Source organism: Anarhichas minor, unplaced genomic scaffold (genome assembly GCF_050575085.1).
Source record: "Anarhichas minor isolate MPS153535 unplaced genomic scaffold, ASM5057508v1 ptg000004l, whole genome shotgun sequence".
Taxonomy (NCBI): Eukaryota; Metazoa; Chordata; class Actinopteri; order Perciformes; family Anarhichadidae; genus Anarhichas; species Anarhichas minor.
This window is the reverse complement of record NW_027466450.1, coordinates 12824333-13091563: the sequence shown is the minus strand read 5'-3', so window position 1 is coordinate 13091563 and position 267231 is coordinate 12824333. Positions and strand designations below refer to the sequence as shown.

Sequence of the window (267231 nt, the reverse complement as noted above, 5' to 3'; positions counted from 1 at the left end):
AACACTGTTCAATTTCCTGTTCAAGATCTCTCCCAGCTCCCTGATCCCGTTTCCTCTTCTCTTCAAGTGTCATCAATTTTGAGCAAAAGCAGACTCAGAAAAAATCGAATCATTGGAAAAACAATATTCTACATAACAGCATGCCCCTTTATACACATACAAAACAAACAATTATATGTTTCACTCTTCGCCTGCCCCCCACAGCTAGCAAAGCGTCTCACAAACAGACACATTCGCGCACAGAGAGTCAATATTTATGTGTGTGCATACATCACCCGTGGACTGACCACATTTATCTGGAGCGCGGCAGATATTTCAACTCCGGTGGAAATACTCAGTAATGCAAACAGACACACACACATACACACACACACTCTCCCTGTGGCCTCATCAATAAGGTATATTACTGAGCAGGTCTTACGGGAAGCGAGCCACAGTAAATTAGTGTGTCAACAGTTAACATGAGCTGCACTGACATACTCATTTACTGCAGGAGCAGAGCTGAGACATGCTTCTGACACACACACACACACACACACACAGCAGAGTACAGATATAGACACACACATCTGAGAAGATTGACACATACGCAGAGACGCACAGCCACAGAGATGAACGTGTGAAGAGAGTCTCACACACACACACACACACACGGAACTGATGACATACATGTTCACACATTCTGTGCATTACCCTGCTGTGTGTGCATTTGTGCGTCTTGTGTCCATTGTGGGATATCCATGTGCGCGTTTCTGTGTGGGTGCACAACTAAGTGGTGATAATCACAGTACAGCCTGTGGAGACTGCAGGGAGTCCACTCAGCTATTAGCAAGGACACAGAGGTGCTAGAGAGAGACAAATATATACACAGACACACACACACACACACACACACACACACAAGGCACACTAATACATAGACACATACAAACAAGCAGTGTCCAGGGATCGCAGTGGGCTGTCAGAGCTGAGCAGAGTCGGTGAAAAATGTCTGCTCTTTCTAATAACTTTATTGTGGAGCTTTCTCTCCTATCTCTCCGTATCTTCTGCACGTCCCTTTTCCCTTTTTGTTCCCTCGATCATAGAACTATCTTTTACAAGTTTTCTGCTTTCGTCCTGCGTTTTCTCTCAGCCTCTTTCATCCTGTACCTCTGTCTGACTTTCTCATTTATTGCTCTCTCTTACTTTTTTCCCCTTGCCCCCCCCACCCCCCACCACCTGTTTTCTCTCTCTCTCTCTCTCTCTCATTCTCTCTCTCTCTCTGTGTGGTTGTAGATAAGGACGCCCTCTCTGGATGTTTGACTCCACTGTAGTGCAGCAGCAGCAGCAGCAGCAGCAGCAGCAGTTAGCAGCTTAGTGTTCCTCAGAGGAGAAATGACAGGTACTGCAAAGATGTCTGACTTTCTAACTACTCGTCAGAGTCTTCTAATTGAAATGTTACTGATCTTTCGGAGTAGGTATCAATATCAAAGTCTTATTGAAATGGACTGCAATTAAACGTGGGCTCATAACTTAAGTGTTAATCATCTTTACATAAGACTATGTCCCATTTAATGTACATTATCACAGCTGTTGATTGAAATGAAATTGCTGTCAGCTTACTGATGATTATACGTCTATGAGATGAATGGCCATTGTGCTTTGTTGTGAGTTTATCAAAATGGTGAAGCATACCTCCTCGGCTCCTTTAAACAACACGAATGCAGGAGGGCTATTTTCACGTGCTATCTTCAAGTCTTTTTTAAAATCATAAATAAAGACACTAGGTTGGAGAGCAGTAGTAGCGTTTTTCAATAATAGGCTGTTCAGCTCTCAAGCATGATGTCAACATCAATATGCATTACAAAATAGAAGACAAAAAGATAAAATGCAAACGATATAGTACAGTACCACAGCTAGATTACCCCAATTCATTTGTGCAGCAGTCTCCCACAGTGGAAACCTCAAGATTGCCACTTGTTCATTGAGAACCAAAGGCTGCAACTGCTGGCCTCATCTATGTAAGATTGATTATGTGAGCGGCATTTAAAGGCTACAGTCTAAAAATGTGAAATCTGTTTAAAGCCTAACAATTTGAGTTGCAAAGTTTAAGAGCAACGGCAACATACCTGTCACATGCCTTAATACCAGCCTTCACCACAAACCAGGAAGTGGTAGGACCCCAGACATCAAGAGCTGCCCCTGACTATGCCTGTGTTTGTATGTTGTTATGTTATGTTGTTATGTTATAATCAATTATTTTTTACACCTGCCCATACACACCAGTTTCTGGTGGCTACATAAGAGTTTATTGCTTGTATGTCTTGTTACAAATTAATATCATTTTTATACTGAACGTTTTTCATGCAAAGCTGTCACATGGGGTTTTTACGCTTCACTAGACAGAGATCATATTCAGTTTGTGTGACCACTACGTCAGGTCTTTTCCTATTGAATTTTCGATGATGAAGATGAAGTTTAAATATAATATTAAAGTTTATATCTACTAACAATCTGTTCTAACTGCCAGCAAGCAGAGAAAAGCTTTTTCCAATGTCCAAACGGGCTAAATGGTTTGTCAGTAACGTGCTGTCATTAGCGATGGGCCAGGTGTGCAGAGGTGTGAAACCAGACAGAGCTTTCAATGTGAACCACTGAGCCGCAGCAATCGCCTCAGTGTTGCCTGCAGTGAGAGGCATTGTGCTTTCAAAGGGGAGGTGGGATAAAGTTCTGAACAACAACTGGGGCAGATAAGTGCAGATACCAGGAGTCTGTTTTCAGCACCACTTAATGTTGAACTGACACAGCTGTCTTTTAAACACTGGGACATGCAGCTACATGTGGGGCACCTGTAAATGTAATCCTTTATTTTCTGAAGCCTGAACATCGATCTCTTGTTCTGTCCGATCTTGTTGTATTTGACCACCTTAATTGAACACAGGTTGCTTTAAGAGGTGCGAAAAGCGAACAGGGCAAAAATCTTTCATGAACTGGGTACAGCTTTAATTATCTAAAGATGCTATATACGGGATAAGGAGTATCTCTACTGCCTCTCAATAGCTCTCAACATTGCTACGGCTGAGCCGGCGGCTTGCAGCTAACGGTGCTAACAGCACTTCCAGTGAAAACTACAACGAAAGTGCTGACAGTGTTTACCTCGGTTGAAACAGCGTTATCAGCTGTAACCGCCGTATGAGAGCAGAGCAGAGCGTCGGTCAGCGATGTCAACAAAGCAAGGAGAAGCTGGGATTACAACACTCACAGAGGGAGAGGGACTTCATTCTCTGCTAAGGTACAATATACAATCAACAATATACCATCACATCTTTAAATAGGAAATTGTTTGTCGCTATATTAATGCCCTGAATATCAAAAAAATAGCAGCTTTAAGGTTTTTATGATTCAAGCAGAACAACACTCTTTATGCAAATTAGAAATACACAGCAGGCACTACGTGTGATTACGGGAATTTGTTTTCCCTGTCCCTCTGGAATTGACATTTTACAGTTACATGGTTTCGGCGTGAGAGCCGAGGCACAGTGTTCAGCACCATCAGTCACTGTCTGACAAGACAAGGCAGCTTAAAGTAGAGAGAAAGGGGGGAGAGGAGAGAAACCCCCCTTCACACCCATCCGACTCTCCTCCCCTTTCACCCCCCTCTATTGTTTTCTTCACTCTTTTATTATTCTAACTTCAGATCAGTTCATTAGTCACACCATTATTCTCTATTTAAGGCACCAGCAAAACAATTTCAGAAATTGGAACTAACTGTACTTTAGTGTATAGGAAACAGACACACACACACACACACACACACACACACACACACACACACGCACACACACACATACATAGCTTTCACAAGCCACTACCTTCCAATTGCAGACAGTACAGTCATGTATGGTGGTATTGTCAAAGAGAAACAAAAGACAGAACTGTTTACGGTCAAGTCACTCAACTGAAACCCTGGGAGTACAGTGAAGGACGGGTCACTGGTCACTAGTATGTAGTACACACACATGCACGCACACGTGCACGCACACATGCTTTCAATGACGCTCACATCCTTCACTGTTAATAATGACATTATCAATAACAACAGCCTCAGGGAGATGGCTGTGTTTGAGGAGTGGATCCCTCGGGCTGTGGAAAGCACAATAACAGCGCTTTTCTTTGCGGGGGAATCCCTTGTTGTCTTAGATGACACAAACTGATAGGATTATCAGTAACGGCTTAATCACACACAGGGCACCAACACTCACACAAATGCGGAGACGGAGTGGTCTCTGATCATTGATAAGATGATGGGTCAAGAAACCTAACACTGATAAAATGGCCTCTAACCCCTTAGAGGGCTGATAACGCAGACTGTGTTGGTGTGCATGCGTGTGCGTGTGTGTGTGTGTGTGTGTGTGTCATGTTACAGCATAAAGCTTATCCCTCTGTTTTTCTTCACTTCACTTTTTTATGTCCTCCAATCATATCCTCCACATCCCCCTGTCTAACTCTCCCTCATCCCACTTTCTTGGTATATCACTTACTCACCAATATTTTCTCTGTCTTCATCCTCGTATACGTTCTTACTCTACTCTTTTCTTCCTTCCTCCGCTCCTTCCTTATTTTCTACATTCATTCGTTTGTATTTAAATGGAAGAGAGAGACAGCCTGTGTCCCACTTCCTCGATACCTCTGTATGCTAATATTGACTTGAAGTGATCTGGCTGTTGTCTTAGCTTATAATTACGGGAAACAATACTCAATTACACACAAGCAAACACACACCAACACACGCACACACACATACTCACACACACACACACACACACACACACACACAAAGAAAGAATGAGGTTTACTGCACAGTAGGGTTTCAATAAAGGAATTTAACACGGATAATTCAAAACAGTTTTAAGCTTGTTTTATTTACCTGGGGAATATTAGGTGCAAATATCATGTTCGGGTTGAACACAATCCATGTGCATGACAGAGAGCGAGGAGGGAAATACTCAGCTACACACACACACACACACACACACTCACACACACACACCAGGCTGAGGACTCACATTGAGCCTGCACTGTTCCCACAGCTCATTTCCAAGCTTTCCTAAAGCTCATATACAGTGCGAGTGACATTTCCATCTCCTATAGCAGACTGAATTGGAAAATATTTTGACCTTCATGCTACCATACTTATAGGATTGGAAGGACTGTCGGTAGGAGGAGTGAGACGGGATGGAAGGTTGGCAGAAGTGAGGGCTGGAGAAATGGCTCGTCTTTGCTGTATCTGCACACAATTTAAGACAAAAGAGGCGATGCATGGGGTGCAGGAGATTGAGAGGAATAATAGACTATAGGCCACAATAATATTGAAAGTAAAAAAAATGAAATGGCTGTGTTGGTGTAGAAGAAGAAGATGGTATAAATACAAGCCCAAGGTTAAAGGTTTATCAGAAGCCAAAACATATCGCAGCAGCTCACAATACCGTGAGATAGAATTTAACAATTTAGAAGAGTTACCACAGCAAAAATAATGAATCCCTCGTCTCACACTTGTAAATGTAAACAGTATCACACCCCTCTGCTGTCTGTTCAAGAGTTGCCATTGCTAATCTAGCTGCACATGACATTTCATTGCTAAAGCCTTTTATTGTGGCTGTGTTTTTTCGTTGTACGGTATTGTACATGTGGTGTAGAAATAAAAGAAATGGGCGAAGCACGCATGGATTGTTGGATGTGGTCCTATATCTCCTTCGTCAGTGAATACAGACATGAGTGGAAGTATAAATTGCTTCATTCGTTGTGCTACAATACAATGGTGATTCACCCTGTGGCAGAGAGGAAGTCATGTGTTTGTGTGCCCTGTAATTGCAGACACTAAAAAACAACTCCACCTACAGAAACCAAAATTTAAAAATGACAAACTTGAGGATTACCTCTTTGATGATGCGAATTTAGGAGGGAGTTACCAGGGAACGTGCAGTTGTAGTCAGGCATTTATTTATAGGAAGGAGGGAGGACGAGAAAATGAGCACCAGAAGGGAGGGAGTGATATAATAATTTGAGTTACTTCCAGAGAAAATCCTATTTGTGCCGTCTGGCTAAGATAGAGGGACATGTGAATGGATGGAGGATTGAGGGAAAGGGAGGAATAGACAGTTGCATTCTGGAGAAAATCCTATTTTATCCGCCTGGTTTTGAGGAAAGGATAGACAGATGGATCGCTGGCTGACTGGATGGATGAATGGATGGATTGTGGATGGTTGAATGAATGGATGGATGGATGGGTGGATGGATGGATGGACGGACGGACAAATCTGCGATGTGGCAAAGGTTGATAAACGCAGATATAGTGAATAAATAGAAGACACTAAGGTTGAAAGACAGAGAATCTCTGGCTGGTTATGGATGGATGGATGGCTGGATAAATGGATGGATGAGAAGAGGGATGGACGGAATTGCTTCCAGTAAAATCCTATTACCTGTAGCTGGTAGATTTAGCACCTGGAGTCTTCAGATTACCATAATTATCTACCACGAGGAAATCACCAGATTTTGGACACAATGGGTGTGTGTGTTTGTGTGTCTGCTCATGTGTGTGTATATTTTCTATCCAAGTCTGTGAATGTGTATGCATGTGTACTTGTATGTCTTCATACAAAATATCTATCTCTGTATCCGTGTGTGTGTCTGTGTGTTTTTGTGTGAAGGTGTGTGTGTGTGTGTGTGTGTGTGTGTGTGTGTGTGTGTGTGTGTGTGTGTGTGTGTGTGTGTGTGTGTGTACTGAGCAAGGAAAGATGAGAAAGGGAAATGAGGGGTTGCTACTCTGGCCCGCAAATTTGATTTGGAGCTGCCGCTTCAATGAGATGGTTGACCGCATCCACCACCACCCCCTCCCTAACACACACACACACACACACACACACACACACACACACACACACACACACGCACACACTCAGATATTAGTGGACGCTAATTGATTGAGGAGCGCTGGTTGATGGACAGCATCTGAGATGGGTGGAAGAGATAAGGGGGGTCAACAGCTGTTTCATTTCCCAGACCTACATAAGTGTGTTAACAGACACCAAACACAAACACACACACACACACACACACAAATGCAAAAGTGGACAACATTGTCATGTGACATTGAATGGCTTGATGACACAGAAAGAGGAAGACAGCTAAACAGACACACACACTCTTATGGTATTATATTGCTATCACATGAGCCTGACTGAGCACATGTGCACTGTCTCTGAGTGCATACACAAAGAAAAGAAGTACTCACACGCACGCACACACGCGACCATGGGAGTGTAACATGCGCTGGTGTCAGGTCACCTTTAGATGGCTAACAGGGGACATGAGCGATCATGTCTGATCATTAATCCGTCAAGCTGAAAATTGGGTCAACGATTCAAACATCATCAAATATTGTGGACAGGCCGCAGGCGCCTTGACGGAACGATAAGAACATGTATGAACAACAAAACTATTGTTGTCTGGAAATCATATTTACTTTTCAGATGTATGAGCTAAACAGTCCAGGGGCTGAACAAGCTCACTGTCGATAACTGTCTGTACATTATGATTGACTGTCTTTAATTCAGTATGACACAATATAATTATTTATAAGAGCAAAAAAAATGAAGGCACATTATTTAAATACAAAACAAAATAAAAAGTTTTATTGTCAACCATAGAACGCATATCATTTTTCGCTATTTTTTCTAATCGCTATAACCAGATTTTGGATAAAGTAGATATGTTTGTGTCGGTGTGCGTTGCTGGAAAGAACAACAAAACATTACTCACTTTGGCTAAAGAGCCAGTAAGCCATGGAGCAACGTGCCATACATTTATCTCTCTCTCTCTCTTTTACTCTGACACACACAAACATTAACAGCACATGTGCATATATACATATCCTCCCTAACTACTCCCTTTGTCCTTCTCCTTCCTTCTCGTCATTACTGTATACGTTTCTCCACTTTTTTTTCATCATTGCCTCTTTGTGATGTGTAATCTTTACGCGTCACTGTGTCCCTCTCTCTGATATAAAGACACAGAAGCCTTACACATCTTTCATCCTTTCTCACATCTAATTTGTCTATCATAAAGAGCTCAGCCAGGGCAGGGCGGGTTAAAGAATCATACTAGGAACATAGTGTGTGTTTGTCTGATCTTTGATATTCTTATCTGAGACCGTTGATCTTGGTCTGACCAAGGTTTGTGTACTATGTGGTGCATATACGACGGTGTGCATATCAGTATTTTTGAACACACACACACCGAAGACTTTATTAATGTATGTCATGTTGCTTTATGACTAGTTTGGGACTCTCATCTACTCTGTGTGAGTCATCCCTTTGCAAGATTTAGAGATGTAGCTCTGCTCGTTATAGGAGGTGTGGGTGTTACCCAGATGTACATTGCCAAACCAATTAATTAGTCCTCAACATTAAAATCCTTTCTCTGCTAAACCAAGCACACTCACTTAAAACAGTTCCAACTGAGCAAAAACCTCCTCGTCCAAACGGGCTGGGGCTGTACTGGGCTCATTGCTGCCCCCTGTGGCCAGTGGGGGAATCATTCTCAATGGTTACCAGAGCCAACCAAAGTGGAAGTGGGTGATTTTGCCCCACCGGCAACAGGTGGCTGTAATTAGCCCAGTCCGTCTTGCCATAAATGTGGTAAAAAAGACGCTGCACTTGAAATCATTGAAAACATACACCAAACCACAAAACGGTGAAATTTAAGCATTTTTTCAAGTATTTTCAAGCATGGTATAGCACATTATATATATTATTTTCTAAGGCGGTGTATGTGAATATGTACTGTATATATTATATTTCTCTCGCTCAGATTTGAATGGATGAGAACGGAAAAGATCACTGTAGCTCAAACATTTATGTTTTCTTCTTTTCCATCTGCCTCTCTCTCCTCTTTATAGCCCTGGACAGCCTTAGAACAAGGCACAGGATGAAATACAAAGGATTTAATGAGGCTTTCTCTCCATCTCTCTAACACACACACACACACACACACACACACACACACACACACACACACACACACACACACACACACACACACACACACACACACACACACTCACAACTTCTCTATTTACAGCTCTGTCGTTTTAGGGCTCTTTTCTCACTCCAGAGTTTTATGGGGGCTGTAATATAACGGACAAAAGACAAATGGTCAGTGAAGAACTGCCTCTGCAAGGGGCATTTAGTAGTCCCTTAGTCATTCAGCTGGTCAGTTAGCCAGTCAATAAGTCAACCATATAGTCAAACAGTCAGTGTCCATAGCAGGTGGTCATGCGTTCAGTACTACATGTTCAGTTTAGTGAAGGTCTGGAAAAGATTAGAAAATAAAGACATGGGGACAGAAAGAACAAGAAAACAGAACCTTCCAGTAAAGCTGAACGCTTCTATGAAAGATCTGATCTTTTGTAACTTTTAAAACTCAGCTGAAGTTTTACCAATAAAACAAGGACAAAGAACATACACAACTAACCATAGACACCTTTTCTCCTGCTGAAACAATGGCTAAACCCAACTCCTAATAAACACAGTTATTCTCTTGGTGGGACCCCCGACTGCTGCCCCACTCCATCAAGACTAATGGGTTGTGACTCTTAAAGACACGTACACACAGGCACACACACACACACACACACACACACACACACACACACACACACACACACACACACACACACACACACACAGAGAAAAGCGTACCATTGCTGTGAGAAAGTGCTAAAACACTGGGCTAATCTTTCTGTCTCAACAATCTCTGTGACCTCTATTATCATTGTATTTGGATGAGCACTGGTATATTCAAAGCAACGGAACCCAGACGCACAACTTAAAGAAAGAGAGAAAAGCCATTTTTCCTATCCATCCAGCTTGCTATTTGTCCCAGTCAGGTTTGCACTGGCAATGCTGGAATCAGAACAGCTTCTTCACCAGCAGCTTCTCCTACTAACCCTCCTCCCAGGCATGCTGGGGGATGTAGTCCCTCCCCTGGGTCTATTCTCTGACAAGTTCTGAGCTTGTTGAGCTTCTCTTGAATGGAGCAGAAACAAAAAACACGACAAGCACAAGAAACATGTGTAAAACAGTGTATACAAAACCTGGGAGCATACGGATTAAGGTTGTTTGCAGAGAATTGAACTTGATTGTGGAATACAGGCCCAGAACTGAAAATGTATTGCTAATTGAGACCTTGGATTTGTGGTTAAGCTCTATCTTCACCAACAGAGTGCAATACTGCACTCACAGTGTGGCATTTAACAGACAAATCAACTCTTTTACTTCCACTGGAGAATAAAAACCCATAAATACTTGAATTCCGCTATTCATCACTCATCTGAATAGAAAGTGAAAGAGACATGAGGCAGAGAATGAGGGACTCACCCTCTGAAGAAATGTGCGTGAGAGTGAGTTGAGAGAATTCATAGAATTACATTTATCGTGTCTAAATCTCAACAGTTTATATGTAAAACATGGCAGTTGGTGCAGGGGATTTCTTTTCTTTGATCTGCCATCTTGTGAATAAGATGCAGCCAGACACTCTCCAGCTAGCCAGGTCCCAGTCCCAGCTAAGAACCTCGTCCTGCAACCCAGTTACTTCTAATCTTCTTCCAGCACGAAAACGCCCCCCCCCCCCCCCCCCCCCTGCAGAAGAGAGTGGACGATAATGGTATGCTTGGCAGGTTTGGAGCCCTCTAATGTATACCAAGTGCCTCTCCCCAGAGCCGAGTGTGGACCCTTCCCCTTTTATACGCTTTCCTAATCAGTCACAAAGGTTTCATCAGGTACAGGTGTGGGAACGTTCTCCAATGAGCCGACATAGCTTTCATTAAATCTGCTTTAAGATCAACAGCTTGCTTGGGAATGTATTCCTCATAAGTGTTTGTGTTTTCAACAAATAGGAACTCTGTATAATCACTTTTTAAAGGATGCCATTAAGAAGAATGTGTCTGAGAAGGTTATTGATTGTTGTCTCTTTACGGTCCGGGATACAATCCTGTGGAAAGCAACACTGACACACATCAAAGCGAATTCATTAAATCTAAAAATGTTGCTTTTTTAAAATCACGTTTTCCTAATGTTTTGTCAATACTGTTGATTAATTAAGTAAAACAATCCGTTCAGCACACTTAAATGAGTTGGGAAAAAAAAAAAGGTGCATTTTACGTAATTTAATTGATTATAACGAAATTGAATTTAAATAGATTAAATTAAATAGCCAAATTGGGGGAGAGCGGGAAACGAGCCCTTCACAGGTGATGAAAAGCGAGTGTGTGCGTGTCAGTTAATGTATTGTTCGGCTAATTCCACCAGCAGCCTCCTGCAGAGACACAGAGGGCCTCGTGCTGCGTCGTTTCCTTCAATTACTCTTCAGATAAAACCAAAAATATGAAAACATTGGTGAATCCCAGAAATCACTGGCTAACAAAATATAAACAAATCGTGGATATGAATAAAAACAGGAGGACATTTGTTCTTATATCGCTTCCTGCATGAGGCCCATTGTTTGATTTCCATATCAAACGGCTGCGAAGGAGAGCTTTTTAAATGGCACGCTAATTGTTGTAATGGTCTGTTCTTCTGCACCTCTCCCTCCCTTCTCTCTCCGCTCCCCTTTTACAACCTCACTCTTCTCCTTTCACACTGTATTATAATGACCTGCTCACATCTTCCTTTCTCTCTCTCTTGTTCCACGAACACATGAGCACAGATTTGTGAGTGACAGTTTAATGAGAAGTGCTTTTCCATTATACAGTCAAAAGGAGAGAATGCATCAATTAACACCCTCTTACAAACAGCACACATTTCTAGATGGGTTAGATTGCGTGTGTTTGAATCAGACACGCAAACACACACAGCCAAGACCAATAGACAAATTGATTAAATCAGTCACAAGTAACCGATTCATGTTTCCCACTCATGTACTTTAGGTGAAGTATTTTCCTCTCACTCTCTTTCAAAAGTTAAAAGTCAGCCTGACTGTATATATATGCAATCTGGTAAAGTAAAATGTTGCTACATCAGTGATTCTGACAGCAAAGCAAAAAAATATATAAATAAATAAAACAAGTAGTCAGAAAAAAACGCCAATTTACGACCTTTTAAGCTAAATATTTGGAGTCCTTCAATTCCAATCTTCACCTCTCTCTTCATTTGTTTAGCCTGTTCTGCTTCCTTTGAGAATATCCAGAGGCATAAAAACAAACGCATGCACTCTGTTCCTTGTGTTTATTTCTGGAACATCAGCTCAGTACATTACCAGGCAACTACAGAGCTGCAGCAGCATGAGTTACCATATTAAATGTACTGTAGTTGTGTTAACCAGAGGTGTATGAGTGTATGTACGGGGGTGTATGTGTGTGTGTCGAGATTGTTGAGTTACACTCAGAAACCGGTCACACTGAGTCTGACGCATTTTAATAAGAGACAAAAAATGATTAAATGACGTCGAAACAATGGATAGCCTTAGTCCCAAACAGGTGATAATGAATCAATGAAATTAGCAAGTAGGCTATTGTTTAGCTGCCAGGAGCACGATCACTAATCTGATCTAATCTTCTGTACATCCTTTGTTTTGATTCCCAGCTGTCCTGCAGTCACCTGCCCCTCTGTATTGCTTACTTTGTTTGTCTTAGAGAGCTTTATGCTGGGACAGGATGAACGAAATGAATCAGCTTATCAGATGTCATTTTGGATGATCATGTTTATATTTACGGTGGCTCCGAGTGATTAAACATCTCGCAGAAAATTAAACCGGTTCCGAGAACTCTAATGAGGCACGAAGGTTTCGGAGTCGGTGTGTAAAAGTGATTCACACAACGTGAGGCTGTTTCTATTTTTAAACGTGACAATTTTGGATGTAAAAGATGAACTTGTTGTGCAAAGGCCTTAAATGGCAACAACATCCTCGGTCAGAGACAGTCGGACTATAACTTCGATTAATCTTGAAACACATTGATGCAGAGTTTATATACGTCCTACTTTTGCACAAAACAATAATTTTACCTCCTCACTCACAATCATAATTGGGTGGATTACCAAAAAGTATGAGTCTGAGAAAAAGACGATATGCAGCTGCAGGAGTTGAGTAACTGACACATGGCAGACATGCCAGACCGCTGGCCCACCAGGACGCCAGATAGGATGCAGCCACAAAAGGTTTAAGGTTCTTGGAAAAGCAACAGGTTGCCAAGGTTGTACGTGCATGTTGGTCACACGAATCAGTGCATGTGTATGTGCACATGTGGTGCGTATAAAGATAGAGAAAGCGGGAGCAATAAGAGTCAGTTCAAGAGAGCACTAGACAGAAAAAAAAAAGTTTTCACGCAGTCAGACAAAGTTGATTTCCTTCTTCCTCAGAGGAACTGTGTTCGTATACGTCCACATACACACACACCCTTACAGGCAGCGGGAGAGGGATTATTGGACTCCACCAGTGGTTCATATCTCAAGAAATGAATATAAACAAACACATGAGCAGCGGAGGTCTTTGCTCATGGGCTCAATGTGCTTTTTTATTTTTTCGACTCTAAAAGGGAGGGAGAATGAGGAAGAGAAAAGAGAGAGCAGAGAGGGAGAGAAAGTCCATAATAGAAGAGATAGAAATAGAGAAAAAGAAAAAAGTAAAAAGGCAAGAACAAATCCCAGAAAAGGAGGATAAAATGAATCCAACAAAAAGGAAAAGAGAATCATTTAGAAAGGTCCATAATGATGCTCACATGTCCATGAAAAAATCCACGGTCCTCATTATGTGCAGAAGTTCAGCTGAAGCTAATACGAGGCTGCAGCAGTCTGAGCGACTCAAATCAAGTCGCTTGCAAAGTTTGTTTTATATTTTCAGTCCAGCAAGAAACTCAAAATGGGACTTTTGCAGTAAAAACACACGTTTGGAAGTGATTGTACAGAGTTAAAAATGCTACATGTTAGCCAATGAGACCCACAGACATTATTCAATAGTGTCGCCATCTGACAACAGACGTGAAAACGATGGCAAACCTGTAAAGGGTGGTTGACTGTAACTGTGCTATGGGGGTCATCTGTTTTTCTGCTCACCAACGCTCATTAGCAGATGGTGGCTGTGACCATTTTGATGTTATTGAGCCAATATCTAACAAAAAAAAGTAAAAGATGTAAGAAATTGAAGTTGCGGTCTTCGCTTTGAGAAACTTTTAATGATTTGAAAACTCTTAACGTGCAGAAAACTTCCAGAGCATCTCTTTCTACTTCATCCACATTATTGTGCCATGGCCTCAGTCGGGATTCAAAGCAGCAGAAAATAAACTTTCTCCGCACCCTGACCTCAATTATTAGTTATTCTCATATCGGTTCATTTCATGTTCTCTTTCTGCATTCAACTTTCTCTCCAGGTGTACACATCTGCTTGAATAATAATCCGCTTACTGAAGAAACACACAAGCACAAAAGTAATATCCATGTCAACACATACAAGTGGAAACAAAAGTCTACGTTCTGCTGAATCTGTTTGCACGCATGTAAACACACACAGACGTGCACCTACACAGGCTACATGTACACGAGGACCTCTGCCCACAGTGAAACACTTGAACAATACGAGTGTCAGTCTGTTAAACCTCAGTCTGCTCTCTCCAATCACCGATACGGTGTTTTGGGAAAGCCAAAGACACGATTTAGCTGTGATCATTTACATGTTTTTCTTTCCCTGTTGTTTTAAAACATGGTGTGAAATAGTGATTTAATGGCAGCTCATACATATTACATGTTAAGTAGCAGTCATTTCAAAGGTGCATGAATAGTGTCTTAACAAAATAAACTTCTGACTTTACAGGAAGTTTAGGGTTTAGGCAACAAAATCCCTGTTAGGATTAGGAAAATATCGTGGTCGAAGTTAACTTGACTGACTGATTACTAATGTGACTAGTGACTCATGTGACGAGCTAACCGTCAGTTTGTGTGCATGTATGCACGTGTGTGTGTGTGTTTGAGGGACCAACACTTCTCTTAGGGTTCTTTCATTCAGCCACTTCACAGAACAGCCGGTCCACGTTGGTGGATGGAGTGTGTAACTGAGAAGTGTGTGTGTGTGTGTGTGTGAGTGAGCAACTCTCAAAGACAACATTCAGACTTTGAGGCAGTTCAGTGTTCTCTCTTGTGTGTGTGTGTGTGTGTGTTTTTAGAGGAAGTGAGATAAGAGGCGTCACTAAAAGCTTCCTTATTCTGTTGCTTGTTTATTAAACAGGGTCACTTTGTGTGTTTGTGGTGTCAGACTTTATGTGTGTGTGTGTGTGTGTGTGTGTGTGTATGACATCCTGAAACAGAGTGGGAGGACAGACAGAGAGCGAGGAGAGTGATGGAGAGGGAAGGTGGAGAAGTCGCTCGGGCGTCAAAATGACTGAAGGGAGGAAGAGTAAGAGACGAGAGAGACGGAGAGAGCAGCCGATGAAAAGAGAGAAGAGCAAAGGTCAAGTGTTTGAAAGAAGAAGGAAGTGCATGTGAAAAACAATCCCTGATCTCTCTCTTTATTCCCAACTTCTCCAAGAAACGGCTTGTTTTCTTTTCTCTGTCATGTTGACTGCTGGAGCAGTCCCCACTCGTCCTCTGACCCAACCTCTTTATTTGACTTGGAAAGAGACAGAGACAGAGACAGACACTACAACCACCAGTTGAACAAGGCTTAGGGAGGAAGTAGCTTCATAGTACAAACACACACAGCCAAGATAAAACACTTATTTACTGTTGAGCTTTACTTGAGAATAACTGGATGGAAAAGGAAGGAGACAGTTACTGGGGAGGTGGGGAAAGAAAGAAAAAGGTGTTCAATCCAGCCAATAACATTAACATCAGCCATTTAAGACATTAAACAATAACAGTTGTCCACAGCTAATACTAGGTACTGTTTGTTCTGGCAGTAACGGACCGCGGCTGAACTTTACAACTGCAGCTGCTGGTTAGACTTCTGAAATAACTGATTTTTTTTAAATGTTTGGCTTCTTTCAAAGTGTGTTTACAGCCTTTGGCAGGAAACCAAACAGATCGGCAGCGGGTCAGTAAAAGAACACTTTTCATTCAACTACTATTTTCCTTCCAAGATACACACACACACACACACACACACACACACACACACACGCTTAAGAGCACCGTTAAGTTGCTATTTTCACCAGTGTTGTAGTGATTGAAACACTGTAAACAGTGTGAGTGCTGCTTCATGGTCTCTGTACTGTCCAGCTGTCCAGAAGACTTTTATTGAGTTCTATTTTATCACTGGTACAGAGAGAAAAGCCGTGCACCTTGAATTGCTGGGTCCATTTACTGCTTTTGTGCCCATAAATAACCAAAAGGAATCTTGGACATTGGAAAGTGGTGATTTTAAAAGGGAGGTGACTCCTGCTCTTTCTTAACAGGAAACTCACTGCCATTGTAATCCTTTGAAGAGATACTTCAGGAGTGTAATATTGCAACATCTCCTGAGTGTAGGTATGCCAGAGAAGAACTATGCTCTTATGATACGACATGTTTATAGTTGTCCGGCCACAACGGAAGGGGGAAAAAAAAAGCCGTAATAGAGAGAGAGAGGGGGCGCGCTGCTCTTCATCAGCGGCGGCAGTAGCTCAGTCCGGAGGCTCGTAGTGTGTACTGGTAGCTGGAATGATGTCAGCTCCTGGTCACAGCCGAGGTGTCCTTGAGCAAGGCACTGATCCCCAAACTGCATGTGGCACTGTGCTGCCGTGACCCATCACTCTGACAGCTCTCTACATGCGATGCATGTGCAGGCGCGTGTAAATCAAGAAACAATGAATGGGACCGATAAAGTACATTTTCGTTTGAACACGGTGCACATTTTCACCATTTTCCAAAAAATGAGAAACAATTGTGTCAAGAGTGAACAAGGAGCGAGAGAGAGTAAAACAAACTGCTCCCAATCAGGTTGTGAAGGGAGGGTTGCCGGCTGGAAATGGTTGGACACAGCACCTACTAATTTGACTTCAGAAAGGGTGTGTGTGTGTGTGTGTGTGTGTGTGTGTGTGTGTGTGTGTGTGTGTGTGTGTGTGTGTGTGTGTGTGTGACCTTTATGTGTGAAATTGGTGGAGCTCTCTTTAAAGTGTCGGGCTGTTATCTTGGCGATACAAACACATTTAATTAATTCAATTCTGCATTTGGACAAATAATCAATACGAATGTCCTCATTGATGACTGACTTTGAGCACAGGTAAAGGACATAATCAATTCATTCTCATATAATCTTCATTAAAAGAACCACCTGAATAGCACGGGGGGGGGGGGGGGGGACGGACAACAACACAATTGTTTAAAATGTTTTCTTTGATGAAAACAGTAGAGGCACGTTCCTGTTAACCAGCCTCATTACGGCTAAAATGCCAAAATCATTTAAAATCTAAATCATCATTAGGGTTTAGCCAAAGTAAATGAATGTTTACTGTAAACTGGATCTCAGTGTAGAGCAGAAACAGCTGAGAGAGATTAACCAGAGTGGCTGGAGAAGAATGGCTCATTACTGTGTGTGTGTGTGTGTGTGTGTGTGTGTGTTTGTTTGTGTGTTTATGATTATTATTCATGTGGAGTTGCTATGATACAACGAAGCCAGCTGGGGAGCAAGCGCTGCGCTCAACCTTTGGTGCCCTTCCTCATTTATTAAACACACACAGAAATGCATGCAAGCAAGACCCCAAACACACAAACACACACAAATCAGAGAAATCTGTAATCTACCCGAGCAACAGACACACGACCCCTCGTACCCTCGCTCGTGTTAACATTCAGTTCATAGTAGCAGGCTTGGTAAGTGGCTTCCTCTCCGCCTACACACAGCTCACGAAGGCTGAGATCATCTAAAGCACTGACACACGACGTAGAGCAATGCCAACTAAAAACACGAGACAGCTTGCAGAAAAATGCAGATGTGATCATTCATTTGATGCAAAACCTTCTTTTACAAACCGGCAGGTATTTGTTCTCTAACTGATCAGCACCGTACACATACGCAGATCAACGGTTGGTGTCCAGAAGGTGTAGCATTGAGTCATCTCTTTATACTGTAGATCAGAGCAGGTGATCTGACTTTAATCAAGTGATGATGTCTTATGTATTGTTTTCTGTAAAGACCAGAGATAAAAGGGATGCTGTGAGTATTAAAAGAAAGTGACAGAGAGGTTGTATTGCAAAGTTTAGGACCTTAAAGGGGAAAGAAAAACTCCCTTTTTAGTGGTTGTGCACAGTTGGCTATCTGGAGTTCCTACCAATCCACAAACTGTGAAAAGAGACAGTTAGTTATTTTGCCGGCTTCCTCGATCAGAAAACACGTCATTCAACAAGCTATTGTGTATTTGCTCCCCTTCTTATGTCACATGCAGGCTCATAATACTGTGTATTTTACATTAAAGCATGTAAACATGTTCTCGTAGAAAACAAAAATACAACCTGAAAATGAGCATGATATGTCCCCTTTAATATCACACAAATAATGTAGGTGAACACACATACTCCTATTTGTATCTTTGAAAAGTAACCGTGCTTTAGACTTCACCACCATGGATTGTTCCCCGCCTGTTTTGTTCCGCCCCTGTGTTTCATTTGGTCATCAGACCGTCCTATTACTTTAGCCCCAGCTGTTCACCAACCAAGTGCCAGATATTCTCAGTCATTTCCAGAGACGAGTTCTCCTGTCAGTTTATTCCTGAAACCTGGTTTTGTGCTTCGTTATATAGTTAATAGTTTTGTTAGGGTTTTTGACCATTTATGACACGTGTTAATTCCGTCGATTGCCTCTTTTGTTTGGAAAGTCTTACATTGTTTGTTTTTGACCATTTATTATGTGTGTTAAATCCGCTTGATGCCTGTCCTGCCTTGTTTTCCACTGAGCCTCAGTAAACTTAGATTTTTTGCAACGTCACTCTCTGGTCTGTTATCTCTGCGCTTGAGTCGTACTCTGATCATCAGAGCTTTATTGGAGCTGATCTGCCTCTATAGCTACAGTAGGAATACGTTTAGGAAAGTGATTGGTTTAATTTAGCAGAGCATTTATAGGAGGAAGGAGACGGCATGTCAACCAGAACAGTCCTCAGTGTTGCAGGCAGTCTCGAGTGTTGATGTCACAAATGTTGTACACCCATCCATCTCAGATTTGTTTGGAGTGGCATAACAACGCCATACTCGTTCTACCGTTGCTAATGAGAGAGGACAGTCATTACTCCAACAATCACGAGAAGCCACTTGTAAGGAAAATGTAAACATGGAAAGTTTAAGTGATTTCAGTGAGGGCAGTGGAAATGTTAGGATAAGACATAATGGAAGTAAAGTGGTCCGTATTTCTGTATATATATATATATATATATATATATATATATATATATATATATATATATATATATGTCTAAAGTTAGCCTTCCGAAGAGTGTAGGTGTGTGTGTTTGGGAATAACATGTATCCACGTGTGTGTGTGTGAAAGATAAAGTTTATTTTGGTGAGTAAGGTGATCAGCGCAATCTGGAGCAATCGATACTATGCATGCAAGTGTGTCCTTTTAATCTAAGTCTCTGCATATTCATCAATTCAATGTTACTCAACAGTCACATGTCTTCATTAAATATGCAATTTGTTCCGTCCTGTGTCTATATATACGAGCATACGGTATGTTTCTATAAGCGTGTTTTTGAGAGTAGGAATAGGATGATTAGTCAGAGGGCCTCAAGCATGAAGTAGGTGAGTGCAGCGCTACAGTATCTGTAAACACAGACAGACGAAAGTTACTTTTTGACAGTAACAAAACGTGCCGCGTCTGTCTGTCTGGCATGCTTTCACATCGGCCACTTTATACCGAGATTAAACCAAATGGACGCCATAAAGAGGGCGGGCTTATAACAGTTTACATTAAATGAGTAAATGTGTTGTTTTTTTCCTCTTGTTTAAATCTTTTAAAAGATTACATTGATTATTTTACCTAACTTTAACAACATTAGAGGTTAAAATGCAAAATAGAATTACAGCCTTAAGGTTGTGTAGAAATCAATTTGCAGTTTACATCCGTGTCCGTCCAGAATGTCACCACTTCATCATTTTATACTATTTGTGTGAAAACTGTCATAATTAGCATTCAGGTTCTTGAGTTATGTGTGTTTTGTGAGGTCACAGTGACCACCAATATGTAATCAGTTCATCCTTGAGTACCTGTGGACGTTTGTGCCAAATTTGAACAAATTCCTTGCTCTCCAGGCGCTCCTGAGATATTGCATTCACAAGTATGGACCAGACGGACAGAAGTACAGAAAACACAGGAGGTATGAAAATAACATCAAGAGCAGAGACACACATTCAGACATGGACACACTGAGCTGAGCCAAAGCAAAACAATGGAAAGAGACTGACCCTCCACAAATGATGACGCCTGTCTGGGCAGCAGCACAGGGTTCACTTAAGAGCAACAGTCCATGACCTGTCTGGACAAACTCACACACACACACACACACACACCTATAAAAACCCTGCAGTGACATGATAGTGCAGTCAACTAGGACCTCATTATCACCTGGCTCTGAAATGTATCGTTGCCCATCCAGGAAAACACACACACACCTGGTTCATGTGCTGGTAACGGTTAAGGGTCACTGGGCAGGATTTGAACCACATCTCCAGTGACCACAGGGGTGTGGGTGTGTGGGGCTATGTGCATATATTTGTGTGTGTGTGTGTGTGTGTGTGTGTGTGTGTGTCTCAGAGGGCTAGTTTAACCTGCCCTTGCTATCGATACTCTGAGTGTCACACACGCCTGACTGACCAGCTACAGGAAAGAGGAAATGAGAGGATTTGGAGTGTGACATTTGCGTCTGCAGTTAAGAGAGTGCACGCCTCTGTGTTTGTGTGCGTTTGTGTTTGAGTGTAGGCTGTATTTCCTTGTCAGTCTGTGAGGTTCCATGGGTCAACGAGTTGGTCTGTGTATAGTGTGAGCGAGCAATCGAGCATTCACTCTTGTCTCTTTGCTTCACTGCGACTGTTTGTTTCAGACAGAGAAGGTTCAGTGTATGTCAGCGCGGTAGCAAGTAACTCTAGCAGGCGAAATAAACTGAGAGGAAGTAGAGAGAGACGAGGGTGGATGAAAGGGAGGAAAGGGGGAGGGATGGTGGATGGAGTTAAATAGAGAAGGAAGAGGGATAAGTGTAAAGAAGGTAAACAACATGTGGAGAATGGACAGATGATTTTAACTGGCTCTCAGTGGATTGTAGCGTATCCTAAAACTTTATCATTAAGATTTAATAGCATTCAAACTTTTGTGTCCTTTGGGCCAACCAAGAAGAATAAATGCTGGCATTGTATGTTACCACAAACCACAAACCAAAAATATGTTTCAAGTTTCATATCAGCCTTATATAACGCTTGCAGAAACAAACAATGCCACGAGGATAATGTTTTGAAATGATTGGTTAAGATTATGACAACGCAACTTGACAATGTAACTTGACAACGCAACAACGCAACGTGACAATGCAACGTGACAACGCAACGTGACAACGCAACGTGGCCATGGTAATGGCAGTGCATTATACGTGACAACGTAATGTAACAACGCAATATAAATATACAACAACCGCTCTTGTGTTAGGTAACAATCTTAAACTCAACGTTTACTTTTGGCTTCACATGGACGCAAACAGCACCCGCTCTCTGTGCACTCTATACCCATAACATTCAGTTAAGAGCTGATCCATATACTACGTCATTCTCTGCACCAATTTAAAACCGTCCACATTCAAAAAACTAAACACAAATGTCCACATTCGATGTATCCGTGGTTTGCAGAAACGCACAATGCAAACATTCTTTTCCTGGCATTTGAGCTGAGTAGATAAAGCACAATTCATACTTTATGTTTTTTGTATATTTTTCTTATCTGGGCAATTTATTCCTTAAATCAGGTAGCTGATATTAAAGAGATGACAGGAAATGACAGGCAGCAAAGGTTCCCGGCTGCACTGAAACCAGGATCATCGCTCTACATGACCGGCACCTTAAAGCCTGGGCCACTTGGGCTTCCCTCAAGATGAGAAATAATAACTCAGGACTGAAATTGGATTGGAAGTAATTGGAATGAGATTTGGATGGGAAGCGATCATTTTAGGAAGAAGGGAATAAAATAGGACAGAGCAGGGAAAAATAAATCCCTCCTCCATCCCCTTCCAATAACAATCACCTTTCTCATGGTTGCAATTGAACAAGAGCATAATACAATATTTGTGATCAGTTCATAAGTGGTGAATTAACAAGGTGTGATTTGTCGTCTACAAAGGCAAAATACTGCACACAGCAAACTTTTACAAAAAAGCACAGCAGGTGATTTTACAACACTTACCGATGTTTGGAAGAAAAACGAATAGTCCACAGCAGAGTAAAGTGTTCCACGAGGTGTGACTTGCTCAAACAAACAAAGGTGTCTCTGCGAAGAAGCACTTCTCCTGCTTTAAGAAGCAGGAGAAGTGCTTTAAGAAAGATTATATGAGCGGCACAGATGTGGATCAGAGGAGAACCAGAAACATTTTCTTGTTCTAAATAAGAGTGTTGAAATGATCAGAAAGTACGGTGCCAGAGAAACATCTTAAAGCTGCTCTGTGGAGCTGTGAGTGGGCGCTTTTACAGCTATTTCAAGTCTCGTGTAACTTTGCACTTTTTCTGACATTTAACGGATACTTTGTGTAGGCGGGATCCAACCACACGGCCAAAATGTAAAGTTAGAGAAAGTTGCTTATTATAAAAATGAAGATTGATGCACTGCCTCCCTCCCAATAGTTCGAGCCATTTACTATCTTCGGGGGAATTTCACCTAAAGAAAAGCTAAGAATCAGTCATGTTAGTGTTGCAATATTCAGATATTTGTCCTCGGTGAGAGGGCAAGGAAGAGAGAAGACTTCGCAAATTGAGAGTGACTAAGAAAAGGTGAAAGTGAAAAAAAGGACTGAAGGCAAAAGATGAAAAGAAAGAGAGAAAGGAGGAAATAAGGAACGCTGGAGAGAGTGAAGGGTTCTTTGATGAATTGGTTTGGAATGAGAGCAGAGTGCTGGAGAGACCGGTGAAAACAAACTGGACTGAAGCATTTATTTACACTCTGCTTCTCAATTAAGTCAAATAGGCCACTTTAACGAGGCTGACATTTCAACAGTATAATGAGATAGCTGAGGGTGCTTCTGCAGGATGTACGGAAACTGCGCGCGTGTGTGTGTGTTTGGATACACACATGTGAAAACAAACCCGTGGCACACACGGTTTGTGTATTACTAAGATGTTTCTCTGCATGTCAGTTGGTGCACGCTTGCACACGCGTGTTTATCCACATTTCGCCGTGCGCTCTCGGTCCTCCATCCCTTACCTCCTCTGTCGGCACTGCGTTTGCATAAACAGAACAATCTGGAAAGCGTCAGCGGCCGGCCCGGGAATGTTAACAGGCTGCATCGTAACGTTACACCTTCAGGAGCGTGTGGGTGAGGGAGGGAGTGGAAGAGGCACAAAAAGAGAGGAGGAAGAGGAGGAAGGAGCAGTGTGTGTGCGCTGGTGTGATAGAGCGAAAGAGAGAGAGACTGACCTGATGGAGCCAGAAGGATGGAAAGTGAAGGTTTGTGTGTGCACACTGCGAGGAATGCGGCCCTTTAGAGCGGAGGGAAACTCCCTCTGTGGTAATGTTTTAAGCAGCTAATAAACTCTCACGGCTGAAGGGATGAAACTCTATCCACACCAGGTGAAAACCATTTCTCACGCTTTTGTGTTTAGATGTGAGTGAACGCGCGGATTCCTTCGCGCTTATGCGCTCCTGTCTGTTCACATGTGTGTTTGTGCCTGGGTGGAGATATATGCTGCAGATGTTCCGGTCATGCGTCTTCGCGTGTGAGATGCCTGTGTGAAGGAAAAAAGCCAGATTCTCGGGGGGATTTATGTGAGCGTGTAAAGGCTGTGTGTTTATCACAGAGCAGAAGTCCTGCTGAAAAGATCCATTAAATGCACATCACCACACCTTCACCAAAATATGAAAGAGGCTATGAAAAATAAGCTGTCACAATTGGACTCATGGCATAGTTTCTCCTCAGCTTCCCGGGGCAGGCAGTGTGAAGTCTTGGATACATCGAAATGTAGGTTCACACTTTACCTCTATACAGTGCCATAACAGATTGTAACACATTATGTTTATAATGTATTATAGATATGGGTTACCATAATCATTTTGTTTGTGTGCAAGAAGGTGAGTAGGCTTAGTGGTCCGCTGGTAAAGGTTTTAGCCCGATAACAATAACAAGACGTTACTCCGGAATTTAATCTAGAAGAGAATCAAGCTTCCCTGCTTGAAACTGTGCCCATGAAACAGAAATGTGATTACTTTTTCCCACTCCTGCCTCCAAAATCCATGGTTTCTGATAAGCAACAGACAATTCTGATTCAAAAAGCCTCACCCACCAGCAGGACAAGCAGGGGTTGTTGATTGAAGAAGCATCTTCGTCTGTAATTTGACATCCAGGGGGTCTATTTTCCCTGTTTCTTCTTGTTCCAATAAGTCATCACTTTAAAAAAAAAAAAGAAAACATCAGTTTGCTGTGTTTATTCCAGCAATTGTGAATGTTTCCGTTACCAAAAGCCACAAACTGACTATGTTTGCATGATTTGGCAAAAAGCATTTCAGCAGCTGTGGATTACATTTCTTTATTTGTACCAGCACACAGAAGTAAGAGAAAAGGCAGCCGATGTTAACTGGACAACTTGTTGTTAGCGTACCCGTCAGGCTTGTCTATGTTCTCCCTGTCTCTGGCCTTCTGGACTCTGTCTTTGCTCTGCATGTGTGTAAATGCATGTCTAATTGTTTGTGATGAGAGGCAAATGTGTATGCATAACCACAAACTTGCACTGCACACACACACACACACACTTGTGCAAGTTAGTGTGTCCAACAGAAGACGGATGACTCTCCGTTCAGACCGCAGTGGAAACATAATTCCTTCCAGCCTCTACACAGATATTTGGTACAAATCTCTCACATGAATAAGACAACATGAGTCCATCATCAAACACACATACATGCAGGATCTAACTTTATCGTTTTGTTTCATTTTTCACATTTTTTACTGCTGAAAAAAATAAATAAATACAAATGTTTACGGCTTCCCCTTTAGGCTCACCATTGTGTCTCTCACTATAATTCGGTCCGTCAGACCTTTACCACATTGCAGGCTTCATTCAACTGAATAAAGGACAACTGGTACAGAGCTGAACCGACACTGAGAATAATGTCACACTTTGCTTGTTGGCTTATTTGCATTTCAGAATCGTCTCACAAAGCAGAGCTGTGATGGACGCCACATTCTGGGAAATTAATTAAGTCCCTGTTGACTATAAAAAATGGTTCTCAGTATCATCAGTGCTCTTAAAAGCTTGCTGCCAATATAACGCTCTAAATTCTCTCATGACTGAGGAGTGTGAAACGTCTCTCCGTGGGGACGATGTTCTCTGTGTGTGTGTCTGTGTGTGTGTGTCTGTGTGTGTGTGTGTGTCTGTGTGTGTGTGTGTGTGTGTGTGTGTCTGTGTGTCTGTGTGTGTGTGTGCGGTGGAGCAGTGATGACTATTATTTAAAAAGCTCTCTGGGGCTCACTCCATTCCAAATGCTTTTGGGCTCAAGTGGATTAGTTCCATATCAGTTTCCACGAGAAAGAGTCGTGCCCACTGCCAGCGGCCTTTCATCACAGCACACACCGAAACGTGGCCTGGCACAAGTGAAGAGGCTTTGTCGCAGGTTTTTACCCGAATTCACCAAAAAAAAAAACCCTCACGTCACATCGTCTATTCAAACCAAAGCACACACTCAGAGCTTAAAGTTGATCCACATGAAGATTGTCAACAAAAAAGAGATCCTAACCTCAAACACACTCTGATCTTTCCTCCGCAACGTCATTGTTCTTCCTCTTCAATGGCTTATTTTATCCCTTAACTTGTTGTTTGTCGTACTTACATGTCCCAACACAGACACAGTTTCTAGTGAGCTCTCTCACGTGTTCATACAAATGGACACACACACAGAAATAAAAGGAAATATGCCAAAATCTCTCTCATACAACACCACAGCCACTAATCTGGCTTGGTCCTGTTTTCTATACCCAGTAGTATTTTACCATAGCCATCCGCTCTGCCTATTGGATTACGATGGAAGAAAACGGGATTTCCAACATCCTGGTTTAAAATAAAGACGCTTTTTTACGCTATAGTATGAACATCTGATAAGTGCTCTTTTTACATTTCTCACTATGATGGCGAACCAGCTCGCAAAAATAAAAGCCTTACTTTTAAGGTCATGTTAATTCGTAGAGCAACAAAACAGGCTCTTCACAATGATTAACACACACAAACGGCAAGAGGACCTTGTATGCTCTAATCTTCTTCTTAATTGAGCTGCCCGTGTTCCTCTCGCTTCACATTCTGCCACGAAAACGGTGAAATTATAAGAGCTTCACCTTGTCCTATTTCTGAGTATCAATACGACAGACAAAATGACATGAACAAAGGATTTTTTTGGAGCAAATTACAGTTTTTACCTCTTGGTTCCATTAGCCTTCAGTGTTGCTAACTGTACAAACCTCCCATAACATTAACGTGTTTGCATCCATGCTTCTGAGAATTCGCCACAATGCAAAAAAAAAATAAAATCTAAAAAACGCAAACACAGAGGAAGACAAAGCTGCCAAAAGGACAGCAGAGTGTTGTTGTGTGTCAGCAGAGACGTCTGAGAGCTAAGCTAATGAAGGCAGTGAAGGCAGCAGGAGCATCTGAGCCAACAGCAGCCCACGTCTGGTCAGTGTGACTACTGGGGGTTCAAAGTTTGATCCGGATTTGGAGCAAAATCAGGCTCCACTTCATTCATGCTGATTCAATTTTGCACCAAATCATAAAAATATTGTTTCTGTTAAATCTACTCACATGGAAGAATCATTTTATGGCTTATAGGAAAACAACAACAACCATTTAGAGCCTATTAAAGACCGACACACACACACACACACACACACACAGTCTGGGAACAAACCAAATCGGCCGTGGAGAAAACAACAGCTAATCCTCATCCTGTCGCACTCGTTATCCTTTTTAACTCATTTATCCATGTTTAGCTCTTCCTTTCATCCCTCGCTCGCTCTCCAAGCCCTCACTAGTCATGTGACCCTAATACATGCCGGATATGAGGGAGATCATCCCAAGTATCTGCAAAAACCACAGGCTTCAACCTCAACATTTTGTACATTGTTTTCGCACATTTTATTTTACAGAGAAGACAGCTACGGCGAGACAGATTGAGAGAAGACAGTGGGTGACATTTGGAGGGTCCTGACCCGATAAACCCCTCTCCAGCTCTGCCCGTCTTCTCTCTGCCCTCGCTGCTCAACTCAAGCCTTCCAGAGGATAAAATGGGCTTTAGCAGAGAATCTGTCCTCCGGTTCTCCGAGCCAGCACATGGCACTCAGTCACAAGAAGATCAACTTATGGCACTGCCAACAGACTAGTATCAAGTGAGTCAGACGACCAGAGCTGTGCTGGCCATCTGGAGGTTCAGCAGCATTTGGAGAGACGGTGCGGCAGCCTGTTCAAGAAAGTGTGTTAAACAAACGTCGCACTTAAACCTGCACTACGAGGTGATCGACATCAAGATGGCGAACTCAGAGACTCCGGTTAGGTGATCCGAGGTAGTTCAATCACCTCAGAGTGTGTGTACTTTTTGTAAAGTTGGGAAGGAAAGAGATGAATTAAAGCAGTGTGTGGGTTGTTAAAAGGTAAACTATAGTGAAACAGAAAAGGAAAACTGAAATGAAGTGCCACTTAAAGAAGCAAAGACAACTCATCATTTCAGAATTGCCGTCAAATTAAATCCACAGTGTGATTCATGATTGCTTGTTGCACGGATGTCTTAATGAAACTAATAGAAGCAGAAGGGATGATAGATGTGGCGTCTAACTGGATGACAACGAAGGAACATAAACAAGTGCGCAATATTCTTTTCTCTCCACTTGTCTTCATCTTTCGTTCTCCTGTCATCTTTCAGCTCCCTCCTTTTCTTCTCCGTCCTTGTGTGCCCCTCAGCTGATGAAGAACTCTCTCCCTCCTTCAGCCCTCATTGCTCCCCATACTCTTTTCCTTTCCTCCCATCTCTCCCTTTGTGTCTCTTGAGTGCTTTGTTGTGAAATGTTTGGGCACAATCGTTCCTCCTATTTCAAACATATGTATCTGTATCTTGCCTCGCAGCAAAACAAGGCATGGCTTGTTTGTCTGTCAACCCCTCTCTAACTTATTTCCCTGCACAGAAATCAACTCAGCGGCTCCGAAATCAATGTATTTAAAGGGATAGAGGGATATTGTGTTCACTGCTCAGGATTAGAAACCAAAAAGACAGACATTTGTGCATGTACGTTTATACCCCCTCTCTCTTTCACTGTCCCGTCTCTTGCTTCTTTCCCTCAAGCGATTTGAACACAAATCCTCAACTACGGAGTCTATTAGCTTGGACGGGGATTGTGTAAAGACGGAGATGTATTTTGGGAAGATTATAATTGCTTATGTCATGCTGGTCCCATCGCTGTGACTGACTGTTGGATTAGGGTGTGTGTGTGTGTGTGTGTACTGTAGAAAGCTCCCTATGGCTATATGAATGATGTGTGTCCGTGTGTGTGAAAGACAGACGGACAAGAGAGATTCTTTCTATTTACTGTATATGTTTGATTTAAATGTAACCAATATATGTAAACTATTATCCAATGGGTTCGCTAAACAAGGTGTAAGGGCAGCAGCACTGTCTCATCCCAAAGGGAAGAATGTATTCCTTTAACTTGAAGTGGACCTTTTGGAGACTTGGAAATCTTGGTTGGAGCTAAAAACTTTACAAATTGAAATTGAAAAATCTGTTGGCGTGGAAAAAAAGAAGTCAGCCTCTCCGGCCGCTCTCTGCTAGAGGCAAGCAGCTCGAGGCTACAGTAGCTGCTACTAGCCATGTACTGTATAAAACCAAGGAACCACCTTTTGACAAGGAAGATTGTATGGAATAAAAATAAATATATATATATATATATATCTCAGGTTCTGCTGCATCGATTTCAATCCTTTTTGTCTCCAACGTGAGTCCAACACTGTTACAGGATGCTGAGTCGGGGGAGTAATCCATTCAGTTTGTTCATCTTGATGTATCAAGTGTTGTGTTTTTATCTGATTGTAGTTGTCATCCCTCTGTAAAGCACTTTGGTGAATGTTTGTTTTTCTATGTTCTCTATAAATACATTGACTTAACTCGTCACTCAGAGTACTTCATTAGCGAGGTTGGTCATTTCTGTATAATTAGCTTTTCTGTTGTAATTATTCTAGAAAACTAAACTTTATTTTTAAAAGCCTTATCGATAAGACAATGCCCGTGCTGTCACAGCTGCCGACTGACTATTTTCTTTCTCTAATTGAAATTTGATGTTAGCTTGTGTGCTGAATTTGTTTCTTGACCGCAGAGTCAATGAAATCCTTTCAGTGACATATTAGCAATAATGGAAAATGAAGCCGTTTTAGAATTTCTTGAAACGATTACAGCAGCTAAAAATAGACGACACAGAACCACAATTTTCTGTTTAAACTCCATCATATAACAAGGTTAGAAAAACTTCAGAAAGACGCATTAGTGAATAAAAGGGAAACATTAAAGGGTGAATAGAAAAAGTAGATACAAAGCGTCAAGAGACGAGTAAAGTCTGTTTGGTGGTTTGTAACTTTGGAGAAAAGAAAAAATATGAAAGAAAAGCAAACAATTGCTGAGATGAATAAAGAAACATTTCACTTTCAGAGTGAACGCACGCAGCAGAGCTCCTCTCGTCTCTCACGCCGTCTATTCTCTCTCTGATGGGTGTCGCTCCTCCTTCTATCGGCTTTCACTGACAAACTAAACAGAGGATCACGAAGTTAAACACATTGGATAGTGTGTGTATTCATAAATCTGCACATTGTACTGAAACTAAGTTGACGCTCAAAGCTCCACAAAGGAGTTGAAACCTTTTGATAGAAAACACAGTACAGCTGTATTAGTCCTTATTGAACTGATGCTACTGCAGGTTACATCCAGGGTGGTCCCGGTTGATGGCAGTGGCATCATTCTTTTTGGTTTTGATTTCAACCGGCCAAGAAAAGAACACACAACTTGTTAAGTAGCCCAGTTACTCTGTGACAAGAGCGTAGATGAAGCAAGTTGTTGAATCGTTCTAGTTTAGCAGCAGCGTTAGCTCACCAATTCCACCATGTTTTCCTGCAAATGTTACAGTGGTTACGGAACATGAGCCGAGTCAGAACTGGGCCGCTGCTCCCTGCCGGGAGGAGAGCAGACGGCCGCACCAGAGACAGAGACGGGTTTTTGCGTTGGCTGAATTTTATTTACAGCATCGCAGTCCTTCTCCGAAGCTGGCGCCCGCTCTCCTACCAGTAATGGCCAGTGATGGGGAGCGAGGCAGAGGGAGCGCGGGGTGTAATTCTTGTCTCATTTGTGGTCTGATGAACAGCGAATTCATCAAATTTGTGCCACATTTCTATTTTCTAACTTACTGTGGCTTTATCGACACCGTATCGAGGTTTTCGTCACACGGACGTGGGCGTGGTTTTATCTCTCAACATTATGCAGTGGGTGTTCTTCGGCTCAGACGTTAAATTATATTTTAAAGTAATTACATGTAATGGAAAAGTAATGTAAGAAACCTTTTTTTTTATTTTTTAAATGAGATTCTGATTATGTAAAAAGTTGTAAGAAAGAATCCATGTTGACGTATGTTTGGTTTCACAAACCTAGTTGCTATAGGAGCATAGAAAAGGGGAAGGTACACTTAAGTTCAAGTTGGAAAAGCAGAAACTTTAAGTGCTGTGATTTTTCTTTGCGTCCTGCAGTGTTCTGTGTTATTTCTGTGTTTGTGTGATCACTAAGGAGGCCACGTGAAGCTGTGCCATACTCTTCCCGGTTCAGGTTCACGGCCCATTCGGCTGCCTTACATGGAGATAGAAAGAACTTTACGAGTCTTTATCTCTAAGTACAGTGAAGTATCCCACGTGTTTGTTTTGTGCTCACAGTAGTCTGGGGATTTGTGGCCAAATGTTCATACCTGAATTCTGTTCGCGTATAACTCCTGGCTGCTCTCTTCTGTCCTGGAAGCCCCAGGTTGAACTTGCATCATGAGACAATGCTGGAAAGCAGCCGAACACTGCAACAAACACACCGAGTCTTTTAGAAAAAGAAATGCCACCCAGTGTGGCTCAGTGCTGTGGGCTTAGCCTGGCACACAGAGGAGTCACCCTCACCTCTTCAGCAGCTCGTAGGATCGAGCAAGAGAGGAATCCTTAGTGCAGTATGTGTGCTAGAAGGATGCCTCGGCTTTACCACTGGGTTCCAGTACGTGTGTGTGTGTGTGTGTGTTTGTGTGTGTGTGTGTACGATGGGAAAAGGGGAAACAGCTGCCAGTGGAGTTTACCACAAGTCATTACTGTCCACAGGGGAAAGAGGAAATGTAATTTTTCCACACAAAGACTTGATAGGATACACTCAGTATTCTTAATACACTGTCCGTGACCCTGCAGGATGTGAATCTTGGGAGTGACTGACACACACACACACACACACACACACACACACACACAAAACAGAGTTTGCTATAATCAACACTTCCACTTCTCTCTCTCTTGCTGCATTTTGTAAGTGGTCACCAGCTTGTTCACACTTGTTATCTACATTTCAAAGGAGTCGGTTACACAAGAACAGTGGTTCCCAACATGGGTGTCGTGGGTCCTAAAAGGGTTGCACGTTGGTTAACATGATGGGAGAATGGAAACACATTTCTGCTAAAAAAAGCTGTTTTATTAAACACTTCTTTCTAATTGAACTGGTCACAACCCAACTGTTACCTAAGTAGATACACTGTAGCTTTGTTTCAAGGAGTTGCTGCACTCTGAATGCGACAATTTTCAGTCAAGCCTGACCTGCTATAGCTTCATTTTCTGACTACAACGAAAACACACAAAGTTCAAACAATTCCATAAAAAAAAAAAGAAAGTAGTGCACTGACCTGACTTTGAACTGCATCTTTGTCCAAGAAACCTCAGGAACTCGTAAAGTAACCCCACCCAAAATACAGTGCACACAATGTGCTGAATTGGATGATCAAATCTGTTGACTTAATGTAAAACAGACATTTGGCCGAGTGTATCACTTCTGTACATCAATGCTGATTTATGCAATATTGAATTGTAGTCAATGTTGAATTCACTGAAGCTCCAATAAATCTGCAGACTGTGGTGGATTTGCATTAACACGTTTTAAAATGGACGAGTGTGTGGAAGCAACGCCCCCGATTGTGATCTGCGCTCGTCACACTTGAATCATTAGTCCGCCGTCACAGCGAAAACAAGATCGGAAGTTGACAACAATTAATGAGGATTTTGGGAGGTCTGGCAGCTCCAAGGACGGCCTTCAAACACAGAGTGTACATGGAAAACAATCAGAAGTCAAGGGAACAAAAAGCAGGCTGCCAGGCCGCCAATAATAGCTACAACTGAACAATACATTGCCACACACACACACACACACACACACACGCACGCACGCACACACGCACACACACGTCCACAAACCAGCAGGCATTCATAATAGGAAATCCTAATTACAATGTATTCCAATCATTGTTAAAACTAATAATAATAACTGCTACTAATAATTACAGCGTGCCAAACCTGCCCCGGGAGGGAGGTTGGAGCAATTACACACCCAGTCAGTCAGCGAGTCCACCAGGCTGTTTGACAGCCTCTAAAATACAGAATTAGTCAAAGAAATTACCAGCACGAGGCCTCTCAGTCAGCTAGTCTGTCAGGAAATCCCTGAAGTTACTGTAGGGTTAGTCATAATCTGGACAGATTAAATGTCAATTAAAACTGCATTAAGTGATTGAGAGCCCGAGAAGACAGATGTCTCCCAGAAACATTGCTCTGATATATGATCGGCTTCTAGGGCTTCAGAAAGTTTGGAGACGTGACAGAAAACCGTCTACAAAATGTGTTGAATCTTGTACAAGCTGGAGTCTCACACAGCTGGCCCGTCTGAGTCACAGACCGGATATAAAAGTGGACAAAGTCACCGTGACGTCGCCATTGGTCCGTCGTTTTGAAGCCGTGACTTGGGCAGAATCGCCATCTTGGATTTTTGGGACCAGAGGTGACCATATTTGGAGCTGGATGAAGAGTGAGGCCCAGCGGGGGGGCAAGAACCAATGGAATAACAAACGCTATGTTAGCAACTAACACTAGCGATAGCTAGCTAGCTAGCTTGGTTATGAAGGAGCATCCGTAGTTCAAGCTGTGATATTAACTGGGATGATTTTTTTGGCTGACGAAAACCAGACTTGTTTGTAAAGCCGGAAAATAATGAACAGCCAAATACTTAGTGTCTTGTAGTACTTTGACCACCGAAAAACGCTGTGATAGCGATGCTGAAAAGTGGCCACGCCCTTAATTATCCATTATTTTAAGCTTTTTATTTCTGCGGTGGCTTCATTTTTCAGCCCCGGAGGTTTCTGCTTGGTCTGAGTTTTAGAAAGCGAGTTCGTAAGAAAAACAAGGACTCATCCACACTGTAAGGTGAAACAAAACAATACATTAAGCTTCAAGCTTCTATAAAGAAGTTTGTAAAGTCTGGCTAAGAATAGCTATGGAGCTAAACCTTTATCACTCAGTCGTTCCACACTCTTTTAATTTGCTCCGTTTCAGAGACATGTCTGATTCCGACGGAGAGAAGAGTCCAGAAGCACTCTGCAATTAATCTTTGTAACTACTTTGTAGCTCTCACGTGCATTAACACAAACAGCAGGACTTAAAGAGCCATTATAATCAGAATATTGAATGTGGAAAACACACACACACACACACTTTGTAGATCCATACTGAACACTGTGCACAAAATGAACCTTGGCAGTGACTCAGGAGAATTTAATTACTTCCTCTCCCTCTCCCCATTGGCCGAGGGGTCTGGGATATGCTAATTAAGCCTTGACTGATAAAAACGTTCCCTTGGCCTCTGTGTCTCATTACTACTAACTTCTCTGATTGCAGCCTAGTCCTGCACCCACAGTGTCTGATAAATAATAAAAAGCACCTTAAGCCACAAGCTGTGACTAAATGCTTATTAATCGGAGGGATGTGACCTAGCAATGTGATGGCACGACGACAGGGAAACTACAAAAAACTTTGCGCCGCAATCAGTGTACCTTATCTTCTCTTTCTAATTGATAATTAGTCTTGCATTAATTTAGGGGCCAACATCTATCTCTTATCACAAAGGTACAATTTATCAGCAGCTTAAATGATGGACTAAATTGGGTTGGCAATGTTAATGATTCACCTTGCAGGGAATGGGGGACATGAGGGAAATAATTTCTCCTGACTCATATTTAATTAACCTTAGCAGATGTGCTGGGCATGCATTGTGGCTTCAACAAAAAAAAAGACATGTTTGAAACATTTAAAGGATGACATCGTCTGGCAAATCCTGTTTAAAAATGAATATTTAATGTAAAAAAAGATGTTATATACATAAATATATAGGAGAACAATAGTAGAAAACATTGTTATTGTTACATTATATAGATGATTCGTTTATGGATACAATCAGTTTAATATAAAAATGTTATACTTCTAAGGCAGAGAGGTGGTTTAGTCGGCTCCTTCATACACTAATGTCTTCACAGGGAGAACCAGGAGGACCAGGACTCTGTTAATAGAAGACTGCTTAGTACCTTCAGCTTGTGCAACTCATACCGTCCTGCCAAAAACCAGAAAGCCATACATTCACATTGTTCGATGTGTTATAACCACGCTACTCAAACTGACAAAATGTATTTTCTTTTCCCCACATTCTCAGAAAAACAAGTAGAAAATAGCTTGTACAGTTAATTATTTGTCTGCAGATTGTATTTATACAAAACGGAGGAAAAACTACATGGACTGAATTTGAGGAACGAAGTGATATGTAGCATGGTAACAATGGTCAAACACGCTGTGGCGCTGGTAAACACAACCAAACAACACTAATTATCATTAAAAAGAATTACATAAAACATACATTTTGAAGAAGTAACATACATGTGGATTGCGTACCAGCATCAGAGGAGTAACAATAATTCACCGTCATGTCATCTCAGCAGACACTCACCCAGCATTCAGATGCAGTTCTGCATTCTGTCTTATAGAGGTGCAATAGATTTTTGGAAATATGACACCAAAATCGTCGGTGTGACTCCAGTAGATCCTTTTCTTTGGTGCTCCATTACGTACTTGTACCGGAGGACATAGGCAGCTACAATTATAAAACAATTATTTTGCTAATGAGCGTGAGGTCTGCGATTTTAGAAGAAATGCTCATTTTTACATCATTATTCTCCTTTTCATTGAAAACACATTCAGGTTTTATTAAGTCTGTGGAACATGATGTGTAGGGCCAAGACATCTCTGCAGCACGGCAATATTTCATTGTTAAAAAAAGATATTTTCACACACATTTCACCGTTAACAAATATGGCGCATCTAGTGATTTGAAAATCGAAAATTTGGATTAATTGTGTGTCACCGTCCTGCTGTCTGCTGCAGGACGCAAAAGAGCGAATGATCTGAAGGGGCCTCTGAGCTACTGTGGTGTCACTCCTCTACACTCGACCAGCAGGTCAAACTGCGCTATTATTACTGTGCGTTCAGTCATACCTGCACACTTTTATCTGGGAGTTTGATACCGATGCTGACAAAAGCATGAAAGAGACACACATTTGTAAGAAACTCCAAAGGTCACTACATTCATTCACTCCTGTGACCCTCCTGCTGCTGCAGAACAACCAGCGACGAGCTTTCATTCGTTCCTCTGCTCTGTTCTTTGAAAACTCTCTGAATCAAACCACTGTGGACCACACATGCTCTGGCCTGGCTCTGCATGTGTTCTTCCACCTCCCTCCATGTTTACTGACTAGTCTATTACTTCTCTCTCCCCTCTACGTCCTTTTGCTTCATTCTTCCTTCCTTATCTATTTTCTTTTCTCCTTTCTCTGTTTTTTCTAAATTCTTTAAACCTCCTTCTTTCCTTATTCCGATCGGGATCCATGTCTGTCAAACAAACAGGCAAATTAAATGGTTTTGAGTCTGCGTGGGCTTCAGTCAAATGACTTCATTATTGCTTTAACATCAGCGGGATTTCATTCTCTGTCACATTAACATCCCACATCACCTCATCCTGAAGTGTCATTTTAAACATTTAATCTCCATTGAAAGGAATACCGCTGTGCTTTGTGGAGTGAAACACAGAACTGTAGGACGCTGGACTGTGACCCTTAATTGATGGTTTAGTAAGTGGCTAAATGGATCCGCACTGAGAAGAGCTCTCTGAAGCTCAATTCAAGGTTTCAACGGGACTTGTGTGAGCCCTTCAGTATACGGCGACGCCTACACCACCAGGTCACGGAGATGTCCCATGAACATCCATCGCATCCTACAGTACATGGCATAACGCAGAGGACGCTCTGCGAACGGTCAGCTAAACAACTGCACCGTCTGCCTGGTTTACAGTACGCACGTCTCCAAGGCGTAAACATTTGGGTGCAAAAGCAGGGCCCGGATCACACACTCCCACCGACCGAGGGTGTGTGTTCAGGTGCGGCTCTGTGCGTAGTATTGAAAGAGAGCGGAGGTGTCTCAGCCTGCTTGCTTTTTGATGTTGTAAAGAGAAAGAGACAACGGTGTAACGACGCCGTCTGTCACGTTTAAGCGCCACTATCACACGTGTGCTCTCACCCGATAATTGAGTCGCCTCCATTAGAGAGGGAGACAGCAGTAAACATCTTTAACTATGTAAAATGAAGCGTTGGAATCATCTTGTTCCGGTGTGTGTGTGTGTGTGTGTGTGTTGCCTCGACTGGGTCGCACTTAAACCGGAGCTCTCAGCAATGTTACAAAATGTTCCGTCTTGTTCTCAACGGAGCTTCTTCCGGAATGTCAAAAGTTCAAAGGGTGATATTAGCACTCTGATGGAAGTTTGAAAGATGTGGTAGTCAGCTTCTTTTCTTTAAAGCAGTGGATTATCTATGAATTGGATGTTTGATGGAAAAACAAGAAGTGAGCAAAAACTCCAGTCAGGCTGGATCGATGCAATAAACACAGGTTGTACCGTGGATTAAGTACTGATGACTGCGTGATGTAATCTAAGAGCGTCACATACATTCAAGTAGAAGTCCCTTTGAATACATTTGACTATTCAAGGACAAACCTTTAAATCTAAAGATTGAGGACTTCTACAGCTGTGATCTAAGTGGTTATCACGGGATGATCCTAAAGCAGGAACACGGTCAATCAGGAATGCTGTAAACAGCTCAGACTATACAGGAACTAAAGTCTCTCATCCCTACTGAGAGAAACATTTCACTTATTATTACAAGTGAAGCTAATAGTGCTCTACTGTGCTTTATTCAGATGTTTCCATATCTAGTTGAAGAAACAATACTGTACGTGATATATTAGACTAGTCCCAAGTAAAGACATCTCTACTTTCATAAAGATTGCTCGAGTGGCTTTCTCCCCGTTTCGCATGTCGAGATAATACTGTCGGTCTCAAAATGCACTTCATTTAATACTGTAACTGTCGTCCACAATTTGAAATGCAATGTTGTAAATGAATCTTAATCTGACTGAGAGGATATATCTTTAGTTGTAGAGTTATGATGATTTCATCTCGTTTGTTTCAGCAGCCGTTACTAACAAGAGCAAAGGAGGATTTCTAAAGACTCGTTTTTTTGCTATTCACACATTTTCCATCATCTTCTAAACCTCAACTCACGCTCACTAAATGCCTCACAATCACTTTTTTTGTAAATACGAACTGATTCAGTCTCGAGAATAAATTTGGCTTCATCGCACGAAATGACATTTAATTCTGTGAACGGCGACACAAGACCACAACGAGAACTTGTTTGTGGAGCTGCAGCAGTAAAACCAGGTACAACATGAGGGTGTAGAGCCTTAATTTAAATAGATCCAATTATCTTTGCGGCTCTTCTTGAAAGAGACGACTTAATCAGAGCACAGTGACAAGCAAAACCCCTGCTAATTTTATACTGCGGGAAGACTCAAAGCAATTTAAATGACTTCAAACAACAAGACATTATGCCTCACGCCGGCCACTCTGTAATTAACCTCCTTTACCTTGCTTGTCTGTGTATTACCATATACTTCAAACAGTGCAGACAGTGTTTGATAGTGATGGTGATTCAAATCGCACCATTGAGAGGTTTCAACTCTATTTCATTGGAGTACCGCGAGCAGAAGAGCTGCGCAACACAGAGCAGTTCGCATTCGGCTCGTTTTCATCTCTGGACCGGGTTCGTCTACACGGCTGCAGTCATGGCATTCTTCTGTCTCGGGTTGGTTTGGTGTTGCTGTTGCTGTCGCCCTCCCTCCCCAGTATAGACGTACTGGTCTGGACTGGGATCCACCAGGTGCCTGTAACCAATCAAACATGTTCTCAGGGCATAGTGAAGGTTTTGTGGTCTCACTCAAAATGTACTGATGCTGTTTCTCTCCTACTCGTACATCTGGAAACCCTCGTCAGGTGTTACAATTGATGAACTGAGTCATTGGTGAAATCGAATCGCCCCTACCTGTAACCTCCACCCGCGGTTCCACGCGTCATAGTGTCGTACCGTAGTCCACGAAGCGGAGGGGTAGGAGACGGGGGAACGTCCTGCCGCAAGGGGCCTCTCTGCTGGGAGCTAGGAGTAGAAAACAACAAGTCCACCATTATCATACGAGCACTACTGTGAGGACAGGAGTTGAGAAGTCAGACTACTCCGTTTAAACTCTGCGTACAGCATCGTGGATCATGTGACATAAAGCAACTTCCATGCATTTAATTACCTTGGGTGGGGATAGTACCCGGGGTCGACGCCCCGAGGGTCTCCTGGCCGTGCGTATGGTGGACCGGGTGGGTAGCCGGGGTAAGACGGGGCAGACTGGGGGATGGGGTTCGGGTAGGAGGGGGACTGAGGGTACCCCTGTGGGGCCTGGGGCGGTCCGGGGTAATGGCCTGACCAGGGCTGCATGGAGTAGTCAGTCGCATCCAACGGACCTCGTCTGGAAGAGGAAATGGCACCATTTTGAAACAGATGATGGCGTAAGAAAACAAAGCTTACACAATAAAAACGAGCTGTATTTGGCATTGCAACAAGCAGAAACAGTTGCATGTCAGTCCAGGTCCATTCACTCCCTTAACCACAGTTTCCCAAGGCTGAACTTTGTTGTGTTGATGGTCATATTAATACCATTTTGATGCATTGGCAACACTACATGAATGCAGTTGTGACCTCTCGTTCTGTCTGAAATCACTCACAATAAAACAAATCGTCAAACAAATGCTGCCACTGAGAACACCGTGCTTCACTTTGTGTTTGTGATGTTCTTTTCATGTATTTGAATTAGAACTAAAGAATACTGCTGCTGCAGTTTTTGCCAGTTTCTCTGTTGACTAAATGGATTCAATATTCATGAAAACCTGCTGAAAACTATTTGTTTTGGACCAGAGAGAGAGAGAGAGAGAGAGAGAGAGAGAGAGACAGAGGGAAAGGGGGAGAGAGGGAGAGAGAAAGACGCACAACTCGCCATATCGGCCAAAGATCACATAGCAACAGAATATAAGTGACGTGACAGTTTTAAGGATAGGGCTCAGTTAACACACACACACACACACACACACACACACACACACACACACACACACACACACACACACACACACACACACACACACACACACACACACACACACACACACACACACACACACACACACACACACACACACACACACAGCTGTGGTAATCCAGTACAATCCTGTCAATAGATATCCATGTCTTGTGCCCAGTGGAAAGCAAGTACACAAACATGTGTCGTCCACATAGCTAACAGTACGAGGTATTACATTTGATCCCTCTACATTTGATTCATGCTTTCTCATTCTACCCGTCGGCCTTTACGTCTCTTTTCCCTTCTTTCATTGATGTTTGTCAAAATTAATTCTATTTTTCTTCATGTATTTATGCTCCTTTGTTTCCGTACATACAGAACATTCTAGATTAAATGTGCATTTATTAAATAAATCCTGCACTATCTCAATTTTGATAAAATTCCTACCGACTCACAGTTTGGATTAATATACTTCAACAATAATGTGTACTGAAGCATGTACTTCTGTATAAATGTGTTGGGAGCGTGTTCCTCTCACTGAGTGTCCTAATGACACTAACCGTCGCTATGCTTAGCTGAGTGGGTGGGGCTCCGCGGCCTCCAACCAATCACAGAGCTGACCTGTCGCCTGGAGATAAACGTTAATGTGCACACAACCACGGGACAGCCAGACTGAATCAAACACAGATTTGTACATAAATACTTGCACAGAGCGCGCACACACACACACACACACACACACACACACGCAGAGACAGTGCTGGTGGTCTCCATGCTGACGCCAGTGTGTGTCAATTTGGGTGGTCAGCAGCGGAGAGTGTATAACTAACTACATGCCCATCATGTTTGGGATGTCTGCTTCTGCCCCTCCTGGCTCCATATCGGCCGTGAGAGTGTGTGTCTCACACACACACACACACACACACACACACACAAATTACATTTCTGCTTCTCTCATCTGTCAACCTATAACTGTCTTCTGGTTTTCGACTTGTTCTGCTACGTATTGTAAGTCACTCCGACTGCGTGATGCGTATCAGCTACATGTCTCAAATGTCTCCCTTCTTGATAGCCACAGCCGTTTTGTCTGCTTCTCTTCTACCAACACGCAAGTCTGCCAGCTGCCCCGTCTGTCCATGTGTCTGACTGCCTCGCTCGCTCTCCTTTTAGAGAGCTTTATGACTACAAGTCTGCCTGCCGGCTAATCTGCGTGGCTTGCTGGCCATCTCTGAGCCTGGATACCTTTGCCCATATCAGTCAGTCAATCTGTCACTCAGAATTTGGCCCCTGGCACCGATAACGTCACCAAGGCAGAGATAAGAGCGGTGGAGAGGTGACGGGGAGGTGAAGAAGGCAGGGCAGGGAGGGAGAGAGAGAGAGATAAGATGGAAAGTAAGAAGGAGAGGAAAGGACAAGTATAGGGGGAGGAACGAGGGGGAGATGCTGATGAAAAACAAGGATAAGAAGAGCGTTGAAGTGGTGAGAAAAATGCAATAAAGGAGCTGTAGGCAGGAACAAAAGAAGACATTGCCTCTAAAGATGTACAGGTAATTAAGAGTCATCAGCAGCTTTTGTGAACAAATGCTTCACTTATCTATTACCTGTTTAATATGCACTGTGATTTATCGAAATTCTTAGGCTTTCAATCACTTATTAGGACACTACAGTAGATATTTAAAAAACTCAACTACAACAATAATTAGTGATGAACCTGCAAATAGAGAGAACAAGTCAACGAAGTGACGTGAGGCGTGAAGAAGAATGAAACAAGACGAGGATAAGAAACATAAAGGCCAGTATTCTGTCTGTCATTTTAAAGACAATTTGGCAGATGAGACATGGAAAATGTGATTGTTCCTCATTACCGAGCTCTTATTTCACCTGTGTGATCTTTCAGTGGTTCCATCTATAAGCTACTGTACTACCTACTGTAGCACGGCTCAGACCAATTTGTGCTTATTCGTCTCGTCTTATTTTGCCGGAATGAAGGAAAACTATAAAGAAATAACCAATCGTCTGGCTGATGGTCTGATTTACTTACTTATAGGTCATATAGAGGCATGAGCATTGAATTGAGACTGTTTCATAACCAGGTATAAGTTCCCTGCAGTAACTTTAAGTGGTCTTTTGCAGTTTTATTTCATTATAAAAGAATGCCTTTTCGGACTGTTGAATTTTGACTCGCAATTAAAAAAAGTTACCTTTGGCACAGAAAATGTGACGGGCATTCTTTACAATCAAACACTTTTCAGGATCATTTATATATATATATATATATATATATATATTACACAGAGTCATTGATAATGAAATAATAATTAGTTGCAGCCTTCAGAGTTGACATATTGGGAATGGGGTGGAAATCCAGTGGGAATCTTTAGGGAATCCACTGTAAATCCGGTGGCAAGTTTGGAATTCTCTCTCCAGGAACCCAGTCAGCACTGCACAGCAGCTGGGGATTAAGGGGTAATGAGGATGGAACCCATTACTGGCACACACACACACACACGTGCACGCACACACACACACACACACACACACACACACACACGCACACACACACACGCACACACACAGTGCAAACCTTAGCTCAAATGCAGTGCTAGCTCCTAATCACCCCCTCCCAAACCCCACGTACTCTGGAGGAGGCAAATTGGCACACAGCTGGAGAGGAGTTAAGACCAAATGAGGAGGCTGGTGGTCTGTGTGTGTATGCATGTCTGTGTGTGTGTGTGTGTGTGTGTGAAAGACAGAAACAGATGTAATGAATGAGAACAGCTTTCTGGCACATGCAACAACTAGTTTAACGTAATTGAGAGAGTAATCAAGGCAAAACGAAAAAAAAATGTAAAAACGTTTCAAGCAGAACAGGAAAGCCATCGGGGGCTCAGTTTGAAGTGAAACTCAACTGTGTAATACCTGTTCAGGGATGCCTTCTTTGGCATTGTTAGTGACTTAGATGCACTCAGTACAGAGGTTAGATATTTGAAAAGATAATTTCAGAGATTTCTCTCCAGGTCTGGCAGTAATTGAGAGTAACGTGAGCCTTTCTAATTCTCTGGTATTTAAGGGATTTCTGATGGATTTCTGAGGAAACAAGGAGTTGTTATATGTCCTCTGCACCTGCCGCTTTCTCTCATAAACACACGCGCTTCACTAACTCTTTCTGAAAGGGCTGGATACAGCTGTTATGCAAGCGGGAAAAACACACACACACACGCACACACGCATACGCAACCATCGATCATCCCAGGCTGTCTCAGTGAGACACAAATACCTTTAAGAAAGAGAGACACGACGTCGCGATGTGACACAACACATTAAAAAACTCCTGAGAGTCAACGACAGCCGCGTCGGAGATGGATTGTCTCAATAAAACCAAACACAAAAGCACAAACAAAAACAACACCAAACAAAATATGAAGAGAGATAAAGTTTGAGATGAGAGGGGGGGGGGGGGGGGTTATAAGAGGTGAGAAAGAAAAAGGAGGGCGGGAGAAAGAGGGGGAAGCAAAGAGCGATATTCAAAGTGAGCGAAAGAGGAGCGGGAGGAAGAGGAGGAGATTTAATGCAGCTTTAATTCAGTTATATCTTTATGAGTCTTTCTAGAGCCGAGGCCTCACCTTGTGCTGATATCCATTTAAAACAGATCTTAGGTCTGAGGTTGGGAAAACACTTCATATATTCAAATTGCATTCAACAGCGTCAGATTCTTTGTCAACGAGAGCCACGGTATTTTGACAGTCTGGTAATAAAACAGATTAATAGCTCAAACGGTTCCGCTACTGCTGCCGTAATGTCATTTGGTGAAAACGGGACCGCTGTGATGTAATGTCCCCGGAGTTGAACGGAGTCTAACTTAGTTCCATCCTCCTAATGCGATACTTCATTATGAAGCTTTAATCACAGATGCATCACAGTCCAAACAATGAGGCAATAAAAGCTTAAGTGAAAAATAATGAAGGGTGGAGAAATACTTTATCTGCTATCTAAGGAGAGGATTGCACTGGAATTAAAATGAAACCTGCGTCACATCGACAGTTTTTTTGAAAATTACATTGTATATTGGTTTTGAACGTATATCAATATACTGTCAATTATATCCTCAAGTGCCTAATGTCCTTCCATAATAACATTACATCGTAAAATGCTATATCTTCACCTATTTGGGATAGTGATGAACTCTATAAAGTAATGCTTTAAACATTAAATGACTTTAAAGGAAATCTGGTTTTTCTTATGAATATGCATATTTATGCTGTAAAGTGCTTACAAATCCAATCATATCATCTGCTCCTTCTGGAGGATCTTGAGAGGTTATTTTGAAATAAACACGAGGACATAACACCGTATGCATGTACAATAGTGGTGGCATGGAATAGCAGCAAACAAATAATAACTTTGCCAACAAATCATTGATTTTTCTTTGTTGTTTTCATGCAGTTAACTAAGATCTTAAAGAGAGTGAAGGCTTTCAGCATGATTGTCAGTTGTCGTTTTTTTTGACTGAGCTAAAGCACACAAAGCTGCTGCGTGAACACACCGCACAGGTACAGTACGTGGCATCTGGAACTGTATTAACTGTGAGTAGTGGGGAAAAAACAAACTCTTAACAGAACAGAGCCGAGTCATTTAGAGTAACGCCCGAAGCAGCAGAGAGAGTTTTTATTAGGAGAAGCCCAATAAGACACTAAGCTGTTTTCCTACTTATGGTTAAGTGGTTACACACTCTGTGTGTGTATGTCAGAGATGGAATTCTGTTGGTTCAGCTGTCAATATGGTGCTTGTGTGTGTGTGTGTGTGTGTGTTAGAGAGCCCTAAATCTCCCTCGACTCCTGACCCCTTAGGGTCATATGATACTCCATCAGTTCCCATCAAACACTTAGAAGAAGGGGTCAAAGGCTAAGGAATGGTATTATCAACTAGGATTAGGGGGCATACCAAATACATAGACATAACATTCAAACCCTCGTTACCATTTGGTACATTGGACAAACCATATGGTGACATTGACAAACCTGCAACTGCAGTAAAAGCAAAGCTAAGTTAATGACTGATGTGGGCTGATAACAGCTGGTTTTCAGGATCTTTCAATAGGCCTGTTATGGAGGGCAGTGTTTCGTGTTCAAACATGCCCTAACAAACACACTTAAAACTAGCTTGCGCCCAAAATCCCATATTAACATGCTATTTAGTACGCTAAAACAGGATGTGGGATTTTCTTTTGTGTGTCGGAAACCTTAGTATGAAACCAATAATATGTAAATTGTAAACCATTTAGGGTGAAGTATTACAGTATGCAAAAAGCTGGACAATTGTCGACATACATATCCCACAATGCAATGCGAAAGGACGACAACGTTCTTAACATCGTTCAAAACCAACTGCCAACCAACTGACAGTGAGGCTCTCAGGTAATTACAGTTCAGTGCGTCCGAAAAGTAGTAGATAGTACACATGTTGAGTATGTAGTGCTTAGTATGAGATCTCAGACGCAGCCCGAGACTTGTGTTTTGAAAAGGAGCAACTGACCGTTCACTAAGACCCCCCTACCCCCCCCCCCCCCCCCCCCAGCCTGTTTTTTCATTTCACACAGAACTAAACAAAAGAAGCTGTTTCTAGCTGAAGTTAACGGTAAAATGTGTATTTGTTTACACAAGAAAATAATTTGAAGATTAGGGCAAAGCCGTCAATTTGGCAAATGTAACTCTATCCATCACAAGTTGGACGGGAGTTGCTGGAGTGTAAACTTTCCTAAAAACCAAATGAAGGAGCAGGACAGAGCTGCTTTTGTGCGATCTAAACTCTGAACTCTACAGTAGCACCCTGGCTCCACTCATCAAAGAGTCCTTTTGTAACTTGTACGCACACATAATAAAATAACAAGTCAGCTGACGACCAACACCTTACTTTTGGAAATAAGGTTTCTATTGTAGCAGTGATCAGATTATGACATGCTAAAGTTAACGAATGCTAAAAGTGGTGCAGCATCATTTTTGAAATATTGGTTGATTATGTCTCCTCTTGTTATGAAAACAACAATCAGTGAGTATTTGTATTTAAATCATGTACTTGCGTGACACTTGTACGTGCGTGTCACACTGCATTATGACTAAGTTGCAGTGGTTTAGTGACCAAGATCAACAAGAGGCTTAAAAAGAGTCAAATATTCTCGGTAAGGCCTGATAAATGGAGGGTTAAGAGTGTGCAAACGACAAAGATCAGGCAGTATTTCACTGGGGATTATTCAAGTAAGACGAAGACGCAATCCTTTGTTTTTTTTGACCTGCATACTAATTTTGTAGTTGCCAAAGAGGTGAATACTGAGGACTTCACAGCAGAGGCACATTTGTGTTCAAAACAAACAACCAAGAAGAAGTTTCCAGACAAAGAGCAGGCCACTAAAGACCAACATCGTCATCTGTATTCCTTGATAGTAGCACAGAGCAAAGGACAGAGAGAAGGGAGATGAATGTAAAGAGACTGAGGAGATAGCGTAAACAGAAGACAAAGAGGTATGACCGCAGAGGGCTGAGACAGATGGGACTGGAGGAAGAGGGGGAGGAGGAGGAGGAGGAAGGAACAAGACAAGGGCTGTGTCTCCATATTTCCTACATAGTGCACTACATTTATTATCTGCCATTTTATTTGAGGATCAGAATTCTGAGTGTGAAAATGTGTGCACTGTACAAATACCACAATAGAAGAAAACTAGAATTACCGCCTTGCGGTTGTAAACCTCCGACCAGTCACGCGGTGGTCTGCATCCATGTCTGTCCAAAATGTCATCACTTCAGCATTTTATGCTGTTCGACATGTGTGTATCATTTCCATAACAAGCATATGAATTCTTGAGTTATGGCCCAGACCTTCAAAATCTAATCGGTTCATCCTTGAGTCCAAGAGGACGTTTGTTCCAAATTTGAAGAAATTCCCTCAAGTTGTTCTTGAAATAATTGGTCATGAGACCGGATCGAACGGACTGACAGACAACCCAAACACATAATGCCTCCGGCCACAGTCTCAATGGCATGTTCACTACTTTCTGACAGTCAAATAAAAAACGAGACAATGGGGAGGGGGGGGGGGGGGGGATTGAGGGGGAAGACGAGGAGAAGACAATAGGATGGAGGAACGTGACGATGGGAAAAGAGTGAGAGTTTTACAGTTGGAAGCTGATGAAAAAGGAATGACAAATAGGACTACAGGTAGCGGAGATTGAACCTCCCAGATGGATGTCTTGTGAAGCTCAGAAGGGAAACATGAAAGGAGGAGGAGGAGGAAGGAAGGAAGGAAGGAGCAGAAAATGAGAAGGCAGGGACAATAAAGAAAATGAATGGTGGAGAGGTGGGGAACGACGAAGAAGAGAAGGAAAAAAAAGTAGAGAGACAAGTGCTGCCCTCCAGAGAGACTGGCATGCTGTAGGTCAGCATCTGCTGAGAATAATGGGCCCTACTTTAGCGGAACACACACACACACGCACACGCACACACTCACACTCACACTCACCGGATGCTTGCTTATACTGTTCACGTTTGAATGAAACTAAACACCTTTCAAGGGCTCCTATCTGTCTTTGTCAATAAAGTTCTGTCAAATATGATTCATCCACCTGGATATCATGAATTACAAACTGACTAGTCCAGGAAACTAACATGATTACATTCCCCTGTGCATGTCAGTGTGTGAGCATACACATTTGCCCGTGTGTGTATTGGCGTATGACCGTGTGTGAGGCTGCATAGGACAGAGCACTCGTATTAAAGAACACAGCTGAAGTGTTAAGAGAAAAAAAACAAAAGGGAACGAGATGGAAATGACCACAGGAGGATAAAAAGAGGAGAGCAAATGAGAGGATACGGTAAGGACTTCAAATGAAAAGTACGAGACGAAGCCACAGAGAGAAATGTGGGAAACAGGAGAGGGAATCAAATAAGAGCATTAAAAAGTTACAAAATAACACTTTCTGACAAACTAAAGAGAGAAACAGTACTCAAAGACAATGAGATGGAGAAGGACAGAGGAGAAAGCCATTAGAGGAAAGTGAGAGGAACTGAGGGATGAAGGCCTTCCAGATGGTGGGAGACCGTTGCCTCGGAAACACAGAGAGGGCAGAACAAAGAGGATTTGGAGTGTTTCGCATCCCATCATAATACGGCCATGCCAGTGGAAACTGAGCAATGACGCTATCGCCAAAAAAACAACAACATGGAGGCCGACAATTTACTGCAGGAAGCTTCTCAAAAAAATGAATTCTGGTCGACATGTCGAGTGAGAGATGAGCTGATGGACAAACGACACAGAGGCTGAAGATGTTCATGTCATTGCTGCTCCTTTTCAAATGCACTGACTCTCTCACCTTGTCTGTTGCACATCAACTGAAATGTGCACACACAGAATTTCAGAGTTTAAGTTGTGATCTATAAACTATATCTCTATGATCGAACTGCGCACGAATCTGGGGAAGAACCGGAAGTGAACAAGTTGCCATTACTACGGTGGCGCACTACTAGTAATGACCACAAGGTAAACATATTCCGGTTGGCATCACAAACAGCACACGAGCAACACGTCGGCTTACCGTGTAAACGTTGACTCAGCCCAATACGTCGTAGTTGCTCGTAGGGACTGTGTCCTTGTAAAAGCCTTCAATTTGACTTTAATCAATTTTAAATACTCATCTGTGTTTATTATCTTCCTATACCCTTTATGTAAGTTACTGCGAGCAACCAAAGACACATTGAGTTTGAAATCAACAGTTAATATTGTTATCAGACGGAGAGTCACTAAAACGTGGCGGTGCAGCTCGATGGCCGAACACACACACAGCGGATTTGTTTGTTTTATCTCTTAGACGGATTAGAAACGACGACAGGAGTCCTACTTTGTTACAAATAGGGACCCTGATACTGTGTCAGAAGACATCAATGAGTGGGAAATGTCTTTCCAAGAAACAACTTAATATCAAAAATACAAGGATTCTTATTAATACATTTCCTTCTTATTTTTTAAAAACTATGAATAAAAATCAGTGACAGAAGACTGAAGACAAAAAGTTGTAAATATTACATCAATGTTAGATTCGGGTATTGCTTTTGACCTCTCTGAAATGCACCTATATATATATATATATATATATATATATATATATATATATATATATATATATATATATATATATATATATATATATATATATATATATATATATATATATATATATATATATATATATATATATATATATATATATATATATATATATATATATATATATATATATATATATATATATTCCCTGTAATATCAGAAGAAATAATAACCAGGGGCCTCTGGAAAATGGCAACTTCAAATGAAGCCATAAAGCCATAAAGGCAGATTCATCACATCGGCAATGAATTGGCTGCACCTTGTAAGTACATGATCGGGCCATGTCCGTCTGTGCTCGCTCAAAGTCTTCAAAGTAAAGATGACATTCAGTTATTGCAGTATCATACATAACCACTTAGGCAGTATAGCGGGTGACTTCCTGAAACATCATGAAATCCATTACAGATAATGTCATATCCCGTACAAATAGCCTCCATTATTTCACATCTTGAGCCAATAAGGTTCCCCCTCAGCAAGATGTAATAGTTTCAAGCTGGGGACATTTTTTGTGCTCCGTGCGTGACCACAGGATACAAATTGCTGACAGAATTACGATCCCCCCATAGCCGATAATTTGGTGCATGAAGAGGAGCTCTGAAATAGCGCTTGTAACAGCAAGATGGGGGATTGACACACACAAGTACGGTCATGGATTGAGGAACTTTTTAAGGAGGGACACACAAACACACACAGACATAAGCACAAACATGATCTCAGTGTTAGTGTGGCGCCTTAAGGAAAGTTATGGTTTGCATTACCTGTGCACAAGAAAATGCACTACCCGTTACTGCTCTACACTGACTGTTAAGCTTTAGTTTCCTTGAAAACATCAAGTGTGTTTGCAGCTTTAGTACTGAATGTAGGACACTGGAGATGCAGTTAAACATGTTCACTAACTTGACCACCGCAGCCTCACTGCTTTATTTAAATGTCAAACCCCCGCCTGTTGCAGTAATATGAGCTGCTTCCTGTTTCAACGGATTTATAAATCATCATAACAATTTCTGACGCGTTCCGTTTGGCATCGAAGAATTCGAAAAGAGCTACATTTTTGCACTCATCTCATCACGTCGCTTTTCGTGGTTTATGTCATTGGGAGATTTTTGCATGCATGCAGAAACACATTTTAATTATCATTTAACTTTCCAATGGAAGTTTGAGAATTCCTGAAAAAAAAAAAAAAAAAAAAGAAGAAGCTGGTAGCAGCACAGGAAGAGCAGATGGTCATTAGGCTGCTGCCAGATGTTAACATTTCACAGCTGCAACTATTGAAATGTATGAAGCGCGGTCGATCTCCTTGTTCTTCAGACAGACATAAATAATAATGGAACATTCCTTGATGTATTTCCCACATTTATGGTGATGAGTTAAGTGCCATGAAGTTAAGGCGAACGGCGGCCATTAAACTAGCAAGACGTGATACAAATTTTGGAAGGACAGAATGAGTAATCGACCAAAGGATGTGCTTCACCCGGGCATTTTTCTACCACAATGCAAAAAGTTTGGCATTTCACCACCTGCTCGACTCCACATGAGCACATTATCACTCAACATCAGCTCAACGCCAGCATACCCCAAAAAACCTTCACCGGCTGGGACCTGAAAGAAAAACTTCCTCCCTCACCCCAGGGTCCAGACATATGAAAGCATATCTCACACACACACTTGTTGAGCCGGGACCCCGTGGTTCTGCAACACATTACGGGTTGCAACCCAACTTTTTAGAGTCCAAGATCAAGATCAAAGCTGTGACCAGAATTCTTTAAAGCAGCAACGAGTGAACACATCAGAAACAAGATAGGGTCAAGAGAGAAAAAGCAAGATGGAAAGGGGGGGGGGGGGGCAGGGTCTCTCTTGGTGTCCCCTTCATGGCTAACAAACAAGCAGAGACTCGCCGAGTCTGGAGACACAGAAAAACAACCGGACAATGGGGTGGATTGTGCCGCAGTTGTAAAGTGGTCTGGGAAACTCTCGGGCCTGGTTGGGAGGTCTTCTCAAGAGAGAGACAGAGAGAGGAGTTAGAGAGACATTCCCGTTTCATTCCCCCCCCCCCCCCCCAGCAGAGTGAAACAATATTCAACAATGTCCTTTTCACCTCAAGTTCAGAGAGAATGAGAAGGAGAAGAGGAGGGGAGGAACGGCAGAAAGTAGAGGGGAATAAATGAGGCGATGTGACTTAAAGAGGCACACAGAGACAGAGCGCGAGATGCTGAATGCAACATCTGCTTTCTAATTACTAACCATCCAATTAGCATTGTAATGAGGAAGTGACAGCCTTCCCAGAAACCTGAACAGCAATTCCTATTGGCTCTTTTAATCCAATAAGGGTAATAACAAGGACAAATGGGTAAGTGTGTTCAGCTAATCCAATTGGGTCAAGGCTGTGTTTCAAACAACCGTGTGCTGTTATCAGCAGAGGTCCGTGGAGAGCAAAACCATGTTTTTAATCAAAGCTGACTTAGTCCGGTCTTATGTGCTTGGAAACCCCCGTACATGAGATAAGTTCATTAGTTTGTGATATGAGTGGGTTGTAACACACATTGTCATTCAGTCTTTTCTTTCTTTCTTTACGGATGATATCATTAATGTCAACGTTCCTGTCACAATCCAACGTTGGTGAGAGTAAAGATGAGCCATGGTGTGAAATCTGTCAACTTATTCGTTTGTTTATCCCCTTTCTTTATTCTACCAGAGTGTGTGTGTACGTTTACAGCTATCTTTGCGAGAACAAAATTGAGTTTGAGATTTGAGATTTGGGCCGGTCCTCACCTCCGAACAGACCTTCAAAGACCGGTATGAGGGTTCAGACTTGGTTTTAAGGTTCAGGTTAGAATAAGGTTCAGGTTAGGGGCTAGGGAATACATTATGTCAATGGGTGTCCTCACAAGTATAGAAGTACAGGGGTGTGTGTGTGTGTGAGTGCGTGTGTGTGTGTGTGAGGGAGACAGAGTGAGAATGTGTAAATGGGGCAGTAATGGGGCACACATGGTAGGGCCGCAACCTACTAATGTTGACCATACAAACACTGATAGCCATCTACTGACCTCAGAATGACCGAATCTCTCTCACACACACACACACACACACACACACACACACACACACACACACACACACACACACACACACACACACACACACGCACACACACACACACACACACACACACGCACACACACACACACGTACCAATGCACATAACACGCATGTGTGCATACTAATCTTTAAAGTTGTTTCATACACATTTATGCATCCATTCATGCTAAAACATTACCGAGATGCACAGCATTTAACCACAACTTTCCAGGTTTGATTCCAGACAGTAATGTTTGCTGAATGTCACACAGCTCTCTCTCTCTCTCTCTCTCTCTCTCTCTCTCTCTCTCGTTCAGTCTCTAAACACTCTAATAAAACTCTAATAAAAGTTAAATATGCAGCTTTAATACATGCCCGATCCGAAGCACACGCATGTCAACAAATATTGACTGAAGTCCCTTTGGAGAAAGATATTGGAATAAATAACACACACATTAATATTTACCATTAGATAACTTCAAACTTAAATTATTTTTTTTTTACATACGCTGTTATTTAGTTTCAGCATATATAAAAAGGGTTGCCACGTTTAAAATCATGTTTAAAATACTTCAGTGCCTGTGTTTCTATTTCTGATATATTTAACACCGAGTAGTTTCATAGCGCAGCAAAATATACAAGATCCCCTCGACAGACTCCTCTCTATTTCATGCAGTGACATTTGCTGACAGTTAGTTAGCTAGCGTTTGTGCTTTAGGCAGGGAAACATCATCCACTGCCGGGTCATGTTTTAATTTTAGAGCCATCAAAGTCTCGTCTCACTCTCACACAACTCACCCCGCGCTCCAGTTAACCGACTTCACGTCAAACACACAGTACCTGACTAAGCAACCCCACAGCTATTTGTGGACTCACTTGGAATAATACGAACAGGTACACAGGCGTGCAGACACTAGATACACACAGCCCGCTAGCTATTTCTGTGCCGGTGGCAAAATAATATGTTTGGATAAGGTCAAGAGCCGGGATGTGGTTTCCAAACGTGATCTCTTTCTCTGACTATGCTGAAACATCTCTCGAGTTAATTGACAGCAGGAGAAAACGTGTAGACAGAGATGCAGAGGCATGGGGGTGGGGGGGGGGCGACGACAAATAGAGACAGAAGGAGAAAGAGATGAGTCTCTTTCAGACATCAAATCCCTCAGTAGGGAAACATTTTGGGGTTAATCCACGTATTTAATAACAGCGTTTTGGCTTTCAGATCGGTGAGTCCTGTACTGACTCAGTGCAAATATGACTTGTTGTTATGGCTAAAAGTGCAACGCTTGTATAATATTAGGCACCATCCTCGTGAGACTTTATGCATTGCTTACGCGTGCCTGTAAGGCTGTTAATGTCCATATCATCCGCGAGGGGAAAGCAGTTCTCCAACGGTGCATTTCCACTGCATGGTACGGTGCGGCTCTGCTCTGCTCAGCTCCTTTTCCTTCAGCAAGTTGCAGCAGACCACTGATTGATCACAGAGAATCGTCACTAGACTCGTTACTCGAGTGACACGCGGCAGCCCGCACGGACCTCGAATTTCTCGAATCAGACTTTTAAAAAGTGAAAACGCTCCTCTGTTTGGTTGCTGATGAAAGATGATGTCATGGCAGTTTCCCGTGGTGAGAATCCCGCTTACACTTAAATAGTTACTCTCAGGTAGCGCCCTTCAAAGTAAAATCCGCTGCTTTAAAAGCGTCGCTTCTTAGCCTTCGTTTGTATGCTACATGTAAAAACAGCCTACATGAGAAAGCGGCGCTGTCGGCCATGTGTCTGTTTAAAATCACAGTTCAGCCATGCAGAAAATGTTTCAGAACTTTTACCAGGTTGTAATAAGTATCAGAGGGACCTTTACGGAAAAATGACTTGGGCCCTTTTCAGACACGAGGCCTACATGTAAAATTGGCGCAGCATTTTGGGATTACAGTGCATGTCTGAAAGTGGAAACAGAGACAGGGTGTACTGTATGTGAGTGTGTGTGTGTGTCCAATTTCCCAAGGCTTTTCAGATACCACAGCCAGACCTCAAAACTATCATCACTGTTCTCGCTCCCATCTGCCAAAGTCATCACCCACACACAGACACTCTCACTCTCTCTCTCTCTCTCTATCAGGCACACACCACACACACACACACGCACGCACACACACACACACTCAAGAAAGAGGTGTGAAATAGCCTTCCCGTACCATTTTAACAGGGGTGGGAACCTGGCTATAAAGTTTCTAACGTTCTTAACTTCTGTCTGTCATTCCACTCATTGGCTTCCTCTATCTCTCTCTCTCTCTCTCTCTTACACAAACACACACACACACACACACACACACACACACACAAATAAACATTTGTTGTTGGCTTGATGGTCTGCTGAGGTGTTGGTTCTTCGAAGCAAAATAAAATGAGGTGAGAGAAAGCTAGTAACAACTACTCTGAGTTTTTAACTGTTTAATTTGACACTATTTTCACTTAAAGATATTTATATTTTTAGATACATAAGAGTTTACAGTGCAGCGTTGCCAGGTATGTTATTAAGTGGCTTTAAGTAAGTACATTACCACAGTACAATTCATCTTAGGAAAATAATGGGAAAAAATAAATCAAGCACAGTGGAGGATAGAAGATAAAAGATTAAAAAAAGAAGATGTAAAGATAGTGCAAGAGTGAAGAAAGTGAAGATAATTAAAGTTTCAGGCTGTGAAAGTGGAAAGGTTGCAAATGAAAAATGAGATGCTGCACGCCCGGGAGTGAATGATGATGGTTGTAGACCAGGTATGTGTTTGACTGTGTTTCACATCGAGAATAGCACGTTGAAACGGTCAGTAAGCAGCTGAGGTTTCACACGTTCCAAGTTCATGTCAAACATGCTTTTAACACAACTATGGCTTTAATTATTTATCTGATTTCATCAGAAAAGACATCACGAGAAAATAAAAGGAAGTAATTCTTCAAGAATTCATTAGTATACTGAGGAAGCTGTTATTGTTCTTGTGCTGGCTAATGTTAGTGATAGTTCAATAGGCTAACACATGCTGCACAGAGATAGTCCGCTGGTTGACTGTCTCTGCTTGACTGTCAAGTCTGACTGGAGAGAAGTCTCTCCTGTCCTGTGTCCTCACCCGCCTTTTTGTTTTACAACAGTCAGAATAAATAGAAATACAGGGGAGCGAGGTGCTAAGTCTGACTGAAAAATGAAACACATGACAATACAAATTTAAAATGCTTTCTTTAACTTGTAAATGCTGTAACAGCGGTCTTGTTTAGTAAGGAGCCGCTGTCTGACATCGGCTCATGTTGCTGATTCAAAGAAGCAGAAAACAAGCTGTACAACATGAGCTAAATCCACGATGAGGTAGTAATGTACACAATAAATCAGGCAGTAAAGTTCTTAAAATAATATATAATTATATATCTATACAAGTATTGAAATTTGCTGGCTTTCTAGTTTAATACAACATAAAGACAACTGACTGTGCCTAAGCCAAAGTCAGTTTTGGTGGGGGAGCAGATCGAGGAGTCAGGGATCAGTTTTCAACCCCTTTCTGAGTGTGTGTTCCCCAGGGAGGGGATAAGGCGAGTTCCTGGATGAGACTGAGGCCTCCAGAGACACACAGAAAGACACACAGACTAGACAAATTTAATTAGCGGCTTCAAAGAGAAAAGGAAGAAAAGAAGAGAAGCGTGATACCTGCAATCAAATATGTCTTTTTGGACGAAACAGTACCTTGGTAGGGAGGCATACTGACGTTCCACTTCTTCATAACGGGGTGCCAACCGGTGATCAGGCCCTCTGCCTGGCATCTGGAGAAGAGAGACAACTTCTTAGTTTTGATATATTAAAGTAAAACAACCTAAATTACATATATTCTCTGCTCAAAATACAAATAAACTGCTATACTGTGGGCCCATAAGCATGTGCAGTGCATGCCCATAAGCCCTTTTCCTTTATATGCGTGTACATGAGTGGGTTTCTCTTTGTGTTCGTGATACAGGGGTAATTTAGGATTGACAAAGGCTAGTTATTAGGGATTACTGGGGGGGTCTTTTTGGGGGGGGGGAGGGGGGGGGGGGGGGGAAATTGGACAAGGCCCCCATCCTAGATTAGGTTACTTCAAAACAGGATGGAGTTGTCTCACACACACACACACACACACACACCCGTCTCATCTCCATCAAGAAAAGAAAAGATTAAGTCAAGCTGCTGACGGTTCAATCTCTACTTCCTCTTTTGCTCTTCATCGCACTGGTTCTCTCTCACCCTCACATGGCATTTTCTCTTCTTCCACTTCTTCCCATTCTTCTCTTTTTCCCCTCTCTCTCTCTCTCTCTCTCTCTCTCTCAGAGATTATCCCGGTCTATTCAGTAGGGAGATTCCAGCTGCCACGGCGCTCCTTAAAGAAGCCGACTAAACCCCGAACGTCAACAAGCCACACACACACACACACACACACACACACACACACACACACACACACACACACACACACACACACACACACACACACACACACACACACACACACACACACACACACACACACACACACACACACACACACACACACACACACACACACACACACCATTTTCTCTGTGAGACACAGTGAATATTGTGAACGAGACTTATTTTAACATAGTGTGGGGTGAGAGAGTGAGATATGATTCAGGTGAGTGTTGCAGTGGCTCTGCATACACGCTGAACTCCGACAGTAAAAACAATACTTATATGCAGCATTGTACAGTCCCTTCAGGGGTCTGTGTAATGTGGAGTCTCTGGAAATAGCCCATCAAATCTAGTCTATCACACCTTTGCCACTTGTTAAATGGCGCTTTTGTTGATAATACACATCTCCATCAGATACACTTGCATAACACGTAACTATTTGTTTAAGTACACCGTTGTACCTCCGAGAGTACATTACCGTAAGTCATCCGAGTCATTTTGCAGCCATAATATCCTGCAGGAGTACTGTGTACACGATGTGCCCACATCATGGAAGAAAGAGTAAACAATTGCCATTAAATCCAAAAGAAGATAATGGATGGAGGGTGAAGACCAAAGGTGGAGGGTTTTTATAGAAAACTAGGGTTACTCTCTTCAACTCAACATAATATTGTCAACGCAAAAGGTGCTGAGAATTAGATAGCCACGGCTTCTTCTTCTCTCTGTGCCCCCCCTCCTCTCTCTGCCGATACCAGGAGGCATATAAAACAGATTTGCTGGCCCTCCTTTCTTTTGAACACCTGTCTTTATTGCTTCTATATCTCAGGTGGAGAGACAGCAGGATATGAGGTGGGAATAGAGAGGCGGAACGAAAAGAACGAAAAGGCATTAGATGGAGAAGAAAGGAGGAAAGAGAGATAGAGCGAATGAGAAGTAAACGACTTCGAATGGAGAAGAGCGATATAGAGAGGAGGAGGGATATTATAAGGCCATTGAGAAGTAGCAGGGGGAGAGGAGGGATGAGAGGTGAATTATAAAACAAGGGAGGGAATGGGGTGAAGACGAGGACGACGGAGCGGGGAGGTGAAAGGGACACCGACGACACAATTCAAACACGATGTTAAAGGAGGGAGCGAGAAATAGCAAGAGGGGGAATGACTGCAACATCCGACGGAGACTGAGAGGTGGGAGAGATGAGTAAGGGGGGTGAGGACAAAGCAGAGAGTCATGAGTGGGAACAGAGGGGAGAGAAAATGAACAAATCGGGGAGGCAGGTTGGAGGAATGAAAACAGCTGAAAGGTAGTTTCAGGACATGGCTGGCATTGTTCTACGTTTTTCTGAAAAGACCAAAACCAAAACTAACGATGCGCTAGCCCGTCTCTCAGTGCGTTCTGACTTCCCTACCGTGTCTATGGCTCTCAAGTGCAGCCCACTGGATTCTATGGAGACAGAAATCTTTTAAATCAGGGAGCAAATACAGAGTTTCATTTTTAAATTAAGGTTGTGTACTTTGCCGCGGATCAATGTACATTCGGTGCACGAGAGTATTTTGGGCGGTGGTATCTACAATCTGTGTTCATGGTAATGAAGGAACATGTCCTCCAGTGCAGTGTTGTGGCTCATTTATGTGTGTTCAATTCGGTTTGGAAGACAATGGGAGGTACAGATGAACAACATATATCATGCTTTGGCTGCACCGGTTTGTTTGTAGGATCAATGTGCTTAGGTGTGAGATGCTGGTGCTCTATTGGTTCTGAATGTCGTGTGTAGAACCTTTTGAAAGGGTAGTGGATCCCGGACCTAACAGGTGCCCTAGTGCAGATAGACTGAGCTAGTATGTGGTTTGTTGCTCTCCTGCTCAGGTGTGCATGCAAACACACACATGGATTATGAGCAGATTACTGTGTGAGGCCACAGACCGAGTAAACACAAACAGACGAGTGTGTAATGAATGTGCATGTGAAGTCAGGAAAAGGGGTTCGACATTTCTACAGACACAGTGGTGTGAGGGTGTTTGGCATTACTTGATATTACAAATATGATATGATAATATATGTGAACTACAAATACGCTCGTTCATGAGAAACACTTTATGATTATGAAGTAACATCGTGCGTCTCTGAGGGCCGGGATGCAGAGCACGCAAACCAGGCAGTAATAAGCACCTCACGCAGACGGGACAAAATGTCACAAAAGTAATGACTTTGTGTAAAATGTTACCTTTTTGATGAACACAAGAAGTCCGCTTGTGTGTACATTTTGCACTTTGAAAAACATTTTTGGCAAATAACGCAAGTCTGAAAGCCGAAAGATGCTTGTAGACAAAAATTTGACAATCCCAAAAACAACTCGGAGATCCCCGGTTTGTTAGTGAGCTGAACAACTCGCCTGCTACGACTGTAGCTGCCTGTATTATTCTGTCTGTAGCTGTGTGTGCAAGTGTGTGTGTGTGTGTGAGATGTCAGATATTAGTAGACTCTCAGCATTCAGAACTGTGACAGGAGTACAGCGCAGGGCAAAAACTATGACAGCTGAGCTTGCATGGGACACACACACACACACACACACACACACACACACACACACACACACACACACACACACACACACACACACACACACACACACACACACACACACACACACACACACACGTGCAAACAATCCATCTTCCCCACCACATAAACAAAAAAAAGCACAATCTTTCTCTTACAAGTGCAGCTACTGTACATACACACATTAGTCTCTTTCATGCACGCAGCCAAACACACCCCCCCCCCACTCTCTCTCCAGGCACACACGCACACGCACACACACATATTTAAACACACTCCCTCTCGCTCACAGAGGGCTGTGGCAGTAGTGCAGCGCACTGGTTGGGGTAATGGTCTAGTGAAAAACCATTTCACGGCATAGTGAGCAGACGAGAGGCAGAGAGGAGAGCGCGGAAGTCGAGCAGAAGAGACTGATACTGAAGGGAGAGGGAGCACACACACACACACACACACAGAAACTGACACACACACACACACACACACTCACGGTTATATATGGAAGTGAGAGAGCGCAAAACAAATTCAGAGAGCTACTCAGTCTGCACGTCAACCTTTGAGAGCACACAGGCGCAGATTTGTAAAAGCAGAATCACATTTGAGCGCGCACTGGTTTCTGTGTCTGCTCTCACATTTCTCCAGCTGTTTCGGCAGCTTCTGAGCACTTGAGATCGCAAAAGGTTGCTTGCCAATCATTGTTGACTCGCAAGCTGCAAGCTGCAACAGCACAAACCCACATGTGGACGTCAGGGTCACGTCTTTTTCACATTCCACACAAGGAAAAGTCAGCTTCTCTGTAAGGAGCAGTTGGCAACCATATGGAATATTGAGGGAGACATTTGATTTACATATTTTATGCCTCTACGCATTCGCATTTAGCATGCAATTTCAATTATTGTGTGTGTGTGTGGGGATCTGCTCTGTAGATTGAAGTTCAGCCACATTCTGGCGATCCATCTGATCCTCTTACCATCCCCTGGTTTATTCACATAGCAGTACGTTGGATTTGCCCCCCCCCCCCCCATTTACAGAAAATGCTGTTGCTCTGAATGTAGCCAGTCAATAATACTCCATAATGGCTGAAAAACTACTTTATTTGCAAACAAATAAAACGTGATTTCAGTCATTTAGAGTCATGTTTTGATTTTTAAGACGAAATAAAACACCACATTTACTTTGAAAGTAGAAGGTAGAGTCTAACAGGTCGTTACGAGCGTGGGAATCCTTGCTGCTGGCTCAAATGTAGTTAGTTCCTCTTGCAGCACAGATCACCTGTTACAAACCTGTCCTCCCTCGCGTACATATCGAATTCTGCGGCATGTGCGCGCACAAATGTTGACAGACTGAGTAGTGCTCAAATTAGTTTTGTGCACTCTCAACTCTCGTTTGTCGTCGGTATACTTCCACACTTCCACACACACTGTAAGAGGGGTTCATCACTCTTCTTTCAACAGACCCTTCAATATACCCATAAAACACACCACCCCATCACTTTCAGCACTGACACACACTCAAAGTCCGCCTCCCTCTATCTTATATTTCCCCCTCTCTCTCTTTCTTACACACAGACACGTTTGGAGGATTTCAAAGGGGTTTAGATCGACATGGAGCATTTGGTAGCCGCACACTGCCTCAATTACTTAGCTTAAATGTGATGTGTCTCTTTCTCTCTTCAACTGTTTCTGTGCTCCTCTTCAACACTTCTTCATGACATCTCTCTCTCTTCCTCTTCATCCCCCCCTTCTGACTCTCTCACCTCCCACTTTCATCCTTCCATCCTCACTCTCTCCCTCTCCGTGTCCACACCTCGTCTTCTCCCTTCGTTAACCAACTCTCCTTAAGTGAAATAAGGGGTTCCTCTGAGTACTCTTAAATCTTCACACTTACTTAAGATCTCTTCTCTCTTTTCTCCCACACCCATCATGCTGTTATATTACTTCTACCTTTCCTCTTTCCAGGCATCCATCCATCATTTATCACTGAATTTACAACTCTCTCTCTCTCTGCTCAATTCCTATTTACTTCCATCCTTCTCCCACTTCCCTTCCCCTATTGTCTTTCGCTACTCCCCTCCCTTCCTTAAATCAATGATGACAAAGAGAAGCAGCATAATCTCCATCAGTCACTTCTGTTCCCTTCCCGTTCTTCCTCTCTTCTTTTGTAAATCTGTTAGAGAGGGGGATGGTGCCCTCTTTTACACTCCCCACCTTCCATACAATCCTTTACTCTCAGTCCATCTGTCTCCCTCCCAATGTCCTTTTCTCCTTCTGTAAATCGATAGAAAAAGATTTTGCTTCCTTTCAGTCATCTCTCAATTGTGCCCCCCCCCCCTTACCCACCCGTGTAGAAATCGATGAATAAGGGAAGGCTTGTTCTAATCCGCATCAGTCATATCGTTCTGCCCAGCCAGCACTTTTGGCTGACTCAATTAAAACACAGCTCTGAAGAGGCTGCGATTTCTTTGTGTGTGTGTGTCGTATCTGCTGCCTATGATATACTTAATGCACAATGCGTGTGTGTGTGTGTAGCCAGACAAAGTTGTAGACTGGTGTGTTTGGAGGAAGGCCACCTGAGGACGCTCTTCAGTGACAGCAAACAGTAAAAGACGAGTAATCATTCTCGTGGTAAAGTGCAACAACGCGAACTCTTTTGACATAATCAAAAGATTGTTTGGACTTGAAAATATAAATCATCATCATTCTAAAGCACACGCCTCGAAACATTAAATGGGTCTCAGATGTGCATACAATTAAAACAATGGCATACATGGTAACACACAAAAAACTGTGATACCGTCCACTTCCACTCAAGCAGTAAAAAACAAGAAGACACGGTAACGCAAGCTTGTTCACCTTCTCCCACAATGCATTGCTCCCTCCCCCCACTTCTCCCCAACCACGCAGACTTCCTTCTGTTCATGCTCCCGCCCTCCATCACAGCATCCCAGGCTTTAAATATTCTTCCCACTATAACTCTCCATCCATTCATTAAATACTACACACCCTCCCTCGGTCCATCCATCCATCCATCCATCCATTCATCCATTCGAGAGAAAGCAGTAATTGCAGTTGCTGGTGAAAAGCCATCCATTTCCACAGGCTAATTACTACAGCCTCTTAACAAAGTAGCACTAAAGGAAAGAGAGTAGACAAGCACACTCATAATTCACTCATTATTCACACACAAGTTCACCTCTGCACACACACACACACACACACACACACACACACACACACACACACACACACACACACACACACACACACACACACACACACACACACACACACACACACACACACACACACAGCTATTCTTTCCATAGTTCGTCATTCTTCTAATGAGTTGACCACGAGACAGTCGCTCTAACAGAGTCAACTACGTCCTGTTCAACATATTCTCAGCCCAATGCGTCAAAACGCGCAGCTTCGTCAGTGCTCCTTCGCTTAAAACTATGACGTTGAGCAACGAAACCACTCAACTAGGACTAGGAAAAGAGCGCGTTTGACGTTAAGCTAACTGGTTGAGAACTCACTGAGTGACAAACGAGTCGACACAAACCACAAGCTTTTCCTAAACCTAACCAAATAGTTTTGTTGCCGAAACTCAACCGAGTTGCTTCCGGTGAAGACGGACGTTTATTTTGAAAAGACTGTGTGCTTGTAACCAGCGGATATTGACACGTGTTGCTGGACAGTTGTAGTAGAGCACAGACACATTAAGTATAACTTTTTGTAAGATATACATAACAGAAAAAATATAACATGGGGAATCGTTGTTGTATGAAATATTAAACAAAAAGAGATAGCATGCATTACTTAGTAAGCTTTAGAGGTGCTTGTAGGCCAAATGTTTTTACCTTTGGACCGATCCAGGCTAACTTTCCCCCCTATTTCCAGTGTTTCTGCTAAGCTAAGCTAACAGGCTAACAGCTAACTACAACCAACAGCCTGGTTGTAGTTTCATATTTAACATGCAGAAGAAAATGCATCTAAGTGGGTGGTGTTTCTCTGTGTGTTTACAAAACACAGTAAAAGCTGTGGGCTGGGGGAAGTTTCAAAGCCAGAAATCCCCGCACCTGGCGGTGTAACCGCTGAGTCATTGCTATTGATCAACCACCCTGTGAAACCTCTGCAGACATACAGCATTTTGGTCACGCTGCGCTATAAGGCTGTAAAATCTCACTCGGCCCTGCTGAGAGTGAAGGTGATAAACAACAAAAGTGAAGTGAAAGAGAGAGACAGAATAAAATAATCACGGGCGAATCGGCTTGTTTGTTTACAACACCAAAGAAGCACCAATCATCTTTATTCACAAACCTCTTCTTACTGAAATGTCAGCGAAGCACTAGAATAAAGGGCTAAAAATTAAGAGGGGAGCACTGTTAAATGTCACAGCGCTGTTGAGCCTCTCGTACAATTAAGACCACAGAAGGTCAATTTTCCCCAAAGCACGCAGCTTAGAGCGTCTCCCGTGAATACAGCGATTAATATTACTCAATGCAAAGCGTATCCTGCTTGTTTACGGTAGGTTTGTGAGGGCGCTTGGTTTGTGTGTCTGTTTGTATGCATATCAGTATGTGGACCTATCAATCAAATTAAATCCTGTTAAAATAATGACATTTAAAGGTTATCAGGTGATATCCCCCAATACCAACATCAAGTCCTATTAATGCCATATAATCAGATTCGTTGTACATTTTGGAGCACATCATGCTGCACTTAACTTTGCCTCTGGTGGTCACAAAGAACTAACTACGAGAAACTTTTGCTTTTTGTTTATTTTGTCAGTTCCTGTGGAGAAAAGCACCAGAGTCCCTTTAGAAAAGCTCTCATTTTACTGCAGCAGAGTCTGACGTCCAGCCTTGGTCCCCGCTGAAGGAGTTTCTGGTGAACCTGAGAGCCGTAAGTTGCATTGTCAGATTTCACTGGGAATCGGATACAGGCAAGAATAACCATCCATAAATAGCCATTTCCTAACCAGTTAAAAGTTCCTTACAATTAAGAGTTAAGCTAAGGCCGTGTATCATAATTAGTGTTCCCACATGATCTTGTTTGAGTTACTTATTTCAGTCCACATAATGTGAATATGTCAAGGGATTTTAGTCACCACAACAAGATTAATGACACGCACACGCACACACACACACACACACACACACACACACACACACACACACACACACACACGGATGAACAATCATCTGATCCTGAACAGTGAAATAGGAGCTAGCTGTGCACTTTTTCATTTCAAAATGCTGCTATTTTTGAGTGTGTACATTTTAAATATACTTATATATTTTAGGGAGAAAGAGCGCGCTAGAGAGAGAGACACACGGAGAGAGAGAGAGACACACACAGGGAGATAGAGAGAGAGAGAGACACAGAGAGAGAGAGAGAGAGAGAGATGGGGATAAATAAATGATAGTAAGAAGGAAGGAAAGGCGACAGCAGAGAGGATAGGATTAGTCTCTGCTGCAAAGCATTTGGAGAAATACACACAATATTCAGCTGTGCGCACGCACACCATACCTAGTACACATCCATGAGGTGACATAGACACATATTATACATGCAGTAAAAAAATAGAGACACGTACATTTAAAACCAACGCACACACACACACACACAGGTTTATCCAATCCTTAGTGTTCTTAACAGTTAAGCTTGTCCTTGAAAGTGCAAGGTGGGGAGTTGATAAGGGGACAGAGAGAGAGAGAGAAAGAGAGATTCAGGGGTGATGGTGTGTATATATATATATAGAGGGTCAGAGAGAAGGATGAGGAGAGGGGGAGCCGAAAAAGTGAAAGGAGATAATTTCCCTTCCTCCAAGCCCCATCCCTGCCACCCAGATAGTATATATCCGTCTACCTCTACCCCCCAACTCTCCATCTGTGTCTCTCACTCATTCTCTCTACCCCAAACTTCCCGACTTAGGAAAAGTTCCCCTTTGAGGATTAGAGGGAACAAAGACAGGTGAATTCCAAGGAAGACTGAGAGAGCGGAAGAGAGAGGGAGAGAGAGAGAGAGAGAGAGAGAGAGAGAGAGAGAGAGAGAGAGAGAGAGAGAGGGAGAGAGAGAAGTAGGGAGGAGTTAAAAGAGGTCGGGGTTAAAGGGGAGACAATTTACCGGATGGAGACGTACAGAGAGGAGAGAGGACATCAAGGATGAGAGCAGGGTCAATTTGTTTTACTCCCTCTGCCATTTTTTTTTATAATGTCAGCGCCTTAGGTAGGAAAATCTCTCCCGGTTTTAATACTTGTGGTATTTATTTCTTTCTTTCTCTATGATATCTCAGGAGCTAGACTTAGCATAAGACCATAAGCACATAAGAGCAGCACAGCCACCTTTCCAATGTGTGTGCGTGTGTGAGAGAACGTACGCATGTGCCGGTGCATGTACAGAAACCCAATACCAGCATGAAAATACACTTTTCTTTGTGTGTCTGTGATTGTGTGACGGTGGGAGCAGGTGGCTTCAGTGGCAGGTTAGATGGAGCTGGAATAGGATGAGAGTGACACTGTCCCTCTTTGCCTCCCTCACACACTTTCTTCCTCTTTGAGATGATTGGCTCTAGTCGGGGGGGTAGTGATGGCCGTGGTGTCTTTTGATTCTATCCTATATTTTATTTTTTTTCATCTCTTCTAATCTCATGAAAGTCTTGACCCCTTCTCTCCTTTTCTCTCCCTGTGTCATCCCGTTCTAGCCTCTACATGTTTTATATCTTGTCCTCTCCACTTTTACATTGTTCCTTTCTCTTCTCATCTCGTCCGTTTTCTTCTTCTGCTTCCTTTGTCATCCATCCTTTCCCTCCACTGTGATATGTCAGTTCTGCTTTAAAAGCTTAACCTGCGTTGGCTATCACTCCCACATTGATGAGACAGGTTTTATTACAACAATGACAAAACACTACACGACAACCTATCATGAGTCTGGACTTTCTTGGATGAAGGTCTTTTTACATGAATAAACGGAATTTAATTTAAAAGGTGAACTATGTAACTATGAACCGTGAGTTTTATGATCTGTCGCATACCTAAAATTTGCATGAAATGTAGAGAGAACTATGTTAAAATTGAAATACAATTAACTAAGTGTATTAATCCAGTATTGACTATTTCCGCCTGTATGTGTGCGATGTTTGTTCATGTGCTGTGTATGACTGTGCACAGAAAAAGGATGAGGTTCACGGGCAAGAGAGAGAGAGAGAAAAAAGAGAAAAATGGACAAAAAAGTGTGGAAAATGGAGGCTTGATGGCGGGATGACATGCTGTGGAAGGAGGCAGAAATCCACTTGCTACGCTGAGCTTTTGTTCGGTATGTGGACCTGAATCCATGAAGAGATATGTACACATGTACAGAAACACAAACACACAGAGACCCACCGTGAGTTCTTTCAGTGGGTCTCGCATGAAAAGAAACGCACACAAACACGCACAACCATGAAGCCTTTAAAGTCTTTTCTGACCTTCCACAACCCTCTCTTTTCTAGCAGTCAACTTTTCCGAAAACTGAGCAAAAGCTGCTTGTTTGACCCTATTGAGAAATACAATTTACCTATGTCAGTCTGCATCTAAACTGTAGAAGAACTACACTCTCAGGGACTGCGTGCTGCAAGCACACGATTCTCAAAATCCTGACAGAGAGATGAGAAATATCACTGAGCAGGATTCAATCTGTCTCAAAGCTCTGACTTGGCTGCAGGGTCAGATATTACCTCCAGTACAAGGGTGGATAGTGTCATCTATCAAAAAGAAATGGAGACAGAAGTTTTTCTCGCCGACACAAGCAGTCTGCTGCAGATCGGCCAGGACTTATAGCTGTGGTCCAGGTGGGGTAGAAGGGGGAGGGGCAGAGAAAGCAGGATGGGTGGGAACGAAAGAGAAAAGTAAGGAGAGAGCGAGACGGGGATTAGAGACCCTTTGAGAGGCAGTCACTTAATTTCCTGGCCAACCTGGCTATGATTATCTCCTGGGTGGGAATGGAATGTTTGATGTCCTGGAACCAGACTAATCCTTGGTGACTAACCTCCACCTCTCATTTCCTCTGGATTAGCTCACTCTGCTACTTAATAAAAACAGGTGGAGGTGGATAGATATTAACCTACGGCGAGAGAGAGAGAGAGAGCGGGAGAAAGATTGGGTCTCTATTTGCTGACTGTGAAGACTGTCCTAAATAACAAAATACCCCACTGGCCATTTGTTCAAACATTTAAACTTAACTGTCTGCGTGGACCTCTTGTAGCTGTTGTGAATGATGACAAGATGGAGGTTTATAGTGTGAGGTTGTTGCTGGAAAACCCTGTGAGAAGAAGAATGTGGTGGACAAAGCCGATTGCATCTAATCTGAGCCTAGAATGCAGTGTGCGACATACGGCGGGGGGGGGTGCCGAGACCCTTTGATCGATACTTCAGACCCCCTGAAAGCCTCAATTGCAAAATGAAAAGAGATAAATTATCATAACACAATCATTTACCCAGCAGTTTCCATTATTCAAATGGAACAACATTTATTCACGAATATGAATAGTGAGTCTGAGAAGCGATTTTCCGGTGGACGGGATCGGGGGTAGACGGGACCCCCGGATTAAGACCGGGTATTTCACACACTGCTAAAATATACCGGCCATCTGAACAACTGCATGGCCTGTTGCCCTGTCAGTAAACTAGCTCATTGATGTTTTCCTTGTTATAACAAACAATATAAATTGCAAGCTATGTAGAAATGAGTGGAAGAGCCTTAACTCTAAAACATAGTTTAAGATGAGGCTATGTGGGGCTGCACTTTAAATAATTGTAACTAATTATATGTTGGTTGGAATTTCAAAAATTCTAACTTGATTTTTGGACAAAATGACAGATTTACCAAATAATTATTTTGACCATGATCTGTATGAACTCTCCTCTAAACTCTCCTCTAAACTCAAATAATGACGCTCTCCCTGCCAAGTTGCTGCAGTTGAGTCGTTGGGAGTGAGACTGGGTTAAAACGTGAACGTAGAGGCGGTAGATCGGAAAACAGTAATATCGATAACGCTTGTAGTACTTAATTGCAACGGTTTTGGAGGGTACTGAAAATGAATGTGGGTTTCCAAATGAGAGAACGCTCATATAAGTTAAGGATAAGTTCATTAAGCGCTGTTACAAATGAAACACAAGAACATCCACACTCGGGCTTATCACGGTAACCAGCTGGCTGTGACTTCTTGCCTGTTTGGATTGATACTTTGGTAAAGCTGAGGGTGACACAGTGCCTCCAACAATTTGGGACCTCATGATTGAGGGTTACTTGCAAATTCACACGAGGACTGCAAGGACTAGCAACTCCCACAATACACACTTTAATCACGAAAAAGCTGCAAATGAACCAACACATTTTCAGAAAAGCTGTGCTCAACAATCTTTTCCCGTTTTGTTTTTTTTCTCACCAGATTTCTCTCAAGAGGGAAAGTCTGAAGTGTTGCCAGGTTACTATCCAATCTGACCAATGACATGTCACTTGACCCTTCTCTCGGCCAATGCCCTGCCTCCAACAACCGGCTGGGCCCCAGCTGGCCAATTAGCTCGCCTCTTAGTGTGGAGCTCGGCCAATGAAAAGCCCTGGGAGACTTCTGTTCATCTGAACTCACAGATGGGAGGACAGAGAGGGAAGGAGAGAGAGTGTGTGTCTGTGTGTGTGTGTGTGAGAGAGAGAGAGAGGGTGTGAGGGACTTGGCCTGAATTCACTAACACTATTGAGACATCTTCACTGAAGAGGTTGGCTAGCTTTGAGTTAGCAGTTGGAGACAGATCTCTCTATTTAAAAGCGAGCAATGGGAGAATTACAATGCTAGTATCAGAAAAAAGGAAACCAAACTGCCAACCTGACAGATTTTAAGATGGAGATGACCTATTCTTTTATTCTATTTCTTCTTTCCTGTAAAAAACTACATTTTGAATGTTGACAGTTTGCAAAAAAACACCTTTTTATAACAATGCGTTATCACATTTTAGTCAGTCAATGTTCATTTGTACATGAAGTATGAAGCACAACACACCATTTATAGCTTATTTGCCGGTAGTTTGTGGTTGTGACTGTGTGCGTTCTGTATGGATGTGTTTCACTCAAACTACTTATTTCCTGTTGAAATCATTTTCTGTCTACCTCTGCTGCACTTTAGAACTAATAGAAATGACTACGGCAGGCCAACGTTTTACTGTCCATTAAGTCTAATTCAAAGAAGAGCACTCCAAAGTCAAATTGGCTAATGGTGAGAACTCCAGTGTTGCATGGAAAGGCCTAAAAATTACCGAGTTGAAAAGCTGCACAGAGAAAATACTACCAAATGCAGACCAGAGTGGAACTTGAAAAGCTTCCCTTGCCTCACTAGTTTCACTGATTTGGAGTGAAACTTCTGCCAGCATTTTAGCAGTATGTCTCTTTTTTTATCACAAAAAAACATTAAGTGAAACTGACTTCCTTTCAGTCAGCGTTTTGGACAGCTGTATTGAAATGCCACACTTACATAAGCTCCCCCCCCCCCTCTCTCAATATCTCAGCGTGCGACTGGAGCTTCCTCTATTTCTTTGCAACTCTTACTAAATCTTTCCCTGACACACACTCTTCCCCGTGTTCTAAGATAACACTTTCGCTCTCAATTGCAATTTCAGTTTGCTTTATTGGCACGGCATGAAAGCTCATCTTTGCGGTCAGGGAAGTACAAGAAACAAATAATAAATAACACAAATGTGTTCGCAGAAATGTTAGTTACAACGAATTAGTAAAAAAAGCAAACAAAATAGAGTATATCTTGTATAAGCGGTGCATGTTTGTGTGGATGCATTCGTCTGACATGCAGCATCCATGTGAAGCGTTAAACCAGACCGATCATTGCTCTGCACACACGTACTAACACAAAGCTGTCTGTGTGTGGATGTTTCTTACTCCAGGCTTCGTTGATCCAGTGCAGCGTTGCCTGTCCCAGCTCACATCGAGCAGGGGGCGGGGTACGCCACAGGGCTGATTCACATAGCCAATCAGCTCACAATCACATCCTCCTACGGGCAGTTACCGATCTAAAACATAAAATCTACAAAATAATTTATGGCTCCCAGGTGGACAACAGTGAAAGGAACAAGAAGGTTTTGAGGCCCTTCATTACCAATAAAATCCTGGGGTGGAGATATTGATAAAAAGATCGTGGAGTGAGAATCTGATCTCATGCATACTTCAGACCAGGCACACATGCTTGTGAAATGATAAGGTGAAAGACGTTAGACCTCTCGAGGTAAGGAGCAGCCATAAACTGTGACATGCAAACAGATGATGACTGGCCTTCGTACATCCAATCATTGCTCAGGTATCTGCAGGAGTGGGTCCCGTTTCAAAGTTCAAAGTTCCTGCTAGCGACCACAGACATTAGCATAAAAGATGTTATCATAACCTATGCGATGTCTTAACTAAGCTGATATATCTGATACATATTACACCTATCCTGCAGCTTTGAAGTACTCAACAGGCAGATAAAAGAACGTTTGTGTTCCTGATGCTACTCAACCTCTCCCTGGCGTTCCAGCACTCTCTCTTCTCTCCGTATGACTTCCAGGTGACTCTATTTTCCGCTCCCTCACTCAGTCTCTTTGACACCCAGACTTTCTTAACCCTGCTCTTATTGTGAAACTCACAGACTCTCACTACTGTATGACTCTCAATCTCTCCCCGTCCTCTCCTCTTCAGCTCTCAGTATTTCTTATCTACCACATGACTCACCATATTTCAATGTCAGATATTTCTCTCTCAGAAGCTCAAGAGCTGCATGCTGCTTTAAGAATCGCTGACAATCTCCAAATACATACACGCACACTTCACCCACGCCTGCTCACACACACACTGACAAATGTGCATACAGTGTCCTCACAGGTACACATATTTCACACTTAGAGGTGTGTATGTCCTCCACAGCTGAACCAACAATCTAGAAAAATATGTAACCACACACACACACACACACACACACACACACACACACACACACACACACACACACACACACACACACACACACACACACACACACACACACACACACACACACACACACACAGCAGTTGGCTATCTATCCTGTCCACAGTGCAGTGGCCAGTGGTGATAACACTCTCCATTGGACCAAAACTCATCACTCTTTACACATATACCTGGTGGAGACTTTGTGTGTGTGTGTGTGTGTGTGTGTGTGTGTGTGTGTGTGTGTGTGTGTGCCCTTTGGCGTCTATCTCAAAGCCTGAATAAAAGTCATGAGAGCTAAATAGAAATCAAGATTTGACAAGATGTAACAACGTCAAGATGCATGAAATATGCCTGAAAGGAACAACACACACACACACACACACACACACACACACACACACACACACACACACACACACACACACACTTAGACAAACAACCATGGCCACAACCGCAGATATGTTTTCAAAGAATGTGACCTCTGCATCGCAAACTGTATTATTCAAACCATTTCTGCCAACAGCACGGCTACAAGAGAGGCTTTCACGCTAGATTAAATGATGATTTCTATTTTTGCATGTGATATTGATACGGCCGCCTTTTGCTGAATATGCATATGTTCCGGATGAAAACACACACAGGGCTTGTCCATGCACACATACTGTAGACAAAGCATGGACATTTCAAACAGAAGAATGGCAGGTTTATTGTTTTTTTCTATGGTGAAGATCAAGTTTAATATTGCGTCTTTATGTAGTTTTATAATAATAATAAAAAAATGCATTGCCATATGTCTTTCTTTTACTTGGCTGACCCCATTTCCACATATATCCTCTTGATATATGACACAAAAAGCAGCATGTCTCCTGCCCTCTTATCCTGTGCAGGATGTGTTTGAGCTGGAGTCTGTCCCAGCTCACATGGGTCGCGAGGAAGGGTCCACACCGAGGGCCAGTCTATCATACAACCATTCACCCTCTCACTCACACCTACCGTCAATTCAAACCTGCACTGTCTGTGGGAGCAAACCAGAGCATGCACAGGAAGCACAAGCACGGAGAGAGCACCCGAAATCCACACATAAAGAGGAACCAGCGTCTTGCTATGAAGAAAACCACCATGTCGCTCTGACTCCCTAATTTGCTGTAGGAAATGAATTATTATTTTTGTGTTATTTTGGTACTACTCCAAGTCCAGACTCGTGCTTTTTATTTTTCATTTACAGGCTGAATGTGGCACATTGTAGCTGCACAGGCACGCCATGTTGTTGTCACATGCATTTCCACAGTGCTCTTCCCCCCGCACACCATGCTTGCTTACATGTAGCTATACTTACATATATGTATAATGAATATATTGTTTTCTTTTTATTATTTATTTATATCATCATTTGTACTGTAGTGTGTTCACGTTGTATCGATCTCTGAACATAAGGACTCCCTTCGTCTTTTTATTTGTCGAGCTCCTGTTGTTGTGCTTCCCTGTGTTTGGCACAGCTGTGTCAGAGTTATGTGAGCTGTGATTGGCTGGGACTGAATTCATTAGTCACCACACCTTCCCTTTTATATTCCACTTCACCCAGCCCTTCTGCATCTCGCGCTGGTGCACCCACGTGAACCAAAACGCTTGGAGGCGCTCACACAGTCTGTGTCCAAGACACTTCGCTCTCGTCATTGCACGATCAGAAGAGGGCCCATGGACCATCTCTTTGCTTTTTAAGTCAGGAAGGAATGGAATGGCAACAGAAGCATGCGAGTTCGACGGGAGGTTATTGGTCCTTAAAAGGCAATTAAAAGGAGCACACAAGTCGTATTGTGGTGGTACTAGTTTAAATCTAAAATCATGGATTAAAGGCTTCTTCAGTTTGTCGTGTCAGGCCCCACATGATGAATGTTGTCGCCCACCCCGAGACTCATAAACAAATTACTGGAGCAGTCATGCGGGGACCCAACAAGCACAGATTCATGAGCAGTTCTGGATCATGACCCAGGCGTCATGAGGCCAGACTGCAGGGAATCATGCATGTTAAAAACAGATAATAAGTCGTGACATGTTGACTCACTCTGCCCTGCTGGATGAGAGAGGACACAGATCACACATGCCAGTGAGGGAGTGTGTGTGTGTGTGTGTGTCTCTGTCTGTCTGTGTGTGTTTTTTAGAGGAAATATGCAGACATGTTTATGAGTTAATGTGAAAGCATGCGTTCATTCTTGCGTGCACTGTGTGTGTGTGTGTGTGTGTGTTCTGGCACATGTGTTTGATGTATGTGTTTATCCTTGTATTCTATTGTGTGTGTGTGTCAGAAATCCAGCGGTCATCAGACCAGCCAGGCACCAGTCAGTCCCAGACAGCGAGGTCAGAGTCATTCACTAATCATATTAACATTCCTTCATAATGACCCAATGCATAACTCCCCCTTTTCAGTCTCTCTCTCCCTCCCTCTATCCATCTGCGTCACTCATGCTTTCCGTTTCACCCCCTCCATGCCGCCACGTCTATATTTCTTTCTCGATCTCATCGCCTCCCTTTCCCTGCTCTGTTTTAACTATGCTGTCCATCTCTGACCCTCAACAGTTCTCTCATCTGTTGACATCACTCCTGTATGTTTCCCCTCCCCTCTCATTTCCCCTTCCTGGACTCTACCTCTCTCTCTCTCTCTCTCTCTCTCTCTCATTGTAGTTTCATCCCGTCTCATTTTTCTTGTCTCCCCTGTTGTCTCTCAAAAGACCATGTGTATTCTTAATCTTAATCAGCTCCCAGGTTACCGTCAGTGTTTGAAACCTTTTTTATTTAACATAATCCTAAAACTGGGATTTAGTTTAATAAAGGTTTAGTCTGAGTCATTTTTAAGGAGTTATTATTTATATTACTTTTCTTATCTAAGTGCCTTTTTTTATAAACGTTTCTAATAATGTTTTGAAACGAATTATCTTTATTTAAAATTGTAATCAGTTCAGATTATTTGATTTGATTGTTTTCATCAAAACTGGGTCAACCCATGAATGATCAGCTTTTTAGGTTTTTAGCCACTTCTGCATATTGTGTAATTATTTATATTGCTTTATTGAATATTCTGTTGTATGCACTATTAAATAAATAAAAATAAAAATCTTAATTTGGAGAATTGACTTGACTATAACACAGTTTGTGTTATATTGAGTTCAATGAACCAGGGACCACAAGTTGGTGTTTTTGGGTGATGGGGAATTATATGTGATGCTTTCATTAGGGGACTATTTTTTCAGTGTAATACTGCTGAAAAGTGTTTATAAAAATTCTGAGGCAATTATTCAACCAACACCAGCACTTCGGTATTAGTATTAAAATAACCAAATCATTTTTCAAGGAACCTTTCAGGCAAAAATTGTTTCTCGCTTCTCGGATTTGATGATTTGCTGCTTTTCTTTGTCACTTAAACTGGATCTCTTAACAGCACATTTAATGATGTCACATTGAGCTCTGTGAAGTTATGATGGACCTTTTAGAAAGATTAATCTTATTGAAAAAGATAATTTATTATTACAAAAAGAAAAAATCATTAATTAAGAAGATAATTGCAAATGAAATGAGTCATTAGTTGAAGCCCTAGTTAAGGTTTATTTTACATTAACATGGTGAAAAAGAAAGGAAAGTAATAAAGTGTCTATGCTTCTTTAGATAGATTTATTCCCACAGAGTCAGACATCATTCCTGGGAAGATAACCATATATTCCTGATCCTAAAAAGAGAAGCATAACTCTGCGGTTAGATTTTCAATACTTTGGTGAGAAAAGGAGAACATGGCACACTGTTAGATGTTAGATGTTCACTCCAAGCTTTTTCTGGATCAAATGTATGTAAAGGGCCGCTGCGATTCCATCAGTGCGGTGAGACTCACGGCTGCAGTGCGTTGCAAGAGTGAGACAGAAGTATGCTTACCGTGGGTCATGTTGGTGTTGTTTTAGGTATTTTATACATGCTTGGATAATGTGTGTGTGTGTGTGTGTGTGTGTGTGTGTGAGGGGATCTCTATCAGTACCAGGTTTGCTTCCACTATTCTCCAGCCAAACCAAATGGAGGCTGTGTGACTTGGCCTAGACCAGTCTGACTCAAAATGGTTATGCATTTGGCTTGATGTTCTACAGTTGCTCTAGCTGCTTTCATATGAGGCTGAAGTTAACTCCTCACTACACACACACACACACTGAACCTCGTCTTCCCTCCTTCACAGGGTTTTGAGTATTCCTCAAACTGGAATCACTTTAGAGGTTTCTCTACATTTTCTCAGTTGCCACATGTGCCATTACGCCATTCCACTCCAGCACACACATCAACGCACACACCCACGCTATCTTATTCGGTCAGTCAGTGTGAATGATTTGACCGTTAATGGCTCCAAATCTTTGACGATGAGCCAGTCCTTAATTGCTCCAGTCAGTCATAACCACCGAACCTTGCTGAAGATTACCTCATGACTCAGTGTGTGTGTGTGTGTGTGTGAGAGTTTAGCTCAATGGTGCAGTGGTCCAGGGGGACCTGAAAAAAGACAGAAAGAGAATGTAGGGGAGACAGAGGAACAATAAATGTCTGAGCATCAGCGTGTCTCCATTATTGACTGGGACACTGACAGGATGTATATCATATCTGTAGTGTGTGTCTGAGTATGTCTACGCTAGTCCCAGCAGACGCAGCTATGTGTCTGGGTCCACTGAGTCGGCACTGATCCCATCTTGTCTGACTTGGGGATTACAACCTCATGACCTGCTGCTGGTCGTGCTCACATACATCAAAACACACACACACACACACACACACACACACACACACACACACACACACACACACACACACACACACACACACACACACACACACACACACACACACACACACACACACACACACACACACACACACACAGAGAGCAGGGCGGGATGTAGAGAATAAAGAAAGAGAGGTAAAGAAAGGGAGTAACGGCAATAATAACAGACAAGGAAGGATGTTCAGGGAATATTCACAGTGCACGTGTTCTTCCCTGACTTCTATGCAATGCAGAACCTTTCCACTTGAGGAAACTTGATAACTGGATAGTACAGCTTTGCTACTAAAATGCATGCTAAAAAGAAAAGTTGCTCAAATGTAGAATATCTCTCTAATTGCTTTGCATTTGCCTTCTCCTCTCTCCCTTCTTATTTCCTCTGTCATGATCCCTCCTGCTCTCTCTCTGACTCGCAGTTGTTCAGGGTAAGCCACGTTTCCTCCCTGTTCCATTAGATTCAGCACTATTTGTACCGTTCCAACGTGCTACTTGTCCTTATAAGGCCAGAGGGAGAAACAGCGTCGGGGCTCAAGCCCATGATCACAGAGGAAACACTGAAAAGTATGTATTTGTCTGCAGACACATGGCTATGTACACACACGTGCGTGATCAAATGTTTGCATTCAAATGTGTGTGTGTGTGTGTTTCTGATGGGGATGGCGTCTGTCATTCCTGCGCCACATAGCCTTTGTAAACCAGCTTATCGAAGTCATTCACCAGTCTGACATAGCATCTGTATTAGCACTCAGCTCCTCAGGGAGAGCACGTTTTACCCTGCTGTTTCTGCAATAATGCTGATTTGTCAGATGATAAATTCTATGTTGGCAATCTCCAGAGATGCCAAACACTAAACATTATCCAATTTGAGCAATGGGTAAAATCTGCAATGCGATTGAATTCTCAGTCGAACCTGTCAGCAAAGTAAATAAAGGGCCTTTTCTGCAGGAACGCTTGGCGAAAGGAAAGTCCTCTGTGCCCGAAAAGTCGCTCTCATGCAATCGAGCCGCTAGTTAAATATAAGTTCATTACACCGAGGCTGCATTCAGACAGAGAGAGAAAAACAGAGAACATATTGTCTGAGCAATGGGTTCTAACAGCACTAATGAGTTTGAACTTGGCAGCGTATACGTGTGTGTGCAAACATGCATGTGTGTTTTAAGTATGTTCACGTACTGCATGTCTTACCATGCCGGGAGGCTGAGATTGTTTGCATATTTATCTATGTGTCTTTGTCCATGTTTAAACTTGTGATTTGTTCTCTGTGTGTATGCACGTGATATTAGGTGTGTAGGTGTGTGTGTGTGGGAATGCTGATTGAGTATCCCCTTCAAATCATCAGATTTGAAATGCAGTCTGGGTGATGTGGTACAGTATATTCCAGTGAATTTATGGTCACCCAGAGCTGGCATTAATAATGGAGACTGGAGAAATATGGCCTTACCGGGCATAGTCCGCATATTTCTTTTTCTCCTTCTCTCTCTTCATTTATCAAATTCTGCTTTCCTCATTGCACTTGCTCCGACTACTGTTATGTGTGTGATGAGCATAAGGTTTTTTTTTCCCCATCCTCCTCTCTGTTTAAGTGCTTGAACTCTGTCACAGGAGGATATGTGTAAATGGATGGACCCATCAATCATCCCAACCAAACAACAACAGCATTTTATTCCCCAATGCCATATTTAATAGAAAAATAATGATGCACCTCTTATTGGAGAGGGAGGAACGGGAAACAGGGAGGTTTAGTCAGAGACAAAATGCTGAAAGAACACGAAACAAAGAGAGAGAGAGAGGGTGGATTTAGTGAGAGTTGAAAAACAGTTTTTATGTACAGCACAAACATCTCTCTTAACCCTGTTGTAACAAAGAGCCGCACTCAGCTACAAGGTTTACAGCTGTCCCTCTCTACTTACAGAGAGCTGGGGTCCGATTCCCTGCCTGTCCACCTATAAAACTCCCAAGGTAGCCCGACTATTTCTATGTAATTATGGCTGATGTCACATCAACGGTTTAGAGGTCACGAAGGAAAGGCTCACGTGTGTGTGTGTGTAACAGAGTGAGGCGAGAGCGTGCCCCAGCATGTCTATAAAATGACAAACACAAAGGTCTGTCAAGTAGGTAAAATATCACATAATAGAGTTTTGTGGCATATTTATAAGGCCTTAATTTATTGCACTCTAATGTAAGAATACGTTTTATCCAAGCAGAACATGGTATATGAATTATTTCCTTTAATAGGTAGATTATGTGGACTACCAACTACCACCAGTGTGGTCAGAAAGTAAAGAGTCATGAATCAAAGCCCAATTTATATGTAGCGTAACGGTCTTGTAGTCAGCATTTAACGGTCTGAGGTCTACAGCCCAAATATATCAGCACGCACTTGAAAACCTTCTTGGCGCTGCTACATTTATCCTGTACTTCAGCCTTCCTTCAGTTCTTGTATGTTTGGGGTGTTTTTTTATCTTAAGTTTGGTCTTCAGAGAAACAAATACAGAGTTGGATTGAGGCCAGGTGCTTTGCCAATAATGAAGACTCAAGTGTTTGGCCAAAAACAATGCTTGATTACCATTGGAGAAAAAAATCGATTGTGTTTGAAAATCATGAACCATATACCAACTGCACTGAACAGTATGTGTGCAGGGTATGATGCAATAGGGTGTGGCACAATATGTCACAACAAAAGGTAATCCATCTATTCACGGTCAAACAAAAGCAACATAATGAGACCAGTTGATTATTTCACTCTGTTCTCTGTGTGTGTGTGTGTGTGTGTGTGTGTGTGTGAGAGACATATTGAAAGAGAAAGTATCTTGTGAAGAATGAGAGACCTAACCTTAATTCACCCAGCACTCCAAATAGAGACATTCTGTACAGTGGGCGCCGTCTTATTCTGCTTTTACAGGATGGTGTTCATTGTTAGTCACGGGTCTCAGTGGGTGATACTCATGACTAATGTACCCCCCCCCCCCCACACACACACACACACGGACTGTGGCACTAAATTGTGTTTTCATTGTGAAAAGGCGCTCTGTCTTTGCCCAGGTCAACACTGTGTCAGTGAACCGCTATTTGTGACCTATTGAAACTCGTCTGAGGCGGTTTTTCAAAAACAGTTTCAAGGTTATTAGAAGGGAAGTTGTGGGAATTATGTTTCCCATCATAAGGGGAATGCACACAATCGTTGATCATTTAGATTTATTTATCCTGACGGATAACCAGCTCTCGTTGACAAACCGTTAACAGACACGATTCAAATGTAGAACTACCATTAAGAATGGACGAATGCTTGCGACTCATTAGAAAGTCATCAATATAACGTTTTTTTGTTGTTGTTTTTTCATAATAGCAGACAGCTATAACATGTTGACATGCTGTGGGGTTAATCTGGTGTTAACTGTGAGACGTGCGGCGGAAAATACCCGTTCAGGAACCGAGTGGCAAGACACGGAAAACGCGAGGATAAGTATACAATGAGGGGGGTTTGTCTCTCATAGAGGTGTCCACATCGGCCTCTGGGTTAAAACAAAATGTAATAATTCTTTAACGGTTTACGGTTAGATAGTAACATCCCTAGTTGAAGCCTTTGCGGAGACCTTAGTATGTAAGGAACGCTAAATAGCAACAATAGACTGTTGAAGATGCCAGACAACTGGATGGATACTTTACAGTAGTGTGTTTAAAATGGGCAAAAGGAGTCGTATAGAAATAAGAAAGGTTATGGGAATCACGTGCTGGGATTTTCCCAAATCCTATTGTGAATCAGACAATGGTTCGCCCGTCTCTGGGTGGTAACAGTGACGAGGTTAGAGAGAATATTGGACCCAGTTCAGACGACTGAAACCTTGAACAACAAGACAAAGAGACATTCCAGAAACACACACACACACTGCAAAATTAAGACACGTTAAAACATAAACGGTGTGCACACAGTAAAAGACCGGACGTAGTTCTGACAGAGCAGGGAATTCATTCTCGATCAACAGGATATGATACAAGCTCCTCTTATAACCGTGCATGAGCAACATTTGGAGGCGGCACAGATGAGCAACTCTGCCAGTTTTATGTCCGGGAGCATTTCTGATCTTTGCTGCCAATAACAACCAAACTGAATTCATTCCAGATGTTTCCCTTGACGTGTTGAAGGCAATGGCGACCTCTGCCTCTAAACGTTGCCTGCCCATGATTATCTTCAGAGGAAGGCAAAGAAAAAGGAGCTGCTACTGAAACTTAAATTCTTTCCCTTTTTTTTTTTTTGGTGCAAACCCATAAAACAAGAGAGGCTCCAAGAGAAGCATATGGTTTGTTAAGAGGTTGTTGCCATTCAAACTAAAGCATGGTGATGGCCATGAACGTGACTGAGGGACTCGACTTATTGCCGGGCACTAACCTCGTTCCTTTTAATGTCGGCATGCGTGCCAGTTGCTATGTGAGTAATGGAGAAATGGAATATCAAATTAGTAAATAAAAAGCTTCTGACTGTCTGGGTGGAAAGTGTTCGCTGTGTTTTCATAGCTTCATTAGACAGATAAGACTGGAAAAAATAAAAGGACTGCAGGGAACAGCTGGCTGGCCACATGCACACACATCCGGACAGTAACGGGAGTACATTGGGAAAGTTTTACTTTTACAAAACCCCAAATCCATTCTGCTCTACAGTCTATTTCTGTGCTGTTGGTTTTTTTCCACAGTCCAAAGACATGCAATTTAGATCAAATGGAAATTCCCTGTAAGAATTTAGGAATATGAAAGTGATAGACATGCAACCCCTCGCCCAATGCGTGCTGGGATTGGCTCCAGGCCCCCTGATGCTGAACTGTTTTACTGGATACAGGTAGAGATTGATGAATGGAGTAAATAAATAGTTAACAATCCTTTTAAATGACAAATTCATGCTATTCAGGTAGACAGAGTGCTTTCCTGCTCATGCTTTAGAGGATTGGTTCTGAGGATTCGGCACCAACCAATACAAAGTGGAGTTGGACATGTCGATGTTCTAATATTTGGATCAATGTATTGGAAGACAAATACATTTTGTTGATCGGATCAATGTGGAAATGTCCCGATGATTGATGAAAATACAAGTTTAAAGCCGCCATGGGTCGACTTAGAAACACAGACAGCCACGATTAGCTAACAAACTAAAATAGAAGAGAATCTTATTAAAAGGCAAAACCTCGATATGACATCAAAAACTCAACTGCGAGTGAACTACCCGGCCCAGCAAGCGTGACCAGGAGGACGGAGTCATCATCAGAGGAGGGCTGAATGAGCTCAACTCTGAATTACAGGAAAAAGACACACACACATACACACACACACGGCACTCATTATTAGTGCTGCCAATGCTTTTAACGCCAAAGTGGGTCTGTGGACTGTTTAAATGGGAAACACACTTCCCAAATCTGCAGAGTGTGAGAAAAACTCCATGTCCATTTGGATAGTGGCATTGGTAAAAGACAAACACATTTCTTTAAATGAGATTGGGGTTTGTAAGATTAAAAAATAAGAAATATTTGCGTGTTTTGTAGTAGTGGCGGCCAGGAAAACCTAAAGGAAGAGGAGGCCGCTGATGGGAAAAGGAAGAAGACAAGGACTCAAAGTGAAACAATAACAGAGGACAGAGGAGAGCAGAAAGGTGGATGACAGATTGTCTGGTCTTAATCTTAACTAACGAAAGGAGTTCTCTCTTTTCCAGTTGACGTAAGGTAAGTTTAATACAGTAATAACTTTAGAGAAAGTGTGCAGGGAAATGGCTTCTTATGGCTAAAAAATATATAAAAAATGCTGTAAGGCAAAGTAATACCATAACATGATAAATCTGCATATCAGTTTAGCTCAAAAATATTTTTGAAAAAATCTAAAATCTATTTCACTCACACTCACAGGCCAGAATATAGAAGACATTCAAACACTAGCTTTACAGTGTGACAGCTGACACCACCACCACTCAGCTTTACAAACAGTAAGCAGGAGACATTTTTAAAATAACAGGAATCAGACGGAGGACATGGAGAGGAAGATGAAGATAAGGGTGTGTACTATAGAGACAGATAAACACACGTATCATTGTCTTGTCTTAACTTTGACTCCTATTGGTTGGAATTGAAATAAAACACTTTCATCCGCCTAAACAGCGGACACATTTGTTCTTGTTTGTCTAATACTTGTGGGTGTGGTGGTGAGTGGGACTAAAAGGCTCTTCTAACTCAGGAATGTGCTCAACTACTGACAGGTTCACCATGAAAAGGGAACATGTTAGAGAGAGAACGTATCTAATGCTGTCCAAGCCTTTGTCTCTCTGGACAGACAATACAGGTTACTGTAACAGAGACGAATACAACCAGCAGCTTGCAACTGTTTGATTAACACTGTGCTAAGTGAACATGTACAGTGACCACACATGACGTTACAGTATTAAGTTACATTGAGCCGGAAGGTCAGTGGCTGGGAATATTTGATTTTCTATTTTAGAGGAGTGTAATCTCATGGTTGCCTATACAAATGCTGATTATCATCTTCCAAACAACAAACACCCCAACAGATGAAATAAATACAGTAAGACTAAAAGAACAGGAGAATATCACATCATGTCCCAATGCTTTCTGGAAGATCCCTGACCTGTGCAAGACAGCCGTGCCCTCAGCCTACATACATACATACATACATACATACATAGCAGCAAGTAAAGTTCACATCCCCACACTTACTGAGAGAAATCTAGATGCAACAGTTAACGTCTCTCAACACACACTAAGACGTCAAAGCACTTTGTCTGCAACTGCTCCTGTGGCTACTCCGCCAAACTGTGGCTGTGCTGCAAAGCCTCCGGCATCTTTGTAGAAGAAAGAATAAAGGTGGACAAATGAGTGCAGGCCCAGAAAACCCTTCGCAGGACAAACACCAGAGTATGGGGTTAAATCTAAATAAAAGTCAGCAGCCAGTAGCACTACCTCAGTATATTCTCAATCAGAGGCATCACGCCACACGATGCCATTAGCAATGACTACATGTAAATGAGCGCACGTATTTAAGCCCAAAGTACAGGATACAATAAGATAAAAGCTTTCCATTAATTTAATCTGATAATAAAGGCCGTGTCACACCGCCCACTGCAACACTTGCCTTCCAGACCCTCACTGCAGGCGCCCTGTTGATTTAGTTCCCCTCTCCTTGGGGAGAAAGTCTGTTGTTGTCTTCCAAAATGCACACGCCCACCCACAAGCACACAGCGCACCCACTTGGAGACAAACTTGTGGTGATGGCTTTTGTTGTTTGATAATTGTTTTTAGGCAAACATAATTTTGCTAGCAGAGACAGCTAACCCATAACCATGAATCAACGAGATGGTAATGGAGCTATGGGGGGAAACGGCACGATGCTGTGGCAACATTGCATGAGGTACTCTCCCTCTGGTTCGTCCCGCTCTCTCTCTCTCTCTCTACACTTAAGCTCCCATTGCTTTTACTTTTCATAGTCATTCAGCCAATCCTAAACAAAATAATAAAAACGTCTCAAGGAGAAACAAACAAACCAATAAAAGTGAAATTGAATAAGTTTGCTGTCGGCTCACTTCCATAACCATTACTTCTCCCTCTACCCTTCCCACAGAAAGCCAGTCAGGTAAATAATCACCTCTGCTTTAATTAATAAATGCATCATCCTTAATGAGAGGGGCTTGTTATGCACTGTGGCAACTGCTACTGGTCTGTTTTTTCCTTTTGATTTTTTTTTCTCCCAACTCTCAAACTTCAAACTTAATTTCCACCTCTGAAGCATGCTAATTGCTTTCCCCTCTCAGCTTTACAAACAACAACAAAGTTTTCTCATTTGGAGGCAGAGAACGGTGTAATGTGTGGCTATCGATCGCAAGGGGAAAGGAGATTGCCCCTGGCTGGTCACAAACCAAATGACTTTAAGATTGAAATTAAAGTGGTGGAGGTATAACTTTGTATAAACACTCTGTGTGGATACAATGACAAAGGCTCTACATCTGAATCATCCAATGTTGAGTTCAGTATTGTGTCACATAGAAGCACTTCGGAGCAGTACAGGATGAATGTAAAATGAATAGGGCTGCAACTTACGACTGATTTTGTTGCATTGAGTTGCTAGAACCCGAGAATGTTTGAAAAATCTGCTTTACCCGATTTAATTGGTTGATTGATTCAAAGAAAAGTTGCCGACTAATTCTCTGGCTGCCTTCACTGCCAAAGTGGCAGAAAATATTTAATTTAAATGTAATATTTTATTCCAAGTTCAACTTAAGTTGCCATGTCACTTGTTATTAACAACTTAAAGGTAACACAACCCAGGAATTTAGTAGTTGATCGCAATTTCATGATTCTCGATACACAACTCTATACCGCTGACATCGCTATGTTATACAGGTCTTCATTTCATTACATCTTTATTACTACAATGCTTTTTTCCTCCTGTTTTAATCATGCTGGGTAAACAGACATGCTGGAAGCCCTTTGACTAAAACCACATCACATTAAAGCTGTTGTAGCCTCTTTATATGGCCCGGCACCTGGCAACATCACTCAACTGTTAAATCTGAGATCCTCCAGTAACGCCTTTAAAGCTGTTCCACAGTTGAGGCTCGACACCGCGGGTGACCGAGCCTCGTCCTTTATGGCTCTTTATGCCCTGCAATGACATGCCTGAGCAGATCTTACTTTCTATTTAGCATTTCCTGATGAGGTTTGACGGTATCCTGGTTCAGAGGAGAGAAAGCTTCTGACTCTGACTGAGGATCACGGTGCAGTGGTTAAACTGGGATGTGCTGCAATAAACCTGTCCATTTGTCATAGCAGATTAAGTTTAGCTCCATCGGGGAGACTCATTTTGGTTTGCTCGGGGTGGTTTTATTTTCTCCTTAAAGAGCCATTGGAAGCTTAAATGTCAGTGTAACAAGAAGAGGCAAGGTGAGATTCAGGAGGCACCGGGCTTCACAGTAATACAGTTTGTTCTGAAGTAAGACTGAAAGAGACCGTCGTGTGTGTTCTGAAAGGACAAACTTTACCCGATGATACCGTTACTGCGTCCCTGAGAGAGGACCGATTCAACTTTGTTTTTATTAACTGAAAGGTTTCTGAAAGGGAAAAACCATGAAGTTGTTCTTTATCCAAACAAGTAGGCACTACTGTGTATACCTAAATAGATTTAACATTCACCAACAATAAGCATTAATAAATACTCTACATTTCCATGACGTCAACTCTTGAGTTTCAGAGAGCTCTTCTACCCTTGTTTGAATGTAAAATGACAGATGAACGTTTTGTAGAAGTAAACAGTGTCTGAAAAAGTCAACAGTGGTGCAAATGGTTTGGCAGAGCCTTAACAAACCTGCAATAAGTCGCCTGACATCTGACAGCTTTCGCTATCCACCTGCTCCATTAACATTGCAGAAACATGTAGAGCCTGGACTTAAGGGTTAAAGAAACATACCCTCAAGCATGTTAGCTACATAGCACTAACTGAAAAGCTAAAGCAAAGGAAACAAAGGAAAAGAGAACATTGGCAACAAGGAAGAAGGAACATATTGTCAGTCCCTGACCGACAGAGAAATGTGCCAAAAATAAATTGTGATACGCAGAAACATATTTGTACGAGTAGAACCTATATTTGCTTAGCAACAGACTGCTAACAAAGTCATTGCCGGCTGACACCTGGTACGAGTGTGGGCGGTGATTTCTCGTTCGCACATTAATAATACACCTGTTATTGCAGACGTTTTTTTGAGCTTCTTCCAGCACGACTCATCCAGTGTGAGCTCTGATTAGGGTTCTGTGATTTGAAAACCCACTACCTGCAGGACGACAAGAGATTAAAACCTCTACTTATCTCCTTTGTATGTGTATCACCGGCATCAGCTCGATGCCTACAGGAGACATTCACGTCAGAGCAGCGACTCAGAGCTACAGGGACTTGATCCAGAAACAAACGCAATAAAAGCAACGATCACTCCGATAAGAAACGGGGAAAAAGAAAACTCACACATGCTCAGTGCACATAAACACCCGATGATGGACAGACTGATGAAAGGTTGAACAAATGGAAGGACAGATGGATTAAGAGATGATCAGGTTGTTTCCATGACCTGCGTGTCTGTGGACTTGCTTTCTCACGTGTGGAAACTAAGTGTACGCGTGTGTCTGAGCTGCTCACCCTCGGTGCTTCGTTTTCATGTCCTCTGCGTCGTGGGTCCAGTTCTTCATACGGCGGCACTACCACTCCTTCTCTCCTCGCCTGCTGGTATTCTCTTCGTAGCTGCTGGATCCTGTCCGCACTGCCACACACAAGCACAACTGGGTTAATTAAGCTTGTACACCTCTAAAGGTCTTTACACACCGGGGGGGGGGGACAAAAATGTGAAAACCCCGCCCATGAAAATTATAAGTCTGGAGCTTTTATTGTGAAAGGTTTGAACAAAATGAGTGGATCTGGTTTCCGATGTCTTGGTTTGGACTACGGAGCCTCCGTGTTGTTGTTTCATAGATATATAATATATATATATAATTGGTTATAATATATATATAATAATTGGTTGATGACTTTATTTGCACTGCTAAAGTTTAGAAAAAGCAGCGTAATATTCAGAATTACTGAATCATTATATCATAAAAACACTTTTTTTTAAAAGCTTAAACTGACCAACCAGCTGTCCTGATGATGAGGCAGCCAGTAGAAGGCAGTGATTGTACCCACATCTGCCTGCAGAGGTTTGACTGCAGTGATACAGAGTAGACAGACTCTCCTGTGTGCACACATACGGGCAGCGCACACACACACACACACACACACACACACAAACGATCATTCTGACTGCCTTCATCTATATCTGTTTTTCCATCTTTTATGCTTTTTTTCTCTTGCAAAAGGAAAGAAAAACAAAAATATCAATCACATGAATATTCGTTCCCTCTGTCAACGGAGGAAGAACTACAGCGTATCAGCACTGACCCCTGGGTCACGTACCCACACACACCCACACATAATGGAAATATGGAAAGTCACATCATACACATATTCAACATTACAACTGCAGTGGGCAATTTCATGAACCAAGTTGATGGAAGGAGGGGAAATGTATTGATGTACCATCAGGAGACTTATGGAGAGTCAGAGGAATAGCGACACACTTTCCTCCCGTCTCCGAGGCGGTCCGTGAGCATCACTGAGACTTCTGAGTGTTTCCAGTACTCAGCATTTGTTTCTGTTAAACTAGAAATCCGCAGTCAAAAATACATGTTTAACAAATGCAAATCTAAACACTGGACTAACTCTTACTCTAGACTAGCATGACTCTTTTTCACACATGCTAGTAGACAATAATGCGGCACATTCAAGCTGCTAGCAGATTATGAAGCAGAGAGAAGTGGCTGTTTTCAATTTCATTCTCTAATTTCTATTATTTTATTTTTTTTACTACAATAATAACTATCACAGAAAAGGCTGCTGAAACAGCCCGCAGCAATTGAAGATAATGAATTCATACAAAATGCAAAAACCTCATCAACAAAACTCATTTACATATAGCTACATCTTTGCCTTCACAATGATAACATTAATTTGAAGTTGAAAAACAACATATCTTTAAACAGTAAATCTTGCATTTTCAACACGTAAACTCTTTTCAGAAGCACAAGTTGATAATTCTTTTTTTTTTTTTTAGCCATTCTCTTATTTTGCTCTCGACCCTTCGTTCCCCTTCCTCTCTTTGAAATCATAAACCCAGAGAGGTGTGTGAACGCAGCGCTGAAAACACATAACACCTCGTCTCACATCACAAATCCTGTCTTTTGCATGTGTTCAGAACAGGAAACATGACTTTGGTACCACTTTTATCCACCGACTTTGGTGTCCTACTTCCTGCTAAACTGGTTTAACAGAAAGTGTTTTAAATCTGCAAATCTTTTTTTTTTTTTTTTTTTAACGTGTTAATGTTGACTTGTGACAGTATTTATGACTGAAGGTATTGTGCGCCACCTGTCCTTCATTCATTCTTCCATTTGAAATTGACTGGAGGAATGAGGGTAATATTATAGACCGAGAGACGTTATCTTCAGTATCTAGTGTGCGGAGGAATGCATTAGAATAACACACGATCTAGACTCAATCTGTGTGTGGTCACATCTGGGTGTATCTGTGCTCCATATTCTAGCCTATAGGAGTAAGAGAGCTGTGTCAGCAGCAGCACACAACACCCACTGTGCACAGAGTAGATTTGGGGCAGAGTGAAATCACATGCTAACACTGAACCACTTGATTCTCCCATCACCTTTGGCGTTAAAGGCTAATTTCACCACCTTTCACGAGGATCAGCGGTGACAGTGAATGTCTTCAGTGTGTGCTATGTTCACCAAGAAAGCTGAGTTAGTTGTCCTTCCTGCATCCAGCTCCATCATTTGACGTGACAGAGACGTAGTTGGCGGCACGGAAGAACGACGGGCTATTTCAGCTTGGATCTAGATGCCGCTCAAAAACAGAACTTCCTTGTTCTTCTTCGCTTGTATTGCAAGCTAGCTACGTTTCAAACAGCGGAGGTGGCATCCCAAAATGTGGTGCGGAGGATGCTATGGACGAGGATACGTTTTTACAGTGTTCTGGTTGAAAAGGATATTGAGTTTTGATGTATTTGAGGCGGAGCATAAGGCCAAAGGGGGATCGAGATGGAGGCTGCAGCTGCAGGGAGGAGGATCTGGACTGCGGGGAGCCTGCAGAACCTGAGCTGCTGAGAGAAAACACGGACCGGCGGATCCTTTGCTCAAATTGCCCGCCGATGCCAAAATAAATGGGATCACTCTGCTGCAATGAGTGTCAGCAGTTTTAGTTGCTGTCGCCGACGCCAGCCCGCACACAGCACAGTGTAAGCGTTACTATGCATTCGAGTCTTAAACTGGACCACCGAGTGAGTATTTTTGTCACCGGACGCCATTGGAAGCTATTTTGTTGCGTTACCTCTTAGCAAAATGCTGAAAGAATTCAAGATGGGCTCTGTGTGTGAAAGATACAACATGTGAAGGAGAAATGAAACGCTCATGCCGGTTCGGACTACAGAGCCTCTGAGCTTGCTGCTGTATTTAGACATTTCATCAAGTAAATCCATGTCAACGAAGAAGGCAGAGAAACACCTTAGGCACGCTGGCAGCTCATCACAAGTGTATCACGTAGACGGAAATAAACACTCACATTCATAGGAAATCGATTCATATCCCTCTCCTTCCCTTTCCTCTTGCCCTCACCTTCTGACCCCCCCCCCCCCCCTTTTTGATTACATGTTCTCAAGAAGTATTCACCCAAATACTGATTTCTCAACAACATGTTTTGCATGAAGAATGAAGTGGAAATCCTCATTACACCGGATGTCTCTCAACACTCCTGTTGTACGTGTTTTTACGCGTTTTCTGTTCCAAGTGTACGAGTCGTGAGTGGCTTCCCTTTCTCTCATATTAGTGCCACTCCACACTTTGGATGGATTGGAGATGAGGGCGAGGGTTAAAGGTGAGAAACATATAAAGTCAGTGGAAAGACGAGAGGATTTAAAGAGACATTGGTGAAATGTTCTCTATTCCTGTATTCCTTTGGTTTGCTCTACTCTCTGCTTTTTGGCTGTGCTGTTTCATGTTTATGCATCGTAGTAGGAATGACTTGTGTCACTCCTCACACACACATACATACTTTTAAGTACACACACCCCTCATATTATTGACAGAGGGCCTGGGAGAATAGGGTGATAAAATGTACACAACATTAATTTTCTGTCCACAGACAGCATGCGCACAAATCTCTCTCACACACACACACACACACACACACACACACACACACACACACACACACACACACACACACACACACACACACACACACACACACACACACACACACACACACACACACACACACACACACACACACACTTCATAAGATTTATGACCCGGCATAAAAGTAAGAGGGCGGGCTCAAGAATAAATAAATGTGATAAACAAAGACATAACACAACACTCACAAAAACATACACAGACATTTATGCAAATAGTTCCATGACCACAGCCGCAGGAAGCTATTGATTGGAGAAACAAGTACGCCATAAAAAAGCAGACTTGTATGACTTCACTTTTTAACTACCTCGTGGTCATTAAGCACCACTAGAGCTGGCTCCTATGGTAATAGCCTAATAGCATTAGTGATGCACTACATTATGACTCAATACCAAAAATATGTTTGCAACTGAAATGCTCTCTTTATACTTAACTACTTAAATCTCTCATCGGGAAGAACTATGGCATTCATTCTGGAATATTTGAGTATTATGTTAAAATAATACGTTGTGTATAAAGCTTGCATATTTCAAAATAAAAGCATAGGCCTGAGCTTCAAACCACTCCTCCCTCTTTCTCTCTCTCACACACACACACACACACACACACACACCCCCACACACACACACAGGAAGATCAATCTCCTGCTCTAGCTCCGCCACACCAATAATAATTCTATAAATGTTTAAAATGAGAATCAGAAACCCGGCAGAGCTGTTAATAATGCTGCTATTAATAATTAAGACTTCTGTTCCATTAATAACATGGAGAGATATGATGAAATATATCAATGTCCACAGCAAAGGAATGTGTCCTTGTCATTAAAGCCTGTAAATATTTACTAGCCTGGTTAAGGAAGGTGCACTTTCTTGAAGTAAACGCTTTAAAAGCTGCTTTCTGGTTTGCTTTTAAATCAGTTTTGGGATCTTTGTCACAAGCAATCTAAATGTGAGACTCTACTGCTGAAGCCAGGAGACAAGGTGAGACGTGTGATCATAGGTCATGTTTGTTTAACATTCATTTTAATGACGCGATACGAAATCAGTCAAATCCTGCACAAACTGTGCATAAGTTTAAATGCTTTGAAAGATGCTTTATTTATTTACACTCTAATGCCCACATTAAATATAAATACTTTGAAAAGGCATTATCAGCGGGTTCACTTTAAGCTAGACTTAATAACTTAATAAATAATGTAAATAAACATGTTGTGGTGGTAAATCCATTACCAACACCAGTGCTGGTATCTAAAGGAAAATCTACCTGGAGATCTATTGATATTTTTATCAGAAAAAAAATTATACGGGATGTATCGAAGAACGACAGGGAGAGTTAAAGAGATGGAGAATAAAGACAAAGGGTGAGACAAAGAAGGGGAGAAAGGACAGGTCACGCACGCTTTTTTTAGTGCTCTCTAACGGATGACTTTGAGCTAAAAGGTTCCATAAATCTGACACAAAATGGCTCTGGTGCAGCCTGCCACACACGCACAAGCTCACGCACATACAGGTGATGTATGGTCTCCTCTTAGATGTGGCACAGGGGGAATATGTCATTCACACCCTCAGCTCAGTCTGATTTATCACATGTCTGCAAATGTTGTGTGTGTGAGAGTGTGTGTGTGTGTTAGCATGCGTGTAGAATAACAAGAAACTAGTGAGGTTCTATTGACATCTCTTGGATGGATAGAGGGCTAAGATTCAGTACCAGAGGGAGTCAAATTGTACTTTTCAAATATTACCATGTGCACGCGAGAGACTGAGAGTCAGCGTTGCATTCTTGGAAGGAACAAAGACAAGAGAAGGATAAAAAAAAAAAAGCTAACCGCTGGCAGAGCTCTTGACCTTCTGCAAAGAAGAAGTGAAGTAGTAAAGCAGGATTTCCTTTCATTAGCACAAACACAAAGTCATGATAGCCATTTGGAAAAATCAATAAAAGCTTGAAAACATAAACTGCAATTGATTCTAAAAAAGCTTAAGAGACGGTGCACGCTGTATATAAATGGAAAAGAGGGAATTTGTGCTTTTGCATCCTGCCGATGCTAATCAATGCAGCAAACAATAACTGCTGCTTTACAAATGTCAACGTTATAGACGACTGTCTTACCCTCTTCAAGGCAACAGTAGATGGACATAGACTCCCTGTGAGATGTGTAGTAAGGCAGGAACCTGAAAACCTCTTTAACCAATACCACGAACTACATGAACTAATTTAGATTATACCTAATCCCTTAATTCAATTAAATACAACCATATAATAGTCAGCGTTTGAACTCACAAACGAGCGGTCTAATAATGCTGACGATTGCATTATTTTTAGGCTGGTGTCCTCTCCTGGCAGTGACGGGACAAGCGGTCGATAACTGTGCGGGAACACAACAGAGCAAACGTAGTCGACCGATAGTGAGAAGAGGGAGTCGTGGTCTTTGCTTCTTTGCACACCGCCCATAAACGTGTGTTCTTCCCCCGAGTGCAGTCGTCGAGCAGAGGATCGTTATCAGCTGTGTCTGACGAGGATCAGCTATCAACAACAACAGGTCAATGACGCTGCGTCTCTCTGCCTGTACCTTGTATCTGTGTTTCACTCGACACACACACACACACACACACACACACACACACACACACACACACACACCAATGCAGGATTAGTCGCGAGTAACAAAAACAACTTAATCGATGAGAGTTATTGTCCGTCATGTGTTGACACGGGTGTGAGTCATCTTTATATTATACGTTGGGTCATGTTTGACATTTCCAGGATGCATTACATTTGCCTCCGGCGTTTCTCCTTTCTGTGACTCATTCAGTGCAGATATTCACAGTTCCTGTCACTCTTACTCCACCATCTATTTTTTAATTTCTCCATTCATCCTTTTTGCCCACTCTCTCGCCTCGTTCTACCCTCCACAATGTATGCAGGTAATCTTCTCCGCCGTCACCCCTTCCCTCCCACTCCATCTTAATCTCTTCATCGTCTGCCCATCTCCGTCGCCTCTGCCCGTATCTCCCTCGTCTCGCTCCTCATCGTCGTCTTCCTCCTAATCTCCCAAGCCCGCGCTCGGCTCTAATTAGCCGACGTCTCCGCTAATGAAGTCTGACAACAAAAGATCACCAATGTTGGCAGGTGGGTCGGCGGGAAGAGAAAGAAAGGGGCGAGTACGGCGAGAGAGAGAGAGAGAGAGAAAAAAGTAACACGGTGCGGTTGTGTATGTGGAGCGTATGTGCTGTCAGGTTGCTCTGTTGCTCTCTTTTCATCTCCAGGCTAACAGGAAGTGACACGTGTTTTTAAAATGCAGCTGACAGGATATGACACCTCTCTTTACGCGGCGGCGTCAAAGCACGGGGAGTAATTAGTGCTCCATCGACTGCCATGACATCAATCATACTGGCTGTCTAAATGCCGCCGTGTGCAAGAGAGACACTCACAGTGGCAGAGGAGGCTGGCATCCAATCCTCGTGATAATCAGTGCGCGTGTGCGTATTGTAGAGATTGAAAATTGTCTGGCATAACATTATTTTGACAAGCCCTCTGTGTGTGTGTGTGTGTGTGTGTGTGTGACAGAAAGAGGGCGAAGTAGCGCTACAGGTGGTAAACAGTCTGGCATAAAATCATGTAGGCAGGCTGGCTCAACATTCCCCTTTGACTTTAACAGCCGTGTGTGTGTGTGTGTGTGTGTGTGTGTGTGTGTGTGTGTGTGTGTGGCTGGAGGCCAATTTGCCTGATGCCTCTGCCAACCACAATAGCTGTGGATGGCATCTCTTTAAAGCTGGATGTATACCTGACACGAGGGGTTAACGGCTGTCCTGTAGGTTTTGATTCATCGTTCAGCGTTATATTTAACAGTCATATGTTATATTTAATTCACTGCCTTTAAAACAATCCATAAAAAGATTTTCGGATGGGATTCTACAATTGGCCGGACATTGTTTGTCATAACAGCGATGGAGCAGTGTGGTAAATTCAGATAATTACATCACTTTACTGTGGCCTTTAAAACCTACAGCATGCAAGCCGTATTACGATATTCAAAATATACGACGATATCTAATCTGACATCACAATATTGATATATTATCAATTAGTGGTGTAATCGACAATTGTGGATCCGTACTGTTCCCCCCCTTGTGGTTTGGCACGCACGTGAACCGCGGATTAATGAGTGAATTACACTTTTATTGACGTTCATTATCCGCCAATATCCAGTAAAAATATGCAAATCAGCATTGATGCTTTCTGTTCGGCGATCCCCGATAGTGTTACATCGTAAACAACCAATCTGTGTAACGTTAGCAGCACCGCTAACTGTGTTCAGTTAAAGTGAGTATTGATCCAGTTGATTGAAGGAGACGTTTTCACAACAACATAAATATTATAGAGAGAATAATGACCTGTTTAACTTCTTAACAATAGCTCTAGGCAGCTTATAATACATCATTAAAACTATTAATGACAAGACTTGTTTTAATCAACAAAATATAATCTTTTATTTCCTAATCATTTAAATTATGTGTTTCTAGAAAGAAAGAAAAAACACTTCAGATGACTATAACAAAGTAAAAGTTTACAATTTGTGATGGTTAACTTCAGAGCGATTGAAATAATTGTTGTGACGGTTGCAACAAAACATAGTCTGGAGCCTTGTAACCGGCTGTTATAACCAAAATAAACCAGAAAGGGATCTCTAAAAGTTATATTTGCTCCTTTTTTTTGTGCTGATCAGATCCTTGATCCGTGATACGATCCGGATCGTGACTTTTCATCCATGTATTACTTTTGTCCCCATTGCTGAAAGTGTCACAGGCCACTTTACACTTCACTGTAGCTTCACTTAGAATCTCTCCAATTACTACAGAAGGTTTGATAAGTCGCTCTAGCTGACCTTTACTTCACATGACCTCATCTCTTCCATGCTCTCCATCATTTTTTATTTTTTTTTGCTGGTTATACAAATATTTTCTGGCCATGTGGACTCAACCAGGGTAGTTTCATTAGATTTAATATATGTTTAATAGATTTAATAAAGCAAAACCAGCCACCTCCTTCATCTTAACCAGAATAACTTAACCCAACCTCAAGCAAAACAACTATCCAACCCTTTCTCAACAAGATTCAGCTTAATCATCTTCCCCAGAGATGAGTTTGACTACAAAGGTTTGGTGACAACTTCAGGGTTAAATGGTATGAATATATAGTTAGTCATAAGTATTGCACAAAAAAAGTCACCCACTCCCACATGAAAGAGCGTAGAAACAAGTCGATTAAGATGCGTATTACAATAATCAACACAAGGCAGTGGAAATGTATCTCTTCCCACGCAAATGCATTTTTCAGAGAGGTCATAGCACCGGAGCAGCCACAGTACGGCCCCCCCCCGGAGCAGTCTTTGAAGCGCCCTGCAGGCACACTCATACCTCTGCAGCTAGCAGCCCGCGATCCATACTTGGTCCGAACGGGACTTGAACCTAGAACCCTCCGGTTCCCAAGCCAAGTCCACCACGGACTGAGCAACTACCGCCAGTCACGCACCGTGTATGATTCATAAATATCTCATCCACATATAATCTGACACACACGACATACACACAATATATAAACTAGCTATGGGTTACTTCAAATCCAATCAAATGCACATTTTTTATCCTTACTATATGAACAAAGGTAAAAGATAAATGAGTAAAAGGAACAACAAATATCTATAGAGATGGAAACAACATGAAAGATTTGACCTCTTTTGTGTGTGTGTGTGTGTGTGTGTGTGTGTGTGTGTGTCCTTTTAAGAGCCGGAGTGTACGTGCCCGTGTGTCCTTTTACCGTGTTCGTGCTCCATCGCGGGCGGATGTCCTTTGCATGGAATTTACTTTTCATTGAGAAGTACTTGGCAAATACGAGAGGCGGAAATCATAAATGAGAGGAGGAAGAGTGCAACAGGGGGGGGGGGGAAAGAGAGACCCAGAACGGGTATATTCAAGGAAAGGGAGCAGGGAGGAGAGGATGGAGCGGACGAGTGCCTCTTGAGAGCTTTCTCTTATTAGCCAGGCTGAATCATGTGCTCACCCCCCCCCGCCCCTCTTCTCATTGAGTCCTCTACACATTCTTTACTCCCAGCGTCTCAGTTCACTTTCCCTTTCTTTTCTCCTTCTAATTTGCCCTTTTATTCCTCGTTCCCCGTCTCATCTGTTGAATTATCCTAAAACGTCTACTTGGTGTCTCCTCCCCTCTAAATCCCTCGCTTCCTCTCCTTTTTCCTTCACCAGTTGATCCTCTTTTCTCATTCCTGCAATTACTTGGGTCCACTCATGTGTCCTTTCAGCCCACAGAATGTAGAGCCTCTATTCTCTCTTCCAAATCATCCTCATCTCTCACATTTATTTATTTTTTTAAGCTCTAAACATGCGCTGACCCTCAACCATTTTCTCCCAAATCTCTACAGCTCGCTCCTCTTCTCTTTTCATTCTGTTCTTTTGTCTGTTTCCCCTATTTCCGCTAACCTTTATCTTCCTCGTTCTCCACTCTGTATCCCTCTCCTCCTGCTTTTAGAAAGAAAATCCCCCATTTTCAACAGTCCCTCCTGCTAATTTGTTCCTTTGGCCCCAAACACTCGTTCTGGCTCTTTCTTCTCCATACCTCTCTTCTGTTTCACCCCTTCCCCGTTTTCTTTCTTCAACTCCCCTTCCCCCTTTATTCCTAATCCCACTTAACCCTCCGTTTTAGCTCCCTTTAGTTCCACAACACTCCAAACGTCTCTCTCATATCCGCCATGGTACTTGAATCTGCTTGCTTCTTTCAGTAGTTAAATAAGCTGAAATTCCACATTTCTTTCCACAGAGTTTCAATAACAATGCAAATTTTTTTTTTCCACATATAAAGCCTCCATTTATAAATGACAAAATAGGTATTTAACAAAAAAAAGAAGAAACATAAGGTTGGATTGCAGATCTGCCAAACACACGTGTGGGAAAGTTTCTACAAGTAAAACTAGTTAGTGAAGTTAAGAGTTATATCGCTATACCTTTGAGCCACAGCCGCCCAAATGAAACTACAAAAAGATAGCAAAGATACAACCCCAATACACACACACACACACACACACACACACACACTGCACCCTCCTCACCAAACCTAATTACCTACAAGAATAAAGTGATGTGGAAAACGGCACCCGCACAGACCAACCTGGCAGCCACTAAAAGCTCCCTCCACAGTGTGAGTTTGTGTGTGTAGTGTGCAGGATAAAGACAGTGAGTATGTATTACTGTTTGCGAGGCACTCATTGAGCTGAAAGAATATCTGATTAATTAGCATGGAGGAAAGAAAGCCTCTCCAGTGAGCAGCCAAGCAATGCTAAAAGCTCATCTTTCTCTCCTGTACGAGCTCCCTCTGAGCCTCTCTTGGTCTCTGCTCCACCACGCTGAACCTTAATGCACATTTTGGGAGCGCATGCCGTTTCCTTTCATGTACTCTGTGAAATAAGACGAGAGCAATATATGCGGGCTTAAAGGGATGGTTCGGATAATTAGAGGAGGGGTTTGTATGCGGCGCTTATCCATCAGTGTAGTAGATGGCGGTCTACTCTACAACTTACACTGGGTCACAGCTCCAGTAATGGTCTATCTCAGAGGAAAAGCCTATCGCTGGGTGATATAAAGCAGCAACAGGGCGGCCGCTCTTCCAGCACAAACAAAAGTTTCTCGCGGTGGCAGATGGTGAGCCGATGGCAAAATCACTTCCAACATGTTTATCCTCTTTAGTCAAGCAAACCCGAAAATAAACACAAATAGAGTGACACTAAGAAGGGGGGGGGGGGGGGGGCAGATGTTTATTCAGCTTAATTTGGTATTAACAATGGAATGAGGGCTGCTCTCATATCGACCATGGTCTTTATCTATTTGTGTCTGAAATGTAAAAGGTGAGTTGTGTGTATATATAGTTTGTAGTGAATTATACAATAATTGGCACATATAAGCTCTCTTGACGGCGTTCGCTCTCCGTTCATCTTTCACTCCTGCGCCGCAGCACCTCTCTCTTTCTCAAGCTCACTGCACTCCGCTCTCTCCACACCGATGTTTTCTAATTGGTGGAGTGCCAGTGGTCGTGGTTGTTATGGTAACCTGCGAGGGGGCACTTGGAAGGGTTAGGTGGTAGTGATTGGGCGAGGGTGGGAGGGGGGGGGGGCGCACCCACTCAAGAAAACGGGAGGGCAGCACTTATCCCAAGGCTTGGGTGGTCACTTCAGAAAATGGACTCTGTGTGCGCGGGCGTGTGTTTGACATCCTAACTACTCGCTGCTGTGCATGCACCTAAGCGTGCGAGTGCGCAAGAAGAAATGGTTTCAGAGAGAGAGAGATAGTGTGTGTGTGTGTGTGCGTGTGTATGCACAGGGTGGGCAAAAGAGTCCTGCTCTCCAAGTGAAAATCTTGAAAAAGAGCTCCTTAGCTGGCGTCCTTTTTCTCTTCTCGCAGCCGGATTCCCACAGCTTCTAGCTTCCCCCTATGTGAGCCACTCTGTCCATCTGTGTACGGAGATGGAAGAGAGAACGACTGTACGTCCACGCTATGCTAAACATGAAAATGCATCTTTGTTTTTCTCTCTCGCCACCCAACACGAGCCTGGCTAGGGCCTGAGTGGCAGTAAATATAGGGAAGACAACTTACTGTCGCATCCAGCCTGCTGTGTCAGCACTTATTCTAAAATGTCAGAAGGTGGATCACACAGTGAAGGTGATGTCACTCAGCGGTATGTATGTGCATCCCGTCAAATAAGAACAACCTGCGAATGTGGAGGCCCGTTGTTCACACGTAGCATCATCGAAATGGGACGCTTTAATGTGGAGCTCGTCCTGTGAACAGGATGATAACATGGGGAATACTTTTGTGGAAAGAAGCAGGAAGAAACATTCAGATAAGAGTGGATTATATTTGGCCTGTGTGAGACACACATTCATGCCTCTCTGTAAGTGTAATCCTGTGTGTGTGTGTGTGTGTAATGGGTTCACTAAATGAGTCTGCATTAAACTCTTCCATGCATAAGGAATGGAGCAGGCGGTGCCCTTTAGAATTAAAGGTGCTGGGCTGGTTGAGAAGCAGACAGTGTGATATATTACAGTGCTATGTGGTTAAATAACTGTGCCTCCAGAATAGTGCTGTTTAAAGCAAACCGCCGATAGCAAAAAATAAATCTCTTTACACTCACAAACACGGAGAAGCACACATGCAGCCAGGCACGTGAATGTGTGCTGTGGGAATATAATTGACTTATATGGGAACTGCCCATATGATGCGGTGATGTCTGAACTCCTGCAGAGGCGACGACACTGTTGCAGAAAAATGGGCGCGACCGTGTTGTTCATTTGAATCATTCAGTGGAAAGATTGGGGAACAAAAGAAAACCTCATTGTTATTTCAGAGGCCTGCTGCATCTCTACTTTGGAGTTTGTCAAAGCTTTTGACAAATTTAAGCATTAGGGGCAACTACTGAGTGCCTATTGATTGGTAATGTGCTTTTTGCTACACGTGTATCCCAGAGATAGATATGAAAGAATAGCATTTATGAGCTGTTTTAGTGCTTGGCTCAGACCCAGCTCCAGAGTAAAATCACTATGGGGGCTTTTTAAATTAGTGGAGGTGCACCAGTGGTTACAGAGCAGACTGCACGGGTAAGCAAAGGCAACATCAAATAGCACAGTGCTGGTATAGAATCTGCATATCTGATATTCTGCTGTGTGGTAACAACAGATGACCAGAAATCAAAGGCAGGCAGCACAAATTAAACAAAACTGTTCAGACTTTTGCTACTTGAAATGATTGCTCCATTAAAAAGACATCAACTTGTTGATGCAGCAATATTTTTCCAAAGAAGCCAACAAGGTGAAAGTAGCAACTGCCAAATTGCATTATGAAGTATTACATCCTGTTCACCGAACATTCCAGCCGATCTCTATTTTCTAATCAAGACGGACTAAAAGTTGTTATCATTTCCACTGACTCAGCCGGTTATTTGTGTATTTGGTCATCGAGCAGCACTCACAGCTTCCAGAGGAGGGTGTAAGTCAGAGAGGGCCGTCCAATTCCAGCTGACGGTGTTGTTTCAGCCCTTAAATGATCATCAGTATCCAACATTATCAAGGACGAGGCAGTTCTTCTTTCATAGTCTGGCTCTCTGAGCCATTCACAATATCCATGAGGCGCTTTCTAACAGATGGCCATCTATCTCCATCTAATACTCTGTTTACACACACACACACACACACACACACACACACAAACACACACTTTGTACATTTGCGAGCTCAATGTCTGTTTAAACAGTCACATTGTTGGGGCCTTTCTAATGGGTACAAAATGCATAAATCAATACATTTAAGGGTGAAGACTTTAGGTTAGAGTTAGGGTTCCAGCGGTTATGGTTAGGGTAACACTCCAGGAAATGAAGTCAATGCAATGTCCCCAAAAGTCATGAAAACCCGACTGTGTGTGTGTGTGTGTGTGTGTGTGTGTGTGTGCGTGTAAATCGGTGTGGTTCATTGCTTTGCTGAGGTGCTGATGGAATGGAGTCCTTAGCGATTTTGTTTATCTCCGTCTCCCACATGCATGCCGCGGCTCTGGGCTCCCTCGACGCACACCAACACCGAGTCACGCACACACACAAACACACACCGCTGACACAACTGCCTGCTTTTTTTTGTGGGCACCATCGATTACTGTCAGCCGATACTTGGACTTGCTTCTGTGTGCATCATCAGGTTTCAGGAAGTGATGATAAATGAACAGCACTATCTGCTGTGGCCGTGGATATAGGTTTCCCCAAAAAAAATCAAGACGTTCTTAGACTCGTTTTACGGAAGGACCTGAGTAAATAGATATTGGATGAATTAAACTAAGTAGCCACAAAAGCACAGCCTGGATCCATGGGACTTACTTCTGCGTCTAGTTCATTATTATTAGTTGAATGAAGTGACTGAAGTGGAAACTGAAACGCTGACATACCATTCCACAAATGTACAGAAACAAAACAATGTGATGCTTAAATATTACATATTTCAAACTGACTACTGTGATTAATATTTTTTACAGCTGCACATATAATCATGCATTGCATCACTGGAGCCAAAGCAAACTATCTGTACTTACACTTACAAAATCTAATTTAAAGGAGAGCAGAATTCATGGGCTATGCATGAAAACCTGCAGTTCAGGGGAGAATAATTGCTTCAAAAGGTATCATTTCACAACATCATACTACATACTGATAATTTCATAGTAGACTATAGACAAATGATGTATATGCCACACTGTTTAAGTAGCATTGACCCTTGACCTCAGTATAGTTTGGGTAGAACCTGGCGTTTACATCAGTGCCTTGGATTGGCTAAAGCTACACTGAACTCTGCTGGATCCCATCCTGTTGTGCATGAAGTGTACCCTACGAACTAAGGTCAAATAAGTCTCGACTTTTCATAACGAAGCACGATTTATGCAGAGAGGAGACAATATGTGAGAAATACAGTGTCGGAAAACATTTCTATGAAGCATGAAACTGTCCATCAGACAGGGTTACTTCCTCGCATGAAGACACGTACAGAAATGAAGGTGGATGTGTGTGTGAGTGGATATATGCACCGGTAGATATATTCAGGAGTACATGAGCTGTGACTGACATAATAAAAGGTAAGGAGCAAGGATAGCGGAGCTGAGAGGAACACGTTGAACCCTGCAGTGATTTCTTTGGGATAAACACAACACAACACACACACACACACACACTATATGTATGTCAGTGGGTATGCGGGTACTCAAGTGCTCACACTGAAGCTCAAAGCAAGCACAAACAATTCAAACTCTCCTTTTTGTCTGTCTGTCTGTCTCTATCGCTTTGTCTGTTCTTAAACAAACACACGCGCAGACACACACACACACACACACACACACACACACACACACACACACACACACACACACACACACACACACACACACACACACACTGTAAAAGTGAAGAGGGATGAAAAGAGGAACGGGGGGGGGGGGGGGGGCCTGGGTTTGTTTACAAATTTAATTTAAGACTGAAGAATTGAACCAATTCTGCAAACTCATGTCAAACTACTGGACCTTTTCAGTCTGATGAAAAACTCCAAGTAGCACCCTCAAGCAGGAGTTTTTTTCAGACTCTTGTGAGCATATCCTGAGAAGGTCACGGGGTCTTACCCGTCATTGGCGGTAGCAGGAACAGGAGGCGATGTGGGTCCAGCTCCTCTGGGTTTGTTGACTTTGGCGTACAGCCTGTCAAGGGGGTCATCATCAGGGATGGCTCCAGGGTCGTTACCGTGATTCCCATGCCCTGGAAAGGCAGTGGGGCCTTGGGGGGAAGGGGTGCCCACATGGCCGTGCTGAACTGTGCTGTAGGGTGGCGACTGAGACTGGCTGCGAGGTGGCTGCGGCATTGGACCCATATCTCGGTCCCTGAAGGATTGTATTCGGGCATAGTTGGGGTCCGTGTCGTCATCTTCGACATCTGGATATGCCGCCACGCCGCCACCCTGCTGGTCTCTGAGCCGGTGCTCTCTCAGCTCGGGGTGCCCTGCCTCGATCCTGACAGACAGATGGAGAGCCAATTAATGATAACGATGACTTGAGTTACAACGAGGGCTACCACAAAGAAATACCTTTAACGAACCACACGGAAGCAAACCATTATAGCGTAGAGCTCGAGAAATGACGAGCATGGTGAAGAGAGCGATAGAGAGAACGGAGAGAAGGATGAACAATAAAAAGAAAGGAATGGCATTAATGCGTTCCATGAGAATAATAAGTGAACAATCATCTGAAATGGAGAAGGAAAACAAAAGATGGTTACCGAATTCCTCTCGATGTCACACATTTAAATGTGCGTTAAATTTAAACGCTCCCCACCTTTCCCTCTCGTCTTTCATCCTCTCGAACTCGTGATCACTCATAATGTCCGACTTCTGCCGCTGCAGAGCTGCTTTCGCCTCCTTTTTCTCCTCTTTCTTCTTCCCGAATCTGGACGGAGAGAAGAAGTGATAGAGACAGAGAGACGGGCATCAGACACAACGAGTAAGAGAGAGTCAAGTAGAGAAAGAACACTACGGTATACCAACTGTGTGTGGGGATTTCAACAGCAGATGAGGAACAAACATGACATTAACACTGTCCTTACAACACGCATGGCTGAAATCACAAGAGGGCACATGCAGACACAGTGACATGAACACACACACACACACACTGCGTCACACACACAGCGTCAGCTACACTGCACTGCAGCTGACGCTATCGTGAAGTCACATTTAAATTGAAATGCTCTAAAAAACGTAAGTTGGCTTCCATGTCTCTTTTAGTAGTTTTTTCCTCTTTGAGAGCATTTTATCATACAAATCACTTAAACTCCGTGAACTATAATATACAAATACTATGGGTATGAAAGGCAAACAGATACAGTAAACGCACTTATCAAAAATAGGTAAACAGCAGGTAGTTGGACAATCAAATGTAGATTGACAACATTCAAATCTATATGTATTTGTCTGTGGTTGCAATACATAGCGTGAGTAGTTCAATAAATGAGTTAGAAGCAGGATGTAAAGCTATTGCTACTCTAAACAACCTCATCTAAATTAGAAGATGGCCGCACATCAATACTCAAACCACACCAGTCGATACAGTTTGTGTGTGGTCAGCATCAGCAGCACACTCAGGGCTGCTGGACACGGCACAAGCCATTGCCAGGAGAGCACCGTGGCTCACGCAGACACACAAATACACACACGTGATTATTAAAACGTTATAACTGACCGTGAATGAATAATGTGAGAGATACAATAAAATTACATTTTATTTCTTTCTTTCCTTCTTTAAAACCAAGAACATGGTTTAATTCAACTTTAATGCTGACAAATGACTGATCGATATTTAGTTATTAAGAGCCATTCAGAGGCTAAAGAAAGCACTCATTAAACCTCACACGCCAGCAGCTGTATGGCGGGTAGGATTTGGTTAACTGAGCCAGTCAAAACCGCTAAATAGTTAATACCTCCAACATGCATATGACCTTATAACACACCTTATGTTTTATTTATCTGGTGAATTTATTGATGTATTATTCTTCGGTCTACACTTCCGCTACCCACTGCTGCTGATGTTTTTGAAGTATTGCTATACTTAACCTGCTCGTGCATTATTCAAACGGCCATTCGTGGTCATTCTAATGTGCGATTGTATGTGTGACTATTTTGTAGTTTAGCTTGTGAACGTCTGTGCATTGCTAGAAAAACAAAACGTAGTATGTACTCTGAGGTAATCACTTTCTTTGAAATGCTTAATATGGACTGGGGGGGGGGGGGGGGGGGGGTGTCAAGAAGCTTTTTCACCGGCCATTGAGGGGGGCTCAATGGAGGGCCATAGCGGTGTGTGTGCATTAACAGTGAGTGTGTGTTTGCCTCACAGGGGACAAGCCTTGCTCTAATGACTACTACCTCACTGAGCTGCAGGCTTACCCCTTTCTTCAACTCTCTCTCTTCCCCTCACTTACCCCTCGTTCACCTCTCTTCCCGTTTTACCTTTTCCTCCTCCTCTGCCGCAGAACTCTCCTCCCTTTCTCACATTAACCTCGTTTCCGTTGCTTCCCATCCATAGCTTATACCTCGCCGTCACCCCTTCATCCCGCCGCCTCGTTTGGCACGTCACCCCTCGGTATCAAACACTTCTCTCACAGCACTTAACCTCTAACATCCCCTCCCTCCTCCTTTCGTCTATGCTGCCGTCCCCGTTTCTTCTCTCGCCTCAGCTTTTGAAACGGAAAATTTTATAAATTTGGGATACGGTTAGATTTCCGGTTGTTTACATGACTATATGAAAATATGACTTTTAAAGCGCTTTAAACGGTGCAATGTAGAAGATATGACTAGAATACTAATTTATAACAGGTTACAGGTCAGCTCTGCTCAATAGCAAGACATTTCATAGTTATATTATATGAGGCTTTTGGGAAAATGAGGGAAAAGTACTACATTTTGAAAAGTAAATAGGGTGCACAAAAACATGTATTTCTCCACAGGGTCAACTTCACCAGTGAAGATGAACAAGACCAATTAGAATAAACATCTTTTTCAGCAAATGGAAGGGAAAAGAGCAGCCAGGGAGGTATAGAGGGAAGCGTAAAGATGTGTGACGATAATGGACACCTACAGCTTAATTATAGGCCTGCCTCCTCTCTCTAGGCCCTCTTGCTCTTACCGGGCTATACTGGGAGGCAACGTGCACGGATACAAACACACAATTGAATGACTATACACACTTAGATATGGGCAGAAACATATAGAAGCCACAGACATACATCAAGTAGAAAGTGTCTGTCCTTGGGTGTGCTTGTGGCCTTTTCATGTGAGGGAAGCGACAGAAATAGAAAGCTATACGTTCTAGGGATGCCAGTGTGTTTCTCTTTGTACCTGCGAGCATGTGCAAGGAGAACAAGGAGATGGAAGTAAATAGGAGGTAAATCGACTTGTCTCATGATGTCAAGACACTCATGTTTGACCTTTTCCTTCTCTCTGCATCTTTGAGCGGAAGGCAAAAACATAAATCTGTTCTGTTTGTTTCTTTAAGTGTTCTCCTTCTGACTTCTGCCTGTCAACAACTTCCTCTTCATGTCATGTCCTTTAAAATGTCGTCGGTAGTAATTAGTTATTACGTGTCACCACGATGCACATTTACAAACTTAGAGAGGTGCTGGAGGTGAGGCTATATATATATATACAGTATATATATATATATTTTTTTTTTCTTTTTTCTGTTTTACGTTACTATTTTCCATTTCATTTATTTTTTCTATAATGAATTACTTAAATGTGGAAAATAAGAAAACATGTGTGACATGGAAGCAGAGAACTGGCTAAAGTTCAACAGGCACATCATACACACACGATCTTTTTAATTTACAAGTTACGACATTATCACTTTACATTATCAGAGAATATCAAGAACAGCTGATTAACAGCCAGTTAGGAGGAATAAATGACCTCTTTACCGTCATTAGAGGGAACAGAATGACGACTCGGGAATATTCATGACCTAACACCTCACTCTGTATGGAAAGTGTTCGGCTGGTAATTCGCATGCTAGGGAGGTTTAATTAGACACACGCTGGTTTCTTAAAGCCTCCGTAGGAGAAGAGGTAGGCTGGAAAATATAAAAACATAAAACAAACATTCAACTACTTCTAAATTTGTATTTTTATGGTGCATTTATTTAAGCCACAAGACAGTTGTAAGTAAACAATATGTACCACCACAGAACACATTCACGTGATTACTGAAGAAGGAAACATGCACATAAGAGGATGACTAAACTGAACTCGGTTCCCAGCCAGTCTCCTTGAATGTATTTAAATATCAGCTAAATTTAACAGAGCAACTAGCAGCAGGTATAATGTAACAGTCCTTCCTCGTGTTAACACTGCCGTCACTCCAACGCAACTGCATACGTGCTGTGACGAGAGTGTGTGGATGAAGCGTCAAGTTGTTACATTTTACAAATGTAGGAGCTAGCTAGCTTGCTAATTCCACCGTGCACTCATGCTACACATCAGAGGGCTGCTGGTTCCCTACCCTTTTTTCCCTTGAAGCCCCCTCCCCCCTAGTTGTATCAAAGAAAAGCTGAGCTGATTTAAACACAGATTTATTGTTCATAATGTAACGGTATTATTATAAGACGAGTGAATAGAAAGCATTAAGGCTGAGCTCTAAGGGGGGGGGGAAACACTGGTCTACACACACATACACACACGCATACATACATACATACATACATGCCAATTAGAATGGTGAACAGTGAGCAGAGTGAGAAGAGGGCTGTTCCACACTTGTGTTTCTGAATAGTCCATGAGGAGAAAAGCTACAGACAAACGAGCAGAAAAGGAGTGCAAACATCTGTGACTCTCACTTCACCTATTCTTTCTATTCTTCTGCTCTTTCTCACTCCGTCCCTCTGCCACTCCGTGGACACGCCTCCCTTTGCCATTGGCAAAAGGATCCCTGAGAGAATGGATGATTGACAAATGTGCTCCGATAACAAGCACACGCACACACACACACACACACACTCACACACACACACTCACAGATAGACACTGTAAGGAAGCAAACATTCAAATTCAATCAAACACACGCAGACACACTTGCAAACCCACACAGATGATTGGCAGGCATGACATCAGTCCGTGACACTCCAATGACTTTCTGTCATGATGTTTGATTGGCAGCTGGTGGGTCCCCCCCACCCCCTTTCATGCATGTGCTCTCTAATTATGAAACAATGACGGGCAACGTCTGGTCAAAAGAGAGGGTTTTACCTAAAGAGCTTCAAAGAGCTTTGCGTTGCCTTCACCCAAATCCGACCCTGTTGTTTGGTCGCTATGTAGCTGAAATGCTAGCTCATCGAAAGTCCTATAAAATAGATCAAATACTAGATATGGTATTTCAACTTTGTGACATCCCGGGCTGTTTGAAGCTTTGAAGGTTCATAACGTTGACATTTGAATTATAAAGCCACATTAAAATGCTGGGTGAACTTGCATGATTAATGCTGTTACATTGTCATCATATCAGTGGCATAAAATGATCTTAAAATGACATTAATGTCCTTTATCAAAATCATCTGTGGGACAATAAATCTTCCAACAAAATGAGTTATCGTGACAGACCTATGCAATAGTCCACCTTCCCCTCACTCTCTCTCTCAAACACACACGCAGCCAAGTCCTCAGTCTGCACCCACATGTGTGTATGTAGACAAAACCGACGAGTTATATTCATTAAAGAAAGTTGATTTAATAAAATAAAAGAGTAACTTAGTTCAGCTTACTCAAATTGTGGATTTTGCCAAAGGATTGATTTTTTTAAGGTGATGACATCTTAAATATGACTACTCTTGAATAAGCTACGATTATAGTAGTTAGAAGCGTCTTCTGAACTGTACTTTTTAATGGTATTCTCTTACCTTATTTCCTTATTTCCCTTTAGTTTGCAATTATTAGCTAACTGCATTTGTTATTTGTCCCGTTTCTACATGTTAACATTGTTACACTGCTAACTAGTGTTAAATAATGTTTCTATGATGCTGTATATTGAATCATTATCTTATTATTTGAATAATGAGAAATTAAAAAAACAGATGTCCTTGCCTGGCCAGTAAAAGCACCGCTATCGTGGAGATGGGCTGACGATCCCGACGCCGGAGCGCTCTACGTCTAACAGAGGTGCTACATTATGACCAGGAGAGAGAGGAAAGAGGCAAATATGGCAGAGAGCGTAATTACAGGCGTCAACGAGGGGTGAAGAAAGAGAATCAAAGAAATCGACGGCGCTCTAATTGTAACCTTAACTTCCTGTGCTTTATCTGATCCCATTCACACGTTTTCATATGGTGGCTGCGTTCTCCAATTATATTACCTTCACGCATTTTCTTTTGTAAGTACATCATTTATTCGACGGTCAGTAAACATGTATGACACAAGAGATACGCACACAGGAAAGGGAGGCGAGTACAGCCGCGCTTCGATTACAGCCGAGCTGGCAACCCTGCATTAATTACCATAGATTCTCATAAATTCACACCATTTGAAATCTGAAAATGAACAGCATCCACAGATACTTCACAACACACATGAACAATCGCATAAACATGTCGCACTGCCCCTCTTTGGTTCTCACAGACCTTTCACATTCACAGTCTCACCTCATAGACTACCACATTTCTATTTGTACACACACACCCCGTACTCTGGAAGCACGCTGTGAACCCACGTCGATCGTGTTCGTAGAGCGGTAAGCTGCGGTTGAAGGTGCGTGTGTATGTGTGAAAGATGCATATTCAGAATGTTTCAATATCAACCTCAACGGGTCTGAGCGAAGAGGAAAGTGTCACATGACTGCAGACATTTTGGAAACACACACACACACACACACACACACACACACACACACACACACACACACACACAGTGTCTGAGGAAGATTCACAGCAACTGCGTGCCAGCTATATGACAACCATCTGACGGTGTGACCAATCATGTTCTATCACCACATGATTATTCATGACGGTAGGATGGTCACCATCGTCCTCACACACACGCACACACAGATGATTGGCATGACTGATTGGCAGGTGGCAGCAGTTCAGATGACAGAGTGAACGAGCAAGCTGTCCACTTTAAAGGGCATTCTAAACAAACTCTCACCGTCTGACTCTAATGCCCGGGTCAACAGAGCGAATGGCACATTACAGAGATTACGTTCAACTTCTCTACACTTCCAATCCCTCTCTCTTTTCATAAGAGACGAACTTACTATTAACGTCATAGTAACAATGCCAAAGTGTGTCTTTGCAGTTGGTGCATAGAAACAGAATGCAGCATGTGGTGAAGAGATCTTGTGTTTCAAACGTGTGAAACAAGCCAATGAGGTACATTTACATTTACTACAGTAGAAGCACACACCCCGCAGTAAGGTTGAGCGTCCCATACCTCCTCTCCTCCAGACCATTAGGCCAATCAAAGCCGGCCTTAGATGAATGTGACAAATCAGCAGCGTGCCCTAGATTGAACTGTACTGAATAGCACCAATTTGCCTTTTCAGTCTACCTCCATTACAGGCAATCAAATGCAGATAGGGAGCTGGAGCTGGAGGGAGCAGACCAGAGAGGAAAAAATTTCAAATAGTGCAAAGATTATGGGGGTTGGGGGTGTGAAAAGAGAGAGAGAGAGAGAGGTTACAGAAATATGTCTCGATTGAGAGAGAGGAGAGAAAGGGAGAGATTATCTCCGGGCTCTAATCAAGGCCCTCTTATGGTGATGAGAGATGGGGTGTAGAGGAAAGGTCTAAAATATCCTCGGGTGTATTATGTGGTTTCTTAAGGCACTTAAGGCGAGCCGTGATGGGGGAATTACTGGTGAGTTGAAAGGACGGATGGAAGGAAGGATAGGTGCACAGAGGGAAGACTCGGTTAGATTAAACTGGAGATATTCTCCAGTGTGTTGTATAGGCTGTCGGGGCCATAATAACACATGGTGGAGGAGAGACGGATGAACATGGAACGAAGGGATTGGGCGTCACCTTCCCTGAACTCTGAAGCACTTAAAACATTGCTAAGACGGTAAGACAGAGTGAAAGAGTGAAGGAGGTAAAAAAAGGAAAAATATCTTCAGGGGTGTCAGAGCTGTAATGGTGAAAGGGCAACAGAGGATCGCGGGGGAGGACGGAGGCGGAGAGGGAATGATCGAGATCCTCGGGTGTGTAATCTGTGCATTCATAGAAATACATCACATGGTGCCATAGCTGGTCCATTGGTTGTATATATACCTTACACATCGGTCTATGCTAACACCATAAAACATAAACCACAAAAAAACTTTACCCGCAGTAATCCACAGACCTGTCCACAGTGTGGATGGATTTCACTGATAGAAAACAGCACACACCCGTCAATTATAAACAGGCTTAGGTATAAAGAGTATTTACACTCTCAACTGCACGACTAAGACATCACAGATAGAAATACCTTTGCTCTCCATCAGAACACTTCTTACTAACGACTGAACCTAGAGGCAAAAGCACACTGAGGTGAGAATGAGGAGAACAAGGTGGAAAAGAGGTGAAGAAGTAGGTGGAGGCTTTCAAAGAAAACAGCACAGAACCTATTAAATCAAGTACAATTCGTGCGTAGTACTCTAATTGCGTAATATTTCGCTTTAAATAACATGCAATTCCGAGATATAATCTTTGCGGTACAATCGGACTTTGCGATCTGGAAGTGTTTCTCTGTGTTCTGGCTCACGCAGACCGCTTTAGTCGGTGTGTTTTGAAGGGCAGCGGCCGAATTCTCCAGAATCAAATTGCTGTTTTTCTTAAGATCCGAATCTATGTAATGGTCACGTGAAATCCCCCTTTTCAGAAGCAACCTGGCGTTAGGTAGCAATTAAGGTGGAAAGTACAAATCGTTCAGTGAAACACTTCGCCCCATTCATGCTGTGTGTCTGCTTGAATGCCCCATTCACATTGGAAGATATAGTGTTTAAAGTTAATCACATGAAATAGTTCTGACAGATAATTTGCACCACCTCTTAAGGAAATTGGGGCACCGCTCTCAGAGTGGCCTTTGTGTGTCTTTATGAGATAGTGTTTCATGGAGAAAAAAAAAAAAAAGACCTCAGTGTTCATGTGTAAGGTTTATTTTAGTCTGATATAGAGTGAACACATGAGGTGAGCAGAGATGGTGAAAAAAACAAACTCAAAAAGGTTTTTGTAGATGACGGACGCCATTAGTCTGATTTTGTGACTTTCTCCAAAGCACTCGCCCAACATTACCATTACGAATGTAAACAATGATAATGGATATTGTTAGCACTCACAGCTGTCGAGCTAGCAGCTTGTGGAGGACTCTGTCGACGCGCAGTTAGTGCACGGACAGAGAGCGTGCAGGCAGCCAGTGGGTTTGATTCATTGATTGCTGTCAATGTGAATTTCAAGCTTTTAAGGTTATATTTAAAAGAAAGAAGATTAAGACAGCTTACAACACACATTGTATTTGGATATCATGTTCATATAACAATGAGACTATTGATTCTATCTGACACAAAATGACCCTCAAACACACACTAGAAATAGTTTATGACATGCTGGATAGAAGGGATTTTAGCATTTGACCACAAACGCATGCTTACGACCAACAATAATCATCTCACCTGCTCTTTCACACACTCTCACACACACACATACACACGGTTACTTACCGTAACAGGCCAAAGCCTATTTTCTTGCTCTTCTTCTCCGTCTCCTCAGGCTCCCCTGCTTTCTTTTTCTCCTTCTCCTTTCCTTTCCCCTTATTCTTGTCCTTCTTCTTAGTTTTCGGTTTCTTTTTCTTGTCTTTTTTGCCTTTCTCTTCTGTCCGATCCTCCAATCCCTGACGGGATGAACTACTTGCAGGGGTGTCCCGGCCTGAACTCGGCTCTGAACCGTCATCTAGAGGGAATAGAAGAAGAGGACAAGAAAGATGGGGGTTAAAGGGAGTGGGGGGGGGGGGGGGGGGGGGGGGGGGAGACAGTGTTTTACAGTGTGAGTAGCAAAAGTTAAAGTTAAAGAAAGTGATTGCACTGTGCTGTGTCCACTTTCACCATTTTGTTAGATTTAAATCAAATGTTTACACAAAGACACTCAAATGATCAACACTAACAACTGTGGATGGATGACTTTAAGTTGATGTAATGATGACTCTTTGTAAACTAGCATTACCAATGAGATGCGTCATGGAAGTGCTAAACCTAATGAAAGATGTATCATTGAAAGCCTGATTAAAACAACACGACATATCAGATTCAGATATGACACAAGCATGCATACAAACAAAAAGAAAAACAACGATGTACATGTTCACAACTGAAGAGCTAGCATACGTACAGGCACATAATGTTGAACTTTTCCTCCTCAACACCCCCGTGGCTGATTTATTAACGTTACAGTGAAATAATTAGGAATAAGACAGAGAAGACGTTTAAAGCGTAAACTTTGATGCCTCATTACTTCTTCGACAGACTGGAGGCCTGGTCTTGAATTACAATGATCACACACACACACACAAGCACACACACACACACACACACACACACACACGCACGGAGACCACTTGTCAGATTTTATAAAATAAACAAACCAAATTAGTTACTTCAATTGAGATTTAACCTTGTGTAGACATTCACTTCAGACTTAATTACAAAGGCTGTCTAACAACCGAATGGTATTGTAATTGTGTGTGTGTGTGTGTGTGTGTGTGTGTGTGTGCAAACAGCCAACATTGATGCTGTGACATATTTTAACCATGCGCCTCATATTCTGTTTACGACTGATTGTCGGTACGGTGTGTGAATAAGGAGACATAAGAAGTGTATATATATAAAAAAAAAGACAGAGAGAGAGAGTGACAGAAAGAGCCATTTAGCTCTATAATCCATCCCAGCTGACATGAGGCATCAAAGCCAATGACTCAAAGCCTCTGTTGAATCGTCCTCTTGACAACTAAATTCACTGGAAACTGTGAAGCGCTGCAGTTAGCTCGGAACCCACACAATACATCAGCTACTCATGCACCCCGGACTAAATATTCACTGTCACAACGTTAGCGATGGTTGCCTTCCTGATCACCAGCAGTCTACCACTCAGTCAAAAACGCACAAATAGTAGCTGAGCAGCATTTACATTAACACTGCGGTGAAGATACCGTTTAAGCCCAAGCAAAGGTACAGGCAGAGAGAAGCAGAGAAGGAAAGACAGGGATCCTCAGGGCGCTGCAGAGAACCGTTTCCTGTCAATTAACAGCAGCTCTGGAAGTGCTGAACATTTAGAAAGACGGTGACAGATGCGGCCACTGTGTGTGCGTGCGTGTGTGTGTGTGTGTGTGTGTGTGTGTGGTGTTGACATGCCCTATTAGTCCTATCCTGTGTGAATGTAGTGATCTGAAACAGCCGACTCATTACTCTAGTGGTGACTGATAAGAGCTCGCTGCTAATAACACAGCTGGGAATTGGACTGCACCTCCCGGTGAAACAAATAAAACAAAAACAAGAAGCTACAATTCAGCTCCTGGATAAATATTTAAAGCTAAAAGCTCAGATCTGAATTGAATCACGTGTTGAAAAGGCAACGCTGCTGCTTAGCTTCATACGTGTTGACAGTAATGGCGTTCTTCTGGCAATGCCCGAGTCGTGCTTTGCTAGCCAACGTTCTGGGTTGTTCTTCACTGAACTAATGAGATTTGACAGCGGTCTTGAACTGCGCTGAGATCACTAGTGGCTTTTTGAAATAGTAGCCGAGGTTGTTATCGGGGAACACACTGAAAATAAGCAATGAGTATTCATCAATCGCCATGAGAGAGAAATCCATGTTGAGGCACTAAAGATGTATGTGATCATTGCATATGAGTCACACATTTTTGCATTGTCAACAGAAAAACAGCTACTGGGACGTCACTGAGAGATGTGGGACATATTTAAACGTTTCAGTGTGAAATAGTGATAAAGTGTGCATCTTTATCGCTACCTTAAACACACACACACACACACACACACACACACACACACACACACACACACACACACACACACACACACACACACACACACACACACACACACACACACACACACACACACACACACACACACACACACACACGTCCCCATCTTAACGGACTGACACCCTCCATCCCTTACCTTCATCTTCTTCAGGCGGCCCATCGTAGGACTTATCGATTGCTGCTCGGAAGCTCTCGTTGCAGCCTCTTCCTCTGACCATATTTGGGCGAGGTCGATGGAAGGGGAGGAGTTCGTTCTTTCTGTTAACCTCTGACATGGCCGTCTGGAGGCTCTCCAAGGAGCTGGACTTTTTCAGGCCGAGGGTGGGGCCGAGTTCCACAGGAGTCGATGGAGCTGCTGGACACAGAGAGAGACACAGGGAAGAAGACAGAGACGGAGACAAAGGGTAAGAGATATGCCTCTGTCAGGTTGCTTTGTTTGGCTGCTGCTACAGGGGACTTGGTATGGTATGGTTTTGGGTTTTTGAGATCATCAAAATGACGATTATTATCCATTTTTCATGAAACATAATTATAATTCAACTAAAATGTCCATGAATGTGTTACTGCTATCAAATATACTGCTACAAACAGAAGACAAACCACCTGTTCTGCATGTAGACAGACGAGTGTCTTTTTACTCCAGGTCTGATCAAACAGGTTTACCGTGCTGTGCTTTGCTCCGATTGGTTTAAAAAGCCTGTGGAGACAGTGGCTCGGAGCCAGAAAGACCGCGACATGGCTGAACTCTGGAGAGCAGAGCCAGGGGAAAAAAATACAGTGATGCAGTTAACTATGCCGTCGTTGAGGTTGTGATGGATGTGAGGTCTGCTTCACTGTTGCTAGTTCTCCATCCATCATCACAAGTATACCGTGAGAGATATTACTGAGGGAGGGAGGGATCCAGCAGAAGGGATGATGTGGAGGAGGACGGATGAGAAGAAGCAATGGTGGAGGTATTTAAGGTAAAGAAGCAGCAGTTTCACAGTACGTAAAGTCCACAAGTGGTGTAAAAAAACATTGCCTTACGCAGGCTCTCTAGCGATTAATGCCATCCTGCTGCAGAGACCCAGCCAAAGCTAATGACATGCCGAGTGCTGAAGTTGGATCAGGTTCAGCCTCAAGCCCACTGTGAGGCGTCCACCTCTTGTGAGGATTGCAGATTGTAAGACAAAAGAGGGAGCGGAGGTAATGTGTGCTTCCAATTTGGTTTGTCACTGTGTGACACCTCAAACAGGGGAGTCACTGATGGTGGGCAAGATGGGGAGAAAAAGGGGGGAGGAGAGGAGCAACGACAGGAAGAGAGCAAATTAAGTTTCCTCAGGGGAATACCACGGTGGCAGAGAGGGAGACAGAGAGAAATGGGGAGGAAGGGAGAAAGGCTGGGCTTGCTGCCAGCTCAAAATACTGGTAACACACACACACACACACACACACACACACACACACACACACACACACACACACACACACACACACACACACACACACACACACACACACACACACACACACACACACACACACACACACACACACACACACACACTTTGGATGCCTTGCTGGCTCTGGCTTGTCGATATGATGCCACTGTGATTCATGATAGCTAAACCTGCATCACTTTAGCTAATGATTCTCTATACACACACACACACGTGTGTGTGTGTGTGTGTGTGTGTGTGTGTGTGTTTTTTATCAAAGCATAGGAGATGAGAGGGCTGATGTGACTTCCACATCTATTTAAACAACCATTAACCAAACACACACACACACATAAAGAGTAATACCGTGCAGAGAATGTATGCACATACATAATGTAAGTCTGCTGCTAGGAGAGGAGACCGACGAGGGCCGTGACATGTGACACTCCCATCCATAAGCACGGTGTGCGTGACATTCAGATACATAATGAGAGGTAAACATAATACAGGTGCTGTGTGATGGATCTACATGGACTCAAACCTGAGACTCGTCTGATTCTGGAGCTTTTTTGGTAGAGTTAACTGATATGAGATTAGAGGTTTTTTTGTTAGTAGCACCAACTGTAAGAACAGCACCATCCATCCCAGTATGCATCTATGAATCAAGTCTAGATCCGTCCCACACAGAGCGGGGATGTCATTTCTAAACTCTGGCTACTTTGCGATTTAACTTCTTGTCAAAAGAACAGGAAGAGCAGGGTCTCTATGTACCATCAGGGAAATACTCACTTTTCCTCCCACAGCATGTCAAAAGTGAAGGAGATGTAATCAAATTCAAGCCCAGTATCTACAGTAGCAAAGCCTCCACAGCATTCTTCTCTGTAACCAGATCTTTTCTTCTCCCCATCTTGATCAAAAAAAAGAAGTCAAGGTCAACAGGGTCTGCTGAGCTTTTTCATATATGTCCCAGGGTATTACAGGGTGTTACTAACTTCATTATAACATGAAATACATCTGCATGGAAGCGTCTGTGTTTGTTATGACTACTGGTGACCGGCTTAATAACTTCCAGAAGCTTACCAGGACTGTGGCCATCAGCCTGAAGCAGGACGCAGCCAGAACGTTATTAGATGCTTGGCCAAAGAGCACAGCAGGCTCTTCAATCTCAGAAGAAAATGTATTTTAAGAGACATGCCATATGCAAAAAAAAAAAAGAGAAAGAAATAGTCTATTCTGGGGCCGAGAGTGGCGTGTATTCTAAATAGATGATCCGCTGTTTGAAAACTCTGAGGGCCGCGGATTAGAGCTGCCAGTAACATTTGAGCCGAGGCCACCAATAGCATGAAAAAACTCCACATTAATTGTCCAGGATTGTGTTTGATGTATTATTCCTTCTATTCACACTCTAATCAGAAGACTCTACAAGCCAACATGTTTGCAGTTGCCAACAACACTCTCAAAACAGAGGCAACCTCAAAGTTAAACCAGCCTCTGACGTTCCTATTTCAGTTACAATGAATCCGTAATCCGCCATACTTAGGCTCCAAAGACATGCTTAGATTTGTCCGTGTTTAGTCACGCATTGCTTTCTCTAGATTAATACATTCCATATGAAAGTACGCGTGTGATGTTAGCCATTCATGTTCAGTGTAAGCAGGCAGGGTCCAGGTTCGTCTTCCACTGGGGATCTACAAGGTTTGAGGGCGATTGAACACACTGGTGTACGCACACTGCGACCCCCGAGTCCAAACGTGTCCGTTTGCAGAAAGCCGGGTAGTAGGACGAAATAAATAGTATTATAAATAGCTTAGTGGTGTTGGGCTGTGTTATCAGGGAATGAACGGCACACACACACACACACACACACACACATATATGTAAGTACAAGCACACAGACACTGGGTGATGAGCATGCATCTACATACTCTAACACACACTCACACACAGTATTTTGCTGTGAGTAGCAGGATTTGTGTCATAAATGTAATTACTTCCGTCCAACTGTAAGATGATAGAATTAAGCTGCTTTTAGAGAGAGAGAGAGAGAGAGAGAGAGAGATTGAGGGAGAGAGAGAGAGATATTGAGAGAGAGAGAGATTGAGGGAGAGAGAGAGAGAGATTGAGATTGAGGGAGAGAGAGAGAGATTGAGATTGAGGGAGAGAGAGAGAGAGAGAGAGATAGAGATATTGAGATATTGAGATTGAGGGAGAGAGAGAGAGATTGAGGGAGAGGGTGTGAGAGTGGGGCGTTGGCAGAGAAAAACAGACACCGTGAGAGGATGCTATAGAAAGAGAAACAAAGAGACTGAGAATGTGAGTGAAGGAGAGAGGATGGGAGTGACAAATAGATAGGGGAGGGGAGAGAGAGTTAGAGAGAGGGGAGGGGAGGGGAGGGGAGAGAGAGAGAGAGAGAGAGAGAGAGAGAAAGAGAGAGAGAGTGGGAGAGAGAGAGAGAAAGAGAGTGGGAGAGAAGAAATATAAAATTGAATACAAAACACAAAGAGAGAGAAACGCCAAGCTATCCCAAGGCTATTTCGTTGGCAGGAAGGCAATGGGCTACTTTGAAAGTCAAAATTACACCAAGGAGCGGCTTGGCAGCAGGCTGCAGCAACAAAGCCAGCAGATTCGACAACAGCACCAACTTCTTTCTAGTCCACCAAAGCACACTTCAGAAGCTCTCATAAGGAGATGCAACTCCATTGCTGCTTTCTATTTCTACATCACACACACCCAGACCCTTTGGTTTGTTTTTCAGCGAGGAGAGAATTTGGCTTCTCTCACCGTCCCGTCAGTGGAAGTTCCCTCGCGCTCTGTTTGAAAAACATTCTTTTTATGCAATCAGTGAATGTTTCACAGGACAATTTACCCAATTCAACATAACATGATGTGCATTACTCAACTTGTGTGCATCCATATGAGGTACTAGTGAGAGTCTACGAGAGTGTTTGCATCTGCAGTGACATCCACGGCTGTGGAGGGAAGATCATTCCTGTGAGCAACAGTTTCTTGCATATTATATGTCTGTGTGTGTGTGTGTGTAGCAGATGAAATGAGGTTTTGCTATCCCCCAGGGCTCCATAATAATTGAACGGGCATCATAAACTGTGCAGTCATGTGACATCCTCCTCGGCCTCAGACTTTAGTGTTTGCAGGTGCTGCTGCACTGAACAGCAACAAATAAACAAGAAATACTCAGCAGATATAATGCAAATATCCCAACAACAAGGAACCGGTCCTGATTCCCAACAGTAGTTAATGTGTCCTTTCTATATCTTTAAGCCAGATAATGCATCTTAACCGGATATTCCACGTACTATACTGATATTCTCATGTAGGAGTTTTGGTTGTGTGACGTTCTTATCCATAGTCAGTGTATTACAGCAGATGGCTATTGGCATGCCCCCATTTTGGAGAGACAAACAGGAGTGTGTGCACGGGAATGTACACATTTAGAGTACATGCAGTGTCCTGTAGTGTACTACAGTTACAGGAAACAGTATATTTCTTGTACACAAACAAGCACACACACACTCTCTTTCCACAGACGACACAACTCTTCCAAAATGAATCCATCAAAGGGAATTTAACTGATTAGTCCAGGACAGAAACAAATGGCTCTCTCTCTCGCTCTCATGCATCATACAATGTACAGTTAAGTACATGTCAGTGATCAGTGTCTACAGCCTGATGGAGACGAATGGCTGTACCAGCAAGAAACGACAGCGCTGACCATCTCCTGATTACTGCTCACCTTTATTGGCTTACTGCGGGAGATGGAGAGGGGTCAGAGGGCATTCAATATACAAGAGAGGCAGCCCAGAGCACACATGAAGACGATCAACCGTCAGTGTGCGCTAAACACATCTGACAGAGTACAGACGAAAACGCATGCACCAGCAAAAGGTATTCAAGATCAAGCACACACAGATCCACACTAAGTGAAGTATGAAGGCAGAAAGGATGGAGAAGCAGGGATTGCTTAGTTCAGCCGTTTTGTGTGTGTGTGTCTAGCAGCGACGAGTGGTGTCCGCACACATGCACAAAGCCACGCGGACAAATGAATCCATCAATCCACATCAGCCTAACAAGGTGGCTTTCAGGTTAAATCCACAGCAAAGTCTGCGAGAGCCAGAGAGACGGGGAAACAATGAGGGGGTGATACAGAGAAGCAAAGAAACGGGAGAGAAATTAAGAGACAATCAGAGAGAAACAGAGAAAGAGAGAGAGAGAGATGTGGCTCTCTAAAGACACAGTTGTTGGCAGAGTCTTGTCCGTGTGTGACTGTCGTAGTCAAAGTCAAAGTTCCACGAGGGAGAGATTCAGACAATGGACTGCACCAGCCTGCCTCGGCATCACACCGGCCCCCCCGGCATGCACACACACACACACACACACACACACACACACACACATTTTCAGAGAGATGCTGTTCGTTCTAAGCTCCTCAGCCTGTTTGTCAGCCTCTAAGCCTGAATGGCGTTGGCAAGGAAGAGAGTGAGCTAGAGAGCAAGAGACTGACACACAGAGAGAGAGAGAGAGAGAGAGAGAGAGAGAGAGAGAGAGAGAGAGAGAGAGAGAGTCGGTGGTGGTGGGTTGGAGGAACCACAATACAGCAATACAAACGCATTCAAACAGAAAACTTCAACAGAAGCAGACAAGCATTTTGACTGTTGAGTATTTTCGTAACACCAGTTTACTCACAAGTATAGACGAATCATTTCACAACATGAGAGCATTTTACCAGTGGAAGCGCCTGTGTTAGGACCAGTGCAACTGTTAGACGCTCACACACATGCATAACTTGCAGAACTGCATAACTGAAGACATTCGCACACTCCTCTGACTCACGCACACACACACACACACACACATCTTCACTTTCTCCTGAAATGCTTTTCATCATTCCTGTGGATATGCATTGCTCACCGTGTATTTTCACAAGGAAACATCTCTAATACATTGACACACACACACACACACACACACACACACACACACACACACACACACACACACACACACACACACACACACACAGAGCTCAGAGTAGTCCCCGTCGCCAAAGGAAAACCCGGTGAAAGAAACGCAGCTGCAACCGTTTGTTTTATGTCCCGTCAGCAGAAAGCCTTTGACTGTACCGTCTTATTTGAAGTGGCTTCAGGAGAGAATCAGTCTCAACTCAAGAACAATACGGACCGATACATATATACATATTCAAGTGTACTGAATGTACACTGAATGTTATGACAGTGACTTGAATGATGTCCTATTAGCATGTATCTTGAAGCATCTCTTCTATCGCTCTGACTGTATTTCACGTGTTTCTAACTTCCACAGCTGATTTGATTCATTACTGCAACGCTTGAGCTCTGGTTCCTCTGTGCCACCACAGAGAATGTGAGACATGTGACCACAAAGCCACACACACACAATTTCTTATCCTGTGTTAGTATTAATGCAGTATGTGAGTGACAAGTATGTTTGCTTTTTGTTCGTTTACTGAGGGGAGTTTGAAATATCCACTCAGCTTCAGCCTCTGCACTCGGGAAATGCATTTAGTCACAAAAACACACTCAGTCACACAAACCTGCTCATTTTCAGAGAGGGTTTCCACACACACACACACACACACACACACACACACACACACACACACGCTATATATAAAATGGTCTCCCATTTCGGTCATCTCAGATTCTGCAAAATTATAATATAATATGAAATCTTCCAAGGTTCACATTTTCCACAGGATGATGGAGACTTTCCATTACCATAACATTACCCTAACGGTAATAGTTTCGTGTGTGTGTGTGTGTGTGTGGTTGCGGTGCAGTCGCATAGTGGTTTCTTGGGATGTGGAGGGAAAGACCATTGCTGAAAGTGAAAAAAACCTTTCCCAGAAGTCATTGTCTTTAAAGTCCTCACTTGCCAGGACCCCGCCCCTCTCTCGACCAAAGTCCATGCAGCTGTCTGTCGTCTTTATGAGATATAAAAAATACATTAGAGCGGAGGAAAGTGGGTTGGAACAAAGTCTCACGCTTGCCAGGCACACACTCTCTTTAACAGCTCTCTGGGCTTTGTGGGCTTGTAAAACAGGAGACACGTTGACAAGCAACAGGTACAGGGAAAAATATTGAGAAATAAAAAAATAATAATAATAAAGTCTGGAAATAAAGACATGGACCCTGAAACCCCAGACATTGTGAACCTGTCTTGTAGCGGGTCCCTGTATTTAACATTTAAACATACTGTAGTTTAGCTCACTTGGTGGATATTTCTAAATACATTTCCGTGAGGTGGGGGGGAGGGGGTGGGAGGGTGCTATTGGAGCCCAACAACAAATGTTTGCCCCGGGGTTCCTTTAACAAGTTCATCTGTCCATGCTGTATACCGTTGCTGTCCTGTTCATCTCAAATCACCAGCCGTATTTCCCCAAGCCTGCTTTATTTAATTCACTCAGATCTGTTCACGAGAGACGACACGAGGGGAAGTCATTGACAATGAGACCGATTTCATTTTACAACTGGACGCAATTCACAGTTGTTCAGGGTCTTTCCTTTTGACAGTTTTCTGACGGCGGACAGAGCCATGCAAATGTCGACAGGATTGAGTTTGCCGTCAATCAAAAGGAAAGCTGTAGGAATATGCAACATGATCTATGACGTGAGAGTTTCTTCTTTACCTCTCCATGTTTACCATTTCAGTCCCTCTGAAGTAATCCTCTTTTCCTGTGCGAGATGTTCCCCTGCCTTCCCTTTTTACGTCACTGTATCTTGTCAAGAACACATTTAACCTCTGTCCCGAGCTTTGGCTCACGCAGAACACGATGTGGAGTACAGTTACACTTAAGCTACAAAGCCCAGATGAGAAACCCAAAAGGAAAAAGGAAAAAAAAGATGTTTCCCCCAATCTTTTCAGCTGTTAGAAGATAAAAGGCCTTTTTGTTTTATTATGGGTTCACTCCAATAAAACAAGTGTTCAAACCCCTCGCCTTCATTCTTTCCATATCTTGTCTTTTACGCTCCCCATATCACCTTTCCTGCTCCCTTGACAATGGTTCTGGACCTGGCACATAGAAGTCGATACAGCAGAATGTGGAAACATGCTGGACTGACGGACAACAATAACGTGGCACACAGCAAGACACACGGAGTGGAATGAGGTTGAGTGCTCTCACGTTCAAGGAGCTCCAAATGGAATAGAGGGACGTAAAAGGCAGAGTGAAAAATAAAAGTGTGTGCAGGCTAAGATGAGATGTTTTAAAGCATCACTTATCTCTGTGTCCCTTTCCCCGTGCTTTCCTTTAAGATGAGTGTCCTCTCTAATTCTGATTTGTTTCCCTGTCGTACCCTTGAGAACAAGCCCGTCCACGAGTGTCTTTAAGAAGTAGCCGTAGTATCGCCCTTCTCTTCTCTCTCTCTCTCTCCACTCTTTCTGCAAACCTTACTTTCATTTGCACTTCCAGAAAATGAAGGAGATATTTCTAGAAGGAGGAGTATAGGAGTCAAGTGTATAGGAGACAGAGAAGGAGGGATGCAGGAGGAAATTTAAAAGCAACTGGAGAGGGGGAAGAAAAGAGGAGTGAACATGGTAAATAATGGAGTGACTTCAAACACAGAGTGACGATGAGGTTGTTTTGATTGCTCACATCATTTATTTATTTTTTAAAGATAAAGAACCACTTTTTTCTTGAAAATAAAAATATATATATTCTGCTTATGCTTTTTCTTGGTCCTATTTTATGATAGTGGGGCCGGTCCCATAATGCAATTCATTCAGCAACTTAGTGTGCACTAAAGCACATTCATACGTTATCAACTTAAAGACACTTTGCTGTCTTACTTTTCTTACTTCAGTGCAACCACTTTCATTATTTCTGTTTCTTACTGTTCTACTTTCTTTTGCTCTTCATCATCCTTTTATCTTTGGATCAGACCCTTTCCTTGAGAATTAGGCAGCAATTTGTAAATGTGTGTGTGTGTGTGTGTCCGTGTCCGTGTCTCTCTGTCTTTGACACTGATGATGTGCCGTGTTAGAGGGTGTGTTTATTTGCCGTACCTGCAGAGTTTGCAGCCAGTGATCCGACGTTGCTCTCATCCGCCACTGAAACAAAAGGAACACATGTTAACACACATGCATACACTCTCACTCTCTCCATTGCTGTATGGATTCCTCCCATCTCTTCACTTCTGCATTTATAATTTCATGTGCCAGACTTGTCAAATGTGCAAACATCAAACTGCTGTCCACGTGTTCCTTATCTCTCTAACTTCTGATCTTGTTGCATTCCTCCCTCCCTCCCTCCCTCTCCTCAGCCTCTCCCTCTCCCTCGATCCTTCTCTGTTATTCTTTCTGTCTTGTTTCACGAGATGGCGGGGTGGCTGCTCTTTTTTCGCCTGTGATGTTAAGTCAGATTCACTGCTACTGAAGTCATTTCCCTTCCTCTCTTCTCTCTCTCACTTCATTTGTCATACCCCCCCTCCCTTCTTCCCTTTCTCTCTTTTAGCCACTCAATCTCTCCCTCTCACCTCTTGCACTTTACTCTCACTTCTCTTCCCAATGTTTTCACTTTTCCTTCAGTTACAGCGAATTCTCCTCCCTCTTTCCCTCCTTTGATCACCGTTCTCACCATCATTGCTCCTTGTTAATCCTCCTTTCACTTTCTGCCTCTCCCCCAGTCTCTCTTTTGCTTTTTCTCCCCCCCCTTCCTAAAGCCACAAAGGAGACCAATGCCAACAAGGAGCACATGGACTGGTAGCACTCAACTACACACACACACACACTCAAGACCACAAAAACCGAGCAGAAACATGACTTCTCCCAGCAAATACTTGTCTAATGAAAACCAAGCCTAGAGTGTAATTCAAGCTACGTGTGTGTGTCTGACGGCATCTGTCTGCGGTGAATCAACAGGACTGCTTCAGCAGCCTGCTAGCTTGTGGATCACTGTGTGTGTGTGTGTGTGTGTGTGTGTGTGTGTGTGTGTGTGTGTGTGTATGCCTACGTTAGCAGATCAGCAGATGCCACGTGTGTGACGCACACGGAGGCATGATATTAGTCAGGGCTACATGCACACTGGGGCTGTCACTTTTTCAAAAAATGAAGTTTGAACTAATGTAATTACTAGCTCGAAATGTATTCTTATTAAATCAAATGAAACCTTCATAGCTTTTTCCCGAACTGAGCTGACGTTGTTCTGTTCACATTTGCTGTAAAAAAAACATGAATAACACCCGTGAAATGAAACCTAGAGACAGAGAGAGGGACAAACACCGACAGAGGTGAAGGCAGAGAGAAAGAAAAAGAAAAAGAGACAAAGATGGATACAGCGGGAAGAACCAGAGAGGGAGTTCATCATTTGGAACCAATCTTAAATTATTCTTAAATGTTTAATTGGGCTGGCAATGAAATCAGGACAGATTAAATAAAAAATGAAATTAAGTAACTGGCCCACAAATTAAATCTCTTTTTGACAAAAACACAAACACAACAGCCAACACACACATTGGACTGATGCCCAAACAGCACTGATTCTCATATTTTCTCAAAATGTAGTTCTCATAATCGGCGGCTTGGTGGTGTAGCGGCCCTTAGCCCCGCTTGTGGCCTTTGAGAAAAGGCCCACCGTGTTATTAATCGAAGGCTGATGTCATTAAGTTTTTTTGATGGAACCTTCATAATGAAAGTAAAATCTAAATGAGCTTTCGGTACTTTTTTTAAGTGTAAACTTGTGACCACTTTCCTAGCTTCCAGCACTCTTGTCTCGTTTGTGATGTGTGAGCAATCTGTTCCCCTGAACTTTGAGCTGACAGGCTGGGAAAAAAGAAGCACAGCCGAGGGGATCTAAGAGGATTTCAGGCTGGTCCAAAGGGATACCATTTGTCCCCAGAGAAGTCAGGTCCTCCCCTCAAAACTATTTCTGGATGTAAAACATCACGTTAACCACAGATGAATCTTGTTGCTCTGCTGTCAATAATAAAACAAAAGAAAGCGGGAGAGACACTTGTTACTAAGCTGTTATTACTGCTGCTTGATGGTTTGGCAATGAAAACACATCACATCATTCGAGTAATCACAAATTAAATCCTAATTAGTTGGTCACACATTTACTAAAGTTCAAGTGTTTAAAATAGAAAAGGGATGTTGTACAGACATACAGCACAGACCGTCACTCTTATATTCATGGACGTCTGTGCTATTCAGCTAGTCTCCATCTCTTCTGTCGAATGTTCTCCCTCACACACACACACACACACACACACACACACACACATCTGGGGGTGGAACCAGCTTGAGGAGGAGAACTGGCATTTGAAACAATATGCTTTTGTTGTGCTGCGCCATCCGCTGTCATATTAAACAGATGTATGCATTAGCGCAGACACAACTGCTCATATACTAAACATATTTCTAATGTTGACGTTTTTAACAATCACTGAAATGTCACTGAGCCCTCGCGTCAGAATATCAGTAATCAGAGAGCAACAGGTGACAAAGCGGTTTGTGTATTCTTTGTCTTTTTTTTTGCATAAATAAAAGACGAAAATGAAGCTGAATTAGAATCCTCCACAAGTGGCAACGCATTCTCATTGACATTTAGACTGGACACAGTAAGAGAGGGAGAAGTTGTGTAACTGTCGATGTAAGAAGTGTCACAGTTTGACGTCCCTACAGTAAAATCAGTGTCCTCCGGCCACTGCAGCTGCGGTAGTCACAGAGGAAATCAACCGCCTCTCCACTTTCAGAAATCATGCAGCAGGCGTGAATGGTTCCCCACCTGCATGTGTAGCTGTGTGCGCTGTATGTGTGTGGTTTTACACGTCTGCATGTGGCTTTGGGGGGAGCATGCCGTCGGTGCAGCAGCCATGCATCGGCGGGGATATATTTAAGTTTCTGTGAGGATAAGATGCATGCAGCCACCATGCAGAGCAGATGAACAGAAAAGGTCTCCCCACCAGTGTGCTGCTGGTTCTGAGTCGTACCCAGGTCCATGCTCTTCGAGGCTTTCACGTGCTGGAACTGCCGCTGGCTCTGGTTCTGGGTAGGACACTGGGGCTGGGCCGGGCTGGAGGTGCGACGGTTATCTCTGAAACAAATCGAGTAGACGGTTATTCGTTCCATTTTCATTGCTACGACTCAAAGCTGCTACTTCTTCCACTTGTATCATTTGTTCTGGTTAATAATTCATATTTGCGTATCACTCATATGTAAAACACTCTGTATGGTGACTTACAATAGAAAACAAACACAAGCGCACACACCTTTCCTGTAGATAGGAGTGTTGGGCCGAGCCGCTGAACTCTGTTTCGTGTCCGTACAGCTCCCCCTCCTCTTCCTCGTCCATGTAAGAATAACTCCCATTGGTCGCTGAAAAGCAAAACAACACAAGTCTGCATTGAGACGTGGTGACGTGACGCAGCAAATCAGGAACGTTTCTAATAACTGCGCTCGTCCTTTCTGGACCACAGCAGCCGTGATTTGCTTGAATTCATTTTGGTGACAGTAAATACCGATATTTCTCCGACAGCAAAACCCATTTCTACGCCGTCCATTCATATGCTAAGCGTGTTTTTCAACACCCAGCAAATCCCCACAATACAATAGAATACACAATGAGCGTATTTAGTACGTGACTCTTCTTCTTCCAGGCCAGGAGAACGTCTCTGTCTTCACACACTCAGTTTGTTTTCACGCATCGGGATGTCGCGTCACCAGAGATTTAGTAGAAGTTATCATTCCCCAAAAAACTCCACAATTCTCGATACCCAATTTGATACAATGGTAATAAACAAAAGAATGTATCTTGCTGTGGACAGATTTTGTTTTTTTATTTTACAAAATTACATTCGAACACTTCATGACAATATTATAATTTACCGTCGCCCAATACTCGTTTATAAAGAATAGAGCCTGAACGCATCGTAATGTAACTCAATGCTACCGCTACCCTCAGCTGTGAGCTCCTATCTATGGCCAAGTGGAACTGTGCAGAGTGGGTAGAGCGCACGCCGTATATGGGCGCACGATCCTCTGAACAGCAAATCTACAGTTCACATCATTCAACCGTTTGCTGCATTCCCCGTCTCTCATTCCCCGTCTCTCATTCCCCGTCTCTCATTCCCCGTCTCTCTGCACTGTCGCTATCAAATAAAGGCATTAAATGCCCGAAAAATAATCTTAAAAGAAAAATAAAAAAACACAGATGTGTTGTTCACAATGTAGCATCTGTGGGATGGATTAACTGCGTCTTTTTGTTTACTGCGGTACTGTGAGATAAACAATCACAATCACATTTTCAGACTTTTGGCATCAACTTCGTACTAACGTAGCGACTCTCGTCACATCCCGAGTATCTCATTTAGCAAAGACAACGGTAGAAATGTGAGCAAAAGGTAATAATTTGCTGTCTTTCTAGTGTTATTTTATAGAGAAAGTAACACTAGAGTTATGTAACCTGGAAACAGTCTCAGTACACTACAGTCCAGATTAAATAGGCTCGGCATGAGCTAGGATAGAGCCGTTCTGGCCAATCCAAAAACAGTTGGCCGGCACTCTTTCAAACAAAAGTGTCTGCTGGAGCGTTTCACAGGACTGAGACTGAGCACATGGGTGAAGGAAAGCGGCAGCAGTGCTTCGAGTGAGGACGCGTTTCAAAAAGGGGGTTAAACCTCAACTATTTCGAGAGCTTCACTGACAAAAGGTCTTGAGAATAAAACCTAGAGAAAGATAGAGTGAGATGGACGGAGAGATAAGCAGTCGGCTGAGGGTGAAAACAAAGGGAGCGGAAAGAGGATGAAAAGGCACACAGCGACGTGCAGCAGTATGGCTGCAGATGTAGCTCAGCGATACGGCTGTGTCTGCTTGATAAACGAGTCTATGACAACCTGATACGCAGACACACAATCCAACCCAAGCACAATTTGCATACAGTCATCACTTCTAGAGTGCATAGCTGCCACACAACACATGCTCGCTTTTTTGCACGAGCAGTGTGTCCTCTGCATGTGCTTGCATCCGCACGTGCGACTGAAAGTGAAGACGCCGGAGCTGGAGAGGAAAACAGCCGCGTCTGAAGATATCGCTTCCTCTCATCTCTCTCTCTCTCTCTCTCTCTCTCTCTCATCTCTCTCTCTACACTAATCACCTGCTTTATTTTTCTTCTGGTCCCATTCTTGCAATCTGATATTTGGGCTGTCATTTATCTCTCCTCTCAGATCTCCCATAAATCATTTTATCTCCCACTCAGTTTCCAGCCTTTTCTTTTTTCTTCTTCTTCTAAACTTCCTCCCTCCTCACTGCAGGCACCTTAATCAGCGGAACTGTCAAAAACACATTCTTCTTTCACCTCGCTCTCACTCACACACAAATCTGTTCTCACTGACTCCCACTCTTTGAAGTGAAAAAGGCATTTGTTGTGTGGATAGTAGATCAATAGCAGTTTGCTCCAATAGCAGATATATGAATCCTCAACTTTGTCTTCCTTCCATCTGTATTAGTCTACAACGTGTGTTTCTCTCTCTCTCTTACTCCCTATCTCCTCCATACTATCTCCTTCCTCTCTGCAGGGACACCAGTATGTCAACACACATGAATCCTAGGGCCTAGGACAATTCCTTTTACCTAATTAAATCTTAAAAACAAAGGCCTGTATTATTAAAGATAATCTAACTTTCTGCTCAGAGTCAATTTGCTAAACAGTAATCTTACATCAACAATCCAAGACAGAATAATGAACTGCCTGTGACTCTTAATCCTCCCTTCTACACTGAAACCGATATCCATTTTTGATTGATTGATTATTAAATTGCAATATGTATTGGACTCAAGTCACTGTAGCTCAACGGTCACAGGATTTCTAGCAAATGAAACCATGTGAATATCGCATCACTGCTGTACATCCTTTAGTTGGTTAAAGGAGGTCTCTTGACATTTAATATTGAACTTCCATCAAATTAGAGGATTTGTAACAGAGGCAGATTGAAAAAGGAATGGTCTAAATTGACATAGAGGCTCAGATATCACAGTACAGAAAAGGTCACTTAAGGGCAGTGCGATGAACTTAAGACTTCCACTCAGGAGACCTCTGCTCATATCCTGTGTGAAACCTAAAATAAATGCTGACTTTGAACTAGTTAAGTAACATTGTTACGCTTGATATGTAACCGTACTTATGAAAGTCTGCTGAATGCGACTGTTATTTATTTACGCTACTTACAGTAGTTACGGTAGTTAAATTATTATTTTAACACAAACTATGTTTGTTTCTAACTAAGTAGTTGTGTTGCCTGAGCCTCACCACTTGTTTCACGATGTTTCTCATGTGGCGTTGGTGAAATGGATATCCTGAGTTTTGTTCCCTTCAATGGCTGAAGCTCCCAAAAACACTAGATCCTACATGTCCCATAATGCAAACTGATGCTATCCTCAATTTCACTTTTCCTGACTGCTAATAAATGTCTTCCAAACTGTAAAAAGTGCTCCTTTATTAAAAATACATACACTCTTATTAAATAAGGACAAAATAAATGTGCTTCATTGATAAAATTGGGGAAGATGGAATAATATTTGAAGCTAGACTAAAACTGTATTTTCTTTTAGTTCATCCCATCAAGTAGATTAACTCTCCAGAGACAGGGGGGGGGGGGGGGGGGGGGGGGGTTCAGAGAGACAAAGTGCTGAGAAAAGGGAAAAGTGAGCGAGAGGAAGAATCACCGCAGCAGACGGAATGAGATGCAGCAATGGATGAGAGATAAAGAGGCTGATCTATAAATGCAAATATAACACATCTGCATAAATACATATCGTAGGAAATCATTAAACTCAATTTATTCTTCTGCAAGGAAATCATTTCTTTGTTTTCATTTGGACTCCGGTGCCAAATAAAATGGATTCACTGTGTGAAATAGTTCATTAGGAGAATAAAATACTGGCAAGTGCTCAAACCGATAACATCTGCACCGCAACAACTCACAGAGCTTACTGTATGACACACACACACACACACACACACACACACACACACGTGTGTATGTAAATCAAACCGTGGTCGAGGTGAATTTGAACAGCAAAGTGTATTCAAGGTCAGAGCTGTTTACCAGATTCAGAGTACACACACAAAAACAACACTGTTGGTACTGGCCAACAATCCCTGAACCAACACACACACACACACACACACACACACACACACACACACACAAACACACACACACACACACACACAGCAGCCATCAACTCATTTCTAAACAGGCTGAGATATAATTCGGAAACAAATATGCAAAGATACACACTTTTTAAGCAAACCGGAACACATACAGGAAGATACAAACAGGGAGGATAACACAAGCATGTATAGAGCCAGCTAACGCACACACACACACGCACACGCACACACACACACACACACGCACACGCACACACACACACGCACACGCACACACACACACACACGCACACACACACACACAGATGATATAGGAGTGGGAACAGATTGAGTTAGCGAGACAGAGCTATATGAAGCAGGAACAGAAATAACTCTTCATAACAGGCCAAACCGAGCAATAACTAACAAACAGAACAACCTTGAGAAAGATGAGAGGGAAACAGAAGCAGGGAGGGAAATGAAATGGAAAATAGTCTCTAATTAAGGATGCCGTGTAGCTGGCGATCGTATCTGTTTTGTTTGTGTTTGTTTTTACTTTGTCTTATCTTGCAGACATTGTTTGTTTTTCATGATTATGAAACTTATTCAGTGATTTGTTGAACTTATTGCAAATGATCTGCCCACCTTTGATGCTGCTTCAATGGCAAAAAAACAACAACAACAGAGAAACACAATAATAGAAAAGTGAATCATGTTCAGGTTCAATCAGATAAGGAACAGGGTCACAATCAGCTGGATTCAACTTCCAGTCCGGGAAAATGTAGGGAACGGTTTTATAGGGGGGAATTGTGCCTGTGTAGCTTTTCTACACTGTAACATACACGTGTGTGTGGGTGTGTGTGTGTGTGTGTGTTCATTGAGGGTGAAAACGTATCAGAAACAAGCAATTAGTGGTGAGCGTTTTTGTGAAAGCATGCAGGGTTCTCCCAGTAAAGTCTGGCCATCTCTGCCACCGCCTCAAGTAGAAACAGCCCTGAAAGTGGAGGCAGAAGTCCAATACAACACCTGAGGTTTGGTACTGATACCAGTTTCTAAATACCTTAGTTTGAAGAATTTAAATGTGCTTTTGTAGAGAAGCCTGTTTTCAATCTAAAAATGATGAACTTCTTCTATGCACGAGTTTTGCTGTTTTCTTTTCTTTAAGAAAATCGTCTTCACCGCAAGTACTTTGATGACTCGGCATGAACAGCCCTCTCCTCCAACACATACTGTGTTTGAGGTGACCTGATATACACAGACCAGGAGAGACAGAGAGAGAGGACAGGGCAAGAAAACCATCGACACTTAATCCATGCTGTATGTAAACGTCATGTCTGCCCGATGAGAAAGAACTCACCATTAGATGCATAGAGAGTGTTGTTCACCATGGGAGAGTGACTGGGGCCGTTCGTCAGGCCGTTCACTGGACCCACCGGGCCCGACAGACCAGAGGAGCTGTCAAATGAGCGATTGGGTGACGCCCCGTGTTGATCCTGAAACAGGGAGGACACAAACACCAACTACAATCAAAACGCCTCTCATACAGACACACAATGGTCAGGGACGGCTACCGACGACCCCATTTCTAAAAGCAGCCGCAATTATTGTACTAAAAACCTGAGTTGATGTCTTACAAACATAAAAACATGTTGATGAAATGTTTGATAGTTTGGGGAAATTACGGTTCCCTTTAATTCATCTTTGAACCTTTTGTGTTTTCATGTCTGTGGATTTAAACGGAGCGATGAGCCCGAGGAGTGAGCGAGGGCTCTGTAGCCGTCTATTCAAACACAATTAGATGTCGAGGAGGTAGATTAAAGAGGAGAACCAGGGAGACATTTAAAAGACAGTGGAGGATCAAGGTGAAGGAGGGGAACCCATTTCCCACGGCCCATCGGGTTGTGTAACTGTCTTTAGCACTGCTTACTGTGTGTGTGGCAACGACAGTCACGCCGACACCGAGCCCCTCCGAGGGCCCTGTAATAATGTGTTGATGGGTCTCTTTGTGCATGTATTATCTTTTCCGAATTGAATTTGCATTTATTTGTCTTCTGTGTGTAGAAAACTGTACGAAGCCATTACCATGTATCCATATGTATGTAGCTTCTGTGTGGTTCTCAGTGCTCCTCTTTGTATCCGCCTGTCTGCATATAGACTCAGCCCTCCACTCAAACAACAAAGAAGACACAACGGTGCTGTGCGGGTAATAAATCCCCTCTTGTCATCTTCCTCTTGACCCCCCACCGAGCACGAGCTCCTGCCTTCCGCCCCGGCTTCTCCCCAATTCCAGCCCGGGACGCATCACTCTTCAAAGAGTCAGAGGTCCTGTGGGGCCCCCCCCGCCCCCTTCCCCTCCCCTGGCTGTCTCGCAGCACACACCCCATTAGCCCGTGACATAGTGCAATCAGATTACTCTCAAAAAAACAAACATTGTTTTAAGATACAGTCAAACATTTCTGCAATACATTACCCTGAAGCCGTTTTTACTGTTTGGTTGTTTTTACTCCGGACGGGACTTTAAATATAGCTTCAGCTGGACGCCTCGCATACATTACATGTGTTATAACGATGTTAACCTCTTAAAATCTAAATAATTGATAAATCTAATCAATCAAAGGAACAAACTGAATAGTTAAATATACAGTATAGTAAATCTAGCCTTTAATGTGATATAAATCACTGGGAAAGGATCCACAGTTATGTAAAATAGACAGGAAAAGCCTTTACGTGTAACAAAGTTAGAAATCCAGGTATTGTGACAACCAAAGCGCTGGTGCTGAGGAGCATGGAACCTGTGTAGAGCCGTACTTATCACAGATAAAGGGGGTGTTTGGATAGTTACTGAATGAAAAGAGCAGCTGCCTAAAGTGAGAGATTAGAGCGAGCTGGCTGGGGATGAATACAGTGAGAAGAACTGAGCGAAAGAGCAAAGGACACGAGAGGAGAAAAAGAAGAAGAAGAAGAAAAAGATCAGAGGGGGAAAAGAAAATGTAGAGTGGTCCACTTCTGAAATGTTAAAAGCATCAATACTGAAGCCCCAAAAGGCTTTTAAGGTACAGTCTCTTATCCATCTGCCTTTATCTTCCTCTCTTGTTATCCTTTCTTTTCCACTCCGAAGAAAAAAAGAGGGAAACATGGATGCAACTCTTTGATGTTGCTAACAGCTTTCACCATCAAGCTATTGACAGGGGATGCCCTGCAAGCCCAAGCACACCACTAAATGCACAAATGCGCTCGGTATTATTCGGCATAATTACCTGAAACTAATGCAGTTCAATACAACAAGCTCACAATAAATCCTAACCTCATGACGGTAATCATGCTGAGCTTTTAAAGAGGCTGTAGCTCGCGTGCTATTGAACTCCATCGCTGTATACTGCAAGGCATTGCTACTTTCTTTTTGCCCAAATCATTAACGTCAATGAAAGGCAGTTACAGTAATTACATTCTTAGAAATGAGGGTTCTTAACGGCTTCTTCTTAAGGGCTGAGGTTCTAACCACAACCATCTGCCTCTGATGAACCTTTTTTTGAAGAAAAGGGGTTTTCAAGGGTTCTTAAGGGTCCCATGAATAACACTTTTCACCCAAAGAACCCTTTATGGAAGAAGAAGTTAGGTAAGTATAGGTGTTAAGGGGAACATGCATAACCCGGCCCACAAAAACTGTGACTGTGACCCATGATTGTTGTGGGTTGTACTGCACCACCACATTAGCCTGGTCCTCGGGGGTTCTAGATGAAACCCTGGGGATATAAAAAGGTTCTTGACAGAACTTCCTGGGTGGGTTCTAGATGGAACCCTGGGGATATAAAAAGGTTATTGACATAACTTCCTGGGTGGGTTCTAGATGGAACCCTGGGGATATAAAAAGGTTATTGACATAACTTCCTGGGTGGGTTCTAGATGAAAACCTTGGAATATAAAAAGGTTCTTCACAGAACTACCTGGGTGGGTTCTAGATGAAACCCTTGGAATATAAAAAGGTTCTTGACAGAACTTCCTGGGTGGGTTCCTGTTAGCACCCTTGGAAGGTGGAATGGTTGTGGTTTGAACCTCCAGAGAGGTTCTGGGTGAAACCACTACACCTGAGAAGGGTTCTCTGCAGAACCTCTCATAGGGGGTTCTGGTTGGCACCTTTCGAAGATGATTCTAAGTATAACCCTTTATGTTGGGTTGTAGGTCGAACCCTCTGAGATGGTTCCAAGTCGAACCTTTCAGAATTCTCTACCAGGAGTCAAAAAGGGTTCCCCTTTGAGGACAACCCAAAGAACCCTTAATAGTTCTGGTCAGCACCTTCATCTTTAAGAAACCATGGTGGCACAGGTGGCACAGACACTTGTGTGTTCCACGCGGTCCATTTAGTCTGTTTTATATCCTCTGTGGGTTCTTATGGGCTGAGAGTGTACCCATACACCTAAACACTGTTTGTGATCGAGTGTGAGCATATCATGCAGGGTGATTAGAGGATGCAGCTATTTTTTCCCACCACCAGTCGGCCATGCAAAGGGATTCACACTTGAGCCAACAGCCGTGCTTTGTTTGAGCAAAGGTTTGTACAAACATTCTACAGAGCCGTGTAAAAGGCATCAGCTGAAAAGCTTAGAAAGAAGGAGACACAGCTGAGTGAAGAACACTCTGTATCACACACACACACACACACACACACACACACACACACACACACACACACACACACACACACACACACACACACACACACACACACACACACACACACACACACACACACAAAGAAACAGAACATCTGAATAGCTGAAGTGTAAATGCTCTTTCGCTGCTGCTAGTAAGAGAAGGGAGACTAGTGTCAAGTATGTGAAGAATGAAAGGAAGTGCTAGAAGTCAGAGGCAGGAGACTGCAAAGAAAACCAAAAGAAAAGATGCTTTCGTGAAAGCCAAAAGAGGGGATAGGAGATACAGAACGGAGATAAAAGAAGCACGCATGTTTGTTTTGGTCTTAGTGAAGTGAGAGAGGCGAGCATGTGCGCTCCTTCTCACAGCGGGTGTCCTAACCTAGATTCTGACAATAAAGAGAGACATTGAAGTCTATTAAGAATGCATTTAATGCAGTAAGTGTTTCATCTTTAGGCATCCATTCAAACTGCTCCGACCGCGCATGCTCTATGTGTACAGCACCATTTTGCTTTGCGTCTATAGACGAGTAGAGCCACTTGTGATTATAGCGATCATTGACATATAAAAACAGAACAGAAGAGATTTTATGAATCTGACTGAGTCTACAAAAGCAAACTGGAGCTCAACAATTTAAAATAAATAAAATGCTTGTTTGCTCAGATTAGTTTTAAGTGGATTGAGTGAATTTTCGAAAGCTGTATGTTTCATCCCACTGATGGCAGTGTGTGCTTTGTTTGTTACCCTTTTTTCACATTGCAACAATTATAACTAATTGATGAGCTGATCGATAAAAAATGCCATGTGCCTTCTGATCAATATAGACAACATGCCCAAGGAATTGCAAAGAGGTTTTCTTTTTTAGGAAAACAAAAGTTACTTTTCTCAGCAGGTAACGTAACAAGGTACTTTTTTTAATGGCAATAACGTTGAAATGTAAGTAGTTACTTTTAAAAGTTACCCAACGCTGCTCCTCGTATGTAAGTTAGTGTGTCCGTGCGTGCGTGCATGTGCGTGCGTGTGTGTGTGTGTACCTTCAGAGCCCTCAGCACCACTAGTTGGATCGTCCCTCTTACGTTCCCTTCCTGTGACATGGAGCGGCGGAGCGTCTCCATGGCCACATGATTGGACCTTCCCATGAGCGACTCTCCGTTTACCGCCACCATCTGGTCATTGACTTGCAGACGGCCATCCTGTGAAGCACACACACACACACACACACACATCAGTTGGATTCAAACATTTTGTGCATTGAAGTCTACGCATGAATGTCTACGGTACATTCTAACAACCATGTAACCTTGTGTGCCTGTACATGTAAGTGCTTCATTCATGTTTCCTTGTGCTATTTCTCTCTCTTTTTAACAATGGGACTGATGTTCATAATGGGACTAATCACTGAGCTATTGATAGAGAGCCACTGTACACACACACACACACACACACACACTACCATCAGCTCCATCTGTCTAACTTCTCCGGTGTGCCATTTACAACGTCTCTACAGCAGACCTGTTTCCCTCTATTCCTGTCTGTGTGTGTGTGTGTGTGTGTGTGTGTGTCGGCCCGTCTGTCCGTCTCTCTGCTGCCTATGACATGTCAAGTGTGTCTTGGTGAGCTAGAGGTCAGAGGTCAACAGAAGAGGAGCACAAGGCAGCAGAGAGGCAGTGACAGCCGAGGTGTCCCCAGAAGACCGTCTCATAAATAATGAGTTCCGTTCTGACGTGTTCGTTGTCATTTTCCACACGGCTTGACTTTCTGTTCATGGAGGAGGTGAACCCTCTTAGACTCCGTTCTGACACTCTATTGACTCCCTCTGCAGAAACTGTGGCCTCCTTACCAAAGGGAAGTCAGAGCGCTAACTGCAGGTGAAGCCTACATGTATTTCCAAATGTACCACTTATTATTTCCCCACAGTTTGTCTTCATGTATTGCTCATTCGGGTGTGTGCGAGACTCTTCTGTCACCTTGTACGCCGCCCCTCCATGTATAATGGACTTGATGAAGATGCCCAGGTCCTCTCCGGTCTCCCTGGACTTGTTTCCCTTGAGGCTGATGCCCAGGCCCGCCGAGCCGGTGTCGTTAAGGGGCACCTCGAACATGAGCTGCTCCTTCCCCTTCTCCGGAACAAAGCCCGTCACCCGGGACAGCTCATCCTTCTGGGAGGTAGAAGGGGAGAGACATCGATGAGGAAGAGAGAAGGGGGGGGGGGGGGGGGACAGGGTGAGGGTGAGGAGACCGAGGTCAGCTCATTGGGCTTGAATAGTTTCCAAAAGCTAAACTAAAAGCTTTTCCATTTGAGAGAAACCATCACAAGGAGCTTTTCAGCTGAATTTCTCTCAGAGTGAAAAATTGTGGCCAGTCTATTTTCAAAAAAAAAAAAAAAGAAGCCATTCGGACTGCTATATACACATCTTTTTTTTCTATTTTCAGCTGTGCAATATCAATAAAATGACCTGTGCTTTTTACCGAGGTAATTGGAGAATACTGCAAACACAAGAGAGCCAGAAAAGTAGTGAGAGCAGAGGGAATACGGAGAGGACAGAAAGATTGCACGACAGACAGAGAAACAACGAAAGACACTAAAAAAAAATCACTAATACAATTCCAGGAAGATGGTGGAAAAAAAAAAAACACGGAGGTTTGTCAGTAATGACATCTGATGATGAAGTCTGAGACAGAGTTTGTCAGCAAAATATTTCGAAAACGAAGAAAACAAGTGAATCCCTCCAGATGAAGGAGTGCGTTTGAAGCCTGTGACGGCTCAGTGGGAGGAGTAGCGCTGTTCCACTACATATGATTTATACTGAAATGTAATGACCAGTGGAAAAAACACTATTCTATTCCAAACACTGATCAAATGTATGCTTATGACTAGTTCAGTCAATGTTTCTGAGGTATTATCTAGTCGTACAAACTGAAGAGTTGATCAGGAAGGAAATGACAAAGAGAAAGTGAGCTTTACACGAGCAATATGATCTGAACACAGCGCTGTGGTTAACAAGGACTCATCATAGTCTGACTGTGTCCCCAGCCACAACCTAGAAACATTGGAACGATTTGGCAAAATCAAACGATTTATGAAAATTGTATTCCTTTCAAACGTTCAGATACACAGTATGGGGAGGGAGAGTAGAAGATAATCACTAGACTGGGCTGCATAGCATTCAGACGTGTTTGCCATACTTTATAGATGGATGGAGGAAGAGCATGTTCACTGACTCTATGAAGCTTAATGGTGTGTTCACACCAAACGAGAAGCAAACTTTTTTGTGTGGTGGTCCGCGATGAAAAGATGAAATATGTTGGAAATAGAACTTTTTCAACTTTCGTGCCGTGTCACTATATCAGGAATTCAAACTTTTTTCCAACTCGGCATACTTTCGATCCATTTATTACAATGAAATCAAAGCAAGATGTGTTAATGTTGGGTTCAAAAATGTTGTTTGTTGCTTGTACGACTGTACACCGAATATGTATTTGTTAAGTTTAAATTTTTTACGTCGCCATTTTCAGTTTTTTTTAATTGTGTTTGTCCATGCAATCAAAATTTCAGTCTATATGTTAATGTCAATTACTGTCTATCTGCGTGTTGTCAGAAATAATTGCATGTACTTATGGTAGAAAGTCTGTCTACTGCCAAGCTTTAGTCTGCATGTGGTGTCTATGTACTGTATATGCATGAATTCAGTCTGAGCGTGTGTGTGTGTGTGTGTGTGTGTGTTTGTGTGGGTCAGCAGTGTCAGGTTTAGACAGTGTTTGTCTGTGGGGATTGTAGGTTTAACAGCGTTAAGCCGACACAAAGTCCTCTACTCTGCAGAAAACTGTTTTCCCTGCTGGAAAACCCCCGTCATCAGACTGACTGTCCAGACCTGATAGGAAGCTCCACAACCTTGGAAGGAACTCTAAAACACCCAGAAGAGAAACGGTAGCTACTTTCAGCGCATAATTACATTGAGTATTTTTTTTTGTGTCCGAAGTACGATTTAGCAACTCCTCAGTTTTTTCCGCCATCCCTACATTCATTGTTTATCTGATGGAACGTCCCTGCTTTGTTCATTTATCATTTTTTTTTTCTTGCACTCAGCGTGGGACAGAATGAATGAAGAACAGAGGTTTGAAGCAGCAGTTCTCAGCTCGGGGGTCAGGACCACCCTCAGGGCTGTGAGATGTTTTATGGAATCTGACAATAATATGCAAATGTATGTAAAACATTTTATCTGGGTGATGAATTCAATTTGCCGGTAAAACAACAAATAAGCACTGCCTCTGGGCTTCCTCCGATAATTTACCTGACAATGAAAAATAATAATGTGGCGTCAAACCTGTTCTGTGGTGTTTTACAACCACGTGGATCGAGAACGAAACACAAAATTAAACAAAAACTCGTTTTATTAACTGAAATTGCTTCTTTTTTTTATTAAAAACAGAAACACACAAAGGACTGGACGGGGGGCACAAACTAAATGTAAGTGCACAACGTAATTTCATGGAACATTTCCATTGTATCAGCCTCATTGCTGTGATCGGTGGTTACATCTGTGTGTAATACTGAGATAATAAACAATGAGTGTGCGCTCATGTGTGCGATTTCTGTCTGCTGCCGCAAAAAGGTTTTTGTATCTTTGCACCGTGAACTCCATCAGATCCATCCAGTCATAGGAGAGAAAAAAAAAAAAGGCTGTTTGCATAGATGAACCTCGTCGTGCTGCTCGTTTAACATTTAAATGGGTTGCCACAATGATGGATCAACAGGAGGACACGCTATTAAACAGACAGCTCAGTGTCTGTCGGCGTGTGTGAAGGAGAATGGCTGTTGTTTTATTCAACTGAGCCAGACAAAGATGGAAAGACACATTATGTTGAAATGAGCGAGGGCATTCAACTAAAACGAGCCGACGGAAAAATGTCCTTACCTCACCCCTAAAGGGTGAGGCGGAGAGAAAAAAAATAGATAAAATGAGGGAGGAGAAGAGAAGAATGATGATCATGATCTTACTAATCATTTGTGTGAGTGTAAATATTATTATTTGTGTGTAAGAACACCTGCTTTCAGCAACACGGCCTTTTAATGAGAGTCACTCGCAGGTGCCCCTCAACCCAGCCATGCAGAGAAACTGTGTCTGTGTGGAAAGTCCCCTGCTGTGGAAATGACTGCCCAAGGATCCATTTTACAAGGCCAAACAACAGAAGCCGCTGTGCTACTGTATGGCAGTAGGTGTGATAAAACACACACACACACACACACACACACACACACACACACACAAATGGCTGAGGTAAGTACTCCCAGGGACGAAACCTGACATAATGGCCTCTGCTTTTGATTTATGAAAATAACTGCCCCATCACCGACTACTCACGATGGGACCCCGTCGTCCAATCCCTACACCCTCCTCTCCCACTGCCCCCTCATGCCCAGTATAAAGGCTGTAGCGGGAGACCAACAGGCCACGAGCTTGTGCTTGTACAAGAGAAAGTAATAGGACGAGACAAAAACAAAAATAAGAGGGAGAGAGGTGCCAAACATAGTGGATGTTAGGGCTCGCATTAATGTCAATGGGGGAAACAATAGTTTCTGGGACCAGTGTCTGTATCTGGAGATGCAAAGAGTAAAATAGATGGGAGCTGTATGGAGAGATACTGTACTGTATAATCGGACTTGTTTATGTCTCCAGTCTCTTGAAGTTCAACGAGTACAGCACTAACGCTGTGAGTGGACAACCTCTCCTGGAGCTGCATACTGGAGGTCCACGCGTGCGGGGCAAGCCGGTCTGCAAGTCCGGTGAAATCCACAGCAGATGTTGCCGGCGCAGGCTTCACCGTCCAAGGCTAAAAGTGGTCACGGGTGGTCACCATATAATAAGGGGTCATGGAGCGCGCTGGGCAGCCTTCTGTTCATGTGCCGAAGCTCCCCACATGAACATCGCATTGTGTCTTTACAACAGTTTGCAAATCACGGCTGTTTGTCTTCTACACGGCGGGACATTAAAGGGGGATATTTTACAGAGAATGTCAGTCTGGACTGAGATATTCTTTGATGAAATTTGATTGGAACTGGTGTGTGTGTGTGTGTGTGTGTGTGTGTGTGTGTGTGTGGCAACAGAAGCTAAAATGTTTAGGCTTTTGGTTGTGCAGAAGCAGAAGAACAAAACTGTTGCTTATACTCTGAGTAAAAGCAACGTCTTGCTACGACAATACCGATGCTGTTCCCCGGTGGCTTGAACGCACAACTGACACGTGTGACACGACTCTCGGTGTGTGTGTGACACCCTTGTACCGAGGCCTTAAACACACAGCAGCGACTTTAGATGATAGGCTGACGAGAGAGCTGATAAACCTTCAACAAACAGCGGAGCGATGCGAGAGGGAGGCAGAGAGCCGGAGAGAGGGAGGCAGAGAGAAGAGAGACATGATACCCTTCTCGGGCTGCTCTCCGCTGGGATGATGGCAGCTCCTGCAGAGACACCAAGCTGCCAAGGAGTTTGTGTGTGTGTGTGTGTTGTGTGTGTTTGCGTGCACAGATCTCTGAGGGTGTAACAGATGGGGGATCTACTGTAGTGATTCTGTGAGGTCACATTGGTGACGTTATCAGTGAGATGTAACACACACACACACACACACACACACACTGAAATAGGCAACAGACTGCAAAGAAGTGCACGGATGCACACACTCCTACACACACACACACACAGCGTCTGCAGCGGTGATGGATGAGGGATAATCAGAATGAAGGAACTGTTCAATAAAGTTGTTTTGTTTTGAATGTGCTCTGTCACCAGCTGCCAACTGTTTACTGATTTAATATGGCAGTGTGTGTGTGTCTGTGTGTGTGTGTGTGTGTGTGTGTGTGTGTGTGTGTGTGTGTGTGTGAGGAGCATCTGGCACTAAGGAGAATGTTTCCTGTTGTGAAAAAAAAAAAAAAAAGAAGTCTTGCAGCTCATCACGAACCGGACGGCAAAAAGCAGAGCTACACAAACAGCTTGATGGAGTCACACTTAAACCTTTCATTCAGAACTCTGTGCTAGCAGCTAGAGTGTGTTAGTGCCTGGCCTGTGTTTGTATCGTCATCCATTGCGTTTTACCATTCATGCTGTTTGAGGCGAGGTAGATGGTGACGAATGTAATGACAGAAATCCCACTTGGCCCCAGGTGTCTTTTGTGTGTATTCCTGTGTTTTGCGTATCCATAAATCAATCCTGACTTAATAACTCCCACCACGATTAAAAGAAGTAAAGGTTGCCTTCACATGCATCTGCTGAAGGGGCAGCGTTCCTCTGTACTCCGTCTACCATGCAGTCTTATGTAGAAATTGTGAGACTCTTATGCACATGCACTGAGAATGAACTTGTCAGTGAAGTAGGAGACAGCTTGGGTCCAGCAGTTAAAACTTTTGAAACAAAAAGTATTTGCATATTTATAGATTCTGGATTTCCCAGAGAGGGAGAAGGAGTGAGCGTGCCTCTAAGCAATTGTAAACACTTTACTGAACTTTGGGTGGAAAAACCATATCAGAAAAATTATATTTAAATTTGACACATGGTTGGGATCATTAAAGGTGCTCCATTCGGAATTCAGAGTATATATATTGCCTCCACATGGCTCGCAACATTGGCGAAGGCTGAGCCAGCTGCTCGGAGATAACAATGTCAGCAGCACTAACAGTGCCAATAACAGCAACGGTGCCGACAGAGCTAACGTAACGGTGCCGACAGAGCTAACGTAACGGTGCCGACAGAGGTAACAGTGCAGACAGAGGTAACAGTGCAGACAGAGGTAACAGTGCAGACAGAGGTAACAGTGCTACCTGGTGCTTCCGCACTGACGGCATCAGACGGGACAGAGCCAGTTGGGCACGCTCACATGCACTAAAAGGCCCGTGCGGCCGGCCTGGTTATGTAAATAAATGAGCAGAGAAACTCCGATTTCAACTCACAGAGGGAGAGCCACATTACTCCACTATATCTTTACATAACAAATAGTTGTTTGCTGCGGTGTTCTCCAAAAGGAAGAATGTGGACAGCGAGACCAGAGCCTTTAACCAAGAATGGACAGACTCTTATGTTTATTCTTCGCTCGGGCAGTTCAAAACCTCATATGTTCAGAGAATATTATTATTAAGAGCAGCAATGTGAAGCGCCACTACGAGACAAAGCACAACTCTTTTTAGCAAACGTACAAACTCAAATCCAAAATGAAAGCACAGAAAAATAAACCTAGGAGCCCAATATGATCAGAATACTAACGCATGAATTCACTGACCAACAATGATGTTAACAGAGAGCAATAGAGTGGTTTCAATAACCACAGATAAAGACCCTGCACACACATTTATCTTTTTAGAAGATAAGAAAAATATAATATCATGGTTTTCTTGGGTGACATCACTTCACCCTGAATGAACTGAAATCAAAGCTGCAGGGCAATTCAGTGAAATCGTTTTTCTATAATGAAGTACTTTATTTTAGGATGCACATTTTTCAAAAGCTTTCCGTTATGTAATGTATTCTTAAATGCATCCCTTATTTGACTTGAAATGAGAGAAGAACATGTATTTATTATTTAAAATGCATCCAGTTTAATGTGAAAACTGATGATGAATGAATGATGATATTATTCATTCTAAGTTTCTTTATTTGATTTGATGATCAGTTGTTGACTGCAGACAAACGTTGATACAACTGCTAGGCTGCTTCAATATATATGGGACTAACTCATCGCACATTATTGTGATGTTCAGGGCCTTTGCATGAGGACGTTCTCTCTAACAGGACCTCGTTTTGTTTTTAAATGGAATACCCCCGCTTTACACATTCCTTGTTTGTGGATTCTTCATTTTTGTTGAAAATACACACAATATATGATCCGTCTTTAATAATTTGCTTATTTCACTAAATGCTGGTGTTGTGATATTGACCAGAACAAAAGGACAGCAAAGTCTAGAATAAGAGAAGGAGAGAATGGGAGGGAGAGGGGAGAGAGAGAGGTGTGAAATGTCTGGAAGCAGAAAAGAGCATCTTTGTTTCAAACATTAGTTTCAAGGCACTAGCCAACTCAGCAGGCGTATGCTTGTTCGTGTGTGAAGAAAATAACCAAAAAACGGTCTTTTTCATGTTGCATGTGATCGTGTTTATGTGTGCACAAAATGTCTTTACAGAGAGCCAACACAGCAGGTGGATGTACAGTGTACTTGTTATATTGGGGCATTTGTATGAATATGATTGTATGTCAAAGACAGGCTTTGTGACTTTGAGTAAGTGTGTGTGTGTGTTTATAGAGGTGGTGTAATGTCTTTGTTCTACAGCGAGCAGACATTAGCAGACAACACCAGATGGTGGGCTAAAATGAGACAACGGAAGAGGGGGAGGAGAAGATAGACAAGATCCTTCCATCATTTCATCATCATCCTTCAGTTTCCTCTCTGTGAACACCAACAAGCTGGCATAAAGACATAAAGACAAGATATACACATATATCAGAAGTTGAAGCCATATCACCGTTTAAAATCAACTGGAACTCGGTATAAAAGTTGGAGCCGTGCATAATGTTTTGTATGAAATGTTAAACTATAAAAAATAATCTCGATGATAACTGCTCACAGTCGTTCACATCTGCATCATTAAAATATCAACAGAAGAAGACAACGTGTTTTTACTACTCTCTGCGTTGGTACAAAGACGGCCTGCACCCGGTAGCAAAATAACTATCAAAACATCAGAATATGAACAATTAATTTAGTTCATGACTACAACCAGCACCATCAGAGCTTTGACACTTTAACGTGAGCTCTGTAGAGAATGACAAGGTAACATCCTCGTCCTAAAGTCAGCAGATAAGGATTTGTGATTTCAGAATCCAGACCCGTCTGCACATCCTCCGGCCACGTGTCCAACAAAATTGGCAGAGTTGTGTGAAAGTTTGTGAGAATGCTGCTCATGTGAAACAGAAAACTTGACACCATGCGAGATAGCGAGGTGTGATAATACTACTGGGCTTATGCTGGATTTGAGGCGTGAAAAACAAATTCATTGCTTTTATATTCTCTCTTCTTTATTTGCATGTTAACCACAAAAGGTATTATCAAAAAAACTACAACAAACCAATCAACATTCAGCATTAAGCAAGCACTGAGAGCATCTCTACCAACAAAAGTGACAGCTCATGTGCTTTACGATGTTTTATTATAGTAATAGACATATTCAAGGTAATCTAAAAAACTAGAGATCATCTCGCGATGGGATCACACCAGCTGGGACGCCAAACCGGGCCGACTTCCTGCCCTCCTGTTTCCGGTACCATTCCTTGGACCACACCTACTTCAGAGTCTGCCTTCTTTTTGATCTAAAAAAATACCAGCTGGTAACTACAAGTGAAAGCTTACACATAGAGGATGAATTTGAAGGCACATGACCACATCGTTGGGGTCTTCTCAACAGTTACACAGTAGAACACAATTCTTATCCTCTCCAATTATTTGGTTTACTTTGATACGATAGTTGAAGAAATGTAACCAAGGAACTCTCACCATTAAAACAGACTACCACTGGACTGACTATTTAATTTCCTGTTGTCATCTCCACTCTAGCATTGAACACCGGAGCCCCCCAGGGCTTTGTGCTCAGCCCACTCCTGTACACGCTGTACACACTGTACACCCACGACTGCAACCCCTGACATGAAGACAACTCTGTGGTGAAGTTTGTGGATTACACCACCAACATCGGCCAGATTACACAAAAGGGTGGGACTTCGAGATCTTGCAGAGTGGTGCTCAGAGAACAACCTCACTGTACAACATTGGTAAAACCAAGGAGGTGATTGCTACACGAAACATCCTGACTGGAAACATTACAAACTGGCATGTGCACGGCCCAGGACAAGATGGCTCTACAGTGGGTCATCGGTACCCATCTAACAAGCATCAGTGATATTGGTGAGGTGAGGTGCCTGCGAAGAGCCGAAAGGATCTCAAGAGACAATACGCACAACAGCCTGTTCACCCTGCTGGCGTCCTTGAAGCGGTACAGAAGTAGCCACTGCTGCAGCACCAGACGACAGAGCAGCTTCTTTTCACAGACTGTGAAATGCCTTATCCTTCTCATCCTCCTCATCCTCCACAAGCCAACATAAAACAGGTCTTTGTTTGTCTTTCATGTAGCGTAAAGGGAGTGCAAAGTCAGAGTTGATTTCTTGTTTGCAGGCCCACATCTTCCTCAGTCTTCATATCATCATTCTCCACACACACACACACACACACACACACACACACACACACACACACACACACACACACACACACACACACACACACACACACACACACACACACACACACACACACACATATCATCTGTCTAGAATTAAAGCTGAGCTAAGCGTGCTCATGAGAAACTGCAGCTTACTCATGTCATTTATCAGTTCTCACACTAAACTGTAATGAAGAGTAAATCCATCCATTTTTCATGCTCATTCTTCACTTCACAGTGAAGGGGGCGGAGCCTCATCAGTCCGCATTTGGACCAACACATCTCCACCATCTTTCAATCTGTTGTATTTCACTCCGATACAATTTGCTTTGTCATTAATTTAAATTGATCAACAGCAGCAGAAATGCTAATGATCACAGTTAAAGAGTGTATTGTAATATCTCCAGCAGGTCTTTACCAGCAGCATCACTGCTGTGTCCACTGCAGTGAGGGAAGCCCAAACAGATCAGTGTGACATACGGCCGAGGACATATGGATATTCTGACTAAACGTAATACATTTATGATCGCATGCAATGACTCAATTAAATACGGATCAGCTGAACATGGCCGACTCTGTGAGGAGGACCAGCTCCCTATGTAGATATGAAGGGCTCCTTCTAAACTAACCAACACACAATGATTCTTAGTTTCATGAAAACATAGTTATAATGATTCTAAACGAGTTCTGCAAATTGATCGCCCTTAATGCTGCACACTGGCTCTTTAATCTGACATCATAACATTAAGTTTGCGATAAGCCTGTCTTTGCATTGTGGCCTAAGTTAGCTTTTTTATTCTTGTCCATGACAAAAGACAATAATGTCATTAACAATAGCAAATACATTTCAGTGCATACACACACACACACAAACACGCACAACATATACAATTGCAGGCACAGATCCACAAACACCAGCAGTGTCCTTGAATCGTTGGTTGGTTTAAGCAGCCCTTAAAATAGACAGACAATACTTTACCATTGGGAGACATGTTGGCGTAGTTCTCTATGCAGAAGGACAATACTCAGACATTTATTTCCCCCGTGGTGAACTGAGTGAGCGTGCGTATGAATAATACTGTTTCCTCACTGTGTGAGTGATATTCTGGTCTTGTACCCGTGTGTCCCAAAGTTAAACATTTTGTACTTGGCTAAATCCTGTGTGACTTAAAGAAGTCAGGGTAAAATGAATATGATGAATGATTTAACACCGAACATGTTCAGTTCGATAAAAACTAACCGAGCTGCGTTCGCTTTTTAGTGCGGTTCCTTTGTGCTGGTCAACCTGTCAATCAAACTACGGTTTGGACAAAACGACTTGACGAAGAGCGCCTGTTAAGGAGAGTCTCATACGCCGTTTGTGGTCTGAAAGCAAACACAACCACAACAACAACAACAACACAACAACCAGCTGATTGCGAGCTGTTCAGGAGGTCGATCTTATAATAAGTGATCGGTGTCAGCCATATAGGCTATTTGCAAAATCCTTCATGAAACACAGTAACATGTATGCGCAGCAGCAACTAAGTGCAGGATTTTCCAATGATTAGTCAGGCAAAAGAACCCCACAGAAGTAGAGAAGTACCAGGAGTACTGCTGTAGTGGAGAGCTTTTGAGTGAACACATGTAACAGTGTGACGAGGTATTCAGCACAACATGGAGAAGCTCTGGACAAGATACAACACTCACAAGTGATTTAATATGTTAACTCACGCACACACGGCAACACATTCTTCCTTTTCCTGTATGCAGAAACAGAATTTCCTATGGGGCTCAGGGTCGAGTGCACGCGCGTGTGTGTGCGCGTGCATGTGTGTGACTTCCTGGCAGCCATTGAGGAAACATCGGTCGATAAGAGCGGAAAGACACACAAAGGGGAAAGAGGCCCAAAAAGCAACATGAAAAGAGTGAAATACATTGAGAGGTGGGGAAAAACAAACCAAAGACATGAGTGATGGGTTGAGAGGAGACGGAACCAAATGAAAAATGGTTACTCTGCTTGTGCAGGCGTGGCTACACACAGCAAAGTGATGCCTCACATTAGTAGGGAAAAGTGAAAGTCAACACCCAAACAGCTGTGATGACAGTACGGATATGATAGAAAGCAGTGGTTCCCAAACTCAGTGGCACCCCTTCTAACGATGTTTGTCTTTATTTGTCATGGAACTCCCGATATAACGTGCGTATGTACGCTATACATGCAACCACAAGCCTTAATGTCAGCTGCTTTGAAATAACCTAGCATAAAATGTATTTAACGTACAGTGAATGTCGCTGATTTTTTCAATGTGGTTAACTGTTATTAAAACCCCACAGTAACTGTATAATGATGTGATAAATCTTGCACCCCAGGGAGCCGTGGCATCTACTTTGGGAACCACTGCCTGAGAGAATAACATCTTTAAGGAAAGGGGGATAAAGAGCTTAATTAGCACCTGGGCATGCATAGTAATGGATCATGCAGAGTCAGATTGGAAGTAAAAGGATGGAAAAATAGAACGAAGAAGAATAAAATAAGTGTTTATTAATCAAAACAGTGTTGAAATTCAGCAGAAACAATGTGCCAAGGAAAGACTGGCAGAAAATGTTACCACAATCAACATAAAGCTTCACAATGGGCTCATTTGATTCAATCAGAATAGAGTTATATAAAACTAAGTATTACATGATTGCTTTGTAAGAGAGAACATCTCATTATTCAAAAACAATTCCTCAATTACATGTGGGTTCAATGTCTAAAACAAGAAGGCTTCCTATAGGCTGCTGGGCTGAGCATCTTCCAGGCAAGCCTGTTGATTGGACCAAAACATGGCAAAATTAAAAGGAGCTGAAAAGAGAGCGGTAATTTGAACGAGTGAAAAAACTGGTGATGTAGCTGTGGGCCGTCTGCCTTGTCAGAAGAATGAAAAAGAAACCCGACCTGCAAATCGACTCGAACATGGTGTTTCATTGGCTGAGGATACAGCGTTGTGATTGGTTCTTACCATCTCTCGGGGCAGGAACATGTCTTCCTGCCGTAGGACCACCAGAGACACGCTCTCTCCCTGCCGCGTCCTGCGCAGCATGGACACCAGCTCCTCCTGGCCCACACCTGTGATATCCACACCGTTGACCTGCAGAGACACCACCATTAGCAGCGGAACTACCATGTTTCCTCGCCTCCACTACACTAACCTCCTCAGTTCTAACTTTGTCTTCAATGCACATCACATCTTAGGTAGAAGAACAACACAGGCATATGTCGTTATTTTTAAATGACTGCATGAATGTTACAACAGTCATCTGCTCTGTACCTCAAGTATGCGGTCTCCAGACTGCAGGCGTCCATCTTTGACAGCGGCTCCTCGCGCCAGAATGTTTTTGACGAGAATAGGACCGGGGCCGTGGACTGAAGAATCTCTGGTTACTACGGTAAAGCCAAGACCTTCTGAGCCTAGACACACACACACACACACACACACACACACACAAAGACATGTGAGAAAGAATAGAGAGGTGAGGTACAATATGCAAGCAGAAGTAACACTCCTGTATCGACACACAAATATCCATAGCTGTTTACTCCCGGCCTCTATATTTGTCTTTCACAGGCTTTGAGAGTGAAAAAAGAATCTCCTATCCATCCTCCCACACACACATCCTGAAGTACACCTGAAAACTTCAACACATTGTTGTTGACTCAGCTCCTGACTACATATTGTAAGTATTATAACTTAAAGCCTTTGGAGATGTTTTTGGTGTGTGTGTGTGTGTGTGTGTGTGCGTGTCGCTTTAAACCCTTTAGCTATTGCTGGTGCTGGAGTATCTGCAGGTGTGAAGGTTTTAAAGATGGGTTCAGGTGTGGGGCAGAGAGGGGGGAATGAAATTGAGAAAGAGACGAGGAAAAGCAAAGAAGAAGAATGAGTGTAACACAGCGGAAACATGGAGCGAATGTTCCGGAAAGAGACGCGATGAAGATTAAAATAGTAATCAGTGAAAAGCACGTGCGCGCACACACACACACACACACACATTAAAACGAGCATGAAAGCGCTCACAAACATGCATGCATGTACAAAAAAAAAAAAAGACCACACACGGACGGTCAGAGACTAGTTGTGTGTTTTATAGACCTCATTTGGTCTGGTCTCTTTAGCAGAGCCAAGTCAGCAGTTTGGTCCAGTATGAATTCATATCAGCAGAAATGAACAGATCAATAAAGACTTAATAGACCCTGAAGAGAGGGAATCAGGAAGATGGAGAGAGGAAGGGTGAGAGGAGGGAGAGCCGGCCAGAGAACAGAGAAAGGAAGCTTCATAGAAAAAAAAGCATAATGCTGGACGAACAGCAGCAGAAATAAAGTGGGTGAATAATATACTTTCAGAAAACGGTAGGAAATAAAGAGGGTCAATGACGTACTTTCAGAAAGCTTCTGAGGGACTGTGTGAGTAAAGTGAAACAAATATATAGAGATAACACGGACAGATGTGACTAGAAACTGTGTTTTAGTTCTACCTGAATCTCTAAAACAGATCTTAGACAGTACTGACATCATGGCGGGACATTTCACACCTTTGGGCGATCCAAGTAACGACAAAATAGTCTCCAAAAATAACTCGTATACTAGTATCGATACACTATATCTATCCCTATGTGTAGCCAAGTGTTGCTCACCTTTCTTGAGATCGATCCTCAGCCTTCGTCCTCCTCTCTTATTGGTCACCAGGCTGGAGAGGGCAGGACTTTTCTTGAGGAGGGGGCTCTCACTCCTCCCCTTGGGTGTCTAGGCGGAGAATGTGGAGCATTAAAGTACATTTTAAAGCACTAAAACACATTAAAAAGTACGGCTACAAGAGAAGATTAACATTAACATTTTAAATGCCCCATTTGCCCCATTTTTTACATTCTACTTCTGGAACTTCTGGACTCTGTGAGGTTCTTCTTTTCATAAGACATTGAAACAAACTTTGAGTGAGGTTATATTTGCTAATAGCTTATCACGCACAAGTGACAACCTAGAAGTCATTTTCAATGTCATGTAGGCGTTGTGCAGATATTAAAGACAAAAACGGATGATATATAAAAATTGAAAATGACGGCTCGTATAATGTCATCGACTTAAACCTGAACATTATGTATGAATAAATACTGTGCCAGAAGTTTATGAAACCTCGCTCCAATGTCGTCACTGCAGAATCACAGATGAACAGATTTGTTTTCCAATAAAATAAAGTGATAATCATCTGTTGCTAAGTAACTGTTTCCACCGCGGCAGCTGTTTTTAGAAATGTCAGCCGTGTCACCATGGTGATACTGACGGCACAATTGCATGTGTTTGAATCGGAAAGACTTGATAGCTCTGAGAAAAGAGACAACCCAACATAATGTGGCTGTACAGTAGATACAGTATGTGCAGAGAGTAACAAGAACTTAAAATCATGATAACTTCAAATAACTTTAGATTTGAGTTCATAAAAACCTCCAAGTTGTTGGAAGGAGGAAGGCTGGGAAAATCTATGCAGAGCAACTCACATTAACAGCAGCTTCCGTAGAGGCAGCTCCCTCGGCCAATCGCGTGGGTGGATTCTCAGGGGGCTTGAACGCGGGCTTGAACGCGGGCTTGGCTTTGACGGGTGGAGGTGGCTCTTTGGCCTTGGCGACCCGGGGGCTGCTGTCGGGACCGGCGCTGTTGCCCAAAAGCTGACCAATCAGACTCTTCTCATAGCGTTCTCTGTTGACGGAGGGAACTACTTCCAAGCGGACAACCGGGGAGCGCATTGCCTGACGGAACACTTCCTGGGCTCTGAGAGAGAGAGAGAGAGAGAGAGGAAGAGAGAGAGAGAGAGAGGTGAGTGATTGGTGGACAGGAAGAGAGGAAACAGTATTAAAAAAAGATTTGCTCAACAAGTGGCAGGAGTTTTAAATAAAGTTTGTGTATACGTGTAGTGTATATGACACGCATGTACCATTAAAACTAATAATTACATACAGTTATCAATCTCTAACAAGCAAGTTAATTATCAAAAGGATATATAACCCACTTAAGAGAAAAATAATAATTAAATATTCATGGTATGAATCTTTTAACGAATGATTGGTAATAAAAAAAATCCAGTTAATTGCTTATTATTATAAATGAGGTGTCGGTTTTTCAAAAATTGTAATTCACCATAACATATGTTGGGCTCATATATCTTTATTAAACTGATTGTGTTTGATTGTCAAATCCAAGACCGATGAGGATCACTGTAACTAACGACTACTTTTAAAATGACTCCAATTGATTATCTAGTCTCTTAAATGACAGAAATAATGAAACATGTTAAATTTACAAAGATATGAAACACAGAACAGCAGTGAATCCTCGTGTTTGATAGGCTAACATCCGGCCGTCGACTTCCTCTAACCACATGTCAGAATGTCTGTTTTTCTTCTTTTAAAACTTGGATGTGAAACTATTTATGCGTTGTGATGCAAGACAGAGTCGAGAGAAAAGTGATAATAAAGAAAAAACATCAAATCAAATCAAATTAGCTGTCGCTAAATAAATAAAACATGGATGTAAGATTGGGATATATGATCATTTGTTAACTGTAGTTAACAAACCACTTGTCAGTGGTTTTCTCTGGTGGGTCACTGGGCCTGTCCCTGTGTACGAGATGAACTGCAGGCTGAACTGAACAGGAGATGCAACACAGAACAATGGCACCTGTGCAGCAGGACATGATAATCTCATAATCTACAGGAGAGATCATTTTGCAGAGAATTAGTTCATATCAGATTATACTAAGTAAATTAGGGGGACCGTTGTGTCAGAGGGGATTGGCACAAACCATCATTCACCTCAGATAACCGACAGAGAAAATCCGGTTTATTTAAATTCTATTGGATTACGCTCCTATTATTTCCCGCCTCGATTATTATTAGATGCATAATGACCATTAAGTTTCTGTAACTGGAGACTACGGTATGTTTAGAAAGCCATGTAGGAAGAATATACTCGTTGAAACTTTAAATACATTATACAAGCGGTAATAATACTTTAAAATGTTATATTAATATAACAGGAAGACTTGTGGGGATACATCTGGTGAGGAAATTTCCCTACAAAGCTCAATCAATCAATCGATGCATCATAACAGGAAATACATTTTTTGTATGTAAAGTATATTAACGAGTCCGACCAATTGAATTTGCCTTGTATATATTGTGCATTGTAGATATTGTCATTCAGCACTGTTCCAATTGAATGTACCTGCAAGTCTGACTTACACTTTTCTTGTTTACTTAAGCTACACTTGCGGACATGAAACTGTATCTTGGGTGTCTAAGAGGTGGAGAAAACAGAAGCTCAATTGTACCTTAATGCACCAAACTCCATGAGGAGACAAACTGTACAGTGAATGATTAATGCAGAGGTCAAAATGACTCGTTTGTGAACACAAATAATCAGTGATCAGAGTACTGACTCATTGATATCATTCCGTATGTAAATCCATTACAAATGAATCTGTGAATAATGCACCACGTGAGAAGGGTTCCTAAGTGTGTGTTTAAGGATTTACATACTGAAACCACTTAACACACTAGGCTGTCTAATCAAGTGCTGGTGATGCGCCACACCTTGCTGAATGACACTTTGTAGGGATTCTCACTGTAATAAGACAACAATACAGTGCAATGAAACTAGATGTGAACGCTGTGTGTGTTGCTGTGTATGTAGGGTCCATTGTGCACAGATATTATCATCATTGTTCCTGATTGGACAATGTGTGGAGGCCCATTTGTGTAAAAGAGATATTCTAATCAAGCAGGCTACGTCAACACAGTCGCCAAGCTGGGACAATGGAGGCGTGTGTGTGTGTGTGTGTGTGTGTGGACCTAGCACTCATAGGGATCAGTGGACTTTCAGTGGCCTACTTAAACATATTTCCCTGGACCAAGCTCCACATCTCAATACACCTGCCATGACAAGACAATACTGGCAAGAGTGTGAGTGCGTGTGTGTGTGTGTGTGTGTGTGTGTAAGATCACACTCAAAAAGTGTGTGTTAAGAGAAGGCCTGGCTGCATCACATACAAAAATGAAGCACTAGTTGCTTCATTCATATTGAAATGTGTCTTCAATTGTTCACATGCATATGGATATGTGCTTTAAGTTGAGTGTGTACAGGCCAAAGACGATGACAGAGGTGTGTGTGTGTGTGTGTGTGTGTGTTAGAGACCCTTTCTTTGAACAATAGGTGCAAACCCCTCCGGTGATAATCCATTTACCTACACTACAGCATGAAAACACCTCTCATATAATCTTATTACCACCCTGAATGCTGGACAAGGACTAGTGTGTGGACGGTACAGACATTGTAATGTGCTGTAATCATTATAACATCCGCATCAGGCCTTGTAACCTGTGTGTCAGATCGTTTTTACAGGTGTGTCTTTTGTCATTTAAATGCCCTATAATCACGTTACATCCTCAAATACTCTCGTGTTAATGTGCTTCAGGGGTACAGTAAGCAAACCACTTTGAAACATCTGGTCTCCAATGAATCTGGAACAAATCTTTCCTCAGAAGAATGACGTGAACACACACACACACACACACACACACACACACACACACACACACACACACACACACACACACACACACACACACACACACACACACACACACACACACACACACACACACACACACACACACACACACACACACACACACACACACACACACACACGAATTTGGAAGCGAGACTCTCCAAACATCTGCCAAGTGTCTTTTCTGTTGTTCTCTGTGATGGCAGAGCAACAGCGATATAAACCCTCTGACAATGGAAAGGGAAACAAGACACAGACGGGCCAGAACAGACTTCAAAAGGTTTTACACATGAAATGCATCTCCTCATAAATACACTGAGGGCTCCGTGTTTTTTCCTTCAGATAATGTTATGTAAGGGACATGTCTTTTTATTCAATGTTTTATTTACTTGTATTTAAATTAAAAAGAACACATTTGCATTCTAACAGCTCAACTGGTTCACCGACAGCAAAAAAGTCTGAGTCCTGCAGCGGGTCGAGTACCGTTGTGTAAATAGGTAAAATAGGTATGTAAAATTCCTGTGAACGGGTGAAAATGAAGAAAAGGCGGGCGGTGAGCGGGTGAGAACTAAAATATATATATTTTTTTTTTCGTAGAAATCTGAAATATTTTTTTTTTAATTAATTATCAAGCATAACCAGTGGAATCTGTCGCCATCCCCGACGCCGAAATGAAGCGCACTCAGCGCCACCGGTGAAAAGAGACTTTTCTGGACCTGGATTTGTGATTCTAGAACAAAAGACCCAGCTCGACCACGGGGAAAAAATGAAAGCACTCGATAGGGAGTGACTTTATAGAGGCCTGTCAATCAATCACTTGTCTCATTCGACTTTATTGAATTTGGGTGGAGACAGTCAAAAACCCGAGAGACAAATGTGTCAAAATGAGGGCAAATAAAACCAAAATGTGCTGAATGTCTATAGGCACAACTGAAGCTCTTTTTGTTTTTTCATTCTGTTTTGTTTGTTTTCGACTTGGGTGGAACCTAAAATCATTGATTGAACATATACTGTAATGGTGTGAATATTACATTAATGTTATATTGTAATGAACTGTATATTGTAGTGATCAAAAATGAACTGTTTCTGATCACATAAGAATATATTTGTATTTATATTATTCAGAAAATTCCAGCACTATGTTATAGAAATATTAGGCATTATTTGTTTTGTGCTCTCACCCTCTTGGGACGTGCGTTTGCAGCGATCAGACTCACCTCAGTGGCATTACTTCACCCTTTAGACCCAACACACACACACACACACACACACACAGCGCTGCACTCACTGGCTGAATGTCTTGTCCATGAGGTCGGTGCCGTTGATCATCACGATGCACTCGTCCTCTTGAAACAAGCCCTCCTTTCGTGAGCGACTCTCCTCCTCTACGCCGCGGACGTACAGGCCCAGAGACCTGACAGGAGAGCGAGCAATGAGAGGAAGGGGGGTTAAGGTATGTTCCCATCACTACCACGCATACACAAGCACACACACACTTTGTTAGTGACTTTCAGCGTGTGTCCCTTATGTATCTGATGGGATACAGTCCACAGGGAGCGTCCATATGGTGCATTTAGACACGGCTATGTCAGACAGACACACTAACCGTCTGCTCATGTCTCGCTGTGGATCAGTGTAACAACATGACAGACAAGCACACACATAATTAAAACATAAAGGCGTGCAGACATGTGGATTAACCAATGATAAAAGGACAGATTCACATTGACAGGCAGCCAGTGAGATGGCAGCATAGACTGACTGTTTCACAGCCCTCTGTCCTTAACATCAACCTCTGCCTCACCAAAAGGCATCTCTCCAAAGCCCAGGTGTTGACACCGACACTCGGAAGACCTCAGCTGGCAGAGGATGAAACTAGGTTAAGAGGTGAACGGGATGATGGTCAATGGCGGAACGAGATGGAGGAGGTGTTGGGGGAAAAAGGGAGGAGTGGGCAGGAAAGAACAGAGAGAGGGGGGGGGGGGGGGGGGGGGGGGGTATTGAAGGAGGAGATTGGCAGGGTCAGGTGAGTCATGAGAACAGCCATAAAAGCTCATCCTGCTTTCCTTTAGGAAATCCCCATCCACTGTCTGACTGTCACACACCCAAAGAAAAGCCCTGCATAGCGGTGCAATTTTTCTTCTTTTTCCAGTGTGTGTGTGTGTGTGTGTGTGTGTGTGTGTGTGTGTGTTTGTCATGTGTGTGCACTGTAGCCCCTGGGTCGAAAATTCCTTACAAATGCAGAACAAGATTATTATGAGAACAACTCTGGGACACGCCATAGCTGGTAGACAGACAATACTTTCTGAGGTTAAAGGGATGATTTAGAGTTTATATAGATGGGTATCTCTTTAGTATAGATGAATTTTGTGTGTGTGTGTTTGTCTGCGTGCACACAACCTACCGTCCACTGAGTGATGAGCTGTAAGGAACCACATGAATTCCCAGGGGACTGTCCTCTCCCAGGATCTCCACTGTTCTAGTCAGGCTACTCGCGCATACAGTAGAACCCACAAACAAACACACACACACACACACACACACACACACACACACACACACACACACACACACACACACACACACACACACACACACACACACACACACACACACACACACACACACACACACACACACACACACACACACACCAAGAAAATCAAATCAGTGGGAGAAAAACAACAGATGTAATATTAGCATACTAAAATACAACACAGGTACAAGTTCTGTCAGAGTAAAATAAAGGGAAGCTTTGACTTCTGTTCTCTACGTAATGATTACCCAGCCAGGGTCCAAACTGTGACACACTCTAACATTAACTCTTAAACACACAACACAAACGTGAGAACGTCTGATCGGTCCTTTCTCACACACACACATATGTACGAGCCATGAAACATGATGAGGAGACGGCGGGGGGGGGGGGGGGGGGGGGGGGGGTAACACAGAGAAGGTAAGGTCTCAAACACAAACACATGCAGACACCAGAATAAAAACACTCTCCTGAGGAACAGTTTGAAAAGTGCCATCCAAGAGTGACATCACTTCCATGGATGTGTTCATTGTGCTATAAATACTTTTTTTTGTGTGTCAAGGACTTAAGCCGTGTCGGCCGTTAGAGAAAAGGATGCCGACTCTCTATTCAAAGTCAACAGAGCTGCAGACGGCTCTGTGTGGGTTCATGTTTGCCAAAACTTTTTTTGAGCCATTCATCTCTACGGGTTTCTTCCTCTCTTTCAATCTCTCAACGTCTGTGTCTCGTTTGGATTATTCAAGTGTGTCTGCTTTACATTCCGTCTGTGTTTTAATGTGTGTGCGTGCTGAAGTCTTTGTTTGTTTGATTAGTTTATCTATCAGAGCACAGCCATTAATCCTCCCCTGACCTTCTCCATGCTCCCTGTGTGGCTTTTTCTCTCAGTGAGTTTGTCTGAACTTAGTTTTGTACTCTGTAGTTCTACCCTCCTCTCTCTCTCTCTAGCATCCATCCATCCCTAAACCCCATGAACTGATAGCAGTACAGTTGCTGATGAACTCCAGGGAGGGTGGTTGATGATGGTGGGTGGCAACAGGGGAGAGATGCAAAGTGCAAAAAAAACAAGTTCTCCCTCTCTTGTCGTCTCTCTCTCTCTTCCCCTCACACATCTGAGTTAATCCAGACAAAAGGAAACACGGGACTGCACGAGAGCGGAAGGCCAGGGCAGAGGGAGGAAAGATGGATGAGGGAGAGTGACAGGCAAGGATGGAGGGAGAAGAAAAAGAGGGAGGTTATTAGCAGAGACGAAAGGAGAAAGGGACGAAAGAATGGTGGCAGTGAATAAGTAACAAAAAGATGAACAGGTTTGGAGTTTACAGAATGCTCACACTGGAAAGGTTTTCGGAAAAACACCTTGCTTTGTTTAACTTGCAGTTGGACTAATGTGCAATGGCGGACGTATTGTATAACTTGCTGTTAGAATGAACAGGAAATGTGTCGATTGCTGTTTTACTATATAGATTTGTATGGAGCACGCTGTACACCGTTAGTATGGAGTATGGATTTGGGACACAGCACAAGATTCCAAAGATACGCTCTGAGGCTGCCCGGTGCTTTGAGCTAAATGCTAATGTCAGCATGCTAATGGTACCCATGACTGTCTGTACCAATTCATATGCGGATAGAAAGAGAAGGCTGAGGAACAAACCAGTGAGGGGGAAAAAGAGGGAAGAGAAGGTAAGAAGCGAGGGAGGTCTGGAAGCAAGATATAGTGAAACGAAGGGAGGATGAGGCACTGAATTAATGAGACAAGGCTAATGAATAGCATTAATATGAGAGGAAAAATAGCATCCACTCCTCCCTCTATGCTTTCCTGTTGTGGTGCCTCTGATCTCGAACACACACGCACGCACACACACACACACACACACACACACGCACAGACAAGCACTTGAGATCCATTTGCGTTTCCTTTTTTATTTTTTGTTTGAGATGTATGACAGGCTGCTGCACTGCAAAAAAAAGGAAATGAAGTAGGGGTGAGAGAGAGACAAAATGGGTGAGACTTGAGAAAAAAAAAGAGAGAGGGAGAGAGCAAGAGACAGAGAAAGAGAAAGAGAGCCTAGCACACACAGAGAGATGAAGAGAGCAGGTGCTCTCTTCATCCACCTGCCACTTCACTGATCCTCGCTATGAAAGAGCAGAAATAACACAAAAAAAGGAGGATGTGCATTACCAAAGCACTCTCTTCCTCTCACTGCATTTCACCCTCTCAACCTTCTTCTTATTTGTCATCTCCCTTTCTCTCTCTCGCCTTTTCTCTCTAAGCTGGTCTTCAAAGTGCATAGTGCCAACGATGTGGGGAGTAAAGGGAATGCAAAACAGGGAAAAATGCACTGCTCAGGGTTAATATAGGCAAACACAGAAATAAAAGACATTTTATTTGTTGATGAATGATTGAGTACACAGTAATTAACTAATAATAATCACGTGGATGTCTAATGTTTTAAATGGTGTTTGTAAAAAAGTGAGAGTATAAAGAGTATCTTGTGTTCCGTCGATGAATCATAGTGTCGCATTAATATTCTCCGTTAACCCTGTAAATCCTCCATCACATCCCGTTCGTCTCGTGCATCCAGTGAAACCTATTTTACCTTTTCACCTCCTGGCTTCTGAAGCACCTCCCATACGGAGCCTTAGTTCACAAAGGAACATCGCATGATGGCGACGCTATTTCAATAAACCAATTTACAGTAAATCTGTTTCCCCGTATAAAAAGCACACTTTGATTCACAGGTAATGAGTTTTCCAGTGACCGCCCTGTGTGGTGAAAATTACGAGGAGCCATTACTGTTTTTATAGGTGTAGCATCTCACACACACACATACACACACACACACACACACACACACACACACACATATTCAGTCATTCAACGCATGTTTGGCTGTTCTAATATTTATGGCTGCATTCCTCCTCTCATTTTGGACTTTTTTGCAATTTCAAGGATCGTTTCCCAGCGACTACAAAAACCATTACATCACTTTTACATTACTCACAGCTGAGATGGTTTGTGCAAAAAAAACAAAAAAATGAAGCAAATGTGTGCGTCTTAAGTAATGACCTTTATATCCACTGCATTGAACTGTCTAGTGCCGTATGACTCCATATTCTCTGATTCACTTCTATGCAGATGTTCACATTAAGTTATTTTAATCAGAATTAGTTTCGCATCATGAATGCTGGTGACAGGTAGCATCACGCTAACGCAATGTCAGAATGCTATCGTGACATAACTCAACAGAAAGATGAGAAAATGTCTGTTATTGCCCACCCACACCTTATAGGGAAATCGCCTGTATGTAGTGATGAATATGAGGTTATACGAGTGTGTGTGTGTGTGTGTGTGTGTGTGATCTAATCTCTGTGCTCTGCGGTGGCAGCTTGTTGCTATGGAGAGAGGCTGAAACAGGCTGAGGTCACACATTATTCTCTCTCATAAGTCTCTCTCTCCCTACATGTCCGCTCTACAGGTTAACTACATAATATTTTCTTGTAGTATTTACGAGTTAACTGTGGATTAAATGCCCAAACTGACCTGTTTGAAAATAAACACACTTCCCATTAAGGGAGGTCAATGTCGTCACGACAGAGCGATGACGTAACGGCCATTTGCTCAGATTTACAGCTGACCCGTTCATTGCCTCGGGGTTTGTATGAGTCGTGCTATTGCAAAGGTTGACCGAGGATTGGTTGTGTGGACACATCGGGTTTGTATGTTTATTAGAGGACAGCTCTTTTGGTTTTCGCTCCGAGAGAGACCTTCGAGTAACGACAAGTAAATGAGAAAAAATGAAATTACATTTAGTTTTTTTCCCTGTAGGCAGGGCCACTAACGGAAAATCTGTGTGTTAGGACTTTTTGATATGTATTCTGTGACGTGGTTGGACATCACAACAGCGTCCAGCAATGACATGAACACACAACTCACACAATTGGACACTAAAAATAATTCCGCAGAAATTTATTATATACTGCGACGCCACATCCTCACTCATCGTGGTGAACACGTTCCACACTTTGCGTGTGTCAAAGAAAAAACAACAGAATGAAAAATTGAATTCCCAAGGGGATTAATAAAGTTGTCATAATTTGGTTTTGAAAAATTCGCCTCAGTTTTATTGCATTATTCTCAGGCAAAGACTGAATACAAATAATTGCTTTTTTTTATGAAATATAAGATCAGGCTACAATATTAAGATGAAGAAAAACATTACACAGCAAAGGCAACGTGTTCGTTGAAAGGGTGTATCATGGGGGGGGGGGGGTCGTCTTAAGCTAAGCTAAGACTGCGCTAACATGAAAAAGGAATATTAATGGGTTGGTACTACACATCATACATCTTAACCTAAGTAAAGCCTTCTTCGTAAACAGATTCATAGGGGCCTATATTGTTCTCTATGTTTGTAACTATCTCTCCTCCCTCTGTAAGACTGTGTGAGCCTGCACCCACTACAACACACACACACACACACACACACACACACACACACACGCATACATGCTTACAAGGCCCAAAGGAGACAGAGGGCATTCTGCACCCGCACCACTTCATTAAGCAGCCCTCATTAGTGTATGCATGTGTGTTCTGTGTTCAGTCGCGTCTGCCTTTACATTTATTTTAAAAAAAAACAGTTGCAAGTGTGTTTATAGCAGTTTCTTTTTGAGGCCATGTGTGTATGGGAGGCAGTCTACACAAGTTGTCGTGCTTTGTGTGAATGTGTGTGTGTGTGTGTGTGGGTGTGACCCTGACCCTGTTTTTGCAGTCTTTTGTAGTGGGCTAATGATGGGGCTTCTGTACACTAACTATATCTGCAAAAGGCCTTGATCTGGATGAGGATACAGTTTTAATGAAGGGAAAGTAGGACACAAACACACAACACACGAACATCAGTAAACAAGCATGCAACGTGCAAAAGCTATCCTCACAATTACGTAACATAGACAGGTGCACTGCAGTGCAGGAGTTACAGACACACTGACCTGCCGTTGAAGGTGAGTTTGCCTTGGAGTCGGTCGACCCCGGCCTGCCTCTCCACAGCGGGACCGGCTGCCTGCAGAGAAAACACACAGAGCGTCTTCCTGTTAGTCAGTGAGAGACGACTAAAAGAGCAAAACAAGCTCCAACGGCACATTGGATCCGTCTAAAAGGGGAAGACGTCATGGCTGGACAAAAGACAAATGGGAGATGAAGGGAACTGTGAGAGACATGCTAGATGGATTAACCCTCTCCAATAAACATAAAGCTGTAAATGAGTGACATTAAAGAACCCGTGTTTTGATTTTGGCTTGTAATGCACCGCACCCAACATGAAAGTCTCTGCAATTTGAAAGACAAGGGAACGCATAAAGGGAATGAATGAATTGATGAGTGAAGTGATGATTGAGGGAGCTGCTAAATTGACGGATGGATGATGTACAAATAGCAATTAATATGTGAAGGCAAGAAGACAGTGTTGCCAAGCAGTGATAAATAACAATGTCACTTGGCATGGCAACCGAGAAAAGAGAGAGAGGTGAGAAAGAGTAAACGTGAGCCAAGGGAGCTGTAATAATTACTTAATACACTGACACAGGGCTTGCATGACCTGTGTGTGTGTGTGTGTGACGTGTGTTTATGTTAGAGACACAGGGAGGTGAGCTCCACAGGGACGAGGTAAAGGGATGATTAATCATCTGAAACTCAACGTGTCACAGTGTCTGTGCGCGCACTGAGCGCATACATGAGATTCTGCAACAAGCTATCGCTGCTCCATACGTCTGGGAGTTAACACCGTATCATGAATGTCTGCTCAGTTCACTGCAAGCAGTCACAACAGACCTGCAACAAAATGACACCTCGCGAGAGCATGAAACACGTTTGGACATTTAGCTGATGTGTTTCAGTTTTTTTAGACAGTATGAAGGAGAAGTATTGATTTAATTGGTCTGTAGAGACCCAACGTCCTGATGTCACCTCTAGGCCAGCTGCTGTTCCGCTCGCTTCTGTATTTCAAAGGCTTTATCCATTTAAAACGTCAAACGGGTCCCCGTGGTTAATTATTCATATTCTGAGATAAATAGGAATCGCTCGCGAATACAAATCAACAATTATTTAAACGAAAAACTACAGCTCCATTGAAATGTTACCAGTCCTGATCATTGTATCACAATATCTGGCAAAAAATAATGAGGATCAGCATTTAATCCTAACTGCGTACGCGTCTGCATGTTTATATGTGCACGTGGAGTTCTTGAGTTCAGGCGTGCACGTGTTTGCTTGGGCATATGCGGACAAACACACGCAGGTCAATAAGGCTCAATGATAGCGGTCGGCACTAATGGACTCTTAACATGACCTCTCACCTCTGACCTCTCACCGGATCGCCATGTGACCTGCACCACCTGTCAGAGAGCGGGAGAGGGAAGGAAGGAGAGAAAGAGCCGACGGATGAGTGACGGAGAGGAAATGTCAGAGAGCTGAAGAGATTCGGGTCGGGTCGAGAAACAACAGCTGTAGAGGTGAAGAAAGGGATGAAGACAGCGGCTGGTGAGAGGAGTTAGATGAAGGTGAGACGAGAGCCGGCAGTGAATGACAGACTGCAGATACTGTAACCATATGTTTGGGGTTTGGTGGCTTGGAAATCAATTAGTCTGGCCTAGCTGCGGATGCTGTCATGTGAGCCTAATTACTAAGAGGATGACAGGTAACATTAATTACCCTAACCTCTTTGTCATAACAATAGCCACTCATAAATTAATTGGAAAGTCTTTGGTGCTTAATTGTACGTCTCATTTAATAACTGCACGTAGATATAGTCTCCCTCTCTCTCTGTGGAAGAGCGACGCATTAATTAAACAGAACAGAACTGTAGGCTACTTATCAAAGGGTAATTTAGAACAAGTACATGAATGTGAACAAACAAATGGGTCTCATTATTCATGTTAACTTTGAAATATTATAGATTTATTCCTATTTAGAGGTATCTGTATTGTTTTTGCTTGGAGAATAAAATCTTAAGACTTTCTCTAAGTTACTTATTTAATCATACTACGTTATCTATAACTAGTAACTAACTAACTAGTTATCTGAGCACTAACAATTACACGTACCAACAAGCAGCGAATACCACAATCATTGCTGTTATTCTAATCCATTAGCTCAATTACATCTCTTTTTTTCCCCCCAATATTACCAAAATGATAGTATACGTAATAAATATGTTTCAAGATTGATCAGCACTCATCATTACTTTCAGGAATTATTAATAATACTGCATCAAAATGTAAAGTCCACACACAGCCCCATAAAGAAAAGTATGGATAAGCGTAGGAATAACTATTGAAAGACCTGAAAAAAAATCTAAACCATACGTATTAAATGACAAAGATGTATAGAAATATTTCGAGGACAACTGCAGTGAAAAAGATGAATAGATTAGTGTGCGGACCTTGGGACAGATCAATCGATACTCGTGAGCATTAGCGGCTCTCTAAAAACTGGAGGATAGAGACGCAGGATTTCCATTCTAACTCAATGATGGATAATCCTACCTTGAATAACTATGCGTATATTAAATGGGCCGCGAGCATTTAGTATTCTCGGTCCAATCTAATAATTGCTTGAAAGCGGATAAAAAGAGTGAACTATTAGTGATATTGCTAATTACTGAATAACCAATCAACGTAAGTGTTCCCTGAAAACGCTCCCAGAGTGAGTAGGATAAATTCATTGTAATGCATGCTGGAAAGTTTGTGCTTACGTGTTGTATATGGTATACGTTTATAAATGTGTGTGTGTGTGTGTGTGTGTGTGTGTGTGTGTGACAGTGATAAACTAAGGTAATCTATCTTGCAGTATGTCTTTGGGGACGTGGCTGATAAATTGAAGTGAATGTGTTTTGATAAATACCACGTCAGAGACGTCTGAACCAGGAAATAAACAAAAATAGCAACATTCATTTTTTTACTAAATAAATCTAGAAATAAATAAGTTTATTTGTGTAGAACAACAATGGCTAAAACTCTGTGTGGGTCTTTAGTTTAAGGGCAAAGGACACAACGACAATGTGTCATACTTTGCTTTTAGTTGTTTTGCTTTTTGTTCTAATGAAGGTTATATCAGAAGCATGACATTTACTTTCTTCAAGTATCATTAGTGCAAAGTGTACCTGATTCATGAACATAAGTGCAGTTCTCTAACTGTACACATACAGTAGGCATTGGGGAAAGCACAACGAGTAACCGGAAAGGTGCAAACACAAAAGAGCAGACACATTCACGTGAAAACCAAGCACACACACACACACACACACACGCACACACACACACACACACACACACACACGCACACACACGCAAACTAAAGCGCTTCACTGACCAACGTCCATGTGCAAACACACCCAGGTGGAGCACGATAAATAAGTGCCACACTGCCTTATTAGTCCCAGTAGTATTCTAGGTAAGAACAGATACTCCCAGCCTTATTAACAAGTGTGTGCATGTGTGTGTGTGTGTGTGTGTGTGTGTGTGTGTGTGTGTGTGAGAAAGACAGGAGACGGAAAGACGGAGTGATTTCGAGGCTTACTGTACTCATTTGTGCGTGGCATTTAGAACGGAAGAGCTGCACCAGTAAATCTTTCTGGATAGAAATGAAATAAAGCAAGGCGACATAAGAGTAGGAGAAGAGAAGAAAGATGGAGAATTACTGCTGGAAGAGTACTTTCTTCCCCTCATCGCTCTCGCCGAAAGGCCAAGTGACAATTTGAACAATTACCCGGAGCCATTACCTCCCTCTGAACCTGGCTGGTTGAGCAGAGACAGACCTATGAGTGAGTGACTGAGGGACAGCGAAGGAGACAAAGTAAAGACAGTGACTGAGAAAATGACATATGAGGAAGAGGAGCAAGTGAAACAGAGAGAATTATTTTATTCAAAGTAGTCACGAAATAAATGACTGCAAAATGAACCCCGACACTAAGCAGAGGGGTCTTGAATCGCCTTGTTTATTTCGGAATAACGGCCAGCTGTGCATTATCTCACTTAGTACAGTACTTACAAAAAATAAAATCCATAATTTGAGACACAATATTGACTTTAAAATGGTTTTATAGTTTTGAAATTATTACAGTATTCAACAAAGTGGTGTAAAACAAATCTCCATACACTTATGGGTCCATGTTTTCGGTAGTAACAGATTTGTGGTTGACTCTAATTCGGATGGTAAGTTTTTGTATTTAACAAATTGGTCCAAGTTGAAATGAGCTCACAAGTGGAGGCGTGAGCAGGAAGGATCTGATCTCAGCCTTGAGGTCTCTCGTCAGTAGCAGATTTTTTTTTTTAAAAAGGGGGAAATGACTTCCTGACGCATGTTTGAGTTATTTCTTTACGAGGCACAAACATCTGCATAGCCCGATCACAAACCGCAAACAAGTCCATAATGAGTTTGTAAAGTTATAGGGACTGGAAATGCATTTGTTCTGACTATCTAAACGTGGGACACGATGTGGGAGATGATTAACAGCTTGCTAGAATGTTTCATTAAAGAAGCGGACCACCACAGCTGTAATGCTATGTGTAAAATGAGACAGGGAACCTGAGGAGCTAGCATGAACTGTAATAAAGAGAGAGTCCACAGCTGGCGTGGTTGAGGTCATGCAGGCACACCGACGTATAAAACACCCAGACGCACACGGTCCGGACAGGCCTGCCGTGTAATTGACACGCAGTAATATTTCATATTGACGGGCGCAGGAGTGATGGCGTGCAGCGTAAACGGAGCGAAGATGTAAGGAATGGTAGGTGGGCTCACAACAACCTGATCTACATTCCTGAGCTTTGCATTACACCGGGTAAATAAAACTAAATAGATTAGCGCTGGCAGTTTAATATTTATTCGTGGCGAGTGCATCCAGGTGTCATTTCTGCTGAACTATGTGTCATGTCGCTGTAGGTTGTAAATCAGAAGAGATTGCTGGTCTTGTTTTTCTGGTGGATCATCATAAGACAATACCGTCAGTGCGGTTGGGCTAAATATTAGAGTGTCATGAACACTCAATGGACTTCTCTCTCTGTTCGTCCCTATGCAGCCCTTACATCTTCCTCATAAACAGCCTCATCTACCTCTGGTACTTTTTCCACCTCAGTGAGGTTCAGACTGGGAGACCGGCCACCTCTGAGAACCAATCACATTCCCCAAAAGAACTGAACCTCGCAAACAGCTTATTCTACGGGGAATACGGCGGGGTTTAAAAGAAGGGATGTTTGTCCAGTGAGGAGTCCCGCGGGAGGAGGACTCACCACTCAGGAGTCCAATCAGGCAAGGAGGCCTTTAACCGGTGAACTTGAGGGATTTATTGTGTCCAAGTATCTACAGGGACATGAAACCGTAACTATCGTAACAGAACCGTGTACTCGTCAGGCAATGTGTGTCTGTGTGCACGACTCTCTAGTGTAGCTGAATTACTGAGAAGCTGTCAAAAATATGGAAGGTATCGTAAAGGGGTGGAAGAGGAGGACAGAGGGGGGAAGAGGAGAGAGGTTGGTGTATTTCTTTCACACAGCAGACAGAAAAACATCCGTGGACGATAAGCATCTAATAAACTTATCTCCAACCTCCTATCAGATATGAAAGAGTAGAATCAGAAGAAGGAATAGGAAGAGACATGAATACACAGATGGAGGAACGTTATGGCAAAGGACAGAATCAGATTAGATATGAAGTGAAGCAACTGGCTCCACTGTTAGAGAGGAAATAGGAGATGTCTTATCTTCAGAAAGGAGAAAATGGAGAAAATGGAGCAAAAGGTTAAACATCAGGCCCTCGGGTCAAAATGATGAAGCACGTTTGGAAGCTGGATTTAAATTATTAACGTTGACACTGGACCAAGATGTTGAAAAAGTGTAACGAAGGAGGAGAGAAGGGGGAGGAAGGAGCAGATGAGAAAGTGTGTGCCCTCTACCCTTTGGAACGAGAGAGAGAGAAGGGATGAAAAGAGAGAAAAGAATGGAGAGAGTCATCCGTCTTTGTTAGAGGAGTGTGATGTGACAAAGCGTGTCTGGATTAGAGAGAACATGAGGACACCACAGGCACCACTCACCCCCCCCGACCTGTTAACTCATATATTACCTACACACAGGAACACACTGCGGCCATGTGTCGCAATTCACCAAACGGAGGACAAAAGTTACTTCTTACCTGTTTTATCAGTACTAACACTGGATTCAACTTTTAACTGGTTGGTTGAGATAAAACGTATGTATTTACATTTTTATATTATGTAGGTATGAGATGTATAGGCTATAATAAAACAGAGCAGTGAACCAAGCCACAAGATAATTTAATTACTTTCCACCTGATATCTGTGGAATTACTCTGAATGCTTCTCTGAATAAAACATCCTCCCCAAAGACAAATCTGTACACTTGATGTACGGTGTATAAGTGAAGCTTTCCTAGATACAGAACAAGGCCCGACTAAGGTTTCAGACATTTCTTAAATTACTTTTGGTACGGTTGGACTTCGTGAGGCACCTTTTATTTATGTCTCTTTGGTCTTTATTGATTCTTTTGCGGTCATTCCAATAGAAGATACTTTTATCGGTAGTAAAACGTTAAGTATGAAAGACGATATGAACAACGTGCTACGCTCTGAGCATGACCAGCTGTGGTGTACTTCTGGATGAAAGGCCATGGGGTCATTAAAATCAAAGTGTTTACCCCCTTGGGAGTATTAATGTGCTTAGCAGTCTTCATGGCGATCTGCGTATTAGATTACGATAGCACAGTAGCGTCCGTGAGAATCCATAACGCTGAATCGATATCTTACAAAAGCCGATGAACCTTTAAGAAAAGGAAAGCTGACCAGAAGACACAAATCAGTTTGTCTTTTACACACAAAAGACAACACACTGGGCGGTAAACAAATACATGATGACCCTTTTGCACTGCTTAGTAAACAGAAGAGTCTCTTGTTGACATGAGTGGAAAGTTTATGGGATGTCCAGCATAAAGGTTTACTCTCTGGGGAGAATGAGCTAATTTCACTGCAATGTGTCAATTCGATTCTTCAAGTCATTCGGAAGTGAGGCCATGCTGTTCCGAGTGGAACGAAAGAAGTAAAAATATATATAAACGGCGGGTTACAAACTGCATCTTTTTGTCTCAGTGGTTGAGGGTCTTACCATCCCGACGGCCTCCTGATTGAGGGAGGGTCCGGTCTCTGTCGGCTGGGGGCTGAGGGCTGAGTCACTGCTGCTTCTCACCAACAGGGGGGTGTCTGGAAGAAAACACAAGGACACAAACACGTCTCATATGTGCAGGGAGCTTTGAGTGGTTTCTTTCTACTCAGGCGGAGGTGGATACCTGAAGATCAGTGACACGGTGACAATGTTTACTCTTCAAAAGTTCTTCTCTAACAGTGACACAAATCCACAACATCTACAACATGATGCTGAAGTGAGAATAGTGGAAGTCTGCATCTGCACTGCTTTACAATATTCACACACACACACACACGCACACGCACACACACACACACACACACACACACACACAAACAACTACCTTAAAAAAAGCTTATGCTATTTTGATTGAGTCATAGTTCAGCTAAATTCCAGTCTAATAATAATCTGTTAGATGACAAGATAGAGACCCGGAGCTCGTCATGCCTCGCTACAGAGACGAGTTTCTTTACGAGTGTCAAAGCACGACGAGGAACAAAGAGAGAGGAGAGATGAATACTTCTATGTTCTTAGGTTGACAAAATTCATTTCCACTCCGTCGTTGCAATGTGCCTGTGACATCAGCCCAAGTCAAAGTGTGCTTACTAACAAAAACAAGAACCTCCCGGCATCCAGTGCTAAAAACTAACAAGCAGCTATTGTGGGACAAAATGCATGACATAGATTACAGACATGGAGGCTGCAGGACATAAAGCACATAGACTGCATATAACAACCGGACGTAGTCGCGGTGACGCCACCCTTTGGTTTGTGGACTGCCCTTTGGAAGCCTCGAGTTCGCCATCTTGGATTTTGACTTTTTGCAACCAGTGAACGGAAGTGGCCATATTTGGAGTGATTGGAATGGACGGATTGTCTATTTATAACATCATGCTGTATGGACAAAGACTTAAGACCATAAACTCATGTTTACAATGTTTACTGAGGGAATAAATCAAGTGAGAAGTAGAGTCATTTTCTCAAAGACAATCTGACTTCTTTTTGCAACCAGAAACACAAATATATGCATATGGATGTGTATTCATTTGGGCAGCTGCAGGTTTTAAGAAGACAAGCATTTCACAGCTACAGTATGTAGAATTTACGACAAATCAAATAAGATTATTTATTCACTTTTCTACAGAGCCATCTCAAACGTTCTGAGTCTTCAAACAGTTGTGACTGAATGCCAAAGCAGACATACTGTAACCATACAAAGGCAGAATGGGCTTTGACGAACAGATGCCACAATCAGGCACACTACCATCTCCATGGAGACTCACGAAGGTGTCCAACTTCTAGCTCGTTAAATAGAAAGAAATAAAGAGTAATAGTGGTATAACGGGTAGGAGGCGGACATTAAGTCGAGGATCAAAGATAGACACAACAAGTACAAAAGCATGAACCTAAAACATTCACCGTGTGAATGAAAAGGGTTAAAGTAGTATTAGATATTGATGTCCACATGTGTTGATTACATACTCTTACATACTCTACTGCAGCAGTGTGATCAGAAGCCCATTCCTGAATGTTGTTTTTCTGAGATGTGTATTGCTCCATGTGCTCATCAGGTCTGTGAGGAGCAGAACGTACGAGCCCTTCCTTTAACGTCCCTTCAGTGAGCACACTGGTGTTCATGCGTCCAAATGGCCAATAAGCGTCCGATTTGCAGATCTCTATGTGCGTGTTAAGTAACATATGATAGTGTCTCCCTCTCCACATCTCATCAGCCCACTGCATAAAATCATCATTTAACCGAAGCTGATGGATGACGCACGCCACGCCGGTGCCTGCTGCTTCTGCTGGAGCTTGAAGAAATAGTGAAATGGGAAGAAAAGTCAACACCGCAGAAAGCTATCCAAATAAATAACATTTATGACTGGAGGTAATATTATGATATGTGTGTGTGTGTGGCACTGCTCAATCCTCAAATCTACCGCCCCCATCAATCCATATATACATTAAGAACTCTGTCATGTTAGCCTCTATAGTTCCACTGGGAATAAAATGAGAACGGTGGTGGTGGTGGTGGTGGGGGGGGGGGCTCCAAATGAGTAGACTACTCAGAACACATGCCAAATGATATTTGTAGGGTCGTATATTGATTGTCACAAAATGGACCCTTGGTGCTCTTAAGCCTGGCGGGGGGGGGGGTGGGGGGGTATGGATTACATCAAAGCCCTGATCAATTCATCTTTTTAAAGAGAGGCAATGAAAGACAGATACATGACGAGAGGACCTAAAAATGAGAAACAGTTGAAGAAAAAGGATAAAAGAAAAGATAATCAGTGCGACGCAAAGACAAGATGCACTGAGTGCAATGAAAATGAAGATTAAAACACAAAAATACCAAAATTAAAGAAGCCTTTAAATATAATTGAATTCTATACTATTATGTTTCGCTTCGCTGTGAAACCTCATCTTCCCAGTTTTAAATTGAAGCAGACCTGTCATGAAACCAGAAATAATGTGGTGAAAATGCTCCATTGTGTGAGGATGCATGCTGTCTGTATCCAGTGGCACATTAGGATGAATATCAACGACCGTCGAGGGACAAATGGAGACACTATTACGTCCTTATACATGGAGGCATTCCAAGATTAATAGTTTTCTACTAGATTTGGCAAAATGCAGTGTCAGCTTTAGATCACCTGGCAATCCCCACCACCCGGCTTCACTGCAGCACTAATACTTTGGGCCTCTCTCTTTTCCCAGTTTGTACAACCTCAATTCCTTTCCTCGTCTCCTCTCCTCACGTCTTATTCTTATTCCCCCCATGGGAGATGCGAGCAGAGGAGGTCGAGGAAGAGATACAAGGAGAGAGGAGTCGAGGCAACAGGCATTTAACAAAATGAGACATCCTGTGAGCGGCGTCAGGAAAAGCACGGGGCTTAGTAGTAACTTAAAGATGGCTTCCTTTTTGGGGTTACTAATACCATTAAAGACATTAAAGGCTTCCTTCTAATCAAATGTCCCAGTAAGCCCCGACGGTGTGACAGTGAGCCAGCATGAACAATACCAGGACCCTGGAACTGAAGCAGCTAAATGGAATTCAGCCATGATTCATTTGACTATTCACACCTGTGCTTTTCTTACTCAGACAGGTCTAAATATCCTCTGTGAGGTATGCCCGCTTCTGACTTCTTCAAAATCACACAGCCCAACTAATGTATATGATGTCTCTCAAGATTCTAGCCGTGATAACAATTACAGCAGCTGCTCGAGTCACGGTAAGTGTGCCACTCGAAAAAAAAAACTTTAATCAGCGGCGATGCTTCATTGTGAGCAGTGGTGCTCATCGGCACTACTACACCAATGCTTCGGACTCTGTAGGAGTCCTCCTTGGATTCAAGTGTGAAACCTCATGTGAGCTAGTAGTCAACAGTGATATGGAGGTGGGGGGGGGGAGAGAGAGAGAGAGAGAGAGAGAGAGAGAGAGAAAAGGAGAGTGAGAAGCAGAAACAATGAACAGGAGACGGAGAGACAGAAACAAGTGGTTGGAGTCGGAGGCAGAACATAAGACAGCGATAGAGGCCTAAAGCCTGACCTTCTCACACAGACAGTGAGAGACTCCAGAGCTCCGTTACCTCTAATCTACCATGACAGTCACACATTACTACTAATGTCTGCTGACAGGCGACCACGCTGAAACAGACTAAACTTCCTGTCTTAACAGTGTCTGGATCATACAGCTTCACTCAGGAAGGTTGTACAAGCCCAAATGTCAATTATGTTCAAAGCTAGTAGTATAGATGCAAGATACACGCTTTCTGCTGTAGTAGACATGCTACGTGAAGTTAGATTTATTTCAAGAAGGGCGTCGGGAAATAGGAATAATCGGCTGTACCAAATTGTGATTTTTGATTCGGCGTGGGAGTCCTTGAGCTCAGTAGACCGCATCACGTCCTTCAGGCTGACTGAGAAATTCAAACAGTATCATCAAAAACAACAAGTAAAGAAACTTAGCTGATATCCTACTTACGATAGATGGATGAGCTTTATCACACTTCATTTGGCCCGTTAATGACATTCTGAAAACAACCTTGATAGAGCCGTGTTTAAATGTCAAGTTTTCATCGAGATGGATGGTGCCAAGTCTACGGACTGTGCAGCAAAGCTGATCCAGAATCTACGATTCATAACTAAGTGGAGTCTGTCATTAGCCGACGGAAAAGTGACGCCTTTTTGTTTTAGCGAACTGTAGGTACACCCGATCCATCACCCGGCCGGTTTGTTATGTCGACGCAGAATTACATTTGGACAAGTTTACGGTGATAGCTGTAAGCCATCTCACGCTCACATCTACAATACCTCGACTGGACGGCCACTTGACTTGACATAAGACAGAAAGAGATGAAGGAAGCGAGACAAAGAGGAACCAGGAAGGGGGGGGGGGGGGGGGGGAGTGTCTATTCCACGTTACAGTAAGCAGACGCAGACATCAGTTTGTCCCGCCGCCTGACATTACACATACACTTCCTGTCCTCTCTTTCCTCCGCTTCTCCTCATCCGACTCTCTTTCATCCTCATCTTACTCTGCATCTCAGAGACATGTCAGCTGTCCTCATCCTGTTTTAATCACTGTCCTGCACTGTAATTCAAAGTTAACATCATTCCGATTGTCGAGGATAGGGTAATAACAAGAATATACTGCACCTAATAAGCCATAACCCCATGGTAAACATGTACTTTATTATTTCCTTCTTCCCTTTATGTTTCACTTTACAGATTATTAATTGTAGCCGTCTATCCATCCCTCCAGACTGGTGTCTTGGGACTTGATTCCTACGCGTCACCGACGCTGCCTTGCAGTCTACCTCCACATCACGTTTCAGTCCCTATGAACCTGTTTCTTGTCTAACATCAGTGGTGACATTGACCCGTCTATGCACTGACCTACAGCTTACATCTCTAAAGGTAAAACCAGAGGTTTCCCGAAGGACTTCTTTGATTCTTTGTTGAGTCAGAGGAGCTCTTTGAAAAAGCATTTAGACCATGTGTCAGTAAGCCAGAGTCCCAGAAGCACAGTGGGGATTTCTGGCACAACTACACCTCATATCAAAGCAAAAATCAGAAGAATATTAAGTACAACGTTATTGTTTTTATACTGCACGTGTAGCTAGAATGCTTATCTCTTCATTACGGAGTACCAGCCGAGTCAGCAATGGGAAGTACTGGAAATACTTGGAGTATTTGGTTGCTCAGACACAGAGCGGTCATGGTTTGCCAGAGATAACAAGGACTGGCTTGTCGTCATAAGAAAAATACATTGTCTAAAATGGACAAATGTGATGTGATGACAACTGCAAAAGCCTAACTGATGTTAAGCTCATCGTTCTTCCTCTAGAGAGCCAGTACATTATATCTTTGAGCTCAGTACTGTGGCTGGAGTGAATACAGTTTATATTACACCTCAGGTGAGGCAAATATCTTCATGCTTGTACAATTTGTAAAACTCTTTAAATAACCTTAAGTATACAAATCTCCCGTGAATGAACATTAAGTACTAAAAGTAAAGTATATACAAAGCATGTAGCAATGAAGAAGAGCAACCAAATGTCAACCACTCAAATCTCTAAATCTAGCTCTGAATTGTCAAACATCACTCCCAACATGTGTAGATCTTAAAAACATAAAGATTGTCTTTGATTTGATGTTCGGGCCGTGGGTTAAATGCCACGTCAAGGTCTGAGTGAGTCACTACCAAAACAAACGTGCAGTAAATAAATGAACAATGACTCACTGGTCTTGAGGGCCGAGGAGTTGACTTCAATCTCTCCCCCCGCGACGGGCTGGAAGACGGAGAGCTCAGACTGGTGGAGGTCGGGGCTGGGGGCCGGCCTCGTGTTGGCCACGCCCCTCTGCTGGGCTTCCTGCTCCTCATACACAGCCATCAGCTAAAAGGTGACGAAAAGAAAAACACACAAGGTCGCTTGATATTTGTTTCAATTCTTCTGTTCTTTTCATCCATTATGAACACAGCATTTGATCAGAGAGGAGCAGCAGGAACTCCACTCACAATCACTCCAGCTTTTTCTATGTGCTGCTCTCCACTTACACTGAAAGTAAAGCCCCTCCAATACGCTTAATTCACTGCAATCCAAATGCATGCATACAGTACAATGCAAAGATACATTTTGAGCTAAAAAGAATGCACACAGAGAAATTGAACCAAGAAAAAATTCACAACACTGATTAGAAATTTCGTGTGCCTTTGTTTTGAACACGATTTCTGCGTTACCTTGTGGATGAGGACGCTATAGAGGACGTCCAAGGAACCCAGCATTCCTACGACAGAGTGTGTGTGTCCACTGTGTCTCCCCCCTCTGCCCTGCTAGCACTAACTGCGTTATATAGAGGAATCCCTGTCTATTGAGTATTGCACTGAGTCTGCGTTTAGCCTAACATAGCACAGAGCTTGTCAACACGGTGTTCTAGGGGCCTCCACGCAAAAAAAACCTGAATAGACCTGTGAGTGTGTGTGTGTGTGCGTGTGTGTGTGTGTGTGTGTGCGCGCTTCATGTCTATAGTGGCCAAGAGTACAGAAAGGGGACTTTGCCAGTAAAGCCAGAGGCTTCCTGCTACATCGGAACCCATAAGTGTGCAACGTACTCTCTCACTCATACGGACATGAGCACACACATGCACGCTACAGATGCCTAAACCATATGAGAGTGTGCAAACTAGTGTACACACACACACACACACACACACACACACACACACACACACACACACACACACACACACACACACACACACACACACACACACACACACACACACACACACACACACACACACACACACACACACACACACACACACACACACACCACTGTGATTTGCTGGCTGGCTCTTTTGCACAAGAAAGCAGAAGAAAAAAAACAACGATGCCAACATTATGAAAATGTAATTCTAAAGCGCAGAATGATGCCAACATTTTAGACTAAAAGCTTACGCAGGTGCTGGTACAGAGAAGTCCAGCGACAGCATCTTTTTTTTTTTCCAATCCCAACCTGATGATTAAAGCAGATTTTCACTGGAAGTTTCTTCATTGGGCTTTTGATAACGTCTTGCTCTTGCTGCCTGTCGATGCCTCTCTAGCTCGGAGTCCTTTTTCAAGGGACTCGTGTCACTTAATGCACCTGCAGGCCCTGCAGCACTTGTTGAGGTGGGACTGAGTGTTGAGGCACTTATTCTGATACTTCGCCTTGATCTGCTGTGGCTTGAATTGTACCCACATCCGTGTGTCACTTCAGACGAAAGATCAAAAATGAAACTTATTTTCCAACGTTTTTTTCTTTTCTTTTTTATGTGTGTATGTCTGTGTGTAGATTTACTTACTATATATCTGCTCTTTCTTTCCAGCGTGACCTCACCAGGCAGATAGAAGAATAATATCAAGTTATACAATATCACACCTTTCTTATCTCCCCCCCCCCCCATCTATATCTCACCAAGTATTCGGCACAACCATTCTCTCACACATTCGTGTTTTGTCACACTGCCCTTTTCCATCTAACACGCATCTTTCTCGGCGTCTTCTCTTCCCTCTTATCACAAATGTCCTCCGACTTCTTTTTGCTTTTCCTTCTAACCGGCTTATTGTTACCTGTCATCTCCTTATCTCCTCATCTCCTACCCCCTCTTCTGTCTCAGCACTTACACCTCTCTGTCATGAGTGTAAAACCTGTTAATTTGCTGACTACTTATAGCTAGTGTTTATCACTTACAAGGCTATTGCTTCCAGATAAACACACACACACACACACACACACACACACACACACACACACACACACACACACACACACACACACACACACACACACACACACACACACACACACACACACACACACACACACACACACACACACACACACACACACACACACACACACACACAGGTGGGAGAAATTCTTAAAAAAGAACATCTGAAAGAATGACAGCAAGAAAAATGGTCAGACAAATTCAACATAGTGTTGCTGAGTCTCTTAAAAAAGCAGAGTTGGAAAGAAAGGACCGACAGACAGACGAGAGATTAGGACTTTGCCTCTGTTCTCTTTGACAGGAGACTCAAAGACCTGCCAAGCAAAATGAAACCGCATCCTGAGCATGAGAGGGAGAAGGAGAAGGAGAAGGAGAAGGAGAGAGAGAGAGAGAGAGAGAGAGAGAGAGAGAGAGAGAGAGAGAGAGAGAAAGGTGAGACTACATAGACGGAGCCAAAGCACGCAGCGAGAAAGACAGAAATGGCCGTGGAGGATGTGACGGACAGAAGCCGAGGCAGAATTGTAATGATAATAATGAGGGGGACTGACAGATGTGCTGCGCTGTAAAGCACGTCAAAACTGCGGGATGTCAGAGAGTACGAGCAAAAAGCGAACCTGAAGCTTGAGATTGTCACCGTGTCAAGTGTGAGTGCAATGATGTGTCCATTTTCAGCAAAATGAAAAGTTACACGCTGCCAAGTCTGTCTCTGTTCCTCTTCCACCACAACACGTTATTCCCACTCAAGACTAGAACTATATTGTAAGCTCAGGAGAGCTTCCAGGCACAGTGCACTTCAGATGTTTTTAATCGTTACTTCTAGGTATCAACGCGTGTCTCCACATTACTACTGTATGTGGCATTTAACCCTTCTCATCAGCTATCCTGTCAATAACATCAACAGACTCACAGATAGAGATGCTGGTAAACTTCAGATTGTTTTCTGTCTCAGCTTCCTGTCAAAACACACATTTTACTTTGATCGGGTTGCTGACAACCTGGTGTAAAAAAGCCTTCATCCGTCCGCTTCAAATGCCTCCGAGCGAGGAATAAGGCTTTATTTTGTCTTCATTTGGGTTTGTGAAGAGTTTAAAAAATAAAATAGACACCCTGAAAACATAATGCCTCCAGCCACGGCTACCACCAGAACAAAGGCACAAAACACACAACCACTGAGACCACCGAGTCCAACTTATGCCCAGACTAAGCACATCTGTGACCTGTGTTTTGCCAAATAAAAAAAATAATAATCCATGACTCCATTTGGGTTGTCAACTATACAATAATTGTGTTCAGCTCTAACTAAAAGCAGACATAAACCCAGGGGTTGAACACCAACGCTAGCTCAACCTTTCCCCCTACGGTTACTTCTAAGCTTCCTCTCCATCCCTTCTGCACCTCCTCATATTTATAGTCACTGTGTGGTCAATATCAGGTTAACACAGGTTCCCGAGGACAAGTAGAGGCTAGTGGGAGGTACTTTGGTGTGTATGTGTGTGTGTTGGACTACCTGACCTGAGAGCTTGGATCAATCAAAAGGCTTGACCCAACAAGCACGTCCACCAACACACCAAGTCTGAGCCACACTTTCCCTCTGGGCCATCGCCAGTAAGATAGAAAGATTTATATGCTATATACGTGGCCTATTTGCATCGTTTGTGAAGGTTTTTCGGGGTAACAACAGAACTGGAGCCAAAATATAAAATTCATATGGAGTGGGAATTTGTTTGAACTCAAAATTTCCAATAAGAGAAATGCATTTACATATATTGTACATATATGTAAATGTAATTTGTGCAAATGAGACAACTGTATTGTGAATTTGTCTGCATCAAAACACATTATATGTGATCAGAGAGAGCAGACACCCACACAGGTGTTTTCAATCATTCAGGCTGATTAGACATCTATAGTCAGGTTGCAGGTGGGTGGAGCTATGCTGACAATGTGTGGGGCCAGAGAATGACACGCGGTCAGTTTAACGCTGGATCGTTCATCTACAGACAGACTCACTGTGCTGAGTGATGAAAAAGACATAATTCAATCGCTATCCTTGTAAATACCAACACGATTTACAGAGAACAGCCTGCAGGGGTGTTTAGAAGTTTAGCTAACTCAGGTAATCAACATTAATTGACTACAGCTAAAAAAAATTAAACATGAGAGGCTTGCGAACAGCAATAATTGTGCCCTCAGCATCTCCGAAAGTGTGTGTGTGTGTGTGTGTGTGTGTGTGAGTGAGATTGGGGGGGATGGAGAAGTGCAGAGTTGGTTCCTTTCCTTTTATTAAAATTAAAAGAGCACATGAAATTTAGATAGGTAGATTAATCGCAGTTCAGGATTTACGTGCGCAACATGGCATCGATGCTCACACTCTCTCACACACACTCTCACACACACACACACACACACACACACACACAACCATACCCTTTATAATCGGGTCGATTAGGACCTGATTGATTGCTTTGGCGTGGATCGATGAAACACTACAATCAGCCAAATGCATGAGCACACAGCGAGTGCACACACACACACACACAAACCGTCTCTCCCTCACACACACAAAACAATCTTTAAATATGCTTAAGCTATCTGTACACCACTGAGCTTTGCTTTCCACTCATGTCCACTTACCATAAAAAAAAAAAACTATGATGTTCAAGTGCATGTGTGTGCTTTGACACCTTATGCAGTCAGCAGTATCTTTAGCAATGACCACTCCATCACTATAGCTGGGTGAGGTGGCTACATATGTGGAAAGTGTGTGTGTGTGAGTGCTTTTACTCTGACGTAACTGTTCCTCGTAAGAAAGAGAGCAGGTTCGATCACTCAGTGACACACACACACACACACACACACACACACACACACACACACACACACACACACACACACACACACACACACACACACACACACACACACACACACACACACACACACACACACACACACACACACACACACACACACACACACACACACACACACACACACACACACACACACACAGGGTAGACTGACAGCACCACCTAGCTCTACACTACAGAAGCTGCATCTGAAGTGCATCTTGAAGCCCCCGGGCGCCGCCGACCCCCCCCCCCCCCCCCATGTTATTGTGTCATTTATGTGTTTCCTAACTAAACAAAAGAACTGTTTTCTGCCTGTGAGAAGCAAAGAAAGAAGAAAACAAAGTAATTCAATGACTTTGTTATTATCCGTCTTTGTGTACCCGTCTGTCTCTCTCCGCTCAAAGGAAGGAAAGCTGAGTGTGGAAGCGACGGCTCAGTGCCTTGTGCTTTGTGTTTGGAATGTTTTAAACACCATCCTTCCGCTACGCTGCTACATCCACACCCCTCTTTGATGTAATCGTGACATACCCTTGATGCAGCTCTTTGCAGTGTGCACACAGAAGACTTTAGCAGCTCTGCTAATCTGTCCACATTAGGTCACCCGGCTGGGCATACGGGCCCCTCTGTGAAGACGCTAGCATGAGAAGTAACTTTGAAAAAGCCTCGCACATTTCTGTGCAATGCCCGTAAAAATAATTGTGCAACTCACAAAGAGAATATGAATGAACCCTGAGGCGGGTCAGCTCTTCTATGCTAGGCTATGTACGAGTTGGCCTTTTCGTCTTTCATCAGCAGATATTCCTGTTTAGCCCGGTTTTCCCCTCCGGCTTCACTTTGCCTTCTTCTCTTTTGCTTCCTCCCATTTCCCCTCCCTTCCCTTCCCTTCCTTTTCCTCTTCTCTGGTTACCTCCTCTCCTCATACTGTTGCTTCCTCTCCTTTACCCCGTCTCCTCTTTCTCTCCTGCTCCCTGTCTCCCTCTCCTCTCCCTTGGCTTCGCCTCCTGTAACCTCCTCCACAGCTTGCCTCTCCAGCTGTCCTCCTCTCCCCTCTGAGTTGTAGCGGTTCCTCACAAATCAGCAGATGTAAATCATCATGTTCCAGCACTTTGCTCTATTGGAAACACCCACGAAGCAACAAAGAGCTCATCGATTAGCACATGAATCTGATACACCCGCGCTCACTCCCTCGGTCTCCGTACTCTAATTCCTTATTCTGTTTTTTCTTTCTTGTTTTCTGCTCTTGTGATCTCTCGAGTCAAACACCAACAACAATAGATCAATGCACAGATAAGAAAACACACAAATACCCCGTTAAAGCGTTCACTTAAGCACTGCCGTAAAAAGGACAAAAAGGGACAAAGATATTCACACACACACACACACACACATCTCAGACTGTGACCTCTCCGCTGTGATCGATCCACCGCCATGGTAATCCATAACCAGGACGGTTATGGACGAATGGAGAATATGGATGAATGAAATTCACCTGCTCAGCAGTTTGAAGTGATCGTGTGTGTGTGTGTGTGTGTGTGTGTGTGTGTGTGTGTGTGTGTGCTGACCCTCCATTGATCTGCAGTCACCTCGCCAAGATACATACTGGAAGATGTTGGATAGACGTATTATTGCGAGACAGAGAGAGCAGAAACGATTTGAACTGTCAGAAGTAGAACATCCTGCATCAGCACCAGCAGTTCAAATGCTCAGTGACTTTGTGAACTTCAGACAGGCAGAACTTCAGTGTCTGTCACGCAGACGAAATATAATGGCAACTTGAGTTTCCTCAGTAATGCAGACAGAGCTTGCACATGCCTGCATCCATATTTCCATGCATGTGCGTGATTTCATACACACTGTATGATGTATTCATGCTTGTGCATGAGGAAGAACGGACGACGTTAGAGTGTGTGCGCCATCTACCACCGCCATGAGGCTGTGCGGAGACCACACTCGGCCATATGGAACGGCATTATGGAGACACACAATGGCACAGATGGACACGTTCTGTGCAGGGCGGGCCGTATATTCTCAATGATCCACCAGCAGCAGCCTGAACGTGAACCAGGGGGGCCCGTTGACCGGAGGAGACGGCGCAGGAGTCACCCACTGGGAAGAAAATGTGGATCAAAGCAGTGGTTTTTTTTCAAGGTGGATTTATTATTCACAAAGTTATTTTGGTACGTAATTACAGCAGGTCTGAAATGTTAATGATATACTGATGTTGAAGCGCTATGCGGAGCCTCTAAAAGTAGTCAGTGTTCAAACCAGCGTCAAGGTCTAGTCTAAAGCTCTCCCGTCCCCTGATAGCTCATTTATCCAGCCTTCCTTTCCTCCCTCCTCGCCTTTCTCTCCCGCATCTTATCTCATTCAATTGGCTCTCCACTTAACAATGGATGTCTGAGTGGCTTTTCAAGTAGGATTTGCGGTCTGTCAGATGTGACTGATTAGGCTACACACACACACACACACACTCATACACACCGTGTTCTCGCTCACATACATGCAAACACGGTTTCACACTCGTACACACACACACACACACACAGAATGTTTTGATGGTGTTTATCTCGGGCTTAAGCAGTAATAACTGTCAGCTGACGGTCCTAAACCTCCATCAATTCAGCACACACGAGAATTAAGAGAATAGATTGTATCACACCTTCTACTGGTACGTATATCTCTTCTCAAGATGGACCGATAAAGTCAGAGGAAAACATGATTTCCGATTTAATGATTTTTTTTTTATTCTAGAGAAAATGGAATGTCCTAAAAATTCTGTTGTAGCTTTAAAGCGTTGAAAACTTTCACCATGTTTGCTGGAGGCTCGCTGTCCTGTTCTATACATCCGGGGAGTGCCCGCTCTACACATGTCTATACATGTCTATAGTCTGTAGCCACTTTGGGGATTAGAGGGTTAATTGTTGAAAGGTTGTCTCCTGACCCACAGACAGCTTATCTGCTCCAGAGCTGAACGAGAACAATCCATCTCACCGTGTCCCTTCAGACCAGAGCGAGGGGAAAGACACTTTCAACAACATCCACCAGTTCTACCCGAGAAGGAATAACTTCATGAGTTTGTAAAGCCGTCACCATGAAGCAGCTCGTAACGGGCTATTCTTGGTTTGGTCTGCGTCCTCGGAACACATGAGGAGCTGAATTCAACATTGTACGGTTCACAAAGACACTGCATCACAGAGTCTATTATATGTTACAGGAGTTAACGTTTGTGTGCATGGTTGGACTGATTTGAGGGACTGTTTTCTGCTGATGTTTGCACATTTCATCGTTACCGAATGTCATTGTTTACGACGACCCTGTATGATCATGATCATCAAACGAACATCAAACCTCGTCATGCTTTCATAAAACAACGGCTCTTTGATTATTGAACACAAAACTAACGATACTTTGATTCTATGAACTATGCAGCGTCGGGTTGAATCCTAAACAACGTCGTCATATATCGTAGAATCTAGTATTGCCATATTAGTGATTATATTTCCCACTCTCTGAAAAATATTCAGACAATTAAAATGTGATATTTGCTTGTTTTATTGCTCCAAGTTACTATTTCTTCTGGCCTTAGTGAATCTTTTAGATATCGCTACTCTTTAGCAGCAAGAGTCAGGTTGTAAAAACATGTGAACTTTAAAACCTGTGCTTATAGCATCAGCATGCACAATGACCAGGTCCTCTCCCAAGCATCTGCTGAGTGCCAAAGATAAATATTTTAAATATTCAACATCATCGTATACTTGGCAGCTAAGCCTAACTGCGAGTCCTTGCCGGCGGTGGCAGGAGGGTTAGGGACAGATTGAGGCTTGATGGAGGGAACATTTAAAGAAAACACAGAACAAACGGTAATCAAACTGTACGATGAGTATAAAACAAGTTATTTTGTGTCACGGTATTGTCTTGCCAGCTGACGGACATTAAACTAAGATTGGATTTGATGAAAACACATCTGACATCGCTTTAGCTCCACTTCTCACAGATTCTTCCCATTTTATTTCCTGTCTCCCATCGTGTCTTACCTCCACCTCCCCAAGGTGAATGACAGAAAGTATGTGACGCCTACATAGAGAACTGATGATCTGTGTGTGTGTGTGTGTGTGTGTGTGTGTGTGTGTATATATAGGGGTTAGGCAATTAAATGAGCCTGTTATCATCACTCACACATTCAGGGACAGGTTCACTCTTTATAAAGCTCTCACCGCCCAGCGCATTACTCTGTCAATGTATGTAAATCTTTTTGCTAACTGCTGGTAGCTTTGTGTGTCTGTGTGCAGACACACACACACACAGACACACACACACACACACACACACACACACACACGCACACATCACCCACTGCTTCTCTTTCTAAAAGGCTGACACGAGAGGTGGTCCTCCTAACATCTCTATGATTGAGGTGAAGAGTAAAGCTCATAGCCAACACAGAGTGATTACATTAGTCTTGCTAAAAGATCATATCTTCTATTCACAAGACCGTGAATCAAATCCGTCTGGACACTAAATGATGTGTACTTAAAGGGACAGTCCACCTTAATACAGACTACACACTGCACAATAGCGCACCTGCTAAATTATCTCGATGAAGTTTCAGATTGCCATACAAATTCTCAGGTTAATTTGCGCACGTTTTCTTGAAACAGCCCGATGTGTACCATCTTCAAAGACTTCCGAGGCTGTGACTTCAGGTTTTTACGTCATTAGATCAGGCAGCACATTATGATGTCTCAGTGTAATCATCTGGCAGGTCTTCAGGGGTTCCATGTACGGGATTTCAAAGCTGCTTTTCACCCAGAAAGATCTCAGCCATACCGCCAATTTACGTGTCATATGTGTGCATTAGCCTATGAATGACTGCTGCATTTACATATCCAGTATTCTAACAAATCCTTCTGACTGAAAGAATGACAGCCTGACGTGCGGCCGTGGCCTCATGATCAGGAGCCCACTAAGTAGTTTCAAAACCCTCTAAAATGTCTAATGCGGTACCAGAAAGGCCACACTATCAGCCCGAACACAAAGATTATTTTCCCAATCCCTGAAAATGTGGTAAAGTCCGAGCAGTTTGTAACCTGAAGAAGAAAAATAACAAGAACAGGCAGAATAAACAGCAGTGAATTGGGCTGAAAATGTGTCTTTTTTTTATCCTTCCTTCCTCCACACCTGATTGTCCTCTGTGTGTCTGACCACACACTCTGACTGACACACGAGCATACGATGGACCAACGCTGAGTCATCAGGTTTAGTGAGTCTATCCCGAACAACGCCCCCCTCTCAGGTACTTCATTAAGATAATTCATCAGCACAATGAATGTACGAGGAGGAGGACTTCATAACAATAACAATTAGCAACACACACACACACACACAAACACACACACACACACACACACACACACGCACGCTTTCACGCAGTACTGTGTATCATCTATTCTAGGTGGGTCCCAGGTGCAGCTGTGTTTTCTTAATTAAGACCCAAGGTCCATAAAGACCACAGGCTTCATGGTTTATTATATTCATAATTAACCCTTTCCCTCTCAGCCTCCCTCTGTGTTTCCTTTCAATCCCTCCGTTAACCCCTTCTCTATCGCTTAAAATCAATCTTCCACACCCTGCTGGTCGGCCGCCTCATGCTGCGACCTCGTGCCCGTCTCACACACCGTCGCCATTAACCCCGCGTTTGTCTTCATATCGCCATCTCAACCGCAATTCTTTAATTACCAGCCTCCCTGTGTCTTTTCATTCACTCCAGCACTTAACCCCTTTCTTCTCCTCCCGCTCCCCCTCTCTTCATGCGCTCTGTCAAATTGTGCCTATCTGTCTCTTAATGCTCTCACTGCCAACGCCTCTCTCCTTCTCCCTGGCTTTCTGTCTCACCCTCCATCCTGGTACACTCTCGCAAACGCCATTACTCAATTAACCCCCCCCCCCGGTTCCTGGCTAAGGGTCAACATATGTTTCAGGTCTGGATCACGTCTGTATGTGCCTTTGACAAATGAAGAGTCCACGTACGTACACACACACACACACACACACACACACTCGTGTGCACTCTTGAGGTGTGACTCAGAAATGATTGGGTTCATTAGAGAAAAGGGTGAAAGAAAGAGATGCGTGGTGAAGGGGGAGGAAGAAGGGGGCTAGAGGAAGCAGACGAGTGGAGGCCAAGATGTTCCTAAATACTAGAAGAGGACTCGGGACATGGAGAGAGAAGAGCTTTGTTCAATAAATAAGACCTGAAAGAGAAAAGCCGGTAGTAGTGCAGGAAGGAAGGGGACAAAAGGGTGTTTATTGGTACGTTGTGAGCAGATTGACAGGCGGTGTTAATCAAGATGGACAAGGTGTGAAGGTAGAAATAATTTGAACAAATAGAGGCGTTCTTGTGGGGCAGCACACAGGAAGGAGGAGACGTGGAGTCGGTAGAGAGGACACAGCGGGTGAGTGCAGAGAGGGAGAGTTGAGGAGGAGGAAGGGTCGAGGTGAAGGTGAGAAGGAGCTCTTAGGTTCATTACGGTAACATCTCACTATCATCTCCTCTTTACCCCGTCATGATGAGCAACCTCTCTACGTAACACAGATAATGATGCACGAGCCAAGCCCGGATGACCTTTTGGAAACATCTCCATTAATTGGAAAGAGAGCCGCACGTGTCTAAAAAAACGTTGGTTGGATGTAATACTTAAGGCTGTAGTAGTAGACATTTTTAGGTCATCTTGCTATTCTGAACACATTTACGTTTCTATTTAGCAAACATGGCCTGGCCGGACATCACACCGTCGTTCTTAAGAGATTTTCCTGCATCAAATTCAGCACTTCAGTCGTCGTTATCGACATACTTCACTTCTATACCGTGTGTTTTCTCTTTTCCATTAATTAGTAACTGAGAAGCAAGACGCAACATTCTGTTTGAATTGCACTGTGCCCATGAATTAACTGCATCAGCCAGTTTCACGTGATGAGTGTTCGTCCAAGCTTTAAAGGAGTTAAGACTGATCCGTTCATATGTGTGTGTGTGTGTGTGAAGAATGCGTGCGTTTAGCAGATGGCTGGTGGTTAAGAGAGTGTGAATGATAAAATCTGCCCACTATTCCATCGCCTTGTCCATTATTCCACTCCACTGCTTTTGAAGAGTGTGAGGGTGTTTGTGTGTGTGTGTGTGTGTAAGCAAAAGTATATTTTTGTGTGATGCTTTCTGCGTGCATTTTCATCTCCATGTATCTGTGTCTAAGTGAGACAATCTACTCACGCCACTTGTCTCGTAAATGAACAATATTAAAATCAAGCCATTAAATGAAAACATAAAAAAACAGCCATTTAATTGAGTTTTGCTCTATTCGGATTTTATTGTTTCTACCCGTCATGTGTGGCGGGTTGTAAGCAATCAAACTAATGGAACATTACCAACCTATTGAAAACGGGTAATACGGTGTTACCCATCTGTGTGTGTGATGGAGTGAATCATGACATGTCTGTAACACATGCGGCATTAAAGCTTGTGCTGAAAGTCATTGTGTTCTTGGTGAAGTTGTGCGGAGTGTGTGTGTATGTGTGTGTGTGTGTGTGTGTGTGTGTGTGTGTGTGTGTGTGTGTGTGTGTGTGAGAAAGAGGAAGACATTCGGCAGCATTTTGACGGACGCTTCGCTGGAATCACACACACACACACACACACACAGAGCTCATTGCACACATCAATGACTAAGCTACTCACACATGATTTAACACACACATGGTAAAATCTGCATTAGGGTTTACTGCTGAATAAGATTCAAGAGCAATAAAGACTCGACACTGCAGACACACACACACACACACACACACACACACACACACACACACACACACACACACACACACACACACACACACACACACACACACACACACACACAGTTATTATTTGATCTTTCATAATGGCTCTCCGTTCAGCCCCTAATCCTGAACATAGACCCTTTTGCCCTATCAAAAACACAGATGAGGATATTCATTACACAGACTGACGTTGTAGATCAATGCTAAAGATATTACCTTGTAAGTCGTATATCACTGAATCCCATACATACATGCATACAGTGTGCCGTCTCCGTAGACTGATATATGTTTCAGTGTACTGCAATTTACCAACGAGGTCCTAGCCTTATCAAACAGAAGTCACAGTGTGGCTGATTGCTGATATCTCATCTCCTGGAGAAAGAGAAGGTTTATGGGCCCTCTACCCTTCTCAAGGACTACCAGACACTGCTCACACACACACACAAGAGGAGCCATCGATGACTAACACATATGATTACTATATAATGAAAAATGTCGGGCTACATAAAGAAAATGACAAAGAAATGATTGAGTCACACGTAGGCGTACGGTGGACAGGCAGGAGATTTGATGGCTCCTTTGCCCTTTCTGAAGGACTACGAGAAGCAAGTTCACACATTCATACGTGACAGTGTCCGTCCAACCAGTGGAGATCATGACAACAGTACGCACACACACACAAGTTAGTTGCTCTCAATATAGTGGTGAAAAAACAGACTAAGATATGTAAAAATAATTCACAGACCCATTGCCCCCAAGGCCACACAACAGGAAACACACCAGTAGAACATATACCTTTTTTATACTTGTGCATGTGCACATACACACCCCCCCCCACACACACACACACACACACGCCTACACACCAAGATACCCAGTAAAAGAAACCAGTGCAATGTGTGAAAGCAATAAGCAGCACTGCTTTCTTTAGTTGAGGGTCAATATTATTCTCGCTAGAAGGCCACTTGGTATGGAGGGCTGAAGGGGCAAAGGCGAAGGCAAATTCTGTTTGTATTACATAACTATACAGTGTGTGTGTGTGTGTGTGTGTGTGTGTGTGTGTGTGTGTGTGTGTGTGTGTGTGTGTTAGAAAGACATGAGTGTGTATGTTTGTCCTTCCTGTTCATTCACTTAACCTTTGCAAGGTGACGTCACACTTTAAAAGAAACATATGTCTGAACTCAGTTGCCCTGTGAGATCTATTGATGAACAGGATTAGGACAAGCTGGGAAAACAGCAGGAAAAACAATGTGTTTTTATTCCATATCCATATATCTTAAAGGTTTAATCGACTAAATGGAAGGACAAAGATGGCTTATACATTTTAAAGAAAAGTAGGATGCCTAAACGACAGTTCTCTTTTCTCACCCTGGCTGAATTTTACAACTGGATTCCCGGCTGGTGGTCAGATAAGCAGACATATTGGAACTCGCAAGTGATTGACATGTTTTTTCATTGGTTAAAGCAATCTAACCTGCGATCTATAACCATAGCAAAGTGAAGGTGCGGGCCAAGCAAAACATCAACAGAAAAAAAAAAACCTTCTTGAATAGAAAAGCTTTTCATTAGATGGACCGAGTCCGAGGTCAATCCCAGTCCACCCCGGGAGCTAGAGATAACAGAGTAGCCACGAAGAGGAGAAGGGAGTCAGGTGATGAAGAACTCTCAGTGGTGTATGAAGACGTGCATAAAGAAGGGCACAAAGTGCACACTGCAGACGGCTGGGGAAACCGTAATGCCAAATCAGTTGGTTTATCAACATAAAAAAAGGCAAAAGGTTTCACCTAAATTGTCAATTCATTCTGCTAGAGCTCGCTAAAATTGATCAACCCACAATTGACTAACACCCCCCCCCCCCCCCCCCACACACACACACGCTCACGCCGATCATATGATGCTCCTGGCGGAGATGAATAATGCTTTGTATGATTATTAGGATCAACACATTGGTTGGAGGTGAACAATGAGCTTTGGTGGATGCCTGTCTGCTTGCATCAGGTTTTGGTTGAGTTGTCGGGGGATTTGAATGTCGGGATTAAATGCAGACTGTGTCGGGGGCCGCCCACACAAATCGCTGCTCCTCAATATGTCGGCATGTTTTTCTAATCCCTTTCAAGTCTCATTGTTCTGATCTGGGTCGTGGTTCAATTAATGTAGAAGTGTTAACCAGTAACACACACACACACACACAAAATGATATAAGAACCTTATCATCAACTACCTTAACGCACATAACTTACACAGCAAGCTGTACTTAAGAATCCAATCAAATACTGTCTGGTGTCTATTGTCTTCATTATCTTGTCACACCAGAATAAGCAGCTATAAATAATCACATTAAAATTGCATCATCTTTACTAATCAGTGCTCTAAACACAGCTCTGTGTGTGTGTGTGTGTGTGTGTGTGTGTGTGTCTGTGTGTGTGGTGTTCTTCATACAAAGAGGTTTCGGTCTGCACATATATACTCCAGAGACTTAATGTACATGCCATTCATGATGAAAACTGTAGAGGAGAATTATGGGGCATTACACATAATAACCCTTCCAGCTGGGTCATAACTGCCTCATTCTGACTGGCTGCTGTTTAGCTCCTCGAAATGAAAAGGGGAACGAAAAAAAAGATGGAAAGGAGAGCGGGAAGGTGAGAGCGTAGAGAGGACAGACATGTCCACTAGATGAAGAGTTGAGGAGGAGGAGAAAGAGACACGGAGAAGGGTTGAAAGAGAGTAAAGAGAGCAAAAGATATCCAAACACAAGTCATGCCATATGTGAATGATGTTACGACTGTTCATACAATACAAGCTCTCTGTTCCTCTCACTTACTCTGCATTAGCGGCTCTTCTGGTACATTTAATACAAAAAGTCCTTCCACCCACCTCCACCTGTGCTTTCCCTGTGTTTTTCATTTTTCATCCTAATCCCCATTACCTCAGCCATTCTTGCAAACCAGTATTCATTCAACCCATTCATTTGTCTCCAGAAGCTATATCCGAGTTCATGCTGACAGACCGAGTCACTATTTTAACGACATATGTGAAATATACTATTTTTTGTATGTCTTTGGCTCTGTAATTCCTTATCCCTCCTCCACTTACCATAGCTACAGGTTACAGACAAAGACATGGACATGATACTAGCACACAAAATATGAAATTAATCTGATTTGTCACTTTCCAAATAAAGAAAAAAAAACTGTATTTGGAGTTAAAATATGTGTTTTCGACTAAACAGAGCCAATAGCCTCACAGTTAATTGCCCTATTAAAAGTTAAACTAAAATGATCTACAGTGATGAATGATGCGGCTCCACTGTGGATGCTAATACGAGTTCACACGCTCACTGACGACAGCGATCCATCTGTAAGTGATGCGACACATACATTAGCTTCCGCCTGCGTGTTGATGTCTGCGTAGGTGCACGTCAAACCACATTATGCAGCAGCCCCGCATTATCATTTCTCACTCGCACTTGCTAAATGAACATTTTCGTAAGCCCTTAATTGATTCATTTGTATCCAGAACTAGCGCGTCTGGCAAATATAGCATTAATGCCGTGCATGCTATAAGTTACAGCGCTTCGACCCAAAGACAGAAATGAATTAGCGAATTTCCACAGAGCTGCATCTGTTAGCGGCGGCAGCTCGTGTTGTTTACCAGCGACCAGCAGCGTTTTCGTGATCATGGTGATGGAAACCTTAGAATTAAGAGAGCACAGAAGGGAGGGACGGGCCTGCTCATAACCGCAGACCTGCTCCGAATCATTTCCTCATTATCAGAGATTATGCTACTTTGCTAATGATTCTGGTATTGTAGTGACCTTTAATTATCTTAATTATTTTGGTTTAACTGGCGGTGAAATCATTTCAAAGTGCCATTGGAGTTGTTAGAGGAGGTAAAGAGGTTTTTTTTTTAATAATGTTTCAGAAATGTTCTCTGACCTTTGATTTGCATGTAGACATGTGCATGTGGACATGTGGCATGTGGATAAAGTAAGACATGCAACACAAGCAGAAGAGAAAAAGGGAATTAAGCTGAAGTCAGCTTTATCTGGACGCAGGTGATGTTTCACTTCCTCAGACCTCAGCCTGTGCTGCTGCTATTTCTTCTTGACCTCCTCTTTCTGAGGAAAGAAAAAGTATCTTCTCCTCTTTTACAAAGTATAAAGTTTATCTCCTTTGCACATTTTAAATGTGTCGCCGCTTTGCCAACACAGCAGACGCATGTCTGTCTGTCTGTCTGTCTGTCTGTCTGTCTGTCTGACTGTCTGACTGTCTGACTGTCTGACTGTCTGACTGTCTGTCTGACTGTCTGACTGTCTGTCTGTCTCTACCATGCTCTCTCCCCCCCCCCCCCCCCGATGTGACGGCAAAATGTGCCAAGCAAACAGAAAGCAAATCAGACAGAAAGAAAGTAATGGGAGAGGAAATGAGAGCATTATTTAAATATTAATGAAGCTGAGAGATGAACTGTTGGACTGATAGTCTTCTCCAGCAAATGGTTTTGGCTGACTGGAAGACCAACACATACACCCGTGGGTGCAAATACACACACACACACACACAACTTACTCCCCGCTGAGTTGGCTTGAATCCACCAACTGTCCATCTCAACGTATCCAAGTCTAACTGTTTAGGTTGTTTCATCTCATCAGCAAGCCAGACGGTATAATCGCCAGACGTCCTTCAAGTTCCATCAATTCAAAGTGCATTTTAACAGGATTAACGAGGCAGTTTACCAACGGTTTTCCAGAAAAGTGCACTATTGTGGCATTGTAGACCTTATTGAACAAAAGTTATCTGAGGAAGGTGCCCACAGGAGAAGCTCGTGAACACCGGAGATCTCACATCGTCTGATCATGGCTAGTAAACTCATCTGAGACAAGGAAACAGATTAAGGATACAAGAAGGTTACCAGTTCAGTGTCAGTTATTCAAAGCTGAAAATATAACCCTGCCTTGATTTCCTCTCCCAATAACTCAACTCTGGGTATCAGGATCGGGTATTTACGATAGAGATCTTAAAATATAGAAGAAAGTTGGATCCTCCATCATAAATACTGATATCGTGGGAAAGAGGCAATAGAAAAATGCCTTTGAGTAAAATGAAGCACATTCGCTCATGAATATAATCATTTTAGCTAGAAGCAGAACAAATAGAGGGTAATAGTCTCTACATCTGAATGAGGATGCAATACAATCAAACCATTGGCCCTTTCCTGTGTGTGTGTGAGTCGAGCCATCAATAGGATAAATAATGATTGGCACAATTATCCGTGATTAAAGCTGTGCTCATGGAGAGCCGCCCTATTTCAGAGAGTTCAAATTGTCTTTGCAGAGAGTGTTTCTAAATAGGTCAAACATGGTAATGTATTATTACAGGTTTCTTTCATTGGGATTGAAAATACATTCGGAATAAACTTCCAGATAAATAGAAACTGCTGATGGGAATCCATACATGCAACATGCAAGGGAGGTATTAGGGTAACGGGGTAAAATAGTCTGCACAGGGGCGGTGTACCGGTTCATCCCGTTAATATCCTAAAAGTACCGCGTCACACATTTCTGCGCGCACACACACACACACACACACACACACACACACACACACACACACACACACACACACACACACACACACACACACACACACACACACACACACACACACACACACACACACACACACACACACACACACACACACACACACACACACACCTTCCCAAGGAGTGGGGTTATGTTTAAAAGGTGTATGTTTTTATTATTGTAATAAATTACTTTATTGACCTTCTACTGGAGCTCTGTCTGTAGGTACATGCATTGTGTTTGCATTATACTGTTATATTACTGATATACATTACAGCATTTTTCTGCCTATCTAAGATATATAGAGACATATACTGATATACACTCCATTGCTACATAAATATCACCTCAAACATTCATAAATGTGAGCCCTCTCTCTCTCAAATGCATGAATGGGTATATATATTTTTTAAACTGTATTTCTGACCTCTGCCTCCAGCAGACCTCAGAGACGCTCTCTGTTTTCTTTGTTACAGCCGGCAGTCTGAGTCTGGCGACAGTAAAACACTCATCTGGGATTAGGAGCCATTTATTCATCTCAGCTCAGTAATACTACGAGAGCCTCGCTTCAGAATCCAATGAATATTTCACACTTTCATTTCATATGCAATCTCTGGTGCTCAGTAGTGTGTATTGCTGGGTATCATACTATATGTGCGTGTGTGTCACCATCTGTGTGTTGTGGTGTATTAGTGTATTAGTGACACTGTATTTGATCCCAGTATTGAAATCTGTATTTTGTACTATACGTGTGCTTTTATATGTGGTTTCTGGGCTGCATCTTTGAGGAGCACACACACAAACACATATTTACAGTATTTAGAACTCCATCGTGGATACAGAAAGCTGCTAAACCAGCTTTAACTCTGGACCCGCTATTCAAATGATCCAGTGCTTATCCGGGATACACTTTTACATTTTAACTGAAAGCTTCCTCGACACATTGCAGCGGTGGAGCTCCCCCTCACTGGTGCCCGAGAGCACACTGGTAAACTCCTCATTAGAAGCCTATTAAAAGGTTGTGAACGGGATCGTATCTGATAACTAGCAACCAGCGAGCAACAGGCTGGAATACTACTCAGCTGAGAAAAAGTCAGGCCCGAGGGAACAGGGCGCTTCATCTAATGACATACGTACTGAAGTGCATTTGAATGGTAATGCCTTCACTTACATTTGCATCCAATTGTGATTCGCATTGGATTTGTGACTGGAAGGGGAAGATACTTCTTACTGATCGGGTAGAAATAGAAGGGACGCGATACCGATGTCGGCCTCATACTCACTCAAATAGCTGGATCGGGTGACAATAAGCCAATCTGGTGTCAGATACCATTATTTTAATAAATAACAGTTCACTATATATATATTTATTTATTTGTTTACAAAGTTAGGAAAGCAAAGCAATGTTTAAGTCAAGCCTGTTCCACGCAGTGAGGCATACAACTTAAACACTGCAGTCGAGACTTTTGCATAGAAACGACCACGGTTCTCATTCAGACATGAGACCCACATGTGAAATTGCCATCACGTGAAGGTAAAACGTCTGAAAAGGGTTATAAATAACTGTTTGGAACACTTCACCTCCCGGAAGCTTCTGGCTTTGTTCGTATTAATAAAACACGGAGCCCTGCATTGAGGGATTGAGTGAACACGCCACAGACGATATGTTCTCCGTTTCCATTGTGGAAGTTTCAAGTGACAACTGGCCAGCAGCAGGACCGGTGCACGCTGCTCTCTACAGAACCATGGCAACAGGCTCTCATAACCGTAATCCCTGATCCTAGGTCAGTGGCTGGTCTCCTGACTCTGTTGTTGCTCCTGCCACTGAGTGATATGGCTGCTGCTTAGCGTGTCACATTTCTATACTGTAAAATAGTTCACGTTATTCAGATTTCTACAGCAATGCTGAAAAAAAACACCGTTAATAACACTAGATTATATTCACATGAACAAAATTGTCTTCGTCACAACATCTAAAAAACAAGATTTGAAGCGTAAGAATGAATATTTAGACGTGAACAGCGGCAGAGAGAGAGAGAGAGATCACTTCTTCCCAAAGGTTCTTACAGCCCCGAGAGAAATTGCCAACCAATGCAACTTTGTTCTTAATTAGTTCATAGAATCTCCGACAAATCCTGCAGTATTTATACACGCTTAAAGGCATACAGTATGAGCTGAGGACAGGGAAATACACTGTGCATTACATTCTCTAGCCAGTAGGTTTGTTCAGGCTTTTTTTTAAAGCTGTGACCTAAATGAAAAATTCAGTCCACCACAGGACACGGGCTCATTAAATAATGTTGATACTGTTATAATGTGAAGCACCACCGAGAGAAGATTCCAGATTCATTTGAGGTCCTAAGTCATGGTTCAAAGAGCCCTTAATCTCAGCCATTTATCACCTTCTAATACTGCCTAGTCTATGTGGCAGTGTGAAGAAACCGAGACTTTCCAAAGGGGAAAATGAAAAATGACACATTCCTCGGGGGCGAAAAATAAGAAAAACGGGATATATGGATTGAGTATGCAAAGTCTCCAAAAGTGAATTGCTAATAACACTGCCGAACGCTGAAGGCGAGTTAAAACCTTTTCCTTTTGAATTTTGCTTGTGAGGCAATATTCTACCCAAGAGAGTGGCTTATAGGCCACCACAGCTCAATACTCAGTGTGAACACACAGATACCTGCTCCAACATCCCGGCAAGCACACACACACACCTGTGTGAGAGCACAGGTGTGTGTGTGACTTATTAACTGGTATAAATCAAAAAGATTACATGCATTATATGAGAGATATTTAAAGACTTAAAAACAGTGATTTTGTAGCTCTTTGGTGATGAGCTGTCCGGCACTTCTTGGTGGACTTGCTGGCTCAACATTTGGTTGGTCACATGCACGTCTGAGTCCTAAATCTAACCTCATTCGTGTTAGTTTCACTTCAAAGGTATTAACTGAGCATATACATGTTACGTGGCTGTTTGTGGTTCACTTAAAGTCACATAAGACCACTGAATTCCTCGTTCACAATGCCTGTTTTTATATTAAAGGAATAGAAATATTAAAAGCGGGAGCAAACTAAACATGATATATTGTACTGAGAGGTTCTTACCTTGTCCTTGTCTTCCACCAGATCACTGAGGATGTCATCGGGGTCCAGAATCCCCCCGTCACAGTACTCAACGTGGTGAGTCCGAACCAGGAAGTCTCCTTCCTAAAACCACAGGACATCACAAAGTTAGATCAACGACTCAGTGTGTGAACGAACATGATACCCGCTGACCACGCTCTCTATTTTACTTTATTAGTATTATTAGAGCGTATGCAGAGAGTTTATGAATACTTCTTTAAATGTTGTGAGTCCCACGACCATCACCGTCAAAATGAATCAAGCCAACAGTACAGATTCAAAAAAATGAATTGAACACTAATGGTTGATGGTGTAAAAAAATATTAATTGTGTGTAACATTTTGTCTATGAGGAATAAGCACATTATTTAGACTAGTGCAATACCCGAAATTCTCCTCAGCAACTTCAATTAGTTTATTCACATTTAATATTCTATCTTGAACATTAAAATCCACATTAAACAGTTACTATTTTCTCAATATGGCGTATTTTTTATGAAAAAAAACACACTGAACGAGGGTATAACACGGAGAGATAATCAAAAATAAAATGGAAAATGGCAAAAGTAGTTTTATGGTTTTACATTTTTATTTTGTTTTTTATTTTATTTTCAAACCACAATAACAGTCAATTAATATTTCACGGGGACTTAAAACTCCAAAGGCTTCCCCTATTGTCCTAGTCACCATCTCCACATGTATACAGGCCTACCTCTCACTGTTCACCTCCACCTCCCAGCTGTGCCCTCGTCTTTGTTTCCTTCCTCCTTACATCCTCCACATCTTTCCCTAGGTACCTTGTACAGATTACAGCCTGGCCCTCTCTCCCTCTCTCCCTCTCTCCCTCCTCTCCCCCTCCTCTCTCCCTCCTCTCTCCGCTGTGTTGGGTCTATGATTAATGACATCGACGCTGCACCGGACAGCTGACTACATAGAGCCGGTTGTTGAACAACATATTGAGACAACACACACACACACAAAACCACAAACAGCCTACAGAAAGGTATGACTCAACTCGTTACAGGGTGCTGCTCCATTAAATCCCTGTTTCAGGGTCATGTGCTTGTCAATGCTTCTCAAAAGCTCCCATCAGGGAGAGTGTGAGAGAGATGTCACCGCAGGTCTCAAACCAGTTCCTTCACTAAAATCAGCTCTGCATTAAGCATTGGCTACAGTAAAGCCACTGCTATTTACCAGACTTCTATTATACCTAACTTCATTGATAAGTGCAGTGAAATATTAACTGACACCTGATGCCAGCTGATATACACAAGACACTCACAAACATGGCTGTTTGCTTCCTGAAGATAAAGCCTTTATCACAAGTTGAATTTAGCCTGGGTCCATAAAAACACTTTTTTTTCTATTACGTCCCACAAAAAACAGACATTTCAATGGCTTTTCAACCATCACCGTTACACAGGACTCGTTCTTACTGTTGAATTGTCTCTCCTCCCCCTCCCTCCCTGATGGGAGTCATTGTACGACTCTATTGTAACACTGACTTGGCTCACACCCAGGCCACATGTATGAGAGAGAGCGAGAGGTTTTCAGTATTGTGTTTACATTGTTTTAATTTCTCTTTTGCACCGTGTTTATCTTCCTTGAGCACTATGAATCCGGGTTTGGGGGCATATTAACTCTGTAACAAGGCGTGTGAATGTGTTGTTTTTATGATTACTCAGGAATATTTCAGTGCCAAAGTGTCATGTAAAATGATTTTGTATCTCTTCTGCCCTCAGCTTTTGCACAAAGACTTGTGCTTTTATTACCCCTCGGGCTTCAGGATGAGTCCTGAGAGAGTGAGATTTTGTCTTTGCTGGTTTAATGGTAAGCACTCGATCCATCATCCCCACACAAACTGTGAGTCACCGCACGAGCAACGCAACGAGCTAACCCTCGACAGAAACACAGACTCTACCACGTCTTACATAACAAAACTACAGAGAAGCAGTAAGAGGCACATTTCCACTGGCTTGCTTACAGTGAAAATATTACTTCCCAGCTAAAAATCTACTGAGCCAACTCGGAAGCAAGAAATATGTCTTTAATGTCGACGCTCTGGTCATGGAATCCACAACCTGAGGCGTCCTGTGGGCCTCTGCTGACCCACACTACCGTTCACACAGCATTCATTTGAGTCGATACTGTGCCTTAGAGGTGCCTGGTCCCAAAATAATTAGCAGTTCATCAAACTACAACAAAACATTTTGACACATCGGAAACACAGAGCTTTTGGGGACCGTGGGGACCTGGGGCCTCGGGGCAGTATGCCAGCTAATAGCGTGGTCAGTAATCTAGTCCAGCTGTCTTTACAGCAAAAACTGAACCATTTGCTTGTCATGTGATGCCATACAATCACAAACGCAAAGGCTTTTCTCCATTCCATGTCATTGTTATCCTTTCAGACAAGAAACAGGTAACATTGTTGGCTGCATTTATCCGGTAAAGCGACGGCATTTGTCACTCAGAATTAGGCGTCTCTCATTTAGTGTTCAACCGCCTCGTTTCTTTGGTGACCTGCTGCTGTTTTTAGGTCAACAGCCCCTTTGATCTCTTGTTACAGAAGGCACGCTAAGACGACAGGAGACGGTAGAGAGATAAATGCTGCGAGCGCACTGATCTAATCTGATATTCAGGGGGAGTGCATCCATAATGTGTTACAGCCCTGTGCCTCCAAGTGTGGCAGTTTAAAAAGCTAGAGGGACGCTCCGATACCGCAGGACTGAAGATAAGAGTCGTAAACAGCCCCGTCCAATCTCTGAATCAGGGGGATTAGCACTTAACACAGTGTTTTTACTGATACTATTACAGATAATCTAGGTATTTATCTCTCATGACATGGTCTAGCAATTATTATTAAGTTGTAGTAAAATCCCACCAGAGTTAAAACACTATGTGGATAATACAGTGTTGTCAGGTGTGTGCTTCAATATTAAGGCCCTATGGGGCAAAACGGTGAGGTCTGGTGTCATCACAGTTTAGTCCAGCAGGTCAGTTATGCCAGTAGTGTAAAGTAGTATTGCTACAAAGTATTATTTAGTAAAGGCAGCGAGTTCTGAGTCAGCACCTAATAGAGTGCTGCAGGGATGACACATTATTGTAAGTCAACCTGGAAGTGAGCGTCGCACTGGTTCCTTTGAACAATTTTTCATTGGATTATTGCAAAAAAATAAGCTTCATTTCTGATACTTGCACGTTTTTTTAGCAAGACAATGTTCACAAATGAAAAACATTTGTATGACTTTTGAAGCTCAAATGCAATCTGCAAAAGTAAAAAGCCAATGTGAGGCTATAAATGTGTCCACCACCACTAAGTTAAAGTTAAGTTAAATCCTAGTGTTGGATTTTTACAATTCATTAATGGGATACTAACTGACAGATTTTATGTCGGACAAAAAGCTTGTGACCTTATTTCAGGCATCCAACCAAAAGCTCTTTCCCAGACTTTAGGAATCATTCCTGCAGCACTCTATGACGTGGGAATAAATGAATAAATTGTGTGAGTTAAATTGTCTCCTGGCCCATCTTGTGACCCCGCAGTCACAAAGCAAGATAATCGCTGGTGGAAATGCCACGGACTCCATTACTCACCAGGTTAACATTCCACATTCAAGCCGTAGACAAGCTGATTCTTCACTCTCTTAGGCAGAGAAAATAAGGTCTATCTGGATGGGTTGAAACTAAGACAGCGCCATCACGACTAGTAAGAAAACATATATTTGGTTTTTAAACACTGTCTGGTGAGCAGACATTTTTTGACAACTAATATAGTAAAACAGTACAATTAACCAACCAGGGTGATCTGTATACAAGGACATTCATTCTAATGAAAGAATGATCTAGCTTTGGCAAGCTTGCCAGGTTTGTTTGGAAAAGCGCGTGTGCCATTACACTCAACCTAACTTGGAGAATAGAGCAGAAAAGAATAGAACAGAATACATTCTGCGACACGCGTCTCCTCCCTGCTCCTCCCGCCCTCTCACAAATAATTGCCGGTGCTCTGGCAGGGGTCCAGGATGTTGTATGATTTCTATCAGCTTGTTTGGCCACGCCTCATCAGCATTCCTGAGCTGGCTAATGAAACTACAGCACACACACACACACACACACACACACACACACACACATAGCTGGGAACCCTTTCCTACACATCTATCTTATATGTGCGAGTGTAAGCATGTACATGCGCACACACAACACCATCAGCTTACTAAAGGTTTGAGTTTGTTTCTTTATTTGAACCACACACACACACAACACTGTCAGCTACAACATTGTGTGAAATGTAGAGAATCTAATATGTATAAACATGTATAAACATGTATTGCATATATATATATTTAGAGAGGTAACTCATGTCACATCTCACTAGAATATAGACACACCGATATGTTGATGAGATCCAGTTTGATATTTCACAGAATACAACCTGAAACCACATAAACAAGCGTCCATGATCACACAACTGCACACTAGTCTGTTTGGCCAAAGGTAATTAAGAAGTCTGTCAACAAGCTGATAACTTCCTGACAACTCCCCTCGAAAAACAACCTCTCCTCCCTCCCTCCCTCCCTCCCTCCCTCCTCGTTCTCTGGCCACACTTCCTCTTCGCCGTGCCGTGCCGTCCCTTTTTACATTCATCATCTTTGTTCTGATTTCTGCAAAAGGTTCATTCATTTCCTCTCTGCTACCTCTCTACAAGAGCCTTGTGTACTACCGTTTCATTCAATACAACTTTCATTCTCCTTTTCCCCATATCACAATTCACGCTTTGTATCCATGTTCATCCATCAAGGGTGATAGCTCCACATTACAGCTGTCAGCAAGCCGATTGTGCTTCTTGTTCTTATAACTAACAATTACAGATCATGGTGCGCTTAGTTCACTGATGTATTGAGGTAAGTGAATGAAAATGAACCAATATAATGACACACTTGCTGGAGACTGACTGATCTGAGGACACTATCTCCGACTATCAGCTCGACATGAGCTCCAAACCCCTCCGAGGGATGCACAGGAGCCAAATATCAAACCTATATTTTATCCACTCACTGAAACTCCGCTTCTTTCTATAAAGACTACGTATTAACACATCTCTGGTAAACACAAGATTTAAAGCGGTGCTTTTGTGTGACTACTTTCAGAGAAACTCAGTTTTACAGATCGATTAGTCGACTAAGACTTTCTTTGGTCGAGGAAGTAAGAGTCCACAGAGACAGGAGACTTTCCAATGCAGTAGTGTGAAAAAGTCTGCTTTACCAAACTGTTATTGCCTTTCACGTTCAGGCAAACAAATTCTAATAATCAGGCTGCGATCAATGTGAATTTAAAAGAAAAGAAAAAATTCAATGCTACTGAATCAGAAAATAAATCCTCTCTGAAACTTAACTTGAGACTAAACCTCAGGAATCCCCTCACTAAAGCGTAGCTTTAATGCCTATTCTAAGTGTTAGCTCCTCTAAAGCGCCTCTGTGGGAACTCCTAACAAAGCAGCTGATAGCTGCCAGTGTCAGTTAGCTACAGCGCAGGAACACACAAGATTAAAGAAAGTACAAGCAGCATACTTTCTGAGTAGCATGAAGCAGATAGGGAGGAGGGGAGGAGGGAGAGAGTCAGACAGGAAAGCAAGCTGTCTCTCTGACAATTTAAAAACATGATTTTCAGAGCTCTGGGAGGGAGGATTAGGGACCGGACCGCTCTACAACACACACACACATATCCTGGTTTTATAATCCTGGTACACATTAACAGACATAATTACACAGCTACAACAGATTAGTGTTGCAGGGAAATGACGGAGTGATGGGAAGAGAGAGAGAAAAATACACAGAGAAACAAATTCCGAGAGAGAAGTCGGGATGAAATGAAGCCATTAAGGAGAATAGGTATTCTCCATCCTAGAGAGGAGGAATGAGGAAGATGTTGGGGAGGAGCCAGTAAAAGGAGGTGAAAGGGGAGTTGTGAAAAAAGTGAACACAATCAAAAGGTGAATATCTAAAATATGACAGAGAAAGAGGCCAAAACCTTAAAAAACTGGGTTGAATGAGGGCGGTAAGGAGAGGTGAAAATTACAACGAGGAATGTAAACGAGACGGCAAAGTGCTGACAAAGGTGTGGGAGAGAGCAGGACGAGAGAGAGAAAACAGAGGAAGAAGAGAAGAGGAAGAGGAATATCGGTAGGAGGGCAGGCCAGTGTGCATGGACTTAACAAGGCATTTCATTCACACATACAGGAAGCAAAGAATGTAAACACTGTGAGAGCTAATCGATGGAGCCGGGAGGTGCATCATTACACACCTGGAGCACTAATGCTGCCTCTTTGTGAACATTAAGAACACAGAAAGTGTTGCTGCTCTAGTGCTCCACCTTAAATGGGCCTGAACTGCTCTACATGGCGAGTGTATCAACCTTTTGTTTTCAAACTGAAATTAAAATGAATGAATTCATCGTGCAATTCATTCAAAATCATAAATTACTGTTACTCCTTTCATTTCAGACCAATAATGTCGGTACAGGTCATGTAATTGGTGTAGCGTAGTGTGGGCAGGCACTAAAAACTGTTCATAATATCACTTAAATCCTATTAGCAGTCAATAGGTTTGGGGGTCAACGTCGTTACTTTTTAAAGTCCCAGTGAAACAGAAGCTAAAGCGACTTTCTTCTGTCTCGTGAAGTATTTCTTGGTGAAAATGAATATATGAGGAGTGTACAGTTCATAGAGTTTAGCACGATACGGAGCTACAGAGGACTGTTAGCTCAAAACACACACCTTCCTCACCTGTTGTTAGGTTAGGAGGACGACGAGGGAGAGATGAAAAGTAAACTTTACTGATCTTCAACCAGCTGTGTCACTGCAGTACATGCAGGGTCATCAAACCGTATTTAAAACCAGTTTACAGAAGAGAAAAGAAAGGGATTCGATATAAAAAACACTGATGCTTATTTTTTTACATATATTTGTCATATAACAAATGGACAATTAACACAGAGACAAAGGATTAAAACTGGGAGATTGTATTTCTTTCATTTCTTTAAGAGTGGCTGTTATTTCAGCTCTCTAGCTGGACCTAAAGTGGTATACATTGCTCATCCTGTTAGTTTAGACACTTAAAATGTAGACTATTCATCTGTACTTCTAGGTGGAACAGAGTTATCTCATGAAGAACAACGGAAGGTGAAGGAGGAAGTGTTTCAAAGAGGAAGAAAGAGTTGAAATGAAAGGGAAGCGTGTGGAAGGTGAAGAGGCGATGTACTCGAGAGCAGGAAAGGATGATAAATGAGACAAAGGGGTGAAAAACACAAGAAGCACTGAGGAGGGAGGGCTGACGTACGGCTAGATGAAAGCAGATTAAGAGGCAGAAAAGTAGAGAGAGGGTGAAAAAAAAAAAAAGAGTCCATCTCCGAGGAGCTGTCTCTCTGTCCGTCCGTCCCACACAAACACACACACACACACACACACACACACAGACTCGACATCTCCCCCTCAATCACAACCGAGGCCATCCATCTATATGACTGGTGTGCTCTTTGAATAATGGAGCCAATATGAAGCGAGTCACTGAGAAGATTCGGCGGTTTGATGGGGGTCACGAGGCTCCCACCCCGAGAGCAGCGCGGGGGATCAACAGCAGTCATAAAGGAATCACAAGAGGGAGTCATTTGCATTCCACATTCACGACTTAAGTGGAAACGACTCATGCCCGCTCCTGTCTGGACCATCACAATTCATATCAGATATGCTTTTAATTTTTCATACAGCAATTATGGAGAACCGGACCTCCATGGCTTTGTCTAATTTCCCAAGACTTTGGAATGTGAAAATCACACGGCCCCCTTCATGATATAAAAATGACAGAGCATTCGATTATTCTTTTATGACTTCGGGGAAATCCTCAAATGCTATGAAAATGCTGTTTCATAAAAAGTTATCTTCTCTCAGTCTTTCAGGGGTTCATAAAAATCGTAACACTCTATTACAAAACTATTTCTGACGATGAATAATGCAGCTAACTGATGGCTCACAGGTCAAATAGCCAAAAAAAAAAAAAAAAAGAGTTGTGTTTTCATGCTTTTGTTCGTGTTCATGGACTATTTTGGTATCTATGAAAATGAAACTTATTCTACAACTAAAATGATCGCCACTCAGATGAATAAACTGCATTTAAGACACATTCACCATCACTGTCAGTAAGATGATGTACAAGGTGAATACATTTTGATATAACTACCACATAGCCAGTAGAGTTACCTTCAAATCATAGTACTTTTTTCAACAGCAAGCATCAAACGCGGCAATAAATACCCACAACAAGCATCGCATAATGATGTCTGTGCATTGAGTGAATGCCACTTTTGCCTGCATTCTTACAGTTCTACGTCACAACACGGCCTATTCTCTCAAAAGGCTTTTAAGTGTCACTGCTAATAGGTGCATTTCAGACCTGTTCCAGGAGTTTTCTGTATCTCTGCGTGGCTTGCTGGATGAGGTCCCTCACGGTCCAGCCCTCCTTGCAGGGCACCACCACACCGGTCTGCCCAAATGTCACCGTAACCTTCATCGCGTAGCACTCACGAACCCTGATCCAAGGTGCGGTGTGCCTCAGGGTGTGGGTCTCCAAGCTGCAGTACTCTCACCCAGGAAGTGTTGCTAAAGAGTCAGGGATGTGATGTCACTCAAACCAACTTCTTCAAAAAAGGACACAGATTGTCAGAGTGGTCCAGAGTCAGTGGAGCTCTTTACTAAAGCTGTTAATCACCATTCCTTCCCACTTTACAGCCAACAACTCGAGGTGGTAATGATGAGAGCAAGTACATCCGGGTCCGTTATTCTCATTATATAGTCATGAGGGTGATTATCTTGTCCTTTCTAATCTCAAGTTGTAGCTTTCTGCTGCTCCATTTATTGACTTGTTCAGTTTCCAGAAACGTTTTTTAAAAAGATACTGCAGTCTTTTAATGATGGAGAGCAGCTGGTAAACGGGAAGTATGTGTCATGCCATTTTGTCTTTAAAGAAGGCTAACTCTTGTCAACTTTAATGTGACACTTGGCTAGCTGTCGTTCAGCTAGCTCCACTTGGCTAAAAGATGATTAGCTTGATACTGTAACCTGGTCAGCCAAGGATGAGAGCTCTCAGTTAGATATCCTCACGCCCTTCTCCACTCCATTAAGTAATGTGTAGCTACACAACTTGTTCCGACAAGATGAACAAACGAGTATCCAAACGTTCACATCAGAGTTAGCGAGCTGAGTCCTGCGCTAGCTAACGTTAGCCACCTTAGCTGAACTTTGGAGGGAGGGATGCAGCATCATTTGAGAAGTTTTTCCTCTCGCGACTTTCCTTCTTCCGAGCGGTTAAGTGGCGTCCACTTCATCACCGACACACACAGTTTGGCGACGTTACCGTTATTGTCACATTCGGAGGCGACGACGGAGGCGAAGTTGAACAGTAAACAGACAAACACGGCACGGTGTGTTGGAAAAAGTTTTTTGGGGAATTCCTTGAACGCCGTCCGCTCCTGGCCAGTTCCTGACCAGCTCCTGCGCCGCTTGTTGCTGTCACTTTCTTAAAGGGGAAGTACTCCAATTATCAAAGTTGAGCTTATGCACAATTCAGTGAACAGTGAACTCCACTAATCATAGAGGACTGGTATTCATGTATTCATGCACCCGCCTTTTACCTCTGTTTAGGTCTCCAAAAACAATGAACTAAAATAAGTTTGTAAAGCTGAGGAGAACTAATTGTCTGTGGGGTCGTCACTACCAGGGACCCCTCTCAAATTACATCTAATTTGATCCATTCTTAATAAAACAATCAATGTATCAATTTTAGCTCTCTCAAATGTCAAAATGAAAAGTACCAATTTTGACAAATGGTGGCACTATAGACGTTTTTCACAAAAGACATTTTAAGCATGAAAGCAGGAAAATCACAGGTGTAAAACAAAAAAATGATGGCTGTATTATGTTTAACTGCTTTAGCTTTAGGGTCCTGGTACACTCGAACAGAACAGAGTCATCGTTAATGTTATTAGTAACACATGTGCTTCTCTTTTGCTCCTCTCTTGTAACATGTTTTGTCCCTTTCTCTTGTTTCATTGAATGTTTTTCCTTACATGTTTATTCATTATAAAAGGCAAAAATCAATGAAATATTAGTAATTTAAAAACAATGAACAAGAAACATTAACAGCGGTCTGACTGCATTATTAAATTATATTATTGTAAATATTATTAATAGTAGTAGATGATGTCTTCCCTTTGTAAAACCTGGAGTTGGCATGCATTTAGTGACAGTCACAACAATTTTTAGGGCATAATTAGATGTCACAGCTATCATCTTAAGGGATCCACATTAATACAGCAGACAGTCAAATTTGTGTCTTACGAACCTTGAAACCTAATCAAACCCCTTGAAGATCTTCTACCGGCTGACACCAGCTCAGCATTGAAATGTTGAAGCAAACAAAAAAATACCGTATTTACAAAACATTTTGGCTTTTCACAGATTGATTCATCTTCAAAGAGGAAAACCCCTCCCCGTGAGGCGGAGTTTGGCTTTTGTAATTAGCAGCTTGAATATATGCATGTGTATGTCTGCTAATTGATTTTGGCTAGGTTTAGTTTCTGGGTCACTGAATTCCATTGCTTCTAATGAACCCCATGGGAGGACGAACACTGTGCATGCATGCATCTTTTTCCTCCTTCTTTCTTTGGTGAAAGTTTGAAAGTTTGAAGTACACTTGAGCAGTCTTTTAGGATATGAATTTTGAAGTGAGGGAAACCCCCTTTTCGCTATTTTATAACTTGTCTGAATTCTATAAATAGCATGAATATAATATTAATGAAAAAATTTAAAGCATTCAGAGCCATACACAATAACAATACACTGTAAATGTAATAATTAAAGATGAAAGGACTAGGAGCTGGTTTAATGTCACTCAATTTCACCTGAAAACAAATTATTACACCTGCACTGCTAGGCCTTTTTCAGAGAAGACATTTTGACATTCTCCTCATTGAATCACCACAGGTGTAAATAGCATTAATGATGGCTGAATTTCATTTGATTGCTTCAGTTATATTTTTTTCCTTCTTTTTTTTGTCAGATGAAAAGAGTAAAGGCAAGTCTTTCACGTTAAAGAATAAAACGTTGTTTGTCTCTCCCCTTTTAGAAGGACATAGAGGAGTTTTATGCTCTGACGTATCTGCAAGATGACACTGTATTACACTGTACCTTCCAAAACCATCACAACTGATGTGACAACACAGTTCACTTGGTCAGGTTAGCTTATTAACTTGGTTAGGTTTAAGGAAAGATTCTGGGTCAAAATTATGTGTAAAACGTCATTTCTGATGCCCTGTTGACCCATTTATCCATCCTTCCTACGTTGAGCCCACATGAGGAAGAGGAAGATGAGTTTTTACCGTGCACAGCATCACAATGGCTCATTATGAAGTGTGCTGCCATCAGAAAGGAACCAATTGCCTGATACACACCTTTTTACTGTACATGCACACACACACACACACACACACAGACACACACACACACACACTGTTTCACATCAGAGGCATTCATTCATGCTGATGGAGAGAATGCAGCTCATAACAACAGAATATGACTATTGTAATACAAGAAAAGAACAAAATTGACAGATATTGGCTGTACAGTGCCAAAAACAACAGTGACATGTAGCTTAAATTTTAAAAACCATTGCTGCATGACATATACACACACACACACACACTATATTATTTAATTATTTAGAACAGTATTTTTAACAACATTCAAACATTCAAAAGCCTCAGCAGCACTCTGTGTGATGCCGCCTCCATTATGAACTGATATGAACCGCAGCGAACATGCTAGGATGTGAATGCTCCCCTGCTGTTGGGCCAGATGCATCCAGACCCTGGCAAACAAATCAACACGTGTGCTAGAACATGTTCTGCTTTTAAAAAAAAAGAAAAGAAAAAGGAAATTAAAGGGCACAGTGGGAGAGAGAGCATTACAAGATGCCTGTGTAACACACGCATGATGGAAACACTCACATACAGGGTGCACGTACAGTTCATACTGTACATGAAAGCACCTAATTACATACTCTTTTGTCCATCATACAATCTCTCCATCACCCCTAATAACACTGAATAATGGTATTATCCACATGCATCATCCATCATGCTTTTAAATCACCCCAAGCAGCCTCAGACGGCATTCAGAAGTGAGAGGGAGAGTGAGACACATCTGGCATATGACAAGAGGGCACCACACACACACACACACACAATAATACCCACACACTCATTCCCCAACTATAATTACAGGCTAACCATTTGGATAAATGTGGATGTAACACACTCCCTTCTTTTGGCTTTGTATTGGACCATGTCTCCCTTGCATGGCAGCTGGATTCTCGCAATATCATGCGGTCTTGCAAGAGTCGCAGGATCACATATCACACGAAAATCCATCTTGTTAGACTTCGAGTAATGCGTTTGTGTCCGGACCACCGGTGACCGGACCAGTCAAAGAGACAAAGAGACACAGGCAGACATTTGGTTGGAGAGGGCGTGATACATGTTAAAATATAATTTTTACAGAATTACAATAAAGTATATTTAAAAGATGTGCACATACTGTACACACTGAATGCACACTTAATAGGCCTCTGCTGCTCTGCACAAGTCATTTTTGCTTCCACTTGACATGCGACAATACTGTAATAGTAACTAATGGTGGCCGAAATGAATGCAAATTTGAAGTTGGCACTGAGGACTTCATGGTTTAGCCATCAGCCATTGCTCCACAAGGACAAGCCTTTTTGCACAAGGAAAAACCAAGGTTGTATCCCCTCTACAGCAGCACAGTCTTTGTGGCCCTAAAATCCATTATGTTAATAGGATGCATTGAATAATGGTTGTGAAAAAAATATTTTATTGTAAATTATATTTCAGTGCTATAAAGAATCCATGTCAAATCCTTGCCTTCAATAATGCCTTCTTCATTTTAATGCTCTTATTTGTGCGATACTTATTTGTGCGATACTTATTTGTTGTCTTCATCTTGCTTTTGTCTGCTCACATTACTTTGCCTGCCCCGCGATGCATTCTAAATCTCCAAATCTCATCAATAAATTATATTAACAAACTAGATCCAGCCCAGACAGAATGCCATGCCCTGGTGCTCAACATGTTATATGTTACTGAAAGATTTTTCCTACAGCCTGCAGACTGGTCTTGTGTGAGTGTGTGTGTGTGTGTGTGTGTGTGGGGCCATGTGTCGGCCGCAGATACAGACAGATCGATACTAGGACTTGTCAGCGGGGAGATTTCGATCAGTCCACACCCCTAAATCCTCAGCGCTCCCCCACACACATACAGAATACACACAAACGGTCACACTGTATCCCACTGCACTGTGAAAAGAATAGCAGGATGTCAATAGACCCTTCCACTACACGCTCTGACACACACACACACACACACGTACACACACTAGTAATAATAGCCCCGTCGATCATCTCTTGTCCATGCAGAGATCTTCAATGTGTCACATGTGTACAAGCCTTGCCTCTATCCAGGGCGGAGTATAAAACATGTATAGCACCACTGGGAATCTCTGGGATATGTTGGGAATGGGAAAAAAACATGTAACTCATGAGCAAAGTAAACCAATTTGCCGAATGTGGTTATTTTCCACAGAGCAGTGCTTGTTTTGTTTGTGAAAAGTTCCATAGGTTTGATGTGTAAGATATTAACAGTGTAGAAAAATATGTTGTAAGTGAGAGGACGGATGTGATTAAAGGTCAACTGATTAAGAAAAATATCAGGACATGTGTTTCAGACTTTTTATGTAAAAAATGTTTAAAAAAAATAAGTTTTGAATAATTTGTTACATTCAATTAATAACTTTGCCACCTTTAATCAAGCCAAGTATTTGATGAGTCACTTTTTTTATTTACGATTTGGGAAAGAGTTCCTGTGGCTCTAAACCTGATTGGATGGTAGTGACGGAGAAAGGTTGCATGGACAAACAACCAAACATACAAAGAAAAAAAATTGGCACACACATGTCAACAACATGGGGAAAATAAAACAATGACAAAAGTTTCATCATGGAGAGCAGCAAAACAATGCAAAAGAAACAGAAAAACTTTTATTTGTGTGGACACCTCAGAGAATTTGAGAAAATAAAACTCTTGTGTTAGAGAGGGGCAGCACCGGTGATGACTCAAAAACCCTGAAAACAAAACAATGTCTTTAATTTGACATTTGCTTACATTACACGCAGTCTGAAGTACAAATGTCAATGAGTAAATATGAACTTTGCCGTGTTTCTCCATCTGGGCCACGCAGCCAAACATTTGGACAGTATTTAACACCGAGAAACACACAAGACAAGCAGGAAGTCAAGTAAGAAGCAAGATCAGAACATACAGGGAAAGAAAACGACAGAGGAAGACAAAAAACATTGGATCCTCCATGTACCCCTCAAAAGCAACTTCCTCTCATCAAAATTACAAATATGTTTTTATCTTAGATTTAGCTTCGTAAATCCGGAGCAGGAATTTCAGCAAGCTTCCTACACTTTTTATATCACCTTTCGCAAAATGCAGCGTCAAGCTACCATATGTCACACTCATCAGTTTGATTGTTAGCAGGTGTTAATTAGAGGAAATAGACAGAAAATATGACAAAACGTCTCTGCATATATGCACACACACTCACAAACTGAACCTGAACACACCTTCAGTTTGCATCTCTCTTTGACACGCACACACACCCACACACACACACACACGCACGCACACACACACACACACCTCTGGCTAATAGCTCAATTAACACACTGTCACGTCAGAAAATGTGAGCCCACTGAATCCACCTGTCCCCAAGGAGGATTGCAAAGAGAGTGGAAGTAATTGATACTATATTCACGGAAAGCTACTTTGAAAACTAATTATGTGTTTATAACAAGCAGAGAATTATTCCGACAACTCCTGAAACCTATTAGTTGCAGGGACCGGGAGGTGTGTGTGTGTGAGTGTTTGTTATGTGACCGTGCTGTGATCTCTCGGTTCACCGCTGATGTCACAGAACTAAGTTGCAATACATAAAGGCTGTGACTCAACAGGGAACATACATACTTGAAAACTGATCATTATTCTACTTTTATGTAATATACTCCAACAAATATCAATTTAACTCTACAATCAAGTAGGAACGTGCTTCAAGACTGAATTAAAATGGCTTGTAAGACATGAGTTGAGTTGAATTGAATGCCTCTGTGGGGCCAAAGAAGCGTGGGTTGATCATGCATATCAAAACAGATACGAATTTACAGCTATGGGAAAAGAAATACTGAATCGCCCTTGCGATCGCAAGCAGATTGATTACATTCGAACTATTTACACTGTTTCCATGCAAGGAAATATATGAGATATGCTGTATATTCGTGTTATCATTAAACTATATATCAGCAAAATAAACTATAGGATCCATATTCATAACAATGAAGGAACATTTCACCTATTGCAATGCTGTGGCTCATTGACCTGATTTTAATAGTTTTTGGACAGCAGATGAGCTCTGTGGCAAATACAAAGAGGCTATATCAGGCTACAGGCAAAACCTTTTAACAGATTCAGTTCATTGTTGGTTTTGTTGTATTTGATGAGGATAAGTAAAATGTGGAATATCACCAGCCTGGTCCTTTAATCAATACAGTCGGTCATATTTGCCTTTTCAGTGCATTGAGAATGTGATGAGAGCTGATGAATAGGCCGATGGAATGGGAAGCAGTCTAACTCTGAATTGAATCCAGAGGAATTGCAGACCAAAAGCCGAACGGGTTCACGCCCTCTATCTCCTTCTCCTCTCTTTTACACAAAATATGACATTTTCAATGCATGAAGCAATTTAATCTCCCTCTCTTCTATGAAAACGCCTGTAAATGAGCGTCTGTGAAATTAAGGAGATCGCCCAGAGATTGGTCAGTCCGTCGATCTCTCTCGCTCTCTCTTTCTTCGGCTCCGTCCCGTCTCCCTCTAATACAAAATATAAGATATTATCAATGCATGAAGCAATTTAATCTCTTTCCCTTCACTCTCTCTCTCTCTCTCTCTCTCTCTCTCTCTCTCTCTCTCTCTCTCTCGCTCTCTCTCTCTCTCTCTCTCTCTCTCTCTTATGAAAACGTCTGTAAATGAGTGTCTGTGAAATTAAGTGGGAGATCGTTCTGTTTTCTCTAAGGTCAGTCTCTGTTTCTCTCCGTCTCCCTCTGCTTCTGTGATCAGTCCATTTGTCAGAGGTCAGACTTGTTACCATCTGGGAGCAGCATTCTGCCTGCCAAACATTCCCCATTACCGTATGTAAATTCATTAATTGCAAACCCATAACTACATCATCTTAATACTTTGACCTCTCTTATCCAGCGGCCCCCACTCACACACCATCACACCCTTTGCCCCCACGCAAATAATAAGAAACAAATAAATAAATAATGTAATATACTGTATAAGCATTTTATGTCCGGGGCGAATCCTCAGCGAGGAATAAGATACACAGAGGGATGAGAAAACAGAAAGTGAGGAGTGAATACAACGAGAAAAACGGAAAGAGAGTCAGAAAGAAAGAAATGCGGTGAAGGGATGGGGGCTTATGGGGGCTTACACAACAAGGCAATGAAAAGAAGAGATGATAGCAGACTGAATGACTGCCTGAATGAAATCAAGGGTTTTCAGAAAACAGAATAAGATGCAGGGAAAAACATCCTTTTGTTATGTTAAACACGCCATCTCATTGGAAATGTCTTGGCCTGCTTTATTCATCCGAACATTCTCATCATGAATAATAGTGGTGATTGACACAGACTCTTGCTATGGATTAATCCCCGACTAGTTCAAAGAATTTAACACAGAATGCAATGTGTTGATGCCCCTGAGCTGGAGAATAATATGTATATGCACTTCTGGCTATCCACCTACTGTAAGTGTGCAAACTCTTAAGCTGTCTTAGTAATAGGGACAGTTGCAAAGAATCGTTCATTGTGTGCTTCCTGAATGCCAATGGGACGCTCCCTTTCAGGTATAGATCTGCATTGCTGAAGATCAGCAAATAAAAGAGCAAGTCAAGACTGTTGCAGCTGGCAGTGCTTGCACCTAATTTATTTCCTAAAAAGAACAAGTCAAAGATACAAAGTAAATGTGTATTGTCTCAGCTTGTACTAAATACAGTAATAAACTTTTTTTTTGCCAAAATTTGTATTGGATGTCTTGGTTCTCAAAATTAAAATTTAATTTAAAGCTGCATTAATCTATTGTTTTCTAATAACAATGGATCAGATGGGTTTCCGATAGTGACGGACCCACAAAAAATAAACTCTGCAGTCCACCTAGCTCTATGGAGCATTTTAGTGTCTTTCAGCTCATTGTTTTCATTTTGACTGTTCTTCTTCAGTCTCACTGCTCGATTGAACAGGTCGGACAGACCCGACTCAGCATCAAACAGCCCAGAGATAAAAGCCCCTTTGACACAGACATTTCAACGCCTGACTGTTACACCGTTGTTCCGCCTCAGTGTTCTGTACGAAATATATGGAGGCGGAATGGGTTGTTTCGCTAAGAGGCTAGTGTCAGTGACGAGCTGGTGAACGTAGTGGTGAACTTAGCATCTTAAGAGCTCGGTATTTCCCTCTCTCTGGTGGATACAAAACCAGAGCTTAAAAGAGAGTGAATGTAGGACTGAGGTCAAGTGAAGCACGACTCAATTCATGCTAATGTTGCTTCGTTTACTGATATGTTCACCATACTTTTGTAGTCACAGCTTGGGGAACCGCCCCAAATTGTCCACAAAGAAATCAATTAATGCCGGTTTAAAATGACGAATCCGCTACTCAGTGTCAACAAAGAAACAGATTTAATGAATTAACAAGCTGCCAAACAAATGCATAAATGAATCAAAGTGTGTTAAAGGCCCTACAGTAGCCCTGAGGTACACTTACTGGCTACACAAGTTTTTTTAATCTATATTTGCGATAGAAAGCACATAGACACATACAGTATACAAACAAATATGTCATTTATAGAGACAAATCAACATCAGAGTCAGGGGGAATATTTGAATTAAACATTAAACAAGGAACACAAATATATGCTTTTTGCTGCTTTCTTATTTTTTGAGTTAAAAAATGGTGTTAATGTACTGTTTAGTTATATTTTCAAATACCATAAATAAATGTTTAGAATGGCTAATTTGGATTGAATGAATGTTATACAGGTAAGCCTTACCCTATCTGCATATATTTGTTTCTTGTAACAAAAAAAAAAACAGACATGAAGCAAGTAATAAAAGCTAAAAAATCCGAGGACCTAAAATAGATCCTTGTGGGATCCCAGCTTTGTTGAATATCACTCACATTGTTTGGTACAATACTTTCTGTGTGAACCATGAGTTAATGCATTTTCTACAATCAATGTGCAATATGTGACTGAAATTGATCAAGGTTTCAGCCATGGTTCAAATGGCTGATCTCATGGGGGACTAAGCTGCTCTTTGTTGTTTTACTGACACTTGATGTAAACAGGGAGAGATAGATCTGTGTTCTATTTTTCATTCAGTGTCAAACTGGGCTGCTGGGAAGTCAGTATTGGGATTTTACCAAACATACGAAAACCAATATTCTACAAATTTTGCTCTATACTGTATATCAACGCTAATTCACAAAAGGAAGTAAACATGTAACTGCATAAAATTAACTATGTCATGCTCCAAATAATTTATCCCATCGTACAGATTCTTTAACTGTTACTTTAAAACAAAATGAGCAGTCAAGAGGACATTTGAGATATGTAAAACACACACTCCATCTTTTTTATTTAGGATTCATCTTACTTACTTCTGAGAAAGTGTGTGTGTGTCTAGAATCAGTGAACCAGTCAGTTTTCTTCAACAGGAGGAAAGTAACACAACACTCATTTTTTTCAGGGAATTGAAACTTTAAATACTTGACTTGATTTCTCAAGATCGAGAACGATTCAGTGGGATTCTGTGCTTTGTGGTAAGTGCTCCCCCTAGAGTTTTCTTTAATAAGTTTCAGTCGCTACCACTGAAGTCTCTGTCACAGGCTTCTCAGATGACTTATTCTCTCTCCTTTCCTCCACCAGAAACAAATGCTTTCAAGAAAAGCAGCCACGGAACAAGAAATAAGGTCTTGTGTGTGTGTGTGTGTGTGTGTGTGTGCAAACCAGTATGCCTTCATTAAATGTCTAAATCAATCCCAAGCGTGCCATTGCAGAGTTGAGATTATGTTGTTATTTTTCTATCCCTCACTGTGAGAGAAAGTCTGACCCACACACAGAGAGAACAGAGGGAAATCAGGATGGAAATGGAAGGAAAAACGAGAAAAAAAACATGAATGATGGAGACAAAAAGAGACAAAAAGCAGGAAAAATAATCAGTAACCAAAAGGGAGAGAAGGGATTCCAAAGAGACAATGAGAAAGGGAAGATATTTAGTTTTGACTAGAAAGAAGTGAATCTATTTTTGGGGCTGGGGATAATGTATATTCAATCTCATACGTTCAAAGCCACAGCTAGCCTAGAAAACACCAACAGATCTATTTATTAGGAAGAATATTTTCATAGTCCCCTCATATACAATTCCATTCCTCTGTTCACTCTGCTGAAATAGAAGCCGCACGCCCACAGTGTGTGAGATATTACTATGTACCTTGTGAAAATGAATTATATATGATTGTCCTGAGACTGTGGCACTCCTGAAACCTCAGGAAATCATATCCTTCTTCTTCACACTCCCATTTCTGTTTTGTGTGTGTGGAGTGGGGATTGGTAAGTCAACTTTTTAGCCTGTAATAGTGGGGGCAGGGGACGGAGGGAGACATCACAGCGCTCTTAAATTGAATTTTCAACAGGCCATGGTTTTAACAGGTCACAGGACTGAAAGAGGGACAGGGAAAATAAATTGTGAGAGAGAAGGAGAAACAGTGTGTAAAAGAGGGATTCTTTTGTGTGTTGTATCCAGAATGAAAGGATGAGAAAGAGAACAGAGAAGAGAAAAGTCAGATTTATTTGGCATTCAAGTGTGATTGCATCGGACACATACACGCACACACACACTGACCTTTCAAAGCTTTTCACATTTTTGATAACCTGTTCTTTTCCCCTCCTTTCCTTTCATTCTGGCTCAGGGTCATTTCCCTTAAATTACTCCCAAAAGTAATGAAAAAAACCCAAGAAAAGAAAGAAAGAACGCTTCTAAAAATAGGAGCACAGAAGATGATGATCATTACAGCAGAAAATGTCCTATTCATCTATTGTAATTCTACGTTCATGTGCTTGCGTCTCAGCCTTCAGCCTCGTGGCGTATACTTCACTGACAGGTACTGCATTATAAAGACGTCAGCATGAATGTTAATGCTGTATCCGATCAATAGTGTTTCTGGGAGTTACCCCCTTTAACCTTCTAGAAGAAATAAAGGCATTGTGTTTTCTGTAAAGCAAATCAAATTGACATTTTCCCTTCAACTTTTTATGGATGTTGGTGCACATTTTTTTAAACCATCGATTTAGAATCATTGGTATCCTGCAGGAAATATGAATCGCTACACATTTTCTGTTCCAGTGTTTGACTTTGATCAGAAAAAAACTTTTAACATGCTTTTTGTTAGTCGGGGCAAATACAATGTCCTCACAGAAAGAACTATGATACCACCAAAGGAACACATGGTATCTCTTTTGTTTAAATCTTCTCATCTGACCCTCGGCAAGAAAGTGAATTAGTGTCCATGACCTGTGCATGCTTCTAAAGAGAACAAAATAAGTTTTGTAGAAACAAACTGGGGATTCTTCCTCTCCCTCAGCTCCTGTTATACAGCTCCCTCACTTTGTTTGTTTTCTCCATCTACTTCTTTCTCTCCCCTTTAGCTTCATGCTAAACTCTTTCTGTCCAGTTAATCTGAGTTTATAAATATTATTCTTTCGGCCGCCCCCCTCTCAGAGGTGAATTTCCTCGCGGTGTGTCGTCCTAACACAACAGTCAGTTCATCCCTGGTAAAATAAATCGTCAGAAAGAAGAAAGGAATCAAATGTGGAGAAACAAAAGTGTTGCATTAGGAAGCAGATAAATAAAAGACGTGAAAAGATAAGAGATAGACACGATGTTCTTCGGTGTCCTCGAAGAGAGATATGATAACACACTCGAAGCCTCGGGGAAACCTAAGCTTTGAGAAAGACGCAAAAAAAGAGTGTGTGTGTTATTTTAGTATCAGGTATTTCCCTTTGAAGAAGGGTTGTTCCCATTTCTCTTTGGAAAGAATGCTTACTAGCCTCACTATGACCTCTCAAGCTGTTTTCATCTTCTTCCAACCTCCACCTCCTCCTCTTCTTCTCTCTCTTGCTTTATCTTTTACGTTCACACCCATCCCTCCATTTCTTCCTCTTCTCTCCATCACTGTGAGCTTGTCCCTGTTATAATCGCAGCATCTTGTCACCCACCATAATCTCACTTTGTCCTTTAAAATGTTCTTTCCACTCCATTATTTTGTTACTCTCTTATCCTCCACTCCAACAATCTCTCCATTAAATTCGAGCTTGTGATGCTACATCTTTGTCCACCTTTCTGTCGTCTGACGTTCATTCTGCACTATATGGCTACTTTAATGACAGGAGAGAAGGTACATAGGAGGGGGGAGTGCAAGGTTGGGTGTGAAATGAGCTGAGCCACTATGGCTGTAAGCTACAGTGAGGTCAGAGGAAGGAAGTTCAGCTTATAGTACAGTGCATTACCACATATGCTGGATAGAACGCTGGCATTTATATTTAACCATATAAGAGTATCATTGTGGATTTCCCAATTCATGCAACAGTGCAGCAACAGTATGGCCCTGTTCAGACCTGGCATTGACATGCATCTTGGGTATTTTAGCAATGCATCAGGGCGCATAAGCGTTTAAAATACAAAATATATGTGCACGTATACAAAAGCATCCCGCACGACCTCCGCATGTGGTTTAAGTGATTGGATCACAATGCATCGTGGTGGTCGGGTACACTTGTATTTAGTGCTGTCCACTTGTGATCGGATGATGCATGTAAAAGCCAGATGTAAACAGGGTCTATGTCAAGCAATAATGGATGGTTGCATCAGCACACCCAAAGTGTTGGATCTGATATTAGGGTGAATTGCAGTGTGATGTCTTCTTCTATGATTCATGTTTCAAAAAGAATAGGCTGCAACTGCTGTTGTGTGTCCAACAGGGAACAGAGGGACTCTGTGCTGTACCGTGTCACTAATGCAGGCGAGACAAGAGTCCCGGTTTATGGCTCGTTACCATGGCACCGCAATGACACCTACAGTACATCTGGCTAGGGTGCTAACAGGGAACAGGCTCACACAAACGTGGTGTCTGAATGTACTTGTGAGCCTGTGTGTGTGTGTGTGTGTTTATGCAGGGTAAGGAGAGAGGGGCAGCAATGTTAGCATAATGGAAAGGATGACATTTATTCCACAAATTGCCTTGAAGTCAGCTAAATAAAATCCGGTCCTGGCAAAAAGACCTTTCTCCTTCACCTGTCTGGTGAAGGAGAAAGGATTCTGGGAGAGAGGAGAGGAGGCATACTCTGACAAAGAAAAGAACAGTTGTAAAGGTTTAATGACAAAAGGAACAAATTATTTTCTCTGATGGCAAGGGGGCATTATTGGTTGTCACCGAATTGTAACTGAAAGGTTATAGGTCATTGGATCCTGGCAACAGATCGTTTGGTGCAATCAGTTACTATGTTTCATGATGAAATTATGCAAGGTTGGTCAATCCTACTCAAACTGCTATAGGTTTAGGCACCAATACTACTTGGTTGGGATTTGGTTAATCTCAGAGGTTATCTCAGGGGGTATGTCGTGTAGTGAAGTGACTGTTTCTTGTAGCCTGTGAGACTGCAGATAGACCATTCTCAGTTATTTTGTCTCAACCAAAGTAAACTAGGAAAAAAAAAAAAGTATTCAGAGGGTCTTCTGGGCACCATCCACGGGCTACATGTGCGAAATTCCTTGGCAATCCATCCCATAGTTGCTGAGACATTTACTAAAACGCACAAAAGTCAATATCCTAGCAACAGAGACAACAGTCAGGGGATCACCAACGACTGGAGACCTCTGAACTGTAATTGTTGAAATACTTTATTTTGGACCAAAGTGATGGATCAACCAACATTGCCGTCCCTAAAAACACGTTGTGGCGGAAAACTGTACCAAACCGATCAAATGTACCCATTCGATCATGGTGGCCATCGTGTTGTGGTTCCTTTATTCTGTTGATTTATTTCATCACAGCTCATCTGTGCATATACAATCATGCTCAGTGTCTCACCTTTACCTGCATGCAGTTCTTTTGTTTCCTTGGTACGGACTACAGAAACTTTAAAATGCAATGCACGTAATGAAATTAAACTTGCAAGTTGTGGGTTCAGTGTCTTGCTCAAGGACACTTGGACAGCCAGACAGGAGGAGCCGGGGACCTAACCACCAATCTTGTGAATTAGGTTAGACACGCTCTGTGCTCCAGACCACAGCCGCCCAAAACCAAACCCAAGTGTAATCCCAGCAGAAAAAGTAATGCCAGATAAGTTTTACACACCATTTTTTTTTGTAAAAACCCAACCAAATCTACAACAGTAACAGGTGCACTGAGCTGCATTATGCAGGAGTTGGATGGCTGCAAAAAGGGCCTGATTTGCCATCAAGCTCTAATTGGAGCAAAGACACAACTAACGATCGTTAAGTGGGGAATGATAGCCCCAAGCTAACTTTTCTCACTCCATAAGGATATAATACATAATTCAGAGCTAACAGCTGAGCAAACGAGAACAGAGACAGGAGAAAGAAACGAACAAGAGAAGAGACGAAAAGGACAAAAGGAGGCATAAAAATATACATTGTCAAATATACATCGATGCAAGTGACATGTGCAGTCACGTGTGGGCGTGCATATGAATTTGGATGGAAAAGTTTGCATGTGCACACACATATGCAATATGTGTGTGTGTGTGTGCTGTTTGGCAGCCTGCTTAGTGTGTGAAACTGTGATTGAGGTGACAGTGAGCCCGTGAGAATAGTTAGCATCATCTGCACACACACACACACACACACACACACACACACACAACAACTTGCTCACATAAACACACACATGAACACGCGCACACAAGAACAGCAGCTGTTGCTAATTATTAATTCATGCTCAAATTCCTGTGAAAACTCAGTGTGGCAATGGACGCCGGGGACGGCAAGAGAGAGAGAGAGAGAGAGGAGAGGGAGGGAGAAAGAAAGAGAGAGAACGACAGACAAAGAGGAAGGCAGAGATGGAGTTTTCAAGTGTTTACACACGCCTTATCTCTCTTCCTCTCTCCATCTCTCCATGTTTTGTATTTATTGATGGATTAACCGTTAACATAAATTAGATATCCTCTGAGAACAAAGGTACGACAATCGACCTTTTGTTAGCGTGAAGGAGCCTCAGATGGTACATCTTCCTGGGATCAAAACAAGCATGCAACTGTCTGTGATCACCACGACTCTAATGATAATCTGTGTGATTAAAGATGTTGATCTTAACCTTCAAATATCTTCTGTCAGCCTTAATATAATATTATGCTGCTAAAATTGATGGTATGTTAGACATTATATATTTATTTATATATTAGATATTCAGAGTCTGGACCAGCAGATGGCGCTGTGGACGGAAAACACATCAGCATCACTTGTGCTGCTATGGAGGGGTTCCCAAAAAGTATCCTCTAAAATCCCTGTAGGCGTCTAATAATAAAGCAACTTCTTTCAGCTTGGCTTGCAATTAATGTTCAACCAAAAAACCTAAGATCAAGATAAAATGTGTAAGTAAGTTATATGTTTAATTAATATTAACTCACAGATTTTCTCACCACGTTTGGCATTGCTTTAGTTATCAGTGAACAAAGTGTGGCAGTATTTAAGATGCAGGGAACGCCGAGGTCTGTCCTGGAGAGGCAGCTTGACCTCAGCACAGTTAAAACAGGACCCACTTGTAACCTGGTACAAGATGGCAAACACATCTACGCAGGGTTTAGAGGGTTTTCGCCTTTTCAGGTTGGCCTACATGTTAGAATAAAAAGAAAACATTTAGTGGTCCAACACAAGTGTCCAGCAAGTATTAGTTAGGGGTTAAAAATGACGGAGGGTAGATCATTCATGCAACAGGAGATTTCCCTGCAGCTTGAGACTTCTTGGGACTCTTTTCTAGCTTTTTCTACGAGCACTGTTGTTCAGTTCTTTTCATGCTCAACTTTCCAAATGAGGCTCCAACAGGTGGGAGATTGGGATGAGTAAGTTGGCCAGCAAGACAACCCGAACAGAGAGCTCCTCTTCCGGTTCCTCCTTCCTATGTTTGTTGAATAAACTGTGCGAATTCACTGTCCTGTTGTTCACTGAGCTAATGAGCGTGCTAATTGGTTGCAAGCTAGCTAGCTCAGAGATCTACAGTTCTACAGGTGGACACCTTTTCTTCAATTTAAGAGGAGCTTCACATGTCATCAACAACAAATATGGACACGATCTGTTAGGATGTTTTATACAGTATAAGACCCCTGTAGAGGTCCGACCTTTCATTCTTGTTCCTAACACGTCACACCACTTTAGCAACTCCCAACCTTGTGAGTTCACGTCTGGTTTTCACAAAAACTGAAACATTTAATAACATCTCTATAATTTCCCCACCTCTTGGGCTAATTAAACCCTTTCAAAATGTCACCGATTATAATTACAACACAGTCAACAGTTGTGTTTTTCTTAGCTACTGAAAGTCACTTTTTATTCAGCAGTGATACGATGTTATGAACCACTGAAAACGACAGTTATGAACACTCCTTAGTATGTCTTCATTACGACAGTAATAGAGAGCTTCAACCTAAATATTTCCACCTAAATTGAAGATGTTGACATTGACTATTAAGAAAATCATAAAAATGTTCATAAAATCATAAAAATGCATGTTGGTATTTTCTCTAGTTACGGGCTCTTTGTGTTTTGCTGAAGCAACGAATGGAATCATAATAGCCTTTTCTTGACATTTCCAGGCAATCAATAATTACATGTGCCTGGAATTTTGTGAATTGCCTAAAGTGCAACGCTTTTTCACAAAGAAAGGAACCTTTGGCTGATTAGCTACATAAAGCATTGAGGCTGTTTTGCCTGTGTGAAAAAAACAACAACCTAATAGTAATACGAGGTTATGGTGACATTTGAGAACGCTGCAGTCGTTTTCGCCCAATGACATTTATCTACACAGAGATTTTGTTGCATTTTTTCTGCAGTACATTAAGATACGAACATATTGATTGTTATTTGGAAAAATGAAATGGGTATATTTTGAAGGTGTATGTGCGCGTGTCAAACATTTTTTTATAAAGTTAAACCAGTTAACAAGTAGTATAGGAAGAACATGATTTGTATACACACACACACACACACACACACACACACACACACACACACACACACACACACACAGGAACAATAAAGAAACTAATATAATCACACAAACTACAGTCAGAGCTTGTTGCACATTTCCCCGGAAACAAAACAGACTACGCCATCTTTTTTTAAATATAAAATTGTGTCATTTTCTAATTCGCTAATTTATAGCTGCAGCTCCTTTTCTCGCAATTCCCTGATTTAAAAACCACCATTTTTTTTACCAGGTGTTGAGGTTGATTTAACAGTGTAATAGCACTTCACTTTAGCGCTAGAATCACAAGTAAACAGAACAGGGAGGGTCTTGTCTGTTAGGTCGGGTAGAATTGAAACAAATGTCAGTGACAGCTACAGTGTGTTTGTCAGGAGCTACACAACTACCGGACACTGAGAGTCGTTTCAATTTGGAGCCTTTGCTTTGTCACCTGCATGAAGACGCATCTCAAGTAATCAGCTCACCTCAATGTCTAGCCAGCTTTTATGAGGGCAAGAATGTGCCAACCAACAGCAAAACATCCTTCACATTACTTTACACTGTGCATCTTGTTTTCAAAATGTTTGAACCACTAAAACTGCCTCTGAACTATTTGCATTAAAGGACGGAAAGACAGGGATTCTGATGGTGAAGCCAATTTATGCATTTCCACAATTACTTAGTTTTGCAAAGCACAGTCTAATATGTAATTAACCACAGACAAGCAGAACAAAGACGTCATTCATCTCCAACTTGATCTTGAGTGGCATGTAGCATCAAAAGTAATTGCTAAATTATTGTTTTTTAGTGGACATATTTTATCTTCCATGTATTTCTGCAGCAAAAGTCTAACCAATCATATGCCAGGAAGAGTTAAATCTGGTTTAGGGTAAATCTGAATAAACTCTAGCATGTTTTTTTGTGGGACGTTTAAAGAGAAAGATTGAATAAAATGACAGAGACTGTAAAAATATAAGAAATGAGGGAAGACAGGCGAGGTTGTTTGTTACTTGAGAAGAGATACAAAAAAATACTGAGGAACAATTAATGTGCGTTAATCCGGAAGAAGCGTCTGATGAACCTGATAACAGTGTGGCAGCAATACGAACTGCTGGTGAGCAGCAATCATAAATGCAACCATATATGAGCGCAGATTTCATGTCTTTTGCTTGCCGACTTTTGCTTCCATGCATGGTTCTCAGGTCTGCAAATGTACAAGCTGTGCAAATTACTGTTGTAACTCCAACAGCCTCATTAAAGTCATTTGTAAGCCCCTTATAGTTATTTCTAAAATGCCATTTTGATGGTTCCCCCGATAATTTCATGGAGACATTACCAAACCCTGTTTGGAGACTTGGCTGCCATAATCTGGAGTACTTTCTGCTTCGGCTCTGCACTTTTGTTTGATTTGTGATTTGGTTTATGAACCTGCAGAGGCTTTAATGGAAGAGACACACACTCTCTGATCCCCATTATCTACCTTCTGCTGCGCAGAGAAGCAGATAAGAGGAGGAGGAGGAGGAGGAGGAGGAGGAGGAGGAAGAGAGGAAAAAGAGGCTAAAAACGAGGAGCAAGTCATGGCCCTCATTATCAGATCCCATCAATGGGGAGAGAGGCAGACTGAGGGGGAGGCAGAAGAGGGAGAGGGGGTGTTTTTATAAATTGAGCAAAAGATAAAATAGTGGGATGTTGATGACAAACTGAGATATAGCGAAAGAACACAGAAGGGGAGATTTACCAAGAAAAAGAAAGTGAGGGTCGCCTATGGAGTGAGAGATAATAGGAATAACAGGCCGAGCCTCTGATGTGCATGTGTGAGGGGATGAAGGAGCCCAGTCAGCCTTCATAAGCCATTGATTTACACAATCCAAGTCACCATCTAATATTTCATCTGTGCAACATTTGCAATCTCCCATCCGCTGAGGCCATGAGCCATTACCGATGGCCAAGATCACAGCATGGTGGCCCCGTTGGAGTAATGAGATAGAGAGAGGTGGGAAGTGAGAGACGGGGCAGGCATGCAGGCGGGGGAGGAGGTGGAGGAGGAGGAGGAAGAGGAGGAGAAAAGAGTAGAGGACAAAAAGGGGGATAATGGAAGAGAAGAGGAGGACGAGCATGAAGGTGGATGAAGGTTTCTCAATGTGCCATTATGGAGCATGAAAATCAGAGATGGGCAGAGAGGGTGAGAGAGAGAGAGAGAGATTGAGATGGGGTTGATTGAGAGTACAGGTAGAGAAAGACGGTGAGAGCTATGGAAGGGAGATTGCTTTTCTCTAATTATGTTGCTTTTCACTGTCAGAGAGACGGATATAAAGCTAATTCCACCCGACCTCATTCTCGTCCCCGTTTTTTCTCTAAAAGCCTGTACTCGTTTTCTTTACCCCTTTCACACGAAGCGCGTTAGAGGCTGTTTTCGTGCCACTGAAATGAACAGATGGCAATATCAGCCCCTACAAAAGAGACATTTTGCGGTTGCTATCACCTTGACAACAACCCCTCCACCTGCACAATGCACTCTGCTTCTGTTCTATCGAAGGCGAAGCTCCATCTCCCTCTGTCCGGCTCGGTCGACGCCTATCCGTCCATTCATCTGACTCACATCACCCTCAGTCTCTCTATATCTGTGTTTTCCACACAGGTACAATCAGTGGTAGCCATTGAAGCCCACTGCATCCACGCAGTCGGTCGAATGGATCTTAAGATTGAATTTCGTGCGCAATGCCGCTCTGGTAAGAGGGTGATACCTCTTTTAATGGATAGCATGAAGGCAGACAGAAACACAACATACAGATGCAAGATATCACTAAAGCAAACAAAGCGATTTCAGTTGATGGTACATCAGTAGGCCCGTAATTGGGGCATTTCTTATTAAAAAGCATATTATATCGTTACTTTATGCTACAGATGAAAGTCTTAATTATTCCAGTCTGATCGTATTTGATTAAGTCTTTCTCTCCACACAGAAATCACAAAATCTCATTGAAGGAGTAATTTCCTACTTCAAAAGATAATTAAGCCAATCAGAGCACAAAGGACTGGCTTGAGCAATGACCCAGCATGTATTACATTTAACGACCCAAAATCTTGGGCAAAGTTTCATTTTGATTCTCTTTTTTACAAGGTGATTTATACTTTGCCCTGGAAAACTAAGAAGCAAACTTTTTCACATTACATTATATTATACAAAAATAAAATTATACATTTTTTGTTTAATTAAATAAGGGATGATGAGGTAATCTATCTATCTATCCATCTATCCATCCATCCATCCATCTCTCTCTCTCTCTCTCTCTCTCTCTCTCTCTCTCTCTCTCTCTCTCTATCTATACATTAAAGTGAATAATCAAACCCCGACTCAGTCAGCAATCAGACTGATACATTAACTGATGTAATTAAGTCTAATACATTTAATTAAGTGCATGTATGTAGTGTATTTGGGGAGTCACAGTGGCCGCCAGTACGATGTTTCTTGGACACCTTGAATGTGCGCTTTTCACAGCAGTCTGATGCACCACAGATAACTCTAAAAATGAACTGTAAAGTCCAAGCAAGGGAAAGCCCCCTCTGAACGTGCCCAGAATGAGTGGCAGGACGCTCTGAACACGACTCGGTCTTGCCATCGCCGCAGGAACAGTGGAACCTGAACGAAAGGCTCTGATAGGCCCAGTGGGGAGGAGATTGCTCTGTCCCTGATTGGATGATTAGGGGCTGCGGGGGCTCAAATCAGCCGTTTTCAGGAGGAGAGTGGTTTGGTTAAGTGGATTGGCACTGTGTGTGCTCTTTGTGTGTGTGTGTGTGTGTGTGTGTGCCCTGCCTTTGTCTTGGGTCTATTTCTGTGTTTAAATGTGTATTTGTGCCAGCTTGTGTGGCTTCCTGAAAGTGTGTGTTTGTGTGCGTGTGTGTTCTGAAACAGGTGAGTCCAGTTCAATAAGCGAGGTACATTAGCAAGGGAATAGAGTAGTGACAGAGGGACCGAAAAACTTACAAAAGAAGGAGTGAGAACCGAAGCAGAGCTCTCAGTGGGCTAAATCCATTTAGGAGAAAAAAGGGAGGAGGAAAAAGGTGGAGACAAGTGTGTGTGTGTGAGTGTGTGTGTGTGTGTGTGTGTGTGTGTGTGTGTGTGTGTGTGTGTGTGTGTGTGTGTGTGTGTGAGTCTAGCTAATGGTGGGCTGAGGCTGAAAGTGGATGGATGGATGTGGTGATAGAGGGAGAGGGGAAATAAGTAACAATATGGAAAAAGTATAAAATACAGGAATAAAGGAATACAGCAGAAGAAGAGAGAAGTAGTGTAGTGCAGATGTTTGAACAAAGAACAGTAGTTATTTAAGTCAGCTGGGTACCCATGACAACTGAGGGGCCGCGAGATTGAGCGTGTGTGTGTGTGTGTGTGTGTGTGTGTGTGTGTGTGTGTGCGGGCTCAATCGTCTGCTCCCACACTTTTCCACTGCAACCGCTGTCGGCGCTCGCTTCCAGCTTCTGCAGGCAGTGGCTGTGAGGACTCAGCAGGTTTGTTCTGTTGGAACTGATGGTTGGAGTACTTCGTCATTTGAGAGCAGCCGTCAATCTAGTCGGGAGCATTAGAATCATTTACGTCACATTTCATTTTTACTGTGTGAATCATGGCAGACTCTTGAGATACGAGACAGACAAAGACATAAATACCTGTAGACTGCCAAGTCAGTGTTCAAAATATAGATAATAAAAGGCATCAAACACGTTTTTTTTCCATTAGAGGCTTCAATCAAATACAAAGCATTATTGTATTAAGCCTTAGATATCTGCAGACCCGTAAGCTGGTATTTCTCATTGTAAAGAATATTCCAATGTATCGTTATGTTGTAGATGAGTCCTAATTATTCCATTCTGATGATATCTGATTAAGTCATTCTCCTCACACTCTCAGAAATCACACAATCTCATTGAAGGAGTAATTTCCTACTTCAAAAGCTAATTAAGCCAATCAGAGCACAAAGGACGGGCTCTTGCCATGACCCAGCATGCATGAATTATCTAAAAGTGCTAACAAAGTTTTAATTTTTCTCGTCTTCTCTTTTGTGATGTGCTTCATAGTTATGGGGCCTAATAATGTGATTAATGAAGTCCAGCGTGAGTTTCGTGCTAAACCTTGAAGCTTGAATTATACGGCAGGGCTGTAGTTCCATGACACCTCACTGTAAAAGACAAAGTTAAGTCAGGCCTAACTATAGTCTGCCATTCTGGTCTCCATTTCCAGCTAATCTCTTGATTTTTTCCTCTTGTCTCTACAACTAAATACTCCTTTCACAACATCGTAGGCCCTGCTTGTTCATGTTTCTCTTACTGTATAAGTCTGGAGCATGTTTACAACAAGTTAGCTTTCAGAAATGTTGTGTAATCACATTACATGACCTTAACCTAGCTGTGCAAACTCGTTCTCATTCTTGTGATCACTGCCTTTCCACCTCACGAGACTGTCTTTCGAACTGCATCAGGAGGTTCTTGTGTTTCAATGTGAGTGTTCATGTTGGCTGGTGTGTACATTGTATGTGTGTGACAGAGAGAGCTCGTACCCCTGTGCGCTGAGCTTTTATTTCGTGTACAAGTGTGTTATTGTTGTAAAGCTTTACCTGAATGTGTGGGGGTGTGTAATTTTCAGCTGTGAGTAAACATCCGTTCAGTCTTTCTATCCAGAGGGACAGTGGACCTACTGCTGTGATTCCATCAGCTAATGAGCCTGTCTGACACACACACACACACACTAACACACACACACACACACACACACACACACACACACACACACACACACACACACACACACACACAAAAAAAACACCTCACAAATGCTGCATACTACACACAGAGACACACATTTCAAAGTAATCATATGCATGTCTATCCCCCAAAAGGATTCAGAGAACATTCTTTCAGTCAGTGCAGTATGTGTTCTGCATCATCAACACCAGCAAACTAAAACTCCTGTGCACCATGTGTCTAATTAATCACATGCTCAACAAACCGGTCAACTCGCTCGAGGGAAGAATGTGTCATTTAATCTTTTCAGCTGTGACAAGCACAGAAAGGAAAACAACGACGCAGAGTTTTAAAGTGTTGGGGTTATTTGCAAAGATGACACTCTCCTAATTTGTGATGCTTTTGGTGTATTTGAGTGAATGTGTTCGTGTAGGCCGGGGTTTCTCTGCTTGTCCACAGTATGTTTGCATTGTATACTGTTTGCCTACTTGCCTTGTTAACATTCTAAATGCAGCATTGGAGACACAAAAGAAACAGAGCCACCATAACTGCAGAGCTAAAGTCATCTTTGGGTTAAAACAAGCCAGTCAAGGTGGTCCGGGCTTCTGATTGTGATGCCTCCCACCGGCCTCCCTGTGGAGCGATCCTGTGCATGTGAGGAGATCCCGGGGGCAGACCAGGAGCACCCCAGAGGGATTTCATGTCGCATTTAGCATGGAAATGCCTCAGGGTGCCCCAAAAGGAGCTGCAGGATTTGGTTTAAGAAATGTATGTCGAAGCTGCTGCACTTAGTGTGCTGCAACTGATCAGTGGCAGAAAATGGACCAATCTGACAAAAAGAAGACTTCTACAAGAAAAAAGACAAAGCAAAAGTTAGCAGATGCAGCTATATTTATAGCACACATTGTACTGTAAAACACTTTGGATCACCACGCGCCTCTCAAGTTTGAAAGCTTACTGAGTATAATGTACCGTATGAGACTGAGAGCAGTGGTCCTGTGTAGCGGGGCATGAATAAATCCCTGCAGCGCAGTTCATACTAAAAATATAGGCACTCAGGCCATTGTAATACACTTCTGTATGTAGTTGTGGTTTCTTCATATAGAATTCTAGGAAAGGTCTTGGTTCTGGCTAGTTCAGTGGGAAAAATGCACTGACCCTGGTATGTTTTTTTCTTACCTTTGTCTATTTATACGAAGGGGAGAAAATGTTCGTAAATGCAATTTAAGAATCAGCACACGAGTCATGCACTTAAAATTAACGTCCTACGTCCACAAGAAAAAATATATTGTGTGGTGCTGTTTGAAAAGAGAAAGCTATGCCCACTCCGTCTGACAATATTGTCCGGACTAAATTGAATGAGTATTTTTCTGATATCAGGATACACACTGAGTGTGAATGTCGTCCATGTCAGGCAACTTGTTGCTCAGAACAAGAAGCAAAAATAGAGTTTTGTAAGTCTTTGCAAGTAAATCAAATGTGCGGCACATGTCGCAACCGATTTTGACATCTTTTCAGTTTCTTTTCATTCTCTGAAGTGGTGAAATGGTCAAGAAACAACTCTTTGTTTTCCGCTGTCCCACCAATCGTCTTTACCTTAAGTCATTGTTTGTGGCCTTACAGGAAGAAAAGGGTAATAGCAGATCTATGTTCCACGGTTGCAAAGATGACACATGGATCTCATGAATGAATGAAACAAACCTCTACGTGGAGTCAGATAGTTTTGGAACGTACAACTCAAGAGTATCTCTAACCATGGCCACTATGCCAGCATGAGTCACTCCTTTACTTATCCGACAATCTTGCTTCTCTGTTTTAAACATCGTTAACCATAGTCCCCTGTCCCGCTTCTTGTGTTGCTTGGCAACAAGTAGTTAAACACCAAACAGGAAAAGGCATGTTTCACAAAAGCATTAAAATCCGGACCAATTTTATAAAGTCTGGTTTCTCTGAGACAAAGAGTAATTTCATTGATTGCTTTTCAAGTCGTCAAACAAAAAAGAATGGAGAATAGCGGTGAACACCTGGCAACCCAGTGTTATTTATCTTCACAGTGGAGAACGCGCTTACACACAAGGCTGAACCAGCAACTACCCTCGGGCCCCAGGCCCTAAGGGCCCCAAGTTCACTGTGTGGCAATGTCACGCAGGGTTGTTTGTTTGGTACTATGCAGCCGTGGAGCACAATATAAATGGAAACTGTCTATTTGGACATCCAGATTTTCGTATTGGTTGCACAAACTTAACTAAAACTCCAAGCTCTTATGCAAAACGGCTGAAGTCATTTGGTCGCTGGCACATTCATTTAGGGCCCCTGCGTCAGACGTAATTATTCTTTGAGGTAACTAAATGAATGGACTCTTGCTAGCTCATCAGATTCAAGAATTCTCACTAGCCATGATACAAAGGAAAATAACTGCCCATCCACCAATAACTGTGGACACGAGATGAATAACATATTCAACTTTCATTACATTTATTGTTTTCCTCGGTGAAATATAACCCTAGTAATGGAGAATATTAAATTCATGCACCGCATAAGCCGCGTCCCATTTCCCAGCACACACTTAACATGCGTATGTGTGTCTCTCCGAGGGTTAGACGGAGAGACATGGTAAATATGTATTAGCAAATATTAGTCTGACTGACAGCATGTGTGTGTGTGTGTTAAATGATCTAGAACTAGGTTATCGTGACTAGAACACACATGAAAGAAGTCTGTATGTACCTAAGTGTTGGGTAGCCCTCTTAATCTCCTTTAAGGGAAAAGAAAACAGTGATATTTAAGACAATGGTTGGCTTCCAAACTTGTGGCACTAGATTTGTTCCAGCATGGAAACGGACCCAGGCACAAAGCGAGGCCCCTGAAGAAATGGTTTTCCCAGTTTGTTATGGATGAACTGAGCCCTGACCTCAACCCCATCCGACACTTTTGTGATGAACTGTAACACCCACTGCGAGCCTGGCCTTGCTCAGTCATACCCTCGCTACACATACAGACTACACACACCTCCCGGAAGAATACACACAAAATCCTCATAGTGGCATTATATACGCTGCAGCAATCTTAGCGAGGGGAAATGGACCAAACAATGCCACAGCATGCCCGTCTCCCCCTGAGCAGTCTACTGTGACGTACCAGTAACACATGAAGGCATACCCCGTCACACGCTCACACTGGGACTCAAAGACAGAAAGCTGACTGATTTCCTAAATCCGAAACCACTTTTTGCTTTCCTCTCATTTTAGAATTTACATCAGTGACTAAATTAAACCTATTTTATTTGCAACTCATTTCATTTGACTGTAATCGTGTAAATAGATACATTTATTGTGTAGAGGGAATACTGGAACTGTAAACTGATGGTATAAGACTACAGATTTCGAGGGAAACATACTTCAGAGGGAAGCTTGCTGGTGCTACATGATGCCCTACAGCTAAACCCAGCATTATTACTACTTTTATTGTATTTCGGTATTAAGGGTCAGTGGAAGCTCACACTCGGCTACTGTGCTCGCCCTGCCAGGAAGTGGAAGATTAATCGAGCTGACCAGCAGCGGTATTCATGTTGTATTCATGGTGTTCATGATTGAGCACATTAGATGCAGGTGGCAGGAACTAAATAAGAAGAGAGGAATGATGAAAGGAAGGAAGTGTGGATTCAGGAAACAAACATCGGGGGAAGTTCAGGAGCAGCAGCTGTAGTTCGAAGCTGACTATTCAAGAGTGCCATCTAGTGTTGACAAGTGGAAGCGCTGAATACATTCAGTCTTGGCCCACGGTGGGACACAGGTGACACTCAGAGAAACAAAACTCATATCAAAACTCAAAACATGTTTTCTGCTTTGCAGCAATTTGCAATTCAACATGGCACGTTTTGCAACACACTGCACACGGTTCTTTATACAAGACACATGAATCTGACATAAAGTCACTTGTTTGCCATTTCAAAGCCCCGCCATTCAAAATGCCACACCCATGGAAATAATTGGCCAATAAAAGTGCCGCCTGATCAAAAACCTAAGTGCTTGATTGTCGAGTCATTAATCAGGATGTAGGCACAGGATGTAGACCACATGTGGGTACACCTTTACAACAACAATGGAGGACAACAGAGCAGCTAGAGACAAAACATGTTTTTGCAAAAAAAAGAATTGTAATTCATGCTTTTTTTTTCTGTGTTTATGCACTACATTCTATTTCGAATAGGCTTCATTCTGAATTTCAGTACAAAATGCAACCTTTCTAAATACACTGATGTATTGATTGATTTTACAATGTGGAGGAAAATAGATATTTCTGTCAGTGTGCAGAGTGTGTTGTGTTGTGCTAAAAGTGTTTTGGATGAAGCACAGCATGTGTGTAACTGGTTCAAAGATGATCAGATCGTATGAACCGTGTGTGCCACACGGTGACAGAATTGTTTTTTTTATAAATGATTGTATAGTTTGTGAGTGTAATTGTATGAATTGTTTGTGTTTGAATTGTTTGTGTTTTGACCAAAATGAGCCGCGTTTTCATTTCTTTTTCTTAATCATTTGTAAAAAAAAAAAAAATCTGTAAATATATTGGAGCCCACAGAAAAAAATCATATAACCCCATTTTGGGCACCTGAATAATAGTTGAAGAGACATTGATGGAAATGTACTCTGTTATATATAAAGTCATTTTGAAAATGTTCTTTGCTGTATTTCTCCCCCTACAGTGTTATTCCATTAGCTGAAATGTGCTCTGAAAGAACCTTCTCCCTCTACATCCATCACTGATCATTATGGCATCTTAGCGTAATTGCCCTCCCCCTGTTGTGTGTGCACACTCGCCGGTCCTGAATGCCAGCAGTAATATCTCTGGTACAGAAGGAAGGGGAGAGAGGGAGGGCGAGAGAGAGAGAGAGAGAGAGAGAGAGAGAGAGAGAGAGACATATGCATAACCAGCTCATTTCCACCACCAATCAAATTACCTGACCCAGCCGCAATACATCACTGCCAAACTGTTTATTAAACAAAAAGCCACGATTAAATTATTAATGACAGAGATTAATTAGGACCCCATGCACCAAAAAACACACACACACACACACACACACACACGCACACACACACTCTTAAGAAACATGTACGCACAGTGAGGCCTGCACAAATAGACACAAAAATCCATACACCACACACACACAGAGGCAGAAAGCTAATACACACATATATGCACAGGAATGCCATTACTCTTTTACACACTTTTCAAGCACACGATTGGATGCACAAACACACAATAAGTTACAATGTCTGCGGCTGCTGCCGGGGAGGGGGAGTGGGAAGGCAATCATTTGACGAATAACTTTTATATGTGCAGCAGATACAGAGAGAGGAGTTTGCCGGCTGCATAAACAGTAAACAGCATCAACAAGAAGTCAACAAACAAAGCATTAACAAGCTCTTTGTCAGCAAACTTTTCTTGATGTTACCATGAGGCTTTGTTGATGGTGGTGCTTATGCTTCTGTAATGGTTTCTTAGCATCTGTTGCAGTTTGGGGCCCAAAGTGCTTCTGTGTGTGTGTGTGTGTGTGTAATTGCACTTTTGAGTAAAGCGAATATGGGCTATAGTGTGTTTGTGTGTTTATGCCCTTTTTTGTTTTTTTTCAAAAACAGGCAAACTGAAAGGGCCGCTGAGTGAGGCTGGACTCTACAGGTCATTTTAAAGTGCATGTACACTTAAATCCGTATTTCAGCCTGGTCTCACTCCCAGGGCGTCCAATGCCGATGCTTGCGCACGTGTCCCTCGGCGTCTTGATATCGACGCACAAGGCACCCTGTAAGCCTTTGTTCTACTTTCTGTATGGATGGTTGCACTCGCACCCCGGATTTGTTAGGAATTCTGTACGCTAACAAATCGACGGTTACTCTTCCTGGTGCAGTTACCATCCCAAAAATAACATACTTCGTAAAAAGGCTAGATATACTGTATATTATCTCGAAGAGGTTTCACTCTTTGTTGCATGCATTGCATCAAATTAAGAATTTTTTCCCTCAGCCAGCACAAGGAATGATATGGAAAGCTGGTTTGACACACATGGACTTCATCCGTCCCTTTCCTGTTGTTCCTACCAACATTTCAGAATGAATGGGCTGCAGTGGTTGGCATTCATGGAGGGCATCTGCAGAGGAGATGCACAGTGGAGGATTTCCAGCATGGCTAGCACAGTCTTTACACCACACTCATTTTATGATAAGGGAGATCTACGGCTTGAGATTGGTCCCAGGGCAGACCAGTAGACACTAGCCATAAAAAATACACAAGGCTGTAAAATAATGGAAATGTGTGTGCATGTGTGTGCGCGTGAGAGGCAGGGAGAATGATTTTGCGTTGTGTGTGTGTGTGTGTGTATATGTATGTACGTAAAAGAACAAGCCTGAGGAGGCCAAAACAATCAACCAGTATCAGCACTTTATGGTGGCGAATACTATATCACCGTGACAACAAAGGCAGTAAAGTGCTCTATGTCGCTGTAAAACATTGTGTGATTCTGCAGTGAGATGATCGTTAGCACAGCTGGTTAATTGCCTGACCACTCCTCTCCTGACACACACACACACACGCACACACTCACCGACCTTACACACCCTACTCAAATTTATGTAGCAGTGTGTGTGTGTGTGTGTGTGTGTGTGTGTGTGTGTGTGTGCACAGAGACTCAGAGATACACAGCAACAAAAATACAAGTACTGCACACATTCACAAACTATTCCCCAAAGAAGCCATAAAGATGTATGATGGATGAAGGGGGAGGTTGTGCAGTATAATCAGTCAGGGAGACGCGGCGGCATTCAGATGCTGCTTGTTCTTCCAAGACAAATTCATCACAATGCAATTAGTTTTCAAGACTCTCTTTATTACTTTACTGATGCAGCCCCACATGCACTGTACCTGTAGGGCTTGTCAATATAGCCTCTGTCCCATTAAAAAAGAAACATCCGCGTGTTCTGCAGAAGCGTTGAAACACGAATGTAAAAAAGCTGAAGATGTATGTCGTGCCCCCTCATTATTAATGCCTTAAAGCTGCACTAGTTAAAACATTTTAAGGATCAATTAATGTTTTTATGGATCAAATGACAACATACTTTTAAATCTGAGGAGTTGATCGTGCTCAAGAATTATCGTCTTAAATGATGGCTACTTTAGACGTACATGTTAAGTTTACTCACATTTTGAGGTATTTACTACATTTTGTGAAGTTGTTCTCGTGAAATTTGTATTTATAATGTGAAAGGTGTCATTTGTATTGTCAATGTCACAGAATATTATCAACTGACTGCAGCTCTCTTCAACTACGGAGCTTCATAGAGTCCTTTAACTCATCTTGACTTTCTGGCAGCTGTTTTGGATCCCTCTTTCCTCTTCCATCGACCCCGTTTCCAGCCACATCAGACAGCCGTTTTCAGCAAATAAAGCTTTGATAATCCCACTGAACACTACCTGCACAGCACCAAACAGCAGACAAAGTTAGCAACTAGCTTGTAAACACAGTGGCGCATGCAGCTAAAGAGACAGATATTTCCCTCAGGAGTTGGTGGAGATCAAAACAAGAGCTAAAAGGAGACTGAATAAGCGGACTTACATTCCCTGTTGGCCAGAAACACAACTCCAAATCAAAAGCTCATGTTGCGCTATGTCTGGTGGGTGTGAAAATAGGCTTTATTGACTTTATTTCACTATTTAACTATATATCTAAAAGCTTTATGTCAGTGTTGTGTTTACAGCCTATTGCGCTGCCCTGAAGTGGTCAAATTGTGGATTACGTTATGAATGTAGTGTTCAATTTTGTCCCTTTGTGGTGAATTAACATTGGATAAATGTATGTGATCTCATGATACTCCAAGTATAGAGTGTGTACAGTAAACCACCAATAAAGTCAAAAGTGCAATACTTAATGAAATACAGGTTGACCGTACTGATGATGACCTTTGATTGACAAGCTTCATTCACTTTTCTTTTGGTTTGCTGTCCATGTTTTTAATACATACTATATATTATGCGTCCCTAGTTTAATTCATTTCAACAGCGCCTCTCCTTGGCCAGTGCCCTCAATGATCCGTTCAGCCCTATGTGCCGAGAGAGGATGTCCAACGTGACTTACTATGGCATGTGACCAAACCCTAAGACAACACGGACAAGCCCATAGACAAACAAGGGAAAGTACTTCCATATGCCTCTGCCTGTGGGCGTGTGTGAGGTCTGATAAAATCAACGTATTCGCAAACAGTAGAATGAGTGTCAGACTCATAAAAGGCATCTGTCAGATAACTTTCTACACAGTGCATGCTTTTCTCATATGAGGGAGAGGAAGGTATCTGTAGTATAAACAGCGCCAGTGTCCTGTGACCTATAAATCAGACACAGTCTTGTGTTAACAGTGGGAACTGAGTGAAAGGTGTGTGTGAAGGATCATTTACATTAACCGTTGTAAAAATACAAAAAATAACAAATCGCACTCGCACCCCGTCTTTCATCCATGACGTTACATTCTACTGGTGTCCTCTCCATCCAAGAACACATGGCCAATGAAATCATCCATGAGGTGTCATGCTAAAATTCAGCACATTTCATATGGAACAAACACATTCAGCAAGCATGAGCAGCTCTACCAATATTGACGCCATTTCTAAAGTTTTTTTTGTCTACAACTGGAACCCTTTTATGCAAAAACTTGCTATAAATGGATATAAATTATATATGTCAGATTCATAAAGCTTTATATTATAATACACCATTTGCCAAGACTTGACTTGTTTTGTTTTTAACGGCAATTTTAAGTTTGTTTGTCTAATATCATAGATTATCAATAATATCAGTTTAGTATCAGTACCTCAGTATTACTCCACTCATCTCCACTTTGAGTCTTTGAGTCTTTGAGTGTGTGTGTCGGCCAGTTTATGGCCAGTCAGCACTAATACAGGCACTCAACGATAATGAGTAATGAAGGGGCATCAATAACAGCCATGAGCGACATATCTGACAGGACAGCTTTTAATAATGGCCACCGTCAGCAGAGACAGACAGACAGACAGAGACAAAAAAGAAATTGATGCAAAGACGGGGAAAGAGATGAAGTGGTCAAGGGACAGGGTAGGAGAGGGTGGATACAGACAGATGGATAAAGATTAGTAAGGAGAAGAGGAGGAAGATGTAGGGCAACAAACAGAGACAGAGAGTTTGCTGGAGTGAACGTGGGATGGAGGCATCAAGGGTTATTCATCCATCCGTTTGTCCATTATCATACAAACTTATCCTGAGAAGGGTTGCTGGGGTTTGGAGCCTCTCCCAGAATGCATTGGGTGAGAAGCTGGGTACACCCTAGACGGGTAAAATCTTACCCACTTAACAGTGATCCACAGAATCTTTTTTCTTCTTTTAAGATCATTTTGAGCCTTGTATTGTTTTTATTGGAGCAGCTGGAGAATGAGAGGAGAGGGGGGGCGTTACACGCAGCAAAGGGCCGTGGGTCGGAATCAAACCCACGGGGCGCACGCTCCACCATGTGAGGCAAGGTGCGAAGCAACACCTCCTGGTTGTTTGTGCCTGTTGTCATTTCACTGGGTGATTTTTTTCCTCCATATTTTGAACATTTTCCCATAGCTGGTAAAGAAAAATGACTTCCTGCATCACTTTTCCTTTGACAGCTTCTCATTTGCAGATCATTCAGAATATAGTTCTACATTTTGGGATACACTTATTTGAAGTATTAACTCTGATGTCTGTACGGTAGTTATGGAGATAGAGCCTGAAGTTCAAGCTTAGTGCGCAACTGTTAGCCTGGCTCAGTCCAAAGTTAGGAAATTTCCCAAAATATCAAACTCTTTCTTTATAGAATTTTAAATCCTTTGACCTCTTTATTTTCTCGCATCGCCAGTCAATCTTATGTTGCCTGCCATCCTGCAGAGTCTTGGGTGCAATGAATTCACTGGTGGATTTCTTGTTACACAGGATCGCAATGAAATTAGACTGAAGCTGACATTTTGGTATAGTCAGCATGGAAGATGAAAAGACCCTCACTGGACAATCCTTCATCCTGATCCTGATGCTTTTTTTTCATCCCAGTATCCTGGAACATTATACATTTGATCCGAGCTTCCTTTGAAAACAATCTTAAAGTAGCAACTTGATTCTTTCGGGCATCTCCACCAAACTGCACTCATTGTCTCCTCCGTTCTTTCCCCATTTCCTTCTCTTGTTTGTTTCCCTCACTGGCAGTTTCTGCATGTGCCTTGTCCCTTCTGTTGGCCATTTGATTGATTTTGAGTTTTATTTTTATGTACCTGTAGTAGTCATTAAAATAGAGCTACTGTCCTACGCTCCGTCCACCTCTCTGTGTTGTCTTCACATGCATGCATCACTCTCCTTCTCAGAACATATAAAATGTGTCATTTCATTACACATTGAGAATTAGATTGGCATTGATCAAGTGAAGATTCTGTGACACGTTGATAATTATGTTGTAAATATGGACGGTATAGGCTCCAATTTTCTTTATGAACTGCAGTATATGACTCAGCTTGATAGAAAGCGAAACCAAAAGCAATTAAGACCTTTTGCAGTTCCTCACTGAAATTGAATTGTGTAAAATACGACCCAGTCATTATTAGCCGGCTGCTGCGCCGTCGCCTGACACTGAGATTTATTTTTTTACAAATAATTGCGGAAACCAGAGGAAAACGGATTGCACCATTTTCATTAGGCTAGAGCTGTATTATGTTATGTGCAACGTAATAATAAAGAATACCCATGGCCAAGCTGGGATAAAGTATCTAATGAATGGTTTGTCTATTATTACCTTAATCTAACTGATTTCACACAATTCTGGTTGACAGGGAGATAATACAGTTGAAAAATAATATCCATGCTGTCTTTTTTCTCAATGTTTATTGCTTTAAATAAAAGACCCAAGTGTCTCTGCAGCAATATTCATGTCTTTGGACATGAATATTATATATATATATATCTGATACATGTTGTGTTTGTGTGATTGTGTTAGGATGATAGATGGGCAGAGAAAGAAAGAAACAGATACAGACAGACAGACGGACAGACAGAGGGGCAGGAGCACAGACAGATAAAAGCTCCGTCGTCCGTCTTACTTAAAATGTAAATGGCTGTGTTGGGATTGGTTAGGGCTTCACTGCTAACGAGGCACATTGGGGTGATAGATGGAGCTTTAATTCTGCAAAGGAATTGAACTACAGGCCTGGGAAACATTAGTTAAGCAGCATGACACTCTTCCCATCCATCTGTGCCTCACCACCCTCCCTTTCAGCTCTTCTTTCCGTCCATTTTGCCACCTTGGTTTGCCATCAGTCAGACTCCCTGGTTCGACCATCTATTGTTTCCTCCCTCTTTCGCTCCATCCGCCACTTCCTCATTTTAAAACTCCTCCATTTGACTATCATCCCTTCCTCCTCCTCTTCATTCCCTGTTCAATTGTGCTAATCCTCTATTTAGAATAAATAAATTCAGGTTTAGCCATGCAAGTGGCGTGACTGTGGTCCAGATGTGAATATCTCAATAACTAGTGGCTCGATTGCTATTACGGTAAGTTTACAGTGGTGGAAAATAACTATGTACATTTAATCAAGTACTGTTCTTAAGTACCATGTTGAGGTACTTGTACTTTACTTGAGTTTTTCTCTTTAATGCTACTTTATACTTAAATATCATATTTTTCATCTAGGATTTTACACACAAAACATATGATCGGTTAAAGATATTTAATAATGAGATGACTTTAGTGTGAGGGTTACCCTGCGTCATTATTTCCCTTCATCATTCTTTTCCTTTCCTTCGCCTCATCTCGCTTTCCTTCCCCTCCTTCCGCCTATACGGCGTTCACCATTCATCACCCTGCGTCCTCAACGTTTCATTCTCCCTGTGTGCTTACTCTCTCTCCCTCTTCCCCTGCAACACATTATTCCTCACACCAGCCATCCGTCCAGCCGGTCTGAGCCCTCCCACTCCGACACGTTTTCATTCCTCTTTATCTCACCCTTACATCTCTCTCTCTCTCTCTCTCTCTCTCTCTCTTTCCCGAGTGTCCGCAGCGCCACACCCTGCCATCCCCGCCTCTGTGTTACATATTCTTCCCATTTATCAAGCCTCCCGCCTTAAATCAAAACACCTGTCCCCGCACACCGTGTCCCCCCTTTTACATCCCACTCTCACTGTGTGTCTATTCATCTTCTCTACTTTGACACTGTCAAGAAAACTGTCAATCCTGTTTGGTATATTGTTCCTCCACCTCTCAACCTATGTTCCTTTCTTTTGTCTTACCCTTCAGTCCTGGGATCCCTTTACCACAAAGCGCTCCCAACGTTTGTTTCTTTGCAGTCTCGTACTGCGTTATGAGCTCTTTATTTTTGATATTGCAGGTTTAAGCCAACAATCTGCTCCTCTCTGCTTATGGTCAATCCATCTTCCTCTCTTTCCCTCCCTCCCTTGAACCCACCCTCTCCCGCTCCTTCCATCCATCCATCTACCACCCCTCCTCTCCTTGGTGTTACATATGAGCCAGCGGCGATGTAATGATTGGTTTAAACAGGTAGTCTGTATGCATGGAGGCTCACTAAAATAAACTAATGTGTGTTTGTGAGTAGCTACCCTTTGCTGTCCTTTGTGTGTGTGTGTGTGTGTGTGTGTGCGGTATGAGGCTGTGTGCTCTTTATCACATTATCAAGAACCAATATGATGAGTGTGTGTTTAGTGGTCCTATTGTCTTCTCAGGTGCTTTATCGGAAGTTTAAATCAGAGTTTATGGCTAACGGTGTGTGTCTGTGCGTTGATTTATTCTTTGATGTGACACATATTGTACGCAAATATGAAAGTAAGGGTGTCTATGTGTGTGTTTAGCATTCTTTAGCAATCCGTCTGCGGTATAATCTGATTCCTTTTCCTTTTGAAACAGTGTGGTTAGCGCAGAGCATTAGACGTCATGAGTGAATGGGCTTTTAGCATGCGGGCAGGCAGTGTGAATGGGCAGTCAGGCAGGATTGTTGAAAATGATGTGATGACTTTACCGGTCTATAGCTTTTTCAGGCACACCCAGTAGTGCAGCATGATGTCGCCGATAAATCAGTGGACATAAACTGCTCATCAAAACGTTTGTCGGTAGTGCCGCTAGTGGTCAACAAACTCCACAGAAAAGAAGATACAGCTGTGATTTTTTTATATACTACTACAGTTGCTGCTTCCATCGTTGTAGATTAGACAGCAGCATCTGTTCATGTAGCCCGGCAGTCTGTGTACGTTACTACGTAATTTGGTCACATAGCATTCCCAATCTTATGTGTTGCATTTTACTGCTCTATTGTTTTGAGGTTGTTCTAATTTTAACTATTTTGCAAACTGTTGGCCTGTGTGGTCATCCGATCAGAAGGCTTCCTGTTTCAATTATCTGACTACGACCAATAAAAACAAACCTTCTTGTTTGTCGTCATGATGCCTGAGTACACCAACATCCACACGTGTTTCTAGAGTTGATGACAAAATCGCTCTCCTAATTTCCATCAGTGGAATGAAAGTTAATTCTCATTCCGTAAATGAACTTTTGATGGAAAGCCGTGTGTTGATCACACCATCAGCAAGCAACTAAAGCAGCTCAGCAGCTTCATGACTCCGACACAGTAGCATGAGAAATGCCGACACCCGAGACAGGAATACAGTCTGCTTCTTATGTAGGTTAAAGGGCACCTTCTCATCAGAGGACAGTCAGGCAGGGATCCCGACACAATTCAGCCCCTATGGGTGCACATCCGTGATTACTGATTTCTCCAGAGATTAATCTTCTATTGTCTGTATATGTTTACGTACGGTGTGTCTATCGGCTAACGAAGTTTACAATTTGAGGGGAGGAAGAAAAAGGTCAGAAAAAGGCATGCAGGGCAAAAACGATGACAAATAATCGGGACTGAGTCTCAGCCCATTTTTATGTTACAAACCCGAGATGAAACCGCCTTTTGTTGAACTTGCTGGTAAAATAAATCAAGCACGAGTTCACAGTTATATGCTCATTTGTGTGAACCACCGCCTACACACGCCTACACAAACACACAGTCACAAAGAGTGAGTGAGAAAGAGGCAGGCTAAGAAAAGACCTTTGATATTTAACTTTCATCATTTGGGAAACATTCCGCACAAACCTAAAAAATAAGAGAAGCGCTGTTTTTTTTTTAAAGCCAAATCTTGATTTATTCTTTTTCATGCTGCTTATTATGTGATGTATGCTGTACTGAGTGGACGTTGGGATTCATATTCACCTAAAATGGAAGATTTTGTGTGAACCTAACAATAACATGAATGCATTTCGCTTTCATCAGAAAGTACGTCAGCTGGCATACAGGACGCTCACTTACATCTTCCTGGGCTTCTTCTGTTCATCACACATCCTTTCTGTGCAAAAAGTAAAATCCCCACGCTGTGCAGCAAACTAATCCAGACATGCTGCCTCACTTGATCTGCTGTTGGTGCCACTGTTTGCTGTTTAACAGTGCCACCTAGAGGAAGAGGGAAGAATACCAGCATTGAAGCTGTGTTGGAAGAGGCTGTAAATCTCACCCCTCCTCTGTTTAACCGATCAGCATAGCGTAGGGTCTGTTTTCTTGCTTCACAAGACACAAAGACAAAGATTGGACTTTGCAACGCTGTCCCACTGCAAGTGTTTGTGGAAGGGGATTATAACTTGCGTGTGTGCGTGTGTGTGTGTGTGTGTGTACGTGTCTTGTCGATCCCCTCCAGCTTTCCACAGTGGTCAAGGATGTGTGCAGCTATCGATTACCAGCATTATTCACAATCAACTGTCAGGTCATGACACACAGACGCATACACTGACACAAACATCGACACACAACAGACTTTTATAAACACATCTACAAACACACACACACATTCATTATTCAACCCAGCGGTATCATAAATCAACATGATCAGTTTCCCCAGAGTATACCCAATAAAATAACATTAAGCCAAAGTTTCTTCCTTTCCACATTATTAAAACCGAGTAATTCAAACTCTGTCCAGGACTTCAGTCATTATTCGCAATATGAAGTCTGTTTTATTTCAGATTTAGTCTTGATTAAACGCTGTGTCTGTTTCTTTCATTATCTAGTCATATTGACATTAGAGCCCACTTGTCCAGAGAGACTAAAGATACAAAAAGATCTGCGATACAGCACTGACTGCACACACACACACACACACACACACACACACACACACACACACACACACACACACACACACATAATGAGAACAGAAACACAAAGCATCAGAATGGAGATGTCCATCAGGGCATTCTGTGCGTTGCCTCAGTGTATTAGTGTGATATTGGCTATTTCCTGTTGTGTTGGCAAGTCATTTTACAGGCGGGCAGAGACACAGATGGCTTGGTCACCCCTTGGTGATGGTCTGTGACTGGCCTGATTGCTGTGTGGTCTCTGTTTGTTTGTCTGCCTCTTTCTATTCCACTGCAAAAGTCCCTCGTTCACTCTCCATCAGTCTCCTTCCTCCGTGTCTTGGTTCCCACTCGTCTCTGTTGCTCTATCTCTTGGTGCGTGAACGGGAGAAAAAGGATGTGAAATATTTTCATAGTTATCTCATGTGGGGAATGTCGGGTCAACGGCTAGAGCGAGTGTGCCAAGCAGGAAGTCGAGGGAATAAGCCTTGCCTCGTTTTCAAGGTTCAAGGAAATGCAATTGTTCATAGATGAACAAGAGCTGTCAGTCACGAAGGTTGAAATAACAATTTTAAGAAGCTCGTTGGCTCTCTGAGAGGGGAATGAGACTCGGGACACATTTCATATTCTATAATCAAACATGTTACAAGATTTAGAGATAGACTTAAAATGCTATTACGAGGAAGATGATTGTGTCACTCGTAATGTTTCATTGCACATTTCTCCACTTTTAAAACTCTTGAGAGGAATCTGGTCCCGGTTGGAAAATTCTTCCTGCATGGTTAAATAAATAAAATAACTCACCGCCGTGCTCACACGGTCACTGGTGAGAACTGGGATAAGAGAATCAGTAAATTGTTCATGTTGGAGCACCACACCTACATGTCTGTGCATCGGCATATCCTCTCCCACTGAGCAGCGGTGAGTGATTTACTCTGCTTCTAACATAATATCGGCAGTTACAAAGGAAACCTTAATTATTGCGTGATCTACTCTGATGAAAGTACCACAGAGTTTCAATCATTATGTTCGGGGGGAAATGCTGGAACGAATGCGAACTCATGTATGTTTATGCACACACAAAGAGACTGAAGACATTAAATGGCACATTACAGCTTGGTTTCAGCTCTTTCTCAATGGCATTAAATAATCATTTATTAATAAGAAACAATAAACATTTTGCTTTGGGGAAAAAACACCCACAATTAATACGAGTGTAACACTCAGCTAACCTGCCTCAGCTGGACTTTTTGTCTGGTTTGATCAGATTTTGATGAGCTGTCAGTATCTCTATATTAAAAATGAATGAAATAACTACGTGAAATGTAACAGGGGTTACTAATAGTGACAAACCCGCAGAGAATTAGCACAAACAGTGCCTTTAGTACAGACATCATAAACCACTTGATGACCCACTTAAGGCCCCACTGTGAGCACCTACAGTTAGAAAGGAAAGAAGGAAGGAAGGAAGGAAGGGAGGGAGGTTGTGTTGTCTGCTGTACCGTCTGCCGATAGCCTTGGCAGAATGATGGTTTGAAATATGAGCGCTCCACCTCCTCAACTTTGTGTCTCTCTAGTGTCAAATTCTTTCCAGCCACCTTTGTCTGTGATTTTTATCTTTATTTTATGAGTTCTCTTCCTCTGTCTGTCGGCCATTCAGCTTCACACGTTTCCGTTCTCTCTCACACACACACACACACACACACACACACACACACACACACACACACACACACACACACACACACACACACATATCTACCTATCATCGTGGACAGCCAGTATGATGATCATGTGTCATCCCCGAGCCAGCTTCGTTATTGATCACCAGATGTAATGATCAGGAGATGCAGATGATGGCGCCACCCTCATTGATTACCAGTGACAGTTAAAAAGCATGGCATAATTCCCATCGATCGTCTGTGACAGTGTGTAAGAAATGGTGTCATCTACATTGATTAGCAATAAAAATATGTGGCAAAGATGTGTCATGGGTCCACAGCAGAAGAGCCCTCTCACACACACTTCTATTCGTCATTTGAATGTGTGGGGGCACACGTGCAAACGCACGTTTGAACGGAGCCCCGTGAAACTCACGAGGCTCAGCTTAAAAAATGAAAAAGCGCCAGTGGTGAATTGTACTGACATGCTGCAGAAATCAACTTACAGTCACTCTGTGTGAAAAAGAGAGCAGCCCTAAAGCTTTTCCCCACTGGTATCTCTGTAAAGTAGAGCGAAGCAGACAAATGAGAGGTTGAGTTCTAGTCTCAACACTTAGAGAAAGAAAAACATGATTTCTCCTCTTTTAACCTCACGTCTGGAAATTGAACCTTGCCCCCCCCCCTTGGGGATTCATAGAGAGTTTCTGAGAGTTTAGACGTATTGTCTCACCCTAAAAATACTTAGTTAGACCTGAATAAACATATTACTATTATTTCTTTAGCTGGCCGTAATTCACATTTCAACAGGGTTTCAACAGGGTCTCCAGTGCTGAAATATTGTAGGAAATGTCCAACATCCAATCAGTCTGAAATCATACTCTGACACAGAGGCAGAACGGTCACTGTCACATGTGTCCACTGTTGACTGATTCCATATATATATATATTCCAATATCACTGCACCAACATGATTTAATGAGCTTCTGCTGAGACAAAAGAGAAAATAACAATAGGCTAAAAAGTCTCAGCTCCACGCTCTATTTAATCATCTTTTCAGTAAAGGCTGGGCTGAATTCACTCTCTACCGCTCAGTTTGGTCAACTGGATGAGCACCGTGGTGGTTTACATCTCCTAAAACTGCTGAAGATCTACTGTTGTCTCCGTCCTTATGAAGTAATTGTTGATTTCCCAATGTTGTGGCCATAGAATATTGACACCATCAGCGTTTCGACTGGTTTCCCTACAAGCCTTGCTTTCACTATGCAAATCTGTCTTCCACCTGGTACGAGTACCTGGGAAATGACGGCTCGATTTACAGCATAAAGGAAGAAGATAGGATTTGTGTCAGCTATCAGTAGCTATCCCGAATTACCAAAATGTATTAACGTTAGTTCTTTGCAGTTACTATTCCCAGTAGCAGAAAAGGCAGACTGTGGAACAAACAAAATGCAGTGTGACCTGTGTTGTTGGTAGTTGCGAGGCCCGGAGGAAAACAGATAATAATACGGTTGTCTTTGCAACGACGGCATCAACAATGTTATCGTTGGATACGACACATGTAGATTAACCAAAAAGGCAATGTTGAACATGGCCAACTTTTGCTGCAAAGCAAGACAACGCAACACCAACTGGCAACACTGTGTGTAGGCACATATATGCTACAGTGCTAGTAGATTACTCTGTAACGTAAACAACGGGTATTATTCATTATTCCAAAAATGAATTGCTTTAATTTACCTTGCAAACTGATATAGAACTGTGGTTAATGGACACCTGCTAGCCACTAGGAGATATATACATACTTTCCAGAGCCATTGTTTATGATAAAAGATTTAATTTGCAAGAAATACAATTTTGCAGAGTGACTCAAATGAGCTGGGTGATGCAGAGGCAATATTCTCCTGATCTGAGAAACAAAATCAGGTACATACAGTTATGTTCACATTGTTTTATTGAGGAGCCGTGCTTCTATTTCCCTCCAGTGGCAGACCTGAATGTTAAGTCATTATTCTTTACTTTAACTGAATCCATTTTGCTTTGTGAATCACACACTGTGCTATCCTGTACATTATTTCCCCCTCCTCTTTTTATTGCCCTCCAGGAACCCCTCGTTTTGTTCCATCCATCCATTCTTCACTCACCTCTTCCTTGATGGGTGGGCTCGATGTTTTTCCCTCCTCTCTCCCCCACTTTCCCTATCTGTTTGATTTATACGTCCGCGGTGTGTTCTTCCCCTGCCACCTTGATGAGCGCTCACCCACACATGCGCACAAACAAATAGATGGATGAGCTGGTGATGGCTAAACCAGCCAGACTTCACTGTGAATTATAATCACCTTCAATCTGTGTCTCTGAATCCCTGCCCAGTTCTTATGTTCATGGGTGTGTGTGTGTGTGTGTGTGTGTGCGTGTGTGTGTGTGTGTGTCAGGAAGCTCTGCTCTGCCTCACCAAGTCATTTGTGATTATCTTTCATGACTGTAAGTGATGGAGCAGTGAATAGTTTGTTCCCTGAAGGGCTGTATATATATGTGTGTGTGTGTGTGTGTGTGTGTGTGTGTGTGTGTGTGTGTGTGAGTGTGTGTGTCACTGTTCCCGATTATTATTCCCTCGCTCCTCTGGTGTTTTACCCATCTTTCTGTTCTGTCGAGGTTTCATGTGAGCTGGAATATAATTCTATTTCCATTGCTGTCACATTGTCATTGGTGTGTGTGTGAGTGTGTGTGTGTGTGTGTGTGTGTATGTGTGTGTGTGTGTGTGTGTGTGAGAATAATGGGTGGTCTAGCAGTCACTATGGAAATATAAATCTCAGAGAGGAAGAGAGAGAGAACGTTTGACATATGGAATGTATCTAAAGTTCTCAATAGAAATGTACTCTTCCGCACAAAAGAAAAATGCTTTCAAGCACAAATAACCCCAAACAAAGGCCAAAAAAATGTCAAAAATGTCAAAGGGAAGCCAAAGCCCTCCACTGTGGAAAAAATCTGAAGCAATCTGAATAATATAGTGAGACTTGTCCCTGAACTGTGAGTCAAAGACGTTAGAGCTGTGGTTAATTACCACTGAGGTTATGTGTCATCGTCCCAACACTAGAGGACACTAAAATGACAAAAATCCTCCATGAATGGAATAGCATGTTGGTGGCTTCTTCGGAAAAAATAGACTTGTTACACCTTCTAATGTCAACTGAAACTAGTTCTAATTCATAACTGCAGTAAACACTCCACTGATGGGGAGACATTTTTATGAAAATCTTGCAAAAATGGATGAAAGAACCTCCAACCTATTGTCCATATATTTGATACTCTACATCCCCATAAGTGTATTGTCCATCAAGTCATACGGCATGTAACAGATGACAGCCAGACTCCATACCTTTCACTCACATCAAGTCTCAGCGTGTAACCTATAAACTGAAAATAAAATGATTGAAAGAAAGTCTCAAGTCTGATTTGATCATGCGTTAATCGAAGACATGAATGAAGTAAGATTATAACCTAGTCGTTGTGTTATGTTCATGGTAGTTTTGTTTTTTTGGGGTCATGCATAAAGGCAGTCAAACTAAATGTGTGTTTTTCTGTCTTTATGACTCCGGTGTTGGAATTGAAATGAATCGGACACGACGACGAAACAAGTATTCTCATACATGCGGAGGTAACGATGCACGATGAAATGTCCTCCAGCTGCGTGACACAGCTAGAGAAAGAAGGAAGTTGTGAAATGTGTCTGGATGTGTGAAGCCGGTGGCATGGATGAGAAAGAGTGTGGTGTATAAAATGGGACAACATTGCCCCCTGCTGCTAAAAGGAGGGATGACACCATCACCACGACACTCAAAACAGCTTTTGTTTTCTAATCTAGATTTATCAAAATGAAGAAGAGCTGCAGCTGTTTGAGTATATGCATAGAGGACCCCAGGCTTTGATTATAAAGTTTATTATATGTCAATAGTGAGTACAAATTATAGAATTTGGGTAAATGCCTCAGTCAGAAGGACTACAGGTCTACAATAGATTACAGACCTGTCCAGTATATCCTTGCAAACAACAACCTTGCATCGTTGACAGTTTCACCGTCTTACACAAAGACCCCTGTGGTAAGAAACACGGATATGATAGTGCTAAAAATCAACATAGCGACCCCAGAAACAGCAGCGTTGGGGAGGGTCCCGCTGTTGAAGGTCTTGTCGTGAACATGTGAGATGATGGAGAGAGCTCCTGCGTAGGCCTCCTCGCAGGCCGGCTGGATCTGCTCTTCTGGCAGCAAGTGGCTGAACTCACCTTACAAAATAAAAGCCAGGGCATTAGGTTTGACTGATGGCTACGTAGAGTACACATCACCGACGTCCAGCTCACCTTTGTCTCTCAGCTCAAAGGTGTAAGAGAACGGGATGCCAACGAGGCGAGCCCAGTCGCGGCTTGAGCCTGAGTTTGGATCTGAAGGTGAAAGAGGCATTTGCATCTCGTTCATTCACAAAGACACCAAAAGGTGATATGAGTCACAACCTGTGGCCTCACTGTGTACTTTAAAAAAAAAAAGGCTGCTAAGGATGAGAACGTCAGAGTGACTCGTCAAAGTGAGTGCAGATCAGATAATATGTAAATAACAGCTGTTCAGTACAGGAAAGAACAGCTCAGCGGAGTCTTACAGAGGATTTGTGGAGATGTTCCTACAGTGTAGCCCATTCCATGTAACTTCTTCATCTCTGCTGCTGCTGCCTCACCGACTGAAACCTGCACAGTAAACAAAAAGTTAGAACATACAAGTTTGTTATTGCAAACCATGTATACTATAGGAGGTAAAAAAAAGTGATAATGCTAAGCTAACAATGTCAACTGGAGATTTAGCAGTGCTGCCGGTCTCTGTTCTTAATAGCTGTGTATCTTTTCTGGATCTGGAAAGGTCCACTGCTTACGTCTGTGTAATGCAAAGCAAACACACACTGACCAGTTCATCATAGTTGGGTGCAGAGATCTCAGGGTGGCCGTATGGCAAGAGTATAAGTTGCCCAGCAGAGTGAATGGTGAGGAAACACAGAGTCCGGTTAATCATCCTACCTAGATACAGACAGAATAAATGAACACATGTATAATACAAATAAATCAATAAACAAATAACAAGACAACAACATAATAATACACCTCATAATTAATAATAATAACAATGTATTATTTTCGTGTTTTGAATGTAATTTCAATGATTGATAGATAGTTACCAACAAAGTCCATCACAGCTTTAGCCTCTGGCTCTGACCCTGCTGATTTCCCACAGTAGGTGTTTGCACAACTGTCAAACGACACTCCAACCGCTGAGGACAGAAACAACATGAAGTTCATCGACTCAAAACCTGTGGCTGCCAGCTTTATGTTTAAAACATGTTTTCTCATGTCGAAAATAATTAGAAAATGTGAATTCATAGAGAGCGGCTTGTGAAAGCCAACACTTTAAGTGTCAGAGGGGCTTGAGCCGTGTCATGTGGACTGACACTGTAATATTTAGTTGTTCTCTGCGGCTTTCCAGTTTCACAGAGAAGAGTAGATTTCATGTCAGTAGCAAGTGAGTTGAATTGGGAGCATACATTGTTTGTCATAGCAGCCTGACATGACAACATACAGGACTGGAAATAACATTTTAGCCCATCAACTGTAAAATGTTTTGGTGATTCAAACATTTTTTTAATTATTTTAAAACATTCTGTTGGCCATGTTTCTATTTGGGTTCATGTTTTGTACGACCAATAAGTCAGAAATGTGTTAATCCTACATGTAGGAGCTTTGAGTCACTACTAGCTGGAAGGCTAACTAGTCATGTTGTGATTCTTAAAAGCATACAACTCACTGCCCCAGTTGGCATTAAAATTTCTGTTGAGGTCAACACCATGACAGCTGCTGCCTGGAGGAGGGGTCGAACGAGACTTCCTCCACAGACGAGTCTACGTGGAAACGACAGAAGCAAACATGTAAACGCAGACACAGAGCTCACATAGTTTGTTAGTTGGATTGTGCGTGGTGGATTAAATGTGAAGGCTCTCAGGTACAGATTAGTCACATCTCTGACACGAAACAACCGGATGTCATTCGATCACAACACTGACGACATTTTAAGTGAAACAACCAAACTGAAATAAAACCTGAGAAGCACTCACGCTGTCATTGGCCCAGGTGAATATGTATCCGTCCACATTGATCACAGGAGTAACGTAGACGTCAAGGTTCTGCAGCATCTGCTCCAGCTTCTTATTGGTTTTATACGAGTGCACAATCTGAGCAAACACTCACACGTCAGAATGTACTGTACTAGCTGGGGTAGATATGTGCATCATTGACAATTATGACTGTAATAAGGGTACAAACCTCTTTGACAAACCACTGGCAGAAGGCAGGAGCGATCCACTCTCGGGCATGGATACCACAGTCCACCCATATAACCTTCTTCTCTCTGCCCTCTGGGTTTTCTAGTCCAAACTGGAGACACACAACACGACTCGTTTTAGGTGAATGGGTGACTTAAAGGGTCAGTGTGTAGTATATTCATGGGATCTATTAGCAGAAATGGAGTGCAATATTCATGGTTTTGTTTTCATTAGTGTATAATGACCTGAAACTAAGAATCATTGTGTTTTCGGTCCACTTCATGGAGTCGGCCATGTGCTACAGTAGCCCAGAATGGACGAACCACTCACTGGCTCTAGAGAGAGCCTTTAGCGTTTTTATGTTACCTAAAGGCCACCGTAGTTCTCCGACATGCTTGTAAAAATGTTGTAATGTGAGCCACAAAATGTGCAAAACCGTGGTACATTTGCTCGTCTCAATCATAAAGAGTAAGCAATAAATAATAAATATTAATGACTGACGTTAATGTGCAGTTCGACACTGTGAAGGATTCAGCAGAGTTCCCAGCTGTCCACTGCTGTGTGTCATAGTGAGTGTGTTGAATACCTTCAGCAGGGTGATGTTTCTTCCCTCATAAGTGTGTCCGTAGACAGCAGAGGAGACCAGCTCTGGGTTCCCTCGCTCCACATCTTCCATCCACCTGTAAATCTGTATTGCAATTTAATCAGTGTGATAATTAATTCAGATAATGGTATTTATAGGTTTTTTTGGCCAACGTCCGTCTGTAATCCATAAAGATAAAAGTGCAAATCAGAAGGGACGAAACTGGTGTGTGAGACAATAAACAGCAATATATATATTGATTATAAAATATCCTGTCTAGTTATTTATTGACTCTGACCTCATCCATAGGGTGATATTTGGTGTAGTCATAACTCTGTGTTGATTCCAAAGCCTCCACTAAACTGTGAATTAAAGAGTTAGATAGAAAAGCATTATGAATATGTATTTGCATTGATTAAAAAAAGTATATTAAAGTAAGCAGTACTTGGGTTAGACCTATAGGCATTAAAAGGACAATGTCAGCTATAAATATGTAAATACAGTGACCCCACAGATATATTCTCATCAACTCAACATAAAAAAAGATGAATGCTAATTCAGCAAGTAGAACTATTTGCAATAGAAGTTGATCTGAATTTGGGGTAGTATCACTTTAGTTTCATACATGGCTGAATGTACAAACAACACAAAGTTAAATTTGCTCAGACAAAGCTGCTAAATTTGAACTCTGACAATCGCCCTTTTTTCTTAAAGTCAACACAACAGCACAGCTCACCTGTCAGAAGTCTCTGAAGCGATGCTTAAAATCATCAGGAACAGACCAAGTGTCCGTGTGGTTTTCTCCATGTTGCTCGGTCTCACTTTGACTTCACCTCACTCAGTGGTGTTGCTGCTCCTCTCACTGTCGTACTTGCTCCTGCAGCACTAACTAAGACTGCTGTCAGTCTCTTCCGGTAGCAGTGGGATTTTCTTTTTTATCAGCCAGGTGACCTTGGATCTCAAAACATTTTTACAGGCTGACACAGAGGTAAATACACGAGGGATCATGGCAGAGAACATCAATAATCAGTTATGTATTAACATTTATGAAGTGTCACTAAAATGATACAACAGCTGATACCACAAGGTAGTAGGCCGACTGCTCTCTTCTTTATACATGTTTGATCTTACCCCAGCATTCGTCACATTTCTCCAGAAACGTTTAAACATGACTGTTTACAAAGCAGGCAGAACATGATAGTACAAGTCCAGACCTAAACTACAGCGTGTGCACTGCGCTTGTGTTTTGCAGCGATAGAGCTAGAAAGCTATGCCTCTCCTGCTGCACTCTGCACCATCAGGAGTTGGTGAATAAATGTGCCATTCATCCCTGAGCTTGTCCTGTGTGTGTGTGTGTGTGTGTGTGTGTTGTTTTTGTTGTCCCTGTTTGGACTCACGTGGATAATGTAATTGACAGACGGCTCTCATTCAGGCCAGGCTGGGCACATGGGGAAGGAGGACGGACACAGCAAGTTAAGATGTTGCCTGGGTTTTTAGTCTTCGACACTTGCAAATGAGGGCATTTCAGGTTGGACATATTTTGATTTTGCGAGGATTGAAGAGGAATCCTGTGGGACGAGGCGTGATTGTTTTCGGATTTTTATCAGGGAGCATATATTTTGATTGTTGCAAACTTTTGGAAAAGGCCAATGGGAGCCAAGTTCACCATCTGCTGCTGTCAGTATCTGAAACACAACAGCGAGGAGAAGAATGCTATTTTGCGGTGAGACCAACACCTAACAGACATGATGATTACAACCCCAAAGCTCTGCCTTTAATCTTCATTTATTTGAATGAACTAGAACCTTTTAAACCAGTTATTCTCCTTCCTTCTGTCCAGTATGCGCACCACCACAGCTTCCAGGCAGCCAGTGTTATCCAGTGAGTCCGGCGACAGCGACACAGAAGAGGAGAGCCTTTTTGGCCCACGGCCTTCGAGGAGGCGCACTGAGGATCCGTGGGCCAACACAAACAGACCCTGTGACTCTCCCATCAGGAGAGGATCGGACAGAGAGTTACAGGCTTTTATCAGCATGAGAGACCAGGCTGACAAGGCTACAGAGGTGAGAGAAAGTGTTTTGTTGTTGTTGCATAAGAGCTGCAGATCACAATAGACAAGGTTTAGTATTGAGTGTACACACCCCTTATACCTGTACACACACACACTGTACACACAACACAATGATAGGATGCTGAAAATGCAGCAAAAGTCGCAGTTTCACACTTTAAAGCCATTGATATATCAGTTTGATTATTTGTGTCTCATTTAAAATGACCCACTTGATAGTTACAACAAGCTTTTCAACGGAAATGCTGTGAAAGTCCATGTTGCTGATGACAATATGTGAATAGCTGTAATCCTTATAAGTTTATCAGAATCAGAAAAAAGTAACCGTACCCTTCTGTGATCAATTGACTGTGTTTTAGTGAATCCTTAAATCTATTTTAGACTATTTTTGGTGCATATTGAGTTGATCTGTTTTACACATTTCGCAGTGATAAGTGGCAAATTCACTAAGCAGAGACCTGGTGCTTTACATCCGGACAAAGATGAAACAAAGGTTGACTGTATCTCCTGACTTTCAGAAATTCAACACATCTAGTACCAGGAAGTACTGCTGTAAATCATTCTACGTTTCCTTCATCTGTTCTACTGCAGATCTATAATGTAGTTATTCAATAAAGGGAGAGGACACAAACAGGTCAAAGAAGCTATTGACTCAATTTAATGTCGACTCACATCAAGGAAATATACTGGAACTAAAATCCAAAACAACTTCATATTAAAAGTATCACATTAGGAGACGTTAACACACACACACACACACACACACACACACACACACGGTACATAGAGTATACAGAGAAGAGACATGCTACTTTATTCACTTACTCAATCAGTGGTCTAATACTTCTCACACAGTCACAGGTTGTTTATTACAGTTGGAATAGATTAGACGTACAGTAACTTTCTGTGTGTGTGTGTGTGTATCTTTGAAGGATCACTGCAGTACATAAAATACCTTCTTACTGCATTTCTCTACTGAGTGACTGTCATCTCTGAGCAGAGAGTTTGATCTTGGCGAACATGTGACTGACAGTCTTGGTGTTGCAGGACACAGTGGGCACATTGTGTTAATAAATGAGTTCCTCAATGGAGATGTAGGCCAACAGCCTGGCTGTCCATTCAAAGGGGATATTCAGCGAACCATCCTAATTATGGCGTGAGACTGTTTTTAATATCAGGCCAAACAAACTGAAAATGGGTCTGTTACATTCAAAGGAAATTCAACACTGTGGGGAAAAACTAACCCAGGAAATAAAGTGGAATATGCCGGTCTGTAAACGCTCGGCTTTGTGTAATTTAAAGTTACAGATCAGATTATTTATCTTGTTCAGGAAGTAAAACAGTTTGGTTTCTGTATGTTTTGAACAAGGCAGACAGTTTTTAAATTTTACGTATCAGGTGTTTTCACTTCCTAATTTGGCCTCTTCTCAGGTTGAGAATGATAAAGCTCCCAACCAGAAGGTGGCTGAAAATAATTGCTTAGTTTATCCAAACTATTGTGTGATATATTATGTGTGTTTGCTTACAGGAATGGGAGAAGCTTAACTATGACATACACTCGTTACACTACGCCAGACGAGAAGTCAGATCTCGATGGAAGAAAATCCTGCTGCAGCTAGGTGAGACACGCTGATGTTATTCTGTGGGGGTGATATTTAGTTAAGTCCAATCTGCTACATTGAGTTGTGTTCTGTCATGTGATCTCCCCTTCATCTCTCGGCAGGTTATCAGTGTGAGGTGGATGCCTTGCTGTGTGTGAACGAACAGAGCCGGTTCAGTCGAGATCTGGACCAACTTAACAAAGCGAACGAACTGTTGAAACAGCTGCTGGACCGCACCTCTCTGTTTCCTCCAGAAACTGAACACCAGAGCAAATACATCTGTGTCATGGTACACACACACACACACACACACACACACACACACACACACACACACACACACACACACACACACACACACACACACACACACACTGTCACCCCTTAGTTTGTTTGTTTCTCTTTCCTTCCTGTCGTCCTCTTTATCTTCCCGGTCCTCTGTTGTTATATCTCTCTTCCTCCAATCTCACCTGTTTCATTCTTACCGTGCTCCTCATCCGTCTTCGTCTTTCTCTCAGGACCGCCTGGTGTCACTGGACAGTGCTGAGGACTTTGTCCGACTGGCTCAAGAAAAATATCCCAAGCAAAGCAGGCTGAGAGACAGTGACAGAAAAAAAAGATGAATTGAAAGCTGGGAGAGAGGGTGAAGAAAAATGTTAAAATGTTGAAACACTTTTTTTTTTTTACCACTCTCTAACATTCATTGATTTGTAGGAAAATGTAATTCTAATGCCAAATTAAACCTTCTCTTTGATGTGTCCTGTTGATTGAACTATTCCACTGTGTTTTGGTTATTTGGACCATTACAATTCATAATGCTGTATTAAGATAACATGTTTTTAATTCATACATTATCTTTTTAAAGTAGAAGTTTCACTCTTCTAGCATTTCCGTTGCACTGGTGCGCTGCTGCTCAGCTGGGGAGGATTGCCTAACGAATAAGCAATATGGTTAAAACCTATACTGTTTTTGGCTCAGTCCAGCACTGTGTTACCTGCTCCATCCAAAAGGTGGCAGCATATACTTTGATCCTGATCCAGTGGGTCAAACTGGGGGGAAAATAATAACAAGGAATTTAGTTGGAAATGTCTGTATCACAGATGGGGTCAAGTTGTATCAAGTTGAATATATTTTGCATTCACTGTTGAAATGATTATGTGTAATGAGGAGGAATTTAGTTACCCAGCACATAAAACAGACGGACATAAGAATATGTTGTGCAATGTCAGCGATGAAGCCTATCTGGAAAAGGAATCTTACCTCTCACACTTCCCTTTCTTCAACATTGGAGCAGAATGCAGATGATAACGTCTCATCTTGGCTTTCATTCAAAACCATTTTTTGAATTCTCAACCACACACACACACACACACACACATTTGGGACACTGTGCTCTCTTCAGGTTCAAAGAGTGTGTGACAGTCTTCAGGCAGTTGATGATTGTGGTATGTCGTACACACATTCATGCCTGCGCGCACACATGCACACAGAAAGAGAGTTTACTCTGACCCAGATATCGTTCTCTCCCAGGCCCCTTCCCCAAGTTTGGGAAACAGATGTGGAACTTAAAGGGGGGGGATTGGGGGAGGGGAGCAGTACGGGAGGCAGACCAATGGTCTGGCAGATCTGAAAGCCATTGTGCTGCTTGCACCTTTTTCTCATTATACTACTGCAAGTATGTGTGTGTGTGTGTGTGTGTGTGTGCATTTCAGATCGAGTAATGCTGACATCATTCTTCAGACTTTCTGAATTTCAATGAAAGTCTGAAATTCTACATTACAAAAGGGACTAGGCGAGACAGATCAATGCTCTTATGTTAATTAAACTGATATATGACGGAAGAAAGAAGGGAATGATTAAGAGGATGTTTAGAGACAAATACTAGATTGTACCACACTGTTTGCTGTGTAACAGGTCATGTGTGTTAAAAGGTCCAAATATCACGATAGGAAACACTGATCATGCATCACTGTGTGTGTGTGTGTGTGTGTGTGTGTGTGTGTGTGTGTGTGTGTGTGTGTGTGTGTGTGTGTGTGTGTGTGTGCGCGACACACTGCCAAAGCCCAGTAAGTGGTCAGGGCGTACAGTGCATTACGGTAACACAGACTCACACAGACGATGGTCACAGCTAATGGTTTATATTGAGTCTCTAGTGGGGCGTTGTCCACACACACACACACACACACACACACACACACACACACACACAAGCAGCGTAAGTGGTGAGCCATGGTTTTCTCGTCATAGCTTTGGGTAATAATCACAGTGAAGTTAAATCTTAATAAACTGTTTTTCCATCTTGTTTTTATTCCTTATTTCCATTTTAACTCTTTAGTGAAATTCATAGTTTAACAATTTGATATTAACGGTTATTGGCACTCTTGCCGAGGGTTAGATGAGAAGATCGGGAAACAGCTGTAGCTTGGCTCTGTCAACAGTAACAAAATCCACCCAGCAGCACTCCTCACGTTCACAAGTTAACACATTGTATCTCATTTGTTCATGCTTGCAGAAACTGAAGTGTAAGAATTAAAAGTGTTGTGGCAGGTTATTTTTTGAGGTTGCCAAACAAACAGTGGAGACTTTAAAGAACTAACCGCACCCGGCAAATAAATAGGTAGGGCGTCCGATTTTGCTGCATTTGGAAAGAGCAAGGCTAGCAGTTTCCTCCTGATTTTGGTCTTCTTGCAAAACTAAATGGGCTGCTGGCTGCAGCTTCAGGTGAGTAAATAAGAAAGGATGTGATCAGCTGGCCTAGGTCATTTTATATCAAGTCAGATTCTGTGATAAAAGTGTCATCATTTATGGCTTTGTTTCTTTCTTTTTCCTTTCTCAAATTCTTTTCTCATGTGCATTTCTTTTTCATGTGTCAAAACTAAACAACACAGACGTGGCCCTGAGTGTATGCTGTGCTCCAGTGAATACTCACAACAGACAGTTTATAATGCAGACCCATTACTCATGAGGTCAGGACCTTCATGTTTATGTCCAGATACAAATCACATTACCGCAGTGACTAATGATTTACTTAGTTAAATATCAAAGTTTGTCATGATGAACTGTGGTGTGCCTTTTGAACAGTTGACTCAAACAACCCAAAGAAGCACTGATTGGATTAACCCATATCAAATAAAGATTTGTCATAACAGTGACTACATGTATTTCCATTCATCCACTTGGAGACTAAACATGGTTATAAGCAGTTCTATGTATCACTTATTCACACCTATTAGGTCTGCACAAACAGGAACCTCTCATCGTGCACTTTTGGTGCTGTGCAATTTTGGGTGGTTGGTCCACTTTGATCCAGAACTGAAATATCTTGACATATATTCCGGTCAAAATTTTCCGAGCCAGTACTTTGATTTATGTCCGCCTTAGCTGTGCTTTGTTTAGTGCAAATTAACAGATGCATGCTAACACACTAAAGTAAGGCTACATACACACTGATACGTTTCTGTTTTAAAACAGGGTTTTAAAATGAAGACGCTCTACGTCCACACGGGCCTTACGGCACCGTTTTTTGATTTCCGTCCACACTAACATGCCTGGAAACGAATATCCCATCACTGAAAGGACATGCTTGATACTTAATTAAGATCTTTCTCTATAATCTTCCTCTATATACTCAAATGGATAAATTCCGTAGAAAAAAAAACTTAGGTCTTGGTCTATACCTCTCTCACACACACATCATATTTACTTTAAAATGAGCACTTACAGATTAAAGTTTTACTAGATCGCGGTGCTACATTTGGTCAACGCACGTCTCTCACTCGTTTCCCGTCGGTTTTGTTGTTGTCTGTTCTCAGACTCGTAGCTCTGCCGGGTGGCTGTAGGTCCATGGAGAGCAGTTATGCTTTTGTTCGTTTACAGTTATTTTGTTAACTTCCCAATAGTTGTGCAGACCAAAACAAGCATTGATAAGAAAAGGAAAGTCTTCTGTTTTGTGTCCATCGCCTTCTTCAAAGCTGTAAACCGTGACTTCATACGTCCACTCCGTAGGGCTGGACACGCCGCTCGCAAATCACTCCAATAACAGCTTGCTTCCTCGGCATGTAGGCATTAGTAGCATTATAAAAGGCAAATTAAATGTTTTAAATGGAAACGTAGTAGTGTGGGTGTAGCCTAAGATGGTAACCAAAACCTGCCGACATTAGCATTTAGCTCAAAAGCATTTCTGTGCCAAAGTACAACCTCAAAGAGCGGCTAGCATGGCTGTGGACTGAGTCTTGTTTCAGGCTAGCTCTTGCTTGAGACAAAGAAAGGATTATAGTTTTTGTCGTTTGGTTTTGTCCAAGATACGAGATGTTTTTATGACTCTCAGGCTACAAACACAGTTTTAAAACAAAAACGATCTCCGTCCACACGGGCGTTTCGGCATCGTTTTCGACCTGATCTACGTCCAGACTAGCAAGGTTTGGTCACCTTTCGTTTTACTCGACCAGGAAATATGCATTTCCAAATGCCCCATTTGAACCCCTCTAAAAGCCTCCACTGTTTATCTCAGAGAGCAATTTATGATAAGACAGTGATGACAGCAGTGTTACGCCCATACTCACAAACATTAACAGACATTTACATGTATGAACACACACACACACACTCAGTAATTTGTAGCGGATGTTTAGAGAACCAGGCCATGGTGTGCTGACCTCTGTGACTCCCGACAGAAGGTGAGAGGTCAAGAGTCTGCTCCGGAAAGGCAACATTATTAATTCGCTTTCAAGTCTAATCCTCCCAACTGCTTGTTTAATATTATACGTGCAGCTTTAGATTTGAAGGTGTAGTCACTTTCATTCTTAGCTTCTTGGTTCAGGCAGAAAATAATGCAGAACACACACATGCGCTCACACACAGCACAGATGGGTTGAGCAAGCTGTTGGGCATGGCAGGGTGTGTTCTACAGCATGGCTGTGGTCATCAGTGGTGGATCAGTAATTACACTGTCCACTGATGCTCTTGAAATATCCTGATTTATTTCCCTCAAATCAAACATGATGAAAGGAGAGTCTCCTGAATTTAACACTGCATGCTTACATATTGTTACTGTAATTGTTAACTGCATGGTCTTGCGCCTCAGGACTCAAAAGAAGGATCACCGCATAATGGGTCAGAAAAATAGATAGTGATAGAGAAACATCCTTTGTAAGTATTTATGTAAAAAACTGTGGAGGTGGGCAAAAAGAGAACAAAAAAAACAGGACAGGCTAAGAAATAAGAGGGTTAAAGAAAGAAAATGGCAGTGAGTAAAGATTATTTTTCTCATCCTCATCTCCCCCTCGGCCCTCTTTTCAAGGAAAAGTCAGACAGTGACTCACTCACTCCCCCATGTGATCACCTGGCTGGGTTTTCTGTCAACACTCACCTGATGTTCACTCAAAAGTGCCCGACCTGCAGCCGTAACCACAAAACAGCCCCGCGCTCAAACCCACTCACGTTCACCGTTCCTTCGCCATGAATCATCTTGGACAAAGCGCACTTTGTCCTGATGGCGTATATAGATGGCATCCATACTGCCTGAAGAAGACAGGAGCCTCCTTTTGTTGTAACAGACAGACGGTGGATGATGTCATGTAACGATGGTGCAGATTGAAGAGCGGCTCTGCTTTTGATATACAAAGACACACACACACACAGGTATACCCACTGCACAGCATAAACATGTGGTGTTCGTACCTTAATATAGTCAGTCCAGTCCAAGTGTTTAAGTTATCACCACCAGGCGTGTGTGTGTGTGTGTGTTTAATACCACATAGGAATGCATGTCCCACAGCTGGGAGGTCAATCTTACAAGGCGGAGTGTCCCCTCATAGAAATAGAAGCAGTTCTGGAATACTAATAGGATTCTAATTCCATGATTATATCTACCACAGGATTGGTCAGACCAGAGCGCTGACTTCATATTCTATGTTTGTCTCTTCAGTTTCCATCAAGTCATTTGTTTTTCTAATAACGATGTATTAAATTAGACGAGTTGAAATAAGGGCGTCAAGTACGGTAAGATACAAACAAGACATCCTGGGCTCAGATTGAGCCGGAAGAAAGATAAACAAAATACTTCATGAAGACTTGCTGCAGAGAAATGATACATTTCAAACACAACGTGTATTTTCATTTAAATGTGTCGCCAAGGATATTTGAAGATTATAACTTTAAAGACTCATTTTCTTAGGGCACTTTCACACCTGTAGTTTGTTTCTCCAAATCAGTTGATGACTTTAGAAACATTGCTATGCAAATTAACATGGAACAACTGCAGAGTTGGCATTTTGCTCGTAACCGTGATAATAATCTGAGCAATATACCAGGCAAAACTTTACCAGCAGAATAACAAGACCTTGGCTCATTCTCCGGCTGGCTACTACTACTACTACTACTACTACTACTACTACTACTACTACTACTACTACGCAAGCATACAGTTTGCACGCTCTGCTGCATCCTAGAATGCAGCACTATTTCCAGTGGCAGATTCAGTGATGATGTCCAGTGTCTGTGTGTCTGCAACCTTGTTTTGGTGTTTTTCTTGTCTAAAAATCAATTAGTGTGGTTTAAAAATGAAAGTTTTAAGTCCAAAAAGTAATGACGTAGGTTTGACATACTTACATTGACGAATGGTTTATTTCACGGTAACACATTTTTGGGACATCTCCAAATTGCTTTAATATGACTGAGACAAAATCCACTGTCCTTACAGCAGACAGGCAGGAGACAGAGAACTATGTACAGTTATGATACTTTGCTTATCTTATTTTGTCACTTTTGCTTTGAACATTTTGCAATGTTCAACAAGTGCACACACAGACCAAGTCAAAGCTTAGCAATTCATTCATGTAATCCATTTTAAGACAAGCTAAAAACTCATATTGCTACAAAAATGATCAGAATTTTCACTTCAATAAACTGTATCTAAGCTACAAACTGCTTACTGGCAATAGATGCAATCTTTCCGCTATCTGGCAGTGGTGAAGTCATCGTCTCAACTTGATTTAGATGACTATCTTTGGGGAACCTCGATGCGCATAATGTCTGCTCAAAGCTGCCAGACATCACGGGTGATTGATCAATCATGATGTCTGATCAAAGGTCCAATCATCTTTCTACCAATCAATCAATTATTTTATGCCTTTCAGCATGCTACAGCTAGAACGTACTGCTGAGGACATTTCATCTCCAACGAATAATCTTTTGTAATCTTTCCTCCGTCTGTTAAGGCGTCCTATGGTCATTTCCATTTGTTTATGTAAATGAAGACTGTCCCTTTATATATGGAAATGGATCATAATACATTCAAAATCCTGATGTTAAAAAGTAAGGAGGAAGTCACTTTCTATGACTCACCGTCCAGATATCCACTCTGGTAGGTCTACACACACACACACACACACACACACACATACATGACAAATTCTGGGCTTCCACCTTTATGAGCTAACTGAAAAACAGCTGCCATTTGCTCACAAAGGTCAAATGAGGGGGAAAGCCTCGTATCTCTAACTAGCTGCCTGCTCCATTATCGGACTCTTCCTATATTTATGCCTATACAGTGTCTGTGTCTCATTCTCACTCCCTTTTTCTGTCTTTCTCTCCAACTTTAGTTGAGGAATAATTCAGGTTTAGTACAGCTTTGACCGTAGTCAGCTTCCAAATACATTTGGCCAATGGGGCTTTGTTTAAAACCAGCAGTGTTTACTGTTTTGGTTCACTTTGCCAGCTCTCATAGTGTCGTTTCTGGTCAAAGCAGGCAAAAAAAAACATAATATAGCAATTTAAATGATCATTGCTAACTGCCAAGCTTCTCTGTTGTTTCTCTGTGTGTGCTGGTGTGCGTGTGTGTGCGCATGTTCCTTTGCATGCATTTCACTTGGCTCAGCATCCTATGTGACTCAAACACTTTGCTCCTCCCTTCCCTCTGGGAGGGACACATTAGACACACACACACACATAGAGGTGGACCCATCTCAGTGTGGTATGGTTAAATGACAGAGCTTGAGTGTAACGGTGGTTAGGCAGAGGAGCAGAGGGCAAAGAGGAAAATAGAGTCAGCTGCTTCGACATGAAGGCAGAGAGGGAGCGCTGGTAAAACCACACCTTGGAGCCCATGAGGAGAACAAGTGGCGAATAGATGCAGATGGAAAATAAGCTCTAAGGGGCTTTTGTGCACTTCAGATTTATTTCTCAGGTTTTTATTAAACATTCTGCTATCATGTGGAAACCTCATGACTGCTCAAATTAGTGCTCCAAATCCAAGCTGAAAATTCATGTCATCCATTTTGGGCAGTGTTTTCTTTTAATGCTAGCTGCTTGACTACAAACTGACACATGCATTGAACAGTTATTTTTTATTTCTATTCTTGAAAATTGGAAATTTCATCCAACAGGGGAGGTGCATTATTCTACCAATGCTTGGAACTTGGATGTGTGTGTGTGTGTGTGTGTGTGTGTGTGTGTGTGTGTGTGTGTGTGTGTGTGTGGTGAGGAGCGAGTCATCTAAAAATCCCCCTTTACTTCTCATTTGTGAACGAACCAGCTTTGTTACTCAATCACTACCTTTCCATCTGTAGACTCTCTCTCCTCTCTCTCTATACCTAACTCCTCCTTCTCTCCTCTCTGTGTGAACTCAGATCAGTGTTGATACAAGACTTACGTATATGAAACCCCCCTCTAATGACCCACAGTGGGATCGCAGTGTTTAAGACAACACAGCGAGGGAGTCTTTGGTTTGTTTTTTCTGGCCATGATTCATAAACCCTTTAGCATCACAAATGACCCGTGACTGTCTCAAGGTCCCTCACATTCTCACTGACGTTGGAATGAAACTAAAAGCAAAGGTATAGATCAAGTGTCTGATTTGGTGAATTCCAAATCTTTTGATTGAAAATCTTACCGCCAACTTGACAGTTGCTTCAAAATTGTTTCTTTTCATCTCTTCATTGCACCTTCTTTGATCTGCTAAATTATCAGTTTGACCTCAGCCATGATTATCAGTGTCACATGAGCCTTGAGGCAGGTTTATCTTTGTACTTACAGACTAAAAGATTTGTTTACTTTTGTTTATGCATTTAGAATGCTGTCTTTCCTTTTTAGAATCTCTAAAGAAAATATGACATATTTATCTTATTATACACTGTACTGTATACTAAGTCTTTTCTGTAAAACAGAACATTCTTGAACACAAGGAAAGTTGGCAGGACTAACTGACTCTATATCTTTGTCTAAAAGACTGATATGGAGGAGGAGGAGGAGGAGGAGGGAGATGTGGGGGCAGGCGGAAGATGAAATTAGAGAGGAGATGGAGGAGTAGGAGGGAGAGGAGGCGAGAGCAGAGGAAGTGACTGAGGATAAGATAGATGTCTGAAAAAGAAAGACATAGAGGGGGAAGAGGAGGTGAAGGACGTGAAAGACGGGTAATGAGGGAAAAGAAGGAGGAGGAGGGGGTGAGGGAAGGGACTCTGATATAGAGATTGTGGATAGAGGGCTAGTCTGGCAAACTTCCTGCCCTGTGACAAGAGGAGAAAGCCAAGCTCTGTAACATGCTCTTTTCTTTTCCCTCTCCCTCTGCTTGCTCAGAAAAGTTGCCATGTTCAACTGTACTTCAACGCTCCAACTCTTTTTCTTTTGCTTCCCTGCCTGGTAATCTTCTCGCTTCTCTTTTGCATCTGCGTCATCTGAAAATGGAGTCTCGTGAGGGCTGCTAGATGATTCTATGTTTACACTTGTATCCTCTGTCTGTGCATGAGCGTGCATATGCTTGCTGCTGGGTAAAAACCTGGAAACTTAAAAAGGAAAAAGTTTCCCCCATTAACAACATTGTATTAACATAATATTCAGCACCAAAAATGACTTGCTGTACTTGTGGAACCCAGGAAAATAGTATCGAAAAAATGTTTGGTTATGTTAGATGATTCTGATGTGGTGAGCATCATGTGCATCCTGTTCAGATGAAAGCCCTGCAGCTCTCCTTGGATAAACACTAAAATATGTATTCCATGAACTTAAGAATATGTAAAAAAATAAAAATAAAAAAAAGCATCCATTAACATTGGTGTGTTTACATGACTGATACCAGTGGATGTTGCTTCCAGATTAGGTTTAAACTAACATAAAGTTGGTCTTTGTTTGTTTACCGAGGAGAGGGTGAAGCTACAGAGAGGACCAGGGGAAAGGAGAGAGAGAGAGAGAGAGAGAGATAAATAGAAACGGGAGAGAAATGAAGAGCAAAGGGGAGGAGACGAGTAGATTGAAAGGAAGAAGATAAAACACGACAAATTAGGGCATCATCTGTTTTCTCTTTGATGTGAGGAAACTCTCAAATCGGTTTTCTGCCTAGCAACCCCAGTAGAAGGCTAATTAAGTGTTTATCTCATTGGCTTATGGCCAACTGGTGAAGTGAAGGCACACACACACACACACACACGCATTTTCTGTAACTCCATCAGGAGGTCCGATCCTGCCGTTATCAGGATGGATTAACTGGGTGTGGCACTCAGATTTACACACAGAGTTACAGTAGACACACAAAAGCACACGCACACAATCGGCCTCACACACACACACACACACACACACACACACACACAAATATAGAGACATCCGCACAGAGCATCTTTTCTATAGTGGCTGCGTGGCAGATAGAGTGATGAGAGGGTTCAGCTGAAGAACGAATGAAGACATGACGGCTCTCGAGTCATCTCGGGTCACCCAGACAGGGAGGAGGATGAAACTGATTACAGACAAGAAGAGTAGAGACAATGGATAAGAAAAAGAAAGGGTGTGGACAGTGATTGAAAGAGACAGAAGAGAGAAAATAAGAAGTGTGAAA

General features: G+C 42.4%; 3 protein-coding genes across 3 annotated transcripts; 1 reads left to right on the top strand and 2 right to left on the bottom strand.

The window, feature by feature from the left end:
- Nucleotides 1-34576: 34576 nt before the first annotated feature.
- On the bottom strand, nucleotides 34577-206215 carry LOC142969641 (partitioning defective 3 homolog B-like). The gene is made up of 26 exons (XM_076109639.1): nucleotides 205150-206215; nucleotides 196689-196790; nucleotides 175288-175441; nucleotides 169506-169600; nucleotides 162328-162398; nucleotides 157213-157296; nucleotides 156097-156222; nucleotides 151741-152011; nucleotides 150883-150991; nucleotides 149523-149662; nucleotides 149214-149342; nucleotides 136948-137139; nucleotides 136015-136173; nucleotides 131688-131823; nucleotides 126450-126555; nucleotides 126144-126274; nucleotides 123247-123291; nucleotides 113907-114122; nucleotides 111435-111663; nucleotides 102542-102652; nucleotides 101837-102220; nucleotides 85978-86098; nucleotides 55753-55829; nucleotides 38979-39194; nucleotides 38723-38833; nucleotides 34577-38564 (listed from the first exon to the last, which is right to left on the bottom strand). The coding sequence occupies exons 1-26, from the start codon at nucleotides 205264-205266 to the stop codon at nucleotides 38450-38452; spliced, it is 3747 nt and encodes a 1248-aa protein (XP_075965754.1). The 5' UTR covers nucleotides 205267-206215; the 3' UTR covers nucleotides 34577-38449.
- Nucleotides 206216-249879: 43664 nt separating this feature from the next.
- Nucleotides 249880-253544, bottom strand: LOC142963987 (carboxypeptidase O-like). Its single transcript, XM_076104108.1, has 11 exons — nucleotides 253474-253544; nucleotides 253036-253099; nucleotides 252741-252842; nucleotides 252156-252266; nucleotides 251948-252064; nucleotides 251641-251734; nucleotides 251018-251110; nucleotides 250750-250859; nucleotides 250451-250535; nucleotides 250158-250238; nucleotides 249880-250082 (listed from the first exon to the last, which is right to left on the bottom strand). Exons 1-11 carry the CDS (start codon nucleotides 253542-253544, stop codon nucleotides 249880-249882), a joined length of 1131 nt encoding a protein of 376 aa, XP_075960223.1.
- Nucleotides 253545-254386: 842 nt separating this feature from the next.
- On the top strand, nucleotides 254387-257029 carry LOC142971614 (melanoregulin). Its single transcript, XM_076112192.1, has 5 exons — nucleotides 254387-254460; nucleotides 254578-254800; nucleotides 256334-256424; nucleotides 256529-256695; nucleotides 256925-257029. The coding sequence occupies exons 1-5, from the start codon at nucleotides 254387-254389 to the stop codon at nucleotides 257027-257029; spliced, it is 660 nt and encodes a 219-aa protein (XP_075968307.1).
- Nucleotides 257030-267231: the final 10202 nt, after the last annotated feature.

What these genes read in the sequence shown, in the direction of transcription:
- LOC142969641 (XM_076109639.1), bottom strand. Translation starts at nt 205,266, where the DNA reads ATGAAGGTTACGGTGACATTTGGGCAGACCGGTGTGGTGGTGCCCTGC. An exon ending in AGCTCATCACTCAGTGGACG is followed by an intron (nt 156,223 to 157,212) that starts GTAGGTTGTGTG and finishes CTCTCCTGTCAG; the next exon opens with GTCTCTGGGCCTGTACGTCC. An exon ending in TCAGAACCAGCAGCACACTG is followed by an intron (nt 123,292 to 126,143) that starts GTGGGGAGACCT and finishes CTTTTGTTTCAG; the next exon opens with TGGCGGATGAGAGCAACGTC.
- LOC142963987 (XM_076104108.1), bottom strand. Translation starts at nt 253,544, where the DNA reads ATGGAGAAAACCACACGGACACTTGGTCTGTTCCTGATGATTTTAAGC. An exon ending in GCCAGTGGTTTGTCAAAGAG is followed by an intron (nt 252,065 to 252,155) that starts GTTTGTACCCTT and finishes GTGTTTGCTCAG; the next exon opens with ATTGTGCACTCGTATAAAAC. An exon ending in CACCCAACTATGATGAACTG is followed by an intron (nt 250,536 to 250,749) that starts GTCAGTGTGTGT and finishes TTTACTGTGCAG; the next exon opens with GTTTCAGTCGGTGAGGCAGC.
- LOC142971614 (XM_076112192.1), top strand. Translation starts at nt 254,387, where the DNA reads ATGGGAGCCAAGTTCACCATCTGCTGCTGTCAGTATCTGAAACACAAC. An exon ending in GAGAAGAATGCTATTTTGCG is followed by an intron (nt 254,461 to 254,577) that starts GTGAGACCAACA and finishes CCTTCTGTCCAG; the next exon opens with TATGCGCACCACCACAGCTT. An exon ending in AGGCTGACAAGGCTACAGAG is followed by an intron (nt 254,801 to 256,333) that starts GTGAGAGAAAGT and finishes GTTTGCTTACAG; the next exon opens with GAATGGGAGAAGCTTAACTA.